Here is a 223,896-nt window from a genome sequence, read left to right on the forward strand (position 1 = left end):
TCGTTAACCTGGGCAAAAGAAACTTCCTAAACTGAGACCTGTCTCAGGTATTTGGGGTTCATGCAACGTATATTGTTAAAAAGTGCATCACGTTGAAGTGGCCTTGTCTGGGGTGACACCCAAGGTTCGTTGTCTCACAGCCACAGAGATCAAAGATGCGGACACACAGAGTGAGGTGAAGAGCTGAAGTTTAATAGGCGAAAGTAAGAAGAGCTCTCTGCTGCCAAGAGAGGTCCTGGAAAGATTGGTTGCTGATCCGCAGTGAAATGCAGGGGGTTTTATAGATGAGTTAGTGGGGAGGTAGTGTCTGATGTACATAGGGTGCAAACAACTGGTTAGGAACAGGTGTGCCATCTGCATAGCGTGTAAATCTCTAGCAGTCACCACCCCAATCTTTTATTATGCAGATAGGTTCTCTGCCTGAGCTTCTCCATGTTGCCCATTTCTTTCTTACTGTACGCATGCTAACAAAAAAGGGAAGATGGAGTTTCCATGGTGAACCTGTCTGGCCCCCAGGTAACCCTTTTCTATTGGTGCAGCTGCAGGCATCCTCCCATGCAAGCCTCTAGCTTCCTTACCTATGTTTGCAGCTCGATCTTTCAGGCTGCTCTTTGTTAGAAAAGAAATGATTTCGGCCGGGCGGGATGGCTCACGCCTGTAATCCCAGCACTTTGGGAGGCCGAGGCGGGCAGATCACAGGGTCAGGAGATCGAGACCATTATGGCTAACACGGTGAAACCCCGTTTCTACTGAAAAATACAAAAAACTAGCCGGGCGTGGTGGCGGGTGCCTGTAGTCCCAGCTACTCTGGAGGCTGAGGCAGGAGAATGGTGTGAACCTGGGAGGCAGAGCTTGCAATGAGCAGAGATCGCCACTGCACTCCAGCCTGGGCGACAGAGTGAGACTCCGTCTCAAAAAAAAAAAAAAAAAAAAAAATGATTTCTAGGGCTGCTTTTTGTTAGAAGGGAAGTTCCATCGAGGACTCTTTTGCCCTCACTATCTGCTTAAATAATTTATTTCTATATCCTCTGTTAGTGTTTGCCCCTTAAGAATGTCCCTGATCAATGATGTGAATGATGTATATGTGGCCAATATTGTCATGAGGGCTAATAATTTCTATAATCCTCTGTAAAGTTTTTAATTAAATCTTTTAACTCAGTTTATAAAAAGAACCCTAGTGCACATGTGTAACCGTATGTGTGTGTGTGTGTTTTATAGCCCATGAAAATAGCATGTGTGTCCTAGCACTAATAACTAGTTCTAATCCACTTAGCTTAACAGTTTTGCCTCTTTGGAATTTATAGCTATGACCTGGGGATCTGTGCAGGGGAAAATGCTCTTTTAGAAAGTTTTAACTTGGTGATTCATTTTCCTTTAGATAAATGTTTTTATATAAAGCAGAGACATTCAGAATCATCCTTGGCAGTGGCTACCTAAAAATTCCCTTTGAGTCCTATAGTTTGATTTCATGTGGATTCACTGGCACAGTTCCAAGTGCAGCTACTCAAAGGAAAGCTACAGGGAAAGAGAATGCTGGTAAACCACTGTTTTGTTGATTGTATCACAATACTTCTTGCTTTCTTTGGAGGGTGTAACAGTTAACTAACTTATTAGCATGGACTTGAAGACTTCACACATACTTACCAATACAGTGCTTTTTGATGGCTTACCATTATTATTGAGTTAAGGTGTGTGTGGTAATCAGGCAACATTAAAAGAGGGCTAAGAAATTAAAGATTTTTCCTCACAAAACTCTCTTTACTGTCCTTTACCACCTTCAGTTTACACTGGCTTGGAAATAGTGTTTAAAACTGCTCACAATTAGTGTCAATATTTAAGCCAGTGCCTTTTCTCACTTTAATCTTGGAGATAGAAGAATATTTAAAATGAGTATATGTCCTTTCTGTTTTATGCCTTTGTATTGATTTTTGGTTTGTGTTTTCCTTACATTGTGTATCTTTCAACGTACTCTTTTTTTTTTTTTTTTTTTTTTTTTTGAGACGGAGTCTCGCTCTGCCGCCCAGGCTGGAGTGCAGTGGCCGGATCTCAGCTCACTGCAAGCTCCGCCTCCCGGGTTCACGCCATTCTCCTGCCTCAGCCTCCCGAGTAGTTGGGACTACAGGCGCCTGCCACCGCGCCCGGCTAGTTTTTTTTTTTTTTTTTTTTTGTATTTTTTAGTAGAGACGGGGTTTCACCGTGTTAGCCAGGATGGTCTCGATCTCCTGACCTCGTGATCCGCCCGTCTCGGCCTCCCAAAGTGCTGGGATTACAGGCTTGAGCCACCGCGCCCGGCCTCAACGTACTCTTTAGAACATTCTTAATTATAAAGGTCTTTCCTCATAGTTTCTGTATTTAACGTCTTCCCTATTTTATTCTTCAGTTTTATCTTTGTGGGAAAGGCTTGTTTAAAAACACATTTTATCATTTTTATCAGGAATGGTAAACACTATAATGTTTAGTTTCCTATAAGCATCTATGTTGATTAAAATGTAGCAACTGTAAATACTACAGATATTCAGATCATCAGTAGACTTGAAAGTGAAAGCATGAACTAGTTGATACAAGTGGAGGTCCTGCTCGCCCTAGCCTGGAATTTGTGACTGTATGTGGGCTTTTGAGAAAGAGGGTAGTAGGATGAAGTGACATCTTGTAGAAAGAAATGCTCATCCTTTCTAGAAACTAACAGGTTCAACATTCCAGGGGATGAGGTGGTCGTTTTTATTAATACAGTAAAATAACATGCAAATACCATGTTTTACACATGTACTTATAAAATACATAATATTGAGGCTAGGAGGGTTTTCTTTTCCCCCTTGAAAGCCTATTATAAGTATTTGTAATGTGAGTAGATGTTAGTATCTAGAATATTGTGTGCATTGGTATTCTATGGCAACCCAAACTAATCTAATTTTATGTTATTTAATATTAAGCATGTGTGTGGTACATTTGCGATAAAGAGTACATGATTTTGGGGTTTTGTTTTGCTTTTTTTTGTTTGTTTGAGATGGAGTCTTGCTCTGTTGCTCAAGCTGGAGTCCAGTGGCACGATCTCTGTTCACTGCAACCTCGGCCTCCCGGGTTCAAGCGATTCTCCTGCCTCAGCCTCCCAAGTAGCTGGAATTACGAACATGCACCACCACGCCTTTCTAATTTTTTTTGTATTTTAGTAGAGACGGGTTTTCACCATGTTGGCCAGTCTGGTCTTCAACTCCTGACCTCAAGTGATCCGCCCACCTTAGCCTCCCAAAGTGCTGGAATTACAGGTGTGAGCCCCTGTGCCCGGCCAGGATGATTACTTGGACTTATCACTTATTGAGGGCCTACCAAGAACACAGTCCTGTATTTGCATGCAGCATGTTACTTAGGGTAAATGACACTCTGTTACACAGTTTGTCCTTCTGACCTCAGCTTAATAAATGTAATTTATTCAGAAAGGCCTTCCCTGATGCCTCAATCTAAAGTCATCTCTTTTCTCTCTGTTACTTTCTACACTGTTTACCATAGCATTAGCAACACCTGATATTTTCTTGTTAACTTGTTTGACTAACATCCTTTCCCATTCCCTCAGACTCTCCACTGTGTGTCCCTAGAGCCTAGAATAATGTCTTACATATAGCAATCACTCAGCAAATAGTTAATTAGTAATCAATCAGTAAATGAAGAATAGAACCCTCTGGACCTTGAGAAAATATATACATTAATGTTTTTTTAAACGAGAGAGTAGTGCCATCAAAGTTGATGCTGATGATAGAAAACGTATGTTGGCTGGGCACAGGGGCTCACGCCTGTAATCCCAGCAGTTTGGGAGGCCGAGGCAGGAGGATTGCTTGAGGCCAGGAGTTCAAGACCAGCCTAGGCAACATGGCAAAACCCTGTCTCTACCAAATATTTTTAAAAATTAGCAGGATGCGGTGACACATGCCTCCAGTTCCAGCTATTCAGGAGGCTGAGGTGGGAGGATCGCTTGAACTCAGGAGGTTGAGTCTGCAGTGAGCCAGTTTCATGCCACTGCAATCCCTCCTGGGTGACAGAGCAAGACCCTGTCTTAAAAAACTATATATATACACACACACATAAAAAATATACTATATATTTTATATATATGTGTTTTGATTGGGTTTTAAAGGGAGGACAAAGGCATTTTAGAAGGGGTGTTGGTTCATTTCTGGGTGTTGGTAATATCTATATAGCTTTAAGTGAAGTGTCCTTGGCAGTTCCCCATGGTAGAACTGGGAAGAAAAAGCCAAAGGAATGCCTATATAAGAACCCACAGTGTGTGAAATACCTATGATTTTCTTAATTCCAATAGTAGTAACTGCTGTGATTCTAGAAGTCTAGAGATAAGGAAGAACACTGCTATGAAGACATTATAGAAAACCCTCAAGCTGTTCAGTAACTATTTTTTTTTTTTTTTTTTACTATGAAACAACCAAAGTTTCCTGGCCACTTGTCACGCAATCTGATTGCTTACAGTATGATTATTATAGGTTTTATTTTTATATATAATCTCTCTCTATATAATGCAGGCTATATAATACAAGGCTGTGTAATATACATTTTTCAATTTATTTTTATTAAGTTTCACATATTCCAACATTTTCAGGCTTTGAATGTAATATCACATCATCATTTATTTGTTACCTGACTACTGACACCCAAAAAATGTGAAAGAGGAGTTAATGAGATCCTAAATCTATGCAATAATTTTTTAAATAAAAAACTGCAGAAAATTAGATGACACTAGAGACTTTAATTATGTCGCACTCATGCCTCTGAAATCAAACAAGTTCAAGTAGCTGTTGACTTTGGCTACCCACTGAATTTGGCTGAACTTACAAAGAAAATTCTCACTTGTCATTATACATTGTTTTTGTTCTCTAAATTAACTCACTTATGCAATCTTCCATGCAAGCAAAGGCAGTAGAAATGACCTGGAGTTACAGATTTCCAAATAACCTTTATAAACAGACAAGGGTATCTGCAAACATGCATGAGTTTCAATGTTCTTTCTGGAATTATTTTTCAGAAAAAAAAGATATAAATTCCTCCGGATAGTTCTTAAAAGCACCCTTTTATGCATGTTATTCAACCAGTAATTACTTAATTTCCATAGGTTTTTATTACTTATTACAAATAAAAATCTTAAGTATATTTCACATTTAAAATGGCACTAAAGTTTACAAGAGATCAGCAGTTCTCTATATTTAGTTCTTAAAATGAGAAATTACTTTTAACATAGGACTCTACCCACAAGCATCTCAATCCTTTCATTTTGGATGTAATGAAAATAACAAAAAGAAGCCTTGATGGGTTTCCAGGTCATGTTCCTGCCACAGTGAGTGCATGGCATATATTATTAATGTGATCCGACCTTCTCAAATGCAAAGGATCACTGGATGACACACAAACTCTATTTTTTTCTTTCTATAAATTAGTTTTAAATTAGGAGGAGCTACCTTAATCTATTAGTGAAAATAATACAATTATAAAAGATGTTTGCATTTCTAAAAGTTTTTAAATTTATGACAAGTTATTATTTTATACCTGCAAACAGATCCCCTAATTCCACTTTTTACCACATTTGATGGTTCACCAATCAAAGCTAAGATTTTACTTAGATAATTGCATTTAAGTATATGCAAAAACATGTTTATTTCCTCATTATTCTTCCTGCTGTAAGCAAGTTGGTGTTTGCTTTTACTCATTGTAAATATGCCAAAATATTTAAAAACCTTCATACTATATGTAAATAGAGTGGAGTAGTGGTGGCGGTTTTTTGTTTTATTCATATATTTCTAAATCTCCAACCAACTTTCAATAAACTTTCATAAACTTTCCATATAAAGTTCCAAACATTCCATAAACTTCCACTTCCATTCCTCTTAGGTTCTTTTTTCTCATTGTTCTCCATATACTTCTAAATATTACTTCCAAAACTTTCTGACTCACTGGGAACTTTCCTTGGAACATTGAGTTCTCCTTGTAGCAGGACAAGCCACAGACAAAACTCCTCAGACACCGAGTTAAAGAAGGAAGGGGTTTATTTGGCCGAGGGCATCGGCAAGACTCCTGTCTCAAGAGCCGAGCTCCCCGAGTGAGCAATTCCTGTCCCTTTTAAGGGCTCACAACTCTAAGGGGGTGCATGTGAGAGGGTCGTGATTGATTGAGCAAGCAGGGGGCACGTGACTGGGGGCTGCATGCATGGGCGATTAGATCGGAACAAAACAAGATAGGGATTTTCACAGTGCATTTCTATACAATGTCTATAATTTATAGATAACAGAACCAATTAGGTCAGGGGTCGATCTTTAACTACCAGGCCCAGGGTGCGGCGCCGGGCTATCTGCCTGTGGATTTCATTTCTGCTTTTAGTTTTTACTTCTTCTTTCTTTGGAGGCAGAAATTGGGCATAAGACGATATGAGGGGTGGTCTCCTGCCTTATCCTGACAGTAACATGTCAGGAGAAGTACCAAGTGTGAATGGAATCTTGCCAGTAGCAGGGCAGAGGTGGGGCACCGTCAGCTCTAACAAGGCTCACTAGAGGATTAGAAAAGCAAAGCCCTATAACACAGACAGCTTTCATCAGGAATATCTTTACATAAAATAACATTGATATTGGTGCCAATTCAACTGCAAAATAAAATAGTTGTTTATTGATGATTCTCTATCAAGTCCCTTTAAGTGTAGTCTGAATGACTTAACTACAAATATCAGTTTACATTAAACACTTGGGGTCATCTAATTGGTAAATGGAGATGTATCTATAAACACCAGCAATGTGAAATCCTATATAAACATAAATCCTGAAATATCTCTACTATGTCAGCACTTAAGTTTATAAAGCTCTTTCCTCTATACAAAATTCATTATTTCAAAAATATGGCTTCCACGAGAACCCGCGGAGATAAGCAGAATAAATCTTATCCCCATTATTTTCATGGGTAAAAGTTAAGTGACGTGAAGAATCATATTGTGAGTAGAGACAAAGTCAGTATCTCCTTCTGGTTGGCATAGTTCAGTTTCCATTGTCCTACAGTTTTGGGTAACAAACATTGTTCTTATTTCTTAATAGTAATTAGCAGTGTAGGTATAGAGATATTGAAATATTCATTTTGTAGATTATTATAAAGGAGTAAGTAGTTTTCTAAAGGATATTCAGCAAATATGGTGAGTATTCAGCATATTAAGTAATTTTCTGAAGGCTATGCAGCAAATATAATTTTTGTCCTCACTGCCAAAAGCATCCTCAGATGAAATGTTAATGTATGAAGATTTGGTAGTTTGGGTTCTATTTAACTTTCTTGTATGGAGTGTTCTAATGTGTTTTAGTGTTTTGATATATTTTCCTTGAATGCTTGCTGTTTTTGTTTTGTTTTTCAAACCTATCGTAGAAACTTTATTACATCAAAAATGATGTGGCAGAAAAAGCAGAATATTTGAAAGGCACTGGCCCTAATTCTATAAGAATATTATGTTTTTCTTTAACTGGAGATAGGAATATCAAATTCTTTTTTTTACATTGATCTAGTGCAAGAATCTGGTATTCTTATTCAATTGTAAGCCAGAAAAGAGAAGACTACATCAGATATCACTGGTTGGCAGCAATTAGAAATATCAAGAGTACTATTGTTCATTACATTTTCACTTCTTTGACAAAGTGACTTGGATCTGATGCAACAACCCAGGCTGTAAGACAAGGAGCTGTGTGTTTTCCACCTACTCACAGGTATGTATGGGCGAGGAGCCACATCAGGTAACAATGAGTGACGAACTATGGTTCCCCCCCCCCAACATGTCATTATCTGGCAATGAATACTTAAGGTCATAGAGCCTGTTAATCTTTACAAAATCAAGGTGCTACTGTAGTTACCTTTTGACAAGTTAACATCGGGTCATCAGGATATGGGAATTTGGTTACTTGTTCTTGTCTCCACCAGGGGGTGTATAGGCCCTGGGAAAGAACCCATGCCAGTATCTTAGATGAGTTAATAAAATGAAGGGAGAGGATCAAAGTTACCTGTTCAAATAAGAATTAGAAATTACCCAGACATCAGTATCATGTAGTCACGGTTTCTGTGATCTCCTGCAGTATAGGTGAGGAATACTTGACTGAATATGATTGGCATTTTCAGAAATGTAATATAGCTAATGTCAAAACATAAAAATATTGAGGGTGTCCGTGTAGTAGGCCAAACTTAGCACCCCTAATGGTAGAACAACCAGGTGTTATCCATCTCCTAATGAATTGCCTATGGTGTATACACATTACCTATGATGCACTTTCAACTAAAACACTTAACTTGAACCTATCAAGACTTTAGATGTAACTTTCAGTTTATAGGAAAATTATAGAAGAAGAAACAGTTGCCACAACGAAACAATTAGACAAATCCAGGTGAAACGCTTTACAGGACAGATCAGTCTCATTGAAAAAAAAGAGACTCCTCTACATTGGAGAGGTAAGTAGTGTGGCTTGGACAGGATCCTAGTTTGTATAGACCAGCTGTAAATGATATTTGGAAGGCGGTTTGTGAAATATGGCCAGGGTATATTAAAAAATTATGATTAATTTTTGTGAAATACAATAATATTTTGGCTATGCAGAAAATGTTTCTTAAAATACATACTAAAGTTAAAAAGTCTTCAAAAGTTAAATGGTGATGGAGTATAGGCTTTGGAGACAGACCTGGTTTGACACCTGACTTCATTTACCAGCTAGTGACATTTGCTCAAGGCATTTAAACTCCATGCCTTAGTAACTGTCAGGTCTCTGAGCCCAAGCCAAGCCACCATATCCCCTGTGACCCGCATGTATACATCCAGATGGCCTGAAGCAAGTGAAGAATCACAAAAGAAGTGAAAATGGCCTGTTCTGATGACATTCCACCATTGTGATTTGTTCCTGCCCCACCTTAACTGAGCGATTAACCTTGTGAAATTCCTTCTCCTGGCTCAGAAGCTCCACCACTGAGCTCCTTGTGAACTTCGCCCCTGCCTGTAAGAGAAAAACCCCCTTTGACTGTAATTTTCCACTACCCACCCAAATCCTATAAAACGGCCCCACTCCTATCTCCCTTCACCAACTCTCTTTTTGGACTCAGTCTGCCTGCACCAAGGTGAAATAAACAGCCTTGTTGCTCACACAAAGCCTGTTTGGTGGTCTCTTCACATGGACGCAGGTGACAGTAACCTCATCTGGCAGTACCTACCCTTGATAGATAATGGAAATTACATGACATTATGCATATGATGTATTCTAACATTGAACTACTGCGCTTCTTTGCCCACTAACATACTGCGGGTTGGCCTATCTACTTTTTTTCTATTCTTTCTTTTCTTTTTGAGAAGGAGTCTTGCTCTGTCGCCCAGGCTAGAGTGCAGTGGCACGATGCCTCAGTCTCCTGAGTAGCTGTGATTACAGGCGCCTGCCACTGCACATGGCTAATTTTTGTGTGTTTAGTAGAGACGATCTATTTTCTGTTCCTCTCTGTTTCAAGCTTTCACTGGATTTCGCTCTTGTTTCCACTCTTGATTCTTTTGATCTCTTTGTGCGCTATGAGAACTCAGTGTGAAGTTATCCTTTGTTATTTGTGTTTATGCCACTGAGTACCCCATTACATAATTATTCACTCTCTTAGGTCTTCTTGTCTCTGAAAAGTTCAACAATCTCTGCCTCTTTGTCCTTTATAGCTCTTCATTTAGGACAATACCTTTTTTCTTATTGACTCTTCATAATCTTCTTTAGTCATTCATTCCTAAAATCTCTTCTCTCTCTGTTTCTCTCCCTGTTCTCTTTCTCTCTCCTCCCCTGATGCCCTCCCACCATAGACCTTTCACTCTCAGTACTAAGGGATGTAAGGGAGAAATCCGCTTTTCTCTCTGAATGTTCCTACACTTCTGATATCCTCATATTTCCTTTATCTTGCACCTAAGCCAAAGTTTGAGAGGAGAGTCTAAGCCAAAGTTTGCTTCTGAAGTTCTTTGCATAAACACTTGAATTGCCTCAGAGGTCCCCTCTCCAATGCTCTCTTCTATTTGGGCTCTTGCTTCTGTCACCCTTAGTTGTCACAGTCATAAGAAGATTTTTTTTAACCTCTTTCTTAAATAAATTCAATATCCTCATTGTTAGCTTAAATCTTCAAATGTTTCAGTTACTTGTAATTGTAATTAAAATCCAATCTCCTCTTTATTCATTACCATTTAACTGGCTTTCTTACTTTCCCAGTAATTTAATTCTACCATTTGACTGCAACCTACTTGACATTCTCTCTCACTCACCCCTCATTTATCAATAATGAATGTTTCCCCATATTTTCAATATATTTAGTTTTTAATTCCTCCAATGTCTGTGAAAATTGCAGAAACATTCTGTCTTCTGGAGTAAATTCACCCAAGAAAATAGACTCTGGGGAAGAACTAGTGGTGAAAGATAAAATACAAATGATGATATAGCAAAGGTAATTAATTCTTTTGAAAGCTCCTACTAATTTATTTAGGGATCTGAATATATAGATCAATAAATAATTAGGGTCAGTAATATATGGCAAACTGAGATTTTTAGATTATATGTCACCAATCATTCTCCCCCTTTCCATAAGCATGCATTTCCTCAGTTCCAGAAGGGTTCATGTCACTTTGGTGAAGCCTGGTGAAATAAATATTGCCCTTGAGTTGGACAGATCTCAGTTAATTCCTAGCTCTGTTACTCATTCCTGGATGGCTCTGGAAAAGTTACTCAAGAGTTCTAGTGTCTAGTGTCTCCATTTGTAAAATGAAATAGAAGCTAATAATGTTTTGCAGGGTAATAACATTAAAAGTTATGTAAAGATATTTACGTATTTGAGAGAGAGAGGCAGAGAGATAGAGAGAGACAGAGACAGGCAAATAGACAAATTCTACCAGAAGTAGCTGTGCTTTCTCTTCCTTTTAACTTCTAGATAAGGTCCCATCCTACGTCCTGTGGAAGTGAAAAGCCCTTCCAAACATTCCCCCAGACCCCCAGGAGACCTCATTTTCATTAGCATCCTTACCTGAAACTCCTTGTTTCTATTTAATCAGTTTGATTTATGATAATCCCTGTGCCCTCATATGTGGTTCCTATTCATACTACCTTGACACAGATGCCAAACTTAGAGACCTCTGTGGTTTCTGCACCCATCCTACCCTCCCCAAAAAGAAAAGCCTAGAAGAAAAAACACAAAACTCTGTACACAAAACCTTCTTGATTTTGGTAGCCAGTGTTAACAAAAGAAGATTGCAGGAGAAGGAGAAAGAAATATTACAGCATTGCAAACAACTGCAACAGAATACTCAACATTTCTTCTTTTTTTTTTTTTTTTTTTTTTTTTGAGACAAGGTCTTGCTCTGTCACCTAGGCTGGAGTGCAGTGGTATGATTCCAGCTCACTGCAACTTCTGCCTCCCAGTTCAAGTGATCTCCCAACTCAGCCTCCCACGTAGCTGGGACTACAGGTGAGCACCACCATGCCCAGCTAATTTTTGTACTTTTAGTAGAGTCAGGGTTTCACCATGTTGGCCAGACTCATCTCGAACTCCTGACCTCAAGTGATCTGCCCACCTTGACCTCCCAAAGTGTTGGGATTACAGGCATGAGCCAACCATGCCTGGCCAACATTTCTATTTTCAAGTCCTTCCAACTGTCCATTATTGGAGATTTTTCTTTGGCCACCTTTTTCCATGCCACACTCCCAGACCTATGCTGTCACAGCAACTCCACGTTCTCTGTTTGGAGACAAGATGCTTCCTAAAACTCTGATATGGTTTGGCTGTGTCCCCACCCAAATCTCATCTTGAATTATAGTTCCCATTATCCCCACATGTAGTGGGAGGGACCAGGTAGAGATAATTGAATCATAGAGGCAGTTTCCCCCCTCCCTTTGCACGCCACCTGTGCAGCCTCAGGACATGGTTCCCTGCATCTCAGCTCTTTCAGCTCTATCCATGGCTAAAAGGGGCCAAGGTACAGCTCAGGCCATTACTTCAGAGGGTTCAAGTCCCAGTTCTTGGCAGCTTCCACATGGTGTTGAGCCTGTGGGTGCACAGAAGTCAGGAATTGAGGTTTGGGCCTCTGTCTAGATTTCAGAGGATGCATGGAAACACCTGGATGTCCAGGCAGCAGTTTGCTGCAGGGGCAGAGTGCTCATGGAAAACCTCTGCTAAGGCAGTGTGGAAGGGAAATGTGGGATCAGAATCCCCATACGGAGTCCCCACTGGGGCACTGCTTATAGAACTATGAGAAGAAGGCCACTATCCTCCAGACCCCAGAATGGTAGATCCACTGACAGCTTGCACTGTGTACCTAGAAAAGCTGTAGACACTCAACACCAGCCCATGAAGGCAGCTGGGAGGGGCTGTATCCTGCAAAGCCACAGAGGCAGAGCTGCCCAAAGCCATAGGAGCCCACCTCTTGCATCAGTGTTCCCTGGATGTGAAACATGGAGTCAAAGAAGATCATTTTTGAGCTTTAAGATTTGACTGCCCCACTGGATTTCAGACCTGCATATGGCCTGTAGCCCCTTTGTTTTCGCCAATTTCTCCCATTTGAAATGGCTGTATTTACTCAACGCCTGTACCTGCATCGTATGTGGGAACTAACTAACCTGCTTTTGATTTTACAGGTTCCTAGGCAGAAGGAATTTGCCTTGTCTCAGATGAGACTTTAGACTTGGACTTTTGAGTTAATGCCGGAATGAATTAAGACTTTAGGGGACTGTTGGAAGAGCATGATTGTGTTTTGAACTGTGAGAACATGAAATGTGGGAGGAGCCAAGGGCAGAATGATATGGTTTGGCTGTTTTCCCACCCAAATCTCATCTTGAATTGTAATCCCATAATCCCCACATGTTGTGGGAGGGACTCAGTGGGAATCCCTCCCACTGAATCATGGGGGTAATTGCCCTCATCCTGTTCTCATGATAGTGAGTTAGTTCTCACGAGATCTGATGGTTTTGTAAGGGGCTTCCCCCTTGCTGGGCTCTCATTCTCTCTCCTGCCACCCTGTGGAGAGGTGCCTTCTGCCATGACTGTAAGTTTCCTGAGGCCTCCCTAACCCTGCAGAACCATGAGTCAATTTCCTTTATAAATTACCCAGTCTCAAGTAGTTCTTTATAGCAGCATGAGAACGGACTAATACAAACTCCAAATTTTCTCTCTGTATTAATAGGGACAATTATGTCTCTTCTGCCTCTGATCATAAACTTAGCCCATAAGCAAAACCAGTTGAGGTCCTCAGCAGGAAAAGGTGAGGTGGGAAGACTTCATTTAATAGGATTTTCCCCATTCATTACATAATGATTTGGGTCTTGTTCTTAATGAAAGTGTGGCTATAGCATTGAAGTTTTTAAAAATGCCACTTAATTAGAGTTTATAAATCTAAGAATATAGAACTACCTCAACATAAAGGTAAGAAGTACAATACACACAAGATCAAGGCTACATGCCAGTGCGGTTTGGTGTCAGTGTTCTCAAACAGCCATAGTCCATAGTTTAAATAGTAAAAAAAAAGACCTTGATAAATATTGTTTAAGGTCTACTCTTATCAGTAAACAGCCTTGATCTTTGCTGTTGGGTCCAGAGTTGATCAGGATCTGAATATCACCTGCTGGCATATGTTGACTTTGGAAGCTTTGTAGCTATTTAGTGTCAAAATGCTTGGCATTTCTAAGCTTTCTAATACACATGCATGTACACAGCACTTCTGACACTTCTTTATTCTAACAGATACAGTCATGAGTTTAACTTTTTGTATAAGTGAAAAGTGTACCGTTTCAAACCAAACAGAACAAAGAGAGGAAAATCATAACCTCAATTCAATGAACATATCTCTATAGAACCAACCTTGGGTCCTCATGCTTTATTAGAGATTTATTTTTCAAGCACTTGTAAAATGTCACGTGTGGCCAGCAAAATATGAACTCAAGATGGAATGGGAGCTGGAGTGTGGAAAAGTTCTTACAATCTTTCCTTGAACTTCATAATGTCCAAAATCAGTTGAACAACTAAGAAAAACAGCATACCCCATGACTTCAGATGCTTGAACAAAATTTTCAATTAAATTTCAGTAGATTAACATCATAGAAATGACCCGATAAGTTGTTTGAAGTTGTTCATTTCTCAAATGTCCATGTCTTATATGGGTTTCTACAGGAGCAGTGTGGTATACAGATGCAGCATAGTTCAGGGGAAAGAAAATTATTATAACCTGAATCCTAGTCTTTATTCTACCACTTACCATCAGTGAGAACTCAGACAAATCACTTCACCTCTGTAAAATGTTATGCAGCATAATACATGTTTGTGTGTCTGTCATCTATTTATGTAAGTCCTTCTTTACTTACTAGCTGAAAAATAGAGATCATTCCTTTCAGTTGTTCTAAAATGTGTTTTAATCTTAAGAGAGCTAGCCTTTTTAAAATAACTTGGAAAATGATGAAAGATATCCAATTGGTACCGTTGTGACCTTAGAGTTATCTCTCAAAATTCTTCCTAACATTTAGCCATAGTAATAACAGGGGACCTAGAAGCCTACTTATTTCTCTCAAAACAAGAAATAAATGATGATATGCCTTCTTTTTTTTTTTTTTTTTTTTTTTTTTTTTTTTGAGATGGAGTCTCACTCTGTCACCCAGGCTGGAGTGCAGTGGCACAATCTCAACTCACTGCAGCCTCCACCTCCCAGGTTCAAACGATTCTCTGCCTCAGCCTCCCAAGTAGCTGGGACTACAGATGCCCGCCTCCACGCCCAGCTAATTTTTTTGGTATTTTTAGTAGAGACGGGGTTTCACCATCTTGGCCAGGCTGGTCTTGAACTCCTGACCTTGTGATCCACCCGCCTCAGCCTCCAAAGTGCTGGGATTACAGGCGTGAGATATGCCTTCTTAAGATTCTTTCAACTTTGCAACGCTTTGAGATTTTATGAAGATTTGATCAGGATGGCAAAAGATAAAACAGTATAGAAAACATGTTTTGCTTAGTCCTTTATGTTTGCAATCAAGTGTAACTTGAATTCTGTTCTTTAGACGAATTATCCATCTCATGTTTAGCTTAGATTAGCCCCTTTTTACAATCTTTCCTTGAACTTCATAATGTCTAAAATCAGTTGAACAACTAAGAAAAACAGCATATCCGATGACTTCAGATGCTTGAACAAAATTTTCAGTTAAATTGTAGCAAATTAACTTCTATGTTTTTCTATGCTGTTCTCGCCATCCACCTAGCATTGTGGTAAATATCTGAAATTTGCCCTTTCTGTTTTAGTTCAGATCTCTAGACAGACTCTGAATCTTCAGAAGTATTATCTGGGTATGTGTTAGTTCAGAGGTGGACTTGATCACCTTTACTGAGAAAGCAAGATTTCAAGGAGGGCAAGGCTTCTTCTACACTAAGATTTTATAATGCAACTTTACTTCTGGCCTAACAAGCCACAAGCCAACCCAGACTCAAGGAGAGGGCAAATGGACTCCTCTTCTCAATGAGAGGAGCAATACTTTTTATCTGCCACAATGTCATTGTCCAGAAACTACTCTCCAATAAACTTTTATACTTAGAGGGACATTTCTAAAAGCCAAGATGGATTCTAAGTGTGACATAAAGCATTAGATCTAAGACACAGAGTCATTATGATAACTCACTAGGAAGTTGTTTTTTTGGGTTTTTTTTGGTTTTGGAGTTGTATACCCAAATGTCAGCACTATGGCATTACCCTATTTTGGGGACCCATTCCTCTTGCTATATAGCTTCAAAAATACTCACTCTAGGTTAAGATAAGCCATTTCATTAGGCATTGTGGGCAGTTGGTTAGGGAGAAATGCTTCTTTCTAAAACAGTTAATATTTATGTTTGTATCAAAAAGTCTTACTGAATGCTAGAAATAGTCTCCTGGGGTCTGGTAGTTGTGCTTTACCTACTTTAATATGTAACTAATGTATATTTTTATTTTAAATCTAGTATCTCTCAACTAACAGCTAATGGAAGCTAATCAACTGCTAGTAAGTACACATTGCCTGTGATGTTCAAGGTTTTACAGATAGTATCAACAGGTCCCACAACAAAAACAACTTGAGCAAAACTGTGTGATCTTTTTAGCTCTACAGCTTACACAAACTCACTTTGTGAGCTTTGGAATCAAGCCACTGACTGAGGCAACTATCATATGAACAGCCCCCATGGATGGAAGCCTCCCATGTTGTGTGCTGTAAATAGGTGACAGCAGGGCACAGAGAGGCAGCATGTGGCAGGCCAGCTTGGCACTGGAACTCCTAGAGCCCCAAGTCAATGACCAGCTTCAAGCAGGATCTTCTAGTTGCCCCCAAAGACCTAAAATAGAATGTATTCTGTGTCGTGGTTTTCTACCACAATGGAGAAAAAATTAACATGCACTCACCTAGTAACCGCTATCATCATTAAATTTTTAATATCCAGGTCTGAAGGTCTTCTGTGAAGGGGTGGCCTGCCCCTCCACATCTGTGGGTGTTTCTCATTAGGTGGAACGAGAGAATTGAGAAAAGAAATGAGACACAGAGACAAAGTATAGAGAAAGAAAAAGTGGGCCCAGGGGACCGGTGCTCAGCATACAGAGGACCCACACTGGCACCGGTCTCTGAGTTCCCTCAGCATTTATTGATCATTATCTTTACCATCTTAGAAAAAGGTAAGTGGCAGGATAATAGGATCATGGTAGGGAGAAGGTCAGCTGTAAGGTCAGCAGTAAGACATGTGAATAAAGATCTCCGCCGGGCACGGTGGCTCAAGCCTGTAATCCCAGCACTTTGGGAGGCCGAGACGGGTGGATCACAAGGTCAGTAGATTGAGACCATCCTGGCTAACACGGTGAAACCCCATCTCTACTAAAAAAAAAATACAAAAAACTAGCCGGGTGAGGTGGCGGGCGCGTGTAGTCCCAGCTACTCCGGAGGCTGAGGCAGGAGAATGGCGGGAACCCGGGAGGCGGAGCTTGCAGTGAGCGGAGATCGTGCCACTGCACTCCAGCCTGGGGGACAGAGCAAGACTCCGTCTCAAAAAAAAAAAAAAAAAAAATCTCTGTGACATGAATAAGTTTAAGGAAAAGTGCTGTGCCTTGATATGCATATGCAAACATCTCCATAAACCTTTTTAGTGCATAAAGAGCAGCATTGCTGCTAGCACCTCCCACCTTCAGCCCGAAGGCGGTTTTCTCCTTTCTCAGTAAACAGAACATACAATTGGGTTTTACACCAAGATGTTCCATTGTCCAGGGACGGGCAGGAGATAGATGCTTTTCTCTATCTCAATTGCCAAGAGGCCTTCTTTCCTCTTATACTAGTCCTCCTCAGCACAGACCCTTCACGGGTGTCAGGCCTGGGGACGATCAGGCCTTTCCCTTCCCACGAGGCCATATTTCAGACTATCACATGGGGAGAAACCTTGGACAATACCTAGCTTTCCTAGGCAGAGGTCCCTGCGACCTTCCACAGTGTATGTGTCCCTGGGCATTTGAGATTAAGAGAATGGCGATGACTTTTCACAAGCATACTGCCTTCAGGCACTTGTTTAACAAAGCACACCCTGCACAGCTGAAAATCCTTTAAACTTTGAGTCACCACAGCACATGTCTCTTGCAAGGACAAGGTTGGGGGTAGGGTCACAGATTAACAGCATCTCAAATACAGAACAAAATGGAGTCTCTAGTGTCTATTTCTTTCTATATAGACACAGTAACAGTCTGATCTCTCTTTCTTTTCCCCACATTCTGACCTAATATCTAGATCAATTTATCAACAAATATATATGTTTTCTAATAACAGCAAGGTTCCAGAACATTGATCTCACCCCCAGTGTTTTATTTTATTGTAGTAAAACACATGTAACAAAATTTACCATTTAAATCATTTTCAAATAGACATTTCAGTAGTGTTAAGTATATTCATAGTGTTGTGCAACCATCACCACCATCTGCCTCCAGAACATCTTCATTTTGCAAAACTGAAACTCTACACCCATTAAACAACTCTCCATTTCTCCTTCCCTCCACTCACCATTCCGCTTTCTCTCTCTATAAATTTGACTCCTGTAAGTGAAATCATGCAGAATGTGTCTTTTTGTAACTGGCTTATTTCACTTAAAACAAAGTTTCAGTCTTATTGTAGCATGTGACAGAATTTCTTTCTTTTGTAAGGCTGAATAATATATACCACATTTTGTTTAGACTATCTTTGTTTTGTACACATTTTTATTACTGATATAAACTTACTTGATTCCCTGGAGGAAGATCCAGGTACCTAGAAGTCACTGCAGTATGATCCTTTTTTTTTTTTTTAAACTATCCCTCTTAAGTAAACCCATCTGCTCATAAATCAGCTACCATACTTCATTTTTGCCTTGGAAATGTGTAATGGATGTTATCTAATGAAAATGGGACAAACATTATTAGAACTCTAAAACGGGCTAAAGCGTTTGAATGTCTGTGACATTGAATGAAATATCCTTTATGGCTGGGTTCATTAAAGAATTGTATTGATGAAGACTCCTGCTTGCTAGTGATTTACTGGGTGTCTTACAGAATTTAAAGAGAATCTGAGCAGCAGGAAGGAAAGGATTCATTGGGGATGCAAAAACAAGTGGAAGCAGGAAATTAAATACCATTGAGATCTTCACTTATATTATCTACTTCTATCTGTCTCTGTCTTTCTCTCTATGCGTACCGGTCTTTTCCATGGGGCAGCAAATATAACAGCTTCAGAATCTGACTGAGCCTTAACAATTGTCAACATGTGGATTTTTAATCGGCTTTGAGAAAGGGGTCCTCCCCAAAACCCACTTCAGATATGACTGTGAAGATAATGAGTACCCAGAGGGTAGATCCAGAGACCCCAGAGAAGGACAGACAAAGCATTCTCTATTGAGAGTAGGATCAAGGTCTACTTAAGGACACACACACACACACACTGCCACAGCAGTGCCTGCCCTATGAGATTCTGGCTTTGCTACAGAGCAGTGACTATTGTATTCCTTTTCTGAATGGGAGTTTTTTTTGTCATTTGTTCTCTGTCTTCTGTTTTGTCTTTTTATTATTTTTGAATTGACAAATGAAAAATTGCATATATTTGTGGTATACAATGTGATACATGTTTTGATATATGTATACATTGTGGAATGATTAAATCAAGCTAATTAACATATCCATCACCTTCACATCCTTCCAATTTTTGTAATGATAATGTTTAAAATCTACTCTCTTAGCAATATGCAAGCATACAGCGCATTATTAACTATAGTAACCATGCTGTACAATAGATCTCCAAATTGTATTCCTTCCTCCTGTCTAATTAAAACTTTGTCCCCTATAACCAACATTTCCACATCTCCACCCACACCCCCAGCCCCTGGTAACCACTATTCTACTCTGTGCTTGTATGAGTTTGACTTCTTAAGGTTTCACATGTAATTGAGGTCACGCAGTATTTGGCTTTTTGTGCCTGGCTTATTTCCCTAAGCATAATGTTCTCCTGGTATATCCATATTGTTTAAATAAAAGGATTAATTCTATCTTAAAGCTGAACAGTATTCCATTGTGTATGCATGTCATATGTTATTTATCCATTCATCTAAGGTTGCCTGGATGTCTTGGCCATTGTGGATAGTGCTGCAATAAACATAAGAGTGCAGATATATTTTCAACATACAGTCTTCATTTCCTTTGGATATATACTTAGAAGTGGGATTGCTGGATCATAGAGTAGTTCTATTTTTAATTTTTTGAGGAATGTTCATACTGTTTTTCTATAATAACAGCATTAATTTACATTGCCACAACAATGTACAAGGGTTCTCTTCTCTTCATACTCTCACCAACCTTTGCTAGCTTTTGTCTTTTGATAATAGCCATCTTAACAGGTATGAGATGATATCACTCAATATGGTTTTGATTTGCATTTCTCTGATGATTGGTGATGTTGAGCACCCTTTCATATACCTGTTGGCCTTTTGTATGTCTTCTTTTGAGAAATATCTATTTGGGTCCTTTTCTCATTTTTTAATTGTGTTGTTTTCTTGCTATTAAGTTGCTTGAGTTCCTGATATAGTTTGTATATTAACCCCTTATCATATGAATGGTTTGCAAATATTTTCTCCCATTCCATAGATTATCTTTTCCCTTGCTGTGCAGAAGGTTTTTTTAATTTAGTGCAATCCCATGTATCTATATTTAGTTTTGTTGTTTTGGGATCACATTCAAAACAATACTTGCCAAAACCAAAGTCAAGAAGCTTTTTTTCTACTTTTTCTTCTGATAATTTTACCATTTGAGTTCTTACATTTAGTCTTCAATCCATTTTGAGTTGATTTTTGTATATGGGGTGAAATAAGTGTCCAGTTCCATTTTTTCTGCATGTGGATATACAGTTTTCCAACATCATTTATTGAAGAGACTGTCCTTTCCCCCGTTGTGTGATCATGGCACCTTTGTCAAAGACCAGTTGACTGTAGATGTGTGGACTTATTTCTGGGCTCTCTATTCTGTTCCATTGCTCTATATGTCTGTGTTTGTGCCAGTACTATATTGTTTCGGTTACTACAGATTTATAGTAGATTTTGAAATCAAGTAGTTTGATTCTTCCACTTTTGTTCTTTTGGCTCAAGACTTCTTTGGCTACTTGGGGTCTCCTGTGGTTTCATACTAATTTAAGATTGTTTTTATATTTCTATGAAAAATGTCATTAGAATTTTGATAGGGACCCTGTTGAATCTGTAGATGGCTTTGAATAGTATGGCCATTTTTACAATATTTTTTTTTTCAGTTCATGAACATGAAGCATTTTTCATTTATTTGTATATTCTTCAATTTCTTCCATCAATGTTTTATAATTTTCAGTGTACAGATCTTTCATCTATTTGGTTAAATTTATTTCTAAGTAACTTTTATTCTTGTAAATGGAATTGTATTCTTGATTTCTTCTTTGGATAGTTCACTGTTGGGCAAATGGGAGTTTTTATTACAGTTATCTGAGCCTTGTACACTATGTTTTCAACTGAAATACAGCACATCAAACCACTTTGTGGCCTCATCTTCTATAGGGTCTCCAAGCACAGCTGTTTGTATTTGACTCTCTTGTTCTGGTCTCTAGTCCTTCCTCTTCCCACCTCTGCTCAGAGAGGGCTCAGGAAAGGAAGAAAAGCAATGTTCCTCCCTTTCTTGCCTTAGCCATTTTGTCAGACCTAGCTGGTATACCTCAGATCTTTCTTTCCCTGGAAAGAATTCCGTCACCATCTTCACCAGAGTCAGAGGCTAAAGAGGTGAGATGTAAGCTTTAAATTGCCAACATCATTAACATGTTAGTGTTGGTCTTCAGTGGTCTGGCCCCACTGAGACTCTAGATTTTCCAAAATTAATATTAGGTCCTCAATGATGGCTCTGGCTTTGAAAGAAAAATCTTCCCATCCCCAAACCAAATGTTACTAAATAACATCTACCTTTCCCTTCATGTGAACAACAGCAGAAGGTCTTTGGGGCTTCACCTTGGTGCCTACTGGGAAAGGGGTGTGGTGGGGCAATGCTACTCAATTTGTAATCTATCTCCTCCTCACTCAATTATTATTATTATTATTTGAGATGGGGTCTTACTCTGTTGCCCAGGCTGGAGTTCAGTGGTGCAATCTCAGCTCACTGCAGCCTCAACCTCGCAGCCCATCCTCCCACCTCAGCCTCCCAAGTAGCTGGGACTTCAGGCATGCACCACTCTCCCTAGCTAATTTTTTGTATTTTTGGTAGAGACAGTGTTTCACGACGTTGGCCAGGCTGGTCTCAAATTCATGAGCTCGAGTAATCCACCTGCCTCGGCCTCCCAAAGTGCTAGGATTACAGGTGTGAGCCACCCTGTCCAGCCCACTCTAGTATTTTAAAGACAGCAGCCTGCTCATTGAAAAGAAATATACACACACACACATCAGTTATTCAGTTTGAGAATTCTAAGTTCTTTATTCTTTAGTCATTAGTTTTGTGGTATAGAGCATGGCCTTTCAGGTCAGATCTCTGGGGTTCAGATGACTGGTCACAAATTATTTAACTTCTATAAGTCTCAGTTTTCTCATATGTAAAAGAGCTAACAACATTATATACTTCCTGTGGTGACTGAGAGGGTCGAATGGACACTCACGAAAGCCCTCAGTACGGTGTCTAACAGATAATAAACATGCAATAAATTTGCTATGATTACTATTATTCTCTACCAATCCAATTGGGTGGAATTAGACACCTGAAATTTCAATCTGATTTAATAAATCAAAAGGTCTGATCCAGGGAAATTTCAATGGAATTCCTATGTCACGTCCCATCACTAAGCTTTATTAATTACCGCAGCTTCTAGGTGATTGATGTATCCACTGTCCTGAGCACATGGGTTGAAGGACAGAGTGAAGACTTTTGAAGTCTGTTAACTTCTCATGCTGCACAAGGTGAAGAAGACCTATATTGAGAGATGTACCCTGTGCCTTATATGATGATCCTCTTTAAGAAGTTGGCGGTTTGGCTCGGAATTCTCTTGTTTTTACACTTCCCAGCCTGACAAGCAGGTCATCAGAGTGCTGTCTAAGTTCTCTTTACTGGCAGTTGCATGGTTTTCAGGTCTGTTAGGGAGGCATAGCTGTCCCCTGAAATCAATACTGAGTTGCAGAGATATGTTTACTTTGACTTTAGTCCTATTGGAATTCTGTGACCTTGGGCTAAAATAGACAGTGCTCAAATATATTATTTCTGAAGGGCAAAGTTAAGAGATTTAGCCTTAGGAATAGGAATGGGGACATCAGAAATAGGACAAAGCTGCTGCTCTTCAGGCTCTTGAAGGACTTCTCAAGGTGATACTCAGTTCGTGTGTCCCCTTTTCTCTGTGCTCCATGCCATGAGAGGGGAATTCCAGTCACATTCCGTCTGGGCAGCCATTTATAATTCTGCTATTGCTGATGTTAAGCCATTTTATTTCTCGTTCAGTGCCACATCTCTGTGGATAATGCACTAACAAATATATTGCCTACTGTGTAAACTACTACAGAAAATTCTTATTTTTATGCCCATAACATTCTGAAACCCAGAGCATTAAGCAATCCCTTGTAATAAATGAAATTTCTGTACGGCTTTGTCAGTGCCATCCAGCATTTCAAAGCACTCGTTTACTCCTCATAACAACCCTCTGAGTTCAGTGCTTTAGGTTCTGAGAACCTAAAGGTGAGGAGACCAAGGCATAGAGAGAGCTAAGACCATGAGGCTAGGAAGTGGAGGAGCAGAGCAGTGCATGCAGGCCTCCTGGTGCAGAACACGGGCTCAAGCAGCCTCTGAGACGTTCCTCAGTGACCCCAGACTTGTGCTGTTCACGCCCTTGTGTGGGGACTGAAATTGTTGACTTTCAAGTCAAATACAACAAAAATGATGGGGTATCACATCTGAGCTTAGGTTACACGCATGTGTACCTACATGAATGAGTCCAGAAGCAGATTCCTCAGCCCCCATCTGGCCTGCAGATGACTGTGGCCTTCGGAAAGAGCCTGAACCTCAGGCACCCAGCTGAGCAGGTCTGGTTTGCTGCCCACAGAAGCCATGAGTTAAAGTTTGTTGTTTTAAGCCTCTACAGTTTGGAGAAATTTATGATATAGCAATAACGCAACCCCTGAAATGTGCTGGTAGCTTTTTGTTGTTGTTGTTATTTGTTTTAAAACAACACAAGATTTCTCAATTAGAAGTAGCATTTCTTAATAAGGCTTATAGTTAGTGAGGGGACTTAGCCCATGCCTGTGTTGATTACTGGCTCCAAGCAAGTTCCTCATTCACGTTCAAGCAGGATTATTTCTGTATCAATTTCATGATGATTAAAATTCTTTTTTTTAAATGTATCAAAGACTTTCTGAAATTCTAAACTTATTCACTGCTCACTCTTATTGATTTTTCTCTCTCAGAGAATTCCTCTGGTCATGTATACCTTACTGGAGTTACGTGGACAACGTGAGTTTAGTGAAGAGTGATGGTGCCCCATAGTATAGGCTCTTTGAGCTTGGAACGTGTGGAAGGATCACCCATGGGTAATCACCCCAGTCTGCCTTCCCCATCTGGTCCCTGCAGTGTTTTTTTTATCTTGCTCTCTTTTATCTTTTCCTTCTTCTTCATCATGTGTGTGTCTCTGTATGTGTCCATTTGCGATCTTTTCAGCATCTGACACAAATTAACATACTCTGACCAGAAATTTTTTCCTAGATTCCAACAAAAAAATCAAATTCTTTTCATGTGGGTTCAGTAGTTTTTCAACATTTATCAACATAGCTTAGAAATGCTGAGGGACAATAATATGATCTTGCTTATTTTATAGAAAATTTGATCAGAAGAAACTCTTTAAAGTAACCATCAGTCAGAATACATGCCAAGGACGTATTTAATCTGTGAGTCATCACTTCTTTTCCTGAAGTCTTTGTCCCATAATCATGGAGAGTTCCATAGAATGCACCCTCGAGGATTTGCCATTCACAATTGTGACCATTCTGGAAGGTCCCCCAGTGCTCATAACATTTAGGAATTTGTGCTGCCAACTGAGGTTTGTGTACACGAGTGAGGCACTCACCAAGCAGGTAGACACCTGACCATCAGCCCAACATCAGCATCTTAACAGAATTCTACAGATATGTAATACAAGCAGAATATATGTAATATGTGGCAGGCATACATTATGGGGGGTTGCATGTTACAGCAGTATTTATAGATTTAGAAGGTCTGAGAAATACATCTCTAAGAGCAAAGGGGCTACTGAATCTTTTGTTTCTTCTCAAATTCCTTTGGCCTGCCTCAGTTTTAGTTTGCCATCTAGAGTTGGAAATTTTTTTTCATTGTTGTTATTTGGAAATGTCTTTCCCTGTTTTTATTTTGTATACATGCAAAGCGTTACTTATATTTGTGTGTGTGTGTGTGGTGTGTGTGTACCATGCCATATACAGACAAGACTTCAGTTTTCTGCATTCTTACCCATCAGCCTTGCCACTACCCTAAAGTGACTTTAGATTCAAATGCTGACTTACCACAAATAGAGAGATGGTTACATCATTTCAGCAGAGGTAACCAAGGCGAACAGTTTGTAAGCCACTATTGACTCTAGATCACCTGCCAAAATTTCAAACACCATGAGACAGCATTGGAAGACGTCCAGTGAGAGTTTTTAATTTGGAGCACTGAGCCTCAGCGTGGTTTTGCAGGATTCACATGCCAAGTGAGTGATGATAAGGGCTAAAGAGTTGTGGTGATTTTTTTTTTTTTTTTTTTTTTGACAGAGTCTAGCTCTGTCACCAGGCTGGAGTGCAGTGGCAAGATCTCGGCTTACTGCAACCTCAGCCTTCTGGGTTCAAGCGATTCTTGTGCCTCGGCCTTCCAAGTAGCTGGAATTACAGGCACATGCCACCATGCTCGCCTAATTTTTTGTGTGTTTTTAGTAGAGATGGGGTTTCGCCATGCTGGCCAGGATGGTCTCGATCTCCTGGCCTCGTGATCCACCTGCCTCGGCCTCCCAAAGTGCTGGGATTACAGGCATGAGCCACCACGCCCGGTCAGGCTAAATAGTTTTGATAAGTAAAGAAAAGAGCTTAAAAGAAAATTACCCCTTGGTGTTTTGTAACTAAGCAGTCAAATAGAAGCAGCAGCCATCGTGTCCTTGAAGCGGGGCCAGCCTCCAAAAAGCCATGACCTCCCCGCTCCCCAGTCTCACTGCAACAAAAGATGTCTTTGCTTTCCTAGAACAGTATCACCCACCTGCCACTCAGTATCCCCTAATATTGGTGGGGCATGCTGGCTCACGCCTGTAATTCCAGCACTTTGGGAGCCTGAGGCAGGCAGATTGCTTGAGCTCAGTCAGCCTGGACAATATGGCAAAGTCCTGTCTATTTAAAAAATAAGAAAGATAGAAATCCCCTAATATAGAATGAAGTCTTTACATTCTGCACTTAGAAGTTACACTCTAAATACCCACGCCTCAGAAAATAAAATACTTTTAATCCACCCTTTGGTATGTATGGAGTTGGAATTAGATCCTTTTAAAATGATTGGACTAGACTCTGAGTGCCATGAGGGCAGGGAGAGGGTCTTCCCATTTCTAGAAATCCCTGCTCCCAGCACTGAGCCTGGTACAGCCTGAGCACTCAGCAGCCCTCAATTCTTTCCTGAATGACAGATGGGCACTGTTGAGATGAGGAAGGGAGCACCAAACACAAAACATACTTCATACTTTTGCTTTGCCTTGTTCTCAAATGTCAGAATAAAATAATGTTGGACTAGACCAGCAGTCCAATGTGAGTCCTTCTGGTTGAATGAATGCTGTAGGTGCTGAGTAATTAGAATATTGTCATCAGTTACCTTCCAAAGGACCTACTGCCTGCATGGAAATAGAACGTATCGAGTGAGGCTGAGATTTGTTCTGTGATCCCTAATGTTCTGCATTTGCCTACTCCAGAGGAAAACAACAGGAGTGGGTGGGCCCTGGATATGAATACATATTTATGTTATCTTTCTTTTTTTGGTATTAGCACATCCAACACTGCCCATGTTATACCTTAGATCCCCAGAACTTGGTTTGTATAACCTTCGACCAGTATATATCCTTTGACCAATATCTCCTTATTCTTTTAACCCCCACTCACCCCTGGCCCCCTAGTAACCATGATTCTACTCTCTGCTTCCGTGAATTTGACTTTTTAAGATTCCACATATAAGTGAAATCATGCAGTATTTGTCTTTCTGCATCTGGCTTATTTCACATAGCAGTTGTCCTCTAGGTTCATCTGTATTTTCCCAAATGGCAGTATTTCTTGTTTTTGCGGCTGAGTAATATTCCATTGTATGTACATACCACATTGTCTTTTTCCATGCAGCCACCAAAGGACACTTGGGTTGTTTCCATACCTTGGCTATTGTGACTAATGCTGCAACATGGGAGTGCAGGTATCTCTTGAAGATACCACTTTCATTTCCTTTGGGAATATACTCAGAAGTGGGATTGCTAGATCATATGGTAGCTCAATTTTTGATTTTTTGAGGAACTTCCATACTGTTTTGTATAATGGCTGTACTGATTTACCTTCCCACCAACAGTGTAGAAGGGTTCATTTCTCTCCACACCTTCACTACCACCCTTTGTTGTCTCTTACCTTTTGATAACAGCCATTCTACCAGGGGGGAGGTGATACCTCATTGCGGTTTTGATTTGCTTTCTCTGATTGTTGGAGCTGTTGAGCCTCTTTTCCTATGCTTCTTGGCCATTTGTATGTCTTCTTTCTAGAAAGGTCTATTCAGTCTGTGTGGGATGGCACTGGGTATTTCCAGCCCTGAAGGAAAAGTGAAACGCATGAGGATGAGAATTTAGGCTCTTTAGTCACTTTCCACACCTCCCTCTGTCGCCCTCATGTAGATACACACACACACACACACACACACACACACACACACCCCACACACACAGGTCAGGCTGATTCAGGAACCAGCAGAAGCCCCCGGCTCCCCTCTTCCCTGCCATTGCTCAGTGCGCTCTGCTCTGTTCACTTGGCACCTTAATAGTACTACAGTTTCTTTAACTTTATTCTTGCTTTTTTCCACTCTCTCTGCATGCTATAGGCTGAATTTTGTTCCTCTCAAATGTATATGTTGAAGCCCAAATTGCCAGTATCTCAGAACGGGACTGGGCCTTTAACGAGTAATTATGGTTAAATGAGGTCACAAGAGTGGGGCCCTAATCTAACAGTACCCGTGTCCTTATAAGAAGAGAAAGTGACACTCGAGATGCCTGCTCATAGAGAAAAGCCGGTGTGGGGGCACAGGGAGAAGGTTGTCATGTGCACAACAAGGAGAGAGGCCTCAGGAGAAACTAAACCTGCCAGCACCTTGATCTCAGACTCTCCAGCCCCCCGAAGCCTGAGAAAATGCATGCCTGCCGTAGAAGTCACCCGTTCCCGGGTCCTTTGCTACGGCAGCCCTAGCAGGCCAATACACTGGTCTTTCCCACTTCCTCAAATTCCTCTGTATGGTGCCGGCAGCCCTCTCCCCTCCACCTCCCTCCCTTTACTGACAAAGCTGAATGAAAGGTAAATGAAAGAATAAGCTTTGAAGTTAAATGATAAATAGTCTTCTGCCTCTTGTTTTCCTCAGCTACAAAACAAGGGATTTGCTTTTATCTATAACCTGGAGACTCCATGATTCTAAATCACCTCCTGTGAAAGTGCCTCCTTTGAAAATTCCTAAATGACTCCTTCAGAATCTTATCTCCCGTCCTCTTTTAAGACATCTGTTTTAAAGATAAATTAAAACTATTTATTAGTCAAATTGAAGTATTCATATTTCAACAGTAGGTTTTCTCCCTTTCTTTACTTTTGCATTGTAAAATTATTCAAAACAGGCCGGGCGCGGTGGCTCAAGCCTGTAATCCCAGCACTTTGGGAGGCCGAGACGGGCGGATCACGAGGTCAGGAGATCGAGACCATCCTGGCTAACACGGTGAAACCCCGTCTCTACTAAAAAATACAAAAAAAAAAAAAAAAAAAAAAAAAAAAACTAGCCGGGCGTGGTGGCGGGCGCCTGTAGTCCCAGCTACTTGGGAGGCTGAGGCAGGAGAATGGCGTGAACCCGGGAGGCGGAGCTTGCAGTGAGCCGAGATCGCGCCACTGCACTCTAGCCTGGGTGACAGAGCGAGACTCCGTCTCAAAAAAAAAAAAAAAAAAAATTATTCAAAACAGAGTGACTCGTGATATTACGAGTTACACTGACTTTTGTTTGTTGCTCTGGGAACCTAAGTCCCATCTATAACATAATTTCTTCAATAAAATGTTTTCTGAGTCCCAAATATTCTATTCAAGAGTGACTCTTTGAAACATACTGCTTGTACATTGGGGACTGTTTAAACACGGTTGAATTGAAAGAAGTCATACATCCTGACACTATTTCTTTGGAAGTAAGCTTTCATTATTATGAGACAAGCTACTTGGCCTAATTATAATAAAAGGAGAAATCAAACAGGTGGCCAGCATTATGGAGCCGTCCCCCAACCCCAGAAAACTGCACAATGAATGGGTTTCTTCATTGTGTTGCAAAGCAAAGGCCTGACTGGAACCAGAAGCAGGCTTAGACCTTCAACAGGCTGAACATTTCTGAAACTTACTTAATAAAGAGTAGAAAATAAATAGGAGATTCAGTACATTAATGACTGAATTGAGGGTCAAAGAAGACTCTGTCTGCTTCCCCCCTGGGTCTTTGCCCCATGCCAGACTAGTGACTGTGCCAACGGGGCCCACCTCTCTGTGTCTCTGAGCCCCGTCAGGAACCTGCTCAGCTGCCCACAGAGCTGATGCCTTCTCCACCTCCACTTTGTTTCAGCAAATAGTAAACCTGCCTTGTCACGCAGCGTGGGCCTGAGCACTGGCCAGCTGTGTTCTCAATTCTGTGTGTAACTCTTTCCCAATATTTCAATAGAGTGAGAGATCAATACAGAGAAGCAAAAAGTCCTGCTAGTAAAGCAACCAAAGTGTTTGCAACTCACTAGAGCTCAGGCTAAGGAGAAAAACAGAGACCCCAAAGTACCCAACGCCTCCGCACAAATAACACTCTTATTCCATCACCGTCTTCAACTGTTTGAGCTCCCGCTATGTTTAACGCGTCAATTGGAAGCTTTGGTGGTCTATGCAGTTGAATAAATTATGATTGCCCTCCTTGGGGAACTGCCATTCCCTGGAATCACTCCAGAGAAGTGATGAAGTAAATTTCTTACAGCCAAGTTTCTGAGAAACTGCTGACTGTTTGATTGCTACGTGTCTGTGGCGAAAGCACTCCCAGGGACACCTGACCTTGCTCCAATACCTCCCCATGGCCCTGGCACACTGATACCTGGAGCACCAAATGTTTCACCAAGATGATGTCCCTGTGTCCCTTCATCTGCCCCCTAACCATCTTCTCACCAACACACTCCAAGAAAAACTGTGAGGAAAAGTATCTTCCTGTACATTTTTCCTACATGCACAGATTTTTTTGTTTTAAAATAACAATTTCTGTTTCCAGTGGAGTTTGTTTTACATTGTTTCTTGCCAGAATATAAAAGAAAAAAAGGTTCCATTTTGAAGTCTTGTTGGTGATAGTGGGGAAGAAGACAATCAATACCCCATCAACTCCCTCCTCTTCCCCCCATTCCTTGCTCTTCTCCAAAGAATTAGAGGAGCCAGAGATAAAACTTAAATTGGAAACTTGAAAGGAAATTAAACATGATAGCCTTAACTGAAATTACTTTTCAAACCATCTTTCTGAGTAAAGGCAAATGTGGCAAAGTATTAGGATGAATCTAGGTGAAAGTGATGGGTATTCACTCTATTCTTTAACTGTTTTTCATGGATTGAAATTCTGCAAAATAGCAAATGGGAAGGTGATCAGCCCTCCTCATGCCACCCCTCACTTCTCTCATGAATTCTCTCACACAAGTTCTTGTAATTCTTGAAACTGTCATTCATTTAATCCATGAGAACTTGCTCCAGAACTGTTAAGTATTCCAGAACTGTTAAGTATTGAATCCATATTCTAATTAACTTTGCCACCGATGGCTGGATAACTTTCAATGAGAAATTGGTTCTTCAAAATGGAGTTGAGGCTACCAAAGATTGTGGGTATACATTATTTTCAATAAAAGTGGGGAGTTTTCATACAGTCATGTGAAAGTGTATGAATATTTTTATTTTTTACTTTTTATTATCATTTTTATTTTTATTTTTTTTGAGACAAGGTCTTGCTCTGTCACCCAGGCTGGAGTGCAGTGGTATGATCTCGGCTCACTGCAACCTCTGCCTCCCAGGTTCAAGAGATTCTCCTGCCTCAGCCTTTCAAGTGGCTGGGATCACAGGCATGCACCACCACACCTGGCTAATATTTGCATTTTTAGTAGAGACGGGGTTTCGCCTTGTTGGCCAGGCTGGTCTCGAATTCCCGACCTCAGGTGATCCACACGCTTCGGCCTCCCAAAGTGCTGGGATTACAGGCGTGAGTCACCGCGCCCGGCTAGTATTTTTATTTTTAATTAATTAATTTTATTTATTCATTATTTTTTTCATATGTAGCTTTATAGATGAAGAAATGGACTTTGTGGAGTCTGTGAAACCTATGCCTGTATTTAGAAGGTCGGTCCTTAACATATGCGTTAGTTCAGAGGATACAGCCTTTCATGTGCAGACAGGAGGTTTCTAGATTGGAGCCTGCCTTACAATTTGCTGTGCAACCCTTTAAACAAAAATCACCTCTGTTTCACCAAATATCAGTTTCTAACTAAAATGAGGGCTTAGACTAGAGGACTTTAAATAGCTGTGAACAGTCTGTGAAGCATCAGTGCTGCTGTCTTGACCTCATTTCATAGGCCGGAGCCTCCATGTTGGTATCAACGAAGGTGGTGTGGAGATGATGCTGGTGAAAAGCTGTATTCCATTATCCACTTATAAAACCAAGGCTAAAACCTTAAGCCCGTTGCCTCAAAAATGTATAACACTGAGCCTAAGAGAAACGACATGAGATTACACAATTAACTCCAAGCGGTTGGTGAGATGAAGAGACACTGTCCTACGTGAAGGTGAGCACAGCGTAATGTTGTATTTGATAATACTGTGGCTCTTCACGGGCTCTCAGCTAGAGTCCTCGGCCTCCTTCCTGACCTTCCTAGGCCTGGCAGCTACAGTGCCCCGCCCTCTGACCAAGTGACCCTCCCAAACAGTGGGAATTTAGAGACAGAAGTGACATCATGGATTTTGTTTACTGTGGTGTATCTTTTCAATGACCTGAGTCAAGACAGTCTGTCACCTGGACTTGCCACAAAGGGAAGAGTGCTGGCTCTGGAGTTGGAGCAACCTGGATTCCAATACTCCCAGCCCTTGCACCTGTCAGCATTGTGACCTTGAGCCAGTGACTTAACCTTTCTGGAGTTCTGCCTTTCTCTTCTGTAATATAGAGGTAATAGTAACACAAACCTCAAAGGACTCCTGAGGATATGATGGGATGATGCATGACATGTGGAGTAGTGACCTGGCCCTGGCCCATGGGAATCTGAATAGATTTAACCATGAACATCTCTCCTCCTAGGTCTATTTGATCTTACAATAGGTTATTGTAATGCCTTTTAGGTGCTTTTTAAAATACAAATATCTTTCCTAAATGGAATGGTTTCATCTCCAATAAAGGTATAACTTAATGTTGTCTGAGATAAAGTTATATCTATAGCTTTGTTTATTTATTTATTTTGAGTTGGAGTTTTGCTCTTATTGCCCAGGTTGGAGTGCAGTGGCGTGATCTCAGCTCACTGCAACCTCCACCTCCCGGGTTCAAGCCATTCTCCTGCCTCAGCCTCCCGAGTAGCTGGGATTACAGGCAAGCACCACCACGCCTGGCTAATTTATTTATTTATTTATTTATTTTTAGTAGAGATGGGGCTTCTCCGTGTTGGTCAGGCTGGTCTCGAACTATCGACCTCAGGTGATCCGCCCGCCTCGGCCTCCCAAAGTGTTGGGATTACAGACATGAGCCACTGTGCCTGGCCATCCATGGCATTTTAAATGTATTCTCCTCACATGCTTTTTTCAAAAAAGACAAAATACTTCATATACCAATGCTTGTATACTTTCTTTAAAGTTAATAAAATTATAGTACAAAGTAGCCTTTGGGATTGCTATACAACAGGGATTGGCAAACATTTTCTGTAAAGAACTAGACTTTAAATATATCAGGCTTTGTGGCCACATGGTCTCTGTTGCAACTGCTTAGCTCCACAGTGGCACCGCAACAGCAGGCGTGGACAAGAATGAAAACAATGGGCAGGCTGCGTCCCTCCCAATAAAACTTGACTGATGGGTGTGGAAGTCCAAATTTCACATACTTCTCACATGTCAGAAAAGATTCGTATTCTTTTGATTTTTTATCTAACCATTTAAAAATGTAAAAACCATTCTCAACTTTCAGGCTATACAAAAACAGAGGCAGGGAGCCTCTGGTCCATGTGCTATCAGTTGCCAACCCTTGCTCTACAAGAACAAAGACATGGAAAAATGTGGGATGCATTTACGAAGTCATAAAATCTATTAGGAAACCACATTAGAAATTTGGTTTATAACTGTTCACTATAAAATAGATTTTTGTTAATCTTGAACCACATCTAAATGACTTTAATTTTCTTAATATAAAAGATAACCTACTTAAGGGATAAATCTATGGTAATATTAAATAGCAAGATGAAAACTTCTAATAAATTTTATGTAGTATGAGGGAGATTTTTGAGTAAATTATTACATTGAATATTTTTGCAATATTTTGAATATATGAGTATTTTGAATGAATCCTGAATAAAACTGTTGTTGTTTAGCTTGTAAGTGGGTGAATGTTTTAAACACTCTGAATAATTCAAAATTTAAAACACATAGATTCGGCCAGGTGCAGTGACTTGTGCCTGTAATCACAGCACTTTGGGAGACTGAGGTGGGCAGATCCCCTGAGGTTAGGAGTTTGAGACCAGCCTGGCCAACATGGTGAAACCCCGTCTCTACTAAGAATATAAAAATTAGCCAGGCATGGGGGCACATGCCTGTAGTCCCAGCTACTCGGGAGGCTGAGGCATGAGAATTGCTTGAATTGAGGAGGCGGCAGTTACAGTGAGCTGAGATCGCACCACTGCACTCCAGCCTTGGTGACAGGGTGAGACTCTGTCTCTAAATAAATAAATAAATAAATACACATAGATTCATACTTTTATTTCTGAAAGATGAATCATTTCAAAATTATGAAATATTAGAATACTTAATATTTGTAAAATAAGCAAAAAGGTAAATATAATTTACATATAAATACTGCACAGAAATATCAATTGACATATAGCTGATAACTCACACTTAAAATATATTATCAAAGCATTGTTGTACACAGCATTTAAACTCTCAGGCCACCTTAGTTTTTTTTCATCTGCAAGTCATTTAGCGATAAAAAGCATTTAAATAAAACATAATGTCAAGCCGTACTTAATACACTCCGCATGTTTCATAACCAAAGCTTTCAAACGGCTATTTCCATCCGGTTTTAACTTTAAAACAGATCACATAAAAGCTACATTTGTTCAGTGATAGTGTGTATTTAACAATAACAGAAAAACTACCTTTTTTAATCTCTGAAAAAAACTCTTCTCATTAATATGAAATGAAATAAAAATACAGAGAAGATAGTTAAAGCTGGACATAGAGTTTTCAGCAATAATAAGTTAAAACATAAAGGGAAAATATTAAAACCACCTTTAGTGTTTTTGGGAAATCAAAATAATCATTTTTAAAGCCCTGAATTTTGGATATATAAAAAGTTGAAAAGTATTTCCTTTTTATTAAAAGACATAACTAATCATAATCATTTGAAATATCCTTTATGATATATGATCACACCTGAAGAACCCCAACATCTAGTAAAAAAATAATGCAGTTTCACTAGAACGTGAATTTGAACATGTTTCATAATTGTTGGGCAATTTTATAAAAATAAAGCAGTTTCCTTAGGAAAAAACAATCTGCCAATTAGAATACGTATCTTTTCTTTAGAGACGGGGTCTCACTAAGCTGTCCAGGCTAGTCTTGAACTCCTGGGCTCAAGCCATCCTCCTTCTTTGGCCTCTCCAGTAGCTAAGACTACAGGTGCCTGCTACAACACCTGGCTGGAATGTGTATCTTCATTTTGGGGGAAAAAAAAAAAAAAAAGGTGTTTTCCTCTGAAAATAATAAACTTCAACCCCTGGCTATATGAACATTCATGGACTCATACAGATGAAAACAAATTATCGTGCTCCTAGAAACTAGTTCTTTTCACTAGCACAGTCTGCGACACCATCTGGAAACTGTCACCAAAATATTAAGATTCACAAGCAAGCATTGGTGAACAACATTGGACCTGGTGAATCATTTCTACCACCACTAAATGCATTTATCCAAAGGGACTGTGTGGTGATGGTGTTCTGCAGTCCTGTAATATCATCTAGTGTCCTCTTATTTCAGCCACGTATTCACAAATGCTTGAATTTATATTTAAACTCAATGTCATATAATGGCGGCAAAATGCCCAAGCCCGCCCGGGACTGGTCCAAAGGCGGACATTTATCTTGGCCCTCGACAAGCTCCAGTTCAAAATAAGAAAGCATCAAAACCAAAAATTGCTTGATTTCGTGGATAGCAAACACTCTTCCAGGGCATATTGTAGCTCCTGATCCAAAGGGCATGTAGTAATACTTTAATTTGAGTCCATTACAGTAGAAGGTAGTCTTTGTCTTCCCGTTTTCATCAAGATACCTATCATATTTAAAAATCTGCAATAAAAATACAAAGAAAACAGCCTTTAAGCTAGTTTTAAAGAAATTTATCTCTTTCTCAACCTGGAAACTCCAAAGAGTAATTTTCTTTTTAAATCTACTCCATTAGTGATTTAGCAAATACTCCACATTGAATCAGAAAGTAATACGCTTAATGAGCTAAGGAGGCCTTCTGACACCTCCTATCGTGCTTGAACGATTAGTTCCTTAGTCAGGCAGAGCTAGAGAGAGAAGCGTTTCCAGAAGAAACTGGAAGAATCAATATATTAGCCTCCAATTTCCTGGATTTGGGAGGAGGTGTTTTTAAGAAAAAAAAAAAAAGTGGCAGGTTTATTATCATGACTGCAAACATAATCTAGCAAAGACTGTGTGATGACAAATACCTGGACTAAAAATTAAAAATTCAGACCACTATCTAAATTTTCCAAAATATATGAATATTTAACACGATTAAGGGGACAATCCCTATGACTACAATGATAAAATCAATTCTACCATTCCTCTTTATTTAGATCTAGGTAGCTATCACCTGGATATTGAACTTCAATGAGCAGGCACTTACCAAAGGGTCTGGGTAGATTTCTGGATCTAAGTGCATTAACTGTGGGTAAAGAGCTATGATGTCATCTTTTCGGATGTTGTAGGAACCGTCCTCAAGGTGCAAAGTGAAATCCTCCTTAGCTGTCCGAATGTTGAGGGAGGCACTGGAAAGCCTCAGTGATTCCTTGATTATGCTTTCTAAATATTTTAAAAGCAAAAAAGGTAAAATATGAAAGAAGGAAGGGAGGAAGGAAGAGAAGAACAAAGCAAGTGTTTGAAGGTCGTATGATATAGAGTCTGAACTACAGACAGCCTGGCAGTGCATAACACAAAGGGACTGGGTGGTGACAGTGTTCTGTCGTCCTGTAACATGAACAGGGTATGGGAAGCTGATCAGATAAACATTTCCCAAACTTTCTTTCTGTTACCACGATGCTGTTATCAATGATTCAACTGTGTCTGAATTTTTTTTTTTTGTTTTTGTTTTTAGCCAGGGTCTCATTCTCTTGCTCAGGCTGCAGTGCAGTGGCATGATCATGGCTCACCACAGCCTCAACCTCCCAGGCTCAAGTGATCCTCTCACCTCAACCTCCCAAGCAGCTGCGACTATAGGCGTCTGCCACCATACCCAGCTAATTTTCTTCTTTTTATTGTTTGTAGAGACAGGGTTTTGCTGTGTTGCCAGGCTGCTCTTGAGCTCCTAGGCTTAAGCGATGCGCCCACCTCAGCCTCCAAAAGTGCTTTGATTACAGGTGTGAGTCACCATGCCCAGCTTGAATGTATTTTTAAATCAGATCCTCTGAGTTAATAATAATCTTTTGATTAAGAGATAATCATCTTGGTCATAATTGGGAAACAAAATTCCATCATTTTATAGGAAAGTAATCATCTAATAAAACTGGAAAAATCAGTAATACATTTTTATATAAATTATTCAAAGTTTATCACTTCTGAGATTTAATATGCTGAGGACTTCTGAGACTGAATATACTGATAACATTGATATATACATATGTTTTTTCTAGGTGTTTACTGCAGCTTCAGTTCAACATTTACAAGAACCTATTTTTATCCATATACTATCTGATGTTGTGTGGCGATCCCTGCTGCCTAGTAAAGGCATAAAGGGACAAAAAGAACCAACCTGAAAATGGCTGAAATATAGAGAGCTCACGAGAGGTCCAGCCTGACCTTTCAGACTTATCCTTTAACTGTCATGTTTTAGGGTGCTCATCACATGATTGTGTATAAAATCCCAGAATGTTAGCATTTTATTTTACAGATAAGAAAAGGAAGGCCCCCAAAAGAGAACTGACATGTCCAAAGTCTCCCAAGTCAGACCCAACAAGGAACCTAAGCTTCTTGCCTACTTAAATAAAATAACCAAAAAAAGAAAACTTTCTTACTATAAACATATCATATTGTTGGCCAGGTGCAATGGCTCATGCCTGTAATCCCAGCACTTCGGGAGGCCAAGGCAGGCAGATCACTTGAGGTCAGGAGTTCGAGACCAGTCTGGACAACATGGTGAAACCCAGTCTCTACTAAAAATACAAAAATTAGCCAGGGGTGGTGGCGTGCACCTGTAATCCTAGCTACTTGGGAGGCCGAGGCAGGAGAATGGTTTGAACCCAGGAGGCAGAGGTTGTAGTGAGCTAAGATCACACCATTGCACTCCAGCCTGGGCAACAGAAGGAGACTTTGTCTTAAAAAAAAATAATAAATTAAATTAAAAATATCATATTGTTAGATTTCTATAAAATATAGAAAAGCAGAACAAAGAAAAATCAAAGAAGCTTCAAATCCATCACTCAATCCATGCAGGTAACTGTGGTTTCTTAGTGGTTCTTTTCTCTCCTTTATTTTATGAAAATGACTAATATACTTCCATTAACCATCAGATTAGCCATAAGAGGAATAAGAGAAACACAGTGTGGCAGTGCAGGGTGGTAGCTGAGAGAACAGCATCCCACATAATGATGTATTTGATTCTACCCTGGCTGCAGCTTAACCTCTAGGTGTCAGTTTCCTCACTTGGTACAAATAAATAGTAACAGTCCCAAGTCACAGGATTGTTGTGAGGATTAACCAAGAAAACTCATATGAAATACTTAGCTTAATGCCTAGAATTCAGTAAGTATGTAATTGATATTGGTCGTTATTGTTAAAGTAGTAGGACATGGAAAATGAAATGCAACATAACAAGTATACCCACCTAATACTGGCAGGTCATTCAGTTGTGTTTGACTCAAACAAATGGGATTGCCTTCCAAGCTGACTTTTTGACCAGCATTCTCTAATGTTCTTTTCACTTCTTCAGTAGCTGCTTTCATTGCTTCCGGGTTCCTATTAAAAGTTAAGAGAAAAAATGTATGTACAGAAAACAAACTTTTTCCATACTTTGAGATCTGCAAACAAATGGGCCTTTCCCCCTCCTTTTAACTAGATGGTGAAGATATCAGGGGAGAAGAGAAAGGGATAGTCCTGTTTGCGTTTACTACATTTGTAATTGCGTTTTATGTCCTTGGATATTAGTAAGAATCCAGTACTTTGGGAGGCCAAGGCGAGCGGATCATGAGGTCAGGAGTTTGAGACCAGCCTGGCCAACATGGTGAAACCCTGTCTCTACTAAAAATACAAAAATTAGCTGGGCATAGCAGTGGGATCCTGTAATCCCAGCTACTCGGGAGGCTGAGGCAGGAGAATTGCTTCAGCCCGGGAGGTGGAGGTTGCAGTGAGCCCAGATTGCGCCACTGCACTCCAGCCTCGGTGACAGAGCAAGACTCCGGCTCAAAAAAAAAAGAATAATAAAAAAAGGAGGCCTTGCTACATAAAAGTTAAACTTTGGTCAGGGCTTTTATAAACAAGTATTTCTAATAAGGATTAGACATGGCTAGGGAGCTACATAACAAAACTACAGTAAGTTGAGTCTCAAAATGTTTGACTGATAAGTATTTGTGAAACTATCATAAAATATGGCTACAATTTCCTTTATGATGTTAAATTGATGTTGTATGCCTGCTGTAAATATGTGAGTTTATTCTGGATGTGCTTTCTCAAGTAATAACTTTGGAAGATAGTCAACATTTGTGACAAATTAGTAATAAGTTCTCACATCTGAAATTAAGTTTTAAAATATTTTATAAGACCTAAAGTCATCAGCTATCAATAGAAATCTGGCATTCCCAATCCTATGGAATAGCAATTTTGTGTCGACATGATACTAAATATCCAATTTAATTGGAATAATTCAATAATAGACCATTCTAATTTCAAATGCCCAAAAGATTAACACTTTGGAGAGAAATCATGTTATGTAAAACATATGTTATTACAGTTTTTTTTTTCCTGTTACATACAGTTTTAAAAAGCAAAACCTAGCTAAGTCTCTTATCAATAAAAATTGATTATGATTGATTCATAGCTCTCATACTTGGTCAAAAACAGAAGAACAGCAATTCCTAATTGAGTGAAAACAAACTGTGAATGAACAAATAAATAAGGCATAGTCACTGCCCTGATTAAATCAGTAATCACTTAAATACATTTTTATGGTTATGAAAACTGCATTATGGACTTAAGTTGGTGTCGTGAAGAACAGTATGGGGTTAAGAGTGAGGGCTCTGGACCAGGCAGCCTGAATTGACTCCAACACGAGCACATACAAGCTCTGTGACTTGGGGTGACATCTCTTTCTCTGGGACTGCCTTTGTTTCTATAAAACACTTTTACCAGTCATAGCTGCCTATGTTTTGTGAGGACTGAATGAACTCAAACATGTTAAACACTAACACGCATTAGTGCTACGTTCTTGATTGATGGCATGAGAAAGTACTATAAGGCTTTTTTTCTTAAAGTTAAAATGGTTTAATGTCTACGTTCTACTAAAATAAAATAAAAAAAGAAATGGATATGGTGTTAGTCACCTAATCATTTGAAATAAACTCCAGAAAGTTGCTGGAATGGTGTTTGCTTGCGATGCCCAGAGGACCACGAGGTGCGTCTTGGCCTTCTCCAGGTCATCAAAGGTGGACAAAGTGTCATTGAGAAACATGCGCAGTCTGATCAGTTCTGAGACGCTTTCCCTCTTTTGGAGGTTCTCGTGCCTCAAGCTCTCTGCCAGTTTCTCCCGGGCACTGTGCGCGGTCCTGAACATGTGAATGGGGAGGCCTGCTACCAGGGCTGGAAAGACTTTGTCGAACTGCTTGAAGTTGTCAAGATTGTTTAGAATATGTGCTTTCTGTGTGTCTTGCCTTGTAAGATCCCTGCCAAAGATAGTTAAATACCCAGCTTCGAACATCACTCGGTAGCAGAAGGAATACATCCCTTCTGTCACCCAGGCAGCGGTCTTTGAGTTAGAGAAGACTGGAGGTCTCATGATACGTTGGAGGTTTTCCATCATGCTTTCCGTGAGGGAATTCAAGGCATTGCCCTGCAGGGTTTTGATGAAAGTGTTGTTTATGTTTTCAGTGGTATTTCCATCCTTTGGGTCAATGCTTCTGTGCCCAAATGCCTGACAGCAAATAAAACATGCAGAAAAAGAAATTAAACCTGACCTAGTCATAGTAAATGACTGAAAAACGGATTAGATACTTTCATAGTTCCTTACTTCTTAAAAACAGGAAATTGGCTTTCGCTTGTACAATTTCATAGCACTTTACAAATAAATGGCCAAATTGTACCTTTCCTTTAAAGCCAAGTTCAGTGGCACTCCCCTGGATCACTCAAGTCATCTATGTCTTATCTCTTATGCTACTGCACTTATTTACACCTATTGCACATAAACTTATTGACAATGTTTTAAAATCATTAGTTATCTTTTATATTATTTGTAGATTTCTTTTTCTTTTAGAGATGGGGTCTCACATTGTTGCCCAGGCTGGAGTGAAGTGACACAATTATAGCTCACTGCAGCCTCAAACTCCTGGGCTCAAGCGATCCTCCTGCCTCAGCCTCTCAAGTCGCAGGGACTACAGGTGTGTTCCAGTGCGTCCAGCTGTAGATGTATTTTTTTTTTTTTCTTGAGACGGAGTCTCGCTCTGTCTCCCAGGCTGGAGGGCAGTGGCCGGATCTCAGCTCACTGCAAGCTCCGCCTCCCGGGTTCACGCCATTCTCCTGCCTCAGCCTCCCGAGTAGCTGGGACTACAGGCGCCCGCCACCTCGCCCGGCTAGTTTTTTGTATTTTTTAGTAGAGACGGGGTTTCACCATGTTAGCCAGGATGGTCTTGATCTTGTGAGCTCGTGATCCGCCCGTCTCTGTAGATGTATTTTAACCAAACTTTAAGCTACTTAGTCACAAAGACCAAAGCTAATATTTATTTGCAGTAAGTAGTTACTAGTTTTTTTTTTCTTAGCAACAGAGCTTCTTTTATTACATCTAAATGATGTTAAAATATCTTGCCAATTCCTTAACAAAATGAAACACTGTGTGGCACAAGTGTGGCAAGACAACTGTTGAATGTTAGGTTTCCATCACTTGCACTCTTTCATAGACACTGCTGATGTGATGAATTTTTCTCTCTCTTATTCATACAGTGCCACCTGTCTCAGTAGGGCATTTAGTGTATATTTCACCCTCATTAACTTGTCAACAAATGACACATTTATACCTATTTTGACTTTCTAAATGATTGTTACTACGAAGCTATGTATAATTTAATTTATTTATGTTTCTAAGAATCTCCACATAAGGATAACTCTCTTCAACACCTTTATCGTAAAATCTAAGTACATCAAAAATTCTAAATAGACCAGCACATAAAAAGGTAGAAGACAAACAGAATGGTATATAAATGTAAAACTGCTTACCTTCGCAGAAGTAGCAAAGTGAAATTTTTTCCAATCAAAGTATTTTCCATGGCACAACACCTTATGGTATGACAAGGGATTTGTGATGAAATGGACATATTTTCCCATTAGTTTGCAGGTAAAAACATGACCATGTTTCCTTTGATTTGCTCTGAGGAACTCAAGAGGATTGGCACCAAATTGCAGCGCACAGCCCAGGTATGGAATCAACCCATTCTCTAGAGGTGGTTCACCCGTTTGCCTGTCAGAAACAAATGTATGATAGACATGGATGATTACATATTTGGGTTTTTACTTACATCAGGTTTAAAAATTCTTCCCGCTGACTTCAAACTTTAAAACCCTATAGTTTATAGATATTTCTTTTGTTGGATGGGCTCCGCTCTTTTACTACGAAAATAGGTTATATTAACCTAGTAACATGATATGTTGGTGGAAAGGATTACTAAATCTATCCATTTATGCATCCATCCATATGTACATTCAACAAGCACCCGTCTACTGTGTGCTCGTCACTTTTCCCTATGATTCAGGCTAAAGGATTTACAAGGCCAACGAGATTCTTGCTGTCAGTGCGGAAACAAAACTACATCTAGTGTTTATAATTTTGCTAAGCATCATTTTTCTAAATATCTCAAAATGTTTCTTTTGATTATTTTCTTTAAAGACATAGATCACTGAATAAGAGAGGATTTCAGAACTGAGATTTTCAAAATCTTCCTAGTTTAGAGATATTATTATTCTGTAAGGATGGTTTCAGAGAAGAAGAATCTCATGTGAGAAATTACCTTATTATAAAATGAAATTGAGTAAGATAAACACTGACAGAATCATCTATTGTAATTCAGTGCTCCTTTAAAATGTTTCTATTAGAAAATGTAAACTTATTTTCCAACATAAACTTCTGTACCTCTTGATAGAATAATACAGTATAAAGTAATAACTTTTCTTTTCTTAGTTTGAAGATAAGTAGTTTAATTAAAAGTAAAAACTATCAGGCCTGAAAGAAACTGCAAAAGGCAGAAAACACATAGCAATCTACAAAGTGGAAATATGCTCAGGGTGATTTTCTCTTTTTGAGATTGACATAGCAGAGAATATCTACATGCCTCCCCACAATTACTCCTTGAGCCAATTAGAAGTTAAATAAACTATGGTTCTGGATCTGACTGTATTTGTTTTTCTTGCATTCTTGAACCAGTTGTAAATAAATGAAATCAATGTCACATACACTCAGCAGACTTTCCCAATTCACCAGAGTTGATTAACATTGATTTAAAAACAGAAATAGAATGATCAGCTCAGGTCTATGCTATAGTCTAGGCTTAGGCAGAGTCTATATGATGCACAAGAATGAGCTTAAAAGAGAACATTTATTTAATAAGAGTATCTATTGAAGCCATGTGAGAGAAAGCAATCCTTTCCATGTAGATTCCCACTTGCTACTTGTATCCTTACTAATTTGGGCTTCGTCTTTAGATATATATATAAATGTACATGGAGACCTTATAAAATTTCTGTCGGTTATGTTTAACACCAATATACATTTATACATTACCATTGGTATATGCCAATACTAAAAAAGGAAGTTGTCATCATATATTTTGTTAGATATAGTAAAAAAGATATTACTTTAAAAATTCAAATCAAAATTTTCACTAAAAAAATAAGGAAGATAATGCTAATATGTGTAAGTATAGAAAACCAAATTTACTGTATAACAATGAAGGTAAAAAAAAATTAAATGGATGAATTAAAGAGCAATTTAAAGATAAAACATTCCTTACCTTCTCCTTATTCCAAGAATAAGCCATAGACAACAGCATGCTGCTATAGCAATCCCCCAAATCAAAGATATGGTCATCATTTTGCAAATCTAGGCCAAAATCTCTGAGGAAGAAAATCTCTGATTAGAAAGGCAAAGATGTCACTGAAAAGAGACTCAAGCTAGGTTTTTTTATATACATAGTACCCAGATCCATTAACTTGAGCTTGTTGACCAAAGCAAACAATTAGCCATTTGTTCATTCTATTAGAAAAAAAAAAAAAAAGTGGTAACAACTGGCCTTGAACTAAGTCCACAGGTATCAGAAGTGGTTCCAAAGCAATCAGAGACCTGCAATACTTGATAAGTTGAAGGTCTCTCAAATATATGTTGACTTAACATTCGGACCTGGGGACAGCAGCTAATATTACGAGTTTGGTATGTGTAAAAAGAACAAATAAACCTGTTTAAGATGGGCATAGCTAATAAATACGTAAAATATAATAAAGAAAAATAAGAATGAGTTATTCATCAAGCTTATAATTTGGTCTTGTTAACTTTTAAAGAAGAATTAATTTAGGTGCTTTGCCAGAGAGATGCTGATCAAGTTCGGAGGAAAGAGACTGGGAAAAACATTTCTGTTGCTTCGTGTTCAGTGCTTTTATAAAATCATAGATATTTTACTACATATAGTAACATGTTACTTACCTAACATCCTCAAGAGAGTATTCTACATAAGTGCATCCTCTTGATAAATATAGCTTATTGGAAGCATCAAAATTTTAGTTATCATTCTTGTAATTAAAATGTTTATCAATTTTTCTAATTATTAAAGTAATAAATTTCATTTCAAGTAAGTTAAGACTAACTAAAACATATCTTAGTGGAAAGTGAACATCATCTATTAATAATTTACCTACCACGCTACTCCTCTACTCAGAAGTAACCACTATTAACTATTTGGCATATGTTCTTCCAAACTTTATTTCTGTGTACACAAAAATATTAGTTGAACATTTATTACATGCCAAGAACTCTTCAAAAGTATTCTAGTTACAGGCGTTAACAAGATAGGCAGGTTTCCTAATCTAATGGAGACTCTATTCCAATGGAGAAAGGAGTAATAAAATACATGTTATGAAAAAAAAAAAAAAAACATGGTATAGAAAGCTAGGGGGGAATGAGGACAACTTTAGATATGATGATCAGAGATGGGCTCTCTGAAGATGTGACATTTGAGATCTGAATAACAAGAAGAGACTGCTCATGTGAGTATCAGAAGGAAGGATATTCCAGGAAGAGGAAGCAGCAAATGCAATGTCCTGAGTCAAGGATCAATGTGCTGAGTCTAAGAACCAAAAGGAAGGGAGTATCCTACTGAAGCAGAGTGAATGCAAGTTCACAGTTAAGACAAAAGACAAGAAGGTAGGCAAGAGTATTGTGTGTGTGTATATATGTACACATACCCACACAAGTATATATATATATATATACGTACACACAGTATTCTCTATATATATTTATACATGTGTATATACATATGTATAAATAATTTTGAATATGTGCTTCATCTTCCATTGGATAAATGTACTATAATTTATTTAACTGATTTCCTATTGATGGATATGTGGGTTGTTTCCAGTTTTGGCTATAGACTCCATAGGTTTATTTCATGGGTTTTTTGTTTTTGCCTGTTTAAACAGAGATCACACATTTTGTGTGTGTAATTTATCACCATAATTATTAATATCAATCATTATATGGCAGTACATAGATTTTTCTTAGAATCTAGGTTTTTGGGGGGCTTTGTGCATATTATTTAGACAGATGGATTTTTAAAAACTTAATACATCTTTAAAAAATATCGCTTATAAAAAAGCTGACCTTATACATGGCCAATCACAGCAAGGTATCCCAGTCAGATAAAATGCCAGTCTAAAACCCAAATAATACAGCCCTTTAGAGTCACTTCTCAGACAAATGAAGAACAAGCAAACATACAAAAATGGAAAGGAAGTCAAGCATGGTAGTGTGACATGGTTTGGTTGTGTCCTCATCCAAATCTCATCTTGAATTCTCACGTGTTGTGGGAGGAACCTGGTAGGAGGTGATTGAATTATGGGTGCAGGTCTTTCCTGTGCTGTTGTCATGATAATGAATAAATCTCATGAGATCTTATGGTTTTAAAAAGAGGAGTTTCCCTGCACAAGCTCTTTTCTTGTCTGCTGCCATGTGAGACGTGCCTTTCTCCTTCCACTATGATTGTGAGGCCTCCCAAGCGATGCAGAATTGTAAGTCCAATAAACCTCTTTCTTTCGTAAATTGTCCAGTTTCAGGTATGTCTTTATCAGCAGCATGAAAATGGAATAATACAGTAAACTGGTACCAGTAGAGTGGGGCACTGCTGAAAAGATAACCAAAAATGTGGAAGTGACTTTGGAACTGGGTAACAGGCAAAGGGGCTGGAACAGTTTGGAGGGCTCAGAAGAAGACAGGAAAATGTGACCAAGTTTGGAATTCCCTAGAGGCCTGTTGAATGGCTTTGACCAAAATGCTGATAATGATATGGACAATGAAATCTAGGCTGGGGTGGTCTCAGATGGAGATGGGTAGTCTCAGATGGAGGAACTTTTTGGGAACTAGAGCAAGGGCGACTCTTGTTATGTTTTCATAAAGAGACTGGCAGCATTTTGCCCCTGCCCTAGAGCTTTGTGGAACTTTGAACCTAAAAGAGATGATTTAGGGTATCTGGCAGAAGAAATTTCTAAGCAGCAAAGCATTCAAGAAGTAACTTGGGTGCTGTTGAAGGCATTCAGGTGTGTTGTTGTTGTTGTTGTTGTTGTTGTTTTGAGATGGAGTCTTACTCTGTTGCCAGGGCTGGAGTGCAGTGGTGCGATCTCGACTCACTGCAACCTCTGCCTCCTGGATTCAAGTGATTCTCCTGCCTCAGTGTCCCGAGTAGCTGGGATTAAAGGCACCCACGACTATGCCCAGCTAACTTTTTGTATTTTTAGTAGAGATGGGGTTTCACCATGTTGGCCAGGCTAGTCTCAAACTCCTGACCTCATGATTCGCCCACTTCAGTCTCCCAAAGTGCTGGGATCATAGGTGTTAGCCACCGCACTTGGCCAGGTATTCAGTTTTATAAGGGAAGCAGAGCATAAAAGTTTGGAAAATTTGTAGCCTGATAATGCGATAGAAAAGAAAATCCCATTTTCTGAGGAGAAATTCAAGCCAGCTGCAGAAATTTGCATAAGTAACAAGGAGCTGAATGTTAATCCCCAAGACCATGGGGAAAATGGCAAAGTAATGGGAGTCTATTGTGGAATGGGCTGGTGAAGTCTTGTCGTGATTAATATGGGGCTTTCATAATCACATTCGAGCCACATTTTCATGAAGCCATAGGGAATGAAACCAGTTATGGCAAATACAAATATAGTTTTGCATTTTAAATACATGCTTTTGAGATTGTAAATGCCTAGCAGGACTAGAGAATAAGAAGCTGTTGACACATTCTAAAAGAATCATAACTTTTACATTCATTTTGAAGTTTTCACATTTTAAAAGCTTCTCGTGTATTTTTCTACTTTAATGAAATGACTAACTTGGGCAGGATGGGTATTTTGACCATGTTAAAGATGAGGAAATAGAGGCAAGAAGGTTCAGTGGAAAATGTTACATAGCTTGAATTAGTTCAAATGGTCAATGAAGAGGAAACTGTGATTAAATCTAGATTTGTATGTTGGCTTGGCCATTAAGTATTTACCTTTCAACAAGATGCTTTTCCTCTCCAAGTCTTTGCTTTCTTATCTGTAAAACAGGGATGATTATAGTGCATGACTCATAGATATTAAGATGAAGTAAGACAATGTCTGTAAGACAGACATGTAAGACATGTCTGTTAGCCTAGCACCTGGCACAATGTATGCTCAAAAATGTTTGCTGTAGTTAATAAACTGGCAAATTCAGGATTCAAGCCCAGATTGCTCTGAATTGAAGTGTGATAGTCCACCTTTACAGCACAGTACTGCACAAGAAGTACAGGGGAATCCAAGGCCACCTGATTACAGGTTTAGGAAAGGGTAAACACACAACCAACTGGGTATGAATAAATCATATGCATTTCATTCATTCATTCGTATGAACTTAATATGTACTTTGTGCAAGGCACCTTTTAAGTGCTGGAGATAGAGAGATAAATAAGACAGGCAGTCTCTACCCTCTGGGGACACAGCTAATCAACAGGAGAACAAATATATTCATTTGATTTCTGACAAGAAACCACCATTTTTTACTATCAGAAAAAGTATGGCCAATGCATCAATATTCAGTGTCAAGATCGTCAAAAACTCTCTTCATTTAATCCACAGGGTAGCACCATGAAGCAGGCACTGATGCCTCAATGTACAGATGACTGAATGTGGTGAAGCTCTGACTCCAAGCCCAGGGCAGCCCCTACTATGCCGTGCTGTAGCACAGGAAGAACTCCATTCACCCAAGTGGAAGACAGGTTTGGGGGCCTGGAATCAAAGAAGGCTAAGGGGTTCCTTTACTTTTGTGATAAGTTTCATCCCCATCTCAGCCTTCTGAAACTCAGTCCAAGAAGCCCAACTGGTTCATCGGACTTGCTGTGACCAGTTAACCTTGCCAGCTCAGGGAAAGAGAGAGAGAGAGAAGAGGGCAGTCAGGGGGAGGGAGAGAAAGAGGGAGAGAGAAAAAGATAGAGGAGTTTTTTTTCCTGAATGTGAGCAATCCTGGCTCCTTTTATCTCTCCAATCTCATGGAAATATTTCCAAAAGGACATATTGAAGGAAACCAAATCTTGAGCCATAGAGGAAGCTGGGCTTGTCTTCTCAGACCAGCACAGGGCAGTTCATTAGCTGGGGTACTACTTTCACTTTTCTGACGTTCCCTAGCTCCTAGGAGAGAAGGCTGAGGTGCTTAGAGATGATGCACAGAGAGAATAGAACAAACCTCTGTATGCTAATGGCTCTGGAGATGTTCTTGAACTGGGTCACTTGCTGAAGTACTATTTTCCCCTGAAGATAACGAGATGAGAAAGGAGAAGACTTTTCCTTATAGGCTAACAGAACAAAAGGTGGTGAGGAACCACGAAGAATGTTAGCACCTTAACCTCTGACTTGCTCCATTTGTTCTGTTGTAAAAGGCAAGTAAGTTCTGTTGTCTTCTTTGTGACATTTTAAGAAAATGTGAAAACGTTTTTGGAAATACGTGATGAAAGTATCACTGAAACGTGTGGCAGAGCCTCTACTATGGGGCCAGGGTCTTCACATACATTGTCTCATTTAACCCTTACAATAGTACTATGAGAAAACAGGAGGTCAGAGTTTCAGCAGCTTCCCAAAACTCAATTCATGGGAATTGCAGATCTAGGATGCAAACCCAGGGCTCTGGGACTCCACAGCTCACATGCATGCCCTTTATATTTCAGAGTTTTTCTCCCAGAGCTCCAGGGCTCCCTGTTGTGGTGGGGGAGAAAGCCAAAGGAGAGGCTCTGCCCACTGCCCTCTTCTGCTTCATGAAAGGGGACTGTAGTATGAAGTTCGTTTCAAGGAAGGGCTCCATAACTGAAACAAAGCAAAATGAAAATAGCACAAGCCCTTTGAAAATCACTGTGGAATGCCAGTTACCCCACAAACCCTATGCCATCAGATATTTTCAATGATTTAGTTACTTTTTATTCATTTTTCTTGAGATAAAATTCAAGTACCATAATATTCACCCCTTTAAAGAGTACAATTCAAAATTTCTAGCATATTCAAAGATTGTGTGACCATCACCCCTATCCAATTTCAGAATATTTTCATTATCCCCACAAGAAATTCTATAACCATTTGCAGCCACTCTCCACCACAGAGAGTATATTGGCAATCACCAATACACTCTCTGTCTCTATAGATTTGCCTGTGCTAGACATTTCGTATAAATGATATAATACTATTATATATACATATTTGCATCTGACTTCTTTTATTTAGCATAATATTCTCAAGGCTCACCTACATTGTAGTATTTATCAGTATTTCATTCCTTTATATGGCTGAATAATATTTCACTATAAGGATATAGGACATTTTATTTACTAATCAATTAATGGACATTTGGGTTGTTTTCACTTTTTACTTACTATTAATAGGGCTGCTGTGAACATTTGCAGACAGGTTTTTGTGTAAAAGTATGTTTTAAATTTTCCAAGTATGTAGTTAAGGGTGTACTTGCCTGTCTTATGGTAACTATATTTAACTTTTTGAGGAACTGCCAAACTGGTTTCCAGAATGACTGAACCATTTTACTTTCCCATGAATGAAGAAAGAGGGTTCAGATTTCTTCATATTGTTTGTCAACACTTATTATTTTCTGTTTTTTAAATTATAGCCATCCTAGAGGGTGGAAGGTGGTATCTCATTGTGGCCTTGATTTACATTTCCCTAATAACTAATGATATTAAAAATCTTTTCATGTGTTTATTGGCCATTTGTAAATCCTCTTTAGAGAAATGTCTATTCAAGTCCTTTCCTTATTTTGTTAAACTGGGTTTCTGTCTCTTTCATTGTTGAGTTGTAAGATTATTCCAGGCAATTAGACCCTTATCAGATAAGACTTTTAAATATTTTCTCCCATCCCGTGGGTTGTCTTTGCACTTTCTTGCTACTGTCCTTGGATGCAGAAAAGTGTTTTTAAATTTATGTATGTATGTATGTTTTTGAGACGGTGTCTTGCTCTGTCATGCAGTCTGGAGTGTAGTGGCGTGACCTTTGCTCACTGCAACCTCCACCTCCCGGTTCAAGCGATTCTCCTGCCTCAGCCTCCCAAGTAGCTGGGAGTGCAGGCACATACCACCATATCTGGCTGATTTTTGTATTTTTAGTAGAGACGGAGTTTCACCATGTAGGCCAGGCTGGTCTCCAACTCCTGAGACCTCAAGTGATCCACTCACTTCAGCCTCCCGAAGTGCTGGGATTACAGGCATGAGCCACTGTGCCCGGCCTTTTTATGCATTTTATTTTTTATTTGTTATTATTATTTTTTGAGATGGAGTCTTGCTTTGTCGCCCAGGCTGGAGTGCACTGGTGCAATCTTGGCTCACTACAACCTCTGCCTCCTGGGTTCAAGTGATTCTCCCGTCTCAGTCTCCTGAGTAGCTGGGACTACAGGTGCACGCCACCACGCCCAGCTAGTTTTTGTATTTTTAGTAGAGGTTTAGTAGAGGATTTGCCGTGTTGGCCAGGCTGGTCTCGAACTCCTGACCTCAAGTGATCAGCCCATCTTGGCCTCCTAAAGTGTTGGGATTACAGGTGTGAGCCACCAAGCCTGGCCACAAAAGTTTTCAACATTGATTAAGTGCAATTTATCTATTTTTTTTTTTTTTTTGGCTGCTTAGACTTTTGGTGCCGTATCTAAAAAACAGTGTCTAATCCAAGGTCATGAAGATGCATGCTTATGTTTTCTTCTAAGCATTTTATAGTTTCAGTTCTTACACTTAGTTCATTGATTCATTTTATGTTAATTTTTGCATAGGAGCTGAGGTAGTAGTCCAACTTCATTCTTTTGCATGAGGATATCCAGTTGTCCGAGCACCATGTAAACCTGTTCTTTTCCCCATGGAAATCTCTTAACTTTCTCATTGAAAATCAGTTGATAAATGCATGTGTTTGTTTCTGGACTCTCAATTCCATTCGATTGATCTATATGTCTATCCTTATGCCAGTAACACCCAGTTTTGATTATTATAAGCTGGTAGTAACTTTCAAAATCAGAAACTGTAAGTCCTCCCTTTTTTTTTTTTTTTTTTTTTAGATAGAGTCTCGCTTTGTCTCCGAGGCTGGAGTGCAGTGAGATATCGGCTCACTGCAACCTCCACCTTCCGGGTTTAAGCAATTCTCCTGCCTCAGCCTCCTGAGTACCTGGGATTACAGGCGCACACCACCATGCCTGGCCGATTTTTGTATTTTTAGTAGAGATGGGGTTTCACTACGTTGGTCAGGCTGGTCTCAAACTCCTGACCTCGTGATCCACCCGCCTCGGCCTCCCAAAGTGCTGGCATTACAGATGTGAGCCACTGAGCCTGGCCCAGTGTGTTTTTTTCAAGACTGTCCTGAATATTCTGGATTATAGATACTTTACATTTCCATGTGGATTTCAGGATCAGCTTGTCAATCTCTGCAAAACTGGAAACTGGAGCTTTGAAAGGGATTGCACTCAATCTCTAGATCAATTTGGAAAGAGAATATTACCATCCTAACAATACTGTTTTCTGATCCATAAACATGGGTGCCTTTGTATTTATTGAGGTCTTCTGTAATTTATTTCATTGATGTTTTGTAGTTTTCAGTGTACAAGTCTTGTACTTCTTTTGTTACATTTATTCCTACGTATCTCATTTTTATTTATGCTATTGTACATGGAATTGTTTTTCTTACCTATTTATAGATTTTTCATTGCTACTGTATAGAAACAAACTAATTTTTGGATGTTGATTTTACATCCTACAACTTTGGTGAACTTGTTTATTAGCTCTATAAGTTTTTTTGTGGATTCCTTTGAATTTTTGATATGTAAAATTAGGTTTTCTGAAAATAAAGATAATTTTATTTTCCTTTTATTTCTTTTTCTTGCTTGATTGCCTTAGATATAACTTCCAGTACAATGTTGAATAGAAGTGGTAAGAGCAGATGTCCTTGTGTTATTCCTGGTCTTAGAGGAAAAGCTTTCAGTCTTTTACCATTAAGTTATTAGCTGTGGGTTTTTCACAGATTTCCTTCAATTATGTTGAGGTAATTCTCTTCTTTATCTAGATTATTTAGTGTTTTATCAGGAAAGGGTGTTGATTTTTTGTCAAATGCTCGTTCTGCATCTACTGAGAAAATAAAGTGGGTTTTTTCCTTATTGTTTTAACATGGTGTAATTCATTGTTTCATTTTTTGTACGTTAAAACATCCTTGCATTTTGGGGTAAATCTCATTTAGTCCTGGTGTATGATGCTTTTATATGTTGCCAGATTTGGTTTGCTAGTATTTTGTCAAAGATTTTTGCATTATGTTCATAAAGAATATTAGTCTATAGTTAATTTTATTTGTAATATCTTGGTCTCATTTGAATATCAGATAATAATGGGTTGATAGAATGAGCTGAGAAGTAGTCCCTCCTCTTCCAGTTTTTGGATGAATTTACAAAGGATTAGCGTTCTCTCTTCTTTTTTTTTTGGTTAGGTTGGTCTCGAACTCCTGACCTCAGGTGATCCGCCCGCCTCGGCCTCCCAAAGTGTTGGGATTACAGACGTGAGCCACTGTGCCCGGCCTGTTCTCTCTTCTTTGAATGTTTGGTGGAATTGACCAGTGAAGCTATCTAGTTCTGAAGCTGTCTTTGTAGGGTTTTTAAAAATTCTATTTTAATATTTTTGGTTATACATCTACTGAGTTTTTTTATTTCACTTTGAGTTAATTTTGATAGTTTGTGTCTTTCTGAAATGTATTTAATCTATCTACGATATCCGATTTGTTTGCATACAACTGTTTTTAGCATTTCCTTATAATACTTTTTATTTGGGTAAGGTCAGTAGTAATAATAAACCCTCTTTTATTCTTAATTTTAATAATTTGAGTCCCCCTCTCATTTCAGATTAGGTGAAGGTGTGTCAATGTTGTTGATATTTTCAAGTAATTAGCTTTTGGTTTTGTTGACTGTATCTATTATTCTTCTATTTCACTCCTTCATTTCTGCTCTGATTTTTATTCATTCCTTCTTGTTGCTTGCTTTGAGTTTATCTCACTCTTATTTTTCCAGGTTCTCAAGGTGAAAGGCTAGGTTATTAATTTGAGATCTTTCTTCTATTTTAATACAGGCATTTCAGTTATAAGTTTCCCTGCAAGCACCGTTTTGGTGGCATCTCATAAGTTTGGATTTGTTGCATTTTTAGTTTATTTATCTCCAAGTATTTTCCAATTTCCTTTGTGATTTTTTTCTTTGATTCATTGGTTATTTAGGAGTTACGTTTTTTAATTTCCACATATTTATAAATTTCCCAATTAAAAAATTCTTTATTATTATTGTATTGTATTGTATTGTATTGTATTGTATTGTATTGTATTTTTTTGAGACAGAGTCTCCTTCTGTTGCCCATGCTGGAGTACAGCGGCATGATCTCAGTTCACTCAGTTCACTGCAATCCCTGCCTCCTGGGTTCAAGTGATTCTTGTGCTTCAGCCTCCTGGGTAGCTGGGATTATAGACATGCACCACCACACCCAGCTAATTTTTGTACTTTTAGTAAAGACATAGTTTCACCATGTTGGGCAATCTGGTCTCAAACTCCTGGCCTCATGTGATCTGCCCACCTCAGCCTCCGAAAGTGCTGGGATTACAGGCATGAGCCACCATACCTGGCCTGTTCTATCCATTATTAAAGGTGAGATACTGAAGTATCCAATTATCATTATTAAATTGCTTATTTCACCCTGAAATTCTGTCAATTTTGCTTCACGTATTTTGGGAATCTGTTGTTAGGTATGTATATGCTTATAATTGTTATAACTTCTTGATAGATTAATGCTTTGATAATTATAGAATGTCCTTTTTTTCTCTAGCAACACTTTTTGTCTTACATTTGTTTGCCTTTTCCCCTATTATAAGCATATCCAGAAAATATTAAATATATTGCAATCATAGCACAAATCTTAAGTAATATGAAAATAAGGTAAATACTTGTTGTTCTAGAGTTCATTCATTTCGTTCATTTCCAAAGGTACAAATTATGTTTGTGCTCGAAATTTGGTAGTGTCATGCTTAAAGAAGCTAATGTGCATATCACCCTCTAGTGGACAATTATGTACATTGACACATCCTCTGTAGTTAAGTGAACATGAGGAGGCAGCCATAACCCTTAGTGTAAGTGAACATGAGGAGGTAGCCATAACCCTTAGTGATAGAATCATGAACGAGAATCCTAGAAAGTTCTACAGAAACCCAGTTCACACAACCAGATCCCAGTTGACAAATTTGAAAGCCAGCAAAACCCAGGCTTGGGAAAGACTCTATTTTATTGTTGTAAGCCACGACTCCGATACAAAACAAGATGGCAACACTGTTAAGGGACAAGATCCTGGAGAAGCTCGGACCTAGAGATACCAGAACTAGCCTACAGGAGTTTTCCTATTTCCATACTATGTAGAGGAACATGACAAACCCAGCAGTGGGTCAGATTGACAGTGATGGCTGCTACTTGACTCCTACTGAACATATGATTGTTTTGCCAGGGTGCGTGCTGGATCTATACATAATATTTTTTTCTCCTCTGGCTGCCTTCAAGGTTTTTCCTTTAACTTTGCTTCTCATTGGTTTTACAATGATATTTTAGGGTTTTTATTTTTAATTTTTGGTTTTCCTTTATTGATTTTGGATAATTCTTGTTCATCATCTCTTCAAATATTCTTTTACTTCACTCTCTTCTTCTGGAACACCAATTACATGCATGTTAGACAGTTGCTATTATCCCACAGCTGATATCTCTCTCTCTTTTTTCTATTTATGTTTAAATTTGATTCCTATTTACTTATTTTCAAGCTTGGTGATTCTTTCTTCTGAAGTTTCCAGTTTGCTAGTAAGCTTGAACGAATTCTTCACCTCTGCACCCATGTTTTCTATTTCTAGCATTTTCACTTAACTCTGTTTTTTAGTTTCTGCATTTCTAATAAAATTCCTCATCTGTTAATGCCAACTTTCCACCTATTCCACTGGATACTTTAACAAAGGGGTCCCCAACCCCAGGCTGCGGATTGGTACCAGTCTGTGGCTTTTTAGGAACTGGGCCACACAGCAGGAGGTGAATGGCGGGTGAGGGAGCATTACTGCCCGAGTTCTGCCTCCTGTCAGACCAGCAGAGGCATTAGCTTCTCATAGGAGTATGAACCATATTGTGAACTGTGCATGTGAGGGATCTGGGTTGTGTGCTCCTTATGAGACTCTAACTAATGCCTGATGATGTGAGGTGGAATGGTTTCATCCCAAAACCATCCCCCATCCTTCCCCCAGTCCGTGGAAAAATTGTTTACCACAAAACCAGCCCCTGGTGCCAAAAAGGTTGGAAATTGCTGCTTTAACATACTAATCATGGTTATCTTAAATTCACTGTCCGTCAATTCCAACATCTGGGTCATCTCTGAGTTTGGATCTGCCGAATGCTTTATCTCTTGAAGATAGATTGATTTCTCCTACTATTTGTATAATTTCTCTTTGATGAGATTTAAATGGTCCTATGTCAACTGACAGGGAAAAAAATTCACCATGAGAGAAAAGGGAATCTACTGAGGTCGGTGATTCAATAGGAAGGCTTGAATATTTGTGGTCAAGAGTAGGATCTGGTCAAAGTATATGACTGAAGCAGAAAGAGTTTCTGAGATCCAGCCCCCAGAGAAGGCAGTCAAGCTTTTTTTTTTATTAAAAAAAAAAAACTAGGTATGTGAATATAAAAATTGTAAAAGCCAATATAATAACTAGGTATGTGAATACCTAGTTAAAAAAAATAGCTAGGTATGTGAATATAAAAATTATAAAAACCAACATAATAATTTTATTGTATAATAAAATACCAAGTCTAACACATCCTGCTGCTTGCACAGGGATTCAGACAAGCAGCACCATCACAGCAGAGAGTCATCTGGCTGTGTGGAATCAGTTGGGTTTTTTTTAATTAATAGATTTTATTTTTTGGAACCATTTTAGGTTTACAGAAAAATTGAACAGGAAGTATAGAGACTTCCCATAAACCCATTACCCCCAGTTTCTCCTATTATTAACATTTTTCTTTGGTATGTAACATTTGTTACAGTTGACACAATATTATTAAATAAGTCCATTATTTATATCGAAGTTCACTCCTTGTATAGTCCTATGGGTTTTGACAAATGCATAATGTCATGTACCTACCATTTCAGTACTATACAGAAAATAGTTCTACTGTTATAAAAACTTCCTTTGTTCCACCTATTCATTATTCTCTCCCCTCTAAACCCCTGGAAGCCATTGACCTTTTTACTATCTATAGCTTTGCCTTTTCCAGAATGCTGTATAGTTGAATCATACAGTGTGTAACTTTTTCAGCCTGGCTTTAGTCTGGATTTCACTTATAATACTCACTGAAGACTTTTTGCACGTCTTTTCATGGTGTGATAGTTCATTTTTTTAATCATTGAATGATATTTAGATGTATGGATTTACCATAATTTTTTTATTCATTTACCTGTTGAAGGACATCTTGGTTGTATCCACCTTTCAACAATTAAGAAAAAAGTTGCTATAAAAATTTCTGTGCAGGTTTTCATGTTAACATTAAGTTTTCAATTCATTTGGGAAAAAACCTTGGAACACTATTATTAGCTTGTATGGCAGACTATATATACCTCTGTAATATATTGCCAAATCGTCTTCCAAAGTGGCTGTACCATTTCTCAGTCCCACCAGCAATAAATGCAAGTTCTCATTGTTCCACATCCTCACCAGCATTTGGTGCTGTTAGCTGGAACCAGTTTTTAATAGTGCTACAAGGTGCAGCAACAGTATTTTAAAATGAGAATCTACTGGGGAACAGAGGGGATTTTGTTCTGACTTTTCTTTGGTGTTTGGGAACAGAACTGACATCTTTGGATTTAGTAAGTCCTTTGGGTTCTTATACCTTGTTGATGAGAAGAGTTTACAAATGGGTATTGGATGTCTTTCTAATTTAAACAGGTAAGTACTTACGTAATAAATTGAAAAAATAAGAACAATATTTTTGTAATTGCACTTTAAGCTATGTAAGGAGGTAATGTGTCATACAACATTGACTCTTGCTTGGAAAGGTATTTTGAACAAAGCAACTTAAAATGATCTCCTTTAAGAACCTAGTTAAGGGCTGGATGTGGTGGCTCATGCCTGTAATCCCAACACTTTGGGAGGCTGAGGTGGGCGGATCACGAGGTCAAGAGTTCAAGACCTGCCTGGCCAACATGGTTAAACCCCGTCTCTACTAAAAATACAAAAATTAGCTGGGCGTGGTGGCGCACGCCCGTAATCCCAGCTACTCAGGTGAAGGAGGCAGGAGAATTGCTTGAACCCGGGAGGCGGAGGTTTCAGTGAGCTGAGATTGTGCCACTGCACTCCAGCCTCGGCGACAGAGCAAGACTCCATCTTGGAAAAAAAAAAAAAAAAAGAACCCAGTTAAAACTGAAGGTTTAGTAAACTGACTCCAAGTGAAACCATGATTATCTTTTATGTGCCTCTGGCCCGCCACTTCCCACCCTCTCTCCACTCTGAGACAGGAAGAAGTGAGTACAGGTATACCACATTTTATTGAACTTCAATTTATTGTGCTTCTCAGATATTGCACTTTTTACTAATTGAAGGTATGGCAATCCTGTACTGAGCAAGTCTTTTTTTTTAACTGTTGTTATACTTTAAGTTCTAGGGTACATGTGCACAACGTGCAGGTTTGTTACATACATATACATGTGCCATGTTGGTGTGCTGCACCCATTAACTCATCATTTACATTAGGTATATCTCCTAATGCTATCCTTCCCTCCTCCCCCAACCCCATGACAGGCTCCAGTGTGTGATGTTGCCCTTCCTGTGTCCAAGTGATCTTATTGTTCAATTCCCACCTATGAGTGAGAACATGTGGTGTTTGGTTTTCTGTCCTTGCAATAGTTTGCTGAGAATGATGATTTCCAGCTTCATCCATGTCCCTACAAAGGACATGAACTCATCCTTTATTATGGCTGCATAGTATTCCATGGTGTATATGTGCCACATTTTCTTACTCCAGTCTGTCATTGATGGACATTTGGGTTAGTTGCAAGTCTTTGCTATATTGTGAATAGTGCCACAGTAAACATATGTGTGCATGTGTCTTTACAGCGGCATGATTTACAATCCTTTGGGTATATACCCAGTAATGGGATGGCTGGGTCAAATGGTATTTTTAGTTCTAGATCCTTGAGGAATTGCCATACTGTCTTCCACAACGGTTGAACTAGTTTACAGTCCTACCAACAGTGTAAAAGTGATCCTATTTCTCCACATCCTCTCCAGCACCTGTTGTTTCCTGACTTTTTAATGATTGCCATTCTAACTGGTGTGAGATGGTATCTCATTGTGATTTTGATTTGCATTTCTCTGATGGCCAGTGATGATGAGCATTTTTTCATGTGTCTGTTGGTGAGCAAGTCTTCTTATGAATAAGCAAAGAAAGTGGTTTCTTGAGATGGAATCTACTTCTAGTGAAGATGCTGTGAACATTGTTGAAATGACAGCAAAGGATTTAGAATATTACATAAAATTAGTTGATAAAGCAGTGGCAGGATTGACTCCAATTTTGAAAGTTCTACCATGTATAAAATGCTATCAAATAGCAACATGCACTACAGAGAAATCTTTAGTGAAATATAGTCAATCAATGTGTCAAACTTCATTGTCATATTTTAAGAAATTGCCACAGCCACTCCAACCTTCAGCAACCACTGTCAACACCAAAGCAAGACCACCAGCAAAACAATTAGGACTCACTGAAGGCTCAGATGATCATTAGCATTTTTTAGCAATAAGGTTTTTTGAAATTAAGATATTTAATATTTTTTCTAGACATAATGCTATTGCACACTTAGTAGACCATGGTATAGTTTAAACATAACTTTTGTATGCACTGGGAAACAAAAAATTTTGTTTGAGTTGCTTTACTATGATCTTTATTGTAGTGGTCTGGAACTGAACCTGCAATATCTCTGAGGTACGCCCATATATATGTCTTAAGATAATTCCATCTGTTAGCTGCTTACTACTATAAATGCTGACTCACCTAGAATTTGGCTTCTCAGTCAAATTCTTAAGGTTTTAAGAAAATTTAAAGTTATGATTTAAAACTCTCCCTTTTCCCATTCATTCCAAAAGACAAGAAGGAAAATGCCTTAACAGTGTTCATTACCTTCACACAGGTGAATATAAATGACATTTCCAACAAGCTGAGTAAATTAATGATGACATTTAAATTTCAAGCTAGGAATAGTTGCCTTTGTGTAGTAGGATAATAAGTACACAGTATTTCTTCATTTTTTACATTTAAAAATGCAATCTCCTCTTTCTCCAGGTGGCATTTGTCTAGAAATTCAGTAAACAAACAATAACAATGATAAAACAGTGTTTCCCTGGTTCATATTCCACTCTGTGAATTACGGACTTTCTCATTCCATCCTCCAACACTATATCCCTCCCCTACACCACACACACACCTCAAATTCCTCCGAATTCTGCCAACTCTGTATTCCAGGCACTAGCTTGAACCATTGAGAAAGAAAAATTGATTAAATGTTTGGAAATAAATGTAGGACATGTCACAGTTGTAGTGTTATGGAAGCCCCAAGGGATAGAGGGCACTGTTTGTCATTTGCATTGGTTCTTTTCCCACCCCCATCTTGCCTTCTGAATGCCTCCTTCCCAGGTTGCCCTGTATGTGGGAGTATGGATTAGTCTGGCTCTCTGTCCAGGCTGTTTTGTCCTTCTCTTGCTATGGTATCCTGTCAGTCTTTGATCTGAACTGTAAGGTTAGTTAACTTCTACCCCCATTTACTTTACCAAACACTATTTATAAGATACCATGCTGTTCTGACTTGTGTTCCCAATGTGTAATAGAGAATCTTCTTATCTAGCTAAAGAGCAGGATCTCCTCTCCCAAGAACTCAGCATTAAGACCCTCAAAGTAGATTCAGAGAACAATTTTTTTTTGTTACTTGAGTTTGTGAACCTCTATTCTCTCTTCTGAATACTTCCCAAGGGATTTATCAGACCTGTATTCAAACAAGCCCCTGCTGGTCTCTCCTAACACCACTTGATGGCCATACGTATACCACACATTTTGCATTCCACTTCATTCTGATAATAGAACTCTATTTTTTTTCCCCTTGGGGAGTTATCCTTTTCTATGTAATCTGAATACTTCAGTTGGGCTGACTTCTTTAATGGCTTTTGTGTTTGATTAAAAATGGCTGACAGCCAGACATGGTGGCTCACACCTGTAATCCCAGCACTTTAGAAGGCCAAGGTGGGCAGATCACCTGAGGTTGGGAGTTCGAGACCAGCCTGACTGACATGGATAAACCCCGTGTCGGCTCAAAATACAAAATTAGCTGGGCGTGGTGCTGCATGCCTGTAATCCCAGCTACTAGGGAGGCTGAGGCAGGAGAATCACTTGAACCCGGGAGGCAGAGGTTGCAGTGAGCAGAGATCGTGCCATTGCACTCCAGCTTGGGCAACAAGAGTGAAATTCTGTCTCAAAAAAAAAAAGGCTGACAATTATTTGTTACTCTTCCAGATGAGAGAAGTCTAACTTCCCTATTCATGAATCTGGGATGCCTTAGTGACTTGTGTGGCCAATAGAATATAGCGGAAATGAGAATCTGAGACTTTTTTTTTTTTTTTTTTTTTTTTTTTTTTTTTTTTTGAGACGGAGTCTCGCTCTGCCGCCCAGGCTGGAGTGCAGTGGCCGGATCTCAGCTCACTGCAGGCTCCGCCTCCCGGGTTCACGCAATTCTCCTGCCTCAGCCTCCCCAGTAGCTGGGACTACAGGCGCCCGCCACCTCGCCCGGCTAGTTTTTTGTATTTTTTAGTAGAGACGGGGTTTCACCGTGTTAGCCAGGGTGGTCTCGATCTCCTGACCTCGTGATCCGCCCGCCTCGGCCTCCCAAAGTGCTGGGATTACAGGCTTGAGCCACCGCGCCCGGCCTGAATCTGAGACTTTTAAAACTAGGTCTGAAGAAGGTTTGCAGCTTCTACTCAGGGTTCTTGAATGCCTCATTCTGAGGACCACTGCCTACTAGGTAAGAAAAATGACTACCCTGAGACTGCCATACTGCCCAAGCTTCCACGTGAAACAGCTTCCAGGAGAGATAAACATCTGGCCAGCTCCAGATGTCCCAGCTTAGGCACTTATGAGCGAAGAAGTCTTCTTGGTCATTACAAGCTCTAGCAGTTGCAGTATGGAGGACTGGAAACCCAGCTATCAGCCAGAACCAGAGTCCCAGATATGTGGTCCTAGTAAGATGTTTCCATTCTCTCTAGCAATTTGGGACTCAGACATTGGAAAGCAAAACTGAAGCATTGCTTCCATGCCCTGCCCATATTCCTGACCCACAAAATCATGAGTATTATAAACTTGACACCATTAAATTTTAGGGCAGCTTGTTACACAGATAACTGGAGCAGTTCCAGAGGTGGGTTGTTAACTCATATGCAGGTAATCAGAACAGTCAGTCTACCCAGTCATAGTATTTGGTTCAGGACTGAAAACACGACCCAACTCTGGCCAGTCATCATTTCCATCCCCGTAGCTGTAGAGGATGGTTAGGAGATGGGTTTGTTATTCAAGGTGGCTCAATGAAGTACTGTACTTGGAACTTTATACAAACTAGAACAGTCTCTCTGTCTGTAACATTGCTGAGAGGGTGTTATATAAGCATAGGAAAAGAGAAAGTCATCATGCCTCCACCAGCTAGCCTAAGAATGGAGGAGGGAAGAGCTTACCTAAGAAAACAGCAGCAAGAGATAGAGTAAGAATAGACCAGATAGCATCATTAAAGCCAGATCTACCTTGGACTTCTCAGATTAAAAAGTCAATGCCTTCTAGATTTTGCTTAACCCCCTTTTTTTGGGGGGGGGAGAAGGGGGGCTCACCCTCGCTTGAGCGCAATGGCATGATCATAGCTCACTGCAGCCTCTAACTCCTGGGCTCAAGAAATTTTCTCAACCCAGACTCCTGAATAGCTGGGACTACAGGCACACTCCACTATGCCTGTCTAATTTTAGGACATTTTTTTGTAGAGATGAGATCTCACTATGTTGCTCAGGATGGTATTAAACTCCTAGACTCAAGTGATCCTCCTGCCTTGGCCTACCAAAGTGCTGGGATGACAGTCATGAGTCACCACATTGGCCTGTTTAAGCAAATTTAATTTTTATTGCTTTGTTAATGGAAACCAAAAGTGTACTAACTACTATATATATGAATTATCTTTATAGTTCAACTAGACTTCCTAGCAGAGGCCGTGATTATTTGTAATTTCTAAATTTTCCCTAACAAATATGTCTAATTCTACTAATGGAATTTTTCAAACTTTATATTTTTAAAATTCGAAGGTGAAGCTTCATGTAATAGTAAAATATATAACAACTAATCTGGTGGTGGAGCATTATCATCACCATAATTTTTCTAACTAACAACCTCATTTTACCTCATTTCTGTAAAATGAAGAAATCAATGAAGGAAACTAACTAAGTCAGTAAATGCTTAAGCAAGAATGTGAACTCACATCTGGTCTAAATTCCATACTTTAAAGTTCTTGGAAACAACTTATGAGTTCTAAAAAATTTGATAAGATGCCACATATTGGGACATAAAGTCAAATGTATAGTTAGTACGTATACAGATACCACAGAGTCACTTTGGTTTTCTGAAATTCTGGAGACACACGTAATTGCAGATGAAAATTCAATGCATCTGACTATCACAAAACCTTTCCAGTCTTTCTCTTCTACACTTTTTATTAATTTGAGGTTTGTAATTTCTTTTTGTGACCAAAAGTTTTTTTCAAATGTCATCATCCTGTGGACAATGGTTGAGATACCAAGAGTCATGTAAGAAAAATTTGAGATGGGCCCCATCTCTCATTCCCCTTAGTTTATCCCAAGCCTCCACCATACACCTTTTTGTATTGACCTGTTTACTTCTCATTCAATAATGTAACTCTTCATAAGTTTTTAATTTTATTAAATTTTGAAATGATCACAAATTTACAGAAAAATGGTAAGGAGAGTACAAAAAACCTTTTCCCCTGTGCATTTGATGGTAAGTTGCTGACCTCATGCCCTATCACCCACAGATACTTAAGTGTGTATTACCTACAAACAAGGACATTCTCAACACAGCTACCCTCCAATCCTCAAAATCAGGAAACTGATACCAAATCTCAGATTCTATTCAAGTGTTGCCAATTGTCCCCAATATGTTTTCTTTTTTTAACCAAAAGATGAAGTTCAGAATCTCATGTTGTATCTGATGGTCATATCTATGTAGTCTTCTTTGGTCTGGAACAGTCTGGAATAGTTCCTCAGTCTTTCTTTGACTTTTATGACTTTGGCAGTGTGGTAGGTTACAGGCTAGTTACTCTATAGACTGTGTGTTAATTTAGATTTTTTAAAAGATCCCCCTAGATTTGTGTTCCACATCTCTGGCAGAAATACCACAGAATGATGCTGCACTTTGGTCATGACATCCTATCAGGAACACGATACCAATTTCTGGTCATTGATGATATTCACGTTGATCACATGATTCAGATGGTATCTGCCAGGATTTCCACTACAATGTTACCCTTCTTCCTGTGCATAGAACACACTCACCTCCCTGCCAAGGGAAATAATTCAGTCTTACCCAATTACTGCATTCTGCTAAAAATCCAACATCTCTGGGTGATGCACAGTTAACTCCGTTGTGTCCAATATGGCTCTTCATGGTGGGTCTAGTAATTTGTCAACCAAAATACAAGTTATTAGCCTACTGTCCCCCATATCCTCCCAATATGCTTCATTCAGTGACTGAATAGGACCAAGATAACTGCAGTAGAAACTTCTGTTTGCAAAAGGAAGAATGGGTAAACACACAGCAGCCAAGGTCTGTAACAATTATTACATTGTACTAGGCAGGACTTCACAGTGAAGTCAGTTCCTCGGAAAGAACCTGTCTGGTTGTCCCCCGTTCTGTTCTCAGAGACAAATATCCTAGTCCTTTAACCTCTGTAGCGAGATACCACTTGACCATGATCTCTGTGCCCACATTTAATGTGAGCATTAGGGAGAAGGTCTGCCCCGAGAATTGGATAGATTTTTTGAAGTTAGGTGTCCTGAAGGTGTCCTTAGGGCTCAAATAATCACAGGGTTTTTGCAGAGCTGACTTGGGATTTTTTTTTTTTTTTAAACAATATGATGCCTTCGAAAACTTAGTCGGCCTTTAATCTTTGTATTGGGCAGTTCCATATGCTGGTAACCATCTGATGGTAATTCCTCTCATTTTGTAATATATTTTAAATTGCCATTTATTTATTTATTTATTTATTTATTTATTTTTGAGACGGAGTCTCGCTCTGTCACCCAGGCTGGAGTGCAGTGGCCGGATCTCAGCTCACTGCAAGCTCCGCCTCCCGGGTTCATGCCATTCTCCTGCCTCAGCCTCCGGAGTAGCTGGGACTACAGGCGCCCGCCACCTCGCCCGGCTAGTTTTTTTGTATTTTTTAGTAGAGATGGGGTTTCACCGGGTTAGCCAGGATGGTCTCGATCTCCTGACCTTGTGATCCGCCCGTCTCGGCCTCCCAAAGTGCTGGGATTACAGGCGTGAGCCACCGCGCCCGGCCTAAATTGCCATTTATTTAGATCTTCTAATTTTCAGTAAAGTTTTGTATTTTACAAAGTATATGGTTGAGTATTCAAAAATATATCAAAATGTATTGTTATTATATTCTTATGTATTTGTGTAACGGAAGTTCCTTCTGTTTCTAGATTACTAATTATTTAAAAAATCAGGGCCAGGTGCAGTGGCTCATGCCTGTAATCCCAGCACTTTGGGAGGCCAAGGCGGGAGGATCACCTGAGGTCAGGAGTTCAAGACAAGCCTGGCCAACATGGTGAAACCCTATCTCTATTGAAGATACAAAAATTAGCTGGGCGTGGTGGCCAGCACCTGTAATCCCAGCTACTTGGGAGGCTGTGGCAAGAGAATCACTTGAACCGGGGAAGCAGAGGTTGTAGTGAGCTGAGATGGAGCCATTGCACTCTAGCCTGGGTGACGAGAACAAAATTCCATCTCAAAAAAAAAGAAATCAGAAATAGGTATTTAATTTTACTAATTTTTAAGCATCTATTAAGATGATTATATAGTGTGCTTATTTTCAATTTGATACTGCCAGCATACAAATACATTACAATAAATAGCTGTGTATCAATTATCCACTTAAATAAATAAAACATTACAAATACAAGTAAAGTTCCTTGTATTTCTCCCCAATTCTTTTCTCCTCTAATATTCCGCACCACATCCCTCTTCTAAGTTTGATTTTTATTGTTTCTATACTACCTATATACTTTGCCTCACATATATTTCTCTGTAACATATATAATATTGCTCAGGCTTTTAATACATGTATTTGAGGTTTCATGTGGCATGTATCTTGCCACAAATTACTTTTCTTCACTCCACATTGTTTTTGAGATTCAGCCTGTCTGCTAGATATAATTCTAGTTTATTTTAACCACAATTTAGTGTTCCACTTGAGGCAGGAGACTGGCATTCCCAGATTGGATAGGAAACTGGCTGGAGTCAGCAAGTGGTGTCCAAAGCAACCTCTAGTTAACCTCACTGCCCATCATAAGACACTCCCACCAACACTATGACGGTGTACCAATGCCATGGCAACACCCAGAAGTTACTGTCCATTTTCTAAAGATTTCTGAATTGCTCACCCATTAATTTGCATGTAATTAAAAGAGGGTATAAAAACAGCTAGTCAACAGCCCAAACACTGCTGCTCTCAGCCCACTGCCCATGGGCTAGCCCTGCTCTGCAAGGAGCAGTCACTGAGCTATAACACTGCCGCTTTCATAAAACCATTTTCTTCCACCACTGGCTCATCTTGAATTCTTTCCTGAGTGAAACCAAGAACCTGCCCTGTGTCATACTGAATGAACACACAAAACTTATTTATCCATCCTCCTGGTGACAGTTATTTACTTTATGTTTTTTTGCTATTTTAATCTTGTTTTCATTTCTCCTTGTCTCATATGCAAATTATGGTTGACAGATTTAGCAAATAAAAACACAGGATGCCCAGTTAAATCTGAATTCCAGATAAATCATGAATAATCTTTTTAGTTTCAAATAATACAACCCTGTAAGAGTTTAGAGAACACAATGAGAAATGTTGTATAAAATGACCCAGCACACACATACACATACAGTAGTCAAAGATAAAGCTTCCAAAAAATGTTAATTGATTTAATTGATATATGATATGGTTTGGAAGTCTTTCCCCTCCAAATCTCATGGTGAAAGGTGATTCCCAATGTTGGAGGTGGAACCTGGTGGGAGGTGATTGGATTATGAGCGTGGATCCCTCATGAATGGTTTAGCACCATCTCTTGGTGATAAATGAGTTCTCACTCAATTTGTTCATAAAAGAGTTGGTTGTTTAAAAGTCCGAGACCTCACTTCCTTTGCTCTCTTGTTCCCACTCTTGCCATGTGAAATGCTTACTCGTGCTTTGCCTTTTGCCATGATTGTAAGCTTCCAGAGCACCTCACCAGAAGCTGAGCAGATGTTGGTGCCATGCTTGTACAACCTGCAGAACTATAAGCCAATTAAACTTCTTTTCTTTATAAAGTACCCAGCCTCATGTATTATTCCTTTATGGTAACACAAAAACCGTCTCACACAGTATTTACTCTACTACTCTTCTACTGAAATCCATTCTATTCTTTCTTTTCCATCTTACTGCCAATGCTATGGTTTGAGTGTCCCTGCAGAAACTCATGTTGGACCCTTAGTTTCCAGTGCTGCAGTGTTGAGAGGTAGGATTGTTAAGAGGTGGTCTAATGCAAGGCATTTGGGTCATGAGTGCTCCATTCTCATAGCAGCTTAGTTCCCACAGTAGTGAATGAGTTCTTAATCTCTTAACACTGGATTAATTCTTGAGAAAAATTGATTCATTCCCATAGCAGTGGGTTGTTCCTCCTTGTGTTTAGTCTCTTTTAGCATGTGCCTGCTCCCATTTCCACTTTTCTGTCATGTTATGACTCAGCAAAAAAGCCCTCACTAGAAGCAAGCAGATGTTAGCACCATGCTTTTGGACTTTCCAGCCACCAGAATCATGAGCCAAGTTATTCTTTTCTTTATAAATTACCCAGCCTCAGATATTCTGTTATAGCAACACAAAACAGACTAGGAAATCATCCCATTCCATTTAAAAAGGACTTTCCTTGTCCCACTGAATTAATTTCTCCACCTACTAATATATCCAAGTCCTACAGTTTGTAAAACACTGTTGCAGAATATACAGCCAGAAATAGAATTGCTGATTTGTAGATATTGCATTTTCAACTTTACCAGAATAGCCATATTATTCTCCAAAGTGGTTGTATATTAATGTTTCCAGTGTTCCATAGCCTCATCAACACTTTTTAGTGTTCAACTGTATAATTTTTAAACTTCATGAATACCAAATGCTGTCTCATTTTGGTTTAAGTGTGCATTTTACTCAATATTTGTGAGCTTTAGCATTCTTTTCACTTGTGTCCATCATTTGAATTTCCTCCTCAGTAAACTATTTACATTCTTCATCCAATTTTTTATTAGGTTGGTTGCCTTTTTCTTATTGAATTTTAATAGTCCATGGTATATTTTGCCTACTAATGCACTATATGTTATGTGAATTGCATATGATTTAATTTGTGACTCATCCTTTCATGTTGTGTTTATGGAGACTTTTTTTCTCCATAAATCCGTAAAAATTTTTAAATCTTAAAAAAAAATCTGTGCTTTTTGCATCTTATTTAAATAAATCTATTCTATCCCAAAGTCATAAAGATATATTTCTCCTCTATGTTTTCTAAGAAGTTTTGATATTTTGGACAGTGATTTTTCCTGTTTTAATTACTGCTATATTCCAAATGCCTAAGAGAGTATCAGCAAGTATCGGGCCCACAATATTTGTTGAAAGAGTGAAAGGAGAGAAATTCTTGGGGGGAGAACAAAGTAAAACTGGAAATTCAGAAAGGTGAGGGGAACTTGATCGAGTTCTTTGTGCAAGGTGGAGCATTGCAACTGAGGCATATAAAGTGAGGGCCCTCATTGTCCTTATTAAAAAAAAAAAAAAAAACTCGCAGGGCGTTAAGAGAAAGGGTAAACAAAAAAAAATTGTTTGGCTTGACATGTAAAAGGGCAATTATTACATTTTATCTAGTATTTAGGTGGTTTATAAGGGTTTATAAGGGAGTAGTTTTCAGGTTTTTTGGCCCACTGTATCACAAGAAATTTACCGATTAATGTTTGAACTACATCAATAGATTTTAGAGGTTTTAATTCATTCCTGCATTCCTGGGGTAAATTATTCTTGACAATATTATTAGATTCTTATTTGTTAATATTTTAGTTAGGAGTTTTTGCATTCTATGGCCATAAGTAATACTGGCTTCTGGCCTGCCTCATGGTATCCTTGTCCAATATAGGTATATGGACATGTTAGCCTTTAGAATGAGTTAGGAACTTTTCCAGCACTATCTATGCTTTGGAAATATTAATAGAACACAGAATTATGTTTTAAATATTTATAAAACATACTTTAAAACTATCACAGTTGATTATTTTTTTTCTCTTGAGACAAGGTCTTCCTCTATCACCTAGGCTAGAGTGCAGTGGTGCAATCATAGCTCATTGCAGCCTTGATCTCTGGGGCTCAAGTGATCTCCCCAACCCCAGCCTCCTGAGTAGCTGGGATTACAGGTGCACACCACCATTCCTGGCTAGCTATGTTGTCCAGATTGGTCTTGAACTCTTGGCTCAAGTGATTCTCCTGCCTTGGCCCCTCAAAATGCAGGGATTACAGGTATGAACCAGCATGCCCAGCCAGATGTTTCCTTTTTAGAGATAAATCTTTTGCCAACCTTTTCAGCTTTATTTTTAGCAATTTTTCAGTTGATTTTAGTCATTTATTTATATGTAATAAGATGTTAAATGACTCTTTTCCTATTGTCTCAGATTTTCAGCAGAGCATTTTAAGACCAAGAAATATAGGTGGCTAAGCCCTCCATGCAGGACATTCCAAGAGACTGTGAAACCAACTGTTAAACTGCAGCCCATCACCTACCTTGAGGATTTATAGGTAAAATAAGAAAATTCTTCAAGAGAGGTCAGCAGTGAGGATTGCTCTGATGACCACTGCCAATGTGCTGTGTGCTCCCCAGATACTGGAAGGATGAGGACTTTTAAAGTAACTACTCCTGGACCTTGCTATGTGCTCCATGGCATTTGAATGCATAGCCAAGAGACTGGCTGGAGCCACTGGGGTGACAGAGAAAAGTGAAGGCTTCATAGGCAGCAGCCTGTACCTCCAGAAGCAAGCAGGACTCAGCACATTCTCAAGGAAAATCTCTGGTGTTGAGTCATCTTGGAAAGGTTTGAAATTTTGATTGCATACATATATCAAATCGTCATGTTGTACACCTTTGATATATTTATGTAGTCTACTTTTTACTTTTTTCCAAATGAAATAAGTATTGTGATGAAGCAAATTAGAAAAAAGCCTTAGCTTGCTTGCAAGACACAATTTCTAAAGCTCTTGTCACATTCCACCTTTCAGCAATTGTCATTGATAAGGCACAATACATCCCTGTGTTTGGCCATTATCCATAACAAAGTCAAGAAAATAGCTGTCGTCTGTCTCAGCTGCAACATAAAATTAGTACAATAATGACACACAAGGACAGGGCTTTGTCGCACGAGTGCCTTTACCCAGCTGCCTAGAGAGCATCATTTATTAGTTCTTAACTGGTTACTAATTCATGCAATGTGTCTCCCATATTATTAGGTTTGTTTAATGACTAACTCTATGGCTTCTCTATATTCTGTTGGCCTTTGATATAGCATTAGATAGCATTGTTTTATTTTGGCTTTAAACTGGTAAAGATGATCTATGTTTAAATCCTTGGACCCAAGGATGTTATTTCTGTCTCTCATAAGTTTTGATCCAAACATCAAATTCTCCTTTTGAGCTTATTATCCCTCAGCCCATGTGGGCTTCATAGCAGTATAGATAATGACATTAATTGGTTTCATTAAATTGACATTCATTGTTCTTTGAACCAATGTAAGAATTGCCTGATATTTTCCCAAGCAATAGTGATATGATATGGCCCCCACTGTTCCCTAGGTTTAGAGCAAAGGCAAAAATGTTTCAGAAGCTGCAGTGACAGAATACCAGGGCTCCCAAACTGAGCTGGTAAAAATCTCCTGTAGGGGTATCTGAGTAGAAACAGAGAATGTAAATCACTGGAAGAAGTTAAAAAGTGAACATCTTATTCAAAGAGAAACAGAAATGGATACTTCTGTGGATTTTTTAAAAACTGACTGGGCAGATCTCACATCTTTACATATCACAGGACTTTAATACCATACTCTAGAGTATCTTCCTTTGATCAGTTATGTTTTCTGTGTGACATACATAGTTAGCATATCACAACTTGTTATAAAATAGTACTTTTCTTTGAGACAGAGTCTCGCTCTGTCACCCAGGCTGGAGTGCAGAGGCGTGATCTTGGCCTACTGCAACCTCTGCCTCCTGGGTTCAGGCGACTCCCCTGCCTCAGCCTCTCGAGTAGCTGGGACTACAGGCATGCACCACCATGCCTGGCTAATTTTTGTATTTTTAGTAGAGATAGGGTTGCACCATGTTAGCCAGGAAGGTCTCAATCTCCTGACCTCGTGATCCATCCACCTTGGCCTCCCAAAGTGCTGGGATTACCAGTGTGAGCCACCACGCCCAGCCTAAAATAGTACTTTTCAACTAGTATGAACACACCTCATTCTTCCTCTGGTTGTCTGTACTCGATCCATGATGTCTATTGATTGGGTACAGGTGTTACATTGGATAACTTAACCCATAACAATAGCTAATTATTGAAGACTTCAATACATTTATTGCCTTGTGAGCTGTACTGGGGCTGTGCTCAAATATTTTTACCCCCCATTCTTTTCCAAACCCAGTCTTTCCCCCATCCTGCTTCCATTCTCACAGCCAGGTCAGAGTTTATTGTCTTCTATATTTTCTAATAAGATATTCTAGTCCACAAAATTTTTAATGATTATTTGGCTGCGGTAAAATGTCTGTGTATGGTATTCCTATTATACAGCCAAATACAAAGTTGAAAAAGAAGAATTTATTTTAAAGACTCTATCACTTGAAATAGTGGCAGCAAATAGTTAATATTTTGCCTTGTTGATAAAAATATTTGTACTCAAACATTGTTAAATATTTTCTGGTATACTTCCTCACTCCGTCCACATGACGGTCATCTAGACATCGTCTTAAAGTCCAGTGGATAGACACCAATTATCAATGTTATTTGTTTCAATATATTAATTGCTCTTAAATTACTTCAAAAAAGAATTTGAGCACATCTACAATGGGGTTTGCTCTCTTACAGCTATTGTGCCAAACCCCTATTAACTTCAATAGGGAGGGCAACATGTTCAAGAGGCCGAAGAAGAGATCCAGAGCTAGCAAAATTAGATGTGGGGTTTCATTAAGGGCTTACATACAGGGGAGAGAGTCCAGTGGTGTTAGGCTGGATAAGAGGATTGCCTTAATTACAGGAATGGTTCAGCAGCGAGCTGGGCAGGAAAATTGCATGGTCCAGTGGCGGTGGGCTGGGCAGAAAAACCTCAACCACCTGCAAACATCATGCAGTGTATACAGCATTTTCACTTAACATCCTCCCCTTAATGACCTCCACCTGGCAACCTATATTTAACCCAAAACTCAGGCCCTCAACCTCCTGTATAGCCTGTGTGCCATGGGACAGGCTGAGGCTTGATGTTTACCATAGATAAGAAATGAATCTCTGGGTTGGCCACTCCTGGATTCTCTAGCTTGGAACACACATTCAGGTGTGTCTGCCATACAGGGAAGGGTATGCCTAAGTTATTGCTTTCAAGTGTGTGTACCCTGGAGTCCACCCAGCATACCCTAGAATGGCCCTCACATTCTTATCACAACATTCTTCTGCAGTTTCCCTGGGGCCAGGTATGTGGAGCAGCATTGCAGCCAGACGCCTGAGCAGCAATAGAAACTATAGCAACGAAAGAACAACTAATACAGTAACGACACAAAGTTCTTCCAAGCGCTTGGGAGTTGATCTTGGATGAACCATGGCAGGCTCATAGTGGAGGAGAGGGGTAGTTCTCCTGAGGCCCAACAGTCTATTTTGCCCTGGAGAAAGGCCACTATCGGTGTCCAATCAGCAAGGAGGTTTGCTGCATACTATCTATGGGTGGAAGGTGAGATGTTTAGTGGGTATAAGAAAGGGCAAGTCATGACATTTAGCAAGACACAAGAAGTTGTATCACTATCTCTCTAAGGATAGAGCACCACCCCCTGGCAACAGCTTGGTACCTGGTTTACAATACCAAATAGATTGGTCTCCTCTGTGACATGTGGCGGGAGGCCAGAGCAAGACACTGGCAGCACCACAATGAGAGTATGATTGTCCCCTTATGTGAGAAAGAACCACCATTATTTGTTTCAAGAAATTTTTAAATTTCCTTCTTAATTTCTTCACTGACCCACTGGTCATTCAAGAGCATATTGCTTAATTTCCATGTGTTTGAGTAGTTTCCAAAATTCTTCTTGTTATTGATGTCTAGTTTTATTCCATTGTGATTAGAGGAGATGCTTGATATTATTTGAATTATTTTGAATATTTTAAGACTTGTTTTGAACCTAACATATGGCTTATCCTTGAGAATCATCCATGTGCTGAGGAAAATAATGTGTATTCTGAAGTCATTGAATGAAATGGTCTATAAATATCTATTAGGTCCATTTGTTCTATACTGCAGATTAAGTCTGAGGTTTCTGATTTTCTGTCTGGGAGATCTGCCCAATATTGAAAATGGGGTGTTAAGGTCTCCAGCTATCATTGTACCAGGATCTATGTCTCTCATTAGGTCTAATAATATTTGCTTTATGTATCTGGGTGCTCCATTTTTGGGTGTGTATATATTTAAAACTGTTACATCCTCTTATAACAACCTAAAGAATGGGAGAAAATTTTTGCAGTCTATCCATCTGAGCAAGGTCTAATATCTAGAATCTATAAGGAACTTAAACAAATTTACAAGAAAAAAACAACCCCATCAAAAAGTGGGCAAAGGATATGAATGGACACTTCTCAAAAGAAGACACTTATGCAGCCAACAAACATATAAAACAAAGCTCATCATCACTGGTCATTAGAGAAATGCAAATCAAAACCACATATACCATTTCACGCCAGTTAGAAAGTGAGATACCATTTCACGCCAGTTAGAAAGGCAAACATTAAAAAGTTAGAAAACCACAGATGCTCGTGAGGCTGAGGAGAAATAGGAAGGCTTTTACACTGTTGGTGGGAGTGTAAATTAGTTCAACCACTGTGGAAGACAGTGTAGAAATTCCTCAAGGATCTAGAGCCAGAAATACCATTTGACCCAGCAATCCTGTTACTGGATATATACCCAAAGGATTATAAATCATGCTACTATAAAGACACATGCACATATATGTTTACTGCAGCACTATTTACAATAGCAAAGACTTAGAACCTACCCAAATGGCCATCAATGATAGACTGGATAAAGAAAATGTGGCACATATACACCATGGAATACTATGCAGCCATGAAAAAGAATGAGTTCATGTACTTTGCAGGGACATGGATGAAGCTGGAAACCATCATTCTCAGCAAACTAACACAGGAACAGAAAACCTAATACCACATGTTCTCACTCATAAGTGGGAGTTGAACAATGAGAGCACATGGACACAGGGAGAGGAACATCACACACGGGGGCCTATTGCAGGTCAGGGGTAAGGGGAGGGAGAGCATTAGGACAAATACTAAATGCATGTGGGGCTTAAAACCTAGATGATGGGTTGATAGGTGCTGCAAACCACCATGGCACATGTATATCTATGTAACAAAGCTGCATGCTCTGCACATATATCCCAGAAGTTAAATTTTTAAAAAATTGTTATATCCTCTTGCTGAATTGACCCCTTTAACAATATAAAATGACTTTGTCTCTTACAGTTTTTGTCTTGAAATCCATTTTGTCTGATATAAGTATAGTGACTCCTGCTCTTTTTTGGTTTCCATTGGCATGGAATATCCTTTATCACTCCTTTATTTTCAGTCTATTTGTTTCTTTATAGGTGAAGTGTATTTCTTGTGGGCAACAGATCTTTGGGTTTTGTTTTTCATCCATTCAGCCACTCTATGTCTTTTGATTGGAGAGTTCAGTACATTTACATTCGTTGTTATTTTTGGTGAGTGAGGACTTCCACCTACCATTTTGTTATTTGTTTTCTAGTTATTTTGTGGGATTACAGGTGCCCAACACCACTCCTAGCTAATTTTAGATTTGCCCTTTTGTGGCTATTTTCTAGATCTTGTAGGCATGCTTTATTGTTTTCAAGCTCACTAATTTCTTCTGCTTGGTCAATTCTGCCATTAAGAGACTCTAGGCTGGGCACAATGGCCCATCACTGTAATCCCAGCACTTTGGGAGGCTGAGGTGGGTGGATCACCTGAGGTCAGGATTTCAAGACCAGCCTGGCCAACATGGTGAAACCCCGTCTCTACTAAAAAAAAAAAATACAAAAATTAGCCAGGCGTGGTGGTGCACGCTTGTAGTCCTAGCTACTTGGGAGGCTGACACAGGAGCATCCCTTGAACCTGGAAGGCAGAGGTTGCAGTGAGCCAAGATCATGCCACTTGAAAGGACTTGGGTGTTGTAATCTAAGACATATTTGCATTAAGGGGAACCACAAGCCCAGTAATGCTGTGGTTCTTGCAGAATCATAGAGGTATTGCCTTGGTGGTCTTAGATAAGATGCAGAAGAACTCTCTGGATTACCAGGCAGAGTCTCTTGTTCTCTTTCCTTACTTTCTCCCAAACAAACAGAGTCAGTCTCAGTCTCAGTCTCAGTCTCTCTCTCTCTCTCTCTCTCTCTCTCTCTCTCTCTCTGTCTCTCTCTCTCTGTCTCTCTCTCTCTGTGCTGAGCTGCCTGGGTGGGGAGTGGAGTTGGAGGTGGACACAAGCACCCCTGTGGCCACCAATGCTGGGACTGCACTGGGTCAGACCTGAAGCCAGCACATCACTGGGTCTTGCCCATGGCCTGCCATAACCACTACCTGGGTACCACCTATGTTCACTCAAGTGCCTAGAGCTCTACAATCAGCAAGTGGTAAAGCCAGCCAGGCTTGTGTCCTTCCCTTCAGGGCAGCGAGTTCCCCCAGGCCTGTGGCAGGTCCAGAGATGCTATCTAAGAGCCAGAGACTGGAGTCAAAAATCTAGGAAGTCTATCTGGTGTTCTATTCTACTATGGCCAAGTTGCCCCTCAAACCATGGGGCACTTTCATGGGAAAATACCCCCATGGGCCTGTGGTGGTGGTGGCCTTTCTCTGCTTGTGGAAAGGGGAGGGAAGAGTGGCAAGGACTCTTCCCACTCAAGGATTCAAATTAAACGGGAGGGAAGAGTGGGAAGGACTCTCCCTCCCTTTCCACAGGTAGAGAAGCCTCTCTCTATGACTACCACCACCATAGGCCCATGGGGAATACTGCCAGGCCACTGCAGATGTTCACTGAAGGCCCCAAAGCTCCTCAGTCAGCTGTGGTACATACCGCCAGGCTTGTGACTCACTTTTCAGAGCAGTGGGCTCCCCTCTGGCCCAGGGCAGATCCAGAAATCTGGCAGGTGGTATTGCTTCAGCACTACTACTCACTGTGGTGCTGGTAACTGTACTAATGTCCATTCCCATTATCTCCACCCCAATTACAGGCTTCAGTTGGAATTCCCCAGCAGCTGTTTCATGTGGGGTCCTGCCTGATAAGAGAGCCATTCCCAAGATGTGTTCTGGGATGGGAGCTGTGTATACTAAAGAGAGTTTGGGCGGCTGTTTCCCAACTTGTAATACTAGTTCAACCTGCCTGACTTTCACAGCTCCCATTCCATAGCTATCTATTGCTGTTATAGGCCCTTGGAACCAATGAGTGTTGCCATACACGAGGGTGCATTGAGCTCCAGTATCCACTAGGGCAAACACAGTCTATTTATTATTAGGTGACCAATATATAGTTAGCTCTGCATGTGGCCTTCAGTCCCTGGACACCTTGGCCACCATTACTCTTATTGGGATTCTGAGGCCTTGACCTTCATACCAGTTAAGTTAAAGGGGTTGGTGTCTGCCATCCCTCTGTGGGAGGGACAGTGGGCTGAATCTGAGGCTCCTTAGTGAACTGCTGTTGTGACTTGAGCTTTCATCCCAGTCTAACCAGAACAGCATTAGGTTGCTCATCTATTTGCATGGTAGGTGTCCCTGCCACTCATGCCAAATTTGTCCACAGGCCACCTTAATGGGCCTCTTCACTGTCTCCTTCCCTTTGGTTCCCTTGTCTTTCATCCTGGCTACCCACACACCTGCCCGTGCAGTTTCTCTGGTTCCCCTAAGGCAGAGGCTGCTTGGGCTGATTGAGACACTGCCTGTCCTACCAGGGCTCTCAGGATAGACACTGGCATGCTCTACCATTGATAGGGTGCCAACTCTAAGATGGCATCTTTTATGCCAGCAGTGCGAAGCTCATTGCAGGACATCGGTAATGCTCAGCATAATAGCATCCTTCATTCCTAATTCCCCACTGATGTCCTGCAATTCCTCCACAGTCTGCCACTGCACAGGAGACATGAGGACATCTCCCTCATTTGGCCAGGCTGCCCTGCAGCCCGCAACCACCAGCTGAAGGGGATGGCCTGATCCCCATTACCAGCGACACAGAGGAGCTGCCTCAGGGCTTGGGGGGTTTGTGGTGCATGCCATTTTACTCAAGTTCTGGGAGTACAATATCCTCCACCCTTGAGTTCATAGAGGAAGACACCCGAGACCAACTGTCACCTTCTGCCTGAACCTATTTCTCGCTCTTCCAGTTCCACAGCAGTGCTGTCCTCATTGTGCTGTGCTGTCACCCTCCAGGCAGGGACAAGTTTTGCCGATGTGGTCCCTGCGGGCGCAGGGCAGTCAACGGCCCTTCTAACCAGCTACCCGACAAGGCAGGGTCTCCATCTCCGTTCTGTCTGGCACCTCTAATGGCAGTTTGCCCTGTAGCTGATGACCCCTTGCGCGCGCTGTGGCTCCGCCGCTGTGGCTCCGCCTAGGTGGCTGCTGGGAGTACAGTGAGAAGCGCCAGTCAACCGCGGCTACGCCCCTCGGGCATCTGAGCGTTGCTCAGTCAGATGCACCCCTTGCCACAACTCTTCCAGACCCCTCAGTGTTTTCAGGGCGACCCGTACTCGCGGACCCCATCTATCCATCAAGGAGAACGGCTATTGGACTCCACACTGAAGTGGATGGCTGGCCAGCTTGGATTTCCCCTGAGGATTTCCCCTTCCCCTATCCCATTGTGTTAGTGCTCAGGGATTTCCTTTGACCTCCTGGCTGCCTCGCCAATTGCTGTGCCGACCCCCTCTTAACCTCAGGAAGGAAGGCACCAGGTTCAAGAGGCCAGAGAAGAGAACCAAGGCCCACAAAAGACATATGGGCTTTTACTGAGGGCTTACATATTGGAGAGTCCAGTGGCGGTGGGTTGGACGGGAGAACTGCAACCGCCTGCAAACACCATGCAGTTTTTACAGCGTTTTCACTGAACACTCTCTCCTTAACTTCCTCCACCTGGCAACTTTCATTTACCTCAAAACTCAGGCCTCAGTCCCGGTACAGCTCCTCTTCTACAGGACAGACTGGGGGCTCAGATGTTTATCATAGATAAGGAATGAATCTCTGGGTCGGCCACTCCCAGATTTCCTAGTTTGGAATACACATTCAGGTGCATATGCCATACAGGGTCATTCTAAGAGTATGCCTAAATTATTACTATCACGTGTGTTTACCCTAAAACAGCTCAGTCTCTTCCCACAGATACCTTCCAAACATGTTATTGGGCATTTTTAATAATTAGAGTCCTTGGCTGGTTCACCACATAGAGGCCACCATTAAGTCTTTCCCAAAGAGGTTAGTTCCTCCTTAACCCCAGGGGACATCCCAAGATTCTCAGTGGATGCCTGATATCATGGATAATACTGAGCCCTAAATATACTATGATTTTTTTGATGCAACCAAGATGACTACTGACTGACAGGAGCATAGTCCATACAGTGTGGATGCACCAGACAGAGATGATTGGGCTAGATGCAGCTGAATGCCTGGAGATATTGTCATGCTACTCAGAACACTGGCAATTAAAAACTTATGAGCTCTTTATTTTTGGAAATTTCTATTTAATATTTTTAGACTGCAGTTGACTGCAGATAACTGAAACCACAAAAAGGAAACAGCAGATAAGAGGGACACTACCATATAAGGGGTTCTTAGATAGGTATAAGTCATGCCACTTATCAACAGAGGGGAGAGTCTCCCATTCTAAATACTACACATGGAACTCCAGCCTTGAAGCGTAGTTACTGTCACCAAGGGCAAACATACTGGAGAAAGAAAATCATATTAAAGGATCAACTTTAAACGACTGCAGAATCTTAAATTATATTTGCCACATATTCTTTAGTCTACATATTCAGTATCACTCAGCCATTAGTTTTTCAATTTTGGGCTCAGTTCCTAGATAGTTCACTTGGACAAAGTGTATTTTCTTTTTTTACCTAAATCTTTTTGGCACACAATAAAGTTGTAAGTTCTTATTCTGGCTTACTCAGTAGATTATTACCAAGTTGTTCCCTCAATTTATGTAAATAAAAATTTATAAGGACTAAGCAAACAAATAAGACGTTTCATTCTAATTCAAATAATAAATGAGAAAAATTAAGTTCATTAATTTTGTTAAAAATTATTTGTAACCATCAATATTCGGTATATATCTTGTTTTAATATTTAATATGATATAGGAAAAATAAGATAGTTAATTTGGAATTCTTGTTCCTACTACCTCTTTATCCAAGAGTTATTTTGTTTTTTGGGTTTTTTTTTTTTTTTTTTAGGGGGACAGGGTCTTGCTTTGTCACCTAGGCTAGAGTGCAGTGGCGCAACTGACTTACAGCAACTTCTGCCTCATAGGTTCAAGCAATTCTCGTGTCTCAGCCTCCCGAGAAGCTGGACTGCAGGTGCCTGCATCTCCATACCCACTTAAATTTTTGTATTTAAGTAGAGACAGGGTTTTACCATGTTGCCCAGGCTGGACCCAAACTCCTGAGCTCAGGCAGTCCTCCTGCCTTGGCCTTCCAAAGTGCTAGGATTACAGGTGTGAGCCACGGCACTTGGCTCTTTCTCCAAGAGTTATTTTAAAGGGTGATTATAAGTTTCCAAATGGAAGGAGTTTGTTTTGTTTTGACTTTTGTTATTTTATTGCGAATTCCCAAATTTACTGCATTGTGGTTAGAGAATGTAATCTTATATAAATTCAGATTTTTTAACTCTGAGATTTTTTCAATGTGGCCTCATATACCATCAGTTTTGGTGAATGTTCCATGTGATTTCAAAATAAAGTATGTATTTCTACATGTTAAGTATAAAATTCTGTATCCTTTTATTATAAAATCATTATTATCTGTGTTTAAATTTTTGATATTCTTAATATTCTTAGTTTGATATTTTGATTTCTGAGTTGCAATGAACTTTCCTAATACGGTTAAAGATTTGTCAGTTTCTCCTTGTCATTTTGCCAGTTTTTGTTCTCTATAGATTTGAAGCTATGTTAACAGGTACCTATTGGTTTATGATTAAGAAAATGGCCTTCTTTATCAATAATAAAGTTTCTTGCCATACAGTCTAATTAGTTTTATCTCTATATTGTTATACCTGCATTTTTAAATTAGTGTTTGCCTTGAATATCTTTTCAATTCCTTCTGGTCATTAAAATTTTTTTTAAGTATAGTTTTTAAATGGCAAACAGCTGAAATTTGTTTTTAACTCACTGTGAGAGCGTCTGTCTTTTAATATAATGAAATTACCCTTTCTGTGTTTATTTTGGTTTCTCACGTCTGATTATCCTATTTGTGTTTCCCAATTATCATTCTTTCTTTTTTCTTTATCCCTTTGCCACCTTTGTTGGATTGAGGATTTTTCCCCCTTTACTTTATTTTCATCCTCTTTTGTGGCAAAGGAGTTATATATCTTATTTTAATTTTTATAGTAGTTATATTTTAATACATGCATTTATCTTGTATTTTTTCTAATAACAGAGATATTCTGTGTCCTTTTGTCTTCTCAATCGTGAGAAAAATTTAGAATGATTTGATTTTCTTCCTTTTTATATCTCAGAAACTATGTAATTTACAATTTAAATTCCAGATTATTTTAAGTCACTGGGTCTTTTCACATTATATATCAATGATTAGACTTAACTATAAGTTTTGCTAGTATTACTCACCACTACTTCTTATATCCCACATATATATCCCCTTTCTTACAATCATTGTTTAATTTACTAGAATACACCCTCAAATAATTCTTTCAAAAAGGGCATGTGGATATTTCTTTAGCTTGCTTGACTTTGAGAGCGCTTCAGTTTTTCCAGAAATCAGTCACCTGGAATAATTTCTGGCTCATCCAGTTCCAGGTTCCTCACTTGGTGTTTTACCTGTGAGGTGATTGCTGCTGCTCTTTGTCCACCTGGGAGGCAGAAAGGAAGGGGGAGTAAGTGTACCTGCTCTGCATCCAGTTCTTCCTAAATAATTCTGCCAAATATCCTGATGACTCTCTCTTGCCTCTTGGATTTAATTATTTGGGCTTGGAGTTGCTGTGAAATGTACATGTGTTCAAGTCAGAGTTCTTTTGCATATATTTTGGGCTAAAATTTTTCTGAGTTTTGTTTCTCTGCTGGGTGGGGGGGAAGCCATCTCAAAAACCTGCCCATCACCTGAGTGTTTCTGAGGGTCGCCAAGGAGGCATCTGCTTAAAAGGTACCCCATTGTGCTCACAGCAGCAGAGGGCTACTGTTCAGGTAGGATATGGCTTTGATGGATTGCGTCCAAAGCCAAACAGTCTCTTCTTTTCATAGTAGTCCTGTGTACTAGGGTGGTAAAGAGAATAATCGTCTTCCAAAGATGTCCATGTACTAATCCGCACAACTTGAGACTATGTTAACTTAAATGGCAAAAAGGACTTGGTAGGTGTCGTTAACCTAAGGATCATGATATAGAAATACTGGCTGCTCTGAAAAGCCATCTTTGCATTGTTCCTCGTCCGCCTCCTCGCTCGCCGCAGCCGCCTCCTCGCTCGCCGCAGCCGCCTCCCCTGCGCGCTTCCTCCGCCGCGGACTCCGGCAGCTTTATCGCCAGAGTCCCTGAACTCTCGCTTTCTTTTTAAATCCCCTGCATCGGATCACCGGCGTGCCCCACCATGTCAGACGCAGCCGTAGACACCAGCTCCGAAATCACCACCAAGGACTTAAAGGAGAAGAAGGAAGTTGTGGAAGAGGCAGAAAATGGAAGAGACGCCCCTGCTAACGGGAATGCTAATGAGGAAAATGGGGAGCAAGAGGCTGACAATGAGGTAGATGAAGAGGAAGAAGGTGGGGAGGAAGAGGAGGAGGAAGAAGAAGGTGATGGTGAGGAAGAGGATGGAGATGAAGATGAGGAAGCTGAGTCAGCTACGGGCAAGCGGGCGGCTGAAGATGATGAGGATGACGATGTTGATACCAAGAAGCAGAAGACCGACGAGGATGACTAGACAGCAAAAAAGGAAAAGTTAAACTAAAAAAAAAAAGGCCGCCGTGACCTATTCACCCTCCACTTCCCGTCTCAGAATCTAAACGTGGTCACCTTCGAGTAGAGAGGCCCGCCCGCCCGCCTACCGTGGGCAGTGCCACCCGCAGATGACACGCGCTCTCCCCCACCCAACCCAAACCATGAGAATTTGCAACAGGGGAGGAAAAAAGAACCAAAACTTCCAAGGCCCTGCTTTTTTTCTTAAAAGTACTTTAAAAAGGAAATTTGTTTGTATTTTTTATTTACATTTTATATTTTTGTACATATTGTTAGGGTCAGCCATTTTTAATGATCTCGGATGACCAAACCAGCGTTCGGAGCGTTCTCTGTCCTACTTCTGACTTTACTTGTGGTGTGACCAAGTTCATTATAATCTCAAAGGAGAAAAAAAACCTTGTAAAAAAAGCAAAAACGACAACAGAAAAACAATCTTATTCCGAGCATTCCAGTAACTTTTTTGTGTATGTACTTAGCTGTACTATAAGTAGTTGGTTTGTATGAGATGGTTAAAAAGGCCAAAGATAAAAGGTTTCTTTTTTTTCCTTTTTTGTCTATGAAGTTGCTGTTTATTTATTTTTTTTTTTTTTTGGCCTGTTTGATGTATGTGTGAAACAATGTTGTCCAAAAATAAACAGGAATTTTATTTTGCTGAGTTGTTCTAACAAAAAAAGAAAAAAAGATATAGAAACATTATCCTAGATTATCAAGGTGGCCCAGCATAATCACAAAGATTTTTACAAGAGAAAGGCAAGAGTTTAGAGTCAGAAAAATAGATGTGATCACAAAAGCAGATTTTTGAATGATGCACTTCGAAGATGAGGAAGGGGCCATGAGCCAAGAAATGCAGGGAGATTTTAGAACTGGAAAAGGCAAAGAAATGATTCTCCCCTAGAGACTCTAGAAAGAACACAGCTCTGCCAACATCTTGCTTTCAGCCTAGAATATTCATTTCAGACTTCTGACTTCCAGTACTGTAAGATAATAGATTTGTGTTGTCCTAAGCCAATACATTTGTGCCAATTTGTTACAGACACAATAGGAAACTAATACAGGTGGCATCTTTCTCCAGCAATAGCGATTCTCTGGGTATGGGATACATATTCCCCGTGCTATCTTTAATGAAGGGCAGTCCAAGCCAATCAACCAAAGCTCTTCAGATAAACCTTAGTTTTCTCCCTCCCTGCCAGAGGCAAAATAATGGATAGGTGCTGTGCTATCTACCCCGCAAATGGGGAGCCATGGCAGTTTGCACTTCAGTGGAAGCATGCTATTGGGTCTTGTTGGCTGCTGGAAAGGCAAAATGACTCAGGAATGCAATTAGGAGGTGAAGGATGAAATATGGTTTAGGAAAGTGGGGCAAAGATGTGAGCAAACGAAGGGCTGCTCGCCCTGATGAAACTGTCACTGGTTACTGAGTCCAAGGCACGGACAACCTTGCTAAGTTCTCTGCTCTGGCTGCTTTCCAGAATCTCTTGGCTGTGAATCTCTCAGCGAAAGAAATCTCCCAGGACTATGTCTTTAAGTTCTTAAGTCCAAATTTTACATCTGGAAGCAACCTGCTCTTTGAGATGTGCGAGTACTTGTGAAGCCCAAGTTGACTTCTATAGGCGGGGGCTGGTCCAGCCAGGACCCAGCCTCACAGGACTCAGAAGCTCCATGCTTCACTTCCTCTCTCTCTGATTCAACATGAGCTGGCTCCCCCTCCAACCTTATGGTAACTTATTTCAGGCATCCTATATTCTATGTCCACTTTGAAATTTTATCTGGATCATCCTGGCTGACTCTGGAAGATTTCCATAACTTGAGATCTTAGAGAATAAATATTAGGGCATAGATTCTTTTCCTTCAAGAAGTCTCTGAGCTCTTTAACTAAATCGGTACTTGGTCCTCTCAAATGAGAAAATTCTGCTTCAAGGTGACTCTTCTGTCCCTGGCTGTGACTGTGAAGCAGGTGGCAGTCTCTTTATATAAAGAGAAAAATTAGACACATGTAATTTCTGGCAGTATACTCTTTGGGTAAGGCACTCTGCCACGAGTGAGTTTGAATCCCTGTTCTCTTACTTTCCGTGAATTATCCTGACTAAAGTTATGCATCATATTGTAATGTATCTTTAAAGGCAGGAGCCAAGTTTTACATATCTTTGAATTTCCCATCACTTAACACAGTTTCTGGCATATTATAAATGCTCAATACATATTAAATACTTTGAAACAATACTTTGGGGCAGAGAATGCTGATTGGCTCATAATATTCATTCTTTCTTTTTGTTTAGTAACAGAACCCTAAAAAAAGTGCCTGGATAAAAGATGGTATTTCTTAGCGCCTTTTGCAGCTATATATGGCCAGTGAGACATAAATGTTCCGAAGCTTCTGGGAAGGCTTCATAAAAGGAGAAAGCTTGTGGCCTGTGGCCCATCTGCTCTTCCTCCTTTCTTCTGTCTGGAATATAGATGTGACGGTTGGAGCAGAACAGGAATTTTGACATCACGAGATGATTTCACTCCTAGATTTCCTTTATGTGAGAGCAATTAATGTCTGTCTTGTTTAAGTGACTTTATTTTAGGTTTCTGTGTGCAGCTAAACATTTTCCTAATTAAATCAAACAACGTTTCCCTTGATCATAGAGAAGAATAAAAAAAGGAAACATGGAGAGTGGATTCAGAGGAATCAGGAAACATTAAAAAAAATGCAATCCAAAATCTAGGGGTGGTGTATTCCCTAAAGTCTTTCAGAGAACAAAATATCCAGTCTGTTCTGCTACCACATATGTTTTGGTAATGTGAATTAGCTCATACAAAACTGGTAAATGGGAGAGTGATATTTATCTAATAACGTTGAAATTGTTTTGGTTGATATGCATGTAATTATCCCAGTATGTGATTTCCAAGAAATCAGGGGGAAACTTTGTAAACAATTAAAAAGCAAGCCTTAGCAATATGCAAACACCTTAAGGGAAAAACTTCTACAGTGGCACCTTTCTTTATTGAAAGCAAAGGCTGGGTTAGTGGTTTCAGGAACTGCTATTTCATGATATTAAGCTATCCAGTTTTGTTTGAAAACATTAGGAAGGGCCCTGAAGCAGATATTTAACACTGATAAAATTGGTATCTTGAAAGTAAATGCCCTACATCTCAAAAGAGCAAGCCTCTGAGTTGAAACGCTACTCAGGGTAGGCCGCTAGTGGAGATTGACTGAGCCAGTATTTTATAAATAGAGGCTTATTGTTGTTGTCGGTGTTCTTGTTATAAAATTGGGTGGTGTGGTCTGTCCATAGCCCTATTTGTGCCATATGCCCAGTTATTTCCAGTGTATGCTTTTGTAGAATGCAAAGCTGGGTGTGAATGCACATACAGTTTTACAAATACATAGCTGTATGTAAGAAAGCAAGAAGACTAGCTTCAGAGCAAACTATAACTGATACTCTTTTTTCACATCTTAACATCAATTCTTTTAGTCAGAGTTGGCTTTTTAACCTGCTTCCTTACATAATTTTATTTAACATCTAGAATCAAATCTTGAAAAATGCAACGTCTTAAACATTTTACCTTTCATGCTTCCTTTCTCAGAAAGTCACTAGAGGACATGCTCATCCAGAATGAGACAGTGAACAAGGGATCACAGGAATCAGGGACTCAGCGTAGGAGAGCGTGGAATAAAGACCAAGATGATGGTGAACTAAGTCGCAGGAAAATAGCTGTGTGGACAACTGAAGTGCAAACTGCTCAGACTGGGCTCTAGAGAGGGAGCTTCTGGGGGCGACTAGAATTGAGGGACTATCTGATATTTAAAAAGTAATGTCTAAAGGTGTTTTTCACAGATATATTGGGAACGCCGAGAAGAATTAGCTGTGAAAATATGGAGAGCTGATGGTACTTGTATTTCCCACTATGTAGAGTGGATCATGTGTCCTAGGTTGGCTCTTTGGGTTTAAGAACAGTAAAAATGGATGTCATCCTGTTACTTTTCAAACGTACTGGCCGAGCACGGTGGCTCACACCTATAATCCCAGCCCTTTGGGAGGCCGAGGTGGATGGATCACCTGAGGTTGGGAATTCAAGACCAGCCTGGCCAACATGGTGAAACCCTGTCTCCACTAAAAATACAAAAATTCGCTGGGCATGGTGTTGGGCACCTGTAATCCCATCTCCTCAGGAGGCTGAGGCATGAGAATTGCTTGAACCCGGGAGGTGAAGGAGGTTGAAGTGAGCCAAGATCCCATCACTGCACTCCAGCCTGGGGGATAGAGCGAGGCTCAGTCTCAAAATAACAATAATAATAACAACAACAAAAGTCCCAGTAAAAATCTGGTAGTTTTAATAGATTTACTTGCAGTAACCACATGGAACACCATCCTGCTTTTGTGCCAGTGGTCTCACTCCAAGGGGTTGCTCTATCTCCCTAAAGCGTGGTCAGGAAGCCCCATTGCTGTACCTCCCTCACAGGTGCAAAACACAGTAAGAGCTCTATGATTTTGATAGTGCACGTGGCTCTTCTCAAGTTATGTATCCTCTGTGCAGACCTTTGGTTTTACACAATGACAAAACACTTATTTCTCCTCATTCCTTATGTCCAACTTAGATCTTGATCCTGAAAAAATTCTCCTGCTCATTTGACACATCTTGTATGCAGATGTTAAGTTTATTGATGAGCAGGCTTCTCTTGTCAAGGTTGGGACTTCATAGGGGCAATCACTGATGGGGTTAATCCTCAGAGAGGAAACTAGAACTAAAATATGTGCAGGATGACATCGGGAAGTCCCATCCATTTCCGGCCTTGTTTTATTGCCTCTAATTGAAAGCTGCCTCTCACCTCATGGTTTTGAGTTACTTCATTGTGCAATCTTTTTGAGGGCGTGAATTTCAGCAAAAATTGGGAATCCCTCGTTTATGTTAGAAATTTCACTGTCAGAGCGCTATAAATGCAAAAAATGGAACTGAGGTGACAATCTGCTGAAGGGATACCTTTGGAGCCTGGCTGAAGGTCACTTGTGGGTAGGTGAGGGAAACAGTTTCAACTTGCTTTTTGGCCTAACGGTGGGAATATTCTTTTGACATTGATAATTACAGACATCTTAAGTTCTGAATTGTTAAAGTGGTCTTTTAAAATGTTGCTCTTAGAAACAAGAAAATAGGGTAATTCTAGAAGCAACTCTTTTCAGTTCCTCAGGCACTGTGGCAGGCATCAAAGACCATTTAAAGTATAGCCCCAGCCCTCAGGAAGTTCTGGTCAGAGGAAAGAATGATTGATACTGAAGAAACCATAGGGAAGAAAAGTGAAAAAAAGATCACCTCTGATTCCATATAAAATTATACAGTTACGAACTATATTAATAGCTGAAGGATAAGGCTGATATCCAAAGATCAAATAAATTTAATTTCAAATTATCCACATACAAGAAACTAAATGAATGAAAGAAGCAACGGTAATTTTCCATATAAATACAGTTGAGAAATTATGCATTACCCTGACTGCACAAATACGACTACTATAGTTGATTCTGAACATCTGGAACACTTCTGGACATGTGTAACTTGGAACCGAGGATATGGCATTCTTTTCAAGGGTGTGTGTATTCACAATTTAAGGAAGAATCCCAAATCGAATTCCACAGTTAAAAGCAAATACAAGTTTTAACACACTGAAAGAGTACGCTGCTGTCTGGTAGAGAGAGATCAGCCAATAAATGATGGATCCCTGGGCAACTCAAATGCCAGTGTGGCACGTTCTTTATGGAATGTGGAGGCATTCAGAAACTTAAATGATTTTACTCTCTTAACAGAACCCAGATGCTCTTAAATACTCCAGATATTATTATAAAGTAGCCACAAAATATTGTAGTTAGGGTTTCTATAAAAATTGTTTTGAACATTGATGTAGAAAGAGCTGTATCCTTTTCCCCAACATGACTATTTCAAACTTACGATAGTATATTCTTGTATATTATTGATCACCTCTTTATATTTTCTGTTATAAACATCCTATAAAGTATGCTAATATATTTGTTAATTTCTCTCCACATACATATTCATAATATCCTGTCGAAGAAAGTAGAAAACGGGACCTAGAAATAAAACAAATGACCCAGTCAACAACTGAAACTCCTTTAAAAAAAAGTCACAAGTCAATTCACCTTTGCTTTAATGGTTTCTGGTAGCCCCATAAAATGGTCTTATTTTGTAAAGGGGAGACTTTTCTAAACACGTAAAATTTGTTTTAATTCTTTAGGAAAGCAGAATTCAACACATCTTTGAAAGAAAATCCAAACGCTGTATTATAAATTATAAGTTAATTTATAATTTAATTATAAGTTAACTTATAATTTAACAAGTTAGGTTTAACTTATTGGTATGTCAACCAACAATATTTTTACCACCTGTAAAAGGTATGGGTCATGAATGTGATATAATCTTTACTACAAATAATTTCTTCACTATGGCAAAATAGTCTATGATGGACGAACTTTAAGAAAAGCTTTATAGGCTGGGTGCACGGGCTCACGCCTGTAATCCCAACATTTTGGGAGGCCAAGGCGGGCGGATCACGAGGTCAAAAGTTTGAGACCAGACTGACCAACATGGTGAAACTCTGTCTCTACTAAAAATACAAAAATTAGCTGGGCGTGGTGGTGCGTGCCTGTAATCTCAGCTACTCAGGAGGCTGAGGCAGGAGAATCGCTTGAACCCAGGAGGCAGAGGTTGCAGTGAGCTGAGATAGCGCCACTGCATTCCAGCCTGGGCAACAGAGCAAGACTCTGTCTGGGGAAAAAAAAAAAAAGGTTTGTAGAATTATAACTACCTGGAGAAATGTTTAATTTAGCAATAGAGACTATTATAAATTATGCAAAAATGTAAAAATAGTCTATTTAAAAATACCCAGCTATACTAAATCTAAAGTTAAAAATCATGTTAAATAAGGAATAATTATTCACCTTTCAAAAGTGCCTAGGCTTTACAAAATGATTTGTTTCAATGTTCTTTTCAAATAGGCAGCACCCTTAGAAGCACATTTAGAAGGTAACTAAATTGACGAAATATGATTTACATATTTCTTCTTAGGAATATATTTTCTGGCTGGGCGCGGTGGCTCAAGCCTGTAATCCCAGCACTTTGGGAGGCCGAGATGGGCGGATCACGAGGTCAGGAGATCGAGACCATCCTGGCTAACACCGTGAAACCCCGTCTCTACTAAAAATACAAAAAACTAGCCGGGCGAGGTGGCGGGCGCCTGTAGTCCCAGCTACTCCGGAGGCTGAGGCAGGAAAATGGCCTAAACCCGGGAGGCGGAGCTTGCAGTGAGCTGAGATCCGGCCACTGCACTCCAGTCCGGGCTACAGAGCAAGACTCCGTCTCAAAAAAAAAAAAAAAAAAAAAAAGGAATATATTTTCTTTCAAGTGAGATCCTCTAAAGGTACATAAATAAATTTGTTCCAGGAAAGTCAGTTGAAGAATGTTTTAAGTGGTGGTTTCACTGGTCAACAAAACATTGTTCATAATCTTCCTGATGGAACTTAAAACCCTGAGAGGGGAAATGTGTTCTGGAACAAAGGCTGATATTATAAGGAGTTTAGGGCAGGCTGATTTATTTGTCATGTGGCTGAGATTTTTAAAAGGAAGAGGAAGTTCCAAAATTCAACAGAGCAAGTGATCTGCAAATGATCAACTTTTAAAAAACCATTTACTGTGAAATAAAACCTTCAGAAAGAGCAATAGTGATAATTATGATCATAGTATTATACTGATATGTCAAAAAAATTAAATTACCAGTTCTGAAAATTTAATAAAAACGTATGGCAATTATTCTCATCTTTACTCCTACCCATAAGCAACATTATAAACCAAGAAGAGACCAGACCTAAGAAGTATCATTTTGAATAAAGAATTCTGTACTTTAGGCATAGCGTGGAATATTAAAGAGATTTTTTATGCAATAATATCTTTGGTAACAGTATATTTGTGGATTTATTTTTACATCAGACACTGAAAGTTCTAAAGAAAGTAACATGTTCTAGAAAATAACTAAATTAGCATCCATAGTTAACCTATGATCATGGTTTGGGCCTACATTAATAATATGTTGATCTTGCTATGTTTTCATAAATATTATTCGAAAATGAGTCATGTAGAGTAATATGACTACATTTTGGTCAATTTACCTCTTTCCTCCCTTCCCCAGTTTCTACCAGAAGCAAGAATCCCTCACTATGTCCAAACACACAACTTTCCTCTGAGATATTCCTTCTAGGATCCTCTATCATCCAATTCCAACTTGGATTTCTACTTTCTGGGCCTTCTACATGACTGTCATCCAAGGCCCTCCCTTCAACAACATTCTGTAACTTTGTTTGCCTCTTTCTTGTGCCCTGGTGTTGGGGGAACCCTGTCACCTCCTTTTCCTTTTTGTTGTTGTAATCTTATGTTTTTGGAACAAGTACAGCTTTAATTTCTTAACAAAGGGAGCATGAGAGGTAAACTTTGATTCCTTATTTGGATTAAATGTCTTTATTCTATCACACTTGAATGACATATTTGGCTACGTTTAGACTTCTAGGTTAGAAATAACTTTCTCTTATAATTCAGAAGGCATTGCTCCATTATCCACTAGCTTCAAGCATTTCTGTTGAGAAGCCCAATGCCGTTAAGATTTCCTGTCATGGGTATGTACCTGTTTCTTCTATGTGGAAACTTTTAGGGTTCTCTCTTTTCTCTCATATTCTAAAATATCACAATGATGTGTTATTGTGTGAGTCTTTCGTATAGTTAATTGTTCTGGGCAATTAGTGCATCCTATTAACCTGGAGATACCTGTTGTCCAGCTCTGGTACTATTTGTGCATGAGTTTGATAATTTCTTCCTTTCCATATGCTCTTTCAGGTACTTCTAGTATTTGGACACTGAACTTCCTGGATCAATCCATTATCTTATTTTTTCTCTTATATTTATTATCTTTTTAGTTCTCATTTCTGGAAGATTTATTTGACTTTATCTTCCACACCTTCTATAAATTTTTTTCTTTTAATCATAAGAGAGCTGGAGTACATAATTTTTTAAAATTTTCATCATAATACTTTTTCATTTCAAACATCTTTTTTAAACATAACATTGTGAATGTTCCTTTAAAATATTATTCTGTTCCTCTTTTATGAATTAAATATCTTCTTTATCTTTCTGAAAAAGATTCATAATAGATTTTTAACCATCTGTGTCATCGTTTCTTCCTTTTTTTGTTTCTTTTATCTTCTGCCTTTCATGCTAGAGGCTTTTTCAAATTTTGGGGAATCTTGGTGTATCTGCTCACTTTTTTTTTTTTTTGAGACGGAGTCTCGCTCTGTCGCCCAGACTGGAGTGCAGTGGCCGGATCTCAGCTCACTGCAAGCTCCATCTCCCGGGTTCACGCCATTCTCCTGCCTCAGCCTCCCGAGTAGCTGGGACTACAGGCGCCCGCCACCTCGCCCAGCTAGTTTTTTGGTTTTTTTTTAGTAGAGACGGGGTTTCACCGTGTTAGCCAGGATGGTCTCGATCTCCTGACCTCGTGATCCGCCCGTCTCGGCCTCCCAAAGTGCTGGGATTACAGGCTTGAGCCACCGCGCCCGGCTTTTTTTTTTTTTTTTTTACATAAAATAGAGATGGGTTCCCACTATGTTGCCCAGGCTGGCCTCAAACTCCTGGGATCAACTGATCCTCCCACCTCAGCCTCCCAAGCAGCTGGGACTGCAGGTGTCTGCCACCATATCTACTAATTTTATTTTTTGTTTACATATAGGGTCTGGTTTCGAACTCCTAGGCATAGGCTGGTTTTAAATTCCTAGGCTCAAGCAACCCTCCCACCTAAGCCTGCCAAAGTGCTGGGATTACAGGTGTGAGCCACTACACTTGGCCCAAATTCTTTATCAGACATGTTTTTTACAAATATTTCCTCCTAGTCTGTAGCTTGTCTTCTCATTCTCTTGACATTGTCTTTTACAAAGCAAAAGTTTTTCATTTTAGTAAAGCCCAACTTATCAACCTTTTCTTCCACTGAGCATTTGTTGTTTCATCTGAAATACTGCCAAATCTGAGGTCACCTATATTTTCTCCTATGTTATCTTCTGGAAGTTTTATAATTCAGCTTTTAAATTTAAGTCTATGATCCATTTTTAGTTACCTTTTGTGAAGGGTGTTAAGTCTATGTCTAAATTCAATTTTTTTTTTTTTTTTTTACATGTGGAAGCCCAGTTGTTCCAGCACCATTTATTGAGAAGACTGTCCTTAGCTACTTTGCCAAAGATCTGTTAAATGTATCTGTTTGGGTCAAATTCTGTGCTTTGTATTCTGTTCCATTGATCTATTTGTCTATTCTTTTGTCAATACCACATTCTCTTGATTACTATAGCTTTACAGTAAATTTCGAAGTTGAGTACTTCTATGGACTGAATGTTTGTGTCCCCCCAAAATTTATATGTTGAGGCCTAATCTCCAATGTGATGGTATTTAGACCCAAGGTTTTTGAGAGATAATTAGCTCATGAGAGTTGAGCCCTCATAATGAAATTAATGCCCTAATAAGAACATAGGAGAGAATTTGCTTTATCTGTCTCATTTTCTGCCATGTGGGGATACAATGGGAAGACTGCCATCTGCACACCCAAAAGTGAGCCTTCACCAGATTTCCAGATCTGCCAGCAACTTGATTTTGGGCTTCTCAGACTTCAGAGATGTGAGAAACACATTTCTGTTGTTTAAGCCACGCAATCTATGGTAATTTGTTCCAACAGCCTGAACTAAGGTACTGTTAGGCCTCTGACTTTGTTCCTCTCCTTTGGTATTGGTTTGGCTCTTCTGGGTCTTTCATTTTTCCATATAAACTTTAGAATCAGTTAATAATCACAAAATAACTTGCTGGGATTTTGATTGAGATTGTATCAGATCTATAGATTAAGTCGGACAGAACTGACATTTAAATATCAAGTACTCCTATCCATGAAAATGGAATATCTTTAGATTTATTTAGATCTCCTTTGAACTTAGTAGTTTTTTTCATTGGAACTTTTATTAGAACCTTGTAGTTTTTCTTGTATAAACCTTTTACATATTTTGTTAGATTTACACCTAAGTATTTCATTTTATTTTGGTGCTAATGTCAGTGGTTATCGTGTTTTTAATTTCAAATACCAATTGCTTATTGCTGGTATGTAAGAAAACAACAGACCATGTATGCAGGTCGACTATTCCTAATACAGAAATCCAAAATATGAACTACTCCAAAATATGAAACTTTTTGAGTGCTGACATGAGGACCAAGGGAAATGCTCACTGGAGCATTTTGGGTTTTGGAGTAGGGATGGTAAACTCGTAAGTATATAATGCAAATATTACAAAAGCAAAAAAAAAAAAATCAAAAATTGGAAACATTTCTGGTCCCAAGCATTTTGGCTTAGAATGAGTCTGTTTTAAAGTTGTTCATGCAAACTTGCTATAATTGCTTTTCATTCTGTCTATTTTTTTAGAGGAGTGTCAATTTTTTCCAGATTTTCTATGTTAGAAATCATCTCATCTGAAAGCAAAAAGTTGTGTATCTTCCTTCCCAATCTACCTTGTAATTATTTTTAAATGTCCATTTCATCAGCCTAACTATAACCTTACTGACGGCAAAGTTTTCATCTTTAGTTGTCACCTCTTTTACACTCAGATTTTTATTAGTTTTGCCACATATTAAATTATTGTGGCACTAATTTAGCTAGAAATAAACAGCTTGTAAATGCTATTTTGTCAAGGACTCTACAGTATTCCATGGTAACTATGCTTACTCTTGGGTAAACTGTGCCTCAGTTTCTTTGTAATGGGATGTTGTATTTATTTTATAGACTGATGTGAAGACCAAATAAGACTATATATTAAGTTCGTAGAGCTATGGCTGGCACAAAATCAGCCCTCAAGAAATGATCGTTATGTTTTTGTACTGGGAAGCAATTACTTTTGCGCACCACCACAAGTAACTCTCAGCAGCGAAGGAATATTAGCTCAGGAGGACATCGTAATACGCCCCCCCGCCACCCCAACATCCAAATTTCAAACAGAAAAATAAAGCAGGACTTGCGAAGGGGTCGTGAGAAGAACGTTTCTGAGCCTATAGTGGACAGGTACAGCAAGCGGAGAGTGTTACTAGGGCAGCAGTGGTGGAAGTCGAAGGCATCCCAAGAGGGAGCATAGGCTCCAGAGACCTCTTTGAATTGGAGGCGACGAGGACCAAGAGACCGTGAGCTGCGATACACACTGTAGTGAGTGGGTGGCACGGGGCCCGCGGGCACTAACTGCCGAAGAGCGGAGAAGACTGGGAGCATAACCGCTGGGCAGCGGAGAGCGGCCGGCATGGACCGCCCCACACTGCCGAACACCTGGAGCTGCAGGAACGACCCACGCCCAGGCCTCTTTACCCCTACCGCCCGGTTACCTTAGGGACGCGATCACCTGACCCTGCGCGGTGCGCCTGCGCGGGCCGAAGGCGGGGGGCGGTGCCATGACGCGCCTCGGGGGCGGTCCTCGGGCGCGCGCCGCTCTCTTACCCTTGGGCCTCAGAAGTCCGTGCCAGTGACCGGAGGCGGTGGCGGCGAGCGTTTCCTTGTGGGGCTAGGTAAGAGGCCAAGCGGGGAGGAAGGACACCGGTGCCGGGTCCCGGGCGCGGGGACTTGGGGCAGAGGCGTGAGGGTCCCCGGGCCACTTCACGGACTGCATCCCGGTCGCAGCCGTTTTCGGGAGGCAGCGGCGACGCCCTCTCCTCAGGGTGCTCCGCGCCCCTCCCTGCGCCCTGCTGGCTGGGTGGCAAGTTTGCGGGAGCAGCGCGCTCTGCCTGCCGCGACCCCGCGGGTTTCGGGCTCCTGCGTGGGCTGGGGCTGGGGCTGGGGCTGGGGCTGGGGCCGGGGCTGGGGCCGGGGCTGGCTGAGCCCGGAGGCCCGGCCGGGTGAACGCCGGCAGCCCCCGCCCCAGCTCTGGGGTTCTTCCTGGGACAGTCTCTCGATCCTTGTTTTCTCCTCGATACGATCTCGAGTTGAGTAAAGAAAGAGCCTCTGGTCACGGTTCCTCCCCGTGCTCCGCGTTTCTTGGTCTGTACTTAATCACCCTCCTTTTGGGTTATTCGGGAAGTCCTGGATTTGAAAGGAGGAAGGAAGTGTTCGTTTAGTGGGCGAAGCCTTGACTTTTTTTGGAAGGGGGTGGGGAGAGGTTTTTCGCCTTGAGCTTTTTCCTGGAGAAGTTGGACCTGAGGGAGAAACGTTTCCAGTTGGGTGTGTTTAGAAGGAAATACCCCTGAGATCTGACGACTCAGAGACTTCCTTTCAGGATTTCCTTGTAATAATGGGAAAGGGAAGGCATATGGATGTGGAAAGTTTCACTTTTACCAAAGTGGGATTATTGAGTCATAGAGTCTTCGAATGTGCCCATTTTTGAAAGGAGTTTCTAGATTATCTCGTCTGTATAACCACATACAAGTTTACTGTTGACTTTTCCATTGCGTACATTGCTTAGAAAATACGCTCGGCTTACCAAACTCTTAATATCTGCTTGTTTCAAAAATAAATAGTTGATTAAAGGAGGACATTTACATTGAAAAACAACGGCGGGCCTTTTAAATTGATTTCTAAATGTGTATGTGATTAGTTAAAACTCAAATTTGTTCAGTCTTTTTATTTTCCTGTTTAAGATTGAGGGATAACGGTAGAAAATATGTCCTTTTGTCTTCTGTGTTACCAACTTAATTCTATAAACTTTTGTGCCTTAAATGGTACAGAAATATTATAAATCAAGTGGTTTGTGGCACAGAATAAAAAGAAGTAGAATGACTTTTAAAATGGTCAGTAAGTAGTCACTCCATTGAAAATTAAATTTAACTTTGGAGACATTAACTTTTAGTTTTGGGCATTATAGGAAAAGATGTAAAAAGGAGAAAAAGAGGAACAATAGGGGAAGAATTTGCTAATGGTTGCCGGTTAAATGTACTGTTTAAAGAGTTTCTTAAAATGAGCGTGACACAACTATTTTCTCTGTTTTTGCCAGATTTGGGTACTTTTCATAGGTATTAAATGCCAAGAGATTCTAAAAAAGAAAAGCTCCCCCAAATAACTTTAAAATACTTTCTACTTTTAGCAATAGTTAACGTTAGCATTTATTAATTTCTTTTCAAGTGCTGCCAACATCTTTTGTAAATGTATTGTTTTTGAGTAGGTAAACAGTCACATGTCTCAAAATTTAAGCAGTGTAAATAGGTATATAGTATCAAGTCTCCTTCTGGCAGGCAGGCAACTTTTTTACATTTCTTAGGTATTCTAGGGATATTTTATATCTACATAGGCAAACATATAAGCTGTATTTGCCTCCTTTTAGCACAAACATTAACATTTTATATACTGCTCCACATTTTGCTCTTATTTTTCCAGTTAGTGATAATATTTTGGAGCTTTTCTAATATCAGCATGTATAGCTTTCAAGTCTTTTGCTGTTACAGTCAGTGCTGCGGTGAATAAACTTTTACATATGTTGCTTCCTTTGTGCACATATATTTGTACACTTCAGGTTTTGAGACCTGAAGTGATACTGCAGAGTTGGAGGGTATCTGAATTTAGAATTTTGGTAGATACTGCAAACTCACTCTCCATGGTAATTGTACTAGTTTATGCTCCCATTAGTAGTATATGAGTGTTTCTCAAAGCCTTGATGTCAGAGAATGTTGTCAAACTTTGGATTTTTGCCAATTCACTAGGTGAGAAATGGAATCCTATGGGTAAGGATTAAATATTCTACTTGGAGTGGACTTCATATGGACATACTTCTTAATGGCTGATCATTAGAAACCCCCAGGATATTTATTAAAAAGAAGAGTTCCTAAGTCCTTCCATGAAATCTGTGTCTGCCCAGGAAGCTGATTTTATAATAACTAGAGCCTCGGGTAATTTGGCTGTGATGATTAGCCAGATTGAGAAACATTGCTCTGGAAGACTGCTTAGGATATATCAAATTGTGTTTCTAGACCTCATGTATGAGCCATCTGGAATGCTTACCATCTGGGTCCAATGGATACTTTATTTTTTCATTTTTTAGTTTTTATTTTTTTTAGAGATGGAATCTTGCTGTGTTGCTCAGGCTGTTCTTGAACTCCTGGGGTCAAGCAGTCCTCCTGTCTCAGCCTCCGAAAGTGCTAGGATTACAGGCATGAGCCACACGGTTCCTGGCCTGATACTTTATTTTTATATTTTAAATTTTTCAGTCACTCTATGAATAGTTTGCAGAAGTGAAATAATGAAACACAACTTTACGGCCGGGCCCGGTGGCTCAAGCCTGTAATCCCAGCACTTTGGGAGGCCGAGACGGGCGGATCACGAGGTCAGGAGATCGAGACCATCCTGGCTAACATGGTGAAACCCCGTCTCTACTAAAAAAATACAAAAAACTAGCTGGGCGACGTGGCGGGTGCCTGTAGTCCCAGCTACTCGGGAGGCTGAGGCAGGAGAATGGCGTAAACCCGGGAGGCGCAGCTTGCAGTGAGCTGAGATCCGGCCACTGCACTCCAGCCTGGGCAGCACAGTGAGACTCCGTCTCAAAAAAAAAAAAAAAAAAAAAAGAAAGAAAGAAACACAACTTTACTAGAAATTTTAATAACTGCTTCAACAAAAGAAACCCAATTACTCCAAATTTCCCTGGTTTTGAAGATATCAGTAGTTGAAATAGGCAACATCTTTGAATTCAACTAATTGCTTATCAACTGTCATGTAATTTTTTTAAAAAATCAATGATTCTGCAGTCCTAAATTTTTATTATCCCAAGATGTTTTTAATACAGGGATTCCCGACATTTTTGGCACCAGGGACTGGTTTCATGGAAGATAGTTTTTCCACGGACGGGATAGGGGGATGGTTTCAGGATGAAACTATTTCGCAAGGAAAGTTGAACCTAGATCCCTTGCAGTGCAGTTCACAATAGGGTTCCTGCTCCTATGAGAATCTAATGCTGTCACTGATCTGACAGGAGGTAGAGCTCAGGTGGTAATGCTGGCTCACCTGCCACTCACCTGCTGTGGGTGGCCTGGTTCCCAATGGGCCACCGACTGGTTCTGGTCCATGGCCCGGGGGTTGGGAACTCCTGTTTTAATAGCTTAGATTAAAAGAAGCAAATAAACATAATTTCACCTTAAACAGTCACATGCCATTTTTAAGCGAGGCCAGTTGTAGTTGGTGGTTTGAGGAGGGGTAAGGTTAATAACTCAGAAAATGATGAGTATTGCCATTCTAGGTGATATTATTTGGAAAACTTTGCCAGTGTTTCCTACTTCATTAATCAGAATATTAAATCCAGAGAGTAAATAAACTAGAATTCCAAAATATCACGTAGAGTATTTAAGTTGAGGGCTTTGTTCTGTACACGTATTTAAAGACTTCAAGGACATTACTCTGATATTGCCCTGAGGGAGTTGAGGGACAAATGGAAAACTTGGTACTGAGGCAGACAAAATATAAATACATACATATATATATATAGCGTTTTGGTGTTCTGAAGAAGTCCTGAAACTATCCCAACCACTGAAAGATCTCTTAATAGAAACTCTTTGGGAGTTATTTCTGAGGCCTGAGATACATTGGGTTTAGGGGCCTTTCATAAGGCTTGAAGTGAGTCACAGAGATTGCAAATATTGTAGTGTGGGCCAAACCTGATCAAAGCATATGTGGGCAGTACCATTTCTTTCCAAGGAATTAGGCCAGTGGAAAAAAGCTGTAGTGATCAGGAAGGTTTGATCAAACTCTTACAGAGTAGATTTGGGAGTTTTATCTTCTTAGTGATTACTCAACTTGAAGGAAAGCCTAGAGACAAAATTCTTTAGTTTAGTTCGTACAATAATAATGTTTGATAAGAGTTGCAAGTGAGGTAAAATGAGATTCTTACATTGATGTAATAGTTACTTTCAGAATCCTCTTAAACCTCATTATTGGTCATTATAAAATTCCAGCCACAATTAGGAGGATTTCCCGGAGTTAGCTTTGTGGTTCTTGAAAAAGGGCTGTGTTTCTGACGTTCCCATTAGGTCAAAGGTTTAAATATAATATACAAGTGACTTAATGGAGCCCTTCAGAAAAATAAAGCATTTATCATTTCCACAAATGATAAATGCTTTATTTTTTACACTGCTAGGTTTTTTACACTGTTAGGCTTTTTACACTGTTAGCTTCAAAAGTATGGACTTGCCCTAAGAATATTTTGATCTTTTCAATAAGTGTTTAAAGTTATCTTATTTACTGTTGTTTTGATGACATTTGTCAAAATACTAACATTTGATATCTTCTTTTTAAAAAGTTTTTTTTTTATTGGTGAGACAGGGTGTCAGTCTGTCCACCCAGGTTAGAGTGTGATGGCGTGACCACAGCTCACTGCAGCCTCAATCTCCTTCGCTCAGGTGGTCCTCCTACCTCAGCCCCCGGAGTATCTGGGACTACAGGCGTGTGCCGCTGTCCCTGGCTACTTTTTTATATTTTTTGTAGAGATGGGGTTTCTCCATGTTACCCAAGCTGGTCACAAACTCCTGGGCTCAAGTGATCCACTCACCTTGTTCTCCCAAACTGTTGGGATTACAGGTACTGCGCCTAGCTACATTTGATATCTTTGAGGATGAGGAAAAAGCATTTATGCTGTGTAAATATATTGAATGTGAGTCCTGCCTTTAAGTAGTGGAGATAAACATGTACTAGCTATAATCTAAGGCAGAGTTGAGAGGAGTTGGGAGGAGCAAATAATATCCAACTGAAGCCATCAAAGTCACCCGCTTTAGCTGACGCTTGACCTAGGCCTCAAGGCTAACTAGGAATTTGATCGGTGGAGAGTCCTGGAAGGACATTCCTGGAAGAGAATGCACCTTTTACAAAAATATGCAGGCATGGAAGCATGTGACCTGGGTGGCAAATAGTCAGTCAGTGGTTTACAGCTACAACATTTTAATACTTGGAAAGAAATTTAATGAAATGGGTCAAGAAAGTAAAATTGAGGAATGCTTTGTGAGAGAGTTAATTAAGATCAATACACTTAAAGCAAACCTGAAACTTACTTTTTACATCAGTGTAAATTAACGGTAATATTTATTATTTAAAAAAAAAATTGAAAGTTCATTTTTCTTCTAGGCTTGAGTTGCTGGTGTGTGAATTAAGTCAAGAGTTGTTCAGACAACTTCAGTTAATATTTATTTGAAGAGAAACTTCTATGGAGAGAAAAGTTAGGAAACCACTTCATTTTTCATGAGAACAGTGGGATTTTGAAGTTAGCCAGTGACAGAATCAAAAAAAGAAATAAAAAATAGAAATAATATTAGATGGCCAGGTAACATTCTTTTCAGTGCATTTTGGTTGTTGATATTGCAACTTGCTTTACATTTTGTATATTATATATCATATGCATTTTGTTTATGTTGATAGAATGGCCGAAAGTTTAAATAAGACAAAAAAATTGTGTTTAAAGAAAAGGCTGCTAAGAAATTGATCCTTTGAACCAAAGAAGGTAATTCACTTTGTTCTCCTGGATTAATACAATCAAATCATCTTTGATAGTACTCTCTCAAGAGTGAATTTTTTTTTTCCCCCACAAACCCAGATTCTGTTTTTCCCTTAAGGACTGTACCAGGCCACTACTATTCACCATTGTACTGGAGATTATAGCCAGAGAAATTAGAAAAGAAACAAATAAAAGATGTGTAATATCAGCAAGAAGGTGCAGTAGAAAGCTCACACACTTCTCCCCACAGAAATATTGATTCAATAACAATACACACACCAGAGCTCTTTGTAAGAAATCCAGAAACTAGTTAAGAGGCTCCTACATTCTAGGTGAGCAGTAAACCAACTGCAGTGAAGATGGTAGGAAAATTCATCCTACTTGCTCACCGTAGTTCATTCCCCTGGCTCAGCATGGCATGAGCGAGAGGAAACTCCAGGCTCCTGGTTTTTCCTTGGGGAGGGAAAGAGAAGACTGAAACATATGTTTGACATTCAGATTTTTCAGAGGTCTGCCCAAGGGTCTGGTTTTTATTTTGCCTCAATATAAGTTCTGACAGGAAAGGGCACCAGGTTGTGGGGTCATTGAAAACAAAGTTGACAGTTTAGCATGCACTCACCATGGTCCCTCCCTACCTCCAGCATGAAACCAGCAGGAGAAGATCCTCAACTCCTGGCTTCTCCTTGGGGAGACAAAAGAGTTGGAATGTGTGTCCAGTGTTTCACCTTTTCAGTGGGCTGAGGGACTGGCTTCTGTCTTGCTTGTCTTGGAAAGCTGACAGGAGCTGGTGTATTCCAGGTGCCCGGGAGCCACTGAGAAGAACAGAGAACTGGAAGACTTGTTTCTGCTCTAGAGGACCTATGGTAGGGCAGACAGAGGATGATACAGCTCAGCAGCCTGTCCCTAGGTATGGCATGAAAGGGGTTGGGGAGAGAATAGTGGAGTATGTGTCCAACACTTCAGAGAGCTACCCCCAAGGGACTGGCTTCTGTTTCACCTGACTTGGAGCACAGGCAGGAGTGGACATACTCTAAAAGCCCACTGACAGGAAAGGGCACCAGATTGGAGGCCTCTGAAAACAAAAGAGAGCTGGGTGGCTTGCAGCAGCTCCAGAGAACCTGAAGTACTATAGACAGGTAGCACAGGGAGCAAAAGATTATGAGATCCTGAAAAAGGAAACCAGCAAGTTCATCTTGAGAATTTATACACACTGGTAGAGAAGAAGCATCCTCAGGAAAGGTTCAGAAGGCATGCAGAATCTCTAGTCAGGCTGATCAGTGAGGATCTTTCTCTCTACAGAGCCAGTCCACAAAGACTGGCAGGGGTGATATTTTTTCAAATGCTTGGATCCCAACATGATGTTAAAAGGCACACAAAGAAATAGGGAAACATGGCACAATCAAAGGGTCAAAATATCCAGAAACCTACTTTAAGGAAACACAGATATCTTTATTATCTCAGAAGGAATTCAGACTAACCACCATAAACATGTTCAGTGACCCAAGGAAAACGCTGCATGAACAAAATGGTGTCAACAAAGAGATTGAAAACATAAAAAGGAACCAAACAAACATTGTAACAGATGCAATATGCTTTGACCGAATTGAAAGATTTACAAGAGGAGTTTAGCAGCAGTGTTTTTCAAGGAGAAGAATTAGTGAACTTGAAGCCAGGTCATTTGAAATTATCCAGTCAGAGAAGCAAAAAGAAAAAGAATAAAAAAAGAATGAAGACAGCCTAGAGTAATAATGGGAGAGCATCAATTGTATCAATATAGATTGTATGGAAGTTCCATATGTTGGAAAGAGAAAGGAGCAAAAAGCTTATTTGAAGAAATAATGACCAAAACTTCCCAAATTGAAGGAAGGCAATGGACATCCAGATTCAAGAAGCCCAATGGACTCCAGAGTAGAACAACCCAAAGACATCCACATGGAAACACACTATAATCAAATTGTCAAAGAATTTTGAAAGCAGCAGGATAAGAACAACTTGTCATGTACAAAGGAGATTCTGTAGGACTCTAAGTGGATTTCTTAGCAGGAACCTTGCAGATCATAAAGAAGTGGGATGATATAGTCAAACTGCTGGAAGAAAAACTGCCAGCAAAGTACTGTATATGGCAAAGCTTTTCTTTAAAAGTAAAAGAGAAATAAGATTGTCAAAATCTGAGAGAGTTCATCACCACTATATCTGACTTAAATACTAATGGGAGTCTGTTAAATGGAAACAAAAGGATGTTCAATGTGAAAGTATAAAATTAAATGATAAAGCTATGGACAAATACAGACCTGCTTATTATTGTAATGGTGGTGAGTAAATCACTTATTTCTGATATATAAGTCCAAGACAAAAGTATAAGTGCCTATAACTGTAAAAATATTAATAGATGCACAACATAAAAGATGTAATTTGTGACATCAGTAATGCAGTATGGGGATGGATGAAAAGAAGCAGTATTGTATGCAGTTGAAGTTATCAGCTTAAAATAGATTTATTAGAAGATGTTTTATTTAAGCTCCATGGTAGCCACAAAGAAGATACCTATAGAAAATACACACACACAAATAAGGAATCAAAGCATATCTATTAAAAAAAAATGAAACAAAAAGCATGATGGCAAGAGAGGAAAGGAAGGACAAAAAAGTTTCAAGTTAGACAATCATTAACAAAATGTCATTGTAAGTCCTTCCCTATCAGTAATAACTTTAAATGTACTAAACTCTCCAATGAAAAGACATAGAGGGGATGAATGGATTAAAAAAATAAAACCAAGAGCCAGCTATACCCAGTTTATAAGAGACTCACTTCAGATTTAAGGACACCTTTTATTTATTTATTTATTTATTTTTACAGAAATAGATATACTGATTCTAAAACTGATACTGAGTTGATAGGGGTTTAGAATAGCCAAAACAATTTCAAAAAAGAAGAAAGTGGGAGGATTCACATTAACTGATTTTAAAACTTAATACAAATGTACAGTACTCAAGACTGTGTGGTACTGGTATAAGGATAGACATATAGATCAATGAAATAGAATTGAGATTGCAGAAATAAGTGCATACAGTTATGATCAATTGATTTTCAACAACGGTGCCAAGACAATTCAAAAATGTTATTTTCAAAAAGTGGTGCTGAAATAACTGGGTTTCCACATAGATAATAATGAATATGGATCTATACCACACACTATGTACAAAATTAACATAAAATAGATCAAAGATATAAATGCAGGAATTAAAGACATAACATTTTTAGAAAAAAACAGAAGGATAAGTCTTCATAACCTTGAGTTGGGCAATAGTTTCTGAGATGTTATATCTAAAGCATAAGCAACCAAGAAGAAATATAGATTCAACTTCATCAGAATTAAAAACCTCATACTGCAAAATGCACTGTGAAAAAAATGAAAAGACAATCTTCAGAATAAGAAAAATATTTGTAAATCATATATTATAGTGGTGTATGATATGGTCTGAATGTTTGTGACCGTGTCCCTCCATTCATATGTCGAATCCTGTAATCATCAAGGGGATGGTATTAGAGTTACCATATGACCCAGCGGTTGCATGCTTAGCTATATTTCAAGAGAATTAAAGATGCATTTATTTAAAAAGTATATAAACTCACATATTATTTGCTAACAATGCAAATGCTCATTGGCATTTTTAACAGCATTATTTATAATAGCCAAAAAGTGCAAATAACACAAATGTTATGAGCTGATGACAGCAGAAATACAATGTGGTATACATACAGTGGAATATTATTCCGCTATGAAAATGAATGAAATACTGATAAATGCTCCAACACAGATGAACCTTGAACATATGCTATGTGAAAGAAGCCAGATGCAGAAGGCCACATATCCTAAGATTCTAGATTAAGTATCCAGAGCAGGTAAATCCAGAGGCGAGAAAGTGTATGTTGCCTGGAGCTGGAAGGAGGGTAGAATGGGGAGGCATGCGTTTTCTTTTGGGGAGGATGGAAATATTCAAAGATAGGTAGTGGAGATGATTGTATAAGTCTGTGAATACATTAAAAACCATTGCATTGTATACTTTGAAAGGCTGAATTTTAGAGTGTGTGAATTATATTAATTAAAAAAAACTGCTGTCCAACTGGGAGACAGAGACCATATAGTGATTTTAACAGTGGAGGTTTAATACACAGAACTATTAGTTATAACATGATTGAAGAAATAGAGATTGACTTGTAAGAAGTAAAGACAACTTTGAAGAATACTGTAAGAGCAGACTTAATAAGTAGCCACTAACTCTAGGGCTGCTCCCTTACCTGGGCTGAGATCCAGGTCTGGTTGAAGAGGGGACAGATGGCACTGGACCTTGCTTCTGGAACTTCCCTGAAATTCTCTCTCTGGCGTTCTGAACCTTGGAATTTGCTGCAGAAGCCACATGACGGGGTTGAGAAAGTTGCTCTGGGAGATTCCTTGGTGGTGGCATTCTGCTGCAGAGTTACTCAACAGAGTGCTGGGGTTAGCTTCTGCATGCTTACGGAACTACTTCCTGCAAGTTGCAAGATGCTGTAGGAGCAGGTACTGCAGGAGTCTGACTAGAGTAGTACATTGGAACCATGAGGAGAAAACCTCTTCCTCCTACAGTGTACCTCCAGTTGCCTCTACTGACAAGGCTTAACATCATCCCAGCTGGTAACAGAGCAATGTTGAAAGAGCTCAGCTCCATTTTGGGAGAGAAAGCAGTAAGAAGTGGATTTGGAAATGGGAGGTAATAAATTGATACCTGAATCAGGAATCTTTTTTTTTGAGACGGAGTTTCGCTCTGTCGCCCAGGCTGGAGTGCAGTGGCCGGATCTCAGCTCACTGCAAGCTCCGCCTCCTGGGTTCACGCCATTCTCCTGCCTCAGCCTCCCGAGTAGCTGGGACTACAGGCGCCCGCCACCTCGCCCGGCTAATTTTTTGTATTTTTTAGTAGAGATGGGGTTTCACCGTGTTAGCCAGCATGGTCTCGATCTCCTGACCTCGTGATCCGCCCATCTCGGCCTCCCAAAGTGCTGGGATTACAGGCTTGAGCCACCGCGCCCGGCCCTGAATCAGGAATCTTAACGTTAAACCATGTACCAGTTTAGCATATATTCTGTTTTATTGGGTTGAGTGAAAGTATCAGGTATTCATCTCAAAACAGCTAAATAAAATTTAAAATATGTATTCATATAATATGTTAAGAGAATTGTGTTTGAAATTATTACAAAAAGCAATTTATGATAACTAAAAAACATACTTTACTTAATATAGAAGTATTTTAAATGAAATGTAAAAATTTCCCTCTTATTCCTCACTCCTTTACCATCTGTCTTCTGAAGATAAATCTGTTAGTTAATATAGTTTCTTCTATATACATATATGTGTGTATATATTTTTCTTAGTAATAGAGGTTTCATGTATTGTTACTGCATATGGTCTGCTTTTAGGCTTTTATTGTTAGAAGGAAATGTAGCTGTGTGGTGCCCAAGGGCATTGTACTAAGGGTAGTTTCGTAGTCCTGGCTAAGTTGCAAGTACTTGTGTAAGTTAGGAGTAAGTCACATAACTATTCTATTTGATTTTCTAAGTTTGTAAAATGAAGGGACTTTTACTTGAAAGGAATTTTAAAAATCGGTGATGGATATAGTTCAGTAATAATGTTAGGGGAAGAGAGATAGTTTGGTGATTCTTAAGTATCAGCTGACTTTTGGTATGGCCTATATATTCCTATTTTATAATATGTTTTGCAATTTAAATGTTTTTTATTGTGTTAAATAGTTATACGTGTTTATGTGTCTATTTCCATTTTCTGTGACATCAGAGTAATATAACTTTCTTTTTTTCTTTAGAAGAATCCTGCAAAAATGTCGCTCTATCCATCTCTTGAAGACTTGAAGGTAGACAAAGTAATTCAGGTATGATAGTTTAAATACTTTTTTCAAAACAAGCACAGTAACATCTTGCTTGAAGTAAAGCAAGATAGCTAAATGGCAGATATATTTGTTCATTTTTACACTTCATAAACCTTTCTTTAGTTTTATTAATTGCAGACTAAAAAGTTTACAGAAAAACTAGCAATTTTTTTTCATTTCACTGTGAATTAATAGGCATGAGATTTTTTTAATTTGACTTACACTTTTTACATGTAGCTTAATTTTCTGACTAAAATTTAAATTATATGCAACATTTGAGTTGACAAAATATGCTCCAATTTTTTAGATATTCATAGTTTTGTATAAAATTGGTATGTTTGTCTTTTGGATCTTTAGGTATGACCACTCTTTAAAGTAATTCTCTGCCTCCTAATTGAAGTTAAAATTACAAAAATAGTGGAGTACATGCTACTTTTAGAAGAGCAGTTATTTAAAAGCACAGGGAAAGTGTAGTGATTTCTTTTCTTTGAGAGATGAGCAGCAGACATTTCACTTGTTTATTCTCTAAATGACTGTGTAGAGATTGCAGTATTTCTCATTGCATTGAGTTGAAAATTTTTATAGTCCTTTGCATTTTGAAGACACATGCTTCTGCTTAAGAACAAGTGAGGAATTGGGACCAATTCTGGCTATTTGGGAAATTTTTGATAATTATTTTAACTGAGGATAATTTGTAGTATATGATGGATTTGTCTGTTTACGGTTAGCTTTCAACTTGATCTCTTTATCAATTTAGAATTTCTTCAGCTATTGTTTATTATTTTAATTTGACAAAATAAATGAAAACTCCTTACCTTGAAGATCATTTTATTGGTGCCCTGTCTTCAGTTTACTAGAAAGTGAGATTTACTTATTGATAATTGAATTATGAACAATTATTTTCTATCATAGATCCAGTATGGATATTAAAATGAGGGTTGTAAAATCTCTGAAATCTACAGTTCAGCTGCCAAGGCTTTGATGCCTCAAAGTTTCACGTGGCCTATTCAGTCATCTTTTACATGTTCCTATCACTTCTTTAGTATTTTGTCAGTATTTTCTTCATGTGGTTTTATTTCCACGTAGTTCGTCTAAACAAGCACTCTTTTTATTTTATTTATTTTATTTTTGAGACGGAGTCTCGCTCTATAGCCCAGGCTGGAGTGCAGTGGCTGGATCTCAGCTCACTGCAAGCTCCGCCTCCCAGGTCCACGCCATTCTCCTGCCTCAGCCTCCCGAGTAGCTGGGACTACAGGCGCCCGCCACCTCGCCCAGCTAGTTTTTTTTGTATTTTTCAGTAGAGACGGGGTTTCACTGTGTTAGCCAGGATGGTCTCCATCTCCTGACCTCGTGATCCACCAGTCTCGTCCTCCCGAAGTGCTGGGATTACAGGCTTGAGCCACCGCACCCGGCCCCCAAGCACTCTTTTTAAAAGACTTTTATCTGAAATATTTAGCTTTCCAGAATAACTGCTTAGCCACTTATATGACATCAACACATTAACTGATAAGGATTTTTAGGTGGACCCATAAGAATAACTAATCTGTTCTTTGTTTTCATCCTTTTTTTGTTAGGTTTTTATGGAATTGAATGTAAATTTACCATAGTCAGGTATGAGCTGAGGCTTTTGATTTTGAAAACAGCAGCAGAAGAAGAGTTGATATTGACAGATATTGGAATGAAAAATAAAGAGGGCTACAATCTGTATCATGCTGCCCTCTTCAAGCAGAAGTGAATTACATAGATATTTACATTAAAGAACCTTTTATGTTCAGAGCAGAAAGCAGCTGGGAGATAGAACAGTGAATAAGGAGTGGGAAACATGGTTCTTTTATTACCCCTGAATTTAAAAATATTCCTAATCTAGCCATTAAACTCTTTGGCTGTAGGTTTTGTTTTTTTTTTTTTTTTTGCATCATTTTCTAAGGTGGATGATACTCATGTTTGTTTTTATTCTTAAGAGTCCCCTGAAATGGTGTTATGAAGGAAGGTAGTATTCATTTTCTCATCTGCTGGCCTTTAACACCACAGCAAAGCTAAATTACAGCAATGAACCAACCATTCGTATTTTGTAAACTGTTCTGCAGTAGCCATTAGGCTGTGGCTTTTAACATCATACAGTCCCTAGACCTTTCTCTCCATTCCAAATCCTGACAAGAGCCTGTGGCCTGTGGTTTCCTCTACTTATGCAAAGTAAGCTTTTAATAAATAATGATATATAGAACCAGAGCTTATCAGTTTCCTAATACGGTGGGCAGAATTTGGCAGAAGTGATGCTACAAGCATGTTTTTTCCACATCCTTTCTGCAGAAATAATAGGCCCTGGCATGCTCCTTGGGGCAACTGTAACCCCTTTATTTTCAGTAGTGTCAGATTTCAAAGTAAGTTTGAAATAAGTAGCTACATTTAATGGTTTACAGTACTTAAAATTGGGTTACATCCTTTTGTTTCATTTTTACTGCAAATAACATAATTAAATTTATATAACTTTGTTTGCAGGGAGCTTTCTATATGTATTCTTCAGTATTCCTTGGATTAAAAACAATAGCAATGAAAGAATAGAAAATCATAACTACATACAAAGGAGAAGTATTTTAAATTAGTAAGCTGTGTTTTAGAGCAATTTTAGATTTGCAACAAAATTGATCCGAAAGTACGGTACACCCTCTATCATCACACATGCACAACCTCCCCAGTATCAGCATCTGCACCAGAGCGGTACATCTGGCTCATTAATATCACCTGAAGTTTACATATTTTCATTACATGAGGTTCCCTTTGGTGTTATATGTTCTATGGATTTTGACAAATGTATAGTGATGTGTATATAGTCATGTGTTGCTTAAAGACGGGTATATTCTGAGCAATGCCACATTAGACAGTTTGTTATGCAAACATTATAGAGTGTACTCCCACAAATCTAGATGGCATAGCCTACTACACATCTAAGCAATATGGTATAGTCTGTTGTTCCTATGCTACAAACCTGTATGATCCCACCTGTATGATAGAGTAACACTGCATGTTACTGTACTGAATACTGTAGACAGTTGTTACACAATAGTATTTGTGTATCTAAACACAGAAAAGGTATGGTAAAAATACGATGTAAAAGATTTAAAATGGTACATCTGTATATGGCACTTACCATGAATGGAGCTTCCAGGACTAGAAGTTGCACTGAGTGAGTCAGTGAGTTGAGTGGTGAGTGAATGTGAAGCCTAGGATATTACCGTACACTGCTGCAGACTTTATCAACACTCTGTACTTGGGCTGCACTAAATTTATTTAAAGATTTTTCTTTGTCGAATTATAAATTAACCTTAGCTTCCTGTAACTTTAATTTCTTAACTTTCTGACTCTTGTAATAATATAGATTAAGACACAACACATTGTACAGCTATATAAAATATTTCTTTATATCTTGATTCTATAAGCTTTTTTCCTATTTTTTAAATTTTTAGTTTTTTAAAATTGCTTATAAGTTTGTTAAAAACTAAAACACACACTCACATTAGCCTAGGCCTGCACAGGGTCAGGATCATCAATATCACTGTCTTCCACCTCCACATTGTCCCACTGAAAGGTCTTCAGAGGCAGTAACATGCATGGAGTTGTCATCTCCAATGGTAACAGCGCCTTCTGGAATACCTCCTGAAGGACCTGCCTGAGACTGTTTTACAGTTAACTGTTTTTGTAAGTAGAAGGATATACTCTAAAGATAAAGTGTATAACACAGGAAATACATAAATGAGTAACATAGTCATTTATTATCAAGTATTATGTACCATGAATAATTGTAGGTGCTAGACTTTTTTATATATGACTAGCAGTGCAGTAAGCTTATTTACACCACTATGACCACAAACTAATGAGTTGTGTTACGGCAGCTATGATGTCACTAGGCAGCAGGAATTTTTTAACTCTTTTATAATCTCATGGGACCACTGTTGTATATGTGGTTCATCACTGATCAGAACATGCAGCACATGACTGTATACCATTGTAGCATTAGACAGAATAGGTTCACTGCTCTAAAAATCCTTTAATGCCTGTTCTTTCTTCCCTTCCAGAAACTCCTGGCAACCAATAATTTGCTTTTGCTTTTGTGTTTTTTTTAGCGTCAGGATGTTGCTCTGTTGCCCAGGCTGGAGTACAGTGGCACAGTCATAGTTCACTGCAGCCTCCATCCTCCTGCCACAGCCTCCTAAGTAGCTGGAACTACAAGCATACACCACCACATCTAGCTAGCTTTAAAAAAATTTTTTTTTCTCCTGAGACAGAGTCTTGCTCTGTCACCAGGCTGGAGTGCAGTGGTACGGTCTTGGCTCACTGCAACCTCCACCTCCTGGGTTCAAGCAATTCTCCCTGCCTCAGCCTCCCAGGTAGCTGGAATTTACAGGCACCCATCACCATGCCCAGCTAATTTCTGTATTTTTACTAGAGACGGGGTTTTGCCATGTTGGCCATGAGAAACATGACAACATGCCATGTTGGTCAGCTGAACTCCTGACTTCAGGTGATCTGCCCACCTCGGCCTACCAAAGTACTGGGATTATAGGCATGAGCCACTGTGCCCGGCCAAAACAGTTTTTTGCATAGGCAGGTTTTCCTATGTTGCCCAGGCTGGTCTTGAACTCCAGGCCTCAAGCACCTCTCCAACTTCGGCTTCCCAAAATGTTGGGATTAAAGGCCTGAGCCACCGTGCCTGGCCTTATATTTTATTATCTCCACAATTTTGCGTTTTTCAAAATGTCATAGTTGGAATCATAAAGTATGTAGCCTTTTCAGGTTGGCTTCTTTCACTTAGTAATATCCACTTAAGTTTCCTCCATGTCTTTTCATGTCTTTATAGCTCTTTTTTTTTTTTTTCAGTGCTGCACGGTACTTTTTTTGTTAGACGTGATTCAAGAAGTAATATAACAAGCCACTAGCTCCTTTTAGCTAATCGTGGTGAAAGAACTTTCAAAGTTCAACACATGTTCAATTTGTGGATTGTTATTTACAGTTATAAAGATGTTCATGCTGTATTTTGTTTAAATCTAGAATGTTTAACAAATTATGAAATAATAAATATTAAAGGATAACTCAACAAGTATATCAGAACATATGACTTTAGTACCATTCAAAGCTTTTGTAGGCTTTACTTATTTAACCTAAGCTTTCATATCTCCAAAGCATCTTTGGGACTACTCTTGACATTGATTTTAGGGCTAGGTTGAGATACTACTATGAACTTCATTTTTAAAATTACACGTTTCCAATAAAGTAAAAAGTTGGTAGAGATTGGTCATACAACTTATTACCAAACTTGTCTCTAATGACATATAGCTATTTCAGAAAGTAGATCTAATGGTAAAGGATAAAGTATTTCCATCAGTGAAAATACTTCATATGATATAGGCCATCGAGGCAGCCCTGAGAAGTGGATACTTGGTCATGAATAGCACTGATAAATGCTAGAGTGTCAGAGTGTGTCAGAATGATTTTGGCAAGTTTAACAGTTACAAATTATATTACCTTGTCATCATCCATTTATGTCAGTGATAAACTGTGCTATTTTCATAATTTCTGATATTCTAAAAGTGTTTAGCATAAATCCCTTGCTATACTTGCTGCGATGAAGATGATTTCAGTGGGACATGCTAAAATGGTAAATATTAGCAACTTAGTATTTATTTTTTAGGTGTTTTTCTGATATGTGACTTTTTATATGAATATGGGTATGCTTTTTTCTTATGCAAATAAAATGTTTTTACTTGGACTAATTAGTAAAAGAATAATGAAAATGTAAAATTTATCCATTTTAGAATGCACTTTGAAAATATTTATTGTGGCAGCACTATGAAATACTGGTTATAAGACATGTAGAATAGTACTTCTACAATTTTTTTGTGATAGCCTTAAAAGTATTTAGAATATCAAATATAATTTTGATTTGCAGATTTCCTTTGAAAAAATGTATTGCTGACATGTTTGAAATTAAACTTTCTTACATAAATCTTCATTGTTTTAGTTTCTTTTTGGAAGTACTGGATTTAGCTTATAAATTATATAAGTATATAAAGTAAGTATAGTGTATTGTTACAATTTTCTTCTTTTCTTTTTCAGGCTCAAACTGCTTTTTCTGCAAACCCTGCCAATCCAGCAATTTTGTCAGAAGCTTCTGCTCCTATCTCTCAAGATCGAAGTAGGTTTATACTTTGAGTTCATTCTCTGTGAACAGAAATATTGTTATCTTCTTTTGCTCAAATAAGGAATCCAAGATTTTTTTTTCTTGACAGGCTGCATAAAATTGGTAGTTAAGCTCAAATAGTTATGAATAAGAAAAAAAAGTTTACTTCAAAAAATAACCCTTTTTCTAATTAAGATAGTGAACTGTGGATATGGGGATGTATTTCATGGCTTAATGAAAATTGATTTTAGACTGACTTGTAAATCCCTAACATGTGGCTGATTCATTTATGAATGAATTATATATATGAATTCACATGTAAGAACTTTTTGAATTCACATTTAAGAACTATCATCATGCTGCTGCTGTTGAACTTTCTGAATTGTCTTCTGTCTTTCCTATGGGAGCTTCTGAAATTTCCAACCACCTCCTCTTTGGGAAGCCTCTTAAATATTGAGGCCTTTATTCATTCTCTGTATCCTGTCTTTAGTCCCTTTTTCTTCAAGGTTCAGAGGGATTCAGGACAGAGCTTCTAAATACTATGACTTAAGATACAAAATAAGTGTTAAATAAATTTTGTGGCCTGTCATTTTGTCTTACAACAGTTTATAACCTTGCCTCATAGAAAATTCATTTTAAGTCACAGATAATTTAAGTCTCATGTAGAAAAGAGCTTTTGGAAATAGTATATAACTACTACCAGGTGAAATAATGTTAATATTTAAAAATACCATTTGCAGGATTTCATTGGAATGTAGTTAAAATTACTAAAATTGATAAGACACTAAATAAATTTACAAGCTTTCAAAAAAAGATTGTTCAGAAGAATCATTCCATAGCCCTGTTTACAGAATGAGTTATAAAGTAGCTGACTTGACAAATAGATATTTTGGTCAGTTGTTCTGAATTGGTAAGTGGTATTTTTACTAAATTCCTAATCAAGTAGGTTTATTTTAAGAAACAGGAAAGGCAAGATAGTTTATTTGGAAAAGTTATTTCTACTTTTGAGTGTTTAGGAATCTGGTTGTTTCAGTTCAGATGTCTTCATATTTTATGAATTTTAAACATTTTCTGTATTTTCCATTTCTAATGGTTACAGAGATGGGGAGATGCCTTTCCAAATTGCTACTTTAAATTCATTCTAGATTTTATAACTTAAGTATAATTTCGTTAATACACAGAAGCCCATAATAAAAGAAGTTTTCATTTTGTGTATTCTGTAAGTACTTTTTAATTTATTCATTCATTCATTTACTTATTAGATCTCTATCCCAAACTATATCCGGAGCTGTCTCAATACATGGGGCTGAGTTTAAATGAAGAAGAAATACGTGCAAATGTGGCCGTGGTTTCTGGTGCACCACTTCAGGGGGTATGTACAGTGTAATTAATTTTGAATTATATAAAACCATACTTTACATATTAATATAAGCTTTCCTGTTTGTGGCTAACTCAAAAATATACAACAGCATTGAACCTCACTTCGCAGAAATTTTAGACTTCTTTTTGGATATCGTTTCTTACATAGTCTACTTCACTTTGTGCTACACGTTTTGAGTTTATTAGGATTTAGATTCAGATACCTTTTACTAGTTCATTCTCCTTTGTCTTCTGCATTTAGTCATTTACTAAGTCCTGTTGATTCTGTTTCTGTTTCTTGTATTCATTTTGTCTGTTTTTTATCCATTCTAGTCCTACTATAACCATATTCAGGGTTTCTATACTTCTAGCCTTCATTATTATAGTACTCTCTTAAATTTCCTCTAGTAACTTATTTCGATGGTACTAAGCTGTTGCTAAGTTAATCATTCTGAAATACACATATAGGTCTATCGTATCTTTGTTGCTCATAATCTTTTTTTTTGTTGTTGTTGTTGTTGTTGAGACGGAGTCTCACTCTGTCACCCAGGCTGGAGTGCAATGGTGTGATCTCAGCTCACTGCAACCTCTGCCTCTTGGGTTCAAGTGATTCTCCTGCCTTAGCCTCCCAAGTAGCTGGGACTACAAGTGCGTGCCACCATGCCCGGCTAATTATTTGTATTTTCAGTAGAGACCGGGTTTCACCATGTTGACCACACTGGTCTCAAACACCTGACTTCAGGTGATCCACCTGCCTCGACCTCCCAGAGTGCTGGGATTACAGGCATGAGCCACTGCGCCAAGCCTTTGCTCTTTAGTCTTTTAACATTCTTTTTGAAATCCAAAGCTCCATGTAATTAGACTCCATATTCTAGCTTAATTATAATGGATCTGATAACCTTTTATTAAGGTTATTGCTATGACCATAGCACTTTGTACCACTTATTATAATTGTAGTTAAATCTGTGTCTGTCTTGTTGCCATATCCCAATGCATATACAGTACCTAGCATGTATGTATTTACCAAATATTTATAGAAAACTTGTGTTAGTGGTGATGCAGTTGGGAAAACAAATAATAGTAGGTATTTTAAGAGGTTGAAAAATTGAAAAAAACATAATTGCAGATAGCTAGTTGCTTCTCCTAGGACTGGGATGACACAGGGGAGAGACTGGAGTTAGCAGAACCTAGAACCTTGAGGGAAGAGCCCCGCAGAGCTGGGACTCAGACCTCGAATGAGGGGACACTACTGGTGCCTCTGAGGGGTTGTAATGAGGCTGGTTCTGGGAGTGTCAGTAAAAGCTGCAGACTGGAACCAACTGCTACTGCCAGGGTAAAGGGCCAGGCTTACACAGTACTGACAGGAGCAGGAAGCACAAAGGAAGGAACGAGGTGCTTGTCACTCCAGTCACTGACAAACAAAATTATAATTTGCACAGTTAGGCCCAGCATCACCAAGTAGAGTCTAGAAGGGTGGATTTGGAGCTGACAAATAGTAGCTTAATATCTGTTACCACCTACTCCTTTGACTACTAGTATATCCACACACTTGTACAGATACTTGAATTTCATTTGACAACAACAACAACTTTATACTTTCTCCTTAAAAGATGAACTTCTTCATAAAATCAGAGTTCAGCAAACTTTATAAAGGGCTTCATAATAAATACCTTAGGCTTTCATGGTCACTTATGATCTTTATCACATATTCTTGTTGTTTTTTTGTTTATAATCTTTAAAAATATAAAAATCATTTTTAACTCAGGGGTGTACGAAATGAAGCCATGTACCCCTCGATATAAATGAAGTTGCTCTCACCCTTTCTCTAGAAAGGGATGATACCAGTTAATGTGGCCATCTCTGGGCAGTGGTCATGGTATTGATTACTATATGATATTAATTACCCTTATAAGTATTCACATTCACAACAGAATATTTTTAATTTAAAGGCAAAAGTGTAAAGTTAACCACTACTAGCAATTCATACATAAAGGTAAAAGGAGGTATAGAGGAACAGAAAGATTAATTGCTGTATTTACAGGAAATATACAAATACAAAGAAGAGAGTCATAGCTGCTCTGATTCTTATTTTAGTAACTGATCATGAGGCTGTAGTTAAAATTTAGAACTTCCTTTGTTCATTAAATGGATGCTTAGATCCCTTTGCCCTTGGGCAATACTTCAGCTGGTCTTTTTTTAAAAAAAGTTAATACCTAGAAGGGTGACCTAAACCTTCATTTTTTGTGTCTGCATATCCAGGGTTCTTCAGTGCGCCACCTTTTCTTTTTCTTCTGTTTTATTTTAAATTAATTTGTTGCCGGAGATTTCTGTTAACTCTTCATATCTAGTGAATTTTTCATTTCATATATTTTATTTTTCTTCTCTTGATGTTCCATCCGGATCTTCCTCTCCCCAGCTATTTATTGAGGTATAATTAACAAATAAAAATTGTTTATATTCAACTGTATATCTCAATACAACTTGATGTATTGATAAACAAACACACACAAACACACACATTGTGAAATGATTACCACAGTCAAGGTTATTAACATATCTGTCACCTCACATAGTTATATTTCTTTTGGTGTGTGGTGAGAACACTTAAGATGTACTCTTAGCAAATTTCAAGTATACAGTACAGTATTATTAACTATAGTTACTATGCTGTACATTAGATCTGTAGAACGTACTCATAACTGAAAATTTGTACACTTTGACCAACATTTTCTCATTCTTTGCCCTGCCCATCCCCAGCCCCTGACAACCTCCCTTCTAGTCTCTACTTCTGTGAGTTTGACTCTTTTCAGATTCCACGTATAAGTGAGACCCAGACGGTACTTGTCTTTCTGTGTCTGGCTTATTTCACTTGGAATAATATTCTCTATGTTTATTCATGTTGTCCAAATGGGAGGATTTCCTCTTTTTAATGGCCTAATATTGTTCCATTTCCTTTTTGGTTGGGGAAAGGTTCCACTTAAAATAAGACACCAGTTTTGGTTAGGAAAACTTGAAAAATTAGAAACTTGTAACATGGTACCTGACACAGGTCCCTAATGTAGGTAATCTGGAGCATTCTGGTTCGTGCATATGATTTGTTAATCATAATAATAGATGGTTATTAGAGGGGAGGAGACATAATAGTTGACTCTCTTTTGTGTGCCAGTGCCCATGCACTTTTCATTTAATCCTCCCAGTAACACTGAGGTAAGAAGTTTGCCTCTTGTTTGGAAATTCTGAAAGGATAAGCAGATTGTCAAAGATTGTGACATAAAGAACCGTCTGGAAAATATTTCAAAAGTATATGGCCTTTAAGTTCAAAGATAATACATTTGAGATGAAGACAAGCCAATATACTGGTGAAACAAATGCCAGTGAATTCAAAGGACAAGAGAGAGTCATTGAATCTGTTAGAGATGATATGTGTGGGAATAAGTTAGTGAAGAATTAGTAATAGAGCCAGTGCCATTTTCATAGACATCAAACTTTATCTGAAGGAAATTATTTGTGGATTGCCCAGTTAATTATCATTGTTCTTTTCAAGGAGTGTTTCTAAATATTGACACATTGTATACGGTTTTGTCAGCAGTTGGTAGCAAGACCTTCCAGTGTGAACTATATGGTGGCTCCTGTAACTGGTAATGATGTTGGAATTCGTAGAGCAGAAATTAAGCAAGGGATTCGTGAAGTCATTTTGTGTAAGGATCAAGATGGAAAAATTGGACTCAGGCTTAAATCAATAGATAATGTAAGTATTTTAAATACCTATTTGAATTTGTCTAAATATCTTACATAATTGATTAACGTTAAAATAATTTGAAATGGAAATGCTTTAATTATAATAGTGCATCTGTTGTTGAGAATATTTTAAATCTACTAACTTAAATTTGTTCAGTTGGGGACGTTCTATTTTGCAGAGGCATAGCTGGGACTTCCAACCACATTACTTTGAAAGATGTTTTTCTTTTCTGAATATTCTAACTGGAATACATTTCACTGGCCTACGTATATTATAATGTACTTTGTATAATAGAATTGTGGCAATTAAATAGAGCAGATGTGAAGGTTAAGAAAAAACTGACCAATAATAGTCAATGTCGGTGTGCCTTTTTTTTTTTTTTTTTTTTTTGAGACACAGTCTCGCACTGTCGCCAGGCTGCAGTGCAGTGGCGCGATCTTGACTCACTGCAACTTCCGTCTCCCAGGTGTGTGCGCATTTTTAAACCAAATGATCGGTATTTAACTTGTGAGGTGGTTTTTGCAGATTTGTTATTAACATCCTTCATATTTGAATTTAATAGGTCATTTTTTGAGTTTTTTGAGTAAAAGTTTCTTTCTAATTAGGGCAGCCATTACTTTATAATTACCTCTCACCTTAATATACTGAATATATGAAACAGGGTTACTCTCTGAGGAACCATTTAGAATTGTTAAGGACGTGCTGAGTCTTTACCCCAATTTACAGTTTCAGCCATTACCTTATTGGATTCAGTTTCAGTCATACATCTGTAGCTTAGTGCATCCAGCCTTTCAACACAGAAAATGGTAAGTGTGGTGCACTGCTGTAAATGGAGGAGGCTGATCTTGGCAGGAAGCCCCAACCCTGCCTGCCCACCCAGGGGGCTGAGGCCATCGATGATGGCCTTGCTCACTTGTATCTTATTCAAAATACATCTGTGTGCTTGGTTGGGATGCTCTGACTTTGCTGCCCTTTCTCCAAAATCTTCAGGGAATAGAGGATACTGCTGCCCCTTCCGCCAGGATTCCTCTTGTGTTCTTTCCTCTGTCCTAAAGAGAAAAGATACTTTTCATAGGCCCCTTGGCCCCACTGTAGGAAATACTTGCAGTGGATTTGTTCACTTGGCCAAAGGGCATTTTTTTCTTATATGGGGTGCTACCTAGTTCTTGCTTATCACTCTACAATGTAACAGATGCGTGATAGAAATATGTGACCTAGCTTAGGATTGAGGTAGATGCACTTACATTTTATTTACCAGGCTTATTCTTCTTTTATACTTATCTATTTATATTTTGTTCAACTTCTGATTGAGATTTTACGTAAGTAAAAATATCCATGTAAGTAGTTATTTGTTAACAGTACTTGAGTTTTCTGTATTTATTTGTGTGTTCTTTATAAGCCTGTACATGTGGATTTAATATGCCCATCTTTTTAGTCTGACAAACTTTAATCTTACTTGATTATACACAATTTAGCCAATGGGTAAAGGAATGTTTCAGCTCAAAAGGTAGAATTATGACCTTAAACTGTCATTTATTAAGCTGTAAAAGAACTCACCAAACTTTTTAATATGTGACTTGCTTTTCCCCTAAATATGATTATGGACTGATAATCTGGTATTCTATCAGACTCATTAGACACTTGCATTTATTAAAGTTGTCCCACTCTATTTTCCTTAGTTTTGTATTCCAAGTTGAAAGGGGGGATTGTGGTTGGTCAGGTGGGTTATGATTTGGTATAAAAATTGCCATTGAAATCTCACTTTTTTGCCGTATTCTTTGGAGTTACTGTCTTGATAAATTTTTCAGTTTCTTTTGAGGTGATAACTGGATAGACTCCTATAGTTTTTCCTTTTTTTTTTTTTTTTAATCACTAAGGTAGAGTTTTTAACAAACAGTTGTTTCCTAATTTTCCAGCATTTTAAACCGTATCATAGTAGTGGTAAATGACGAAAATTATTTTCTTATTATCTAGGGTATATTTGTTCAGCTAGTCCAGGCTAATTCTCCAGCCTCATTGGTTGGTCTGAGATTTGGGGACCAAGTACTCCAGATCAATGGTGAAAACTGTGCAGGGTGGAGCTCAGATAAAGCGCACAAGGTGCTCAAACAGGCTTTTGGAGAGAAGATTACCATGACCATTCGTGACAGGTAAGCTGTTACTAAACAGCTCAAATGAAAATTCAATACTAGTTTTCCATTTTTTTGGGCTTTCAGAGTCTGTGAATGTATTATTTTGTTGCAGAAAATGATAAAATGTTATTGATGAGCCTTACAGTCTTGCAGCTGTGTGGTGCAGACTGTTTGTTTGTTTGTTTTTAAAGCATGTTTTTAAAGCATTCTGATATGATACCTTATTTCAGAATTTATAGGACAAATCTCTCTAGAAAATAGAAAATGTATGTTGGAGAAGTAACTGAGTAGCAGGGTATCTCTGAGCTCACTTTCCGACTTACTGCTTAGATACATCTGGCCTAGTTTTATCAGGACTCTCAAATTGTAGACATACTATCACAGTGGTGCCTCATTGTGAGGGTCACAGCCCATGCAGACTTCCAAGTAGTGTGGGAGTTCTGAAAACCGTATCAAGACTTTTGGGTAGTTATGAAGCAGTAGTTTCCAAGAACATGGAATATTCTGTTTAGCAGCTCATTCACTTAGACCTTAAACATTTAGCACATGAAACAGGGGCCTCCATTTATTTTCTTGTCTACTCCTTACCCAATTAAGGGTAGACCTATATCACATTGCTATAGTAAGCTTTTGAGTTTTTGTTCCTTCTCAGTGAAACTTCTGTTTTATCTTTGTGTTTCCAGTTGCTCATTCAGTTTAGGTATTTAGTAAATGTTTCAGATGAATGTCCTTTTTACTGTAAGCAGAGTTTCAAAGAGTAAGTTGTACTAACAGGAAGAAATGCCTCTTCTGAATTTAATATTGTAAACACAAGTTTATCATAAAACCCTTATGATAACATGATAACAGAGTTTATAGAGAATCAAGCAAACGTAACTGGTGTAACAACTTTAGAGGGACAGCTGGATGCCTTTTAATAATAGCTGCATGCCTTCCTTTCCAAAGGGGCTTGAGGAACTTAACGTCTTACTGCTGCTCTAGTTTTTCTTTTCAAATATAGCAGTGTATAAAATTTTCAAAGTCAAGTTGTGAGAAATATTTTAGAGGTTTTAAACAAAAGAAATAGTTCCTAAATATGATTTGGCTGTAGAAAATACCAAAAGTTAATAAAAAATAAAAATTATTTTTACCACTGTGATTTAGTTAAAAAGCTTATCTTATTCTTAATGCTGTAAAGTCTGATTAATTATAAAGGAAAAACATTGATAAAACCATATAAAGCAGTTGTCTTTGATACTTAAAGAAGGAAATGTTGATTAGTAAATCAGTCAAACCATAATGAATAAACTTAAAAAAAACTTTTACACAAAGATGTTCTGTGAATGTATAAAATCAGAGCTGTAAGTTGCTCTTATTAGAAACAGTGTTTATTATAAAAGTGTCCAATATGGCAACATTTATGGTATATGAAATCCATTAAAATGTTTACCTTAGAATTAAGTTTTTAATATAACCCATTATGTTTGTAGGCCCTTTGAACGGACGATTACCATGCATAAGGATAGCACTGGACATGTTGGTTTTATCTTTAAAAATGGAAAAATAACATCCATAGTGAAAGATAGCTCTGCAGCCAGAAATGGTCTTCTCACAGAACATAACATCTGTGAAATCAATGGACAGAATGTCATTGGATTGAAGGTAAGGAACAGACTTTGTGCCATGTTCTGCTGCAGTTTTTGAAAATGTCTGTCTTTTGACTGTATTTAGGTGGTGCTGTTTTCAGTGACTTAGGTGGGAGATGGGGAACGTGGGGCCTGGGTTCTTGCTCTAGCCAGTCACGGGAATTATTTGGGCTGTTATCTAGAACTACAGTTCCTATAACAAGGGGGGTGGAATCAATGATTTCAGAAGTACCTCACACTAGAATTCTGTGGAAATATGGGCAACAAAGATTTTTATGACATTCTAAATGAATAGTTGCCCAACATTTCTCAATCCAGGAATACAAGGAAATGAATAATAGTTTTGGTTCATATTAATACTTTATTTTTATAGTTTTTCTCCTCCACAAATTCCTAAATAAGTCTGTCTTAAGGTCAAAAAGTTTTAAGCATGACCTCCTCATTTCGTAGACTTTGATTTAGAATACACAGTTAACTAAGAGGAGATGGTAGTATTGTATATGGGGAAAATTATTTAATATTCAGAAAGGAAAAGGGTTTTTTTTTTTTGACTAAAATATTCAACTCAGTTTACTTAAGCAAACTGGTTACTAGCTGTAAAATAGTGTACAATTAAACTTGGTAAGAAATACTAGAAAAAAATGCCGGGCGCAGTGGCTCACGCCTGTAATCCCAGCACTTTGGGAGGCCGAGGCGGGCGGATCACAAGGTCAGGAGATCGAGACCACGGTGAAACCCCGTCTCTACTAAAAATACAAAAAATTAGCCGGGCGCGGTTGTGGGCGCCTGTAGTCCCAGCTACTCGGGAGGCTGAGGCAGGAGAATGGCGTGAATCCGGGAGGCGGAGCTTGCAGTGAGCCGAGATCGCGCCACTGCACTCCAGCCTGGGCGACAGAGCGAGACTCCGTCTCAAAAAAAAAAAAAAAAAAAGAAATACTAGAAAAAAATTAGAAATACCAAGCAGGATTTTAGAGATCTTAACAAAACATAACAGGACATATATTTTGTATTTCTTTACCAAGACTGGCATAATTTTGTATTTATTAAATAAAGCCTCTGTGGAATTGATTTTTAATATGTGTTTTTATCAGGACTCTCAAATTGCAGACATACTATCAACATCTGGGACTGTAGTTACTATTACAATCATGCCTGCTTTTATCTTTGAACATATTATTAAGCGGTAAGTAAACAATTCCTCAACTTAATGCATATGGTCGTGTGACTTAATGTAAGCACTATAGTTTAATTCTCAGCCCTTTGGGTCTTTTACCTAAGGAATGAATACTGGTGTTTATCTAGAAATTTGAAGTAAGTTATTTAAGTCAGCGGGGTTGGTAAGGATGAGCTCTTACAACTTCCCAAGTATGGAATAAAATCCACATATACTTTCCTCAGTTTTGATATTGCCTAGTAGAAGAATGCAAGGAAAAGTGGGCATGCTTTTAGCTTTCAATTTGCAGTACAATTGACTGCAGTTGTACTGCCTGCCACTCCTCTGCTCAGTATAAATATAGTTGTAGTGGTTCGTAATGGAGAATTCTTGCTGGTGGAATGCTAGGAGTAAGTTTCCCTTCTCTCCAGAATCTCAGGAAGCAGATAGACATGTGTGGTGTGTTGGTGCTATCTGTGCTCAGGAACTGAGGATTAGAAAGCCAAGTGATCAGAAATGAAAAGAGGCAACAAGGTTACTTCTATACAGCTTTTCGTATCCTAGCATCTACCATAGCTGTTTTTGTCAAGCCAGCTTGGAATCCTTCTTTCAGAACCTCTATCATGCATGTGAAAATGAGATTTAAAAGATTCATAAACATAACCATTGTAATGAAATTTGTATGTTGGCTTCTGGATAGAATGCACCTCCCTACGCTTCGAGGGGGTAAAAAGGAGTTATTGTCATGACTAATTGTTCTAAGGTTCTCTTTTTTTAAATCACTGATGGATCCCTCTACCCCAACTCATCACAGCCGTGTCATTTTCTGTTTTTTAAAATTCACCAGGTTTGGCCGGGCGTGGTGGCTCAAGCCTGTAATCCCAGCACTTTGGGAGGCCGAGACGGGTGGATCACGAGGGTCAGGAGATCGAGACCATCATGGCTAACACAGTGAAACCCCGTCTCTACTAAAAAATACAAAAAACTAGCTGAGCGAGGTGGCGGGCGCCTGTAGTCCCAGCTACTCGGGAGGCTGAGGCAGGAGAATGGCGTGAACCCAGGAGGCGGAGCTTGCAGTGAGCTGAGATCCAGCCACTGCACTCCAGCCTGGGCAAGAGAGCCAGACTCCGCCTCAAAAAAAAAAAAAAAAAAAAAATCACCAGGTTTAATGTACAAGAATTCATTTGTATCCTAACTTCTCTAGCCAAATACAGATAGCCTTTCCCACTGAGGGTCTGTCAACAACTAGATTACCAGAGATGCTTCTGGACTCATTTAAAAGATCTTTCCTTCTCTCCATTCACATTTGATGCTAACAGGTGCTAAATTGGAATTGGGAATTTTCTTGGATTAACATAGCATTTTCGGGGGGGGGGGGACAGAATCTCAGTATATAATAAAAGCACCTCTTTTGTAGGATGGCACCAAGCATCATGAAAAGCCTAATGGACCACACCATTCCTGAGGTTTAAAATTCACGGCACCATGGAAATGCAGCTGAACGTCTCCAGTTTCCTTCTTTGGCAACTTCTGTATTATGCACATGAAGCTTTCCCGGAGCCAGCAAGCATATGCTGCATGAGGACTTTTCTATCTTACATTATGGCTGGGAATCTTACTATTTTCATCTGATACCTTGTTCAGATTTCAAAATAGTTGTAGCCTTATCCTGGTTTTACAGATGTGAAACTTTCAAGAGATTTACTGACTTTCCTAGAACAGTTTCTCTACTGGAAACCTGATGCTTTTATAAGCCATTGTGATTAGGATGACTGATACAGGCTTAGCTTTGTGTGAAAACCAGTCACCTTTCTCCTAGGTAATGAGTAGTGCTGTTCATATTACTTTAGTTCTATAGCATATTTGCATTTTTAACATGCTACCATAGTACATTTAGAATGATTGCCTTTGATTTTTTAAAAAAATTCTGTGTGTGTATAAAATGCCAATTAAGAACACTGGTTTCATTCCATGTAAGCATTAAACAGTGTATGTAGGTTGCAAGAGATTGTGATGATTCTTAAATTTTAACTACCTTCATTTAATATGCTTAAACTGTCGCCTTAACTATGTTAAGCATCTAGACTAAAAGCCAAAATATAATTATTGCTGCCTTTCTAAAACCCAAAATGTAGATCTCTATTAACCTGAAATGTACACTAGCCCAGAACAGTTTAATGGTACTTACTGAGCTATAGCATAGCTGCTTAGTTGTTTTTGAGATTTTTTAGTCAATGCATAATGGAAACTTCTTTCTTCTAAAAGTTGCCAGCACCACTTTGTGAGAAGTGAATCACTATATATTTAATGTAAAAGTTATTACACTAAACAGGATAAACTTTTGACTCCTCTTTTGTTCATTTGTGGATTAAGTGGTATAATACTTAATTTTGGCATTTGACTCTTAAGATTATGTAACCTAGCTACTTTGGGATGGTCTTAGAATATTTTTCTGGTAACTTGTTCCATTTCCTGACTCCTTGCAAACAAAATGATAGTGACATTTTATCCTGAGTTTTTTCTTCTTTTTGGTTTATGGCTATTCTAATTAAATATGTATACATAAAGTTACATTTTAGTCTGTCTGTTACTGCATCATTTGCTTTCACCAAACTTATGCATGATCTAGAAGATAGGCAGGTGAAATTCACTTTCAGCTATGGGAGACATCATTTCCCAGAACAAGCTGACATTCAGGGGCCCTAAGAACAGCTCACAGTGCTGAGACTGAGTGTCAGGAAAATTGCTTCCAGCTGGGAACCCCAGATTACCAGGGCCAAGAGAGCTGGTTCACCCCTGCCATGCAGCAGGAACTCATTGAGGCTACTGACTGTCCCTAGCAATACCTGAGACCAGATAATACTTAATAACACTTGAAACTGACTTTGAAAATTCTATTAGTATGGTCTGACTCAAGTTTTTTCTCCTATATCATACTACTTGTAAGATACAACAGTGTTTTTAAAGAGTACAGAAACAATAAGTCGCACAATTAACCATGGTTCAGAGGTTGAATATAAAAATCTGCTACTGCTATACAGCTTGTTTGAAATTTAGAAGCGAAAAAAATACTGGATTATCTACCTGAGTCTGAAGATAATTTCAAAAGTAATGGAATTACATGCATATCACTAAATATGGTTTTCTAGAAGATGATTCTAGATCTATGGTCTTAAACACACTAGTCTTAAGTTATTTAAATAAAATGAAAACAGTTTTCTTTAGAGAAAAATATTTTTAATGTAGAAAAGATGAATAGCTATAATGAAATACAAACCGTTCCTATACACAGTAAACTTACTGTTATAAGAACTGCTAATCCTCCAGGTTCTTAGAATCTGGGTACAGCATTATAGAAAGTAACCACTCTATGAAAACATACACCCAAAACCCGATGGGTAGCAATTGTGATAGATTAGGAAGACAAAACAGATTCAGAAGTAGCAGAGAATACTGCACATTTTCTTGGAAAATTCTTAATTGTTCAGTGCTTTCTGACAAGTTTCCCTAGCCCAATTTATCTCTTAGCTGTTCTCTGCTACCCAGTCCTGTCTTCTGACAATCATCATACAGGGATGATCATCTGCCTTACAATGTAACATGTTTTCCCTAGCACTGCCACATTTTATCTGCCTTAAGAGAATGGCAACTAATGGCTTTCAACAAAGTCACCATGATTTAGAAAGTTTAAAACCACAAATTTTCCATGTGGTAAAACTTCTAATTACTAGCATTGCACATTCACCAGTCCGTTTAAAAGTTTGGTTTACAAATGCATTAAATAGAGTTCAACTTAATATTCAGGAGAGGAAAAGGCACTTAATACTGCAATTTCCAGAAAATAATTTGTCTGTCTTCCCCGCCTGTGATGATACTGCTACACTGTTCATTCATCCATATACATGTCACAGCACCTGAGAGAAAGAGACATTTTGGTTAGGCAGGAAGTTGACCAGGAGGCACCCAAAGATAAACTTCACTCTGATGCTTACTCTTGCTTTGCTATTATTCATTTATTAAACAAGTGAAGTAAGTTCTATTTTTTTCTTGTCTTCTTCCTATAATAAAACCCTTGAATAAATTAAAAATAATTGCTTGGTACAAAGATCGCGTGAGGAATAATAAACCATTTAAGTGTAAATCTAAAGCCAAAACAACTGGAAATTATGGATACAGCACAGAATGCAAATAAATACCTTGGCAAAGTATAATACAGGTATAACATGAGAAAAGTTAGGAGACAGATGTGAAGGAAAAGGTAGGGAATTGGTGTAAGGTTATTGGTTTATTTCCTTTTCCACTGGAAGGGGTCAAATGACATTAAAGTTTCTAAGTAGAGAACTAAAGTCACAAATAATTTCATTTTTTTGAAACAGTCTCGCTTTTGCTCTTACCCAGGCTGGAGTACAGTGGCATGATCAAGCTCACTGCAGCCTCTATCTCCTGGGCTCAAGCTATCCTCCCGTCTCAGCCTCTTAAGTAGCTGGGACCACAGGCATGTGCTACCACACTTGTCTAATATTTCTGATTTTTAGTAGAGATGAGGTTTTGCTATGTTGCCAAGGTTGGTCTCAAACTCTTGACCTCAAGCAGTCCTCCCACCTTGGCTTCCCAAAGTGCTGGCATTACAGGCCTGAGCCACTGAGCCTGCCCCAGAATTTTTAAGGTGTACATTTAAGAAGAAATAACCATATGAAGTTGTGACACAGGGAAGAGAATGAAGGTAGGAAGTTACTGCTTACAGTGGGAAGTCAACGGGTAACAGGAGACACTAAAAGAATTAAAAACCAAGTCCTCCAAATGATCAGAAAGCAAGAATTTGTAAGCAATCGAGTGAATCTCCTTACTATTAAGGAGAAATATTACTAAATGAAAAAAAAGGCCGGAAAAGTTTAATATTATACTTCACATAAACAATTTTATACACCTATACCCTCTCTTATTCACAGAACACACACTGATAAAGTACTGTAAGGAGGACTGGGAGGTAGAAGTCAGCGGTAGAAAGAAGCCTTAATTTTCATCGTAGTTCCTTTTGTATTGTTTCTGGGTTTCTTCTTTTTTTTTTTTGAGACGGAGTCTCGCTTTGTCGCCCAGGCTGGAGTGCAGTGGCCGAATCTCAGCTCACTGCAAGCTCCGCCTCCCGGGTTTATGCCATTCTCCTGCCTCAGCCTCCCGAGTGCTGGGACTACAGGCGCCCGCCACCTTGCCCGGCTAATTTTTTGTTATTTTTTAGTAGAGACGGGGTTTCACCGGGTTAGCCAGGATGGTCTCGATCTCCTGACCTCGTGATCCGCCCGTCTCGGCCTCCCAAAGTGCTGGGATTACAGGCTTGAGCCACCGCGCCTGGCGGGTTTCTTTTTTTTTTCCTTTTTTTTTTTTTTACTATTCTAAAAATTTAAGATCATACTATTATCTTTTAAAAAATTATGGCTTTACAGTGGTTTTTAATTCTCCATATGAAAGTTAAAGACTTCCTTTTTGGAGTCTGATGCCTGTTAACATAAATCTAAATCCTGAGTAACCTACGAGATGCAGATCACCTGGCCAATCAAGAGGCTCCAGGGACATGTTTATAGCACAGAAAACCATGGGTGTTTTTTGCCCAAGAAGTGTGTTCCCTGATGGAAAAGGCAGGCTTGAGTTCATTATCTTGAGAAAAAAGATCAAGACAACCGCAGTCCTGCTTACCTGTGTGGCCCTGTATTCTCTCACTGATTTTTGCTCCAAGAAGGTCCCAAACAAGCAGTTCACCAGACTGACTTCCAGATAAAACGGAATTTCCATCCCAGACAAAACACCTGCAAGAATGATTCAGAAATAGTCCTTTCTTCATCATGAAAGAAGGACTATATTAAACTGGCCATTGTAAGCCCAAATGAAGTGATCATGAACATGTCTGTAAATGTCTTCGCCCCCGGTAACTCACAAACTATACCTCTGGGGCTCATCTGATGTCATGGAGGAGATGAGCATTCCTGTCTGCACATCAATGACATTAAGACAGCCATCTGCTCCTGTGCTGAGGACGTGGCGGCTATCTGCAACACAAGGTGAGACTCAGACATGAGTGACAGCTTCAGAATGTGGTTTAGATTATTCTGGATATTATTTCTGAGTCCAGTGGCCTAATCTCCACATTCATTTTCTTCAAAACCCTTGTATTTAAGCAATGACTATCCTCTCCTTGAAATGGTTCCAGCTCTTTCCAAGACGCAGGGATGAGATGACCCTTTATCTCAATGAGTTCATTGTTATCTTATAAATTAATTTCTCTAATGAGTTGAGGAATTAAAAATATCCAATTCTGCTTTTCTACCTGATGCAGATGCCACAAGTATACTGTACCCTGGCATAAAGCAGTGTTAGCTATTGGCAAAACCTCTTTTACCAGCAGATAGTGTTTTTCTTTGTAAATTTTAATTATTTCAAAAGTAACAATATTGTTTATGTCAACATTCCAATTTACCTAGTATTATCTGTTTTAAAAAGGATAATATCTACCTGGGCTAAAAGCAGTGTCACATACAATCCCTGAATGGCATGGAATCTGGTGCATTAAGGTGGCCGTTGTGAGGTCCCAAATATTCACTGTGCCTTCTTTGGTGCCGGAAACTAACAGTGTGCTTGCAGGATTTAAACTGATTGTATCTACCTAAGGAAGAAAACACATTGATACATATTCCATTTAGATTTGTGGTCATTAGCTATGTTTCTCTAGTCTGATTCAAATATGTAGTCATCATGATATAAATTAAACTCTATTGTGCAGTGTGCTGATGTTGCTAATGCAGATATATTTCAGCATCATCCTACTGATTAATAACTTTTAAAAAATGAAATTAAATTCTTTATAAGCTAGTGAATACAAGAAAAAATGAAAATGAAGTATTGCTAGAGTAAATGTAATGCTGTTTTAAAATAGCTTAAAACTGACAGTCTCAGAAAGATAACTCTATGAATAATAAATTATAGTGAGGCACCAAACTGCCTGAAGCACAGCCAGTCCATGATTATTTGAGGGTTTCGTGGGAGTGGGGGAATCTCTCGAGGCTATGCTTGCGTATCATCATGAATTGCATACTAAATATTTCTCAAACTCAGCTAATCTGAAGACCATGGAAATTAGGCATCAGTTCACAACTTAGAGAAAAGGCAGGACTGTCAATTACAGCGTAAGACGCAGCAGCGTGACCCGGAGAAAACAGAGCAAGTGAGAACTGAGTGCCTGTTGGCAGAGTGCCAACAGGCTGCATGCACTTGACCACCGCAGACAGCTGGTCACTGTCCCCCACTGTTGGATGGGTGTCTCCTGGACAGATGGTCCCCTTCCACCGTCTGGATCAGAAAACATGAAGGATCATAGGCCCTATCTTGTTGCCCTAAAGAGTTTGAGGGTACCCAAATATTCAACGTCCTGCTCAGAAACTATTATTTTAGAATTCTGGTTGGATGGTAGCTAATTCTCAGGGAAATGTGCAAAGAAGTAAATTGGAGGAAAAAACAAAACCAAGTAGACTTGGAAACCTAAAAAGTCAACACCAAACTGAGATTTAGCCTATAATCTTCCATTAACCAAATAAAGCAAAACAACATCAACAAAACCAAAAACCTTCTTCCAGCCCAACCCCTAGACTTTTAAGGTCAGTTTTCTGCAGTTTGTTGCTGGTACTCACACTGACATCATGTTCCAGCTCAGCCAGCAAGTCAAAGTGGTGTCTTTTGGTGCCTGGCATCTCCGCAGGAACACCAGACCACACCTAGGATGGAACATATTGCAGAAGGTATTTTCAAACATCTAACAGAAAGTCATTTCTAGTGCATTCAAGAAAATCTCCTCTGCTCAATTTCCATTTAACAGACTTGCCAATAAAGTTAAGCTGCACAGTGCTCCAGCTCCTCCTCCCTATGCCTGCACTTTTCCCCACCAGCACGTGCTTGCTTACCGTCCCTTGTTTGTGCCTGTGTGTTTCTATCACCTGCACTAGCTGCTGTAATCATGTGACTTCAGTATGTGAACTAAGGAAATATGAGTGTAGAAGTGTTACAGTGTTTTGAGAACACTATTAATGTTTCAAGAAGACCAAAAAGGATGTTACCCCCAAAATAACTAAAAATAGGGACAGGCAAATAAACTTATCTACAAGAATGGAAGAAAAATTTCTGAAAAACTCCTGGAGGAATTCTAACAATTTTAGGTTCTTGCTTTCTTTTACACCAACACAAAATAGAAACTGAAAATAATGAAAGCTGGCGTGGTTTAGGTAAGATTCCAAAGAAAAAACCGAACACAGTCCTGCATCGAAAGAATGGTGAATGAATGTGAACTCAGATATTTTAAGTTTAAATAAAATGTGTTTTTTAATGATTCCCCACTTTAACTTGACATTGTCTAATTAACTATAATCCGTTCTGATCATGGCAGATGAAAGGGGCTGCTACTATACATTTCTTCTAACTCTGCTATTGAATGAATGCTAGACCATTCACCCCACAATGGAATATACAGTACAGAAATAATGATAAACTTCCTATTAAGAAGTGGCTATAATTCCCACCACTGCACTCTAGCCCCAGCCTCAGTAACAGCAAGACACTGTCTCTAAAAAAAAAATAAAGAAGTGTTTTTTTAAATAAAAAATAAAAAGAATGTACATATCACAAAGTATGTGATATGTAAGGATATTGACTGTTACTGCCTATGTTTGAAATATATATATATTATTATATAAAGAAAAATATATATGTAATATTTAACAGATATTGTATTTTAAATATAAATAATATATGTAAGTAAATACATAAATATAGTTTATATATACTTTTTAAACACAGGCAATAACATTCAATATCCTTACATATCACATGCTTTGTGAAAAAGAGCGAAGCGACTGAACACATTAACAACAGGTAGTTGAGTGGCTTATACCTGAATGTACAAACATTTTAAGCTACAAATTATATATATGCCATATAGCACACCAAGTTAAACAATTTTTTAAAATTATATATTAACCTTCACTGTAGAGTCCCACGATGCAGAATATAGCCTGTTGTCATGCCAACAGATCTTACTAACAGCATCATCATGTCCCATTAATGTGTCCTGGCGTCTTCCAAATGCTATGGAATAAAAATAGCTAAAAGATAATGAGAAGTATTAAAACAGTAGTCTGGCTTAATTTTAAGGCTCTTAAACACATATTAAGGAAACATTACGTTCTTTAACTCTATACTTACTAAGGCTCACTAGAATTACAAATTGCTTGTTCTCAAATTACTAAATCAAAATATTCAAAATTTGAATTTAAAATTAGAAATTTCCATGTCTGGCTCATTTGTGTTTTGACCTCAATTTAAAACTTAGAGAAAAACAGACTCCAATTGTAGAAGTTATTCAATTCAAGTAATCATATTCAAATCCAACCATACTGTCCTCATCTCTAATATTTGTTCCCTTTAGAAAACAGTGCTGTATCCAGGCAGGGAAAGCTTCTGGCTTTTCACACCTCATGTCCACAGAGGCAGCTATTCTGCACGTGGAATCACAGAGCGGGGTGCACAGATACATACACATTATTATCCCATGAAGAAGTTATGACAGTGGCATCTCCTGGTAAAAGTAAACAAGACGATAAAGCCTGAAATACAAATGATTTGACATTAACAATCTGTAACAACTAGTAAGTCTCAAACACAGTAAAGCTATCTTATAAGTTCTCCCAAAAATTAATGCTCAAATTCTCTTTATGGTGGCTCTCCTATTTACACAGATTTTCTCAACTGGCTAATTCCAGCTGTGGGGTTTTTTCCCAAACGCAGGAAGGAATGTCCACATGTGTCAAGGGTATTTATGACCTAGGCTGATGACTCTGCAGGGTCCTGCCCCGGGCTGGAAGAAGCCCACTCACGCTCTGGAGTAAATCTCCAGTGGGGGGCGGGCTGGGGAAGATTCTCAAGAAAGAAAATACCCCCTCTGGACTACAGACTTGTGTGGGTAAGAAAACCTTCCAAAATTCTTTAGAGAATTTCCAGAACTTTTGCATGATTTACATTAAAAATAAAATGTGTTCTTTCAGAAGATTTGGTTTTGTCATATTAGATATTCTACCAACTCAGAGATGCATAAATTAAGTAGCACATAACATTTAGTCTGATAGCTAAAAAAAGGAAAGGTTTATTAAGTAGAATTCTACTGGGTAGCTCTCCAAGTAGTTTAAGCTAAAAATGAAACCACAACAGTATGAGAAAATGGCGACCTGAAAAAAATTTTAAATTGAAATTAGAAGTAATCTAAGGTATTTGGTAGATTTACCACACAGGAATAAACTCAACTGTTTTGGGAGAAATAAAGTATCATTGTATGTGTGTGGATAAAACAAACTACTACACGGATTTCTATCATAATACTAGTAAGATGAACTCACCATATTTGAAAATGATATGCTTCTTTGCAGCATTTTCGATTCTTTAGAAAACATCTTCAAAGTGGAATCTAATTTAATAATGAGAAGTGGACAGATAAGAAAGATTTCCTAACCATTACAGATGCCAAAGAACAGCTGCTCTTCTTGTTCCTGGTGGCCAACAGTACACTTTATACTCCAAAGTATAATCTTACGGAAAACTGAATGTAAATAGAGCTAGATGACCTAAGGTCTTATCCAACATTAAGATTCTATGACCAGTAACCCCATGACAAAAACATCAATTTAAAATTCCAGAGCTGGGCAAGGTGGCTCACACCTGTAATCCCAGCACTTTGGGAGGCTGAGGTGAGAGGATCACTTGAGGCCAGGAGTTCGAGACCAACCTGGCCAAAATGGCGAAACCCCACCTCTACTAAAAATACAAAAATTAGCCAGGCATGGTGGCACATGCCTGTAGTCCCGGCTACTTGGGAGGCTGAGGCAGAAGAATCGCTTGAACTCAGGAGGCAGAGGTTGCGGTGAGCCGAGATCGTGTCACTGCACTCCAACCTGGGTGACAGAGTGAGACTCTGTCTCAAAAAAAAATAAAAAAATAAAAATAAAAAATAAAAAAATAAAATTCCAGCACAGACACAGTAGGTATACTGTTGACATTTCGGCATGATTCCAGGCAGAAATGTCATAGCTGGTACATGCAGAAAGTTACAGGAAGGAAAATAGCAATTTTAATAGTAACATTGAAATAGTAATTTTAATACTAAATAAGACAAAAAGATCTTCGCAATATGTTTTCTTAAAAAAAATTGCCCAATTACAGTGTGATACCTTGCACTGAACATTAGTTATAGAAGGGAACCACTGACTTTCTAAATAATAACAAAGTAGAAATTAAAAATTCAAGCACTTAATTTTCTTGTTTTTGAGACAGAGTATCAATCTGTTGCCCAGGCTGGAGTGCATTGGTGTGATCTTGGCTCACTGCAACTTCTGTCTCCTAGATTCCAGCAATTCTTGTGCCTCAGCCTCCCTAGTAGCTGGGATTTTTGGAGTGCTCACCATGCCTGGTTAATTTGTGTATTTTTAGTAGAGACTGGGTTTCACAATGTTGGCCAGGTTGGTCTCAAACTCCTGGCTTCAAGTGATCCGCCCCCCTCAGCCTCCCAAAATGCTGGGATTACAGGTATGAGCAACTGCGCCCGGCCTCAAAACAACCTCTTAAACCAAGACTCACAAATTACAAGACCCTACTGCGCTTCGAACATCCTATATTTGAGATATGTAACAATCTATTTTCTAACTTACACAGCATGATGTCGGAATGATCTTTAAATAATTTCTTCTGCACAGAATAACTTACTAATTCAACCCAATTTTTGCAACCCCAACACACAGAATTCCTGACAATTTATAAACATGAGCCTCAATAAGACACTCTTCAGCATTAATTTGAAACCGAAAATGGAAGAATGAACACAGTATCACTTGAACTTTTCCCTGAGCAGTGTAATTAGATCTGATAGTCTTCCCAACCTTGCTTTTGATTAGGCAATTCTGAGCATTCACCACAAAATCTATTTAAGATGATTAATTTGGGGCATCCTACGTTATATAAAGATGTTTTTCTCTCCTTGATGTCTAGTGGTTAGGATTTGGTGCTCTCACTGCAGCAGCCTGGGTTCATTTCTTGGTCAGGGAACCCAAAAAATGGAAAAAGAAAATAATAAAAGAAAGAAAAGATGTTTTTCTTGAAATCAAGGTCCCCTGTACTAGAGGTGAGATCATGTTAAAGACTGCAGTAAAAGCTAAGCTCATAAGTGGCGGGTTGTGTGCATGCCCACATACCTAAACATACTGTATACTAGAAGAAGATATGTAACTTTGCGGTGACCATCAGGATTACATATAAATTAGCAATATGAATTATGAAAATCTAAATATGAGAAGAAACAAACAGAAAAAAACAAAAGCTTTTGACTTTATTTTTAAACTCTTGGCCGGGCCGCCTGTAATCCCAGCACGTTGGGAGGCCAAGGCAGGCAGATTACCTGAGGTCAGGAGTTCAAGACCAACCTGGCCAACACGGTAAAACCCCATCTCTACAAATATACAAAAATTAGCCAGGCACGATGGTGGGTGCCTGTGATCCCAGCTACTCGGGAGGCTGAGGGGGGTGAATCGCTTGAACCCAGGAGGTAGAGGTTGCAGTGAGCCAAGATCACGCCATTGCCCTCCAGCCTGGGCGACGGAGTGAGACTCTGTCTCAAAAAACAAAAACAAAAACAAAAACCTCTCTCTCCTTTATTGGGAAAATCCACAGAGAAGTGACATAATGCTTAATAAGCCTCAGAGGTTTGAAGCCACAATGCTCATAAAATTCATGGTTCACAAGGTCATACAAGTATACTGAGCTGAAGGATTTAACAAACCATCCCAGACAAATCCTGCTAAGAACTCAGGTTTTGCTTAAAGATAAAGCATTTTGTCTGAGGCTATAATGTTGGCAAACTCCACAGGTAGAAATCCTGGCAAAACACAGATTGCTTCCTTCTATCAGAGAAGTGCTTCGGTGACCCTGGCGTGGCCCAGTTTGGGAACTGCACGGGAACTTCCGTTTGGTCTACTGTGTAGAATCACTTCTGTGCTTTGTGGAAATTTTTTTTTTATATACAATCCAAGACAGTATTTGAAAAAGAACAGAATGAAATGCTACAGATCATGAACCATGATAACAGAATCTGAGAGTAGTAATTCTGATTTTCCTGGAAGTGTTTGGTTGGATAGCACCTTGTCTTAATGAATGAAAAATATAATTTCCTATGATAAAGACTAAAGAACGAGTAGCCTTATTTTAAAAAGTTACAAACTTTGTCAGAACGAGTTGTTTTCTCACGGAAGCAGGAATAAAGATACGACCCTTTCACCTCTGCATCTTCCAGAGTGCCAACACAGTGCTCTCAAGATGATACGGTCAAGACACACTTTAATAAATAATATATAACGCAGACTACCAGGGAGAGGACAATGGTGTATACAGTAAGGGATGCTTTCTGCTATATAGCTACAATAAGTCATATCAATGACACACTGCAAGGGTTTTTATAATTTTCATAATGTATAAGCATATTCAATAATATATTAATGTGATTTTGAGCTAAATCAAATATTCTGAAGAAATATACACTGAATGACAGAACTGAAAACCCTAACAGCAAATCTGCATCTCCGCGTGCTGACAGGCACACGCCGATTTCTGATACAGCACTCGTGACTCACAGCCAACCCCAACAAGTGGACAGGGCACCCTCTTATGGCAGGCGGGAAGGACCTGACCCAGCAAGGGTGTGGAAAGGAGGCTGTTTCTGTCCTTTACCCTCAGCTCTGGGAAACCTCATCAGCAACAGAAAGATGTTTCATTATTATTTTTGGCAAATTACGATGAAACTCTATGCAATGTACCACAAAGGAACTGCTCTAAGTTTACGTGGAGGCAGCACATGCAAGTACAGTCCTTGACCGCGAGCTACATAATAAAGAACTCAGACATTCTAGGATTCTGGTGAAGTCGCCTTTCAGGGAGAAACACTGACCTTGGGATGTTGTGAACACTGAAGATCCATTGCGAGAGACTGTGATTCCAGTAACTGCTCTGCTCAAAAACAAAGTTTCACAAATTACTACTCATCATGTGTTAGGACACCCGCTTTGTTTCACGTCCTTGAGTTAATTATACCAAGTTTCCTTAATGTTTTTCTTCACAATATGCCTGCCGGATCTGTCCCAGCATAAGCCTGCCATTACCAAATCACCGCTTGGCAACTTCTCATGTTCTGGCAACACCTGTGACTAGAAAACATCCCCACTCTTTGCCTCCCTGTGTTCCACATGCAATGCTTCACATATTCCTGACAATTTCTGGCAATTGGAAAACTCTTCTCCTTCTATTCCCTCTCGTTTGACCATCACCAAAGGGACAAATTCTTCTTCATAGTCACTTCATTTGCTCATCACTGAAGCTAATTTACTCAGTGACTATTCAATGATAAGAAAATTGGTTCCAGCCTGTCCTCTTAAAGGATCATTCAGTCTTCACTATCTTGGATTACAAGGTCCCTTCCTATGTGCCATTTAGAGAAGTTGAGAAAAGACAGCCATTGTCATCATGAATCAGCCAAAACTCCTTGTTTCTCTTCGGGAGGCTGGATTGTGACATGAAGCCATCCATCTAATGCAGAGCAGCATACCCAGCTCCACCCGTGACCAATATACCGGAGGGGCTGTCTACGGTCATGCAGCAAGGTAGGGCCTAGTCTCTGGACCTGGGTTTCCTCTCTGTAGCAGGATGAACAGGCTAGGTCAGTGGTTCTCAAGCCTTTCTACCAGAGAACATGAAGGTCTTAATGACAGAGGGCAGAGAACACACATGTCATCTCTGGGTCCAACAGCAAGCCCAATTTCTTAGAAGTATAATTATTGTTATAATTATTGTTTTTAAAATTCGTGTGAACTTTGCAATGTTCTCTCTCTGAGAGAGCTAATTATTTTTAAAAGGAGGCTTTTCGCCTACATTATGTGTAAATTCAACACTTGTGGGGTATATATCACACTTCTCCCATCACAGATGCAAGGAGCTGTGTACCCCAATTTGAGAGGCACAAAACTGGCTGCTCTCTGCAGATGTACTGTGAAGTGACAGACTGCAGAAATGACAGCATGGTAGCCACCACAAATCATTTCGTGCCAAACTTTCCTACTACATCCACCTCAGGTGGAGATCGCTATAGACATTTGGGGGAGATTTTTCAAAATCAAGACAACATTGAAAGGGAATGTTCCCTCTGACTCAGCTTAAAACAGTTTAAGCCCATGCCAAGACCCTAACTTTCGCCAGGACCATCAGCTGCTGAGAAGAAGCAGAGATATTCTTACTCTTTGTGGATTTTATAGTGCTCGTGTAACTGCAGTTTGGTGATGTTATTCCAGGCCAGCGTTTTGCTTTCTTCGGTCAGGTCTTCAAAAGACTCTTCACCTGGAGAGACTACATTACATTTTCGCTAAGTCAACCAAGTTACCAACAGACAACAGCATCAGATTCACAACATTTTCTATTAAAATCAAACAACTAAGAAACGAAACACCCTGTCCCAATATGACTGCTTTGAAATGTACCTGTTAGATGGTTCCATGTTAGTCAAGGGAAAAAACTGTATAAAGAACGATAAAAAGTATCCTTGAATAACACTAGAGTCTTTTTATACTTTTATCAATGTTTGCAAAGCTTTCACTTGGCCTCTAACTTATGAATTTGGGGAAATACAAGACTGAGTCATCATTTCCTTGTCAACATTCTTTCAAAAACCTGACAGTTGCCTAAGAATGCTACAGTTTTGTTTTGGTTTGGGGTGGGGAAAGCAGAGATGAAATCAATTACTGCAAGAGCTTCTGGCAGGAGTAATCCTTTTACTTCTGCTTTAAGAAGGGCTGAAACAATTACCCTCTTAAAACTATCACATGACAGTGGTTATGGCCTGGTGACTAAGCAGAGTGCAGTTTGAAACAACATCACAAGATAATCCTGTGATCTTTATTATTTAACCCTCTAGAGTATTCTCTCTTAAAGAAGCTACCCCTGGGTCATGTAACTCCAGGAAGCTATTTCTCCATGCTTGAGAGAATGCTCAGCTATGTATGCCTAAAATGTCTGGATGTGCTTGGAACAGACAGGAGGATTGGAGATAAAAAGTGATTTTGCTCCCAAGGTTCCACAGTGTCAACCTGCTTCTGGAAGCCTGTAGGTCTGAAGTTGTCTTATGTAAAATCTAAAACCTGGGTAACTGGAGAAAGGTGAGCATTCTTTCCTACCTTTCCAAATATTAGATGTGAGAACTGGGTCAAGTTCAATTTAGTGCCTAGCACATGCCCATTACAGAACAGACACATTGTAAAGGTTTGTCAGTGTTAAATAAGTGAAATCCAATGAAGAAGAGACAACACTTTGAATTCAAGATCTGTATGTGGGTGTAGAAGAGCATAATTAGGGCCAGAGAAAGTCTTTTCTGGAAGACAGCAGGGCTGACAGTGACTGGGAAGGCAGACTGGACAGCCAGGACTGTAAGAATGAAAAGGTGAATAGTTAAGGATCAAACACCAGCTTCAAAACCACAGAAGAGAAAGAGAACCACATCAAAACATACACGGCCAAGTTTCACTCATATTCAATTGCCAGAAAATAAAAGCGATTTGATTTCCCTTACAGTCTATAGCTGAAAACAAACATCATCAGCAAAAACAGGTTATTTGTTTTCAGGAGAACTGCAGTAAGGCAGGAGAACACAATCATCTCTAAGTAGCACAACAGTATATGTCTTGTCTCCTCTTCAGAAACATCGTCCTCACAGAAGAGCAACAAAAGGTGCTCACGTTTATTCTCTTTACAAAATTTACCTGGGGAATCTGCCATAGAAGCATTATAACTGGAGGTCTGGGACAAACTTTTAAACTTTGGGGTGATCCTTCGAGGATGTGGTGTCACAAATAGTTGTTTTGGTGTTTGCCCAAATTCCAAGATTTGCGTAAGCATGGCTACCTTCTCATCAGGATCCTGGATGCTTTGGGACAGAACACAAAGAATGTAGTGAACCACTAGGTTCGAGTTCCTTGAAAGCACGCATTTCAAATAGTACTGATCAATAGGAGGGATCAACCCTCCTATTGATAATGACAGCAACTATGTGCCAGGGTTGCCTAAACCTCATTACAGACATTCAGAGTATTTTCTGATGCTCAATAACACAACAGTGAAAGCAAGATAGAATGCATTTTACAATTTCCATACCTCAACATTCAAATAAATATATTAATAATTTAGATAAAGACATATCTTATAACTCAAGTAGAAACTCCTTATTGACATACAAGTACCTGTTCAAGTCTACACCTCCTTCATAGGTCAGGGGATGAAATACTGAAAGAGACATACAAAACACTATTGAAAGATGTGCTATTTCAATGTAATATACACTGTTTAGAACTTAAACAATGCAACAACTTAAAACTCATGTTCAAAGAAGTTGCTATTCACTTTGCAAAACAGACTAATATCCAACTGCAGTAAATACCAACTTGAATATTATCTTCAGATGAACAAAAATCTAGTTGTCAGGTAGGGGACCTGTCATCTCAGTCAGCATTATTTTCTCCTGAGAAGAAGCATGACTTATAGAATTAATAAGACTGAATTTCCATGTAAAAAATTGGGTCTGGGCCGGGCGCGGTGGCTCAAGCCTGTAATCCCAGCACTTTGGGAGGCCGAGGCGGGTGGATCACGAGGTCAGGAGATCGAGACTATCCTGGCTAACACGGTGAAACCCCGTCTCTACTAAAAATACAAAAAATTAGCCGGGCGAGGTGGCGGGCGCCTGTAGTCTCAGCTACTTGGGAGGCTGAGGCGGGAGAATGGCGTGAACCCGGGAGGCGGAGCTTGCAGTGAGCCGAGATCGCGCCACTGCACTCCAGCCTGGGCGACACAGCGAGACTCCGTCTCAAAAAAAAAAAAAAAAAAAAAAAAAAAAAAAATTGGGTCTGAATTTCCAGCTACAGCTCCTTGTTATGAACATGGGAGATATGGATTATATGTTAGTTCATTTATTAAAAGAAGAAAACACACACGAGAAATGTGGAATACAACAAGCATTGAAACTGAAGAGAAGGTACACTGCTGCTGTTTTCTTTCTGTTAAATTAAAAAAAAACTCTGTCAGCTACTTGGGAGGCTGAGGCAGGAGGACTGCTTGAACCCAGGAGCCAGAGGTTGCAGTGAGCCAAGACTGCGCCACTGCACTCCAGTCTGGGTGAGAGAGCAAGACTCTGTCTCAAAAAAAGAAAAAAAAGAAAAAAAGGAAAAGAAACTTTGGGTCTTCCATAGGAATTGAGGCCATTGTTCTATCTTACTGTAATAGAGTTTTAATTGAAATTATTGGATGGGATGGAGAGTATATGCTAAAATTAGAAGACTTTATAAAAAGAACTCTTGGGGCCAGGATAAGGTTGGTGATATTTGGGAAAAAGTCCTCCCTCCTCATCAGTTACTCAGTATCTAATCCAGGGGCTGGGTGCAGTGGCTCATGCCTGTAATCCCAGCACTTTGGGAGGCCGAGGTGGGCGGATCATCTGAGGTCAGGAGTTCGAGACCAACCTGGCCAACATGGTGAAACCCCGTCTCGACTAAAAACAAAGTACAAAAAAATTAGCTGGGCATGGTGGCACATGCCTGTAATCCCAGCTACTTGGGAGGCTGAGGCAGGAGAATCGCTTGAACCAGGGAGTCGGAGGTTGCAGTGAGCCAAGACTGTGTCACTGCACTCTAGCCTGGTGACAGAGCAAGACTCCATCTCAAAAAGAAAACAAACAAACAAAAACATCTGATCCAGGGTCGCGGAGCCAGTGGATACTGTGCTCTAACAGAACATGCTTCCACTGAAGAAATAAGACTAATTGCTTTGGCCTCATTTTTTTTTTGGTATTGTTTGCTTTCATTTTCCAATGAAAATGAATAATGCTAAATATTCACCCAATGCTAAATAAAATGTCAATGAATATTACATACCATTATGGGCCCCAACTGCACCACTCCCTTTTTGTTTGTAGCCAAATATTAGATCAATCCACTCGTGAAGGTGTTCAGACACATAATTGCTTTCCAATGCATCTTTGCTCTTCTGGAGAAAGTCCTCGGGACCTATTAGATTAGACGCAATCGAAAAATCATGGAGTCTTCATTTTTTTCCCCTCCCATTTCTCTTGTCTATCTATATGTATATAAAGTTTCTAGGACGGGCAAGAGGTCCACATATCTTAATGCAGTTTTTTTTTTCTATCATATGAAATGTAAGTTTTTTGGGAAAAAAGTGGCAAGAATCATTTTCACATTAAAGTCTCTCAAATACATATTAATGTTTTTACATCATAGAATGCTTCTGATATGGAATAGGACTCATATCTCCTCATTTAGATGGAGAATTACATTGTGATTTTTAAAAATCTAAGCAATAAAATAATTACTGAAATTTCACTACCTGGTAAAGAGTATCTATAATACAACACCTCCAAGGGGGGACTCACTGGAGGCCCAAGGGGGAAGCTCCACATCGTCAACCATCTGTCCTCCTTGTCTCTTTCCCAAATCCAACTTCAGGCTATTGACTAGAAAGCTCACATCATCACCATAGAATTCTGGAATTAACTAAAAGTTTCAGAGGGAAAAAAAAAAAAGAACAAACATGTTGTAAAGCAGTTAGAAACCCCAAGTCCAGTTACTCATCAGCTTTATTAACTGCTTACCTCTTTAAAATCCGTTGCACCATCCAGACAGTTTTTCCAAGTTTCTGCAATACTACATTTAAAAAAAAAAATTCACCTATTTTCAACTATGCAAATAGCAATAGCAGTATTTCCTATGCCCCTGGGGGTTGTTCTACACTTTACTTGTATTAACTTCTGTTTGTCAATCACACATAGTTCTAACCATCCCTCTGAGTGTCCCACTTTAACAGAAGGGAACACTGGGGCCCACAGAGTTTTATGTAACTTCTCTAGGGTCACACAGCAGGAGTGGGCATGGAGTCCGAGTCCACACCATTAGTATACACATTGCCTCATCCAAGGGCCAAATAGAGGAGGGTGCCTACACACTGAAAGATTAGCACCACTGGTCGGGCGCAGTGGCTCACACCTGTTATCTCAGTACTTTGGGAGGCCAAGGTGGGTGGATCACGAGGTCAGGAAATCAAGACCATCCTGGCCAATTGGTGAAACCTCAACTCTACTAAAAATACAAAAATTAGCTGGGCATGGTGGCATGCGCCTGTAGTCCCAGCTACTCAGGAGACTGAAGCAGGAGAATCGCTTGAAACTGGGAGGCAGAGGTTGCAGTGAGCCAAGATCACGCCACTGCACTCCAGCCTGGGCGACAGAGCAAGATTCTGTCTCAAAAAAAAAAGAAAAAAAAAAAGATTAGCCTCACTATCTGAATGCTCATTGCAAAAGGAATTATTATTAAATATGTATAGAGTTCAAAAAAGATGAAAAGGACATACCAAAAAATTAACAACAATTATTATCTCATTGCGGTGGGATACCAAGTAAACTTATTTCCTTCTTCGTATTTTCTGATTTTTTTGGTAAGAAAATATTACTTTTATAATTTAAAAAGTAAAGCCATTTAAATACACACAAGGAGCTATATTCAATTAACAGCAAAATTATCAAGAATAATAAAGTGTGGGAAACAATCTAAATGCCCAACAATGGAGAAAAGAAGTTGAAATAAAACATCACATGTGTTAGAATGTGATACAATAATTTTTAAAAAGAATCACTGTTTTGAAGAATATCTAATAATATGGGAAAAACTTTAAGATTTAATATTAGGTTACAAAAGGCAGGACAAAAAGCTGCACTTAAAATATGTTCTCACATTTACACACATATATTCATGTCTAGAAAAAGCCTGAGAGGAATAGATAGAACAATTATTGATTTTTTACATTTCTTTAAATTTTTTATCTAGTGCTTTGAAACAAGTATGTTGTATATATACAATCAGAAAGTGTTAAAAATGATAAGCAAGTCATTTGTATCAAACCTGTTGAACATTCTATCTGCATTATCAAACCTTCCATTCTGTAGGCACAGCATATACTCTGGTGCTAGAGGGGAAAAAAACAGAGATAAGTCAGATCACAGAACCATTGAAGAATACAGTAAAATAAAATTTAATTGGGGGGTAATGATAAAGAATCTTACCAATCCTAACAAGATAAAAAAGTACATAACCCGGGGAAGAGTAGTGACTCCCATACATGAACTTTGGTTCAGGCATTTCCTGGTAGCGTGTCTAGAATACAGAAAAAAAAAAAAAATAGTGCTAAGTGTTGGCTATGAAATAATAACTGACAAGTAGTAAAAGCCTAAAAGAAATCATAACATAGATATACCATATTCCTTAATTTGTCTGTTAGATAAGAAAAGGAGAAGATAAGAGGGAAAGAGAATCTTTGGCTAAACAGCATTGCTGAGACAAGTATTTTGGTTTCCCTGGCTTAATGGTAACAAAATGTTGGCAGTAGATTAAATAGAACTGATTTTATATGTCTCTTATGCAATTTACCACAGAATGCCTTCATGAAAATAGTTCAGTGAACCTGTAAACAGGTCGCCCTCCTCCTTCCTAAACTGTAGACAAGAAATGCAAATGGTGAGCAGTTAATTCATGGTTAGGAGAAAAGTAAGAAAACACTATGTAGAGTCACTGGTGTAATCCCCTAAACCGTGGAGAAACGAATTTCCTTCCTTAAATAAAAACACAGGCCATGGCTTCTCATCTTGCTTAGAAATGAAGAATCTCTAAGTCCACATACCAGTAGCCTCTCCAGCCGTTCCTTATTTAGGGCCCCCACTGGCTTACTAAGATCCCGGAAGGTTCCTGGATTTGACAAATCTATAAACATAAATCAATAAATAACTTCAGCTTATACTTAGTACCATTAAACTCCTGAATTAATTCAAAAATACACATTTACTTCCACAAAAGTTTTTTTAAAAATTGAGAGCGATCTATGAGAGTTATATTTTTTTTAGTTATTTATATAGATGTAAAGAAAAGGTTAGCAATTTTGAGTTTTAAGTTAGCCACAACCACTTAAGAGCAACATCTCTAATTTGACAATGCTCTGAACATTAATTTTTTTAAAAAGTTTCTGAATAAGGAACATACATATATTCCAAGTAAAACAACAACAACAAAAAACAAATTTTAGAAGCCATTATTCTTCTATCAAGATTTACCTTCTACATTAGAATTCTAGTGAATATTATTATTCTGCAATATTAGCCTATTTGAGAACTAGTAAGCTAAATATTTTCAGAGAAATACATTCTCATATTTCTAGAAAATCTATTATTTCTTTCAAGTACAAAGTTTCAAGATAATGTGTCAAAAGGAACTAACTGTTCACAATATATAATTTTTAAATATTACAAAATAAAGTTACAATACAATTACATTTTTCCTAAAATAATCTGAGGTAGCAAGAGAAGAGTAGATATGCCCCAAAGGTAAAATGGTTATATCTCTGTAATATAATTATGGATGATTTTTATTTTCTTCTTTGATTATTTCAGGACTTTCCAAGTGTTCTATAATAAATAACCACAGTTTTTAATGTGATTTAAAAAAAAAATATGATAAGGTGAGTAGCAATTTTCAAAGTGAGAAGCAAATACTTCAAAACATGGTACTTATAGGTAATAATGATAACCCTGGATTAAAATTATGCCCGTTTTTTTCTCTGTGTGTCCTTCAAGAAGTATGGTGGAAAAAACATACATGAAACACTTATATAACACTCATATAGTACCTTGGAATGGAAATTGGCAGTCCTTAGCAATACAACTGAAATGTGTTGTAATTTGTTCACATGTCACATCACGATTATAAAATAGAATTTATTCTCTCCTTTAAAAACAATACAGACGACCACTTCCCCACTCAACTTGGCCAGAATACCATGTGTAGCAGTTACCTAGTTCTGAGCTGGAATAATCGTGTATTATCCATGGAAACACAGGGTACTGGGAGAGGTCGTTGCAGCTGCGGTCGGCCAGGTTGTTGAGGTGAAGGAGGTACTGATAGTTGGAAAGGTGTCCACGCTGCCACTGCAGCATGTAGCTCTCAGCAGTGTGCTCCGCCACATGGTGCTCTGGGGGAAGAGGACCCACGAGGTCTGCCACTTAACTTCGCAAACTTAGTATGCAAAAGCTAGGGGCTTAACGTGTAGACCCTTCCTGTGCATTCTTGAAAAATACATTGTAAGAAAGAGAAAAGTAGGCTGCTGACTTGTTTTCATAAAGTATTTGTTCAGCTATGTATAAATAGTTCCAAGATCAAGGAGGGGAAATTATTAAATACACTGAGCTATTACCCTACCCTCCACAACATGATATAACCTAAACAAATACAAAAGTGTAGAGCAAATATATAAATTTACATGTTAATAGGCAATGTTTATACAGCAACAAAGAATCCCTCCAAATGTGCTATATCTCCATGCATTTAAAAACCCATGGTCATCTGGGAGCTTATTTCTTTTATTATTTACGAAATTAAAGCAATCATTTAGTTTTCTTTTAGGCCTGGAAGAGATGTACTACTCTTAATTTGTCAATGACTATATATTATTTATGCATGTGAAGAGTAAGGAAAAGAAAAGAAATTGTTAAAGAAGAAAACAGCCATTTGGCAGGAGGACCAATTCTCAAACTAAAAGAACCAGACCTGCCCCCGAAAACACCTCACGAAAAATGAGATCTTAGGTAAATGCAGCAATGAGAATTTCCCTTTTAGAGTGTAAAATGAATTAATTGTCCTACAAGCAGATTTTCCATTTTGTTCAGAAAATTCTTCTTTCAAGCTTTCCTGATGCATTAAGCATCTTAACTCTTAATATTTATTCTCATTTACTTTTACCAAGTCTCTTCTCTAATCAGCTACTAGGAAAGGTTTCAAAAATCAAAACACACTTCCCCCTCATTTTCTACTTTTGAAACCTCTCAGCAATCTTAGGAATAAACTCAGTGAGAACTGACAGCTTCTTAGAAGATGGATATTTTAGATCATGGCAAAGTTTTTGGCTTGAGATTTTAGGACTCACCATGAAAGTTGAGCTTTTTATTGTAATCTTGTTATAGTTAAAAAAAAAACAAAATTTAAAAACTTAGATCACGAGACAGAAGATTAAACTTGCATCAAAGCTATACTTATACATAAAGTTACCTTGATGTACAAAAAAAATTAAAAATTAGCTGGGCCTGGTGACGTGTGCCTGTAGTCCCAGCTACTCGAGAGGCTGAAGTGGGAGGATTCCTTGAGCCTGGGAGGTCAAAGCTTAATGTATGAACAAAATACTAGCGATATATAAACCTACTTTAAAATAAAATATGTTCCCTACTGAAAGTCAACTATTCCTCCTTGAAGGAAAATCTCATTTCTAAGGGAAGATATACTTTACTACAAACTTCATAAATGGTTTTGTGGTACACTAAAATAACAAACATATTAAGATGATATTAATAAAATCCCATTATCCTTTTTTTTTTTTTTTTTTTTTTGACAGGGTCTCACTGTCACCCAGGCTGAATTACAGGGGTGTGATCACTGTTCACTGCAGCTTTGACCTCCCAGGCTCAAGGAATCCTCCCACTTCAGCCTCTCGAGTAGCTGGGACTACAGGCACACGTCACCAGGCCCAGCTAATTTTTAATTTTTTTTGTAGAGATAAGGTCAAGCCATGTTGCCCAGGCTGTCTCGAACTCCTGGGCTCAAGAGATTCTCCCTCCTCAGCCTCCAAAGTGCTGGGATTACAGTCATGAGCCACCATGCCTAGCCCCAAAATCCATTTTTAAAGATAATTCCATTCCAGTTATCTAGCAACTTTGTAAAGTAGAATAATTTAATTTAGCCTTGCAATGTAATAAAAAAACTTTGGGCTTGAACATCATAATGTAAGTATTTTCTCTGGCAAAGGTAGGAAAAATCACATTTTTCATGAAAAACTGAGGAAATACCATTAATTAAAAGCAAATTCCACTCCAAAGTCAGCATATTAAGCATAGAAGGTTCACATGTTCCTTTTGCAGTCTTTCAGCTTTGTGGTTCTGACCACAATCAATGATCACAAATGTATGAATAACTCACTGCCTCACAGTCCAAAACTGAGTCTTGGTTCTCATAAACTAATATAAGACCTGATTGAACATAAAAATATTTGAGTGGATTCTTCAAAATCCATTCAATGTGGAGGACCTTAGAATATAAGAGTATTTAAATATATTTATCTAGAGTTTTTAAAACATACATTCAGAATGAACTATTACCAAAGTGAATTTATATTTCCCAGAATTTTAAAAACATTACTTTGGCAATTATAGTTACTGATGAGAAGAAATTAGAACCACAAACAGACGATTCTAGAAATAGCATTCTTCTTCTCTTATTTCCTATCCCAGATCCTTAGGAGTTGAACTACCTTCTTATGAACAGAAACCCTGTCTCTACTAAAAATACAAAAAAAATTAGCCTGGCGTGGGGGCAGGCACCTGTAGTCCCAGCTACTCGGGAGGCTGAGGCACGAGATCACTTGAACCCAGGAGACAAAGTTTGCTGTGAGCCGAGATCGCACCATTGCACTCCAGCCTGGGTGACAGAGCGAGACTCGGTCTCAAAAAAAAAAAAAAAGAAACAATGAAGGGTGAGTGCCAAACCTAGGTATGTGGCAATGTAAAAATAGAGATCATCTCTATCTTGAGGTTCATAGAACTTTAGGTAGATGTCGGAACACAGATCGTCTTCTGTGCAAAATACTTCCAAGCCCTATAAATTCAAAAAGAAAAGAATAAAATAAATAGCATTGTATTCCTCTTGCAATCCCAATATAAGTATATAATTACAAAAACTTTCAGTTAAACATTTGTGTTTATTTTTATATCTTATATTCCTATTTTCAATCTATAAATTTAACTCAGTGACATATATACACATATATGGTTGCGTGTATATATATATGTTGTGTTTATAAATGTTCTGAGAATAAGATAGTATCTCAGCTAAACTTTGTAAATCACCTTGGGTGTTGAATATTTTCATTAATAATAGCTTTTGTGAACTTATTATTTTGAAATTCAAAAATCGCCGATCCATGTCTTCACATCTCTTCTTCAAACATAAATGTTTAGTTTTCTTTCGTAAGTTAAATAACATATATATATTTTTGAGACCAGGTCCTGCTCTGCTGCCCAGGCTGGAGCGCAATGGTGTGATCATGGCTCATTGCAGCCTCAAACTCCCTGGCTCAACTGATACTCCCACCTCAGCCTCTTGAGTAGCTAGGCTACAGGTGCACCATGCCCAGCTAAGAAATAAAAATTATGCATACCTAACAAATTGATAATTGAATAACCCATTCAATTAATACATTATTATTATCTTACAAAAACCTATGAGCTTTGTGACAATAGTATTGGTAAGGCTGAGCTAGCAAAGGAACAGACAAAGCCAGGATGAAAGCCCAGAGTTGCCCTTGGTTCAAATACAGGCTTTCACCATGTACTCGCTGGGAGCTTAGGAAGTTAACCCCTGGAGTCTCAAACTATCTACTTCATAAGACTTAACAATGGCAAATAAATGAAACATTATACATAAATTGCCTAGTACACAGAAAGCACTTAATCAATGTTAATTTCTTCTCTTTTTCTGACTGCAGCTCTATACCCAAAGGAGGAGATTTTTAATAGTAATAGTATCTGTTTCCCTGATCCACTATTAGTGCTGGAAATGGAGGAATGGCCTTTTAAGTAAAACAGGCAGCAAAACAGTAGAATTTCACAAATTAAAAGCACAAAAATAAGAGTTAAAATTTCACAATGCTTTTGTAATGTCACCAAGTTACTGGTTAACCTTCAAAGGAGAAAAAATGAATTTCTATTGGTGTCAAATTAAAACACCTTGGAATCATACCTTCTGTAGGGATTGGTTACTAAAGTAAGACATGTGTCAGAAACACCTAAGTATAGAAATACACTTATTCAGGGAATGGTGGAAAGAACTGCCTATATGATTTAAACGGTTATTTTGTCCATTTCTCTCTCTCAGCAAGCCCAAAGGCTGAATTAATGTAAGTTAATTGTGAATATACTAGTTCCACTAAAGAAGTAATTTTGTAATAACTTCCAAATTTTGCTTTGAGACCTAGCTGCTATGAATGCTGGAGGCAAGTACAGCACAGGGCTGGTTTTACACAGACCATTCTAGCCTGAGCCCAGAAACTGAGAATGCTGGAGTGAGAAACTCAAGGGCACTCCAGCCCTCTTGCTCTTGGAGCCAAAAATATTTCATAATAGAACCTCTTCTCTCCATGAAGGACTTATTCTTTTATGAATTTCTAGCTTCTCCAAAAGAAAGAACAGCAAAATCAGAGTCTAAGTTCTTACAAGGCAATGTACTTGTACTTTCAGACATCCCATAGGTGTTTACTGTCAATAAACTGCTTGCTAAACTGAAGGTGTGGCAATCATCCCCCAGCACAGCCTCCCAAGGACTCACCAGAGGCATGAGGCCGTGCCTCCTTTTGTAGATGCGCCGGACATCTTGGAGTGTTATTTGGACCACAGGTTTCTTTAAAAGTAGAAAGACAATCTCAAACATTATTGTTCTGACACAATTAGAAGTTGTTCCATAGTATCAGAAAGGGGGAAAAAAATCAACAAATCTTGCCTTCCTAATGAACCACTGGAAAAGGAAATCTTGGAACAAGGTGATACCTGGTTTCCCATTCTGCTCTGTCATCTTTCACTAGCTTTATGACCTTGGGCAAGTCTTCCTCCCTGCCACGTGGCACCCATCAGATGAGAATGCAATCATCTATCTCTCAGGGATCTTTCAGGTTAGTTTGGGCGGGGTGATATCTTTCAGGTTAGATTGTGGGATGATAAGAAATATAAAGAACTGGCATAAATAACCTCTCAGGAATCTTGCTATCTTTTTTTGACAAATGGTTTGCTTAGCACTGACACACATCTTTTTTAAAGAATCCTGTCTTTTATCTCACTAAAAATTACAGTGTATTAAGGCTCACAAATTACTAAAGTATAAAGCAAGGCCTCTAAATTTTTTCTTTGTTAATGAAGAAGAAAATTGTCTTGCTTTTCTATAATTTTAAAACACTAGCAAGAGAGAAAGGAGGTTTAATAAGGCAGAGATTGGCTAATGGCTATGCTTCCGTGGTCCTCCTCCCAAGTGGGAGGGATGATGGGTGCACAGAAGTCAGTCTGTCCAATAGTGGAAACCGCCCTGGAGGCCCAGAGTCAAGTCTTGTAAATGACTGGTCAAGGATCGTGGCCAGTATTGGGAAGGGGTAAAGGCCCATATCATGGATTGTGAAGCCAGGGTACACAGACATTTTTTTTTCAAAATTTCTGACCCAAGCAATAGTAGCAGCCAAGCCAATTTATTACACTCCCCGAGAATGCTGTGCCAGCAGCATGCAGTGTCTACTGCAGAACTAGGAAAGTGAGCCCCACCACCTAGTGGACAGAATCGCTATAGCATAAACTTTCACTCAGGAGAGTTTGAGATGCTTTAGTGCCCTGTAATGACCAGCCTGGACAACCTCCAAGGTGGAACTTTCTCTGGCAGAAAGCACTCCTGATTCTTGGGCCCTGCCAAATGGCCCCACTACCCAGCACTACCAGGGTGTGTTAGGATTTCTGTTCTTTTAATGGATTGTGCTAAAAAGTGGCCAGATCTAGATAAGCAACAAATCTTTACAAGTTTCCACATGGAAATAAATCTAAGTTCATCTTTACTTTCTGGCCTTGTAAGTCTGGTGTCATTGTGAAAGAGAAGATTGTTTCCAACACCCTAGCAGGAGCCCACAACTGTCAGACGGCCGGATCTCCACACACACCTCTGCACTAGCCGGGAGGACCTCCTCACAGTGCTCCTTCAGGAAAAATTCAGATCTACTGAGGTTGTTCATCATTAAGTAGAAGCAAGAAATACCAACATCTGTGTTCATATAAGCAAATATATTTCAAAATCCATTTCTTATTAACCATAGCACATTTCACTGGTCTCTCAGAAATGCCTCCTTGAAGAAAGGTCTAAATCTCTAGCGATCTTTTACTAAAATCGGGAGGAGCAGGGTTTCTTTTCACCACCCTGAGAGCAAGTGCCCCTGACATGACTGAAAACAGATCAGAGGAACTCAAACTTCGGAGACTCCACACCACAATTACACACAGTGTTTGTAAAATACACAGATGCTGCCTGTGAAGGGGGTGGGCGGGGACGTGACTTTTGATTCTCATCAAAAAGTGAGGTCACAGGCATTGTGAGGCCATGGTCTGGAAACAGCTTAAATATGGGCAGCTCCCCACCTGACCCTGAGGTACACGCACCGGGTAGCCGTTGAGAGGCTGAAAATAGAGGTTTGTGTCCGTGATGCATACGTGTCCAGGATTAGTCACCAGAGGCGTCACCATTTCTGCTTTGCATTCCATGTGCAGCTTTTCAGAAATGTTTTGGAACCTGAAAATATGTTTTTCAGCAAAAGTAAGAAAAATCAGAAATTTATCTACTTTCTAGGTTTATCTAAGGGAGCTACAGTGTGACTTTGTATGACATTTGTCTAAACACTACATTTAATACAAGAAAAATGGTAATATAAATTGATTGCTTAGATAAAACTGACACGTTAGAAATGGCACGATAAAAACTCGTTTTTCAAAGAAATAGGTGAGATTATGTACCACAGAAGCCATGAGAGACAAATACCAAATAACCTTAACTAAACTCATTCCCCCTAAAATAAACAGGTCTTAAAACTATTCTTACATTTAAATTATTTCCTATTTTTCTGTCATTATTTTTATTGTCCTATAAACCATTTTGACACAAGTGGCATTTATTTCACACTATACTTTATAAGGCTGTGACTACATAATTATAATTACTTGAATTATAATACATTCGAGTAATTGTATATTCCTTTGTATATTCTTGAGTATATCCCTTTGTGGATTTACTGTAGAAAAGCAATGAAAAATGATTTCTCCACTACCCACTCCTAAAATATTTAATCAACAAAGTCCCTTCTCATTCTACTTTACTGATTTAAGAAAAAATAAAGGGAAAACAATCAAATCATCAACATTTTAAGGCAATTACTGAAATAACTGGGTTAAAAATAAATCTCTTTATAAGTGACAGGACAAAAAGATACAGGGGAAGACCTTCACTTCAAGTTAGGATGGGGAAGGTATAAGAGACTGTTGAAGCTTTCACCCTAACTACCAAAATGAGCTGGATATACTGAAAAATCTTCATAGCTTTTTAAAACCCACTGGGATGTTGAGGATGCAAAGAAACCTAAACGAACATGATTGCAAAAAGGAAAGAAGAGACCACCAGGTGAGTGGCAGGAGGAGGAGCAACCTATGATAGAAGTGAGTAAGGGCTGCAGAATGAAGAGAGATCTTCAGGGAAACGGAAAGCCAGAGTTGAGACTGGAGAGCGAAGAAAGCTCCCCAGAGATCCAAAAATGCTGTCGACTTTGGTGCAAAACAAAGGAAATCTCCCACAGTCCAGAAACCTGATGGCTCAGTTGTAAAGCACAAATATATCTCCAGAATCCTTCAAGTGCTGAGATCCCAAGTCCTGTGGAAGAGAAGGTCTTTATCACTCCCTCAATGGAGCTGTAGGCAGTGTTGTCTTAAATTTAACCACAGGTGCAACAGTCTTAATGCAGCTCAGTGACATATTTGATTGACAGAGCCTCCCTATACAAGTAGCCTGACAGAAGAGGTGGCATGACCACTTCTGGAAATACATATTATTTAGTTCAGTCTCAACATTTCCTTTTTAACAGAACTCAATAAAAAAATTACAATATAATAAAATTATAATACATAACAAAGAAGCAAGAAAATATGACTCATGCGCAAGAGAGAAAAGACTCTATAGAAGATGTGCCAGACATTGGATCAATCAGAGGAAGACTTTAAGATAACTATAGTAAATACGATAAAGGGTCAAGAACAGTCCAGGCATGTTGGCTCACACTTGCAATCCCAGCACTTTGAGAGGCCAAAGCAAGAGGATCACTTAAGCGTAAGAGTTTGAGACCAGCTGGGTAACATACTGAGATACCATCTCTACAAAAAATAAAAAATTAGCCAGGCATGGTGGCGTGTGCCTATGGTCTCAGTTACTCAGGAGGCTGAGGATCACTTGAGACCAGAGGACAAGGGTGCACTCGGCCATGATTATGTCACTGCACTCCAGCCTGGGTGACAGAGTGAGACCCTCTCTGAAAAAAAAGAGAAAAGGGTCAATAAGAACAAAAGACGGACAACACATGTGAAAAGACAGAGTTTCAGCAGAGAAATAGAAACTATGAAACAGAACCAAATGGGAATATAGGAATAAAGATATTGATATCACAAAGAATTAATTAAACAATCTTAACAACAGACTGGATGCAGTGGAGGGAAGGTCCAGTAAGGCTGAAAACAGGTCAATAAAAAGTGTCCTAACTAAAACAAAACCAAAGGAGAAAAAAGAATGAAAAAAATATATAAGAGCATGTATCTGAGACCTGAAGGAATATATCAAACATACTAACTTAAGTATAACTGACTATAGAATAAAAGACAGAAAATAGGACAGAGGAAATGGAGAAGAGAATGGCTGAGAACTGATGAAAAATATCAGTTCATAGATGCATGTTACTCTGAAACTCTATGTGACATAATAAAAAAATATATCATTTGGTCTCTGCTCCCAATTCATGGCACAGAGCTCCTGAAACTTCTGTAATTTCCCGAGTGACAGAGGTGTTAGGTCCATCTTTTGTTCTAATATTTGGTCTTTGGTCCTGATTCCTGACATAGACCTCCTAAGCCCTCGGAATTTCCTGAGTTATAGAAGCGTCTTTTGCTCTAATGAGGCAACTGTGTATGGAATCCTGGATGGGTGCTGGCCACCAGAAGGACCAAGCCCTGATGAGAGGCTTAGAGCTTTCGGCCACACTCCCCCTTTTCAGGGTAAGGGAGAGAGGCTGGAGACTGAGTTAATATTTGACTATGCCTATGTGACGAAGCCTCCATAAATGCCCCTGGGAGAACTTCTGGGTTGCTGAAGACATCTATGTGCCAGGAGGGTGATATACCCTCACTCCACAGGGACACAAGCTCCTGCACTCAGGACCCTTCCTTCCAGATATCACCCTATGCATCATCCAGCTGTTCATCTGTACCCTTTATCATGTCCTTTATTATCATAATAAACTAGTAAACATAAGTAAATATTTCTGAGTTCTGCGAGCCATTCTAGTGATCAAACCTACGGAATGTGTTGTGGGAATCTCTGATTTACAGCTGGTTGGTCAGAACACAGGTGACAACTTGGATTTGTGATTGGCATCGGAGGTGAGTGGGGGCAGCCTTGTTGCACTAAGCTCTTAACCCCTGGGGTCTGTGCTAACTCCAGACAGACAATGTCTGAATTGAATTGTAGAATACCCAGCTGGTGTCAGAGAACTGCTTGGTGTAGGAAAAAGCCAGACAGCTGATTACTGAAGTGTCCTGTGTTGACAGCATAGTAGGAATTTCCCCATCATACACTCTGAAACCCTCAAGCAGGATGAGCACAAGAAAACCACATCTTACATAGGGAACAGCAATTCAAATCATGGGGCTCCTCACCAGAAACAATGGAATGACAGTCTTTAAAGTGGTCCGAAACCTGCCAACCTAGAATTCTATATCCAAAAACACCCTTCAAAAATGAAGGTAAAATAAATATCTTCTTCTTAGGCAAAGCTGAGAGAATTCATCTCGAATGGATCAGCTTGTAATGAATGCCACAAAAAGTGTTTTAGACTAAGGAAAAATGATACCAGATGAAATACTAGATTTGCAGAAAGGAAAGAAGACTAGAAATTATAAACATCTAAATATCTAAGTATTAAAATATTTTTTAACATTTTTAATTTCTATGCAAACATGTATGTATCTAAATTCTTTAAAAAGCTATTGATTTTTAAAGCGCAAATAAGAATACTGTATTGTGGGTTTTATGGAATGTGCATAAATTAGCTACAAGATAAGATCATAACAGGCAGGAGAGGCTAAATGGAAATATATTGGAGTAAGGTTCTTGTATTGGGGTAAAGTAGCATGAAATAATATTATCTGAAGGTATACTCTGGCACAAGGTACATATTGTAATCTCTAGAATGACCACTAAAAATAACACAAAGTGCTACAGCTAAAAAGTTAATAGAGTAGATAAAATGGAGTACTGAAAAATACTAGATTTACTGAAAAGAAGGGGAAAAACGAGACACCAAGAAAAAAATACAGAAACAACGTGTGCCACATAATGATGTTTTGGTCAATGACACTGCATATACTAGTGGTCTCATAAAATTATAATACCATATTTTTACTCTACCGTTTCTATGTTTAGATAAATACTTACTATTATATTATAATTGCCTACAGCATTTAGTACAAGTTGAGTATTCCTTATTCAAAACACTTGGGAGCAGAAGTGTTTTGGATTTTGGATTTCTGAATGTTTGTATCATATCAGTGTTCCTCACTAATCACAAAATCTGAAATCTGAACTGCTCCAGTGAGCACTTCCTTTGACCATCATGTTGGCACTCAAAAAGTTTTGCGTGCATTTCGGACTTTTGGAGCATTTCAGACTTTAAATGTTTGAATTAGGGATACTCAAGTGGTACAGCAAAATGCTGTGCAGGTTTATAACCTAGGAGCAATAGGCTATACTGCATAGTCTAAGTGTGCAGTAAGTTGTACTATTCAGGTTTTTATAAGTGCACCCTATGATGTTCTCACAATGACCATTGCCTAACGACACATTTCTCACAACATATGAGGTGGGAAATTAAATAAAAATAAAATTAAAAAGAAAGAGAAATAAGTTTTCCTGTATTAGGCTGACTTGTCCCAGAGGCAGCAACAGGCACAGCCCAGACCCAGGAAAAGTCTAGATAATATTATCTAATGTGCTCTGAAGACTCTCCCAGCACTCCTTTAACATAGGGATAAGAAAAACAAATTTCCCTTTGTTTATTGGAATGAGTTTATAGATTCCTGTTCTCTGTAACTAGTGACTTCAAGTATTGTTTTATCTAAGCAGTAGCGTGAAGGTCATGAGTCTCTAAGCAGGCCTGAGTTGCGGCCACCTGGGGGCCATAGTAAAGGTTATAGGATAAGCCTGTGCCTAGGCAAACCTAGATAATGGACATCTGGGTCGCATAGCAATGGTTATGTGCGATCTTGAGTTATGAACCTGTTACAATTTGATTAACCGTCTTTGTCCTGCCTCTGTATCCCTGCTTTCACACCACTGTAAGCTTGCTTCAAGCTAGCCCACCCCCTTTTGTGAAGTGTGTATAAAACTTTGTTCCAGGCCCAGTCATTTGGACGTTGAGTCAGCTGGGCCTGAGTGCACTCAATAAAAGATTCTCCTGTTTTAACCCGAGGTATCTCTCTTGTCCACCTGAATCCCACAACACATATCCCTGTCATTAAGTGATGCATGACTATCCTAAGATACTAGGCTTAAAACCAACTAGTCTATAATTATATAATTATAAATTATCTAAACATTCCTATTGAAAAGCAGAGATTGTCAGAATGCATAAAAAGCAAGACTCAACTATATATTTAAAGTACATATATTTTTAAAACAGAATAAAGACACAGGTTAGTAGTAAAAGGACAGAAAAAGATGTATCATGCAATCACGACACATAAGAAAACTGATGTGGTTACTTTAAAGGAAGACAAAGCAGACTTCAAGAAAAACACTATTACAAATAAAGAGGGACATTTCATAATAATGAAAGGATCAATTCATTAAGAAGACATTATGCACCTTAATGTATATAGATATAATAACAGAGCTTTACAACACAAAATGCATAAATTGACAGAAATAAGAAAAGAAATAAATCACCACTGACAATCTTAACATCCTCTCTCAGTGACTGATAGCACAAGTCAACAAAAAAAATTAATGAAATATATTTGATCCGAATGACCATCAACCAATTGGACCCATAAGGCATTTATGGAATACTATTTTCAACAACTGCAGAGCTCACATTCCTTTCAACGGCATGTGAAATGTTCACCAAGATAGGCCATGTGCTGGGCCATAAAACAAACCTGATCAAATATCAAAAGACTGAAATCACACAGAACATATTCTCTGATCAGATATTAAATTATAAATCTGCATCTACAAATATCTACTAAAAATTCCCAAATACGTGGAAGTTAAACATACTTCTAAATTACCTATGGGCCAAAGGAGAAATGATGAAGAAAATTACAAAATATTTTTACATTAATGGTAAAAAAAAAAAAAAAAAAAAAAAAATCAAAATCTGCAGAATGTTGCTAAAGCAGTGCTTAAAGAGAAAATTATAAGTTTAAGTGCTTCTATTACAAAGTAAGGAATAAAATTGTTGATCTAGGCTTTGTTCTTAGAAAGCTAGAAGAAGCAGCTTAAACCCAAAGCAAGCTGAAGGAAGAAAATCATAAAAGTGGACACCAACTATAAGCAAAGTGAAAAAGCAGAAAAATATCAACAAAGTCAAAATGTGGTCATTTGAAAGTTAATAAAATTGGTAAGCCCTGGCAATTCTGATATTTAAACAGAGAAAACACAAAGTATCAGCATAATGAATGAAAGAAGGGTCTATACTACAGATGCTGCTGGCATTAAAAGGACATAAGGAACTTCGTACCAATATGTCTGACAACTTAGATGAAATGGACAATTTATTTGAAATACACAAGTTACCAAAACAGGCACAGAAGAAACACACAAATGGAACAGTCCTATGTTCAGTAAATAAATGGAATCCCAAAGGACACCTTAGACCTAGATGGCTTCATCAACAAATTCTATTAAAAATTTAAGGAAGAAATAACACCAATCCTACACAAACTTTTTTCTGAAAACAGGAGATAAAGAAAACCTCCATACTCATTTTATGAGGTCAGCATAACCCTGCACCACAACTGACAAATACCTTACAGGAGAATTACAGAGCAATATCCCTCATCAATATAGATGCGAAAATACTAGCAAAGCAAATCCAGTAATATGTAAAAAGGACAAGACATCATGATCTCAAATTAGATTCAGCCCATGAATACAAGGTTGGTTTAACATTGAAAAAAATCAATCAGTGTAATTCAAAACATTAACAGAATAAAGAAAAAAATATGATCATGTCAATGAATGCAGAAAAAATACTTGACAAAATTCTACACCCATTATTGAAAAAACTCTCAGTAAACTAGGAACAGAAAGGAACATTTTCACTTTGTTAAAGGGCAGCTATGAAAAACCTACAGCTAGCATCATCTTTGAATGATGAAACATTAAGCCCTTTTCCTGTAAGATCAAGAATGAGGCAATAATGTCCATTTCCACCACATCTATTAATAAAACTGTGCAATGAGGCAAGAAATAGAAAATAAAAGCCATAGGGATTTCTGTGAAACTGTCATTATTCACAGATTAAATGATTATGTACATAAAAACTCCATGGAATCTAGCAAAAAACACTCTAAGACTAATGAGTGAATTTAGAAGGGTCACAGTATACAAGGTCAATTTTAAAAAGAACTGTATTTCTATATACCAGTAACAAATAGTTGGAAAATAAATTTTCAATAGTATCAAACAATCAAATATCTAGGAATATGTCCAACAAAAGATGGCAGCACTTACATATTAAACAGAACAGGGATTCTGAGTGGGGAGTGAAAGAGAAACCTGTACTATCTTTTGGTCTGTTCTTTTTAAATCTACAATCATTATAAAATAAAGTATTTTAAGGAAGACTTTTGGGGTAGAAAAGGGGAAATTTTAAATTCAAAATGGATTAAATATTTAAATGTTAGACCTAAAACCATTAAAACCCTAGAAGAAAACCTAGGCAATACCATTCAGGACATAGGCACGGGCAAGGACTTCATGACTAAAACATGAAAAGCAATGGCAACAAAAGTCAAAATAGACAAATAGGATCTAATTACACTAAAGAGCTTCTGCACAGCAAAAGAAACTACCATCAGAGTGAACAGGTAACCTACAGAATGGGAGAAAACTTTTGCAAGCTACCCATCTGACAAAGGGCTAATATCCAGAAACTACTTTCAAATTTACAAAAGAAGTCAATCAAATTTACAAGAAAAAAACAACCCTATCAAAAAGTGGGCAAAGGATATGAACAGACACTTTTCAAAAGAAGACATCTAAGCAGCCAATAGACACATGAAAAAATGCTCATCATCACTGGTCATTAGAGAAATGATGCAAATCAAAAACACAAAGAGATACCATCTCACAACAGTTAGAATGGCAATCATTAAAAAGTCAGGAAACAACAGATGCTGGAGAGGATGTGGAGAAACAGGAACACTTTTACACTGTTGGTGGGAGTGTAAATTAGTTGAACCATTGTGGAAGACTGTGATGATTCCTCAAGGATCTACAACTAAAATTACCATTTGACCTAGCCATCCCATTACCAGATATATACCCAAAGGATTATAAATCATGCTGGTATAAAGACACATGCACACATATGTTCACTGCGGCACTATTCATAATATCAAAGACTTAGAACCAACCCAAATGTCCATCAATGGCAGACTGGATTAAGAAAATGTGGCGCATATACACCATGGAATACTATGCAGCCATAAAAAAGGATGAGCTCATGTCCTTTGCAGGGACATGGATGAAGCTGGAAACCATCATTCTCAGCAAACTATCACAAGGACAGAAAACCAAACACTGCATGTTCTCACTCACAGGTGGAAACTGAACAATGAGATCACTTGGACACAGGGTAAGAAACATCACACATCAGGGTTGGGGGGCTGGGGGAGGAATGATAGCATTAGGAGAAATACCTACTGTAAATGATGACTTGATGGGTGCAGCAAACCAACATGGCATATGTATACCTATGTATCAAACCTGCAATTGTGCACATGTACCCTAGAACTTAAAGTATAATTTTTTTTAAAAAGGGGAAATTTTAATATGAAGCTATAAGATATTATGAGTTTATCGTTTTAATGATTTTATATTTTATTATATGATATATCAGATGTTATTATGGAATTATTGCTAATGAAGTATGATAATGGTATCAAGGAATGGAGCATATCCTTCTAACAAGTACCTGCCGAAGTACTTATGGGGGAAGTGTTATGATACCTTGGAATTCAGTTTCAAATGATTCAGAAAAAATATATACACATGTATTATATACATAATACAAACATACACATTTATACATAGAAATAACACACACACACAGAGCAACAATGTGAGCAGGAGCAGGCACGACTTAAAGAAAATTTGGCAAAATGTTAAATTAACATCTGGTGAATCATAGGGGACCTGCCTTCATTGTATTAGTGTTTCAACTTGTGATGGTTCAAAACTTTTCAAAATAAAAAGTATTAAAAATAGTTTACCTTATATTCCTTTAATAAAAAATTATCTCCTCAGAAATATGATGAAAGCTTATCCTAGCAGAAGTTTACCTTTTTTTCTTCTAAAGAAAGTATACAACACTGGAATATTTCATTTCATATTGCAAAAATCCCTTTCCCCAAATTCTTTAGCCTAATATTTCAGCAACTGGATACATTAAAACGTTCACAGTGAACCATTTTTTAAATGAATGTCATGCTGAAGCCCAGAATTGAAGTCTAAATTGCTACTTGGAAAAATGACACATTCTAAGTAGGTCAGAAGCAGCTAATTCTTCCTATTATTATTCCCTTTCCTTTCTAAAATGGAAACTATTCTTCCCTAAGCAATTCACTTACCTAATATATCCTGCCAGTATAAAAATGGAAAGAAAATTAATGCTATATAGTGAAGCAGAGAAAGAATCAAACAAACATAAACACAAAAAAACACATTACTGGCCAGATGGCTTTACTGGCAAGTTCTTTAACACATTAAAATGTAGGGTAAAGGTCAAGATGACTGATTCCCAAATCTCACAAAGGTAGCAATAAAATAGAATATTACAAACTACTCTCATTTATAAACATAAGCTTCTAGCAAAAGCCTGGCACATAATAATCCATAAATAAATGAATCTATTCAACCAATACTTTCTGCTTTGTCCTAAGCATGAATGATTACAGATGCAAAAGTCAAAAATAAAAATGCTAGTGAATAGAGACTGCAAATAATTCATAGATAAGATTTTGTAAATATAAAGAATCTAAATATACAGTTAATGGAATTGGTCATAGAGTTTAGTAGGGTTGCTGAAAACAAAATGAGTACACTAAAACCTATTGCATTCTATATATCAACAATAACAGAAAATGAAATTTTTAATAACATACCATTTATAATACCATCACAAATATGAAGTACTGGGAATAAATAACATAAGATAGGAAAGATCTTTATGAAGAAAATCACAAGGAATATATTAAAGGGGACCTAAATAAATAGAGAGAAGACTATAGATTCACTGCAATTACAATCAAAATCGCAACACAATTGCTTTTATGGAAATTGACAAGCTGATTCTAAATTCAGATGGCAGTGCCTAAGACCAAGAACACTGAAGACATAAGTGAAAAAGGAAAATAAGGTCTGGGGCCCTGCACTACCAGATGCCAATAGTTACCATAAAGGTATAATAATTAACTTAGTGATACCAGAGACAAAGACACAGACAAATCACCTAAATCTCCTTAATACAAGGCAATAAACAAGTAAGAGAATGGGATAATACAGAAATTTCATCTTTGTACAAAATGTATACTTAAGAAAAGCCAAGAAAGTCAATGAAAAAACCGTTAGAACAGTAGGAGTGTACTCTCTTGGACCCTATAGGTCGCCATAGGAAGGTACTTATTGCAACTTGAAGTCTCAGGAAAGGCCTTCTAGAATAACTGAGAAATAAGAATAAGAAGTAACAGCCAGGTGCAGAGAAGGAGGATGAGTTTTCTAAGCAGAGGGAACAAGAACAAAGGCTCAGAGGTAAGAGACAATGTGACCCAACAGAAACTGCAGGTAATGCAAATAACTAGGGCACAGAATTTAAGATGCATCATCAACGACTAGTAGTAAACAAGAGCTAGTACCTAAGAGTCTTAGGGCCATGTTAAGGTGTTTAGGCTTTATCCTGAAGGCACTGGGGACAGGGAGGGGCTTGAAAATTTTTATTTTATTTATATTTTTAATGGCCATTTATTGTATCACTTTCTCTTGGCAATATGAAATAATCCACAGAATTTGGATTACAAAAGTGTAATACAAAAGTGTATGGCTATAAAAGACTATTTGTTTCTTGGTACAGTAATCTTTGATATTGTCAATGAAAGAGAGGCATTTAAATTAACTTACTGAAAACTCTTTTGCTTGTTACTGTTCTAGGAGCTGGTTGGTGGGCACATAATCATGTTTGTTTTAGGAAGATAACTTTGTGGACCATATGAAGAGGCTAGAGGAATTCCAGCTGAACCAAGGAGAGCTAATGGGGGTCTCGGAAAATGCAATGGCAGTAAAATGTAGAGAAACCATTAATTTCATTCACTGTAATGTACCATACTGTGTGGATGCAAGAGACCAGACAAGTTCCTACTCTCAAAGAGTTAATTTTTTTTTATTGTTTTTTAACTTTTATTTTAATTTCAGGGTACATATGCAGGTTTGTTGTAGATAAAATACGTATCTTGGGGGTTTGTTGTACAGATTATTTTGTCACCCAGGTAGTAAGTATGGTACCCGATAGGCAGATTTTTGATCCTCGCCCTCCTCTCTCCCATCCTCCACCTTCAAGTAGGCTCAGTGTCTATTGTTCCCTTCTTTGTGTCCATTTGTACTCAATGTTTAGCTCCTACTTATAAGAAAGAACATGCGGTGTTAGTTTTCTGTTCCCACATTAACTTGCTCCAGCGCCATCCCTGGCCTTCAGTGCCATCCAACGTTGCTGCAAAGGGCATGATCTCTTTTTTTATGGCTGCAAAGTATTCCATGGTGTATATGTACCACATTTTCTTTTATCCAGTCTACCACTGATGGGTATTTAGGTTGATTCTATGTCTTTGCTATTAATACTTTGAATAGTGCTGTGATAAGCCTATGTGTGCATGTATCTTTATGGTAGAACAATTTATTTTCCATTGGGTATGTATGCAATAATGGGACTGCTGGGTCAAATGGTAGCTCTGTTTTAAGTTCTTTGAGAAATCACCAAACTGCTTTCCACAGTAGGTGAACTAATTTACACTGCCACCAACAGGGTACAAGCATTCCCTTTTCTCTGCAACCTCAACAGCACGTTATTTTTTAAATAATAGCCACTCAAAATTTATTAAATTTTTAAAAATAATAGCCATTCTAACTGGTATAAGATGGTATCTCATTGTGGTTTTGATTTACATTTTTCTAATGATTAGTGGTATTGAGCCTTTTTTCAGATTTTTTTGGTTGCATGTATGTCTTTTTTTTTTTTTTTTTTTTTTGAGACGGAGTCTCGCTCTGTCGCCCAGGCTGGAGTGCAGTGGCCAGATCTCAGCTCACTGCAAGCTCCGCCTCCCGGGTTCCCGCCATTCTCCTGCCTCAGCCTCCCGAGTAGCTGGGACTACAGGCGCCGCCACCTCGCCAGGCTAATTTTTTTGTGTGTTTTTAGTAGAGACGGGGTTTCGCCGTGTTAGCCAGGATGGTCTCGATCTCCTGACCTTGTGATCCGCCCGTCTCGGCCTCCCAAAGTGCTGGGATTACAGGCTTGAGCCACCGCGCCCGGCCTGCATGTATGTCTTCTTTTGAAAAGTGTCTGTTCATGTACTTGGCCTACTTTTTAATGGGGTTGTTCATTTTTTGCTTGTTTCTTCTAGATTCTGGATATTAGAACTTTGTCATGTACAGAGTTTGCAAATATTTTCTCTCATTCTGTTTACTCTGTTGATAGTTTATTTTGCTGTGTAAAAGCTCTTTAGTTTAATTAGGTCTCATTTGTCAATTTTTGTTTTTGTTGTAATAGCTTTTGTGTCTTCGTCATGAAATCTTTGCTGGGGCCTATGTCCAGAATGGTATTTCCTAGATTTTCTTCAACAGTTTTTATAGTTTTAGGTTTCACATTTAAGTCTTTAATCCATCTTTAGTTAATTTTTGTATATGGTGTAAGGAAGGAGCCTAGTTTCAATCTTGAAGAATTTTAAACGGGCAGGTGATATGACCAAATAAGTTCTTTAGAAAGGACATTTTTAAAATTTATTATTTTATTTTCTGAGTATACTTTATACTCTGGAGTACAGAGGCATAATCATGGTTCACTGCAGCCTTGACCTCCTGGGCTCAAGGGATCCTCCCACCTTGCCTCTCAAGTAGCTGGGACTTCAGGTATACACCACCATGTCCAACTAATTTTTTTTTTTTTTTTTTTTTTTTAAGATGGGCATCTCACACTGTTGCCCAGGCTGGAGTGCAATGGCATGATCTTGGCTCATTGCAACCTCCGCTTCCCAGGTTCAAACAATTCTTCTGCCTCAGCCTCCCGAATAGCTAGGATTACAGGTGCCCACCACCATTCCCAGGTAATTTTTTTGTGTTTTCAGTAGAGACAGGGTTTCACTATTTTGGCCAGCCTGGTCTTGAACTCCAGACCTCATGATCTGCCCGCCTCAGCCTTCCAAAGTGCTGGAATTACAGGCATCAACCACCGTGCCCGGCCTAATTTTTTACTTTTTAATTTTGCAGAGACAGGATCTCACTATGTTGCCCAGGCTGATCTCAAACTCTGGAGCTCAAGTGATTCTCCCACCTTGGCTTTCTAAAGTGCTGGGATTATGGGCCTGAGCCACTACACCTGGCCCTTAGAAAGAACATATTTTAAAACAACGTCAGGTAGAGGGAGGAGAAGAGAAATGGAGAAGGGAAGATGGAGTCAGGTAGGTGAGCTACATTAAGCTGTGCTAGTGTTCTGGGTGGGAGGTGACGGTGGCCTGAACTGATGCAACACAATGTGAAAACACAGAAGCAGAAACTGAAGCATCTAACAGACCTTTCTGACTGACAGACATCAGGATGCAGAAGAGTTGCAGAAGCCCTAGAGAGTTCTCCTGCACTGAGGCTGAGCCATTCTCTAAGACAAGCAGGTTTTGGGTGAGACCAATGATGACATCAGGCTTGGACCTGCTGAATGAGGCATACAGATGAAAATGTCCACTGCTTTTCTAATTAGGAAAGATTATTAGAAGAAACTTACCTGTTTTTGTCAAATGATGTTCTAGCCAAACGAGACTGCAAAATAGCTGTTATCTATTAAAACAGAACCAGAAAAAAGTATGAATATAAGTATTTATAAGTAAAATATCAATGCAAGTTAATTGGCAATCAAAGACACACATTGTTAGGAATACTTACCATGGCGGTTTGGTCACCCAATTTGTCAAGGCAGGATGCTCTGTGAAGCTACAATATCATAAACAAACATGAATTTATTTTTTCTCTCAGATGATATGAAGTATTTCTTTAGAAGCAATGAGAAACAGCAATCATTCTGTTAACAGTCAAGATTATTTCTGATATACCTATGGCTGCTTCCTAATATATAGTTTTTAAACTCAACATTTTAAGTCAATCTGCTACATATTTAGAAAATAGATGATGATTTGGGTAAGGTATATAAATACAAAATTTATAAAAACAGTTTCTGCCTCAGTTTGCTTTGAATTTTCTACCCAGCAAGTGCTTACCTGAAGCAATGTCTCCACAACATCTTCCACTTTCCCGGGAACATCCAATTCAAAAACATATTCCATTTTGCCCTAATGAAAAGGGGAAGATACCAAAATACAGGAAGAGAAGCAGTGTGTCAAACTATGCTACTTTAAGAACATGTATACAGAACCTGCTATAATAAAATCTGTATAGTGTAACCTCCCCGCTGGAATGAGAGTTCTAGGAGAGCAAGTCTACATAATTTGCTGCTATATTTATTATTTCCTTCCTTCTTCTAACTTTGGGTTTAGTTTGCTCTTCTTGTTCTATACCCTTAAAGTATAGAGTTAGGACTTTTCGTTGTTGTTGTTGTTGAGACAGAGTCTTGTTCTGTTGCCCAGGCTGGAGTGCAGTGGCACGATCTCGGCTCACTGCAACCTCCATCTCCTGGGTTCAAGTGATTCTCCTGCCTCAGGCTCCCGAGTAGCTGGGGCTACAGGTGTGCACCACCATACCCGGCTAATTTTTGTATTTTTAGTACAGACGGGGTTTCACCATGTTGGCCAGGCTGATCTCGAACTCCCGACCTCAGGTGATCCACCTGCCTCGGCCTCCCAAAGTGCTGGGATTACAAGTGTGAGCCACCATGCCCCGCCTAGAGTTAGGATTATTATTTGAGATATTTCTTCTTTCTTAACATAGACATTTAATTATATAAACTTCCGTGTTTATACTGCTTTTGCTGTATCACCTAAGTTTTGGTATACCGTGTTTTCATTTATCTCAAGATTTTTTAATTTCTCTTTCGTTTTTTTTTTCTTTGACCCACTAGTTTTTTGAGAGAATGTTGTTCAATTTTCACGTATTTGTGAATTTCTCAGTTTTCCTTCTGCTGTTGATTTCTAGTTTCATTCCATTATGATTGGAAAAATATAAACACTATGATTTTAATCCTCTTAAATTTGTTAAGACTTGTTTTGTGACCTCACATGTGATCTGTCCTGGAGAATATTCCATGTGCTTGAGAGAAACGTGTATTCTGCTGCTGTTGGGTGGAAAGCTCTGCATGTCTGTTAGGTCCATTGGGTCTTACAGTGTTGTGCAAGTCCTCTGTTTTCTTACTGATGTTCTATCTGAATGTTCTACCCATTGTCGAAAGTGTGGTATTGAAATCTCCTACAATTATTGTGTTGCTATCTATTTCTTCCTTCAGTTCTATCAATGTTCGCTTCATATATTTAGATGTTCTGAGGTTGGGTACATACACATGGTGATGATTAATTTTATATGTCAGTTTGACTGGGCCATGGAGTGACCAAATGTTTGGTTAAACATTATTCCTGGGTATATCTGTGAGGATGTTTCTGGATGAGATTAGCATTTGAATTAGGAGACTGAGTAAAGCAGATTGCCCTCCCCAGTGTGGGTGGGCCTCATCCAATTCACTAAGGGCCTAAATCTAATAAAAGGCAAAATGGGAAAAACACTCGAATTTCTTCCTGTCTTCAAGTTGGGATATTGGTTTTCTCCTGCCTTCAGACTTGGATTCAGACTCAGACTAAACCCTATACCATTGGCTCTCTCCTGGGTCTGGATTTCTTGGCCTCTATAATCACATGATTCAATACCTTACAATAAATCAATTTCTCTCTCTGTATATATGTATATGCATATGTATGTATGTACACACACATCCTATTGGTTCTGTTTCTCTGGAGAACCCTAATGCATGCACACTTGTAATTATCTTTCTGATAAATTGACCCTTTTATCATTACATAATATCCTTCTTTGTCTCTTGTGAAAGTTTTTTATTCAAAGCCTATTTTGTCTGATATAAGTATGGCCAGTTCTGTTCTCTTTTGGTTACCAAGCATGGAATATTTTTTCCCATCCTTTCACTTTCAGCCTATGTGTGTCCTTAAACCAAAAACGAGTCTCTTGCAGATGGCGTAGGGTTTTAGATTTTACTTGTTTTAATCCATTCAGGCACTCCACATTTTTTGATTGGGGAGTTTGATACACAGAGGGTAATTATTGATAGTGAGGGACTCACTATTGCCATTTTAACTGTTTTCTGTCTTGTAGTTCATTTGTCCTCTTTTGTCCTCTGTCTCCCTTTGTGTTGACATTTTATTGTGACATATTTTTATTCCTTTCTCATTTTCTTTTTTAAAATTTATTTTGATAGATTTTGTGGTACAGGTGGTTTTTGGTTACATAAATAGGTTCCCTGAGGTTTTGGTTTACCTGTCACCTAAGCAGTGTACACTGTACCCAATATGTAGTTTTTTATCCCTCCCCACCCCCCGATCCTTCCCCCTAAACCCCCAAAGTCCATTAGATAATTTATTTATTTATTTTATTTTATTTTTTTGAGGCGGAGTCTCACTCTGTCACCCAGGCTGGATGGAGTGCAGTGACGCTATCTCGGCTCACTGCAAGCTCTGCCTCCCGGGTTCATGCCATTCTCCTGCCTCAGTCTCCCAAGTAGCTGGGACTACAGGCGCTTGCCACGCCCAGCTAATTTTTTGTATTTTTAGTAGAGACGGGGTTTCACCGTGTTAACCAGGATGGTCTCGATCTCCTGACCTTGTGATCCGCCTGCCTCGGCCTCCCAAAGTGCTAGGATTACAGGCATGAGCCACCGCACCCGAGTCCATTATATAATTCTAATGTCTTTGCATCCTCATATCTTAGCTCCCACTTATAAGTGAGAACATACAATATCTGGTTTTCCATTCCTAAGTTATTTAACTTAGAATAATGGCCTTTAGCTCCATCCAAGTTGCTCAAAGGCCATTATTTCGTTTTATTTTATGGCTGAGTCATATTCCATGGTGTATATATAGGACATTTTCTTTATCCACTTGTTGGTTGATGGGCATTTATGTTGGTTTCATATTTTTGCAATTGCAAATTGTGCTACTATAACTATGTGTGTGCATGTGTCTTGTTCACATAATGGCTTTTCTTTGGGTAAATACCTGACAGTGGGACTGCTGGATTGAAAGGTAGTTCTACTTTTAATTATTTAAGGAATCTCTATACTGTTTCTCTAGTAGTTTTATTAGTTTACATTCCTACCAGCAGTGTAAAAGTGTTCCCTTTTCACCAAACCCATGCCAACGTCTATTATTTTTTGACTTTTTAATTATGGCCATTCTCACTAAGGTGGTATTTCATTGTGGTTTTAATTTGCATGACCTTGATAATTAGTAATGGTGAGCATTTTTTCATATGTTTGCTAGTTGTTTGTATATCTTCTTTTGAGAATTGTCTATTCATGTTCTTTGCCTACTTTGACGGGATTATTTGTTTTTTGTTTGCTGATATGTTTGAGGTTCCTCGTAGATTCTGGGTGTTAGTCCTTTGCCGGATGTGTGGTTTGCGAAAATTTTCTCCCACTCTGTGGGTTGTTTGTTTACTCTGCTGGTTATTTCTTTTGCTGTGCAGAAGCTTTTTAGTTTAATTAGGTCCCATTTATTTATTTTTGTTTTTGTTGCATTTGCTTTTGGGTTCTTAGTCATGAATTCTTTGCCTACGCCCGAGAACTGGAACAAAACAAGGTTACCCACTTTCACCATTTCTATTCAACATAGTACTGGAAGTCCTAGCCAGAGCAACCAGACAAAAAACAGAAAGGGCATCCAAATTGGAAAAAAGGAGGTCAAACTGTCACTGTCCACCGATGATGTGACCATTTACCTAGAAAACTCTAAAGTCTCATCCAAAAAGCTTGTAGATCTAATAAATGAATTCAGTAAATTCTCAGGATAGAAAATCAATGTACACAAATCAGTAGCACTGCTATACACCAACAATGGCCAAGCTGAGAATCAAATCAAGAATTCCCTTCCTTTCATAACAGTTGCAAAATAAAATAAAATAAAATACTTAGGGTTATACTTAACCAAGGAGATAAAAGAGCTCTACAAAAAAAACTATAAAGTACTATTGAATAAATCATAGATGACACAAACAAATGGAAACATATCCCATGTTCATGGATGGGTAGAATCAATATTGTGAAAATGACCATATTGCCTAAAGCAAGCTACAGATTCAATGCAATTCTTATCAAGATACCACCATCACTCTTCACAGAACTCTCATCAAAATACCTTTGTCTATCCTAAACAATCCTAAAATCCATATGGCACCAAAAAAGAGCCCAAATAGCCAAAGCAGTACTAAGCAAAAAGAATAAATCTGGAGGCATCACATTATTCAACTTGAAAATATACTACAAAGCTATAGTTACTAAAATAGCATGGGACTAGTATAAAAATAGGCACATAGACCAATGGAACAGAATAAACAACCCAGAAATAAAGCCAAATACTTATAGCCAACTGATCTTTGACAAAGCATACAAAAACATAAAGTGGGGAAAGGACACCCTATTCAATAAATGGTGCCGGGAAAACTGGCAAGCCACATGTAGAAGAATGAAACTGAATCCTTATCTCTTACTGTATACAAAAATCAACACAAGATGGATCAAAGACTTAAACCTAAAACTTGAAACCATAAAAATTCTAGACGATAATATTGGAAAAACTCTTCTTTTATATATCTTCTATAGGTATTTTCTCTGTGGTTACCATGGGTCTTATATAAAACATCTTAGAGTTATAATAATCTCTCTTAATCTGTTAACAGCTTCAGTCACATACAAAAACTATTCCTTCAAATACCTGTCTCCCTTTATGTTAATGATATCTCAAATTACATTCATTTATATTGTGTATTCATTAACACAGATTTCTAGTTATGGGGTTTTTATACTTTTGTCTTTCAATTTGTATACCAGAATTAAAACTGATTTACACAACACCATTACAGCCCTACAGTATTCTGTATTTGCCTTTATCAGCAAGATTTATAATTCCTACATTTTCATACTGGTGTTTAGTATCTTTTTGTTTCAAATTGAAGGACTCACTTTAGTATTTCCTATAAAGCAGATCTAATGGTGGTAAACTCTGAGCTTTTGTTTATCTGGGAAAGTCCTTATTGCTCCATTTTTTTCAAGGACAATTTTGTCAGATACAGTGTTCTTTGTTGGCAGGCGTTTTTGTTTGTTTGTTTGTTTTATTTTGCTTTGTTTTGTTTTTACCATTCTGAATTTATCATCCAATTTTCTGACCTGCAAGCTTTCTGGTGAAAAATCTGATCATTTTATGGGGGCTCTCTTCTGTGACCAGTTACTTTTCTCTTGCTGCTTTCAAAATTAACTCTTACTTCTGATAACATGATTATCATGTGTCTTGGTAAGGATATCTTTGAATTCCTCCTATGTGGAAGACTTCTTAAATCTGGATGTCCATCTCCTTCCCCAGTTTTAGCAAATTTGGGACCATTATCTCTAAATACACTTTCTGTTTCTTTCTCTCTTCTCTTTCTTGAACTCGCATATTATGTATTTGGTCCACTTGACGGTGTGTCATTAGTACTTTTAGGCTTTCTTAACTCTTTTTCATTCTTTTTTCTCTTAGCTCCCCTGGCTGGATAATTTCAAAAGACCTGTGCTCCAGTTTGCTGATTTTTTTCTTCTGCTTTATAGTCTGTGCTGAACTTCTCTAGTGAACTTTTTAGTTAAGTTACTGCATTCTTCTCCAAAATTTCTGTTCAGTTCTTCTTTATATTTTCTTTGTTAATATTCTCTTTGTTAAAATTCTCATTTTCTTCATGCATAATTTTCCTAAACTCATTAAGCATCTTTATGACAATAGTTTTGAATTCCTTGTCAGGTAATTAATATAGCTCCTTTTCTTTAGGGTTGGTTTCTGAAAATTTATTTTGTACCTTTGATTGAACTATTTTTCTCTGATTCTTTGTGCTCCCTCTAACTCTGTGCTAATATCCACACATTAAAAACAACAACAAAAAACAGTTACCTCTCCAGTCTCTAAGGACTGGCTTCATACAGGGAAAGAAACCTTCATTAATCAGCCTGGCTAGAGATGCTGGAGGCCTCTCAAACCTTTTCTATGGAAGTGTCTTCTCTGGACTTATGCATGTAGATTCCTAATTAGAGAAATTTATTGGTTTCATTTTTTTTCAGAAGCTTGGAATCCTTTGCTGTCTCTGGTGTCTAGATGTCTGCTATACACAAGTCCTTTGAAGCAGTAGCATGCTACCCAGTTCTCTTTTGCTATCAGTGGCTCCAGGCATCTAGAGTATGCAGGATTCCATCTGTACTCTGAGACAGAAGAGACAGAAGCCAATCCTTGTGCAGTTCCCCTGAAAAGTCAGAACTCTGGATGTATAGTCCAATTTTCTCTTTCCCTCTCCAGGGAGAAGCTAGAAGCTGGGAAATGTCTTCCCAGTCATGTGGTGCTGTGTAGGACGGATGATGGCCAGATAGTGACACAAATTTTTCTACCGGCTTTGATATGGTTAGTTTCATGCTCACCGGGGGTGCAGGATCCTCTTAACTGGTTTCTAGATTTCTCATAAAGGGAATTTGTCCATGTGTTGTTGAATCAGTGTCTTCACAAGAGGAAGGGGGGGCTAGAACTTCCTATTCTGCCATCTTGCTGCTGTCATTCCACCTTACCCCCTTTTTTTTTTTTTAATCTGAGAATGCTTTGGTATTTTAATTCACATTGGAACAAAAGAGCTTTTCTTTACTCAGACAACCTCACTTTTATTTCCTTTCACATAATTTTTCAATGAACCATGTGCAGGTACGCAATTCAGCTGGCTCTCATGAGAGCCTTTAGAGGGACAGCACCCCAGGTGAGTGGTTCTCAACTTGGGGGTAGGGTTTCCTATTGCTCCAGAGGCTTTTGTCAATGTGTGGAGGTGCTGTAACAACAACAAGGGGAGCAGTGCACGAGAGGCATTTGTTAGGGGAAAGAGCTATAATATAAGCGACAGCCCCACACAATAAAGAACCTGCCCAAAATGCCAAGAGCACCACTTGAAAATAATTAAATCTCAGTATTTATAATTTCTGACTAATCAGTGCAGGCAAGTATTTCTTGTCCATAAAACCCAGAGGCCACTGAGTATACAATTTGTGCCGCCTAAGAGATTGTAGACTGGCCTGAAACTGAGATTCAGTCAGCCTGCGGGACTATGTTTGCCCACAAAGGATGGCTTTTCCTAACTCACACAGATCTCATTATAAGGAGCACTAGCCCTGTCCTTAGGTCCTGTGTAAAAACTCTCTTTTAGTAGGAGTTATCCCTCTACTATGTATTAAGCTAAAGCATAAAGAATTGAAGTACAGAATAGTTAAATGAAATGTCTATGCTTACTTGAAAAGTCCCAGGGAACTAGACATTGTATCCAAGTCTACTCATAGTTTCTACCTAATTAAGAGTACTTACAAATTATTATTGAGTTCTCAAATAAGAGTATGTTATAACCAGTAAATATTTCTAGAATATTTTTAAAACTAAATTTTTTGGTAATGTACTGGTAAATTCTCAGTAACACCCAGTAAACCATCTTATAAATAATGCATATTCTGATTTTAATTTCTAATCAAATCATTTGAGTGGTTTTTCTTGATTTAGGTACTTTTTTAAATTCAAAAAGTTAATTGAATTCTCTTGAACTAAAATCTGTGGTTCCCTTGGGTAATTCTGTTATAACCTCCAGGTAAGAAGCTTTTAAATGCTCATTGTTATTATATTTGATTAAAGATGTTAACAGAGTCACAAAATTTTACTGCTCAAAATGACTATATAAATTGCCGGAAATACATGAAAAGCTTTACTTACCCTTTCTATTTTATATGGTGCAACAACATTATGTTCTTTAATGAAATATACCTGAGCAAGAAAAATCAATACTTGTAAAATAATAACCAAAATGTTTCATTGTAAAGAGTAACTACAAATTAGGACACTATAAATCAAATGTTTTAAATCATTGTTATATAATCTCTAGTTCCAAAAGTATTTGCTTTAGTATTAGTATTAGTATGGCTTTAAAGTACTGGTGTTAAAATAACAAATATCAAATTAAAAAGAGAATAATCCAGGCAATAAGAGAGCAACAATTACAAGATAAATAAATACAGAAGATGTTTTATGAATGCCATCACTTGCACCAAGTAACCAAGTAGACAGGGAAGGAGGCTAATCCAAGTGCTGATTTTTTAAGAAATGGGTAAAACAAAGTTACTGTGGTATGAAATATGTTCACTAACATAAAGAAACCTTAGAGGTAATCTGGGTACATGGTGTTTTCACATGCACTGGGCTACCAGTCCTCACATAGTATATTAATAACTATGTGGAATACGGACACCATCTACCAGAGCCATCAATCTCCTTGTACCTATACCTTCATCACTGCTTTTCCCTCTGCAACAATGGAAGCTGCCTGAGCTCTCAAAGTCCAGCCTTTCTACTAGGGCACAGAATATGAACACCTCCCCAAACCTGTCAGATATTCAAAAACTTTCCTAGGATTATATACGGCACTCTCCCTTTTACACACACACCCACCACACCCCCCACATACACACACATACTTCCGCTTAATCTCAAATCCTCCTTTTGCCATTTCTGTTCCTTTTTGTGGCAAAATTCGTTGCAAGAGCTGTCTGTACCTTCCCTTTGGGCCCACGACAGGTTTTCATCCCTACCATACTATTGAAACCACTTTTAGATGGTCACACAAAGTGCACAAGATCTCCACGTCACTATACAGTCAATTCTCAAGTCTTCCTTGACTCTCCTTCTCAGAGCATGTGACAGAGCTGATGGCTCTTCCTGAAGCAGTTTTCCACATGGCTTCCTGGACACCTGCTCCTGCTTCTCTCCAATCTCACTGGCTACTCCTTCTGTCTGCTTTTGGACCCTGCTTTCTTCCCTACGTCTTTAAGTTAGAGAGCTGCAGAGCCTGAGTTCTCACACCTCTCTGTCCACTCTCAGTCCCCAGGAAATCTTATCCAGCCACAGGGCTTTAAAAAGTCTCTAGAAACTTCCAGCTCCCCAGTATGTCTTGCTAGCCTCTGCCTCCTCTCTGAAACTCAGATGGATGCATCCAAATGCCTGCTGGATGTCTCCCCTCCAGAGTTCTCGTGGCCATCTCAAATCTCACATTCTACTTGAAGCCTGCTCCTTCCCAACTCTCTTTATCGCTATAAAGGGCACTACTGGCCATCTCATTGGAGTCATTCTTGACTGTTCCCTTTTATACCCTGTGACTAATCCGTCAGCACATCTGTTGGGTTTTCTTCAGAATATATCTAGACAATGACCACCTCTCACCATCCTGGTCCAATACACGCAGATTCCTGGAACACTCCAATAGGTCTCCTTGCTTCCACTCTTGCCCTGGTTTGTACAGCGTGTTCTCTACCCAGCCCCCAGGGGGATTTACATACAAATCAGACATGCCCCTTCTCTTCCAGCTCTCCAGTGGTGTTTCTCTCTGTGCTTTATTCTAAGTCCCTTCCTTGGCCTGCAAGGCCCTGCATGACATGGTCCCTGCCCCTATTCCAGCCTCCCTTTAGTGTTCTCCTCGACTCGCACAGCCCAGGACACTCACACTCCTACGCCTCCCACCTGTTAAGGACATGCCCACCTTCGGGCTTCTCCCCCGCCACTCTCTGTACCTGGAATGCCAGTGCTTGTGACAACTGCACGGCTCAATGCCTTAAGCCTTCTAAGTCTCTTGGTAAGTGGCCTCTTCTCAGTGACGCATCCCTGACCACTCTTTCGAAAGCAGCACAAGAACACTACTTGTCATTTTCTATCCTTTTGTCTTACTTTCATTTTCTTCATAGCATTTGTCAATACCTGACATTAGAGGAGACGTTTATTGTCTGTCTTCCCCATTGAAAAGTAAACTCCATGGGGCAAGAGGTTTCAGATAACTTGTTCTTCCCTAGATCTCCAGAGCCTTGAATATAATACTTATTGAATCCATGAGTTGAATCTGTTATTCATATAGACATGCACACACCCTTCTTTAGCAGCAACAAAAAAATTGGAAGCAAAACTCTCTAAATATAAAGCACCACACCATATTTCTGAGATCTTGTGACCTAGTATATAAGCAAAAAACCCAAAAGTTGCCTGGTTGTATACTTGACACAGGAAGCTTTAAATAATACTTGAAAGAGTAGCTTGTGTCAGGCTGGTTTTGAGTTGGCTTCATACAAGACCTCTTCCATAAACTATTAAAAGTAGGTGGAGGAATTTGGGGGCTTTATTCCTAAGCCCGAAGTTATTAAATTTTTACTAAAATAACTAAAATGTATAGTTTTATAATGAAAACCCTATCTCCAAGTGAAACAGTACCTCTTCCTTTCAAGATATGGGCTTTGTAGAACAAGGTCATGAAGTAGAATGACATGATAGACATGAGAGGATGGGGGGGTTATTAATAATGATGTTTGGTCCCCAGAGCAGTAAATGGCTGTCACTGTCTTCACATATACCAGTTAAAACAATATGAAGTTGAGGAAGCCTGTGAAATGTTTTCTTCCTTAAAATTAATAGAATCATGGAAGGTAGATGTAGAAAATCAAATAATCTGCTACCTCTCAGTGTTCATAAAATAACTTTCAACACACATTAAAAGTGTTCTGTGAACAAAAGGCTTCAGTGATAGAAAAAGTGCTGGCTGCCTCCTTGGGACACTCTGCTCTGTTGCATGAGAGGATTTAAGTCAAGTTCTGAAGTCAGAAAGTCCGTGCATCTTTGTTCTCACAGCTTTTCTTACCCCTTACTTGATCCCAGAACAATTCGTCTCTGAACACTTCAACTCCCCAAGGAACGAGAACTCTGCAGAGAGTCAAGGCAACATCTGCTAACCCTTTCGCTTTAAAGATGAAGAGGGTGAAGTCCAGAGCCAAAAGAAAGTAGTCTCTTCTTATTTACAATTTTGTAATCTACATACTAATTAATAATATGACAGAAGAAAAACATGTTTTAATTGACCTTTTATTGCCAATGCTGTCCTGCTATATTGAGGGCAGTGGTGGGTGCATAAATGTAAAGGGAATAAATCTGGAATGAACAAAAGGTTATGACCACAAGGGTCATAATGATACAAGACCACCAATCCCAAATCCTTGCCTTGGTTGTCCTAAGTCCCTGAGATCATTTAAGTGGCGTGGCACTGGTCTCTTGCCTTCTAAATAGCTAGGAAGCTACAGGAAGAGCTGCATCCCTTCATTTCAAGCCTCGTAAATCATGTATCTTGAGAGCTCCAAGGACAAAACCGCAAGCCCACAGATACCACACACTTAATAAACATGAAGAAGCCCATTAGAGATCACATTTTTTTTTTTTTTTTTTTTTTTTTTTTTTTTTTTGAGACTGAGTCTGGCTCTGTCGCCCAGGCTGGAGTGCAGTGGCCGGATCTCAGCTCACTGCAAGCTCCACCTCCCGGGTTTACGCCATTCTCCTGCCTCAGCCTCCCGAGTAGCTGGGACCACAGGCGCCCGCCACTTCGCCCGGCTAGTTTTTTGTATTTTTTAGTAGAGATGGGGTTTCACCGTGTTAGCCAGGATGGTCTCGATCTCCTGACCTCGTGATCCGCCCGTCTCGGCCTCCCAAAGTGCTGGGATTACAGGCTTGAGCCACCGCGCCCGGCCAGAGATCACATTTTTTAAAAGTATATTTCTCAGTGACTGAATTCTAAAAGCATTTGAATTCTATTCCATGGTCTTCATCTGATATCTCTACAAATAATTAATTTCATTCATGCACATATATATGAATGTTCATTCAGATTAGGAAAAAATATTTATTATGTGCTTACCTGACTGAAAATGAGTGAAATACTCCCAGATTTTGCCCTAAAATGCAGATAAAAGTCATTAAATATATACAGCTTTTTGGTTGAAGTAAAATTAAACAGTGGTGAAAATGACATACTTTGTGAAGTGTCTATTGGCTCCATTTTCTCCATGCTTTCCTATTTTTATACAGTCTCTCAAAGGAATCTGGATAAAATTGAGAGAAATATTATAAAAATCAGGAAATGTAAGACGTACACAAAAAATAGGAATGTTTCTGTTTGTATTTAAAATGTGTTTACCTTGATGATGGGCTGGGATATTGCATCTGGTTCAAAAATCGCTGATTTTGAACATATTTTTAAGGAGCCTCTGATTTTCCTAGGGATCCAAGTACAACAGATTGTTTGATGAGCATAACAAAAATCACAAGACAATCATAGTACATTTTAATTAGAAAGCAGGTTACTAAAGCACCGCATAATAAAAGATCAACAATGCATATAAAGAGAAACTCTCTATTTTTAGATTAACTGGTAAAACAAAACACAGAATAGTGGTTCATACTGGCATTTACAATTCAAATGTTAGAGATTTTTTAAGTTAACGTCTTTGATTTATATGTGTATCTCCATATAGTTTACAGTATCTATTGGCTAGAAACTTAATGTATCTAAGAAACATCACATTGAGAAATAGTCTTACAGACTGAAAATGCCTACACTCACCCCACCCCAGAGTAACACTGCCTGTTCTTTCGTGCGCAGTAAATGTTTACTTTAGCTTTCTATTTTCAGTGATCAATATATAGGTACTGAATAGTTGAGAAGGCCCATCCTACTGAAGGTCATGATTTAGTTTGCAATTCTTTCTCAAAGGGTTTTTGAAATTTTATATCATTTCATATCATTTTTCCAAGTTGTTAACTGCATTTATTTTTCAAATACCCAAAATTACCCAATAGTAACATAAAAACTTTTATGAAATGTCTAAACATACACAAATAGAATAGAAAACTCCCATGTACCAATGGCCTAGCACTGCAATTGTCAATATGTAGTCATTCTTGTCTTATGTATAACCCCCTGAGACCCTGCTGAATAACACAGAAAATTACTGACATCATATACTTTATCCATAAATATTTTAGCAAAAATCTCTGAAAACAGGCTCTCTTAAAAAGTGACCAATCATGAACACACTCTAAAAAATTAATAATTCCTTAATGTTATCATGTATACAGTCAGTGTTGAAATTTTTCTATTTCATAAATGTGTTTTCATAGCCAGTTGCCTCAAATCAAAATCCTAACGAAGTCCATTTTACATTTAGTTGACATGTCTTTTACATCTCTTAACCTAAAATAATTTTCCCACATTATGAATTTGGCTGAATGCATCACTGTGGTATTCTTCCGACCTATGCATTGCTTCCAAATTATTTATAAGATCTTCTGACAAGAATACTTTCAGAGGTAGTGCACAGGTACTGCCTTCACATCCAGAGGCACTGGGAGGATCAGGTGACATCAATCTCCATATATCCATTACAAAATTTCCCAGAAGCTTCTCTCACCTAAAGATTTTAGCAGCCATTGAAAATTACTATCTAGATCAAGGGCTGGTTAACTTTCTGTAAAGAGCCAGACAGTAAATATTTTTGCTTTGTGGGCCATATGGTCTCGGTCACAACCATTCAAGTTTGCTGTTATAGGGAAAGCAGCCACACACAGTATGTACACAAATGGGTGTGGCTGTGTTCCAGTAAAACTTTAAAAGAACAAGTGGCAGCTCAGATGTGGCCCAAGGGCTGTAGTTTGCCAAACCCTGCTATGAATCCATTCTTTCATTAGGCATTGAAATTTTATCATTCATTCTATGTTATGAGCTAGAATTTGTCAACAAAGAACAACTTTACTTATCAGCAATTTGGCTACCCTGAAGTACAATTTGTACAAGGAAAATAACAAAAATGCTTTATTCTTTACCTTTATCAAGTGTCACAAAAATGAGTTGTTGTCTTCCTATCCTTTGAGGATAACTGATTAAGATTATACACACACACACACACACACATATTTATAAAATTACGTACTCATGAATTTTAACATTTATGAAACATTTCAATCCACTGCAGAGGTTATTATGTTTTGATGCTTACACTGTCCCATTTTTGGCCCAGTGTTAGCCTCTTTTACTTGCTCCTGCGTCCTTTTAATTCATTTACAGTAGTCTTTGATACCTTCCTAACTTGCCAGTATGACAGGATGTCCCAGGTTCATCTCACACATTTCCTGCCTCTGACGTAGAATCAGCCATTTCTCTAAAGAACCCCCATCCTTTCAGTGGGAAGTGGTATTAAGAGACCATATTCTTGGTGCCAATTGCTACTGAGTTATTTCTAGACCTTTCCAAATGATAGGGATAAGAAATACTGTCATTTAAAGAGAAAAGCAACACAAAGATGCCCACTCTTACCGCTACTATTCAACATAGTACTGGAAATCCTGGCCAGAGCAATTTGGCAAGTAAAAGAAAGAAAAGGCATCCAAATTGGAAAAATTAAACTGTGTCTGTTTGCAAATAATAGATTTTATATATTAAAAAAACCCTAAAGATTCTACCAAAAAAAACTATTCAAACCAACAAACAAATTCAGTAAAACTAAAGAACACAAAATCAATATACAAAAACCAGCATTGCATTTCTATATGCTAACAATGGTCTATCCAAAAAAAAATTACAGAAACAATTCAATTTATAAAAGCACCAAAAGAAAAATAAAACAGGAATAAATTTAACCAAGGAGGGAAAAAATCTGTACACTGAAAACTACAAAGCACTGATAAAAGAAACTGAAGTCAACACAAATAAATTGAAAGATACCTGGTGTTCACAGACTGGAAGAATTAACACTGCTAAAATGTCCATATTTTCCAAAGCAATCTACAAATTAAAAGCAAACCCTATTAAAATCCCAATGGCATTTTTAACAGAAAGAGAAAAAAATTAACATTGATATGGAACCACAAAATAAAATACCCAAAGCAATCTGTTTTGCTTCATTTTAAGAAATGGGATCTCACTATGTCACCCAGGCTAAAGTGCAGTAGCATGATTATAGTTCACTGCAGCCTCAAACTGGGCTCAATCAATCCTCCTGCTTCAGTTTTCCGAGTAGTTGTGACTCCAGGTGTGCACCACCATGCCCAGCTAATTTTTAGTTTTTTGAGAGATGGGGTCTTGCTAGGTTGCTCAGGCTGGTCTCCAACTCCTGGCCTCAAGTGATCCTCCCTCCTCAGCCTCCTGAGTAGCTGGGATTACAGGTGCGAGCCACCATGCCCGGTCCAAAGTAATCTTGAACAAGAACAAAACTGGTGGCATCAAACTACCTGGTTTCAAAACATGCTACAAAGCTACATTAATCAAAACAGCACGATACAGCCATACAGACCAATGGAACACAATAGAGAAAACAGAAATACATCCACATATATGCAGTCAACTAATCATCCACAAAGGTGCCAAAAACACACAATGAAGAAAGGGTAGTTTATTTAATAAATGGTGTTGAAAAAACTAGATATCCCCGTGGGAAAAAATAAAAGTGAATGCTTACCTCATCCCCTACATAAAAATCTACTTGAAATGAACTGAAGACTTAAATGTAAGTCCTGAAATTGTAAAACTGCTGAAAGAAAAAATAGGGAAAAGCTTCTCAACATTGGTCTGGGCAATATTTTGGACATGACTCCAAAAGCACAAGCAATATAAGCAAAAATACACAAATGGGATTACATAAAACAAAAAACTTCTGTACAGCAAGAAAAATAATTAACAAGGTCAAAAGACAACCTATGGAATGGGAGAAAATATTTGAAAATCATACTTCTGATAAGGGGCTAATATCCAAACTACATTAAAAACGCGAACAACTCGACAGTATAAGAAAACAAATAGCCTATTAAAAGACAGGCAGAGGATTTGAACAGACATTTCTCAAAAGAAGACATACAAATGGCTGGGTGAGTGGCCCACGCCTGTAATCCCAGCACTTTGGGAGGCTGAGGCGGGTGGATCACAAGATCAGGAGATCGAGACCATCCTGGCTAACACGGTGAAAATCTGTCTCTACTAAAAATACAAAAAAATCACCTGGAAGTGGTGGCACACACCTGGAAGCCCAGCTACTTGGGAGGCTGAGGCAGGAGAATTGCTTGAACCTGGGAGGTGGAGGTTGCAGTGAGCAGAGATCATGCCACTGCACTCCAGCCTGGGTGACAGAGTGAGACTCCTTTTCAATTAAAAAAGAAGAAGAAGAAGAAGAAGACATACAAATGGCCAACAAGCATATGAAAAGATCCTCAGCAGCCTTAATCATCAGAGAAAAGCAAATCAAAACCACATTGAGCTATTGCCTCACACCTGTTAGGATGGCTATTATCAAAAAACAAAAGATAACAGATGTTGGCAAGAGTGTGGAGAAAAGAGAACCCTTATATACTGCTGGTGGGAATGTGAATTGGTTTAGCCATTAAAGAAAACAGTACAGAAGTTCCTCAAAAAACTAAAAAAAGAACTACCATACTACCTAGCAATCCCACTTCTAGGTATACATCCAAAGCAAATGGAATCAGTATGTTGAAGATATATCTGTACTCTCATGTTCATTACAGTATTATTTACAGTAGCCAAGATTTGGGGTCAATCTAAGTGTCCACTGATAGACGAATGAATAAAGAAAATACTATATATATGAATATAAAACATATAAAAATAGACATATATACATACACACAATGGAATATTATTCAGCCTCAAAAAAGAAGGAAATCCTGTTACTTGTGGCCATGTGGATGGACTTGGAGGACATTATGCTAAGTAAAATAAGCCAGCCACAGAAAGACAAATACTACATGATTTCATGTAGAATCTAAAAGAGTTGAATTCAAAGAAGAGACTAGAATGGAACTTACGAAAATTCCTTAGGTGGGAAAGCTCAGAGCTTTGTTCAGGCAAGAATAAGTTTAACTTTATGAAATTAAAGGGGGTATGGGTGGAAGAAATGGGGAGATGCTGGGCAAAGTGCACAAATTGTCCATTATCCAGGATAAGTTCTGCAGATTTAATGTAGAGCTATTGACTACAGTCCATACAGGTATCGTACACTTGAAATTGGCTCAGAAAGTAGATCTTACATGTTCTTACTCCCACACACACAAAAGAAGGTACCTGTGAGGTGATGGATATGATAATTACCTTGATTGTGGTCATCATTTCACAATGTGTATATATATCAAAACATCACATTGTATACCCTAAATATATACAATTTTTATTTGTCAATTATATCTCAATAAAGCTGGAAAAAAGGGGAAAAGTGCATGAAAAAGGCTTTATTTCTTGAATATTATGTATATGTCTCTTTTATACTGGAAAATCTGAGTCTTGGCTATACTTATTCAATTGTTTTATCCAATTATATAAATACATGTACATGTCTGTATAAAATAGTTTCAAAATAATAATATTAACAGTATACTATTAACAACAATATTGTTACTGGGAAGTTTACAATTACTTTGCATTCTTTTTCAACTTCTTTGCAATTCTGTTTCATCTTACCAGAGATACACAGTCAAATTATTATATTGTAAAGTTGATTAAAATAATTTTCTGTGCTAACTCCAACTTTATAATTAAATTCATTTGTTTCATGTCTTTTATTTTTTAATATTAGTTGTAATAAATAGAAACAGAGTTTCGCTATGTTGACCAGGCTAGTCTCAAACTCCTGGCCTCAAGAGATTGTACTGCCTTGGCTTACCAAAGTGCTGGGATTACGAGTGTGAACCACCACGCCTGAACTGTTTCATTTTGTCTTTGATTTTTAGGGTTTACTGTTTTTTTTTTTTAATTTTTATTTATTGATTGATTTTTGAGACAGAGTCTTGCTCTGTCACCCAGGCTAGAGTACAGTGGTGTAATCTCGGCTCACTGCAACCTCTGCCTCCCAAATTCAAGCAATTCTCCTGCCTCAGTCTCCCAAGTAGTTGGGATTACAAGGGTACGCCACCACACCCGGCTCATTTTTGTATTTTTAGTAGAGATGAGGTTTCACCATATTGGCCAGGCTAATCTCTAACTCCTGACCTCAAGTAATCCGCCAGCTTTGGCCTCCCAAAGTACTGGGATTACAGGCATGAGCCATCACACCTGGCCTTACTGCTTCTTTTTAAATTTAATTCTATATTTAAAATCTACAAAAGATGGCCTCTCAGCCTTTTAGCTAGGATAAAGTGTAGTAAAAATCTATAAAATATTTCTATGGTTCCAAAACGAAAGTTATAAAATAAGGTACATTTGGAGAAGTCCTCGTTCCATCTCTATATTGTTCTCCTGATCCTTCCCCTCTTCTGTGTAGATAACCATCTCCACTACCTTTTAGTTTTTGCGTCCGATTTTTAAAAACATAATGATAAATCTACCCCCTTCTTACAAAAGTAGCTTATGACACACAGTATGCTGCCCCTTGCTTTTTACACTTAACACATGTACAGATCACAGCATTACAAAGAACTTCATTCCTTGTTGAACCTGCATAGTACTCCATCATGTGGCCATTCCTTATCAGTTAGTTCAGTCAGTCTCCTGTAGGACTGTTCCTAGTCTTTTGCTAGTACAAGTAGTGCTATAATAAACAACCTTGTGCATATGTCCATTAATATATTTGCCAGTGTCTCTTTGAAATTGTATCCTAGAAGTAGCAATGCTAGATCAGTAGGTTCATGCACATGTCATCTTACCAGATATTACCAAATACATCTACATGGGGCTGTACCATTTTGCCCTAATAGTTACTTTAAAATAATAAAAACAGGTTTCAGTTTGCTACCTGTAGTTGTATTTTAATAATAAACAAGTACATTTAATTTTAAGCAAGGCATTATGATGATATACGATAGACGAATGTTGGAAGGAAAAAAGATATGGAATGAGGGAAAAGAATATGAGCAAAATTCCAGAGATAAGAAAGCAAGGTGCTGTGTTCAGGGATGAATAGTTGTCTAATTTGATTGAACGCCAAGGAAATAGATATGTCATAAGCTACCAAACAAAAAAATCAAGTAATTTTTACTTTAGCTTGTATTTAAACAAATACCACATGTTTTTTATCCTTTAAGGATAAAACCTGAATAAAAATAAATGGATTTATCTGTCAAAGAATTTTCTAAGTTATGGCTTATAGTTGTTAGGTAACCTCCCAAAAGGAAATCATTAGCAGATACATTTTTGCTGGAACAATTTTCATCTTAGTTAATTAGAAGTTGCCATTTTAAGCAAACAAAAAGCTTCATTACATGCTTTTGTACATAGCTTTCAAAAGGTAATGTCAAAGAAACAATCTGTTTTTATAGTTATGAGTAATAGTTACTAAGATATTGAGAAATCAGATCTTGCTTCTAGTTCAAATCGCATTATTCATTTTGAAAGTGCTGATTTTATACCACTCTTGTGGTTTATAATCATTACTTTATAACATTGTCACCCAAATAATCAAGAGCAAAAGATACTGCATAACTATAAGAGGGATGCAAGAAAAGAAAAATGGGATGGATTGGAGTCCGATCAAGCTTAAGATATCCACAACCCCAGAATTAGAACAAATGCTTTTCAGCTTTGAAAAATGTTTCAAGTTACAATTACAACTTTTAAATACACTCTTCTCATTACTTCCCTAATAAGAGAAAAGATGAAAAAACTTCATGGGAGATAAAATAATAAACATAGCATAAACTCTCCAAAAGACTCCCCTGGGTTACAACCTACAATAAAAATCTAAATAAAATTTACTTTCATTTTTTTAAAGCCTAATTTTTTTCTTTAGTTAACACTTATATGATCACACATTTAACTTTAAAAGTATCAATATCAGACAGGTTTGTCTGTCCATGGAGATACCGAAGCTTCCTTACCTTTCATGGTGACTGCCCTTGTGCAAAATGTGATTGGCTCTATGCTGTTCAAAGTAGTACTCCTCCAAGTTAAGCAGCAGCAAGGAAAATCTGGATTCGGGGGGAAAAAAACATCTTTCAGTTTATTTATTAGTAAGTGTAAGAAGGCAATATATTTAAAACGCCTGATCCCAAAAAGTTTTTCCATTCATGAATTTAACAAACACTTATGAAATATGTGTATCATGCCAGGCAGTCCTCTCTACCCAGTGGCAGGAAGTACATAGATGGGCCTGCCTTGTGTCCAAATAACTACTATGGCAAAAATAAAATCGCTCACCAGGTGGACGTACTACTCTTTTACAGAAACCCTGAACTTTGTGAAGTTAAACGCATCCTTACCTGAACAAAGCTCCGAGCTTTCCCACTTAGGAAATTTTGGTCATTTGTTTCCCCTGACTGAACAATGCTAGGCTTCCCCACCTCTTCCCTGTCATACCCCCCGCCGCCCCCAACATCTGTCTCATGGTTATCTAAGTTACTCCCACAAGACCACATGCCTCTAGGAGACAGTTCTTTTTTTTTTTTTTTTTGAGATGGATTTTCACTCTTGTTGCCCAGCCCAGAGTGCAATGGCGCAATCTCGGCTCACCATAACCTCCGCCTCCCGGGTTCAAGTAATTCTCCTGCCTCAGCCTCCCAAGTAGCTGGGATTACAGGCATGCGCCACCACACCTGGCTAATTTTGTATTTTTAGTAGAGACGGGGTTTCTCCATGTCGGTCAGGCTGGTCTCAAACTCCCAACCTCAGGTGATCCGCCCACCTCAGCCTCCTGAGGTGGTGCTGGGATTACAAGCATGAGCCACTGCACCCAGCCGATAGATCTTTAGATATTCCCCTGGGATAACCAGCCCATGCTGTCTATATAATGGGTGTTTAATAAGTAAAATGAGTAAACCAAACGGAATGGGATTGAAATATAGTTTTTTTAAAGTTGTAAGTGATTTAAACTTTTAAAAACAAGAGAAGATATTAAGAAAAATTATTAATTTTGTTGTATGGCTACAGCAACAAATACATGATAAATAAGTGAAAACAGGCATTTTTCTGTTTTGTTTTGTCATAAGGACCAGGAAACATCAATGGTATCTAGAGTTACAAGTAAAAGCTTTCATGAAAAGTGTGGGACTTGAGATGGACCTTAAGTTCCAGTGTGTTAGAGGAAGAAATTTACATTAAACATGGCAGATTACACATATATGTTTATTTCCCTGCCTCTTGAAACACCACTACAATGTGAATAAAACTATTTTTAAATGGTAAAACCCACAGGCTAAAGCAAATTGGAGAGATATTAAAGCAGAGAAGAGACATGAACAAATCTGTGAGAAATGGAAAGCAGATGGCGGGGAATAAGCAGTGCTCAGAAATCAGAACTTCAGATGCCTCCAGAGAAGGTACCACTCAGGAGAAAACCAGTTCAGGTCACTGGACTTCCAAAAAGTTCAGAAACTGCAGTATCAGGTGCTGGAGAGGATGTGCAGAAACAGGAAGGCTTTTACACTGTTGGTAGGAGTGTAAATTAGTTCAGCCATGGTGGAAGACAGTGTGGCGATTCCTCAAGGATCTAGAACTAGAAATACCATTTGACCCAGCAATCCCATTACTGGGTATATACCCAAAGGATTATAAATCATTCTACTATAAAGACACATGTACATGTATGTTTAATGCGGCACTGTTCACAATAGCAAAGACTTGGAACCAACCCAAATGCCCATCAATGATAGACTGGATAAAGAAAATGTGGCACATATAGACCGTGGAATACTATGCAGCCATAAAAAAGGATGAATTCATGTCCTTTGCAGGGACATGGATGAAGCTGGAAACCATCATTGTCAGCAAACTAACACAAGAACAGAAAAACAAGCACTGCATGTTCTCACTCATAGGTGGGAATTGAACAATGAGAACATATGGATACAGGGCAGGGAATATCACACATAGGGGCCTTTTGGGGGTGGGGAGCTAGGGAGGGATAGCATTAGGAGAAATACCTAATATAGATGATGGGTTGATGGGTGCAGCAAACCACCATGGCACGTGTATACCTATGTAACAAACCTGCACGTTCTGCACATGTACCCCAGAACTTAAATTAAAAAAAAAAGAAGAAGAAATTGCAGTATCAGGTACCAAAAGGACAGGGTTTGTAAAGCATGAGGGGTGACTAAAAGTAAATGAGGGCAGTGGGCCCCAATTCTTTTCCTGATGGGTTACCCCTACTGCACTCTGGCATGTGGTTTTTCTACCAAAAAAAAAAAAAGTGGAGACGGTGGAGAGCAGGACTGTAGTGTGAAAAGAGGATGATTATGCAAAACATGAAATAAATGAACACTAGTTTGCTGAGAATTATGGTTTCCAGCTTCATCCACGTATCACTCCAGGCAGGGGTCTGGTACATTAGTTTTGGAAAAAACTAAATAGCCTCAGAGAAAAAGCCAGGTCTCTACATTATCCCACAGTGAAACTCAACTGAAATGGCCCATTCCCAGTGACACAGAATTACATGCTTCACATTTAAATATGAATGAACAGCCCATGATCACACCCTCTAGGATGAAAGAACAAAGCCAAGGCAAGCAGGAAGAATGCAACTTGAAGGACTAAACACAATGCAGAGAACAGAAGAAGAGGTCAAAAGGTTATAATTAATGTCCCTACAAAGAAGTTATATTCATGACACCAGAAGAGATGCTCATTAAAAAAAAAAAATAGGCCGGGTGCAGTGGCTCACACCTGTAATCCCAACACTTTGGGAGGCCGAGGCAGGCAGTTTGCCTGAGGTCAGGAGTTCGAGACCAGCCTGGCCAACATGGTGAAACCCCGCCTCTACTAAAAGTACAAAAATTAGCCAGGTGTGGTGGCGGGCACCTATAATCCCAGCTACTCAGGAGGCTGAGGCAGGAGAATTGCTTGAACCTGGGAAGCAGGGGTTGCAGTGAGCCGAGATCATACCACTGCACTCTAGCCTAGGCGACAAGAGCAAGACTCTGTCTCAAAATAGTAATCATCATCATCATCATTATCATCATCATGTGAACCAAAAGAAAAGTAACTCAAAAAATTAAAAATGATAGCAAAAACCAGTTATACCATCCTAATCGGTAACTTGTATTGACCTGTTCTCCATATTTAAATCCATGAACAAGAATCAATTACAGGCTAAACTGCCGGAGTGCAAAACAAAATGTACATTATCAATACTTTATCTGAATTTCAATATAATCACAAGACAGAATTGGAGCTACGCATCCTTCCTTCTCTTTCCTAATCTTCTCACTCCTTCTCTTATAGAGAGGGAAGAATAAAGTAAGTATTCTTCAATAAGACAAGGGCGTAATTTCATTTCTATGAAGCACAATAGCCTTCAGAGACAACTCTTCCATATAATTATTAAAATATAATCATATCAACTATTTTAGAACTAAAGTCATCATTTTGGTAAGTGAATTAATTATAGCCTCCTTAATTTATCAATATGCATGTTTTGCAAGAAATGTTAAAACACATAGTTAAGGGATATAACCAAATCATATTGTTCCAACTTAAAGGATTAAGAAACTTTTCTAAGTCTATATTTTCTTTTTACTAAAGTGTTGTTATACCCGCTTTAAAATTTTTCTATGTAAAAATTATTACAATTAAGTTTCATGATTTTTAGAACAATGATTTTCAAACTATATTTTATGTATTAAAAGAGTCTATGCTTTAAAAAAAAAATTAAAATCACCATTTTGTAACTGGATGGTCTCATCCATTGGTATTGTATCTGACTGTAAATTATTTCTTTAGAAGACTCTTAGCCCTGCCCCTACATATTCCTAGTTTAATCCTCCTTTGCAGAGGTGTGGTTTCATTCTCTGTAGAGAAGTATCCTCACTGAGCAACTCAACAATCCTAAAAAGATGTTTTCCTATTCTCACATCACCTAAATTTTAAAGCCCACTGTACAACACTTAACCAGAACTTAAAATAGCTAGAGTAACCTCGCATTCCACTCAACAACTACTCAACACTCGGCTGATGAACAATGTTTACAGTGGATCCAGAAGGTTTTGCTAGTCAATGCTTTCTCTAACAGACTACACTGTGATAAGAAGTATAACCCAAGCACCTTGGGAGGAAGTGCTGTGATGCCATGACACCTTCGTGATGTGTGCAGAGGCAAAGGAAAGCACAGGAGTGCTGTATATTTGCCACCTCTACTCTCAATACCCCAACACCAGCCTTGAATGAAGCTAGACTATAGTGCACCTACTAGAGAGTTGATTTAATTAAACAGGGCATTTTTAAGAAGCTTCTGAAAATGATTTCTGAAATAAGGAAGAAATTAAGAAAACTGTTATAGACAAGGCAAGATCACAGTCCTACTACTCACCACTGGAAACATTCCCCCAGTAATACATTGGATGGTGATATAGTTTGGATGTTCTGTCCCCTCCATATTTCATGTTGAAATGTGATTCCCAGTGTTGGAGGTGGAGGCCTGGTAAGAGGTGATTGGATCATGGGGGTAGATCCCTCATGAATGACTCAGCACCATCCCCTTAGTGATAAATGAGTTCACAATCTGTTCACTCAAACTCTGGTTGTTTAAAAGGGTCTGGGACCTTCCCTTTCTCTCTCCTGCTCTGTCTCTTGCCATGGGATACACCTGCTCCCACTTCACTTTCTGCCATGAGTAAAAGCTCCCTGAGGCTTACCAGAAACCAAGCAGATGCTGGTGCCTTGCTTCCTGTACAACCTGCAGAACCATGAGCCAATTAAGCCTCTTTCCATTGTAAATTACCCAGCCTCAGGTATTTCTTTATAGCAAAACAAAAACAGACTAAGACATAAAATTGGCACCAAGGAATAGGGCATTTTATTATGAATATACGTAAAGACATGGAAGCAGCTTTGGAACAGGGTAACAGGCAGAGGCTGGAAGAGTTTGAGGGACTCAGAAGAGGACAGGGAGACAAAGGAAAGTTTGGAACTTCTCAGCAAATGGTTAAATGGTTGTGACCAAAATGCAGATAGGAATATGGACAGTGAAGGCCAGGCTGACATGGTCTCAGATGGAAGTGAGGAACTTAATGGGAACTGAAGCAAAGGTCGCCCTTGTTACAAACTAGCAAAGAACTTGGTTGCATCTGTGTCTATGTTCCTAGGGATCTGTGGAAGGTTGAACATAAGAGTAAGGACTTAGGTAGGGCATGTGGCAGAAGAAATTTCTAAGCAGCAAAGTGTTCCAGAACTGGTCTGGCTGCTTCTAAAAGCCAACAATCAGACAGGAACAAATAAATGACTTAAAGTTGAAACCTACATTTAAAAGGAAAGCAGAACATAAAAGTTTGGGAAATTTGCAGCCTGGCCCTGTGGCAGAGAAAGAACAAGCATTTTCAGGAGAGGAATTCAAGCCGGGGGAGTAAGCTATGGAGTATTTGCTTGCTAGAGAGATGAGCATGAATGACTAAAAGGTTGCCAAGGGCTAATATCCAAAACAATGGGGAAAAGGCCTCAAAGGCATTTCAGAAGTTTTCAGGATGTCCCTCCCATCACAGAGGGCCTAGGAGAGGAAAGAAGGACTTAGGGGGCCAAGCCCAGGTTCCTACTGCCCAACACAGCCTAGGGACACTGCTCCCTGCAGACCCACTGCTCCCTGGAGACCCGCTGCTCTACCTCCAGCCATGGCTCAAAGGGCCACAAGTACAACTCACGCTGCTGCTCTAAAGGTTACAAAACATTAGCCTGGGCAGCTTCCATGTGGTGTTAGGTCTGCAGGTGCACAGAATGCAAGCATGAAGGAGTCTTGGCAGCTTCCTCCTAGATTTCAGAGGATGTGTGAAAAGGCCTGGCATCCCAGGCAGAAGCCTGCTGCAAGGATGGAGCCCATACAGAGAACCTCTACGATGGCAGTGTGAAAGGGAGAAGCAGGCTAGAGCCCCCACACAGAGTCCCCACCAAGCGGAGCTGTGGGAAGGGGGCCACCGCCCTCTAGACTCAACAATGGTAAAGCCATCAGCAACTTGCAGCCTCAGCATGGAAAAGCTGCTGGCACTCAACTCCAACCTGTGAGAGCAGCCATGTGGGCTGCACCCTTCAAAGCCACAGAGGCAGAGCTGCCTAAGGCCTTAGGAGCCCACTTCTTACACCACTGTGCCCTGGGTATGGGACAAGGAGTCATAGGAGATTATTTTGGAGCATTAAGATTTAATGACTGCCCTACTGGGTTTCAGACTTCAGTGGGGTCTACCGCCCCTTTCTTTTGGCAGATTTCTCCCTTTCGAATGGGAATGTTTACCCAATGCCTGTACCACCACTGTATCTTGAAAGTAGATAAATTGTTTTGATTTTACAGGCTCATAGGTGGAAAGAGATGGGTTTAAGATGAGACTTAGGGCCGGGCGCGGTGGCTCAAGCCTGTAATCCCAGCACTTTGGGAGGCCGAGGCGGGCGGATCACAAGGTCAGGAGATCGAGACCACAGTGAAACCCCGTCTCTACTAAAAATACAAAAAATTAGCCGGGCGCGGTGGCGGGCGCCTGTAGTCCCAGCTACTCAGGAGGCTGAGGCAGGAGAATGGCGGGAACCCGGGAGGCGGAGCTTGCAGTGAGCCGAGATCGCGCCACTGCACTCCAGCCTGGGCAACAGCGTGAGACTCCGTCTCAAAAAAAAAAAAAAAAAAAAAAAAAAAGATGAGACTTAGGACTTTGGACTTGATGTTGAAATAAGTGAAGACTTTGTGGGACTACTGGGAAGAAATGATTGTATTTTCCAATGTAAGAACATGAGGTTTAGGGGGTCAGGGGTAGAATGATATAGTTTGGATGTTTGTCCCCTCCAAATCTCATGTTAAAATGGAATTATCAATGTTGAAAGGAGGGTCCAGTGGGAGGTGACTGGATCATGGGGGCAGATCCCTCATGAATGCCTCAGCACCACCCCCTTGGAAATAAGCGAGTTCATGCTCAGTTAGTTCACATGAGATCTGGTTGTTTAAAAGAGTCTGGGACCTCCTCCTCCTCTCTCTTGCTCCCTCTCTTGCCATGTGATGTACCCACTCCCACTTCATCTTCAACCATGAGTAAAAAGCTCCCTGAGGCTTCATCAGAAGCCAAGCACATGCCAGTGCCATCCTTCCTTCCTGTACAGCCTGCAGAACGGTGAGCCAATTAAACTCTCTTGAATTACCAAGTCTCAGATATTTCTTTATAGCAAAATAAAAATAGACTAACATAAACAATCTCTGAAGAGAGTCATTCAAACATTATTATTCCATCTAAACTAACTTCCCCTTTCTCAATTGTGCTATGAAGTCTTCACCAAAGCAAACCTTCTCCTCCGCCAAAGTTCAGATGAATTAAATCTACTGCCTTTTCCTGACTTTCCTGCATTTTACCTGACCTCAAACATAGTCAGAACTCTGTCAAAAGAGACGAGATTAGCAGCATGACGTTCATGCTGGGGACTGGTGACAACAACTTCCTCTTCTAGTGGTTTATAAATAATCTGTCTGATCTAGAATTTGCATTAAACCTATTTATGCACATATGTTCTTTCAGCACCTTTCAAAGTTCCTAGATCAATGAAATAATTCTGTGGTTCTACACTCAAACTCTCCCAGGATTTTACGCCAGGAGACATAAGCACGTGGGTACCCTTTGCATCTTCACCCATTTTGCAAAAGTTCATCCTATCTCTTTCCGTCTGAAGGTTAGTATTATTAATAGAATATAGAATAAGAGCTTTCTCTGTCATAAATTAATGTTACGCCTGGTACCAGGCTAGGCCTAGGCAGCAGCCCAGTACTTCCTAGTTCCAAAGGCAACTTTAGAAGTTTTCTTGTTTTTATTTTTTTAATCTGTACCATTTTTCAAAGTTTCCACTCATTTGGGGCTTTAATCCTTTTGAAATTAACTATGTATAACCTTCTTGTTTTATATTAAAACGAATAATTATAAACTCAGAGAAACACTACCTGTACAACCATTCTTTATTTGCTAGCCTGATTTTCTTTTTCTTTTTTAGCTTCCTTTCAACATGTAAGCTTGCCTGATTTTCTGTAACTCCTCACAAAAGATCATTTGGATTAGATGTTCTTAATTATATTTTTGACAGTTTCACAAACTTCCTGGGTCAATATGCTTTCCAAACTGTGCAGTAACAGCACCTATCTTTTTTGTTCCTTGGAACTTCCAATATCTGCTTTCTTAAAAATCTAGGTTCTATGTATGACAGGATCCCTCCCAACTCTCCTGAGCTCCAGCAATAAACGACCTGATATGACTGCTTTTTCTGATGGTTCATTTCATTGCTACTTGGTTAATAATCTGTCTTTAATATTCAGCATTAAGTAAAGTTCTCAAGTTTAGGATAAATTAAAACTTTAACAAAGGAAGTCAATAAACTGTACTTAGATTTCATTAAGCATTTCAGCCAGTATCTCTATTGCCACTTCCTGTTCTCTCATTTACACCAGGTACACAGCCACCATTTCTTCCACCCACTTAATGTGGCCTGTAACAAAAGAACACAATCATGTTATCTTTGTTCCTCCTTCCAATTGTGTTCTCTGGGTTTTTCTCCCAGGGTTTCATGGATTCCCCTTCAGATGTATACCTTCTTAACATTCAAAGCCCACTGCCTCACCTCCTAGCAGGTCTTTCCTTTTCAATAGGTCTGCAGCTTTTCACACTAGATTCCAATCTTGGGTGTTATCTTACCCAACTCCAGTGACACCTAAAACACACATTAATCCTTTTTTGTTAAAAGACCCAGCTCATTTTATTATCCATGTTCTACACATTTGCAGAGAGACATCTGCAGGACTAAATACATTTCTAGTTCCTGTACCAGTTGTTTTCACCTATAAATTACCGGCCCTTCTTCCCTCCCAGAAAGAGTTCTCATGAATTTAAACAATTTCACTCTTCCATCTGACCTTTTTAGCCCTTCCCCTCAGTAATTAGGTTAAAGCTTTCTATCACTCAGCTACACTCTAGAAAATTACATTCTCCCTGACTATGTGAGATGCAGTGACTTCCAGCCAAGATGGTTCAGATATCAAAATCCCTTTCACTGACACCATCCATAAAGTCAGTAATTCTATTTTCAAGTCTCAGCAATTTATAGAAGAAATGGTAAAAACGTCATCTATGCTCTCAAAGTCCTCCAGTTTCCTCATCAAGGGTCATAGTGCGGGGCAGGAGGCTTCCACGAGGCTTTTTATATGTACTATCAAGAAGTTAAAGAAGGAAGTTGAGTTGGAAGGGACAAACAGATAAAAAATCAAGATGAATGCTGAATACTGTTATCTAGAGCAGCACTTCACAAAGGTTAATGTGCACACAATCATCTGGGGATCTTGTTAAAATGCACATTCCGAGGCAGCAGCTCCAGGATGAGGCCTAAGAATGTGCATTTCTAACAAGCTTCAGGCACACATGCGCTGCTGGCCTGTGGCCCACACTTTGACTAAGAAGGTTCTGATATCTACATAAAACAGGCTTCATTCATTCCTGACTCAGTCTAAACTTCAAGGGTACCATAAAAATAAGCACTGGCCAGTAGCCCACAACCCAGTATTTAAAATAGAAGCAGTATGGTACAGTGGAAAAGAGGTTGGACTTAGATCAGAGAACATTTGTTCTAGCCGTAGCTCAGCTTGGATCCAAATTTTCCAAAACTATTTCAGCTTTAGGAAGTTGAAGCAGGATAGATGAAGAAAAAAAAATCTATATCTAGACAGCAAAACACTACAGAAAGGAGATCTTAAAAGCAGCCAGAGAAAAGACAGATTACCTACAAAGAACAATTACACTTAACAACATTGGTTTGTTGCAGACTGGTCTCCCAGAAGAAAAGGTGGCCTCCTGCAAAGCTTCAGGGAAAACTGCTATGACTGTGTTTAAGGTAATCAAACCTCATCAACCACAAGGCTTGAATCCCAGTCCCCTAGCCATGCCAGGAAAAAGGCTGGCGTTTCCCCGATCAGGAACAAACCCTGCCACATTATACAGACTTAGCCCAGTCAAGCCAACAAGGGGGTGAGGATATCCTGCAGCCACAAATGCTGAGCTGAGTGACCCAAGGTTCCATCACAGTATGATCCTAGTGTACTCTGGCCCCGGTCACTCCCTGGAGTGTTGGTTTCTCCTGGAGTCTGAAGTTGGCCCAGCCAGGTAGCTGAACTTTGCCCCAGGGGGACAGGGCACAACTATCACTGACCTTTCTCTGTGAGGTACCCCCCAACACTCCTGAGCACTCCAGCAAGTCTGGTGCATATTCCCTGGCCCTTTGCATTTGTTTGGATAATCTTCAAAATGTTGAGAGAATTAAACATCTAGCAAAACGGATTTTCCACGCAAAAGCAAAATAAGGATATGTTCAGACAGACAAAGACAGAGGTGGTTTACCATAATCCAACCCTGATCAGAGGAAACTTCTAAAGGATATTCTTCAGGAAAGAGAAAATAATTCCGTAACAAGGACATGACACGTAAGAAGGAGTACTGAACAAAAACAATGGTAAATATGCATGTAAAACTACAGAAGCATGAACCGGGCAATTAGCAATGCACAATCTGTAGGTTTAAAATAGAGATAAAAAACACCGGACAATAACAGACTATAATTGAGAATGGGGGCACAGGAGTTAAGTGTTCCAAGGTTGTTACATTGGTAGAGAGAATAAAGATAATGCTTAGCTTCAGACCTTAAATTTAATATACTAACATTTTAAGGATAAGCATTAGAAAAACAAATAAAACATGTAACTTCCATACTCTTCGGAGAAAAATGAAAGGGAGCAAGGGGGCCTTATTTAATCCAAAGGAAGAGGGGAAGGAAGGCAAAATAAAAGAACAAAACTAAAAAGTAAAAAGTGAATTCAGACATATTTGTAATAATAAATGTAAACAGACTAAACTAATTAAGATAAAAATTATCAAAATGAATCATTAAAAAAAAGTCCAAGTACAAGCTATTTATAAGAAACAGGCCTAAAGCCTTAGGACACAGAATAATGAAAAGTGAAACAATGGAAAACCCCATACAATGCAAATAACCAAAAGAAAACTGATATAGCTATATTAATATCAGACAAAATAGAAAAAAAATTACTAGAAGTAAAGAGGTCATTATAGATTGATAAAAAATTCAACTCACCAAGAAGATAACAATTCTAAGTTACTTACTGAATACAAGTCAAAAAAAATAACAAAAAGATTTTGTTATTTTCAAAATCTACGAGTTGGACATTTTAAGACACAATTCTAAATTTCTAATGGTTAAAAGATGAAGTGACAACTGTATTTAGAAGAAAAATAGCACTGAATTCCTTAAATGACCATTCCTATTTTATATCACATTTAAAAAATTTTTAACGAAAATTATACAGTATACATACTCAAAATCCATTTATGGATACATTCCTGTGACTTCTCAATGGTAGCCACTGAGAGGTTAATTTGAGATAAAAGGGAAGTAAATGGGTAGGCTAGTAATACATTTTGGGTAAAGTCAATATAGATTCTAAATTAACCAAGAGATTTGCAATATGTATTTCCTCTCCCGCTGTTTTTCATGTGAGAAAAATAAACCCTATTTATGTAAGTCATAGTCAGGTAGATTTACTGGGATCTATCGGCATTGCTGACTAATGTCCTGACTAAAGTCCTGACTTTACCTCCATTTATCTCCATTTTCAACACCTGGTATATTCCACAAACAGATCTGAAAAGACTGGGATGATAAGCCTTAGAAATGAAAGATTAAACCGAAGTATCACAATCACTTTGCCCTCTCACCAAGTGCTTTTAATAAAATAAATATAGACACAATTGATTAAACAAACATATTGAATAACAGAAAGGCCGAGCGTGGTGGCTCACCTGAGGTTGGGAGTTCGAGACCAACCTGACCAACATGGAGAAACCTCCTCTCTACTAAAAATACAAAATCAGCTGGGTGTGGTGGTGCATGCCTGTAATCCCAGCTACTCTGGAGGCTAAGGCAGGAGAATCGCTTGAACCCGGGAGGCGGAGGTTGCAGTGAGCCAAGATTATGCCATTGCACTCCAGCCTGGGCAACAAGAGCGAAAACTCCGTCTCAAAAAAAAAAAAAGAAAGAAAGTTAATATTAGCATAATCAAGAGTATTATACACTCATGGAATGTCCGAAACAAAGTTGAAACCTCAAAGTGCCTGTTTTTTTGCGATAGGGTCTCACTGTGTCACCCAGGCTGTGGTGCAGTGGTATGATCATAGCTCACTGTAACCTTGGACTCCTGGGCTCGAGCAAGCTTCCCACCTTTTAATATATTTCATATTAAAATAGAAATGTCTTAAATAGCAACAGTATAATATCCTCATCTACTAATCCACTGTATACACCTGCCATCCCTGACAAATCCAAGGAAGATATGTGAATTGCCTTTAAAAAATGTTTGAATTTACCCTCACCAACACCTGCACAGGATATTTTTTAAAAACAATAAAATCAATATGGTTCCTGCCATCTAAATTTTTTTTTTTTTTTTTTTTTTTTTGAGATGGCCAGGCTGGAGTGCAATGGTGCCGTCTCGGCTCACTGCAACCTCCGCCTCCCAGGTTCAAGCAATTCTCCTGCCTCAGTCTCCTGAGTAGCTGGGACTACAGGCGCAAGCCAGTGGTTAATTTTTGTATTTTTATTAGAGATGGGGGTTTCACCATATTGGCCAGGCTGGTCTCGAACTCCTGACCTCGTGATCTGCCTGCCTGGGCCTCCCAAAGTGTTGGCATTACAGGCATGAGCCCTGAGTCCGGCCTGCCACCTAAATCTTAACCAGGATATAAGTATACTTAATTTGAATGGCCAAGTTTCTGTCTGTTTTCTAATCCTTAAAATTACCAAAGCATTTATTTATAAACATCACCAATAAATGGCACCACTTTATAGTTATTCAAACCAGAAGCCTGAGAGTAGAATTTCCATGTTTAGCAAATAAAAATATCATATGCCCAGTAATATTTGAATTTCAGATAAATAATATACTTTAAAAATGTTTAGTATATCCCAAATATTGCATCTACTGTTGAATTTACTTATACTAAAAAAATTTTAGTATAAGTATATACCAAATATTGCATATACCATCACATTTACTTATACTAAAAAATTATTCATTGTTTATCTGAAATTCGAACTTAACTGGGTGTACTGTATTTTATCCGGTAATCCCAGCTGGAATTGTTCCTCTATCACCTCTCACATACGACACACCACACCAAGACCCGTCAATCACACGTCCTAAAAACATCTAGAATCCATCCACTTTCCTCCATTTATTCTGCCACCACCTTGGTCTAAACCACCAACGCAAGAATCTCCTAGTCCATCTCTCTGCTTCTGCTTTTGCAGAAACATCACTCACTTTAAACACAGTACATCAACTTAATAATAAGAGAAGTAAATGCTAATTTCAAGTTTCTTCTTTTCTGGGGTCAATATTTGGTAGCTCTGGAAATCTAAAATCCCTTAATTAGCATTAGAGCCGCCAGTGAACTTACAATGAACAAATTGAGGCCATTCATGGGTAACCTCTGAAACAATCCCTCTTCAAGTTTTCCAAGGAAAGTAACAATTTTCTTGGGTATGTTGAAGCCAATGACCAGTCCAATCCATTTGCTAATTTGTGTTTATGTAACGCAAGGGGATAAACCAGGCAAAATCTGGGCAGAAACGGTAAATCTGCGGCTCAGTAAGGTTGCCTTAAAATATTCTTGTTTCAGAATGAATTCTAAGATGTATAAAGAGACTCCTTGATTCTAGCGCACACCTGATGTGAGACACTCCTGTCATTCAAATGCGTATTCTATGCATTGAATGGCGTATGCCCATCAGCCCAGGTTGCTAAGCCAAGGGGCAGAGCACTAAACAATTTGGGCACTCAGCAAGATAGAATTCAGATAAATACAAAACACATGGAGCCAACTTTTTCAGATGACTGATGCTCAGGAACAGCTGATGCCTCCTGACTGGATAGATAAATGTTTTGGTTGTGAAAGCTAGAGTTCTCTCTGAACACTGCCAGCCCATCACGTTGTTGTCTAATCATTGAATTCTAACACAGCAGCATATACACGGAAATATAAGTACAGGTTTCAAGGTTTGTGTGACACTACAGAGCTGTGAACTAGCCAAATTGAACACAAATTACTTCCATCGAAATAACAGCCAGAACCAAAGAAAAAATGTTTCCCTGTATATCAAAGAGGCCACAGTATTGGCACGAATGACTCATATCATAGAACATGACGGCAATTTAAGTGTGTCAAAGTTCTCACAATTTAAATCTGAATGTTCACCCACAACAAGTCTTAATATTGTTGATACTAAACAAGGAAACTCCACTCAAGCTCTTTCCACAAGAAAAACGAATTACAAATTCAGTCAGAAGGGTATCCCCAAGTGTGAGTTACATAGTTAGGGCTCAGTTATTTAATACACAAGCCTTTCTGTGACTAAAACCTAATCATACCACCAAAAACATTTTTGGAAGCCACATCTGAGATATGTTTTATGTGTATCGTATCTTCTTCTCTATAGTAGAAAAATGACATTTCGGACGGTGGATACACTGGTTAGACCAACATTATAGATTAGAGGAGGATGAATGTCTGGATGAAAGGGGTCGAGTCAACCCTTATTAAACAAGTGTAGACAAATCTTGAAGTCTGCACTTGTATTCCCACGTGTAACCTGCTTTGCTGGTATTCACTGATGAGACAACGTGACAGGCTAGCAGCACTGGAAAATCTGTAGCTCTCACAATCAAAACAGTGTGTTTGTAAAATGATTCAGCCCCCCCTTTCCTTTTGGCCTATGAGCTGCAGACCCAGCAAGTTGTTTCTGTCACCAAAAATGCGCTTGGAACTATATATAGCGCCGAAATGAGCTTTCTTATGAGACTTCCTTTGGGGACAGGTCCAGAATCTCTGAAAGGGAACTGCTGCGAGACAATTTTAGCGCAGGGATTCCAAATCCTTACTGGGATGCCGGTGACAATGAGTGCTCTGCTGCCGCACCGCGATTTCACTGCAAAGCTTTCCAACACAAGGTCCACGGCGCGGGGAGCAAGTGTTTGCGGGGCAGGACCTTGGCTTTCCTCAGAATCAGGCCTTTCCGGAGGCCCTCCTCCCAGCCTTCCAGCGCCTGGAGCTAGTCCCGTGTCTAAAGGAGTCGGTAGGAAAAAGGCGCAGTAATGCGAGTGGGTGGTCGCCGGCCTGCTCCTTGCCGCCCAGCGACCAACTTTGCGGCGCCGGCGCCAAGTGCCTGGACCCGATTAAAGGGAAGGATTAGAAAGGGGGTGCCCGCCGGGCAGCGTACTCACCCTCCCCAGCGAACGCCGGGGCAAGGATCCGCGCCGCGACCCCGCGCGGCCTTCCGGGTGAGCTGCCCGCGGCCGCCGGGACTGCACGGCCGGCCGGCTCGGCGTGCTTCGCCTGCGCGGTGGGATCTGGCCTGGCCCGTCATCGGCTTCCTGTCCCCGGCAGGCTCTGGCCCAGACCAGGCCCCCGGCCTCTCACCCCGACTTCGGGTTTCCGCTACAGCCCCCAGCCCGGGCCCTGGACACGCGTCCGGCCCCTGCCTCCATGCCTGGCCCCCACGCCGCCTCCCGTCCCTCACATCTCCGGCCGGCGTCCCCACTACCGGCCCCGACCATGCCCCCGGCTGGGCCCTTCTTCAGCTGGGCGCGCACCTCTCCTTGGAGTAGAGCTGCAGCTGCTGCTCCTGCTGCTTCTTCCGGATAAACGCCATGGAGGGCAGGCGCGGGCGGGCGCGGAGCGCACAGGCAGGCCCCACCGCCGCCCGCCGAGGAGGTCCGGAGGAGCCGGGGAGGGCGGACTCGGCGGCCGGCTGGGGAGAGCGCGGCTGCCGGCCTGGCTTCCCGTGCGGCGCCGCTGGGCGGCCGAGAGCCCGACGCGGCGTCCCGGCCGCGCTCACCGCAGCATCCTCGCGTGGGGACTCCGGCGGCACCGTGACTCAGGCCCGGAGGAGGGGCGCGCAGTGGCACGAGGCGCCCCAAACTCAGGATGCCTCAGAGAATCGCCAGGAGCAGCGGCCAGACTAGGATCCGACATCACACACTAAATGTTTCACCACTTTACCAACTATTGCAGGCTGCGTTTTAAATATTTTACGCATAAAAAGGGATGCTGGCGCATAAACCACCAATCTGTTGGCCACAAGGACTTGAAATAACAATGTTTTCGGTCCTCAATTGTGGGGGGGGGAAAAAAAAGACGGAAGTAACTATTCCAAATACACCAGGAACAAGTGGGGATTTATAGCCAAGGAGCAAGGAGCAGCTGTTCAGAAAACTGCTAAGAGGAAACATCAACTCTAGGGGGAATTCTGGCTGAACCAACATAATAGGAATCCCAGTAAAGGCAGGCCAGGGGGTCAGATACCAAGGGTAGGGAATAAAGAATTTTGATCACATATGGAATGGGGGATTCTTGCTAAACTGCGGTGGCAGTGTTACTTCCTAACACTGCATTTACAAGGAAGTGCACACAAGGACCTGGGAGAAGATTCAGAAGCCTAACTGAAGTTTGGCCAAGCAAAGAATCTTTAACACAGTCTCTTGATTGTTGAAATAATTGGTCACATGTCTTTTTTTTTCTGTATAACAGCTTTATTAGGATATAACTCACATACCAAACAAGTCAACCATTTAAAGTGTACCATTCAGCGATTTTTAGTATATTTCCAGATATGTTCAACAATCACCACACTTTGAGAACATTTTCATCACATGTAAAAGAAACCCATACCCTCTAGCTATCCCTCTGCCTAACTCTACCCTCCAAACCCCAGCCCTAGCAAACAATAATCAATTTCCTGTCTCTATCGGTTTGCCTATTCTGGACATTTCATATAAATGCAGCCATACAATACGTGGCCTTTTGTGTCTGGCTTCTTTCATTTAGCATAATGCTTTCAAAGTTCATCTATGTTGTAGCATGTATCTGTACAGTACTTCGTTCCTTTAGATTGCTGGAGCATATTCTGTTGCATTTTGTTTATCCATTCACCAGCTGATGGACATTTCAGTTGTTTCCACATTTTGACTATTGTGAATAAGGCTGCTGTACATCATTTACAGTTTTTTTATGGACATAAGTTTCCATTTCTGTTGAGTGGAATTGGAATCTAAGAGTGGAATTGCTGGATTTGGAGGCGAAAGCAGCTCCATCTTGGAAGCTAATCCTCCGTGCTGGCTTCTGATTAACCCCTGTTCTGGGAAGTCCTCTAAAATTTCTACTTTATCTGTTGTTCCTTGAGTAAGAGCAGGTATCTACCCAGTATGTCCTGTCCTTAGTTCAAACAACCTTGATGTTATTACACTTCAATTGTCCTCCACATCCCTTCTGAACCACCCCTGCCCTATGGTATATAAGCCCTAAGGGGCTGGAGTGATGGCTCATGCCTGCAATCCCAACGCTTTCGGAGGCTGAGGCTGGAGGATTGCTTAAAGCCAGGAGTTCGAGACCAGCCTGGGCAACAAAGCAAGACCCTGTCTCTATAAAATGTAAAAAATAAAAATTACTTAGATGCAGTGGCACATACCTACAGCCCCAGCTACTGGAGAGGCTGAGGCAGGAGGATCACTTGAGTCCAGGAGTTTGAGGCTTTTGTGAGCCATGATTGTACCACTGCTCCCCAACCTAGGCAATACAGAGAGAGAGAGAGAGACCCTGTCTCACAAAAAAAAAAAAAAAAAACCACATTGAGTCCGGGGTAATGGCACAGCAATCCACCATTTCATCTTGCTGCCCAAGGCACAGACATGGACATGGCTTCTGTTCCTTAGTCGCTATTAAATGTTTCTTCCCAAGGAACTGTATTTGTTGGCCTCTTTCTTCCACCTCCCGGCATCCTAGGACTTTGAGATAGATTTGTGTAGACCTGCCACCACAGAACACCGGGTCATGTGGTAACTCCATGTCTAAATGTTTGAGAAGCTGCCAGACTGGTTTCCAAAGTGGCTGTACCATTTAACATGCCCACCAGCAGCGTAGAAGGGTTCCAGTTTCTCTACATCTTTGCCAATATTTGTTATTACCTGACTTTTGTTTAGAGCTATTCTAGTAGGTATGACTGGTATCTCAATGTGATTATAACTTCTTAATATATGCTGAGAATGAGTCTCTGATTGTTTACCTTTGAGGGATTCTTAAATAACAAGCCTCTAAGTTTCTTTTTCACATTAAACAGGTAATGTCCTAAACTCATAACAAGGTTCAAGGGTGGCACATCTCACAGCTGCACACGAATACCCAATCATCACACTTACAAACTACAAAAGGATCCAAACCTCTAAATTGTATGCTTGTGGAAACATATCTCATACTGTCTTAAGGATCAGGTTTTGCAGGGTTACATTTTTTAAAGCTTCAGGGTAAATATTCATTTCAGCTTTCTCTAGTAAGTCGCAGGACTATGAAGAGAAGGCAGGGAAACCAAGAATAAAAACTGGGCTGGGTCTTTTGAATTTGACCTCTAGCAGCACTAGACAAAATGTTATGTATAGTGAGGACACCCATTAAAAATTTTGGGAATGAGGCCGGGCGCGGTGGCTCAAGCCTGTAATCCCAGCACTTTGGGAGGCCGAGACGGGCGGATCACGAGGTCAGGAGATCGAGACCATCCTGGTTAACACGGTGAAACCCCGTCTCTACTAAAAAATACAAAAAACTAGCCGGGCGAGGTGGCGGGCGCCTGTAGTCCCAGCTACTCGGGAGGCTGAGGCAGGAGAATGGCGTGAACCCGGGAGGCGGAGCTTGCAGTGAGCTGAGATCCGGCCACTGCACTCCAGCCTGGGTGACAGAGCGAGACTCCGTCTCAAAAAAAAAAAAAATTTTGGGAATGAATAAAGGTGCCTGGGTACCCTGTGACTGTGACTGAGTCCCTTCCATGTGTCCAAGTCCTGTGCAGAACCTGTAACATATTAGGTCAGCATTCCTGGAGGAAATTGTGATGCTGTCTGGTAGCCAAGAAATAAATACATGAACAGGTACACAATGAAATAAGACAATAAAATTTGCCAAAAGGTACGTGATAAACTTCTTTATGAGAAGTACTACAAACATTCTGTGAGTTCAGAGAAGAGAGATTAATTTGACTGGAATAAGGAAAAAACAACAACAACAAAAACCCAGAATGTAAATTACCTTCTTGAAGTTAAGCATTAGAGGAAGATTAGATGTGATCTGATAGGTAGAGAGTGTTAAAGAATCTCTCCTTAACCCAACTCTAGCCAAATTCCTCTGAGCTCACTTCTCAACTAGGCCTCAGCCTGGGCCTATAAAAACCAGACTCCCAGCACAAATAATTTAGTCCACTCCCCATCCCCAACATTAAAAGACTTAAAAAAACAAACATAATTTCTAACAGCTTGAGGCAACATCCCTAGGATAACCCAGCCCACCTTAATGTACCTGTCTGAGAAAGCTCAAAGCAATCAAAGTAATTTACTACTTGTACCAGGCATGGGTGGCTCACGCTTGTAATCCTGCAATTTGGGAGGCCAAGGTGGGCGGATCACTTGGGGTCAGAAGTTTGAGACCAGTCTGGCCAACATGGTGAAACCCCATCTGTACTAAAAATACAAAAGATTTGTTGGGCATGGTGGCGGGCGCCTGTAATCCCAGCTGTCATGCGCATCCGTGTGAAGAGACCACCAAACAGGCTTTGTGTGAGCAATAAAGCTTTTTAATCACTTGGGTGCAGGTGGGCTGAGTCCGAAAAGAGAGTCAGCGAAGGGAGATAGAGGTAGGGCTGTTTTATAGGATTTGGGTAGGTAAAGGAAAATTAGTCAAAGGGGGGTTGTTCTCTGGCGGGCAGGTGTAGGGGTCACAAGGTGCTCAGTGGGGGAGCTTTTGAGCCAGGATGAGCCAGGAAAAGGAATTTCACAAGGTAATGTCACCACTTAAGGCAAGGACCAGTCATTTTCACTTCTTTTGTGGTGGAATGTCATCAGTTAAGGCAAGGACCGGCCGTTTTCACTTCTTTTGTGGTGGAATGTCATCAGTTAAGGCGGGGCAGGGCATTTTCACTTCTTTTATGATTCTTCAGTTACTTCAGGCCATCTGGGCCTATACCTGCAAGTCGCAGGGGACGCGATGGCTTGACTTGGGCTCAGAGGCCTGACATTTCTGCCTTCTTATATTAATAAAAATAAAATAGCATTGAAGTGTTGGGGCAGCGAAAATTTTTGGGGTGTGGTATGGAGAGATAATGGGCGATGTTTCTCAGGGCTGCTTCAAGCAGAATTAGGGGCAGCATGGGAACCTAGAGTGGGAGAGATTAAGTTGAAGGAAGATTTTGTGGTAAGAGTGTTGGAACCGAACTGTCGATTCCCTCCTGGGCAGGGGTCGCCGCGAAGGACCACCGACACAAGATTCACAGCAGAGAGTTATTTATTACTAGCGCGCTAGGGTCCCAAGCTCTAAGTTGGTCCTGGGACCCAGAGTGCTTGTTTCAGGTTGTTTATATAGGCAAACACAAGTTCAAACACAGCTTAAGGCGCGAAATTCAAACAAAGCTTTAGGCGCGTGGTAATTGGGTCTAGCTATGGCCTGAGCAAGGTGTTTTGTTCTAATTGGTTAGAGCAGGACCTTATGAGGTTTTTTTCTTGGAGTTGCTGATTCCGGGAACTTCGAGGCAGGGTGGGACCCCTGGAATTGGCAGGGTGGGACCCCATGGGGTTGTTTCCCGGAATTGGCAGGGTGGGATCCTATCAGGGTGGGACCCTATCGAGGCAGGGTGGGACCCTATCCAGAGCCACCTGGTGTTAACTTTTTTCTATGTGAGGCCTAGTTTCTAAGTTTTATGAGGCCTAGTTTCATTCCCTCCTCTTTTTGTGTCAGAGGCTCAATCTTGAGCCTCTTCTTCAGTCCTGAGGGTCTGGTATTGTTGGGTCAGAACCATAGCATGTACTATGTTTAATCTATTTTTAATAAGGGTGAGTAAGCGGTTGAGTATGCATAGCCCGAAAGTCAGGATGAGCATAAGCAGGATGAGGGGTCCTAAGATGGTGGAGATTAGGGTGCTAAGCCAAGGGGATTGGTTGTACCAATTTTCAAACCAATTTTGCTGAGATTCTCTCTCTTTTTTTCTCTTGTCTAATCTTTCTCTCAGTTTTGCCATAGAATCTTTAACTACTCCTGAATGATCTGCATAAAAACAACATTGCTCTTTCAGGGCTGCACAGAGCCCACCCTCTTTCAGAAAGACAATTTCTAGTCCTCGTCGGTTTTGTAATACAACTTCAGACAGAGAAGTCAAGGACTCTTCAAGTTTTGTGATAGATTGTTCTATGGCTCTAAGGTCTTCATCTATGGCTACTCTAAGTTGTTGCAGATGATGGTTACCATGCACTAGGGCTGCTGTCCCGGTCCCAACTCCAGCTGCTACCCCAATTCCTAACATTACGGCGAGGGTGAGGGAGATAGGTTCTCTCTTTGGTCTAGTATGAGTTTTTTGCTCATATCGGAGATCAAAGGAGTCTCCAGAGTGATAGTATACTCGGGGAACAACTTGTACCAACACGCAATAGTGGGTGCCACTGTTAAAAACGGCTGTGGATATACAGGGGGTGAGCCCAGTGTTGCAAGCCCACCAGTCCGTCTCGGAGGGGACCAGATAGTGATTGGAGCTGGGTACTGTCAAGGTTACATTACAAAGATGCTGATGACTAGGGGGCACCTGGCCTATGCAGGTTCCTGACCCAGAAACTTCAGCCAGGGTTAGTTTTCTTTGTTGTTCCCATGCGCATCCAGTAGGATTGGCGGAGTTAGTGAAATTATTAGTGGAGGCAATGCCTTCATAGTAAGGGGGGCCTGTTGCCAGACATAGCCAGCAAGAGGATGTAAATTCTGGCTTTGTCTGGTTTAAAGCGAAGTAGGAGCCCTTTATGAGATTTAGGAGCCTGTCACCTATTCCCAGGTTAAGGGGCCCGCGGGTGACGGTTTGGGCTGAAGGTGTGTATTTAGAGGAGGTGGAGATTAGAGGCGGGGAAGTGCTTTTAGGAGCTCTTGGTTGGGGCTCTCTTGGTGCAGGAACCAGGGGCTTCCTTGTTTCTGATAAAACTTGGTTTGGTCCTACTGCGACAGGGGCTGTGATAGGGTTGACTATTAATTTGATTTGGATAGGGATTCCATACAGTGGCTTTTGGTATAAATATAGGCCCCATATTAACCCGGATATCCAACGGTTATCAGATTTTGCTGCATCTTCAAACTTGATGCGGACCAGATTGCAAGTTTTTGAATATCGGGTTCTGGTGCAGCGCTGGACAAAGGACATGGTTATGTACCAGGGTTTCGTGGCCCATTTCCATTCTCCATCATTAGTAGTTATACAGGACCAACTAGCGCAAAACAGGGCATCTATTTCTCCACAAGTTTTTTTTCATTTCTCCTGTCCTGAATCCGGGACAGGCATAGAACCCGTTCCGGCTTACGGACACCCTTCTAGCCTGTTTTCTCCATTTTCCCCCTTCCATGTCATCTATCTTTGCTATTTTGTCTAGGTTGAAATAGAGGTCAGGGAACCAAGTCCCCATAGGAGCAATTTTTGAGGTTTTATCTAAGACTTCATGAGTACTAAAATCAATCACCTGCCAGGTCAGGTTATATGGCCGGTGGGGGTTATTACTGCCAGCGACGCAGGGAAGGAGGGCTAGTAACAAGCAAGGGGCTAGATACGAGAGAGTCTTATCTTGAGCGGGTCTTCGGAGCGTCGGAGTTTCCATGTCTCAGGTGGTGTTGGTCCGGGCGTCCCTGGAGCAGCCTTGGCGTGGGATGCGTGGATCCAAGTGGAGATTCCGTCCACCTTTATGGCTGTGGGTGTGGTCAGGAGAACAATGTAGGGTCCTTTCCACCGAGGCTCTAGTCCTTGAGTGCGATGCCGTCTAACGTAGACAGAGTCTCCCACCTGGAAGGGGTGACTGGTCTGTGGATGTCCTGGTTGGTACAGTTCTGCCAAGGGGGCCCAGATTTGGGCCTGTACTGCTTGGAGTCCTTTTAGCCGGGCCTGTAGGTCAGTCTTAGGATCGGAGGGGGAGAAGGAATTAAGCAAGGTTGACAAAGGGGGAGGTCCTCCGTAGAGGATTTCATATGGAGTGAGCCCAAAACGGTTAGGTGTATTCCGGGCCCTTAACAGAGCTAAGGATAGGAGGCGTCTCCAATCTTTTAAACCAGTCTCTAAGGTCAATTTAGTAAGGGTCTCTTTTATTGTTCTATTCATTCTTTCTACCTGTCCTGAGCTCTGGGGTCTATAGGCACAATGTAATTTCCAATTAATCCCCAATATCCTGGCGAGCCCCTGACTTACCTGAGAAACGAAGGCCGGCCCGTTATCTGACCCAATTACCTTGGGAAGTCCGAATCTAGGAAAGATTTCTTCCAAAATTTTCTTGGCTACTATGTGTGCCGTTTCTTGCTGGGTGGGGTAGGCTTCTACCCATCCTGAAAAGGTATCTACAAACACTAGTAAGTACTTATATCCAGCATAGTGAGGTTTTACTTCAGTGAAGTCTATTTCCCAATAGACTCCTGGGCGGTTACCACGAGTTCGTTTTCCTTCTGACACTCGGGTAGCCCCAGCGTTTACCTGCTGACAGACCTTACAGGCAGATGTCACTTGTTCTACGAGGGTACTTGCCTTTGGGATTAGAAAGTCAGTTTTTTCAATCAGTAATCTTAGCTTTCGATTACTCAAGTGTGTCCAGGCATGCATCTGCTGGATCATTGCCAGGGCCTCCTTTTGGGGAAGGACTATTTTCCCTCCTTTTTCCCAGTTTTTAGTGTCTTTGTTTTCTATAGCCCCTATGGCCTTTGCTTCTTCCTGGTCTTCTGGGGTATAAGTATGTTCAATAGTTATGTGGCTGGTTTCGTCAGGTTCTGTGGCTAGGGTCAGTACTTCCGCCATGGCGGCTTGCCTGGCTACTTGGTCAGCCTGTCTGTTTCCTACTGCGACTGGATCCTGTCCTTTCTGATGCCCGGGGCAGTGAATTATAGCCACTTCTTGAGGAAGAAAAAGGGCTTTCAATAAGGCAATTATTTCAGCTTTGTTCTTGATTTCCTTTCCTTCTGAGGTTAGGAGACCTCTTCTTTCATAGATACTTCCATGAGTATGAGCCGTTGCAAAGGCATACCGGCTATCAGTATAAATGTTAGCTTTCTTTCCCTTGGACAGCTCTAGGGCCTTGGTTAGTGCTATTAACTCAGCCTTCTGTGCAGACGTGCCAGGAGGTAGTGATTGTGCCCAAATGGTGTTGTGGCCATCTACTACCGCCGCTCCCGCCCTCCGGGTACCTGAGTCAAGGTAACTGCTGCCGTCTGTGTACCAGGTGTGATCCGCGTCTGGGAGTTCTTGGTCTTTAAGGTCTTCCCGTGTTCCATGGGTCTCAGCCAGTACTTGCCGACAATCGTGTGGGCTTGGTTGGTCTTCCGGTACCGGCAGCAGCGTAGCAGGGTTTAGGGTGACCGGAGGGCCAAACTGGACGCGGTCCGTGTCCAGTAGGAGGGCCTGGTAGTGGGTTAGGCGTGCGTTGGTTATCCACCGGTCCGGGGGCTGCCGCACTATGGCCTCTAGAGCATGTGGGGTAATAATAGTCAGTCGCTGCCCAAGGGTTAACTTAGCAGAGTCCTTGACCAGCATAGCGGTGGCTGCCATGATACGGAGACACGGGGGCCAGCCAGCCGCTACAGGGTCTAGCTTCTTAGACAGGTATGCTACCGGTCTTTTCCAAGGCCCTAATTTTTGGGTCAAGACCCCTTTGGCAATTCCTTGCCTCTCGTCCAGGAAGAGGGTAAAGGGCTTTGAGGTGTCCGGTAACCCAAGGGCCGGGGCAGACAAGAGTGCTTGCTTTAGTGCCTCAAAAGCCAATTGATGCTCTGTCTGCCAGGTGAAAGGGGTGCTCTCCTTGGTGAGTGCATAAAGGGGGGCGGCCAGTTCAGCAAAACCGGGTATCCACAAGCGACAGAACCCAGCAGTTCCCAAGAATTCACGTACCTCCCTGGGATTTCGTGGTGGTGGAAGGCGAGCCACTGTCTCTATGCGCCCAGGGGTGAGCCACCTTTTCCCTTCACTCAGGATATACCCCAGATATGTTACCTTGGTCTGACAGAGCTGTGCCTTCTTGGCGGATGCCCGGTATCCTTTTTTACCCAGTGCCTGGAGTAGATGCCTGGTACCTTGTATACAGATTTCCTTTGTAGGAGCAGCCAAGAGGAGGTCATCCACATACTGGAGTAGAGTCACGTCTGGATTTTGGGTCCGGAAGTCAGTCAGGTCTCGATGAAGAGCCTCATCGAAGAGAGTGGGAGAGTTCTTGAATCCTTGGGGAAGCCGGGTCCAGGTCAATTGGCCTGAAATTCCTTTCTCAGGATCCTTCCACTCAAAGGCAAAGAGTTCTTGGCTTTGGGGGGCCAGAGGTAAACAGAAGAAAGCATCTTTTAAATCTAATACTGTATACCAGTCATAGCCTGGTTTTAAGGTGCTGAGTAAGTTGTAAGGATTAGGGACCGTGGGATGGATGTCTATAGTTCTTTTGTTGATTTCTCTCAAGTCTTGGACAGGCCTGTAATCCTGAGTACCAGGCTTTTTTACTGGCAAAAGAGGAGTGTTCCAGGGCGAGTGACAAGGTCGCAACACTCCGAGTTCTAGAAATTTGTTGATGTGCTGCCGAATTCCTATATGAGCCTCTCGGCTCATGGGATATTGCTTGATAGACACGGGCACCGCCGTGGGCTTTAGATCAATTATGATTGGGGCTTGATACTTAGCTAGCCCGAGTCCTCCCGTTTCCGCCCAAGCTTGGGGAAAATCTTGCAACCAAATATCAGGGAGGCTAGTGATAACCGGAGCGTCGAAAAGCCGATGCTCATCTTGCAAAGACACAGTTAAGATTTGGATGGGCTGACCGTCCCGATTTAATACCTGGGCCCCTGTCTCGGAGAAATGGATTTGGGCTCCGAGCTTGGTCAGAAGATCTCGCCCTAGGAGGGGGTAGGGGCATTCAGGTACCACCAAGAAGGAATGTGTCACCATTCCTTGTCCAAGATTAACTGTCCGGTGGTTAGTCCACTTGTGCAATTTTCCCCCTGTTGCCCCCTGGACCCAGGATGTGCGGGAAGACAGGGGCCCGTCTGCCTTTGTCAAAACTGAATGTTGGGCGCCTGTGTCCACCAAGAAGGTGGTGGGTTGCCCCCCTACAGAGAGAGTTAGCCGGGGCTCGGGGGGGGCTCCAGAGCCTTGACACCCCTATTCGCTATCTTCACCTAGGGTGAGGACAGCGGCAGGTTTCTTTTGGTCTTTAGGACGCTTGGGGCAATCTTTAATCCAATGTCCCCGTTCTTTGCAGTAGGCACACTGGTCTTTTCCCACTTTTGGCCGCCTTCGCTTTTCTCCCTCTCTCCCTGGTCCTTTCTCTTTTACAACTGCCGCCAGGATTTTTGTTAAATGCTTATTTCTCACTCGGTCCCTACGATCCTCTCGCTCCATCTGTTCCTTTGCTAACCTGGCTTCCCTTTCCTCAGGGGTTTCTCTCTTATTATATACTTTTTCTGCCTCCCTAACCAATTCCTGTAATCCATAGGTTTGGATTCCATCTAGCCTTTGGAGTTTTCCTTTTATATCTAATGCAGCTTGGTCTATGAATGCCATAGCTACGGTAGCCTTATGTTCTAGGGCCTCTGGATCAAATGGAGTATACATTCGGAATCCTTCCAGAAGCCTTTCCATGAAAGCTGCCGGGCTTTCATCCCTTTCCTGAGTTATGGTCCTTACCTTGGCCAAATTTGTGGGGCGCTTTCCTGCCCCTTTGAGACCCGCCAACAGAGCCTGGCGATAGATTCGGAGACTCTCCCTACCTGGTGCCGTTTCATAGTCCCAGTCTGGGCGGGTGAGGGGAAATCCCTCGTCTATTTCATTGGGAAGTTGGGTTGGGAGGCCTCCTGGTCCTGGCACATTTTTCCGGGCCTCCAGGAGGACTCGCTGCCTTTCTTCAGTGGTTAGGAGGACCTGCAAAAGTTGCTGGCAATCATCCCAAGTGGGCTGGTGAGTGAGGAGAATGGATTCTATTAACGAGGTTAGGGCCTGGGGGTCTTGGGAAAAGGAAGGGTTATGGGTTTTCCAGTTGTAGAGGTCAGAGGCAGAGAAGGGCCAGTACTGGACCGTGCGATTGACAGTACGGAGGGGAAAAAGGGAGGATTGCCAAGTAGAAGGGCCCTCTGGGTCCTCAGTCCGCCGCAAGCGGAGACGAGGAGGTGTCGGCGGCGGCGTCCGAGGAGTGAGTTTGGGCGGGGCTGGAGAAGGAGACGGGGTGGAGGGAGGGGCCGAGGGAGAAGTTGGAGAAAGGGTAGGGGCCGAGGTGGTAGAGGAAAGAGCTGGGGACAAGACAGGGGGCAAGGGTGAAGCGTAAGGTGGAGGTCCCAGAAGGGGGTTCTGAGGTGGAGGAGGCAGGGGGTCAAGAAGGAGGAGATCCCTCTGGGGTTCATCTGGGAGGACTGGCTTAGGCGGGTCTGGATTCCGATTCTTTGGGGCTTCTAAGGCAAGGAGGGTAGATTGGGATGGGGAAGGGGGATGGAGGAAGGGTTTCACCCAAGAGGGAGGATTTCGGACCAGATCCTCCCAAATAATTATGTAGGCCACCTGGTCCGGGTGTCCGAGTGGCCCAGGATCCATCACTTTTGCTTTAACCTGCAAGATAATTGAGAGGTTAAATGTTCCGTCCCGGGGCCATTCCCCATGGAGGGTTGGCCATTCGGACGAGCAGAATGTTTTCCATCGTCCCTTACGGACTTCTACAGAGAGGTGGTGGGCTCGAGCCCGGACGTCAGGGAAGTGAGTCAGGGTTAGAGACAAAGGAGTCGTCAACGTCTGTCCCATTTCGTCCACGGATAACAAGGACAAAACAAAAGAAACAAAAACAAAGACCAGACAAGTAAGGAGAAGCCGCGCGGCCAGAGAGTGGCGCCACAAGATCACAAAATATTCAGACGGCAGGGGCGGCCTGCCTACAGATTTGAAGAGGCTAACTGAGTCGTTAGCCTTCTCCCAGACTACCGCCAGGGCGTCCCCCAGGGTGCAAGTGGGAAGGTGCGGGACACGTCTGTCCCCCTTCCCCACTTAATTCAGAAGGAGTACTCCCCAGAGTTCAGAGTTAGCCGGCAAGACAGACAGAACAAAACGAAAGTACCTGGTAGGTCCGTTCAGTCAGCAGTCCGTGGCCCGGGCCAGATGGGTCTCCGCCGGATGGGTCGGGGGTCCTCGGACGACCCCACTTCCCGGCCCATGCACCAAATGTTGGAACCGAACTGTCGATTCCCTCCTGGGCAGGGGTCGCCGCGAAGGACCACCGACACAAGATTCACAGCAGAGAGTTATTTATTACTAGCGCGCTAGGGTCCCAAGCTCTAAGTTGGTCCTGGGACCCAGAGTGCTTGTTTCAGGTTGTTTATATAGGCAAACACAAGTTCAAACACAGCTTAAGGCGCGAAATTCAAACAAAGCTTTAGGCGCGTGGTAATTGGGTCTAGCTATGGCCTGAGCAAGGTGTTTTGTTCTAATTGGTTAGAGCAGGACCTTATGAGGTTTTTTTCTTGGAGTTGCTGATTCCGGGAACTTCGAGGCAGGGTGGGACCCCTGGAATTGGCAGGGTGGGACCCCATGGGGTTGTTTCCCGGAATTGGCAGGGTGGGATCCTATCAGGGTGGGACCCTATCGAGGCAGGGTGGGACCCTATCCAGAGCCACCTGGTGTTAACTTTTTTCTATGTGAGGCCTAGTTTCTAAGTTTTATGAGGCCTAGTTTCAAGAGGTGATACTGTGGGTTGTTAGAAGGAGCATTTGTCATATAGAATGATTGGTGATGGCCTGGATGCGGTTTTGTATGAAATGAAAAATTAAACAGAGGACACAAGGTCCGAATAAGAGAAGGAGAAAAATAGGTATTAAGGGACTAAGAATTGGGAGGACCTAGGACATCTAATTAGAGAGCCTAAGGGGGTGCAGTGTAATTACTTGCTTGGTTGGTGAGTTTTTAGCCTCTATCCAAGTTTTTTTGGGGTGCAGTTCAAGTTGGGCTGGTGTCTGGAATGAGACTGGTACTTAATAAAAAGAAGTGTCCACACGGAAGCTCAAATGGGCTGGAACCTGTAGCATTCCGAGGACAGGCCTGAATTCTGAGAAGGGAAAGCAGTAAAAGTATTGTCTAGTCCTTTTTAAGTTGGTGACTGAGCTTGGTGAGGTGTTTTTAAAAGACCATTAGTCTGTCTACCTTTCCTGAAGATTGAGGACGGTAAAGGATATAAAGGTTTCACTGAATACTAAGAGCCTGAGAAACTGCTTGGGTGATTTGACTAATAAAGGCTGGTCCGTAATCAAACTGTATAGAGGTGGGAAGGCCAAACCGAGGAATTATGTCTGACAGAAGGGAAGAAATGACTGCAGTGGCCTTCTCAGACCCTGTGGGAAAGGCCTCTACCCATCCAGTGAAAGTGTCTACCTAGACTAAGAGATCTTTTAGTTTTCTGATTCGGAGCATGTGAGTAAAGTCAATTTGCCCATCCTGGGCGGGGGCAAATCCCCGAGCTTGATGTGTAGGGAAGGGAGGGGGCCTGAGAAATTCCTGAGGAGTAGTAGAATAGCAGATGGAACACTGAGAAGTGATTTCCTTGAGAATAGATTTCTAGGATGGAAAGGAAATGAGAGGTTCTAAGAGACAGGCTAGCGGCTTGTAACTTAGATGGAAAAGGTTATGAAATGACGACAGAATAGAACAGGCCTGTGAGACTGAGGCTGTAAGAATTCTGACTGCACTAACTATGCCTAGGAAGGAAAGGAGCTGTTGTTTTGTAGAAGGTATTGGGGTTTGGGAGATTAGCCAGACATGATCAGCAGGGAGAGAGCATGTGTGTTTTTATGAGAATTATGCCGAGATAGGTAACAGATGAGGAAGAAATTTGGGCTTGACTGAAGTAATGGGGGCTGTCTGTGAAGCCTTGCAGCAGTACAGTCTAGGTCATTTGCTAAGCCTGATGGGCGTCAGGGTCAGTCCAAGTGAAAGCAAAGAGAGGCTGGGATGAAGGGTATACAGGAATAGTAAAGAAAGTATGTTTGAGATCCAGAACAGAATAATGGGTTGTGGAGGGAGGTATTGAGGATAGGAGAGTATATGGGTTTGGCACCACGGGTTGGGTAGAAAAAACAATTGGTTGATAAGGTGCAGATCCTGAACTAACCTGTAAGCCTTGTCTGGTTTTAGCAGAGGTAAAATGGGGGAATTGTAAGGGGAGTTTACAGGCTTTAAAAGGCCATGCTGTAACAGGCAAGTGATAACAGGCTTTAATCCTTTTAAAGCGTGCTGTGGGATGGGATATTGGTGTTGAGTGGGGTAAGGGTGATTAAGTTTTAATGAGATGGTAAGGGGTGCATGATCGGTCACCAAGGAGGGAGTAGAGGTATCCCATACATCTGAGTTAAGGTGGGGAGATACAAGGGGAGGATGCGAAGGAGGCTTTGAACTGGGGGAAAAGGCAGCAGTGAAGTGTGGCTGTAGCCCAGGAATAGTCAGGGAAGCAGAAAATTTAGTTAAAATATCTTGACCTAATAAGGGAGCCAGGCAGGTGGGGATAACTAAAAAGGAGTGCTAACTGATTTGGGAGAGGTCGGATAAAGAAAAAGGAGCAATTACCTTGACTATGCCTTTAGCTTTTGTTACCTTTTTAAGAGGAAATTGCTGGGCAGGTGGGGGAGGGCTAATCTCGGAACAAAACTGCAAGCCGGACAGGGTATGAGGAGGGGAGGTGATAAAAGGATTATAGGGAGGGGAGGCTGAGGAAACTTGGGACCTACCTCGGCCTGGTGAGGAGAGGAGAGGTCAGATGTGTCTGTAGAAAAGGAAGATTAGAAAGACTCAGCAATGCTTGGGGTTGGGACTGAGCGGACAGGCGGGAGGGAAAGAAGGAAGATTTGGGATGAATTGCATTGGGAACAGAGACTAGGAAGGTACCAATGTGTAAAAGAATGCCTGGACATCAGGCACCTCAGACCGTTTGCCCATTTTACGACAAGAATTATTTCGATCTTGTAGGATGGAAAAATCAAAAGTGCCATTTTCTGGCTATTTGGAACTACCATCGAATTTGTATTGGGGTCAAGCAGCATTGTAGAAGAAGATTTTAGGTCAAGTGTGAGTTGAAGAGGTTTTAAGTTCTTGAGAACACAGGCTGAGGGAGAAGAAGGAGGAATGGAGGGTGGAAGGTTGCCCATAGTGAAGGAGGCAAGCCCAGAGAAAAGAGAGCTACTCTTTTAGAGTAGCTAGAGAAGGGGTTGGGGGGGTTCTTGCCCTCCAGAAAAGTGAGAAAGGGGTTGGGACGCACAGATAAGGGGTCGGGGCATGGAGATAAGGGGTCAGGGTGCACAGATAAGGGGTTGCTGCACAGAGATAAGAGGTCGGGGGGTTCTAGCCCCCAGAAAAGCGGAGAAGGAGTCGGGGGTTCTTGCCTCCCCACCCAGAAAAGCAGAGAAGGGGTAGAGACAGGGAGAAAAGGGGTCGGGGTTCTTGCCCCCGCCACCCAGAAAAGCGGTACTTGCTGCTAAGGGTGAAAGACCAAGGCAGGCGTCCCTGTGTGGTCAGATATCTCTGAGACGTGGGTGAATAATCAGGCAGGTGTCCCCGCAATGATTAAACACCAAGGGAAGACTGTCTTCCCGAGTCTGTGACTGGCGCCAGAGTTTTGGGTCCACAGATAAAAAGCGTCTCCTTTGTCTCTACCAGAAAAGGAAAAGAACTGAAATTAAGAGAAGAGAAAGATTAAAGTGTGGTGTCAAGATTGAAAGGAGAAAGAGGTTAAGGGATAGTGAGAGAGGTTGGAGAACAGAGTAAAAAGAGGCCACTTACCCAATTTAAAATTGGTGAGATGTTCCTTGGGCCGGTCTGTCTGAGGACTTGAGGTTGTAGGTGGATCTTTCTCACGGAGCAAAGAGCAGGAGGACAGGCGATTGATCTCCTAAGGGAGGTCCCCCGATCTGAGTCATGGCTCATGGCACCAAAATGTCATGCATGTCTGTGTGAAGAGACCACCAAACAGGCTTTGTGTGAGCAATAAAGCTTTTTAATCACCTGGGTGCAGGCAGGCTGAATCCGAAAAGAGAGTCAACCTGCCTGCACCCAAGTGATTAAAAAGGTTTATTGCTCACACAAAGCCTGTTTGGTGGTCTCTTCTCACAGACATGCATGACACTAGCTACTCGGGAGGCTGAGGCGGAAGAATCACTTGAACCCGGGAGGTGGAGGTTGCAGTGAGCCATGATCATGCCATTGCACTCCAGCCTGGGTGACAGAGCAAGACTCCATCTCAAAAAAAAAAAGAATTTACTATTTGTTCCACCCAACATCTGACATAGGCCCCTGACCACCCTTTCTTAGAACATTTACCAAAAAGGGCTTACAGTTGTGAATCACTCCTCTGTTCCTTTAAGATGTATATGTGTCTCCTACAACTCAGGTGTCTTTCTTAAGGACTCGAAATCCATTCCTTTGACATGTAATCATCAGGAAGTATAGGGCCTTGTCTTTCAGGCTCTGTGAGAAAATAGAATCTCAACTTCAATAATGGCCAGCTAGCAGACACAGCTGACCTAATCACATTTACACAGACCAATCCTTTCTAGATTTTTAATTCCCTTACTCTATTCAGCCCCTGATTTCCCCCTCCCTGCTCCCTCACTTTCCCTTCACAAATATCCATCCACCTTTGCACAAATCAAAGTTGAATTCGTGCTGACTGCTGTCCCCTACTGCAATAATGTATTCCTGATTAAAATCTGTCCTTACCATTTGAACTAGTGTCTGATTTTGTCAATCTTTGGCAGAAAGAAGGGAAGAAACACAATCAAAGGGATTGTCTTGAACAATAGCTCAGAAGAGACACACTTCCTCTATAACAGTTTGTGTTTGTAGAGAATTGAGAGAACTGAGATTGGAGCTCCCTCATCTTCCTCTTCACCAAAGCATTCACCCTACTAGCATCTGCCCTCTTATGCTTTGTCTTCATTCCTGCTACTTTAAGGTATATTTGCTCTTATCAAAGGCCAACTTCTCCTTTCTTCCCAACCATTTAGCCTTTGCAATGACCCTTTCTCTCTTCTTTCTTTCTCTCTCTTGCTTTGTCTATTTCTCCTTCACTATTGAATCATTTCCATTTGAATATAAATGTAGTTTTCAAAAAACTTTCCCCTCCCTCCAACTCCTCATTCACAGAGTAACTTCTTGAAACATCTGCCTATACGTGCTGTTCCATTTTCTCACCTTGTGTTTTCTAGAGTCCATTCCAATTGGACTTCCAGGCTACATGTGGTGGCTCAAACCTATAATCCCAGCATTTTAGGAGGCTAAGGCAGGAGGATGGCTTGAGTCAGGAGTTCAAGACCAGCTTGGGCAACATAGTGAGACTTCATCTCTACAAAATATTTTTTAAAATTAGCCGGTCATGGTGGTGCGTGCCTGTAGTCCCAGCTACTTGCAAGGCTGAGGTGAGAGGATAGGTTGAATCCAGGAGTTTGAGGCTGCAGTGAACTCTAACTACACCACTGCATTCCAGCTTGGGTAACAAAATGGAAGTCCAATTATTATTATTACTTTTGGAGGCAGAAAGACCCTGCCTCCAAAAGTAATAATGATAATTGGACTTCCATTTCCACCACTCCACTATAATGGTTCTTGTCTAATCACTACATTCATTTATCACTTTTCTAGCTTAATCTTTCTGAACTATCAGCAGACTCAAATGTAGTATAACATAGCATTTAATGTATCTCCTCACTGAAGGGTTTTGCTCCCATTACTTTTAAGAGCCCACAGTTTCTTTGCTTTTTTCCTACCTTGATTCTTGCTTCTTATCAGTCTCCTTAGTTTGTTTCTCTCCTGATTAATTTCTTAATGTTGATTCTCTGTACACAGTCTCCAGGTAATTTCAACTAGTTCCATGACAGAGGGCACCAGTTGAGAAAAAAATTTCTGATAGAGTTTGAGCTTCCCAAATCAAAAAATCTCAAATCCAAAATACTCCAAAATCCAAAACTTTCTGGATGTTGACATGATGCTCAATAGAAATGCTCCTTGGAGAATTTTGGATTTCAGATTTTTGGATTAGAGATGTTCAACTAGTATGTATTCTACAAGTATTTCAACATCCAAACAAAATTCTGAAACCCAGAGCATTTCTGGTCCCAAGCATTTCAGATAAGGTATACTCAACCTGTAGTAGCACATTCTTTTCTTACCCAAAGAATATGGGCAATCGCCATTTCCTTACACATGTTATGACTGCCTTCATGTTTTTAAGCTTCCTGTTCTCTCTGTCTAAAATGCTGTCCTTTCTTTCTACCACCATTTCTTCCTGTGAAAATCCTACCTGTCCTTTAAATTCCCATTCAAAACTTATTTTAAGTCTTTTTAATGCACGCAAGTGGAATTTATCTCACATTCCCTTACTCAGCACATATTTATTCCACATCAGTGTATGTCACACATCCAGCTGGGCGTTACTGGGTAGATGCCTTTGAGGGCATGGGTGGATGGGGATGTGAACAGTGATCCCATTTTACCCTATAAGGCCTATCTTCCTCTTTGGGTTAGAATCTCCTTGGGAACAGGAACTGTGACTTGTTGGTCTTTATATCCACATTGCCACTAAATACAGTGTCTTGCACTTAGCAGTTGCCCAATAAATGTTTCTTGAATTGAATATTGCACTTTCTTTTGTCAGCACTTGTATCTATTTTGATTTGTTGTACAGTAAATAAAAGAAAACTCAGTCAATAGTTAGAGTACATTTCCTCATCATTGGCATGGGTGGCACAGATGATTAATAGAAGCCTAACTTTTCTCTTAGACTTGTAGCCTTTTGGTCACAGGATCACGCTCCATCACCATGATTGTACTCAGCTTCTGAGGAGAAATAAGGAGGAAGGGCAGGACCAGCCTTGTGTGTTTCTCTTATTAGTAAACCAAAAGCACTCCCAGAAATGCACATCAATCTTCCAGGCTAGAATTCTTGCGTAGCAGCTGTGAAGACGGGCAAACAAGTGTTTAACTCTTGCAGCCTCAATACTGCAAAGCCACCAGGCAGAAGCAGGTTGGGAATGGCTCCTGGGTCAATCAGTCTGCAATATATACCCCATTATTAAAATGAAAACTAGCCAGGAATACATATTGATACTTCTTCTTAAGGAAGATAACACCTGAGACTATTATTTTTTTCTTTACATGGTCTTCATTAAAAGGTATTGACTGTTCATTGCATGCCAGGAAATGTTCTCGGTACTAGAGACTCAGCCATAAATGACATGAAGTCCTTGCCCTTTTGTTACTTACCTTCTGGTAAGCATGACTATTTAAAAAGTGAATAATGTACATTTAGGTAAGGATAAATATCACAAGAAAAACTGGACCACAGTGAGGAATAGAGCATGAAGCAGGTGGGAACTTCTTTAGATAGGGGGTCAGAGAAGTCTCCTCTGATCATTGATATTTTAACGGTCAACTAAATGAATTAAGAAACTTGAATATGCAGATCTTGGGAAAAGGCATTCCAGGTAGAAGGAATAGCAAGGTCAACAGCCTGAGCCAGCACTGTAGTGTCTAGAGCACACTAAGGGCAGGAGATAGAGGCAGCAGGGCCCAGACCATAGGACGAAGCTGGGCACTGGATTTTTTATTATTATTGTTATTAATGTGTAACAAAGGCCACTGAAGGGGTAAGAGCAGGAAAATGAAATGGTATGTTTACATTTTAAAATTTGACCACTGTGTTACAAGCCTGAAAGAAGCTCAAAACTTACAAGGACGACAGGAAAATTTAGATAGAACTGTGATCAGCAATTTCCTCTTGCACATTTCCTTAAATAACAAAGGGAATTGTATGAGTCTGCGTTCTCCAGAGAAACAGAACTAATAGGAGTTTATATACAGGAGTCTGGAATGTATATATCCAAGTCTGAGCCCAAGAGCCTGAAAACCAGGAGAGCCTATTGTATAATCTCCAGTCTGATCCCAAGCCCAGAGGCAGAAGAACAATGCCCCAGCTCAAAGACAGTCAGGCAAAGAGAGATTGTTCTCTTACTGCACTTTCTTGTCCTATTCAGGCCTCCAATAGATTGCTTGAGGCCTCTCCACATTGGGAGGGCTGTCTGCTTTACTCAGTCCACCAACTCAAACGGAACCTCCCCCACATTCATACCCACAATAATGTTTAACCAAACATCTGACCCCATGGACCAGTCAAGTTGACACACAAAATTAACCATCACAGGAATTTGTAGCTCAGGTACCTGGAAATCCAAAGTATAATATACATCAGTGTTCATGAATCCAGTGGCTCAACAAGTTCATCGGAGACACAGTTTTTTGTCTTCTTTCTTCCTTCCTTTCTTCCTCTCCTCTCCTCTCCCCTCCCCTCCCCTCCTCTCCTCTCCTTTTCTAAGGAGTCTTGCTCTGTCACCCAGGCTGGAGTCCAGTGGCACGATCTCGGCTCACTGCAAGCTCTGCCTCACAGGTTCAAGCAATTCTACCTCAGTCTTCTGGGCAGCTGGGAGTACAGGTGAGCACCACCATACCCAGCTAAATTAAAAAAGAAGAAAAACTGTACAGACAATCTTTCTATGTTGCCCAGGCTGGTCTCTTGAATTCCTGGGCTCAAGTGATCCTCCCGCCTTGGCCTGTCGAAGTGCTGAGATTACAGGCGTGAGCCACAGCCTCTGTTCCAGTTTTATGTTTAATCAGTTAAAAGCCAACAGTAGGGCGGGGTGCAGTGGCTCACACCTGTAATCCTAGCACTTTGGGGGGCTGCGGTGGGCAGATCATGAGGTCAAGAGTTCGAGACCAGCCTGGCCAACATGATGAAACCCCGTCTCTACTAAGGACACAAAAATTTGCTGGGCGTGGTGGTGTGTGCCTGTAATCTCAGCTACTCAGGAGGCTGAGGCAGGAGAATTGCTTGAACCTGTGAGGCAGAAGTTGCAGTGAGCCGAAATCGTGTCCCTGCACTCCAGCCTGGGTGACAGAACGTTTCATTTCCCTCATCAGTCTTGGATTTGGGGAAGTCATGTGAACTAAGAGGGACGATGAAGGGAATCTCTAGATACTTGCTACCTAGTCTCAGTAAAAAACAAAAGCAAAAATAAAACAACAGTAATCTAGTTTCTACTAAGAGGTCAATGGATAAGTAAATTGTTATCTATTTAGTAAAATAATATGTGGTCATTTAAAATCCTGTTTCTAGAGAAGATTTACTTACCTAGGGAAATGACTACAATGAATTTGTGAAAAATTTGGAAATAATATATTTTGTATTATCTCAATGTATCTTAAGTGTACTAAAAAATTTAGCAAGTGTTTATAGCAGTTATTTCTGAATACAGAGATTATGTTTTTTGTTTTCTTCTTTATACTCCTACATATTTCTCAAAGAAAATAAAAGTGCCCCCTTATTCACAGTTTCACTTTCTGCAGTTTCAGTTACCTGCAGTCAACAGCAGGCCAAAAATATTAAATGGAAAATTTCGGAAATAAACAATTCATGCATTTTAAATTGCTAGGTTGTTCTGAGTAGCATGATGAAATTGCATGCTCTCTGTTGCTG

At 39.6% G+C, this 223,896-nt stretch overlaps 3 protein-coding genes, 1 long non-coding RNA gene and 1 other non-coding gene across 12 annotated transcripts; 1 reads left to right on the forward strand and 4 right to left on the reverse strand.

Annotated features, from left to right (window-relative positions):
* Positions 1–33,741: 33,741 nt before the first annotated feature.
* On the reverse strand, positions 33,742–47,276 carry CYP7A1 (cytochrome P450 family 7 subfamily A member 1). 2 transcript variants are annotated; one of them, XM_045398292.3, is made up of 7 exons: positions 47,231–47,276; positions 43,487–43,589; positions 41,700–41,940; positions 39,818–40,404; positions 38,107–38,237; positions 35,914–36,089; positions 33,742–35,348 (listed from the first exon to the last, which is right to left on the reverse strand). In XM_045398292.3, the coding sequence occupies exons 2-7, from the start codon at positions 43,564–43,566 to the stop codon at positions 35,049–35,051; spliced, it is 1,515 nt and encodes a 504-aa protein (XP_045254227.1). In that variant the 5' UTR covers positions 43,567–43,589; positions 47,231–47,276; the 3' UTR covers positions 33,742–35,048. The 2 variants fall into 2 exon arrangements, with proteins under 2 accessions (XP_045254227.1, XP_005563427.1); XM_005563370.5 differs by lacking the exon at positions 47,231–47,276 and having other exon boundaries at positions 43,487–43,631.
* Positions 47,277–94,637: 47,361 nt separating this feature from the next.
* SDCBP (syndecan binding protein) lies at positions 94,638–125,238 on the forward strand. Of its 4 annotated transcripts, none has more exons than XM_005563372.4 (9): positions 94,638–94,681; positions 106,422–106,487; positions 112,596–112,674; positions 113,922–114,031; positions 117,605–117,766; positions 119,732–119,907; positions 121,359–121,530; positions 122,606–122,697; positions 124,085–125,238. In XM_005563372.4, the coding sequence occupies exons 2-9, from the start codon at positions 106,437–106,439 to the stop codon at positions 124,137–124,139; spliced, it is 897 nt and encodes a 298-aa protein (XP_005563429.1). In that variant the 5' UTR covers positions 94,638–94,681; positions 106,422–106,436; the 3' UTR covers positions 124,140–125,238. The 4 variants fall into 4 exon arrangements, with proteins under 4 accessions (XP_005563429.1, XP_005563431.1, XP_005563430.1 ...); XM_005563374.4 differs by having other exon boundaries at positions 117,608–117,766; XM_005563373.4 differs by having other exon boundaries at positions 106,425–106,487.
* Positions 125,239–125,882: 644 nt separating this feature from the next.
* NSMAF (neutral sphingomyelinase activation associated factor) lies at positions 125,883–202,206 on the reverse strand. Of its 4 annotated transcripts, none has more exons than XM_045398293.2 (31): positions 201,937–202,206; positions 186,167–186,256; positions 178,494–178,572; positions 178,331–178,398; positions 178,215–178,251; positions 174,212–174,262; positions 166,508–166,579; positions 166,176–166,223; positions 166,018–166,070; positions 152,105–152,234; positions 150,249–150,320; positions 148,412–148,520; positions 145,675–145,851; positions 144,511–144,590; positions 143,897–143,987; positions 143,736–143,799; positions 142,433–142,484; positions 142,214–142,334; positions 141,699–141,830; positions 140,016–140,058; positions 139,539–139,702; positions 138,024–138,132; positions 136,685–136,743; positions 133,095–133,162; positions 132,241–132,308; positions 131,684–131,807; positions 130,344–130,427; positions 129,172–129,322; positions 128,606–128,708; positions 128,359–128,468; positions 125,883–126,581 (listed from the first exon to the last, which is right to left on the reverse strand). In XM_045398293.2, exons 1-31 carry the CDS (start codon positions 201,993–201,995, stop codon positions 126,487–126,489), a joined length of 2,763 nt encoding a protein of 920 aa, XP_045254228.2. In that variant the 5' UTR covers positions 201,996–202,206; the 3' UTR covers positions 125,883–126,486. The 4 variants fall into 4 exon arrangements, with proteins under 4 accessions (XP_045254228.2, XP_005563434.3, XP_073854937.1 ...); XM_005563377.5 differs by having other exon boundaries at positions 201,568–202,206; XM_073998836.1 differs by lacking the exon at positions 201,937–202,206 and adding an exon at positions 201,226–201,409.
* A 2,242-nt stretch (positions 202,207–204,448) lies between these two features.
* Positions 204,449–204,552, reverse strand: LOC123575416 (small nucleolar RNA U13). The gene has a single exon (XR_006700705.1). It is a non-coding gene; the product is annotated as a small nucleolar RNA U13 (small nucleolar RNA).
* A 1,381-nt stretch (positions 204,553–205,933) lies between these two features.
* LOC123575205 (uncharacterized) lies at positions 205,934–222,985 on the reverse strand. Its single transcript, XR_010577303.2, has 4 exons — positions 222,587–222,985; positions 218,705–218,837; positions 218,154–218,319; positions 205,934–206,344 (listed from the first exon to the last, which is right to left on the reverse strand). It is a non-coding gene; the product is annotated as an uncharacterized lncRNA (long non-coding RNA).
* Between the last annotated feature and the right edge of the window lie 911 nt (positions 222,986–223,896).

This window comes from Macaca fascicularis, chromosome 8, assembly GCF_037993035.2.
Source record: "Macaca fascicularis isolate 582-1 chromosome 8, T2T-MFA8v1.1".
NCBI lineage: Eukaryota > Metazoa > Chordata > Mammalia > Primates > Cercopithecidae > Macaca > Macaca fascicularis.

Coding starts and splice junctions, on each gene's coding strand:
- SDCBP (XM_005563372.4), top strand. CDS start 106,437: ATGTCGCTCTATCCATCTCTTGAAGACTTGAAGGTAGACAAAGTAATT. Junction 114,032..117,604: donor CTGGTGCACCACTTCAGGGG/GTATGTACAGTG, acceptor CGGTTTTGTCAG/CAGTTGGTAGCAAGACCTTC. Junction 119,908..121,358: donor ACCATGACCATTCGTGACAG/GTAAGCTGTTAC, acceptor TTATGTTTGTAG/GCCCTTTGAACGGACGATTA.
- NSMAF (XM_005563377.5), bottom strand. CDS start 201,710: ATGACGGGCCAGGCCAGATCCCACCGCGCAGGCGAAGCACGCCGAGCC. Junction 166,071..166,175: donor TGGGTGACCAAACCGCCATG/GTAAGTATTCCT, acceptor CTGTTTTAATAG/ATAACAGCTATTTTGCAGTC. Junction 145,852..148,411: donor TTACATTGCCACATACCTAG/GTTTGGCACTCA, acceptor CTCTTCCCCCAG/AGCACCATGTGGCGGAGCAC.
- CYP7A1 (XM_045398292.3), bottom strand. CDS start 43,566: ATGATGACCATATCTTTGATTTGGGGGATTGCTATAGCAGCATGCTGT. Junction 40,405..41,699: donor ACTTTGCTACTTCTGCGAAG/GTAAGCAGTTTT, acceptor ATTTGCTGTCAG/GCATTTGGGCACAGAAGCAT. Junction 38,238..39,817: donor AGTTTATTTCAAATGATTAG/GTGACTAACACC, acceptor AACTTTTAATAG/GAACCCGGAAGCAATGAAAG.